The 243,793-nt window shown below is 43.9% G+C and overlaps 19 protein-coding genes and 1 long non-coding RNA gene across 38 annotated transcripts; 10 read left to right on the top strand and 10 right to left on the bottom strand.

Moving 5' to 3' along the window:
* Positions 1 to 1,409: 1,409 nt before the first annotated feature.
* nfatc2a (nuclear factor of activated T cells 2a) lies at positions 1,410 to 20,268 on the top strand. Of its 3 annotated transcripts, XM_046397210.1 has the most exons (11): positions 1,410 to 1,743; positions 1,866 to 1,923; positions 3,727 to 4,660; positions 4,807 to 4,975; positions 6,931 to 7,133; positions 7,225 to 7,397; positions 8,967 to 9,107; positions 11,328 to 11,383; positions 11,516 to 11,648; positions 11,949 to 12,656; positions 18,146 to 20,268. In XM_046397210.1, the coding sequence occupies exons 2-11, from the start codon at positions 1,866 to 1,868 to the stop codon at positions 18,199 to 18,201; spliced, it is 2,631 nt and encodes an 876-aa protein (XP_046253166.1). In that variant the 5' UTR covers positions 1,410 to 1,743; the 3' UTR covers positions 18,202 to 20,268. The 3 variants fall into 3 exon arrangements, with proteins under 3 accessions (XP_046253166.1, XP_046253164.1, XP_046253165.1); XM_046397208.1 differs by lacking the exons at positions 1,410 to 1,743; positions 1,866 to 1,923 and adding an exon at positions 2,436 to 3,394; XM_046397209.1 differs by lacking the exons at positions 1,410 to 1,743; positions 1,866 to 1,923 and adding an exon at positions 2,437 to 3,394 and having other exon boundaries at positions 11,949 to 12,650.
* A 7,740-nt stretch (positions 20,269 to 28,008) lies between these two features.
* kcng1 (potassium voltage-gated channel, subfamily G, member 1) lies at positions 28,009 to 53,830 on the top strand. Of its 3 annotated transcripts, none has more exons than XM_046398112.1 (3): positions 28,009 to 28,602; positions 50,505 to 51,341; positions 52,962 to 53,830. In XM_046398112.1, exons 2-3 carry the CDS (start codon positions 50,559 to 50,561, stop codon positions 53,736 to 53,738), a joined length of 1,560 nt encoding a protein of 519 aa, XP_046254068.1. In that variant the 5' UTR covers positions 28,009 to 28,602; positions 50,505 to 50,558; the 3' UTR covers positions 53,739 to 53,830. The 3 variants fall into 3 exon arrangements, 2 of the variants coding, with proteins under 2 accessions (XP_046254068.1, XP_046254069.1); XM_046398113.1 differs by lacking the exon at positions 28,009 to 28,602 and adding an exon at positions 43,572 to 43,696; XR_006844182.1 differs by lacking the exons at positions 50,505 to 51,341; positions 52,962 to 53,830 and adding an exon at positions 30,730 to 31,452.
* A 1,646-nt stretch (positions 53,831 to 55,476) lies between these two features.
* src (v-src avian sarcoma (Schmidt-Ruppin A-2) viral oncogene homolog) lies at positions 55,477 to 81,875 on the top strand. Of its 5 annotated transcripts, none has more exons than XM_046395763.1 (14): positions 55,477 to 55,678; positions 72,058 to 72,319; positions 72,431 to 72,530; positions 73,559 to 73,576; positions 74,210 to 74,308; positions 75,001 to 75,027; positions 75,225 to 75,328; positions 76,635 to 76,784; positions 76,924 to 77,079; positions 77,942 to 78,121; positions 78,481 to 78,557; positions 78,661 to 78,814; positions 79,061 to 79,192; positions 79,333 to 81,875. In XM_046395763.1, the coding sequence occupies exons 1-14, from the start codon at positions 55,610 to 55,612 to the stop codon at positions 79,539 to 79,541; spliced, it is 1,737 nt and encodes a 578-aa protein (XP_046251719.1). In that variant the 5' UTR covers positions 55,477 to 55,609; the 3' UTR covers positions 79,542 to 81,875. The 5 variants fall into 5 exon arrangements, with proteins under 5 accessions (XP_046251719.1, XP_046251721.1, XP_046251720.1 ...); XM_046395767.1 differs by lacking the exon at positions 55,477 to 55,678 and adding an exon at positions 56,564 to 56,963; XM_046395765.1 differs by lacking the exon at positions 75,001 to 75,027 and having other exon boundaries at positions 55,491 to 55,678.
* On the bottom strand, positions 74,148 to 75,252 carry LOC124062798. The gene is made up of 3 exons (XR_006844007.1): positions 75,183 to 75,252; positions 74,961 to 75,068; positions 74,148 to 74,340 (listed from the first exon to the last, which is right to left on the bottom strand). It is a non-coding gene; the product is annotated as an uncharacterized LOC124062798 (long non-coding RNA).
* A 656-nt stretch (positions 81,876 to 82,531) lies between the features above and the next one.
* On the top strand, positions 82,532 to 101,760 carry mical1 (microtubule associated monooxygenase, calponin and LIM domain containing 1). Of its 2 annotated transcripts, XM_046395761.1 has the most exons (25): positions 82,532 to 82,686; positions 83,199 to 83,280; positions 85,912 to 86,221; positions 86,824 to 87,031; positions 88,299 to 88,406; positions 88,492 to 88,587; positions 88,707 to 88,862; positions 89,587 to 89,687; positions 89,941 to 90,198; positions 91,278 to 91,393; positions 92,092 to 92,218; positions 92,634 to 92,709; positions 92,922 to 93,069; positions 93,321 to 93,511; positions 94,576 to 94,682; positions 94,923 to 94,979; positions 95,104 to 95,347; positions 95,730 to 95,797; positions 96,072 to 96,897; positions 96,998 to 97,128; positions 97,208 to 97,321; positions 98,169 to 98,262; positions 98,724 to 98,817; positions 99,103 to 99,176; positions 100,423 to 101,760. In XM_046395761.1, exons 3-25 carry the CDS (start codon positions 85,964 to 85,966, stop codon positions 100,614 to 100,616), a joined length of 3,846 nt encoding a protein of 1,281 aa, XP_046251717.1. In that variant the 5' UTR covers positions 82,532 to 82,686; positions 83,199 to 83,280; positions 85,912 to 85,963; the 3' UTR covers positions 100,617 to 101,760. The 2 variants fall into 2 exon arrangements, with proteins under 2 accessions (XP_046251717.1, XP_046251718.1); XM_046395762.1 differs by lacking the exons at positions 82,532 to 82,686; positions 83,199 to 83,280 and adding an exon at positions 85,541 to 85,736.
* Positions 101,761 to 104,188: 2,428 nt separating this feature from the next.
* On the top strand, positions 104,189 to 113,857 carry camk1gb (calcium/calmodulin-dependent protein kinase IGb). Of its 3 annotated transcripts, none has more exons than XM_046395662.1 (13): positions 104,189 to 104,346; positions 105,755 to 105,866; positions 108,775 to 108,900; positions 109,035 to 109,109; positions 109,211 to 109,349; positions 109,705 to 109,828; positions 110,036 to 110,111; positions 110,875 to 110,987; positions 111,085 to 111,163; positions 111,551 to 111,638; positions 111,960 to 112,309; positions 112,405 to 112,503; positions 113,094 to 113,857. In XM_046395662.1, the coding sequence occupies exons 2-12, from the start codon at positions 105,781 to 105,783 to the stop codon at positions 112,460 to 112,462; spliced, it is 1,314 nt and encodes a 437-aa protein (XP_046251618.1). In that variant the 5' UTR covers positions 104,189 to 104,346; positions 105,755 to 105,780; the 3' UTR covers positions 112,463 to 112,503; positions 113,094 to 113,857. The 3 variants fall into 3 exon arrangements, with proteins under 3 accessions (XP_046251618.1, XP_046251616.1, XP_046251617.1); XM_046395660.1 differs by having other exon boundaries at positions 113,051 to 113,857; XM_046395661.1 differs by lacking the exon at positions 104,189 to 104,346 and adding an exon at positions 104,673 to 104,864 and having other exon boundaries at positions 113,051 to 113,857.
* Positions 113,858 to 116,393: 2,536 nt separating this feature from the next.
* On the top strand, positions 116,394 to 117,352 carry g0s2 (G0/G1 switch 2). Its single transcript, XM_046395665.1, has 2 exons — positions 116,394 to 116,541; positions 116,662 to 117,352. Exon 2 carries the CDS (start codon positions 116,681 to 116,683, stop codon positions 117,032 to 117,034), a length of 354 nt encoding a protein of 117 aa, XP_046251621.1. The 5' UTR covers positions 116,394 to 116,541; positions 116,662 to 116,680; the 3' UTR covers positions 117,035 to 117,352.
* A 279-nt stretch (positions 117,353 to 117,631) lies between these two features.
* taf8 (TAF8 RNA polymerase II, TATA box binding protein (TBP)-associated factor) lies at positions 117,632 to 121,893 on the top strand. The gene is made up of 8 exons (XM_046395664.1): positions 117,632 to 117,823; positions 118,388 to 118,547; positions 119,525 to 119,623; positions 119,715 to 119,777; positions 119,921 to 120,045; positions 120,316 to 120,463; positions 120,563 to 120,705; positions 121,423 to 121,893. Exons 1-8 carry the CDS (start codon positions 117,776 to 117,778, stop codon positions 121,561 to 121,563), a joined length of 927 nt encoding a protein of 308 aa, XP_046251620.1. The 5' UTR covers positions 117,632 to 117,775; the 3' UTR covers positions 121,564 to 121,893.
* An 874-nt stretch (positions 121,894 to 122,767) lies between these two features.
* atp6ap1b (ATPase H+ transporting accessory protein 1b) lies at positions 122,768 to 127,609 on the bottom strand. The gene is made up of 10 exons (XM_046395658.1): positions 127,373 to 127,609; positions 126,498 to 126,618; positions 125,966 to 126,040; positions 125,678 to 125,871; positions 125,548 to 125,585; positions 125,374 to 125,459; positions 124,966 to 125,192; positions 124,817 to 124,852; positions 123,934 to 124,171; positions 122,768 to 123,798 (listed from the first exon to the last, which is right to left on the bottom strand). Exons 1-10 carry the CDS (start codon positions 127,492 to 127,494, stop codon positions 123,586 to 123,588), a joined length of 1,350 nt encoding a protein of 449 aa, XP_046251614.1. The 5' UTR covers positions 127,495 to 127,609; the 3' UTR covers positions 122,768 to 123,585.
* A 43-nt stretch (positions 127,610 to 127,652) lies between these two features.
* On the top strand, positions 127,653 to 135,577 carry gdi1 (GDP dissociation inhibitor 1). Its single transcript, XM_046395659.1, has 11 exons — positions 127,653 to 128,714; positions 129,597 to 129,704; positions 129,922 to 130,021; positions 130,276 to 130,410; positions 130,519 to 130,717; positions 130,963 to 131,094; positions 131,209 to 131,308; positions 131,401 to 131,572; positions 131,904 to 132,048; positions 132,186 to 132,240; positions 132,689 to 135,577. Exons 1-11 carry the CDS (start codon positions 128,670 to 128,672, stop codon positions 132,839 to 132,841), a joined length of 1,344 nt encoding a protein of 447 aa, XP_046251615.1. The 5' UTR covers positions 127,653 to 128,669; the 3' UTR covers positions 132,842 to 135,577.
* On the bottom strand, positions 135,281 to 146,224 carry itih6 (inter-alpha-trypsin inhibitor heavy chain family member 6). Its single transcript, XM_046395657.1, has 17 exons — positions 145,693 to 146,224; positions 144,956 to 144,991; positions 143,775 to 143,929; positions 142,170 to 142,280; positions 141,784 to 142,031; positions 141,107 to 141,276; positions 140,890 to 141,006; positions 140,581 to 140,752; positions 138,877 to 140,463; positions 138,707 to 138,733; positions 138,517 to 138,534; positions 138,368 to 138,415; positions 138,241 to 138,270; positions 138,039 to 138,083; positions 137,837 to 137,950; positions 137,241 to 137,624; positions 135,281 to 136,523 (listed from the first exon to the last, which is right to left on the bottom strand). Exons 1-17 carry the CDS (start codon positions 145,798 to 145,800, stop codon positions 136,270 to 136,272), a joined length of 3,624 nt encoding a protein of 1,207 aa, XP_046251613.1. The 5' UTR covers positions 145,801 to 146,224; the 3' UTR covers positions 135,281 to 136,269.
* A 239-nt stretch (positions 146,225 to 146,463) lies between these two features.
* Positions 146,464 to 155,789, bottom strand: pfkfb1 (6-phosphofructo-2-kinase/fructose-2,6-biphosphatase 1). 6 transcript variants are annotated; one of them, XM_046397495.1, is made up of 15 exons: positions 152,431 to 152,566; positions 151,981 to 152,343; positions 151,180 to 151,899; positions 150,957 to 151,053; positions 150,749 to 150,815; positions 150,398 to 150,472; positions 149,811 to 149,867; positions 149,570 to 149,691; positions 149,264 to 149,471; positions 148,968 to 149,114; positions 148,644 to 148,748; positions 147,894 to 148,023; positions 147,716 to 147,778; positions 147,563 to 147,627; positions 146,464 to 147,040 (listed from the first exon to the last, which is right to left on the bottom strand). In XM_046397495.1, the coding sequence occupies exons 3-15, from the start codon at positions 151,271 to 151,273 to the stop codon at positions 146,981 to 146,983; spliced, it is 1,290 nt and encodes a 429-aa protein (XP_046253451.1). In that variant the 5' UTR covers positions 151,274 to 151,899; positions 151,981 to 152,343; positions 152,431 to 152,566; the 3' UTR covers positions 146,464 to 146,980. The 6 variants fall into 6 exon arrangements, with proteins under 6 accessions (XP_046253451.1, XP_046253452.1, XP_046253453.1 ...); XM_046397496.1 differs by lacking the exon at positions 152,431 to 152,566 and having other exon boundaries at positions 151,180 to 151,598; positions 151,723 to 151,899; positions 151,981 to 152,422; XM_046397497.1 differs by lacking the exon at positions 152,431 to 152,566 and having other exon boundaries at positions 151,180 to 151,305; positions 151,723 to 151,899; positions 151,981 to 152,422.
* Positions 155,790 to 160,602: 4,813 nt separating this feature from the next.
* LOC124063406 (P2Y purinoceptor 1-like) lies at positions 160,603 to 169,510 on the bottom strand. Of its 2 annotated transcripts, none has more exons than XM_046397044.1 (2): positions 168,691 to 169,504; positions 160,603 to 161,540 (listed from the first exon to the last, which is right to left on the bottom strand). In XM_046397044.1, exons 1-2 carry the CDS (start codon positions 169,330 to 169,332, stop codon positions 161,523 to 161,525), a joined length of 660 nt encoding a protein of 219 aa, XP_046253000.1. In that variant the 5' UTR covers positions 169,333 to 169,504; the 3' UTR covers positions 160,603 to 161,522. The 2 variants fall into 2 exon arrangements, with proteins under 2 accessions (XP_046253000.1, XP_046253001.1); XM_046397045.1 differs by lacking the exon at positions 160,603 to 161,540 and adding an exon at positions 168,376 to 168,635 and having other exon boundaries at positions 168,907 to 169,510.
* A 1,591-nt stretch (positions 169,511 to 171,101) lies between these two features.
* On the top strand, positions 171,102 to 174,681 carry LOC124063405 (UDP-glucuronosyltransferase 2C1-like). The gene is made up of 2 exons (XM_046397043.1): positions 171,102 to 171,514; positions 172,711 to 174,681. Exon 2 carries the CDS (start codon positions 172,713 to 172,715, stop codon positions 174,321 to 174,323), a length of 1,611 nt encoding a protein of 536 aa, XP_046252999.1. The 5' UTR covers positions 171,102 to 171,514; positions 172,711 to 172,712; the 3' UTR covers positions 174,324 to 174,681.
* A 374-nt stretch (positions 174,682 to 175,055) lies between these two features.
* On the bottom strand, positions 175,056 to 178,739 carry LOC124063407 (P2Y purinoceptor 1-like). Its single transcript, XM_046397046.1, has one exon. The coding sequence runs from the start codon at positions 178,597 to 178,599 to the stop codon at positions 177,634 to 177,636; it is 966 nt and encodes a 321-aa protein (XP_046253002.1). The 5' UTR covers positions 178,600 to 178,739; the 3' UTR covers positions 175,056 to 177,633.
* A 626-nt stretch (positions 178,740 to 179,365) lies between these two features.
* ccn5 (cellular communication network factor 5) lies at positions 179,366 to 184,883 on the bottom strand. Its single transcript, XM_046397908.1, has 5 exons — positions 184,648 to 184,883; positions 183,585 to 183,801; positions 182,849 to 183,097; positions 181,769 to 182,010; positions 179,366 to 181,559 (listed from the first exon to the last, which is right to left on the bottom strand). Exons 1-5 carry the CDS (start codon positions 184,708 to 184,710, stop codon positions 181,272 to 181,274), a joined length of 1,059 nt encoding a protein of 352 aa, XP_046253864.1. The 5' UTR covers positions 184,711 to 184,883; the 3' UTR covers positions 179,366 to 181,271.
* A 9,539-nt stretch (positions 184,884 to 194,422) lies between these two features.
* On the top strand, positions 194,423 to 206,412 carry ada (adenosine deaminase). Its single transcript, XM_046396631.1, has 11 exons — positions 194,423 to 194,579; positions 197,846 to 197,907; positions 198,978 to 199,100; positions 200,197 to 200,340; positions 200,422 to 200,537; positions 201,349 to 201,473; positions 203,335 to 203,406; positions 203,940 to 204,041; positions 204,230 to 204,297; positions 204,404 to 204,533; positions 205,692 to 206,412. The coding sequence occupies exons 1-11, from the start codon at positions 194,448 to 194,450 to the stop codon at positions 205,794 to 205,796; spliced, it is 1,179 nt and encodes a 392-aa protein (XP_046252587.1). The 5' UTR covers positions 194,423 to 194,447; the 3' UTR covers positions 205,797 to 206,412.
* A 647-nt stretch (positions 206,413 to 207,059) lies between these two features.
* pkig (protein kinase (cAMP-dependent, catalytic) inhibitor gamma) lies at positions 207,060 to 225,689 on the bottom strand. The gene is made up of 3 exons (XM_046396632.1): positions 225,391 to 225,689; positions 209,207 to 209,388; positions 207,060 to 207,753 (listed from the first exon to the last, which is right to left on the bottom strand). The coding sequence occupies exons 2-3, from the start codon at positions 209,358 to 209,360 to the stop codon at positions 207,671 to 207,673; spliced, it is 237 nt and encodes a 78-aa protein (XP_046252588.1). The 5' UTR covers positions 209,361 to 209,388; positions 225,391 to 225,689; the 3' UTR covers positions 207,060 to 207,670.
* A 2,535-nt stretch (positions 225,690 to 228,224) lies between these two features.
* ttpal (tocopherol (alpha) transfer protein-like) lies at positions 228,225 to 233,277 on the bottom strand. Of its 2 annotated transcripts, none has more exons than XM_046397341.1 (6): positions 233,081 to 233,277; positions 232,537 to 232,763; positions 231,930 to 232,173; positions 231,516 to 231,709; positions 230,878 to 230,988; positions 228,225 to 230,399 (listed from the first exon to the last, which is right to left on the bottom strand). In XM_046397341.1, exons 2-6 carry the CDS (start codon positions 232,744 to 232,746, stop codon positions 230,121 to 230,123), a joined length of 1,038 nt encoding a protein of 345 aa, XP_046253297.1. In that variant the 5' UTR covers positions 232,747 to 232,763; positions 233,081 to 233,277; the 3' UTR covers positions 228,225 to 230,120. The 2 variants fall into 2 exon arrangements, with proteins under 2 accessions (XP_046253297.1, XP_046253296.1); XM_046397340.1 differs by having other exon boundaries at positions 232,537 to 232,800; positions 233,081 to 233,276.
* A 4,193-nt stretch (positions 233,278 to 237,470) lies between these two features.
* On the bottom strand, positions 237,471 to 243,772 carry hnf4a (hepatocyte nuclear factor 4, alpha). The gene is made up of 10 exons (XM_046397159.1): positions 243,594 to 243,772; positions 242,412 to 242,586; positions 241,523 to 241,617; positions 240,951 to 241,057; positions 240,699 to 240,854; positions 239,957 to 240,044; positions 239,697 to 239,849; positions 239,325 to 239,561; positions 239,047 to 239,169; positions 237,471 to 238,542 (listed from the first exon to the last, which is right to left on the bottom strand). Exons 1-10 carry the CDS (start codon positions 243,679 to 243,681, stop codon positions 238,400 to 238,402), a joined length of 1,365 nt encoding a protein of 454 aa, XP_046253115.1. The 5' UTR covers positions 243,682 to 243,772; the 3' UTR covers positions 237,471 to 238,399.
* Positions 243,773 to 243,793: the final 21 nt, after the last annotated feature.

The raw sequence follows: 243,793 nt of genomic DNA, 5'->3' as shown, positions 1-243,793 counted from the left end.
CTTCCAGCTAACCACCTCCCGGCTGCTGCGGCTTCATGTGTAAATGAAGATGTGAGAGTGGTAAAGATATTTCCATCAGACTCACAAAGAAACTGCAGTTTGCGTCTATCTAAGAATTGTTTCAAGCGTAACACACAAAATTATCCTCATGCAAAGGCCTGCATCTCATTTGGAAAGTGGATCCATTCCTCCCACTGGAGTAAGTTCAGACGAGGGAACGGTTTTTGCTTTTGTTTACATTCTGGAGTGTATAGCCGCTCTATGAGCACAGCTGTGCACTAAAAGCACCAAAGCTGGCATCAGTTCATGGCACTGGAACCGTAACGTATAGTTTGGCTTGGCTCCTGCGGATGGTTTATCCTACAGCTTCCTCTCCTGGGCAATAACTGAAGTCGTTAATGTTAAAACAGCTTCTCCTCAAACTGTTTCCACTACCTGCTTCTTGACTTAAGCAAATGTATGCGGGACAAATTCGAGCTGTGCGCTTCTGACCACCTGAAAACTTCTCGGTTTATGAGCACAGACGGCGATCCATCAGCTGCTGCCGGTCCAACACCTTCTCGAAGCTCTTAGACCTCAGCAGGCCTGTTGGTGTCACCAGATGATTTACCGTGCCAGGCCTTCAAGCTCGTTATCTTTTCAGAAATTAAGCTTTGACATACAAGAGCTATCAATACACTTAACAGCACATGTAGTGAGTCTTTAGGATTGTTTGCCGGCTCGGGACTCAAAGCAGCAGCAGCTGATCTCTTACACAAGAGATCCTCGTGTGATTTACAGAGAGAAGCTCGAGAAGCTCGAGTCTGAGACTTTTGTGTTTCAGGTGTGTGTGTGTGTGTGTGTGTGTTGACACATACCTGCCTCCACAACACAAGCTACACACGAAGCCCCATGTGGAAACAAGTGAGTAGTTTATGCTGTCTGATGAATCCAACATATCAGGACCCCCCCCCCCCCCCCCCCCCCTTGGATGTTACCTTATGTAACTTTTATTGCAATGGAGAATGTGTCCTCATGACTGCTGGGGTCAGTCTATGTGCTGGTGTTTTCTTTCAGGAAGGTATCAGAAGATGCTGCAGATTTCCAATATGAAGTGGAAACAAAAAGTGGTCTCTGCCCTCAGTGGGAACAATGGACTTCTCTGTCCTCCAGCTAATCACGGCCCCTTAAATGAACTCTGAATAACTACGGATTGTAGAAATGTCTCTCTACAGTCATTCGCGAAGCTGGAAGATAGACACACCAGTCGAGTAAATCGTGTTGGATACGTTTCGTGTAGTGAAGCTTCAAACTTCTCTCGCTCTCTCGCTCCTACAGCGCACAGTAATTTCTTCATCCCCACAATGAAGTTCTTGTGTGCTACTGTCTGAGAGAAGCCGCAGAAATGCCTTGGCGCGGGAGCTGGAGACGTCATGGATTCCTGAGTGTGGGGCTTTGCAGGAAAGCCCTGAGTCTCCGACATGGACCGGCTCCAGGTTTCCATGGCAAAGGCGCACAAACAGGAGGAAACACTGAGGGAATCCCGTTATTTTACAGCATTGGACCATTATAAACACCCAGAGCGGGGAAGGAAGCCGCTCTTGATACTCAAGTAATCCTCACAGAGCGCTAGGAAGGGGGACTTCAAACCAGAGCCGCTCCGCTTCGCCTCAAGCCGATTCGGCTGCATGTTTTCTGAAAAGAAAAGGCAGTTTGCGCGCAGCTGCTCTGTCGCAGCTGGAAGTTTTTGAACGTCTACAGAAGGTTTTTTTGTTCTACATGTGTTTCGTCTCCTTTGAACATTTTCAACCGAGAAGAGCTTGTCCTGCTATGGTTATTGGCGGAAAGTAATTTTTCTTTTTCTTTACTTTTCACCTTTTCTCCAGATGTTTAGAGAGACTTGGAGGCTGGCACAGTACCACACCATGAGGTCGATGGATCAAGGTACTGCTGAAGTGTTGTGATTCTCTGGTAATCAAACCCCATTTGATTTTTAATTTGATAGAGTTGCAGTGTTAGTGCTGTCTGTAGTGATGTGAGCTGAGATGTCATGTGTTCGCGATCCGTCTGGCATTTCAGACGTTGTTGGGATGTTGATGTTTGGGAAGCGACACGCTGCTGCTGCTGCTGCGCTTTAGCAGAGCAGCGCGTCTTGGCATCGATATTTGAGGGTGAAACAGGGTGCCAATTAAACTGCTATTATCATTATTGATTAAAAAAAAGGTTGACGTAAATTAAAACATGCTATAAAACTTCAGAGTTGCGTTCCATGACATCAGCAAGTACCTGAGCCTCCCTGGCAACTTTAGCGACTGTCACCATAATCAGGATTTTGACCCACAAACACAAACAGGCTCATACAAAGACTCAAACATGGAGCGAGTTTTATTTTTCCACAGAAAACCACAGAAATGATCGAGTGTTAACCAGCTCCGATACTCTCTCAGATTTATGTCCTGTCTAATGTGGTCATTTTTGTCGCTTCTGCTTCTGCTTCAGTCGTAGTCACGTTGAAATACCACACCAAAAATAGGAATGAGAATGGAAAGCTTGCTACGGTTTATTGTCGGTTTATTTGTTTTGCTGACTGAGCACACCGTAGCAGGCTACCAGCCCACTGGGTGCAAGTCCACAACCGGACGGAACGCGCTTGTATCTGTGCCGCGTCGTGCGTAAGTCTGGGGATTCCCTCAGGGGTCTCAACGTGTGCACATTTTGTCTTCTGTGAAAAGCATTGGCTCACGGATCTCATGAGATCGAGTGTGTGATGCGGTGATGCATGATGATTTGTCTCACTTCACCCTCTTATCGTCCCTCTGCCTGCATGTAGTGAAAAGGTCCCCGTTTTGATAGTGTGAAGTCAGGTGATAAGCAGGTGATGAGCCCAGTCTGCACCCTGCCGCGTCACTGCAACGTGTCAGACACCCGGGGGCAGCACCAGGCTGCAAAGTCTGTCAAAAGGCTCACAGCAGTCCGCTGGAAAGTTCATCACTTGTGCGTTGTTGTATCTCCGACGCATCGACGACCGCGGGAGGCGTGATCAGACAGAGAGATGAGCTCGAAAACTCTGCGTTCGGCGTGAAAACAGACCCGCCTTCATCTGAAAATAACTGCGGCGAGCTGAAACAGGAAACTCGTGCGCTTCGCCTCTTGCAGCTCACCGATGCATCATTTGACACTTTGAGCAGGTCTCCCAAATCCACATCAGCGCCGCAACACCTCAGCCGCGTCTCCGTCGCTTCGCCTGAACTCGGAGGAGTCGTTGGGATCACATTTAGACCGATGACCTCTTTATACGACGAGAAGGATTTGGAGGAAGAGCTCAGTCGAGTCCCCTGCCCCGATGAGGATTTGGAGTTTGAGTACCTGTTTGAATATGAGCCGCCTTGCAGCGACTTTGCGGGGGGAGATCAAGGTTTGTCCGAAGCTTTTTGGCAACCCGACTTGACCCCTCTTTTGGTTATTTGTTACCTCAAAACGAATAAGTGGCTTGCAAGCTTTATGTGAATGAAAAGAAAAGCAGGAAGTAAATTTGCCAGGCATCTTAATGAGGGTACCGACAGTAGCCATGTGACAGAACATGTCAACATGGTGTTTGTTTTATTCAAAACTTTTCATCTGCAGGTGAACTTATTTGTCATTTAATCTTTTGTGATGTAGACTGCTGTTTTGGAAGCGTCTCTGTATTTGTGGCAATGCTTGTTTTCCAAACATGTGTGATGATTTTTCATCTTTCCTCCCCTGCAGATGACCCCAACCTTGCAACTCACAAAGTCCTCAGTCCTGAGTCTGAGCAGGTTTTCCCCCTGGAGGAGGCCTCCCCGTACGGCCACAAGTCCTGCAGTCCCTCCTACAGTGAACACAACACCGAGGTTCTCACAGGATATGAGAACCAGGAGGCCAGAAACTACCTGGACAGTACCCGACCTGCAGGTCTGGCCCTGAGCCCGCGGATCGAAATCACCCCCTCCCGTGAGCACTACAACCATGGTCGGGACTCCCTGCAGAACCACCACCTGAACATTAGCCCCAGACCCACCCTCACCGTGCCTGGCCATGAAAACCTCGCCTACCGTGAGCCCCAGTGCCTGAGTCCCGCCAGCAGCAACTCCTCCACCAGCTGGCACTCGGAGAGTTTCTCCCCCTGGGCGTCTCCTTGCGTGTCCCCCAGCAGCGTCCAGAACCCCGGAGACCTCTGCCCCAGATTACAGAACATCCACACTGGCTCCCCGCGCACCTCCCCGGGCACCTCTCCTGGCACCAGCCTAGTCGAGGACGGCTGCCTGGGAGCCCGCTCGCCCTCCCCCAGACCTGGTTCCCGCTCCACGTCCCCACAGGGCAAACGCACCTACGACATGTACAGGAATCCAGGCTTAGTCCCTGGGCACCGCTCCCGCAGTCCCTCCCCTCACAGTGGCCATGAAGATCACAACACAGGCGCCCACTATACGCACAGCAGCCTTGCTGATGCCATGAATGGTTTTGGCACTGGACAGCCAGGCTTGGTGCCCACTAAAATAGTCAAGACGTCCAACCAGGTTTACACTCTGTACCCGGAGAACCACGGAGAAGGGAACTACTTGGTGTCCTGTGATCAGGACATAAAACCCAAACCTGCTCCAGAGCCTTTCTTTGTCATCCCCCCGATCTGGCCCAAGCAGCTGGTTTCCAGCATCTGCAGGTAGATTAGCAGCAAGGCCAGGACTTTTTTGCTAATGGCCAACTCATACCACACAAGATGAATTTACATCCTCTAAGGAGCACGACTTGAATGATTTTTTAAAAACTATTATTTCTGTCCTTTCCTGCATCCTTCATGTTCTCTAGCATCCCCGTGGCTTCTCTCCCGCCGCTGGAATGGCCGATCCCCAGTCGCACAGACCAGTATGAACTCCACATTGAGGTGCAGCCCAAGCCACACCACAGAGCTCACTACGAGACAGAAGGAAGCAGGGGCGCGGTCAAAGCGCCCACAGGAGGACATCCTGTCGTGCAGGTACGGCCAAAAACATTAAATGATCGAAGTTCTACGTGTCGTTTAAATAAACACCAAATTCTGAATTTAGTGGCACAGTTGAAAGTGCTGAACATGACAGCATGATGTCCGTTAAATTAGCCGTCCGGTTTAGGAGCCTCGGGCAGCCCTGATGGGACGGCTTGCGTGTAATGGTATTTCCTACTCATTATTCATTCAGCGGTGGTGTTATTGCCCAGGGCCAACTGTATGAAAATGACATTAATGTGAGCTGTGACTCTCACAGCACCTTTCCTGTTTCTCGCTTTTCTGAATCAAATCATAAAGCCAAAGCAGTGTAACCACCACCGCTTGCCTCATGACGAACCTCAGAACTGCTCTCAGGTCAGTGAGCCACACAGGCTGTTCTGCCTTCCAGTTTAACACAGCCTGCCGTTGCAACCCCTCTCCCCCACACAAACAGATCTGTGTTCATGCTGTCCCCGACTTCCTCTTACACACTGGTTTGTTGACTGTGTGGGTCTCGTATTAACAAGCTGACTTCAAGTGTTGATACACTCTCTAGAAATGTGTAAAAAAAAACAAAACAAAAAGTTGTAGTGCCGGTGGTTAAGATAATTGTAGGTCGGGAGGAAACAAAAAAAGTTTGTTGTTTCTCCTCACGACGTGGAATTCAAACACAGCATGTTGAGATTAGCTGTGACACGGTTAACAGCTGTCTCTATCGTCCAGGAATAGACTCAACTTCCCCTTCTCTGTGTTGCCGTGGCTACATTTCCAAGCTGTTTTTGTTGGTGATAGAAGGAACTTGTTGGGAATAAAGCTCCCCTGGCTTCTTTTCCATTTTCTGCCCATCCCCAAAGGCCTCACCCTGAGGTCAGTTCTGCCCGGTTTGCCAGGCCAATCAGATGGTCAGGCCTGGTTAGCCACGGCTGCACTCCTTCACCTCGTCGTTTGCTTCCCCTCCCCTCTCTCTCTTTCTTTCTCTCTCAGCCTTGCACCCTCCACTTTTCCTACGCTGCTCTCTGTCATGACTCACTGCTCCTGCCACTGCCATGACAACCGGCCGACCGCTCACATGGCCTGTTGAGTGTTTGCAGTCGACTTCCTCTGTTTCGCTCTGTGTGTCTGGATATGGATACCTGGATATGGAGCCAGCGTGCTCATTCATGTTGCCATAGTTTCTGTTCACATTCAGCAGCTGTGCGAAGTCCGTCAGTTAAATCCTCAGAGATCAGCGTTTCTAACATGTGGCTGATGTACACGTTGACGGCAATGAAAAAAAAAGGTCTTAACCGAGGGGGAAAAAAACCTTCTGCAGTTCTTTAAGCAGATGGTGTTGAAACACATCAGATTTTGAAAGAAACTCGTGTTTCTCAGGCAGACAGGTTTACTGCTGTGATGTTTTCTGCAGTCAGAATCATCACCAAAAAAGTACGCTAAAAGAAGTTGCTTATAGCGTTTGCCGCTCTGCATCCAGCTCTTGGTTGTATTCAGTGACAAAGGTTACGCACTACACTGTTTGCACAAATACAGCATTTAGATGCAAGTCGATGCTTTGTGGTTTTTGCAGGTTTCCTCAGGAGGCACTCTCCAGTTAAAAGTAGCACCTCTCTAACGCTCTGTCTTCAGTTCACAACGTCACTTATCTGACGCTTTCATTTCTGCAGCAGGATATTAACACAGTCAGGCCGGGTCCTTATGAAGGTTTCAGTCCTCTCAGTGAAACACGGGACCCCTGCTGGGTCCTCCACACACTTATGACAGAACCAGTATTTCTCAGATTTCAGTTCAGGATTGCATAAATAAGACTCATGCTTTCACACGTGGCTCTGATGGAGATTGGCCACCTCTGGGGGAAGCAACATCTGGAAAGTCAGAGATAGAACAAGCAGCTGCTGGAGAAACACGACCAGTTTAACGTGACTCAAACGTTTCCTTCATTCTGTATCTCTGTCTTCTTTCCGTGTCTGCAGTTGCATGGCTACAGAGGCAAGGAGCCACTTGGCCTGCAGATCTTCATTGGTACAGCTGATGAGCGCATCCTCAAGCCTCACGCCTTTTATCAAGTCCACCGCATCACTGGCAAGACGGTTACGACCACCAGCTTTGAGAAGATCATCCACGGCACCAAAGTGCTTGAGATCCCCCTGGAGCCAAAGAACAACATGAAAGCAATGTGAGAATCTAATGATGATGTGCATTTGAATTCTGAGCATTTCGAAATTGTCCATCCCCAGTTTTGCTCACATGTTTGTCCTCTCTCACAGAATCGACTGTGCTGGGATCCTGAAGCTCAGGAACGCCGACATCGAGCTGAGGAAGGGCGAGACGGACGTCGGTCGGAAAAACACCCGCGTTCGTCTTGTGTTTCGTGTCCACATACCTCAGCCTGGAGGACAGTGCGTCTCTCTCCAGGTGGCCTCGCATCCCATTGAGTGCTGTAAGCAGCCAAACATAAGACATTTTCACAGTATGATACGTTTTTTGTGCTGTTTCACCTCATCTCACAAAAAGTGCTTTTGATTTATGAATCCCTCATGTGTGCTTCCTGTCATACTGCAGATGTTTTCATCAGGTAACAAAACTTAACACAAAGTAAACATTGTAAAAAAGAAAAAAAAAAGAGGAACCCACATTCAAATGAGTTTGGAGCCGGGCTGATAGTCCAGACTGCGGCGCACAAAGATGTCTTTATGCATCCAGGGCTTCCATCCAGTCAGCAGGCGTTGCATGTGTCAATGTCTGTGTGCCTGTTTGTATGTGCACAGTAGTAAATTCTGTGTTTGGGTACATCAGTGCATGTGTACACAGTGTTATTAAAGCATCTGGTGTGATCAGAACTCAAACAAGAAGGCCCTTTATCTAGCTTTGACCAACACCCTGGTCAAGACGTAACGTTCATCATATCAGTGTGACACAGTTTGCGTGCAATATGCTCCGGTCGTCATAAAAGAATCATGATACAGGACATAATATCATTTTATAATGGCCATTTCACATCTGCTTTCCAATCACAGAAAGGGCAGGACTGCAGTGTCTGAAAACGAACGTCAGAATAATTGCCCTCAGTGAAAACAAATCAAGCGTGAAGTTGCTCGCGGTGACGCCCGCGACACATCTGTCAAGCAGACTGTGTGAGCTGGTGTGTTTGAGGAGGCAGGGCCGCTGCTGGTGTCATCCGCCTTGTTTCATCCTCTCGCAGCGTAGCAGCGTGAACAAACCTGTTAAAAGGTCACAGGGTTGTTTGTCGACGCCTCAGTGGAGTTTCAGCTGTGAACTAATGGCTGACAATAAGCTACAAGTCCTGAGAGTCTGTGCAGTATTTTACTGCTCAGTGGGAGGTTTAAGCTTCCCCTGAAGTAAGAAGCATTCATTGTAGATCTGATTGCATCAGAATCAAACCTGTTCCTCATATTTCATCCCCTTCCTGTACAGTAGTTCACGGTACGCAGGACGAGGAAGCCCGTCCCTTTACCTCTCCGACGGTGTGATGTGGCAGCATTGCAGCTTATTGAAAGTGAAAACGAGGGTTGTTACTGTTGAATGACTCAGCATCACCTCTTCACTGTGAAACACCGTCAGTTCTTGGTAATAAGTGCACTTGTGGGAAATCAGTACAGAAAGCTTTGAGGCGAAGTGTTTTCTCAGTATGATCTCGGCTTGAAACTAACTAACTAACTATGATTTTCAGTCCTTACAATTCTACGGGTTTATTTTTCGATTCACTCGTTCGTTCTTTTGTTAATCATTCAGTTTATGAAATGTTTATGAAAAACTTCCTTCAGGTGACATTTTTTTCTTGCTCCTAAAGGCCAAAGTCAAAGATGTGCAGTAATAATAATATACAAGAGAAATTACAAGAGAAAACCAGTAAAACCTGACTTCGGTTGGCACAGATCCCTTCAGCGCTGTGCTGCTTCGTGCACTAAATGAATTCCTCTGATATGAGTGTGTGTGACAGCAGATGTATGTAACGTAACACACCGGCCGTCTCTGTGTGTCCCGGCAGCCCAGCGTTCAGCACACGAGCTTCCCATGGTGGAGAAGCAGGACATGGACAGCTGCTCAGTTCTGGGAGGCCAGCAGATGATCCTGACTGGGCAGAACTTCAGCTCCGATTCTAAGGTCATTTTTTTGGAGAAAACCCCGGGTGAGTGGCATCCCGACTCCTCCCCTGCATCACTCACAGGATTACAATCCCGTTTTCAGATCACTTCTAGGTGACCTACAGCCACTGAATCTGTGCGGTCTTTATGTTGTGTGCACCTCTCAGCTCTGTGATTACTCAACAAAGCGTCACAATAACACCACAGTGCTAGTGATACCTGATGACTCAGAAGCGGCCATGTCCGTGCAGCAAGTGCATAGTTTTCTCATTTGTCCACCATCATTGTTGCCACATTGCCTATTTGCATGATCCGAAAGATAAGCAGCACTCATTCACTTCCCTTTGCCCTTTTCTTCCTCACTGACTTCAGTGATGTCTTATCGCCGCTCACACGGGCCTTTTGTTGTGTGATTAATAGTTCTGCGTGCCTGACTCTTAAAGGAACAGTTCGCCCCAAAAATGAAAATTCAGTAATTATCTACTCGCCCCAGTGCTGATGAAAAGTCTGATTAATATTTCTGGGGCTTCACAGCAAAACAGCATCGCAGCCTTCTCCCGAACAGCTGAAGACGATGTGAAATCCAAGTCTCTGGAAGCCCCTTAATGATTTTGAAGGTGTGATTTACACCACATGTACAAACGTTTGAGCTCGTTCACCCGCTTCAAACGAGGTTTAAGTTTATTCTTGTAAAAGATTATAAATAAAACAAAATGGAATCGTTTTGGATTAATTTGCAATGGCTGCAACATAATCCTTCAGTCAAAGTCCTGTTTTTTTATACAAGTAAGACTGAGTTGTTTTGGGTTTATATCAAGTAAGTGTTGAAGGTAGGTTTGTATTTATCACCTGCTCTTAATAATGACCACTTCTAAGTCTGCAGTTCTCAGCCTCTTGCTGCTTCTTGAAGGCTCTGTGGGGTGGACAGTTTAGTTAAAATACTCGTGCTTGATATTGTGACTCACTGACTCCACTGCTTAGTGCTTGGCTTTTTTTAATTCAGGCACTCCACTGCATACCTCAACTAAAACTTGGACCCACGTGTCCCGGCAACTTTCCTTTTTCATTTTTCTTTTTTTTTTTTCCTGTTTTGCCTGTCCGGGGTTCCCTGCCGCTGTGTTACGACACAGTAATGGATAGTAAGACAGACAGACGGAAAAAGAAACCTTACCAAAAGGGTTTGCCGTTATTTTGGAGAGTTTCTGTATGACACAAGGTTCTGGACCAGAGCAGCTGTGAAATCCCTCTGAATGAAAGACGGCTGCCTCTGGCTGGAGCTCCCCTGGCTCTTGTGCTCGGACATTGAGGCTTGTACAGAGGAAAGGAAAGCTTCCCCGGCCAAGTCAAGCCTGCTCTGGCTTTCTCTCCAGCTCCCTCGCCCACCCCCCCCTCTTTCCATCCCTGCACATAATTATCTCCAGAGAGAAAACAAGAGTCGGGGTATCCCTGAGAGGGGAACTGCAACAAAACACAAACAAACACAAACGCCAAGAAGGCAGTAGTTGTCACGTTTTGTGAGAGACATGGAGAGAGCTGGTCATAAAAATAAGGTTAAGAAAAAAAGAAGAAAAGTTGGCGAGGTGTGTGGAATCCCCCCTTCCTCCTGCTGACTCATTTAAGCCATGTGTTTGTGATTTACAGTTTGACAGAGGGTTTCCCAGCTAACATTCAAACAGTGCAGCACATGTCGTATCATGTGTAGGGGCATGTGGAGTTTACATTAACAAGCCTGTTTGCTTTCCTCTTGTTCACCTAAATGACAGCTCAGATGTAATCTGATGAAGTGTGATGTAACAGAACATCAGCGCTAACCGGTGCAGACGTGGCGCAGGGCAGGGGCTCGCACTTCCCATCACATGATCCGACAGTGTGGTGTTTCTGTCAGCCTTGGACAGCAGACGGGGTGCATTTCACAGCCACGTCTTCCTGATTGATGGACTCTTGTATGAGTGGAGCCCACACAGGGCCTCTACCTGCAGGAGGAAGTGGTTTTAAAAGTGATATTATCTACATACACGTTTTCTGTCCACATGTATTATAAATCAGGTGGGCGACATCTTGCCAGACAAACATCATGGGGGCTGCAGAGTCGAGGCTGTCTAGGCTGTATCTGAATCAGTGAGATGAAATGAGCCAAAGCTTCGAGGCTGGCAGAATAATCCCACAGTCTCACCTTTTAAAACAATCAGCTGGACGTACTTTTCTGCAGAGTTGTTTACCACATTGTTTAAGATTAGTTGTTTTCTTTCTTTACTTCTTTCTAGATGGGCAGCAAATCTGGGAAATGGAAGCAACGGTGGACAAAGATAAGAGCCAGCCAGTACGTATTACACATCTGTCCCTCAAATACGCAAACAACACCTGTAAAACAATCCAAACATGTCATGATCTCACAGTTCGGTTTCAACCGTAAAGATTCACTTTCAGTACATAACTGATCATTATCTTGTAGAGCATGCTGTTTGTGGAGGTGCCGTCCTATCGCGACACATCTGTCTGCCATTCTGTCAAAGTGAACTTCTACGTCATTAATGGCAAGAGGAAGCGCAGTCAGCCTCAACATTTCACCTACACACCACTGGCAGGTAAAAGCTTCCTCTCTGGGCTCATACATTATATAGACAAAAGTAGGTGCTGGATATTAAGATTTCCCTTCACTGGAAGTCAGGGGCCGAGCCCAAACCCTGAAGAACAGCCCCATACCACACCTGAAATCAATAATACAGAAGTGTGTCCCAATACTTTTGTACATATAATGTATCGTACTATGGGCTTTGGATGTGAGGTGATTAGATGGTTGTTACTATTACTGTGTGTAAAAATGGTTTCAGAGTACACCCTGCTCCCTGTCTGTACTCTCAGCCATCTCTTTGACTTCCTTACAGCTCCATCCATTAAGACAGAACCCTTAGATGAGTATGAAGCAAACCACATGGGTTTTGCCATGCCCCAGATCCTGGGCTTATCCCCTCATTCCTACTACCATAACCAACGCGGCGTCCTCCATCCAGACAACGGCCTGGTCTCTGGCATGGCCTCCTGCCAGCGTCTCAGTTCCAGCCTTGCAGGCCAAGATGCACGTTTCCAGCAGCAGAGCCCGGCCATCGTCTGCTCCCGCAAGAGTCTGAGCAGCAGCCCTGGCCTTTACCAGCAGACTGGAGGGATGATGCCCGACCCCCACCGGTCGGTCCTGGTGCACACCGGCTCCCCGGCTCAGTCTCTAGGTCACATCGGTGCAGGCCAGCACCCTTCCATCATCCAGTTCTCCCCCACCAACCACCACCTTCTTCGGGCAGGCGACCATCAAGCTCTCGCCGCTCCGCAGCCTGACAACCAGCAGATCATCTACTGCGATGGCTACTCCCCACAGGCAGCCGCCGCCCACTCACCAGCACCTCCCCAGGCTCAGGTAGCAGTGACCCACCCACAGCACTACCCCACCGTGATCCAGCAGCAGCCCTATGCACAGAAGGCACAGCAGAAAGTCCGGCCTCCGTCTGGCCCGGGCCAGATGGAGACTCCAGGAGATGGACAGAGGAGGGTGACGGTCAAGGAGGAGAACTTGGACCAGGCCTACCTAGATGATGGTGAGTGTAAGTTAATGCTTTAATACTCTGTGTGAGTGGTGGTGTTATCAGTGATGAAGTGAAAACATGTTGGCAGATGATGAATATGTGCAATTCCCTCTCTTGAAAGAGATGCATGATAAGAACAGCCAACAGAGCAATGACTTTTCCTTAGAACAATTCAAGGATATTTACAATATCTCCTTTGTACACGCCCCGGCTTGATCTATGTGCTATAGTATCCCTCTGAACAAAGCCAACAGATCAAGCTGACGCTGTTAAAACAATCCTTGCCAGGAGGTGTAGTTATGTTCCACTAAAAGTGGAAATAACAGCGATTGTGAGTCATATGTTTATACTTATGCTTGTCAACCCCATTACCCTCTGACAGAATTAATGTCAGGCCACATCCAGCAGCAGAACCTCTTTCTTGCTGTGGAGTTAAAGGTTCTCCAAACTACATTATGTTTTACAATGAAATGACTCTGCAAGCGGCCAGGTGAAGTTTGCAGACGGTTTGAGGCCGTCATCGACCACTGAACGATGTTCGTTCTGCCGGTCATACCGCCACACGTCAGGAAACGAGCCCCCCCCCCCAACTCGTGTTAAAGACAGAGACGGAGGGAGAAAAAAGTGTCACTCTCCTGACCGGCTGGACATGTTGACACTGTTATGAAGTGAAAAACAACTTCCATGGCAACCATTGTCAAACAGTGGAACGGGCTGCCTGGGAGAGCTGGGGAAAGCCTCTTTGTTTGTTATAGTTGGCTGGGGCTTCTCTTTGGCCTTGTGCCCCTCGATTCTGTGGGGGAACCCACCAGAGGATTAGCTTTTTTTCCGACCACGGGATTCTGCCAATCTGGCACAAGAAATTCCTATTTGCAGCTGCTCTCCTCGAGAAATCCGACCCGATCCCTGTAAGATAGCGGCAGGGCGGAGGGTAGTTTGCAGGAAAAGGGAAGGGGTTGTGCGTCTATGTGTGCGTTTCAATGGAAAAAATGAAACGGCCAGCAATGGAATTTGTGTTTTTTGGATGGAACTTGCAGGGTTTCGCCCCACAGTAAACAGCAACAGGGCTGTGAGTTGGTGAATTAACAAGGAGTTAGAGGAACAGTCAAACTGGGCCTCCTGTTTGATCCTCCCATCTTCTGAAGGTGATGACGGCCAATCGGCTCCCCAAGGTGCCTCTGCATCTTTGTTCAATTTGAGTTTTTATTCAAGTAGCGCGTTACCTTTTCCCTGGAAATCTCATAAAAACTGATTGCAGAATTAGCGGTTGCTTTCTGAGTCTTTTATCCTGAGAACTGCAACATTTAATAGCACTTCTATAATACCACATCCCTTAACGTCAAAACCTTACAATGCATAACAGTTACATTTGGATAGTGTTGCTTATTGCTGCTAGAGGTGATAATCCACCTACTCACTTTATTTAGTGAGGAACAAAGGGGGATTTCCCGATATTGAAAATCTTTTTTTTGTTTTTTGTTTTTTAGACAACTGGCGAAAAGATAAGCGTGGTCGAAAAAAATCCCCCTGTGTTTGGCTGCAAAGGTGTTGAAATATGATCCTGACCGCAAAACGATCATTTAAGTTGGGACCATCAAACACTTTGTCACCAAAGTGAGACTGTCAACATTACTCATCGAGACATGTTTCAGTCTCTAGTCATTTTTGAAAAAATAGGGTGAAGCCACATCCTGGTATTGTCACAGTGTTGTGGTCGTTAACTGTCACATCTCAAAGTGCCTCAACTGTGTCAACTTTAGTGAGGAGCTTTGAAATGAATGTCAGGTATTTTCATTTCATACCAAAACCTGGCTCATGGTCTCTCCCACGCAGGCGGCGTGTACCTTCGGGTTCCCATGGCTCCTGCTGATGCTCGAAAATCCAAATTCTGCAAATATTGGTCTGAAAACTCAGATTGCAGATTCGTATTTGTTTTGATTTATTTACTGTATGTGCTCCAATGAAAAAGAAATCTGTTGGAGCCTGGCTTGCCTTTGGACCGCATAAGGCAAAGAGTGTCTGGCATACCTCACCGTGTGCCACATGGTTTGTGAAAACTGTAAAAGAGCCAATGGCACAGGCTACAAAGGCTGAGTGTGGCATATTCAGAGGGTGTGGAATAAAGCCCAGAGGCAGTGGAGCAGGTGAAATTATTCCAGCAGGTGGAGATCAGGGCAGGAGAGATAAAGCACACAGCAACAACCTGGTGGACCTCCATTAGTCTCAGCTCACTTGCATCCCATTTGAAACGCTCGATCAAATACACAACTTAGCCATATCCAGCCATATCCAGGAGGTGCTACGACCGTAGTGATGGGCGTGCGACGGCTATTTCGTTCCTACGTTTCATCCTCAATGAGAAAATATCCCAGATTATAGTCAAACTACAAAAATATCAAAATAAATCTAAAATATGAGCGGAGTGTCAGTGGTGGAAGAAGTACTTACAAATTCTGCTTGAACCTTCAGTGCAGAACTTTTGTCTCCCCTTTCAGGCTGTGAGAGCAATTACACAAACTGTGTCAACGTGCACACGGTTGCTCGTCCCTTCTGCTCTGATAAAGCAAACTTTGCTAAAATTTGAAAACTCCAGTGAGTTTTCTGTGACAGACTTGATCAGCTCGTTTGGTAACGGCTCTGCGCTCCATGTTTAAAGGTTAAATATGTGACATTCACTGCCGCTGGATGGAGCAGCAGCAGCATCTCAGAACAAACAAACGCGTTCATCAATAAAGTTGGAAAGAAGGAAACAAGTAAAGAGCCCACACTGCTCACAAAACTCAGATCAAAATGGATTTTTGTTACTACACATGAAATTTTGTGTTTTTCCTCTTTTAGCTTTGAAACAAAAATTTATGCCGCCATTTTGTGTCCTGCTTTGAGACTCACAAAACTCGAGATTTTGAAATCAACGACAGACTCGCTGTACGTGTGAATGTGTGAGCTTTGTTTGAAGACAGACTGTGGTTAGACTGGTGGTTAGCCCTCAGTCCACTTACTCTACTTTCTCTTTTCTATGGTTTCCAGCTTCATGCTGTCATTACAATCCCTCATCAGCAGCCTCTCTTGAATCTCTCCAGTCATATGCGACCCGTGAACATACCGTACGCTCTCCTGCAACACAAACACACGCACTGTATTAACATGCAAATACTTGCAGACACAAACACACACGCATTCCAGCTCGCAGCAGGCAGCGTGCAGCGACTGAGTCAGCTACTGTACGCCGTGTGTCTTTATCTCCTCCCACCGCCGGTAAACAGTGCAGCTCGTTGGTGCAGGATCTCAGGAGCCAGACACTCACCTATTGAACAGACTGGGCCGAGTGTTCCCCGTGCCAGCCCCAAATAGGCGCTCCGTGCCAACCCTTCATTAGCCTCAGTAAAGCCCCACTGTATGTTGCCCCACTGCGGCGCTCCTGCTGCTTCTCTGAGCTCGTTTTATGCTCAGGAAAAAATCCTGTGGAGGAGATGAAAGTTTCTTTAAGGCGTTAGGTGTCAGAGGGAATTCCACTACAGACTAAAATAAACATGGACGCTGATGTTGTGACGACAGCAGAGCACACAGTTTGGCTGCTCCTGCAGTTTTGTGACTCTCAGATGCTGCTCTGGCTATAAAATGCGCTCAGTGTTGAGCTGCTGTAACGGCTTGTTTCTTTCTCACATCTGCAAATGATCAGAAAGAAAAGGCAACCGTAGAGACCAGAAGGGAGTCAGACAAAGATCGGCTTGTTGGATGGAAAGAGAATCTGCGTGTCTGATTGCTTAATTAGATTTCAAAACACTTATTATTTCCTATCCACCGCTTCCTTTGCTTTCATTTGCGCCTCTAGAAACTTCAACCTCGTGACAGTTACTTTTTATAGCTAGTTTTGTGGCGCGCTGTTCTGCTCTTCACGCTGCCTTCTGCTCTGAGGCTGCTGTGGGTGAGATGGTGTCCGATTTCATTTCACCTGTTTGAATAGTTGGAGCCTTTGTTTCGCCATTATGTAAATCGAGGCTTTAAATAGAGCAAACACAAGCTGGCTGAATGGAGTTCCTCTGCGTCTATAATGAGGCAGTGCAAGCCAGTATTTTTCACCCTCCTTTCATTCTGTTCAGTTTAAGGCCACATGTCTGTGAAGATTCTCAGTTATGCAGGTCCAGGTAGGTCAGACACCTGGGTCTGTCAGAACTGAAGAAGCCTCTTGGATGAGAGGTTAAACGTCTGCCTTTACTCAACTCTACGGGGGTAGTTTAAGGCAATATTTTTATTTATTAGCTTATATTGATTTTCCCATTAGTTAATAGTTCATGTAAATAACTGTTTGACTATGAGGCTACAGCTGGCAGCCGATTAGCTTAGCATAGTTTAGTATAAAGACTGGAAATGAGGAGCTAGCACGGCTCTGTCCAGAGGCGCCCGCCAGCACTTCTCAGGTTCCCTATAATTAGCACATTACATATCCAACAGATTGTGATATCGATCGATACTGGAAGCATACGTGTGAAAAAAGTTTCCGAACAAAACAGGAGCAACAAGCACAAAACTATGGCAAGATTTGCATTTCGACAACTTCAACAACAAACCGCTGAATGAAGCACCAGTGCTGATATTCAGAGTGCATTTCAAACCTTAGCTGAATGGCCCAGTCCCAACGTGTAGCTCGTTACCGTGGTTACCAAATCACAGACACGATATGTTCAGTAATGGCTTGGTTGCAGGCAAAGATCTTTTTTTTTTTTTTTTGACCCACTTTGAAATACTCATGTTACTCATCGACCCTAATGAGTTCCCTGAGGCACAGTGGACGCGGTGGCACCGGCCCATAATGCACCAGTCAGCCAGCGCTCACAGACAGACAGACTCACAGTAGGCTTCCAGGCCGGGGTGTGGACGGCGGGGCGTATCTGGAGAGATGGCATGTTACGCATTCTCGTCGTTCCTTCCTGCTCTCCGCCGGGCTACCTGTTGTGGCTTTTAGCTGTGTTGTGACGGAGGTGAGCTGCCTGACACAGTCACAGGTGGTGGTGGTGGTGGTGCAGCTGCTGCTTGCCTCTCGGTGTTTATTTTATCAGCACACACGCAGCAAAGCTTCAAATGGTCACGCGTTGGGGGATATAAAGACTCTGACTTATTCAAGCCAGAAATTCAATATGTAATTCTGCTTTTCCGTGAGCGGCAAACATGTTTTACATTGTGATTCTATTTTTAGAAACATTACAATGAAAGTTTCCATTTCAACCCTCTTTCTCCTTTGTTGGTGTGTATGCACACACACACTTGTGATCACCCCAGCAACAGGAAGTAATCACACATACAGTAGGCTCTTGTATAGCTCTACCTCTAGTGGTTACTCAACATTAATGCAGCTTTTTTCAGCCTTCCATCCACACCCTGCACAGACGTGTCAGTGATCAGTGATCAGTGATCAGGAGGCTTGTGTTTCAGCCCTTTGTTTTCCAGATTATTTCATTGTGAATCGATCCCGCCACTGTCTGACATGCTTTTCTTCCTTTGCTTTGCAGTGAATGAGATCATAAGAAAGGATTTGACCGCCGTTCAGGCCAGAGGGCAGACATAGAGGAGGAACCCGGACAGGAAATGACAACATCCCCCCGACTCACACACACACAGACACACGCGCACACAAAGCCCAGAGAGGTGACGCACATCCACCAACAATCAGACCTTCTCTTCCTCATTTTCTTTTCCCACAGAGATAGAAATATCAGCTCCCGACTCCTGTGTTTGCTTTGGATGTTTTCCTGCAATAAACAATTTCAAACAGAAAAATTCATCTGAACCTTAACGTCAGCAGGTTTCCAACAAAGCCATGACACACAACGGGGGAATGTGCCTTATTGTTATGATTTTATTTTCTGGTTGAAGTTGAGATAAAGTTTTTCAAAAGAGATCAAATGGGGGCAGGAGATAAACATCATCAACGTCAGCCATGCTGTTCAGGCAATAAAGTCACACCTGTTTGCCTCGATGGTCATGTTGCATGCAGCAAGTTGACATCTTTGTGAAATTTCTTAATGAAGATAACCGGCGGGTCAGCAGTCTGACGTCGTACCGAGAACACGATAGATCAGATATTTCATTAGTCCAAAAACTTGTCATGTGTTTGTTTAATTCTTCTCGCACAAAGCGTGTGTTTTGTCTGTGTGCATCCTCGTATGCAGTTTTACATGAAAAGACTTAAGCTTACATGCCGATCATCTCATTTTTAGTGCAGTTATCTAATTAAAGTGAAGCACACACTTGCCTTAACCGCATGAAAAACTGACTATTGTGACACCTCCTAATATGCACTGTTTTCAATAGCGAGGGGTCAACTTTAATGCATTTTTATATCTGAATCATGTGAATAATGTTCCATTTTATATACTGAATCATATTCAGGTGATAATGCCAAAGTGGGGCCTGTGGTGCGGCGGCGACGGCTTTGGTCAGCGTTTTAAATGATTTCCGCGCTCGACTTGATCTCTTCTTCGGTCTTGCACTGAAAATGGTTGAAAAATGGACCTGGAGTCTGGTTCGTGCAGGCTGAAGTGAGAGATTTCATACAGTCCCGTTTAAAGGTGGTTTTCTTTTTGCCTTTTTTTAAAATCTTTTTCAATTCTTTTTTTATTTGCTCTTAAAGCTGATTATATCGTCCGTTGAAAGCGAAATATTCCAAAGCGTATGTTGTGTTTATCGTTTCATGTATAGTTGAATTTTGCTTCTGTCCATAATGACAGTCGGTGTACTTAAAGCTAAACGCCTGCCTATGCAGAAGCTTCATGCTTGCTGGTGTAAAGAGCGCACATTTTATATTCTGTTGTTATACTTTATGCACACTGTAAACACAGATAGGAGAAACGCTTTGTGTATGCAACTTGCTTTAATGAAGAAAGGGAGTAGCTTAAAACTGTTTTTGTGATACTTGTAATATTTCACTGACTGAATTGGAGTCCATTGAAAGCACCAAGTGCCAACTGCATGACTGTAAAGAGGAAAACTTTGCAAGTGAAGCAGTTAAAAACACACAACGTAAGTCAAATGTTCTAAATCGCAGTGTTTCATATTTAACGTGGACCTGTTTGATAGAAAATAAGATTTTATTTTATGATATTAGTAAAGCTAATATTGATCTGTTAATGATATTTCTCATTGAGCCAGTACAGTACAAGTGCATTTGACATTTCTTGAATGTAATCTTTATTAAATGATTTTTCCCCTTTTCTGTAAATATCATTGTTATTGTCCATGTCTTAAAGTTTGAGTAGACTAATTTAGAAACAATTTGTTGTCTGTCTTGCACCTTTACGTGTCTCTTGTGTTTATAATACAGACAATGTTATAGTTATCATCATTTTATCCGTTTTATTACAGTGTAAAACGCTTTCAGAAGGGAATTATGATTACCTAAAACCTAAAAGTCTCCCTTTAACAGATTATATTTTTGTCCATACAATCTTTGAAGAAATCTTTGGTAATGAAAAGGTTATTAATACTGTCTTATTTTATTTTTCCGTGTTAATAGTTGTCATGTATTTGTTCAATTTTGAGTCCTCTACACTTTGTGCCTCTTTGAGAAGTCTCTGTTTTATGCTATTTTTGTATCCTTAAAAGTAGCAATAAATAATAACCGCATACATCGTGATTTGTTCCGTTGTGTCGTTCCTCTGTAGCTCCTCTCATGCATGACTGCATGTTTGTCATGACCTTAAACGGGCCCTGAGCTTCGTGTCTTGTCAGACAGACGAGGCTGCTCATCTGTGCGGCTTCTTTCTCTCTCTGCGTGCTGCATTTTTATGAGAGGGAAACTGAAAATGAGTCCCTCCAGCACGGACACTGACTCACCCAGAGCCCCCGAGGCAGGAGCAGAAGGACTCGTGGGACACCCGGCGTGTTTGCTTATGATTTATGCAACATAAAAACACTCAGAACTTAGAGTTCAGCCTGTTGATGTGCTGTCTGCGCAGGCACACGTGTCCGTGCGCGGTGCACGCGGCCTCAGTCAGCGTCCCAAACAGCAACACCAAGGGGACGCACATGCCCGGAGGCTGCGGTTGCTATGGAAACGGCATGTTTGGTGCTTGGTCCCCCCCGTGTCAGGAGGAGGGCTCTGTGAATGAACCTTGTGTTCAGGAAGTCTCTGGTTATGACATCACCACGGGAGAAAAAGCAGCACGTGGGCCTGTCTTCACGAGCCGTCTCACACGGCCCAGTCATACAGATGATACGCCGCGGTGACTCACGCGCCCTTTAGCACCGCGTGGTGTAATGAGTTCGGCCCGCATGCAGATTTACTGTGTGAAGGCGAACAAGAATGAGCTACATGATGAGCCTGGCATTTCATTCAGCTGGCTTTTGTGTTGTTTCACACACACAAAGAAACGAGATGAAAAGGCTGAGCTCATCCTGACAGCATTAGCTTTGCTTTAACTGAATTAAACCCCACACATGATAAACTGACTGCATCACTTCGCACAGGAGCCTTCTCTTCCGCGGGTTTTCAAAGTGTTACAAGTGGAAAATGACATAAAAAGCGACGGGGTCAGCGGCAGAGCAACAGCATAACGGCCTGTTTGTGCGGAATAAAGATGACATTGTCCATCTGGAGACGCTTCCAAAAAGTCCACATCATTTTCTCAGAGACATGAGTCACTTTCCTCAGGTGTGTGAGGAAGTAGGTTGTCTTACTTTAACCTGTTGGGTGGAGGACAGATGGAGGACAGGCAATTTGCTTCAAAACATTATCCAAACAACAGCAATGCTTAAAAACGGTTACCTTAGAGATGAGAAACTCACGCTGGAAACCAGCTCAGACGCAGTGTGATGATAATACGTTCAGTCAAACTTTACTCCATAAAGAACCTCTTGGGCAAATTAAATGCAAAACGAAACAGAGGATGTAAAATTAGGATTCAGAGACAAACGCACACTAACACAACCAAAAACAAGCAATTAAAAATCTAATTATTACACATTAGTGCACAAGATGGAATTGATTAAGGTTAAATAACATAAAATAGAACAAGTGACAATGATCAATAGTAAAATGATAAACCCCCAAAAATATGCAACGCCATAAGAAAGCCGGACACACGTGAGTTTTTCGTTTACATTTAAAATGATCGGCATTTCCAGCCTGGCTGGCTGCAGCTGTAAGCAGCCAAACGAGAGGAGTCAGAGCAGCTCCATGAACGGAAAGCATCTGACGGACTGCGAGGCCACGTAGCGCCTTGTAAACAAAGAGCAAACACCGGGCGGACGCTTCGTGTCCATGTCCGGTATTACAGTGACAGCTAGTGTACCTGCAGGAAACGAAAGGCGGGCGGTGAGCCCTGCAGGCGGCCAGCAGGGGGAGACAAAAGGCCGCGCATGTCATTCAGGAGCACCGGGAGCTGTTCAACCGCACTCCTCTGGAATCAAGAGACAGTCACTGAGGTGCACGGTGGAACAGAAGTGCTCCCGCTGCGGAGTAATACTTCAGCACTGTGTATTTTTACCAAACTGTGTCACTCCAGAAGTGCGGATTGAGTCTACTGAAGCACAGCAGCTGCTTACAAAGGCCTCATTGTGCACACAGCTGTACGCTTTATGCAGCCTTTCCAGAGACACGTCTGCGACAACTGCAGCACATGTCATGTGTCCTAATGAAGTGCTGAAATGCATTTTCTGAATATGAAGGCAGAACCTTGAAAAGGAAGCCTGAGCCTCCAGCCTTGGCAGAAGCTCCGTTTCATTAGTGTCAGGAGGAGGCACCGGAAAAGCAGCTTTGACAAACATCGCAGAGCCTCTTCATCCTCAGCAAAATAGAAATTTGCGAAGATCAGTCAGAGTTACATGAACGTTGCATTTTCTAATTAATCTCCCGACTTTAACCTAAGAGCATCAGCGAACGTGTCTCAGCACACAGAGCGGGATTTGTGTGCTGATCAGCGGTCTTACAGGCTGTAAAGCCCCGTGAGGCAAAACTGTGATTATGGGACCAAGTTAGACGACACAAGAGGCTCAGTCTGAAGCCTTTTATTCACCCGAATCTCAGACGACTTTAAACGGAACACATTTTACAGTCAGCACCACAACTGCAGCTCTTTGTGCCTCTCAGATGAGCTGAGCAACAACGAGCTCTCTGACTGACACACGACGGGAACAAAGGAGGGACACATAAGGACACTGAACCCAAATGCAAACACATTCATTATTTTAAAATGAAAGGTGTTTGCTGTACCTTTTAGCGCCTTTGTCATCGTGGCTTTACTGCAATTAAAGTATGAATTCATATCACACGTGCACATAAGTTAATGTACTGTGTATTTATTTATATGTGCACATATGTACTTGTGTATATGTGGAATTTTTAAGAAAAGGGAAGAAACATTTGCTTTATATGTTTTCTTATCTTCTGTCGTATTTGTGATTTTGCCAGTAGTCAGCTGTTTGAAATCCATTTCCCAGACTGTACTGAGTGCTGACATTAACATGAAGGCTTGACAGAGACGTTAGACTTTGTTTGACTGTTTTAACTCACACATGTCAGTTTTCAGCTCAGAGCATTTGGCCCTGATCAGTTACAACATATTGTCAAGTCAGTGTCTGCTGAATCTTCTCCTTTATGCTGGAGAAATGCCTCGTCATGCTACATTAAACACAGGACTGTCGGTGTAATTAAAAATACAGTAATAACACTGTATTTTAACACTGTACTAACAACACTCTGCACCGCCAAAGGCCCAGACTCGCTGCATGTCACAACACAAGCCGCTGGTCGAGGCGAGCAGAGGCGAAACGCAAGCAGACAGCGCGGCGAGCCGCACAAACAGCTCCAGTGGTTTATTGTTATGCATTGGGAGCAGTCGGTGAAAAGCCACTCCTGCTCAGAGGTGAGCGCTGACATCAGCTCTGAAGTGTTCCTCATGCTCGTTAAGTCAGAGGCGGTAAATACAGCTGCCGCCCACCGCCGACACGCTGCTCCCGGTGCTTCCTTTCCTTAGTTCAGTGTCGCAGCTCCCGCGTTTACATAATGCGTTATGACAATATTCATAAAGAAACTTTGTTTTAAAGTAAAGGAACGATCTCTGTGGTGGAGGTGAAGACTGGAGATGTTCTGCAGTGGGATGTTTTATGACAGTAATTATAACACACTCAGGTTCAGTCTGACAGATATCATAAGTCCACCTCCTCTGACGTTGTTCGCTTTTTCTTTTTCTGCACAGACTTCCCCTAAACATATTTCTTATTTCACTTTGCGTTGTAATTTCCCGTGTTTCCCAGAACGACTAAGAGCGGCTGCCAGCAGGTGTGACCTTGATCAAAGGTGGGTGTTTCGTGCGTTGTTTCATTCTCTAGTTTCTGAACATGCAGATAATGACAACCTCACACGAAGCAAACAGCATCTTGTAGTCAAAATGCACTGTTGAAGATGAAGAAATTAGTGTCTCGGCCTGTTCTGCCATGGACTCCTCTGTTCAACTGTGAAGCGTATTTGTTGATGTTCTGAGACTAAGAGACTGAATCTAAATGTTAGTTCTTGCTTTTAATGATTAGTTTGGTTGGTCTGTTGGTGGCACCACTTTGGTCCTGACTGAAACATCCCAACAACCGTCTGGTTCAAAAGAAACGCCCGTATACACGTATACATCACCATTACGCCAACAGGGACTTTGGTGGGACTGCATCCTAAGCACATGGTCTTTGGTGGGGATTTGGTGCCCCCTTTGTGGCTGTTGCAGGCTTTGGTTTTTTGTTTTTTACCCATTCATGCAGTAGAGCATTTGTGAGGTCACACACTGATGTTGGACCAAAAGGCCTGGCTCACAATCTCCGTTCCAGTTCACCCCAAAGGTGTTGGATGGGGTTGAGGTCAGGGCTCTGTGTGGGCCAGTCAAGTTCTTCCACACCAAACTCATCCAACCATGTCTTTATGGAGCTTTGCTTTGTGCACTGGGGCACAGTCATGCTGGAATAGAAAAGGGCCTTCAACAAACTGTTGCCACAAAGTTGGAAGCACAGCATTTTCCAAAATCCCTTTCTGGTTAGTCACAGATCAATTTGTTGTTTGTTTACAGCGTTGTTATTTGTTTCTAGACACCATAGAATCCATATCATATTGATGGTGCGAAGGCGTTTGCTCACAACAGGCTCTCGTGTTGCCGTCCATGAAGTGCTGCCTGTATGTCAAATTACATGAAGTCTTGTCTTTGTGGCCGCTCACATTTCACAGGCACTCAGTTCATCTCAGGAGGACTAAAGTGGCATCAGTGGTTTCAGCTGGAAATTAAACCATTTACCAGCTACTTCCTTCCTCCCCGCAGGCCCGACTTATCTCTCCCTGTCACACATATGCACACTCAACGCGTCACCGTCACACAGACACGAGGACGTTTCAGGAGAAAAGGCTACCGAAATTGTAACCTTAGTGGCTGAAGTGCGAAACCTAATGAATTTTCTGTATCGTTATGCGTATGATTTTGTGGTCTTTAGTCATATTGACATATTTTGACTTTCCTCTCATTAAGAATCCAACTGCCCCCGTCAGCTTTTTCTGAAAGTCCATATTGTCTTCAAGAAAGACTCAAAAAGGGAGAAAAATCCATCTGCCGAGCTGAGAACAGACACCAAGGGCCTCCTGTTCCTTCATCTCACTTATACATTGAGTCCGACACCTAATTATCGTCCAGCAGACAGCGCGTCTGATAGCGAGCATCTGAGTCCAAATGGTGTGAGTAACCTTGTTCATGAATAAATAGCACGTTTTTAATGACAGTCAGATGGCAAGAAATCAAATCGCTTGTGCTACCATCCTATGAGAGATCCCTGATGGTCAGATAACAAGGATCGGGGCAAAATGAATGCACAACATGTAGCTTAGAGTTCACATTTAGAATCATTTAATGATGATGAAATGATATGAGGCCACTGCTGAGTTAAAACCTTGGATCCCAGGGAGGTCTCCGCAGCACAGACTTGTTTTAACCAGGCAACTGTGGATTTTTATTGTTATTCTTACTGAGTCATTTTGAAAGCTCATCATACGCTCAACAGTTCCTGAAACAGGGATAAGAATAATAAGAATAAGAACATAAAAATAATAGCATATTAATGCAGCCAGGTGCTTCCCACGCTCGAACGTTGTGCGAATACTGACGGTGAAAGCGTTCACTTAAACACCTTGTTCATCAGTACATGTTTGGACATAATTACCAAGCAGACAACTTAAAGAAAGGACATTGTTATACCCATAATACACGGCCGATGATGACTGTTATCAGAGGAAGACATCAGAGAAACAAAGGGCCCCGTGAAATGGCACACAGCAGAGCAGACAGAGGAAGGCCTGCACAGATTGCACAGAGAGGGGAGCTGTTATTTTGCACAGCTATAATCAAAGCCACAGTGATCAACAGACCTGCTGAGTTATAAGCTGACATCTCCTTAGCGCCGACAGCAGACGTTGACTTCTCACACTTGGGGAAGACTTACAGACTACAGACAGGCCGAACAGAAGGAAAGGAAGAGAAAGAGAGAGTGAGAAAAGGAAAAAAAAAACAACTCAGCATGGACGTGTTCTTCCACCCTGCAATTCATGTTTTCTTTTTCTCCTTTAATCACTTTGTTTCTGTGAAGCCGAATCTAAAAAAGCAAAGAGGCTTCAAATAACGCTGGAAACAAGAGGGGCGCCGGAACCAGCTTTACTGAATTAATTAACCCTGACTAATTGGATATTCAGAGAATCAAAGCCCCTCGACAGGGACGGGTCATACTCAGTGCTCAGTCAGCAGACAGATTTGCATTTAGTCTACAGCATATTACTGATATATGACTTTACAGCAACGATAAAGTCATTCCAGCATTTGACATTTCAAAGGTGTACCCACAAGACCAAATCTACAAAATAGGACTTTTTGCAGTAAATGCTGTTCATATAAACTACTAATCACATGCCTTTACATAGCAGACACACTCTCCAACTCATCTTTCAACTCTGTCACATAGCAACAATGTGGTAGCCATAGAAACTGTACTAAACTTTATATGTTGTCTTTGGCGATGGGAAATCTTTAAATAGAAATGGATAGTTTTGCAAACCTAATTCCTCACGTCTGCCTCATGCACTCAGCGACGTTCTATTTTAATAATGTGTCAATCAGTTCAAAACTCCAGAGAGGATCTGAAGGCTACTCCTGCCATTTGGACCTCCTCATTGCATAAGAGGAAAGTTAATTCTGGACCTTGGAGACAACACTTGACTCAGTGACATCACCACAAGGTCCGACTGGCTCAGCAGCTGCCCTGGAGCTTCCTGGGCAGATGTTTGTCAGCTGCCATAAGGTGCAGTGTTCAGATTACCATTCAGCTGAGAAGCTGTGCAGCCACATCAGGGCCAAGAGGCATTGGATTTATTTAAAAAATAAAAAAAATTTAAAAAAAGGAAAAAAAAGAGATTTGATCTTGAAAGTTGAAATTTCGATTTTGAGCTTTAAAACATATAAAATTGTAGTCGAACCAAAAATAAATGGAGGAATTTCTTTTTCAGTTAAAATATAATTTTTATTCAGTTCTGAAATTCTTTTGAATAAATGATCTATTTTCAGTTTTTACTTTCATACATATTTCAATCTTTGAGGTCTTATTTTTTTCAGTTGCAGATTTCGTGTTTTCAGATTCACCTTCTTCTTTTTACAGTTTCAGATCTTATTTTTTTGTTTTCAGGTTTCAGGTCTTTTTGTCGCTTTCAGATCTTTTGTTCACTTTCGGGTCTCATCTTTTCAGTGTCAAACTTGTGGCCCGGATGTGGCGGGGGGCGTGCAATCATGAGTGACAGCATAACGAAGAAGGCTCAGGACCTTCCTCAATCACGTTGCCTTCAGGGACCATAGGTACTGTGAGGAGTACGACTCCACACTTCCTATACGACGTATTCACATCTTGGACAGTGAAAAAAGTGACGTGTTCAGCAGGCCGTTTTAAACCTGAACCTGGACATTACTGTCCTATGCACAGGATTGACAGGAACAAAAATCTTTGGGATCTGTGAATTGTTGATCGAGAACAGGGTTGGCAATCGCAACCAGACTCCATTAACGAAAATAGTAATTTTACTGAGCAGAACACGGGAGTTGCGGAAGTTTCCCTTTCTCGATCGGTTAGTTAGTTTGTGTTATTGTGAGACTTTCTGTGGTGGGAGAAGGACTCAAATAACTTACACAGGTTAAATTCGTCCCCCTTTCAGTTGCTCCTAGAATAAACAAACAGCTGGAGTTATTGTACTGTCTTGATTAAATGATTTAAGTTGACTTAAATCCAGACTCCATTGACAAAAACAGTAATTTAACTGAGCAGAACCGAGGAGCTGGTGATACACCGCTGCCACGGTGACAGTAACGTGACAGTTTCCGGGGATGATAAAATGTTTCTTAATATCCCAGTGGCTTGCTGCAGCACTCGCGGCTCATCTCTCCTCTCCATGCTGACCTGAACGTCACCCTGCACGAACTATCACAATCCCAGCACGTTAAAATACCTGCCTTCCGTTTCCACTATACTCCTTCCGTTTTAACTTTCTCTCACACAGCATACATTCTTCTCTTACACGCATATATTTGACCTATGCAACAAACGCACCCTTTTTCCAAGGCGGGCTAATTAAACTGATGTTCTGTCCACTGTGGGTGTGCTGTGCTGCTGCTAGACGTGGCTCCTTTGCTAGCTTGCTTCTGGGTTTTTATGAAAATACTTATACAAATAAAGTATAAATTCGGTCAGTGCTGTTGTTTTGAGATAGCTTGGTGGAGGGTGGGTGTTTGTGCTGCACGCTGACCAGATTTAGCAGCTCTGTTTGTTAACTGTCGGCCATATTAGGCACAGGCCTCAAACACAGACTCCAAGCCTGAAGCTTCAAGAGTTTGACGTCTTCCGGACCACCCAGACTCCGTCAGACAAGTTTCACCGATGGGCAGAACATCACTGCTTCACTTCTACAAGCTAAGTACTTGCTTTTTGTTTTTTCTAACAGGCTGAGCTGATGTCAGTCAGGTGTTCAGTCTGTTTGTGCTCTTGTGTCAGAAAGCTCTGAACTCGGTGTCTGCTGCTTGATATGCTCTTATGCTGCTGCTCCTGCTTTGGTGCTGAACTTTGTTGATATGAGTCTTGGAGGCCTTGTGGTGGTGCCTGGTTTGGTTTGTCCTTATTGGATTTGTACATATTCTTCCCTTAACTTGTAGCGATTGTTTATTTTTGATATTAGAAATGTTCGTATGAGTGTTCTCACGGCTTCTGTCACTGCTTCTTATCCACACTCAAGCTATGGATTCTTGTAAATGTAATGTGTGAGTAACTAGTTGCCTGTGCGGTTTTGATGTGCTGTAACTTGCTGCTGCTTATGGGGTGAATTGTTTGGTTTATGTGTTTCCATGTCATGATACTTGCCTACCTAGTTTGTTTGAAAATGCTGATGCACACTGATATGAAAATTGTCAAAGGATACCCAGTTGTAGCCAGTACAATGACTTTTGTGTGGTGAGAAGTGCTCCCTTAATGTGAGCGAGTGGTATGTGTAGCGTTGGTGAACGCAGCCTGAGGCCTCCCTCCTCTAAGGCCGATTTCTTTATCAGGGCCAGGTTACATGAGGCACCTATTTGCTTATGTCGGTTTCTTTTGGCTCCCGTCCTGTGTCGGTTGAGGCCCGCGGCGTCTGGTGTTGTAGGCATGTTGTAAAAGTGACAGCTAAGTAATCCTTTTTATACTGCATTCATTGATCAGTTTATTTCCATACCTCTCTTTTGGCTGAGAAAAGTTATAGTTCTCCTGCCTTCTCATTATATCGAAGTTTTATTTTAAGTGTGCTGCATAGTGAGCCTCACTAATTTCTGTTCTCTCTTGATGGATGAACCTTCTGTTTCATTGCTGCCGTTTTTCTCCATGTGGTTTTGTTTGGACTTGTGATGTTTACTTGTGTTTTTGTTGTTTTGCTGAACCTGGTGGGATGCTTTGAAAGGATGCACAATGTGGCTTTGTAAATGTCTGTTAGTTAAGCTGAGTGCCATATCTGTGTGCTGCAGAGCGTGAGGCCCTGACACATATTGCATGTGACTATGAGCTCTGGGACATGGATGTAAGCTGCACAGGTTTTGCTTTCTTACTTCTTTGAACCCCTGGACTCAGTGTAGTCCTCCTCTCCTTGTGGGGCCTCAGTTTTGCTTAGGTTATGTAGCATTGGTATCGGTTGTTCAAAGTATGTGGCTGAACTTTGTTTTCATTTGGTGTTTGCCATGTGATCCTTTAATAGCGCTACTTGGTGTTGAAATAAGAATAATAATGTGTGAATCTGGTTGCATTAAGCTGAGCTTCTGCTCTATGGGTTTTATGCTGAATGATGAATGTGATGTGAGACCAAGTGTTCTGCTGCGAACAACGAGAACAAGCCTGTGTGTGTGTGTGTGTGTGTGTGTGTGTGTGTGTGTGTTTTAAATACATATATACAAACAAACATATGAAAACTCTGCTAACAGATAAATAAAATCAGAAGTTACAAATCAGAATAGAAGATGTCAGAATTAAGCTGCACTGTGCACCTGACTGTTGCTGCTTGCCATCAATCCTTTATGCTGGCACATGAATCTCCAGAGCCTCAATTAATGAAGTGCTTTTAGCCCCGTAGTCTTCGGCTCTGATCCTCGGGAATTGCTGTACAGCTGTTCTCTATCCAACAGCTTGATCATTAAATCGACCTTCCATCCTGGGTGTAAAATGCTCCGTGATTAGATGGTGAGAATAAGGGTCAGCAGGGCTCTAATTCACTCACAGACTGAGATGGCTCTCCGTAGATCATGCAAATTAAGAGTAACATTTGCATAATAACTTCAAAATAGAGTCGCATGACTATCAATCCACGTCCTTCTGAAAACACCTTTATTCAGACTCTGCTGCGCTCAGAGAATGTCAAGTGCATTTTGTGCTGCTTTAGGGTGACTTCGAATAGCTGGATCTTCTCAGGTGTTTTCATCAGAAGATTCTTACTGCCATTCTAGTCACTGACCGCCATGCCAGATTGAACTAATGTGTTATTTTCAAGAGGATGTACAGTACGTGTTTCTCATTTTCACAACTCCCCCAGCCATCAGATGACAGCCTTTCTACAGGGATGAGGAGTCCTGCTGCTCCCCGCGAAGCCAAAGGTCATCAGCTGCTCATCGTCAGGAGGATGAGAGCCTTAAAAACAGGCTGCACAGTTGGAATCCTCACTTTCTTACGTAAAGCAGTTTCTTCTGAAGAAACCAGCTTTCTTCCGATGAACAGTAAAGACAAGCCAAAGGCAGCTCTGGTAGCATTTGACAGATTAAACTTTGAGATTCAGTGGGCTAACTTGCATTATTGTTTCATTGTTTATTATAGTATAGTAAATGTGCTTTTCTTCCTGTTCATACGCTTGAATGTTTAAGCTTCACTGTGTAGGTTGATGTACAGTATGTGCATGGTCTGACACTCTGAGGCTGTTTTCACTTTCATTGTTGAAAGTGTAAATTTTCTCTGTGCTTTAAAGAGGCGCCGCCCACGAGCATGATTTGAAACATCACAAACCGCGTGGAAGCCAACCCTGGTCCAACGCAAGTGTGACGTGGCAACGTGAAGCCTTCAGTGAACCAACACTGAGAACTGAATTTACCGTGAAGTGGGAGAGATTTTGTGTCCGACACTTAAACTTGTGAAATGAAAAACATATTACATTCATATATTCTGGATTTCTTTTTTTTAATGAGGACGAGCTATTTTAAAGATTTAAATGTGAGAATTTTTATGTATGTCTTAATATGAGTCTGGAGGGGGTCCTTAATCTTTATCTGGCCTTGTGAGACTTAAAATCTTGGTCCAAAAGACGACCTGAGCATTGTTTCTCTTATAGAGAGCATTAAACTGCAGCGTAACGGCCGATAGCAGACGACGGAGAGGAAAGGGCTCACATCCAAATAAAAAACAATAGTAGTAAGTATCACTGACGGTAAGCTTACACAAAAAATATATGTGTGAATGCAACCCATAATTATGCTGTGACTGCCAACAGCAGTCGAAATGTTATGCTGATGCAGTGTAATGATGTCAGGAAAAAAATATACAGTACAATTTAGAGAACGTCGTCCTTCGTATGGAAGCACCTCGTTCCTCATGGAGTTTCCCGTGGTGATCTACTTCCTGCCGGGGCCTAAGCGCCAATAAATAAATTTGTTTTACTTGAATTATCTCATTCTCTTTGCTTTCTTATTACTCTCTCCTGACTGACACAGTAATAATCCCAATAATTGGTGTTTTTAGTCCTGTTTCCTGCTGTGACAAGTTAAAATGTCTGCATGAAAGTGAAAGTTAAACTCACCTGAAACATATTAACGGTATAACGGTTCCCTCACCGTAAACCGATTAGACCAAGAGAACCTTAACTAATTCAAGCCTGACTTGCTAGTGACCGTGTTCAGCTCAAAGGGTGGATGTCTTTGCTTTAGAGAAGTCAGTTTCAGGATGTGCTTCTGCACATGTTGGCTCACCGCAGAGGCTTACGGGAACATTTTAATGGAACATCGTTATGTGCCACCTGTGCTTTTCCTGCTATAAGTCCGAAAGGTCTGCTGTGAAAAGGACTGTTGTCCAAAGCTGCAATGTTTTGCATCAGAAGTGGGTCAAGCTGAGGGGTTTGACTGTGTCGGGGAAAAAAGGAGGTACAGTATGAGACGGTTTTGTCAGCTGCCCTCCAACCAAAAACTTCCAGATTATCATTGTTATCTCTGACAGGACATTTCTTCTCTTAATAGTTAATAAAATAACTCAAATGAAGGATGAAACAATACTGGCAGAAAGAGCAAACGCAGATCACAAATCCCAGTCTGTATGTCAGTCTGCTAATGGTGTTGTGTGCTTTAACAGCAATTTAAGAGCTAAGATTAGCCTGCTAAGGGAATTACGGGTGGAGTCAAGCAGGTCAAACTGAACATGGTCCCTGGAGAGGATGCAGGGAGGAAAGGAAACATTTTGTCCATGGCAACAGCAGAGCTAACAACAGGGATGAACACAGAAATCATTATTCTGCAGCAGACTGAGACCGTATGCTGGGCTGAGACCTCAGGCTATTCTTAGCATCAAACCATACGAACTCCTGACATGTGAATGTGTGATACTGTAGCAGCACATATGTGGACATGATATTACTGTGCCTGCTGTGTGTTGTCTGCTTTGTTTTATCTGAGGCAGTGATATAATTGTATTCTCTCCGAGATGGTGAATTTGTAGATATTTTCACTGAGTCAAAAGGGTTACAATAATTCTGGTACAATACGTTTAAATTGCATATTATTCTTCTGGTAGTGAGGAGCATGTCGACAACACATCAGAAAGGATTATACTTTAATTCCAGTCTTAATTCATCTGAAGAACTAATTATTTCCTGGTTTGTGCTTTTCCTCTGTTGTTCCTGCTGAATGTTAAGTGCTCCAGCAGTTTTTTCCTCATTCTGTCAGCTGAAAGAATTTAAAAACTTGAAATTTCAGCTACAGATTTTAACCCCATTTTGAGACTTGATTCGAGGTGAATGTGTCCACATGTAATCATCTGAGGTGTTTGTTTAATTTGTGAATTTCTAATCCACAGGGAGGGCAGCACAGCCAGTCCTTCATTGCAGACCAACACATTAAAGTGTTTTGTCATGTGACAGGTTGTCTGTGCACATTTATGTGTGCCTTTCAAAATATCACTTTCTCTTTCTGACTACGGGCATTTACTCTCTTTCTTTCGGATGAACCAATCAGATTTTGCCGCGGTGCCTCGTGCACAGTAATCTCAGTGCAGGAAATATTGTGGGGTGTTTAATTACATGGACTTTGTGTGACCTTTCGGATGCACAGAAGAACACTGAACATTAATTAACATTTGATCCTGACCAATCCGTTCAGCATGTCTGGAGATTTGAGTAATCAATGAAGTTTTACGGCTGTGCCTCGAGTGCACAGTGTCAATGATGAATAATGAAAAATAGTGTTAATAATGATGATTATTTCACCCACCCACAACCAATGCACAATTAATCCGAATAATCATTTTTATCAAGCTGCCCACCCGATCCACAAACTGCAATCCGTGCATCACTATGATGCACAGCAGCTCTCATCCTCCTCCTCCTCAGTTAAACTTTGCTTTGTGGCATTTAAGAGATCATTTGCTGTGCAGTTAAATGGAGCTGGTGAGGAGACGGATGACTGAGGAGTGATGCTTGTATTAGCTAATAAGTATAAACTGCGTCATTTGTGTTTCGCAGTATCTGACTGCCTTACGGGTGTGTGGTGACCATTCGACTTGTACCATCCAATCATGTTCACGTAGCTGCACACACACAACTTCACATTTCTCACTATAACTCCAACAAAGGCAGCCAGATCAGAGGCCAGTTCATGATGGCTGACGCTACAGAACTACAGTGACTGTTGTTCACTCTTTTCACTGCTAGAATACACTTTAAATATAACACAACAACAAATATATACACTATGTAGACACATGTATTGGGACATGTGACCATCACACCAACAGGGACTTTAATGACGTCTCATCCTAAACACACAGACTGCTTTGCAGCTCTAACAGCTTCCACTCTTCTGTGGAGGCTTTCCACAACATGTTGGAGTATTTCTGTGGGAATTTGTGCCCATTCATGCAGTAGAGCATTTGTGAGGTCACACACTGATGTTCATCCCAAAGGTGTTGGATGGGGTTGAGGTCAGGGCTCTGTGTGGGCCAGTCAAGTTCTTCCACACCAAACTCATCCAACCATGTCTTTATGGAGCTTTGCTTTGTGCACTGCATTTAATAAGATTATTATGTTTCTGTGTCATCTAAGGAAACAAAATTAAACTAATAGCAAAATTAAACATAGAGCAATAAAAACAATGTAGCCTCAGTACCAATGAAGAACTCCAGCAGGAGCAAACTCTTTCTTCACAGCATTTTTGACAACTTCCTTCATGCACAAACACGTCACTCACACACTTGTTCATAGCCTGTTTCACTTCTTCTCCATACAGCAGCAGGTGGGGAGATTAAATATGCCATACAAACGACACTGGAAACAAATGTGGATGTCTGAGCTAAGGCTTGACTGGAGGTTAAAGTTCAGCACATGCAGAAACATGCGGCCATCGGATGGCAAGAAGAGAATCAGTCTGTCATGTGCAGCGTGAGCAGGCTGCACGCTGCTGTCCTCTCTGAATGACAGCAAGACTCTCATCTTCCTCTGCAGAAACGCCCACACGAAGAGCAAGACCTGTGCTGTAATGCACCCATCGCACTTGTCAAGTACAATATGACAGCTACACACACACACACACACTGTAGGGTGATATTGTCCACCAGCATTCCTTTTTCAATAAGATCATTCCACCTTTGATTTAGTTTACTTTTCAGCTGTTATGACACAACAAAAAAAATTTCACATTAAATAATTACGTAATTTGTTGAGTTGTGTCCTTACATCATCCCAAATGCTTCCAACAATATTCAAACCCAGAGAGTCACCTCAGATCAATTTTAATCGGCAGTGATGGTTTGTTAACAAGGACAGCTCCTGAGATTGCACACTGCTTCACTGTGTCATCAGACTGCGTGTTTTGTTTTCATCGCGTTCACTGAGAAATGCCTTGTGGCTGAAATTACATACTGTGCTTTTTAAAAAAATCAATGTGCACAGCAAAACCAACACTGTTTTTCCTCCTTTAGTGCTTGTACACCTTCTGCTGCTGCTGCTGTCTGCAGCTTGTTGCTTCATTTTATGACTGATGTGTCCTGATGACTTTATTGATTTCTTTCTTGGAGACGCCATCAAAGAGTCTCAGGAAAGGAAGCAACTGGGAAACTTCCTCCTTTCGCCTTCAGAGGTCTGTTCACCTGCCTAACAAAATGTTCCAGCGTTGGTGAGTGGAGATGAAAGTGTGCTTAGTCAGACGGTGAAGCTAAAAGGCAGCGGCACTGCTTCCAACTGTGGGAGTTTGCTGTACTACCAGCGTATGCTTCTAAATTCTTTTGGAAAACTCTCCAGATATCCTCTTTCATGATCAGCGTGTAAGGAAATGCACCTCTGGAGCCTTCACACTCGATGCCTCCTGGTGTTATTCTACAGCACTGAATGAAGATGTGCCCATAAACTCATCTCCTCGAGTGCAAACATGCTGTGGTGAGGTAGACTGGGGGGGCTCAGTGCTGTGCACACATGTTCACAAATTCCTGTGACTGAAACTGTGACTTGAATGAGCTTGTTGCGTCATTCATCTATTATCCATTAAATGTGCATCATGTCCCCGTTAAAAGGATTTATTGAGGGGGGGCTTTTTAATCACTACAGTCTTAGGACTGTGCACATTGTAAGAAGGAAATAAACTGACTTGACTTGAGTGAAGTCACTGATGCTGAACTGCTGCATAAGAAATTTTTGGATGTTTTTGCAGAATGTGCTGTATATGTTATGACAGGAAGTTTCCAAGCTGTAAAATATTACATTGATATTATACTTCTTCGTTAAGACTGTGAATAAAACTGATGGATAATCCTTGCTTGAGGTGCAGAACAAGATTTTTTTTTCTGCGTATACATTAGTAGTCTGAACACTCAGGGTCCTGAAAGTCCCACGATGGTTTGGTTCAGCTGTCAACTTTACTCCTGGCCTTTGCTCACAATATACTAAATTTATCAGTATTTTCACTTAGAGCATCAAGAATGATTTTAAAGCAGCTACAGTCGATATTCATATGATAATAAGGGATGAAATTAACTTGTAATGATGAACCAAGAAGGATTTATCACCTGACTCTGCAGTTAAGTTCAGCTCTACAGAGCTTCACTACATACATACTTCACTATGTAATTAATGCACACGTAATATTTCACACCCGTAAAATTCCACAGCATTCAAACCTGCCCGTTTCAGCAACTATCTGCGGGTACTCGACCCAGTGCAGGACTCTGGTTTGGCCCACAGCTTCACTGTGGTGGTACCCTTTCACTGCTTTGTGCTGTCGTTTTCAGCTACAGGAAATCCACGACCTGCTCAGCACCACGGCTGGAGATCAGAAACAGAGCTAAAAGAAGAGAAAGACGTACTTTGGTCAGGCAGCCAGAGTCATTATAAAAATATAGAAATGATGAATTTGAATGATGCCTGCTCATCCTACCTGCTGCTATGTACCAAACTTACCCTTTGAGTTCACTGTATGTGCACCAGAGTCCTTATAATGATGGTTAATAAGCCATTTTTTCAAGAGGAGAATGTTCAAAATGAGTTCATATTTATAGAAACTATCCAATCTGGTTCACACAACAGATGGGCCACTACACCTGCCAAAAATGGATTTGAAATAGTCGCTAGTCTACTTCTGGCAAACAGGATTTTTAGATCATCCAGGTGGACGACTTAACATTTGCTGCTATCAGGGGTGAAGATGTGTCATCGCATAAACACTGCAACACTAAATTAAGATTTTTTTAAATTAGAAGTCTTTAATCTGTACATTAAACCAGATAAATGTAATGCATCTTGTATATTATATCTGTCGCTTTCGCTTATTGAGCAACTGACTGCACAGGATCTCAGGTGAAGAAACTCTCATACCTTTGTGCTCACTGAACAGCCGTTACTATGAAACATACTCAGTGTTTCTCACATGTGAATAGCATGAACAGTGTGTTGTTTGAACCGACACTGTAGTCCGACAGCTGTGAGAAACGGGCCGAGGTCACAGACGCCTCCCACACATTTCCACACTGTCATACATTGTGTTCTAACTCTTCTGCTCCGCGATAGCAGGTCTCGCTATACTGTACGCTCGCTCTGCTCTTGTTTGATTCCAGCACATACTGAGCTTATCTTTCTCATCCACTCACTCTCAGTGAAGTTATAGTATTGACACTTGCAATGCTAAATCAACTCAGTTGTGTGTGCAAGGCAGAGTTGGGATTGTGACAGATCACAGTCAAACAGACACAGCTGTGCCTCTTTGGCACCTGAACCAAATGTTGATTTGGGTTTTTACAGATGGCGAAAATCGTGCAGCAGTTTTTGGATTATTCTCCACACATTAGCATCAGTCTATCAGCAGGGATTATATTGTGTGCAAGTATCTGTAAAGCACCCGAGGTGGAAAAGATATATTGTGCAATATAACATTTACTCAAGCAAATAAGAATCTGACATACTTGTACTTTACTTGAGTATTTTCATTTCATATTGTTCTCACTTCTACTCCACTACGTTTAAGAAAGAAATATTTATGCCATTACGTTTATATGACAGCTTTTGGTATTTTACAGAATAAGTTTTTTTATTAAAATACACGTGACAAGCACAGCATTTTTAAAGATCATACCAGCACCTTCCAACCTTTTGGATTACATTAAAGCAGTAGCAAACTGTGGCTTCCTGTCACATGTCAGATGCCAATGAGTTATTGAGTTGACTTTTCCCTTTAAACTTCTCACATGGATTTGTTTAGATAAAAGTTCAAGGGCAGAAAGGCCACATTATCCAATATCTCACCAAGTAAAACGTTCTGCTGTCTGAACTCAGACGCACTAAATCACAAGCTTCTTTTAAATCTCTTTGTCAAAATGTTTGACTTATGTTTTTATTTACTGTTTCATTTCTTCTAATATGATCTGGTTTAACTGAATCTTAACATGCTTTGTCTGGTTTTATTTACATTTGTTAAGCACTTTATCATTTTTAAAAAAGGGTGCTATGCAAATAAAATTTGCTATTGCCATTAGTAGCTTGAGAAAAGTTGAAAAATACTGAAACAAATTTGTGTAGCAGAACATATTTTTTCTTGACTCCATGAACCCCAGGGATTTATCTCGTGACCCTTTGGAGGGGGCCCTAAGCAGGCTGAGAACCACTGCAATAAACTATCTAAAGAAATATATAAAGTAGATAAAATTAGCTCCACCTCACAGTAATGTCACTGCGATGCATCAGTCCAATCATGTAAAAAGGCCTGTAAAAGTACATCAGTTACAGAAGCCATTTTTCTGCAGAATGCTTTGATTCTTCAGTTAATTTTGCTGACGATATCAGATTTTAAGTGTCACTCCCTCTAATTAAGCAAACACTTCTTCCACCATTGGGAAAACACATCACAGTAGCAAAGCTGCTATAATCCAGTCTTATAATAACCAGAATAAGCTGCAGGTTTCACGTTACCTTGTTGCTGTGGTATCGACCTTTGTACTCCTCCGGACGGACTAACATACTTTTACTGCCACAACAGATCAGCTAATGAGAGAATTGGATGGTCAGTCTCATTTTCCTCCCTACACTCGTTCAGGTTCTTAATTCATCAAAGTGTGGGTGGGGCATGCTGAACACCATCTTAACAACTCCAAGCAGCACTTCCCAAAATGTGGTTCAGTTTAGTCAAAACTGTATTAAAAACAAAGGGCATAATGAGAAGAATTCTCATTCATGTCAGGACGTTTGTCTAGCTTTAAATTATGTTTCTTTTTCAATGCTGCATGTGACCAAGAGCTGCTAACAACAAAGAAAGCCATTTCAGTTATTCTGATGACAATGGCAGGGAACAAGAGCTGCTGAACTCATTCAATTACTGTGTGTGAGTGAGAGAGCTTGTTTGTTTGCATGGAAATAAAGAACTCCTCCCACTAAGTATTCTCCTCATTCTCTCCTCATGGTTGAAACAGTAGAGGCAAACACTGGCTGGCTGGGTGCTTTTCATCCCTCTTGAATGTATTATTAGAAGTGGGTCCATATAATTTAAATGTTAAAATGTCAGTGGGTAAGCACAGAGACGTGTGGATACATTTAATCGATTGATTATGAGCAGGCGATGGTAATGAGAACCACAAGCTTTTATCAAATTAATTGTTAATTCTGGAGACCTAAGGGCAGATGTCTTTGGGTTCTTACTTCAAGCCCGTTCCTACAAACAGGATCAATAACACACTGAACAAACACAGCCACAGCTTTATCCTGCCTCTGAAGATGTGTAAAAGTGGAAAAGCCTGCTGACAAACTGTAAAGACACAAAGACCTTGACAATCAGTGAAAACCTCCAAAGCACTCGGTGCCCTTTGAGATTGTAGTCACTGGGACCATTTCACTGAGCACCACACAGTGTATTCTCTGCAAAATAATAAGTCCGTGTTAGCTTCTGAGTGCTTTCTGAACTCAACCACCATTTTCACTAAAGACTCTTCCTCATTGGATGTGGGATGGCAATTAGCCTGTGGGAAACAGGCAGAAAGTAAAGACGGCTCTACCTGAGCAGTAGTGCAGTGTCCAGTGATGTTAATGCTCTGCTGCCAGAAAGTGTGTTAAGAAATCAAATGGAAATACTGCTGACAGAGCAAGTTGGCTGCCACAAACCATAAGTGAACACAACAGCTCGACAGTAAAAAGTCCATAAAAGAAACTCTGATGAGCGTTGGATGGGAGGATCGATACCATTCTTGTTGGGACTGTAAACATGAACTTAGAAAGACTAGAAAAATGAGGATGGTCTATCTAAAGTTAACAAAATCCACATGCCAGCACCTCTAAATCTCACTAATTAGCATCTTATTCAAGATACAGGACTACTTCTTGGCTGGAAGTCAACTGAGGGTGGTGTCAAGTTTCTCTGGTCTTTTATTGAGGAGCAGCAGCCAAGTGGTTCAGGATTATGTGGTTACTGGGTAACATTTACCATACTGCATAAAGAAAACAGCAGTGACCCAATAGTTGAGCCTTGTGGCACACCATACATACTAATCAATAAAACAAACAAACAAACAAAAACAAGCAACATTGATCAGGAGTTGGCATGAATTAAGAATCCTATGATATGTGAATGTATTATGGGAAAGACATTCTTTTTTTCCATTTATCAAGCAGAGTCACATGATTCACCAGGTAAGCTTTGAGTAAAGTAGCAACAGCTGACTTTTTTTTCCCATTACCATCTTATTTTTTTTCACCAGATAAAATCAAATAGTATTTGATTGTTAAGCTCTGGAGAATCAAAGATCCTTTTAGGGAAGGTTGAACATTTTTCCTCTTAAAACAGTAAGAAACAGTGAAAAGACTGCAATTCATAACTGAGAAAACTGGTGGAGAAAGTGATACGGTGCAAGTCTCCAAGTCTCCAATCAAAATGGGTTAAAATTGTTTCAGTAATTAGCAATCAGCAATCAGGAGATGAATAACCTGTAGGTGCAATCACTAGGTGAAAAACATCCAGTTGCGGCTTCTTAAAAGTCTATTTCATTTTTGTTATGTCATTCTTTGATGTTTTCTATTCCAGGTAGTACTTCTACCTGATTTGTATGAGGAGACACAGCATGCCTGAATACCAATGTGCTGTGATTAATAATTATGAATTGCAAATACAGCAAATGTGGGTTTGTAACTGATGTGATTTCTGAATATATTTAGACCCCTTGTTTGTGCCATGTAGTCTAACTGGAGCTCAGTTAACACACATGAACTGGCCCACTCAAGTGTCAAGACAAAATTAGCATATTTTAAGACTTAGTCATAAATAACAATGGGCCATCTTTCATCTAAAAAGTGAAGTGGCCTTGTTGCCCTGTCAGTCCACCACTTTGGATTTGGATCTTTAAATTTGTCCACACTGAAATATCTCACAAGTATTGGATGAATTGGCATGAAAGTTTGTACAGATACTCATAGTCCCCAGAGGTTGAATCTGTTTCCTTACACATGCCCAAGTCCATCAGCACCGCCTGGGCCCAGTTCACCCATTTGATGGCTTTAAAAGACCTGACAGTAAATAGTTGCTGTACTTCCACTTTGTTATGTTTACCATAAATATATTATTTTTAGATATTGGTGGTGGATGGTATTTTATGTTTGAGTCAGAAGAAGAACCTAATGATTTTTTTAGCATGCTAACATGCTTAACCATGATGGTGACCATGACAAACCTCACATCTGTTAAACATATCATCTTGGCCAAATTAGCACGCTGATGTTAGCATTTACTAGCGTTAAGCTTGAAGTTCCAGTGGATAGTAACGTAGTGTCTGTTCACTTCAGTCAGTCAGTAGGAAAATCCCAACTTTCCCACTGTTTGTGCTGTATTTCATCTTTGCCTTATAGAACTTTTGTCTCAGTTATGAAAGATGTTTGCTTGTTATGATGTCATGATACTATGGCACATCAGCTTATGTCATACAGTACTCTGGTTTGCCATGTTGTGCTGCATAAGCTCAGTCAAAACAAAACCGACACGCAGCCAGATGGATGAAACAGTGCATGGAAATAATAATCATTTTATTTTGTTAGTTTGCTTTTTCAAAAAATGTCACATCCCTCAATCTAAAATTAGCATGTTACATTTCTAAATCTCATGCAACAGGGTCATTCAGATGATTTTAAAGCACAGAGATTTCCTCCTTTTTCCTTTTTCTACTTTTCCCCCCTGGAGAACGTGATTGTTTTATTCTCATTCTCTGGTTTGTGTCATTAACTTAAGCTGCCTTCACTCACCCGGCTAGAAAACAGCTCTGACACAATAGCTCACAGGAATTACAAGGTTCCTTTTCTTTTCACTTTGTCTCTTTATTAAAAACGCACACTCAGTCCGCAGGCGTTTTAAACAGTCTAGTCATGCACACTTAGGTCCTTTAACTTCACCATTATGGATCATAACAGCACTGGAGTGAAAATAATACACTGAGACTGACTTGTCGCGTGTGTTTACTTCTGCAGTCTCCATTCAGTTCAGGGCGGGCAGATCAATAAAAGGATAATAAATCCAAACGCGGGCAGCTTAATTCTAAGGTAATGCTTAGTGGACAGAATGTAGACAAGAAGAAGAAGAAGAAGAATCAACTTTATTGGCAGTATATATATTTTTACATACACACACTGAATTCGTCTTCTGCATTTGACCCATCCTTAGTTGAACACACACATGCAACACCCGGCAAATTACATGCAGTGAAACACACACAGGAGCAGTGGGCAGCATCAGGCGCCCGGGGAGCATATTGGGGGGTTAAGTGCCTTGCTCAAGGGCACATCAGCCGGCTAATGGAGGGGGGGAGTATTTTTCGCATTAATCACTCCACCACACCCAAATTTTTCCTGCCCGTCCAGTGGGGGAATCGAACCGGTGACCCTCCGATCACAAGCCGCTTCTCCAACCTCTAGGCCACGGCTGCCCAAACAGCCGCACAAACAGTGTAGACAAACAGTGCCAAACACACTGAGATGAGTTGGTTGTGTTGTACATGTATAAAGAATTTGTTTTCTACTGTTTTATCTTTCTTGTTTTTTTTAAATTGCATTTAAACAAAATGTTTGAGGTCCACTTTGTGTTCTGGTGGTGATACACTGTGATGTCATATCATCTGAGGACAAGACACTCAGTGGCCTGTGGGAACAAATGATGATTTAAAGACATAAGAAAAAAAACATAAAGGCAGCATTTGCTCTGGCGGTGATGAACATTCTCAGTCTGAGCCATGCCTTCCTCCTTATCATCATACCTCATGATAGCGTTTCCCACCACTTGTCTAAAATTGGACACCCTGGTGAGTCTTAGCCAGCCCACAGCGTCCTCCCCTCCTGCCCCCACCTCAGCCGGGTAACCCACTGGACAAATATAAACCTTTGTGTGAATCTACAATCCAAAGACAGAGATTATTCTCATTTAAAGGTAGGTGAGGGGTGGGGGGGATCTCTTGATGGTGGTTGCCATGGATTTCTCTCAAAAGCTTTTGGTATAATGGCACACCCACTTCTGATGTCAGCACAGGAGGAGGGGGGGAGTTAAGAGAGAGAGGAAGAGGGAGAGATGAGGGCAAAGGGAAGGGAACGAGGAGGGGAGGGGAGCCGGAGCGAAGAGGGGAGGAGGCAGCCTGTTGCTCATGATCATCGAATAACCTCCTCGTACTCCACAAGCCCGGCGCCCGTGCTTGGATGGAGCAGAGTTAAACGAGGCAGCAGCAGAAGCTGAAAATACATTTCATGTTTTCCTGCCTTCTTCTCAGCACCTTGAGCAAACTAAGAGCTGCTGAGGAAGTGATTGAGGAGCACAGTGAGTATTTTCATTTTTATTTTCCAACACTGTCTGTTCAGTCTTAAGGTCTGATGTTTGGTAAGAAGGACTTTCTTAGCGGCAAGTCGCACTTTGAGAGTTCATCGCTTGCGGCAGAGCATTTGTTTTCAGTGAGAAGTTGGAAATGACAAGGCTGACTGACATTTTTGATTTGGCAGGACTGATGTATCAGAGCGTTATATGGATGATCCATATTATGGATCTCACATCTGTGTTTTCGTTTGCATGAAATAATCAGATGTGTGCAAGTATGCACAGGGCACTTTGCAAAATCAACTGGAAAAAAGCTTAATGGTCTCAACACCGTAAGACTGAGCTGACTAATATTTTATTTTGGATATTTCCACCCATGTACAACATGTCTTTAACAGATGACAGTGATTTGCATAGTGGATACACTGCATGTACACTGTGATAATGAGGTTGCAGCTACATTAAAGCATGTTATGATCTGTCAACATTGACTGATATCTCATCAGAGACAAGGTTCAGGGCATTTTCTCCGTCGTGCTCTACAGTCAGGGATATATACAACATGTAGTGGGTCTGCTGAAGGATTTGAAATTGCTGCCACTTTTTAAAATCTAATTTTAAACTGACAGTTTATATAACAGAAACTCTTTAGTCCTTTTGGAGCCACTTCAAGTCCTCTAACAGCAGATCGTGGCTGCTGTCATGAGATCGTTTCCAATACGGCACGTGGTTTGACTTTGAAGACCATGTTAGATTATAACCTCATGATGTGATTATGAGTCCACAACACAAATGTCTCCCTCAGACTCTGGATCAGTGATATGTCATACCTAATAGATCATCTGCTCTCCCTCCCTCCAGGTAATTGGGACTATAATGAGATGAACTAATGACTTTTTTCCATTCTAACAGCTAATAGTGGCTCTCTAATTCTCCTGCATAAAAAGGGTCCACAAACTAATTATATTCTGCTATTCCCAGGTGTCTTTAAGTGAAAAGTATATGAGAAACATATTCTGAAGAGTCATTAAAGCAGGCTAAGGGTCATGGTCCCAGTAACACTATTTCCCAGAGCACCAGTGGGTACGCAAAGAGACCTTCAGTCAGGACCAGACACAAATCAAATGATGGATGTGCTGGAAGTTGGAAGGAGGATTAAATTCTTGACTGTTTTGTCACAATCACAGCTTCTTGTACAGACTCTGGAGGCTGAGTTTGCTTCATGTTTTCATGAGGTCGTAGCTCTTTCTTCATTTATATACTGTGTAAACTGAGCTAAGGGTTTCTATCAATCCACACTGCGCAAGAACCTTGTTCATTTGGCATCTCCCGTCATACCCTGTGACAGGAAAGCTGTAGTTTTCTGCTCTCAGCACCAAACACTTTAAGTACTGCCCATCAAGTGATTCACTTTATTCTCTCTTTCTTCATGTAAGCTCACTCACATCCATCAGCCCAGCCAAAGAAAGCCCTGTGTGGCTGTTTGTCTGGTCCATTTATTCCATCTCATCAGCTAAAGCACTTTTTCACTCAGTGCAAATAGTGTTAGGAGTGGAAGTTTTTTTCCACTTCATCTATCTTTGATCGTTCATTGCCTGTTCCTTCTGTCACCTCATCCCGCAGGGACCTGCACTAAGTCCAGGTGCAGAGACCCTTTGAAACACTCAGTCCAGAGTGACAGACAGTCAGGTCCTCACTGGTATGAGGCCATGCCTGCCTGCACACGTCTGTAGCGACTTTTATCCGCTGCCTCTGAAATAGAAATTGTTTACATACCCCAGAGCTATTAGGTGGTTGGACGACTGCAGGAAAAAGGTGTAAAAAGATGAAAAGTGAGTATTATTTAATGCGTACAGATAATGCAGGGAACTTGATGTTATGCAATCTTTATATAATCAGTTAGTTAGTTGAATAGCTGAGTGTACAATCATCCACTCATCCAAGAAAATGCCTGGGATTAAAATAAATTAAGGGGAAAAACCTTTTCTCCACAGTGAATGTGAGCGCACAGGTGTGAAGTTGAGGTGATGGTGAGACTTTTTGCAGGCTCACAGTTTGCGAGGGCTAAGAGGATGAGGAGTGCTGGAGCATATTGTGGAGCAGTGATGCAGAAATGTGGCGATTCGTTGGGTCGCCTTAGACCCTGTCTGGGGGATTGAGTGCTCTAAGAGGGTGGACAGACAGGGAACTGGGAATATGGGAAATAAACTGTACGGAAGACGGAAGAGTGTGATGCTTCTCATTTGCTCTTTGTTGGGGAGGCATGAAAATAAGTGAATAGCATTTCAGAAGGTTACTGTCTTTTTTAGCGTTCAAAATGTGATGAAGTATGCTATAGATGCATCAGGTCTGCTGCACTTTAAATGCATGTGTGGGTTGCAGTTGCAATCAAATGGTAAACGGAGCACAAAATAAACCAATAGAGTAACATAGCTCGTTACTGGAGTGTATCATCTCCCACAGCATACTGCCGTGCATCTCGGAAACAGGACTGCACACTGTGCCGGACCACAGACAAGAGTCAGGCAGACGGTTATTGTCCTGGAGCTATAGCTTCTTCCAGGGTGTTCAGTATGCAGTAATACCGCCCACTTCCAACAGAAAAGAAACATTTTTGTTTACAACTATTCCTGCAGGAATTACTGTAAGGGAAGGTCTTCTGGGGGTAGAATTGCTTCTGGCGTGCCTGGCTCTTTCACTGTTTAAGTGGAATTCAGAGAGAGAGTGAGAGAAAAAGTTGGGTCTTGGCAGCTCTTGTGGTTTTAAGTCCATTTCTGGCAATACCACCCTCTTATAGTCCATTAGAGAGCAGTAAGCTGTTAAGGGGATAGTGAGAGAAATGGCTGTTGGGGAGAACACTGGACATCATGTGGTCTGGATGGTCATTTAGCCCGAGCGAAGGATAAATTCCTTTTCCGTGTGACATCTATCATCCCGGAACATCTCATTAAAGTGCATTATTTTTTAGAAAGACAGCACTCTGTATTGTGAAGAGCTGATAAATACGTTTCACTTTAATCTTAAGTGTATGAGGTTCAGATTTTCATCGAAATCACTGATCACACATTTAATTATCATGTGTTTGTATTTCACAGACTGAGTCGAGTTGAATTGCAAATCCTCAGTTCAGAGACAGATTGTAAAAAATCTGTCCAGTTCTGATTCTTAGTAAATTACACAACACTTCCACCAATACGCACATGTGTATCCATAATTAGCACTCATTAATACATAAGCTGTTTGTGTCAGGATCCATGTTCTGCGTGTGTTCATTTTAAATTGTAGATTTTTATCAATAAGAAGAATCCATGATGAACAGATGAATTTCTCTGCACATTGATAAAATAAATATCACATCAGTCCTCCATCATCTTCACAAAATACTCATTGCTCTGCTTTGACCTTGCAGTACTCATTTTCATTATTGTGCTCATTAAAATCATCTAGTGAAGCTCTCCAAAGACTCTTGATGAGGAAACTGTGGGAAATGCATGCACAATGCAGTCAGGCTACAGAGACTCACAACCCAGTGACTCACCAGGCAATCTGGAGAACATGCCCTGTGGCTTAGCTGTGATAACGCTGGCACGGAGAGAGGCCAGACCTCAGCCGATCTGGTGGGGAGAACAGCCTTCGCCGCAGTGTTTCATCTCTCCTTCTGAGATAGACTTCGTCCCCCAGAGGAGGCATCTGAGGCACAACAGAGCAGACTGGAGAAAAAGCAGGAGTTTAAAGAAAAAAAATGCCCCTGCGAGTGTCGAGAGGCAAAAGCACAATCGCTATAACCGCTATAAAGGCAAAGTGACAAATCAAACAGCCTCAAGGGGTTAAGTGTGATTTAATCTAGTAGGAGAGCCGCGTAGGCCTGTTCACATCCACACTGGTGATGCACTGTAGGCGTACTGATAACCTCCGCCGCATGGAGGGAGAACGTGAGAATTTAAGGACGCAGAGCCGCTAAAAGGAGGGATTTTACAATGTTTTTACGTTGATTTTCATCCTTGTGTTTTGTGTCTGTTGGGCAGCATTAGTGTTGTTGACTGTACTCAAAAGATGCAAAAATATTTCATAGGTCTGCATGACCGAATTATTTTCATAGAGCTGAACACGGTATAAACGTGAGCTGCTCCTCCTGACCTGTTTCACATGTGAACTACTTGTGAAACAAGTAGCTGAACCTAAGTGAGACGCCATCAAGTAGTAGTGTAGGTTAATTTGTAAGAAGGCAGAGTGTTGGACAGAAGAGCTCGGGGTGGGTTTGCTCTAATTTCATGGGTGGAAGACGGTGCTGACTGTAATCAGTGGCTCACAAAGGCTGACAACGCAGGTGCCTAATAACCATTCAGTGACACATTCGTATTCCCGTTTTAGAAGCAGAAGCCTCCTTCCTGACCAAGATTTGGTGGTGCAGCAAACCCATACATTGACATTCTAATTCCTCACTGGCTAACCTTCCTCCCCCCTAAATTACTGTAATTGATTAAATTAGTTTGGACACAGGCCACGAGGTCCTCACTGCACCGGTGACACGCAGTTTTTCTCTTTTGTTCTGGTTTCAGATGTTGTTCTTTTTCCCTCTCTTTTTCATCTCAACTGCAAAGCAACTGCAAATATTGTCATCACTGTCTGACAGTGTGATTCTCCAACCAACACCTAAGTTACTGAAATTACCACCTAATCTAATGGTTGAGGGAGATTTACACCCAGACGGGAAATTTTCGCTGTTTAAATATAGCTTCTTCAGTAGCTGCACAAAGCAGTTACATCAGTGAATTACCTAACAGCAGTCAGTGTAACAGGCTGTGGTTTATAAAGCCCAGGCTGCTGTGGGTGACAGATGTCCATGCACACTGTTGAGAGTGAAATTCTTACCCCTTGATGTCTGATGTATGTAGATCAGTGATCTTGTTTAATTATGCATAAATGACATGTTTCTACTGCAAAGATTATTGGACAGACTTGCTGTTTTTGTAACACAATTTGCTGATGAAGGTTGCAGGCCTGAGGAAGCTCCGTTTTGTTTCCAGTAGGTGCTCTCAGAGGAGTGATGTGTTGATGGGGCATAGGAGACCCGAAACAAATTTTGTGTGGCTGCACAGCCCATTTCAAAGAAATAAAATCTGAAAATATAAAATGTTAGAAGTGTTATCTCTTCTGTCAGTCTGTGGCTCTCTTCATCAGGCTTATAGGGTAAAGGAATAATTTGACATTTTGGTAAGTACGCTTAATTGCTTTCCTGCCAAGAGTAAGATGAGAAGATCGATACCTCTTCATGTGTATATGTTAATTATGGAGCTAAAGCCTGGAGCTGATTGGCTTTACATGAGCGCTGAATGCAGGGGGCAGACAGTTAGCCTGGTTGTAGTTCAAAAACCCAACCCAAGTTTGCTAGTTAGCTTTTTTTCATCTTGTTTGCATCTGCTTACAAACAGAAATCAGAAATTGATGTGTTCTAGTTTCTTGCCAAGCAGGAGCCATGCACAGTGGCATCGTGGCCATCGTGAGGTTGCCAGGTGGGCTAGCTGTTTCCCCCTGCTTTCAGCCTTTATGCTAAGCTAAGCTAATCAACTCTACACCTTAGAGCTGAAATAAAATCTGAAAATATACAAACATGCTGTTTGAAAGAAAAGCGGTGTACCTTGTAAGCATAGCAAGATGAAGAGCCAGATATTCCTGTCAGTGAAACAAACTCGACATGAAAGGCCAGTGAATATTTAGTGAATATTAAATTTTTTTTACTGTACATTTGTTTTGAATGGCTCCAGCAGGATACACATGTTGCCCTGTTGTGTCTGCTGGGTGAAATCTGTTTGCAGATTAACAAAAATGATTCATTTCACACCAATCTATATATTTGTAAAGGTTTATAAAACACCGTGTTGGACGTAATGTAGCCTTCTGTAAGGCTTAAACCCAAACATGCAACAAGACAGTCTGTTGTGAAATATTTGAGCTTTAAGTTTTTAAGCACTTTTAAACCAATATAAAATAGTTAGAGTATAATTCCTTTTGCTTATCTGACAGTAGTTCAGTCTGTTGAGTGTATTTTGTGGCAGGCTGTCGATGTTCATGGTGGGATTTTCATTCCATTTGAAGGACTGACAAACTAATTCTCAACCCATCTATAATGTGGCTGATTGCTGTTTAAGTGTTGGCAGACTGGTGAACAGCAAATCTGAAACGTACTTCATTGTGCTGTCCAGTCATTTGCACTTTTGCACAGACTCTCACTGTCAGATTAAATGTGTGCATAGCTTGCTGAAGTTATCAGAGACTTTACAGTTTTTTAAGGATTAAGAAAGTATAGGTTCATGTAAGATTATGAATAAAGCCTTTGATGGTAGCAGATGAAAATACCAATTAAATAATTGGCATTGCCTTTAGTACTCGTATTAATGTGTGACTCAGTAAAATTTCAATACTTCAAACAGGTTTCATGTTTTTTTTATTACATTTCTTGAGTGAGTGTGTTGTTCCGCACCAGAAATTGTTTGCATACCAGCTGCGACTCCTCATGATGATGAGTGGCCATTTGAACTAAAATGGAAATGATCTCTGTGCCTCCTGCTGAGATAATGCTGCATTGTGCTATTACCTGTCGTTAGGTAAAAGGATAACTGCTGCATGTTTTTACTCCTAAAGTGTAGCAGCACAAAGAAAAAGTGTCAGCTTGGCTGCAGTTTAACCCCCACAGTCCCGACTTACAGTAAACTGAATGCTCTTCAGTAAATTATGAAACAAATGTTTCATGCTCAGTAAAAGCCTCCCCAGTGTGTACGACTAATGTGTTGGTTCTCTGTTTGCCCTCCTGAAGGTGACAGCGTGACGGTGGCAGACTGAGCACAGGGATGTGAGCAGACCAGTAAAGATGACCCTGTTGGCGGGTGATGGCTCCGACTATGACTACAGCGCCCTGAGCTGCGCCTCTGACACCTCCCTCAACGAGCGTCCCCCACCAGAGGAGGAGGCTCAAAAGGGAGCCTTCTACCAGAGGGCGCAGCAAGCCCCCGATCTCAGCACCGTCCATGATGACACACAACTGTCCAGCGCCCGTAAACTCCACGCCATCATCAATGTGGGTGGCCTGCGTTACCAGCTGCCTTGGACCACCTTAGAGGATTTCCCCCTTTCTCGGCTGGGCCAGCTGCACCTCTGCAGCACCTTTGACGAGATCATGCGCATCTGTGACGACTATGATGTTACACACAACGAGTTCTTCTTCGACCGCAGCCCCTGTGCCTTCCGCACCATCCTGACCTTCCTGCGGGCGGGTAAGCTGCGGTCCCTCAGGGAGATGTGCGCCCTCTCCTTCAGGGAGGAGCTGCTCTACTGGGGCGTACCCGAGGAGAACCTGGAGTGGTGCTGTCGCCGGCGTCTGCTGCAGCGCGTGGAGGAGTTTGAAGCCATGGAGAGGGCGGAGGAGGAGGAGCAACTCCTGGAGGATCTGCTGGATTCAGACAGTGGCCACAGGGAGCACGCAGCAGAGTCCAGACTCAGTCGGTGCATGGGCAAGCTGAGGGACATGGTGGAGAGGCCTCACTCAGGCCTCCCCGGGAAGATCTTCGCTTGTTTGTCTGTGTTGTTTGTCACCATCACTGCCGTCAACCTGTCCATCAGCACCATGCCTGCCATGAGGGAGGAGGAGGAGGCGGTGAGTAGACTTTAAACACATCGCACAGAGAGGAGAAAAGTTAGTGCAAACAAAAGCATGGTGACAAGATGCCAACAAGTGTTCTCATGTCAGTGAGGAAAAGTAAAAATGAAGACAACTTCATTGTCTGTTGGGAATTTGTCTTCCACGTTTTCACATCAGGACACACCAAAGTGTTGACAGTGAATATCTGAACCCAGCACTGGGGTGACGTTGAGTTCCTCAGCAGATTTGAATTCAGCCGCATTCAAAAGCTGAACTGAGGTAAACTGATGTGTTATTTTGAAAAGCAGTCATTAAAAAACTCTAATGATGGCATGTCTCATTTGTCAAACCTCCCTGCAGCAGGGAAAGCTGAGCGAGCCAGCTGTTTTGCCAGATTACAAAAAAATATATATTTGGAGACGTCTCAGTACGCTTTCCCGAAATGCTTTCGTTTTTATGTCTGACTTCAGTCAGTCGTAATTAGCACATCGGCCTCTTTGCTCAGATGGAAGGAAAGTGGAATATTTGAGCCACACACATATTTTTCTGGCAGAGTAAAGTGCAAATGGGTTTTTAATGGATTGATTCATTTCTCTCAGATGCTTTTGATACAATTTTTACTTGGGGTGGAGGTAGAGAGTAACTGCAAACTTTACTGTTGGTTTTGGAGACAACGTTTCAGCGGTTTTCAAATGTTCTACTTTCACCTGTTCGCGCATGTTCTCAGGAAACGAGGTACAGATACTGTGTGGTACTGAAGATGGGTGGAGGGAGAAACCAAAACCTCTGTGGGTTTTTTTTTTTTGAAACTAACACGCTGCTGACTCATGTTTCTGAACCAGAAGGCCTACATTAAACCAATCACAACTGGTCTTCTGGGGAAACAAAAGGGACACTGAAAATGAAATAAAACAAATACAGCAGCTGAACTTGATCTGTGAAGTTGCAGCATTACATTTGACTCGACACACTTGCTTTGTACTTGCACATCAGTATTCTCAGTGGCTGAATTCAGCTGTTTAATTAAAAGTGCTGGTAATCACATGCTAACAGCTCTGCCGCCTCTAATTTCTTGCAGCCAGATAACAAAGTGTTGCGTTAAAAGTGTTCCTGTCTGAGTGAGAACAGGTTTACCAGGGTTTTCAGGTGCCTGTATGGATTCACACAAACCATCTCCTCCTCTGTGGGAGTGTGTTTCGTAATGTTTTTAACCGATGCAGACTGTATTCAAAGGCTCTGTGTCATGCACTGTGTGCTTTGAGATGCTTTGATGCTTTTCCGCCACATTGTCACACATTTCCTGCTTCGTCTTTTCTCCCTGAAAAATCACGAGGAACAGCAGGAACATTTTGTCAGTTTTGAGGTGACGTGTATTAAATCAAAGCTGACCTTCTTAAAACTCTCCTTTACTGTCACATCCATCCAAATTATTAAAGAAGGTACATTTTGCTGAGAGTCATAAATGATGGGCCACTATTTTATTTTTCCATAGCAGAAATATTCTGCTTGCTGAAGTGTCGGGTGCTGCAGCTAAAGCTCCTGGATTTCACATTGAAATGCTTCCCTCTAGTGACTGCAGCTGGCACTCACACATGCTGACCATGACATTCTCACCCTCCTGTCTTTCTTTACCAGGGCACATGTTCCCAGATGTGCTACAACATCTTCATAGTGGAGACGGTGTGCGTGGCCTGGTTCTCCCTGGAGTTCACCCTGCGCTTCATTCAAGACCGCAGCAAGCTGACCTTCCTCAGACAGCCGCTCAACCTGATCGACGTGGTGGCCATCCTGCCGTACTACATCACCCTGTTGGTGGACAGCACCTCCAAGGGGGAGAAGCGGCTGGGCTCTGGCAGCAGCTACTTAGACAAAGTGGGCTTGGTGCTGCGCGTCCTCAGAGCCCTGCGGATCCTCTATGTGATGCGGCTGGCTCGCCATTCGCTGGGCCTGCAGACTCTGGGCCTGACAGCACGCCGCTGCACACGGGAGTTTGGACTGCTCCTCCTCTTCCTGTGCGTGGCCATCGCACTCTATTCCCCCTTGCTGTACTTGATTGAGAACGAAATGGCCAACACGCAGGAGTTCACCAGCATCCCCGCGACCTACTGGTGGGCTGTCATCACCATGACCACGGTGGGCTACGGGGACATGGTGCCGAGGAGCATCCCGGGCCAGGTGGTGGCTCTGAGCAGCATCCTGAGCGGGATCCTTCTCATGGCCTTCCCCGTCACCTCCATCTTCCACACCTTCTCGCGGTCCTACGTGGAGCTGAAGCAGGAGCAGCAGAGGCTGCTGCAGAGGAGGACACACTTTCTGCTGCGGAGCCGCATGGCCGGCCTGGGCAGCAACCTCTCCTTAGAGAGTGACATGCTCTTCCCTATAGGGTCTGACACCAGAGACTTGGACGACTGAGACCGCTGAACAGGGAAGGGCCTGAAAACTGGGAAGAGGACAGAAAAACAATGAGAGGGAGGTGTTGAAAAGACTGAAAATGTAAAGAGAGAGAGAGAGAGACTGACAAAAAAAAAAAAAAACCTGAGAAAATCCGGAGTGAGAAGGCGGGAATATGAACAGAAGACAGAGTTAGAGAGAAGTCCCCAGAATGAGCGTTGGGATTGTATGTCTTTGCAAACCACAGATACGTTACATTAGCACATTTCACATGTGGTGGATACGCTGAGACCTCACATTTCAGTTTCTTATTTTAGGCTGTGAAAGCACCCTGATTAGGTTGGGCAGAAAAAATGACTGAGAAATAAAAAAATCATGTGTTGGTTTACCACACTCACACACACAGCTGGGAAAGTCCTGAGGTGTCCACTGGTCTCACACAGGGGTCTCCTGCTCGGCCACCTCCATCCCCTTCTCCTCCATATGAAGAACTCACCTCACAAGCAACGTGAAGCACTTTGCTTCAGAAAGGTCCATCGTCGGTGTGAAACGTACAAGTGCATGTCCGTGGTTTGCAGAAAGGCACAATCCTAACATTTCATTCAAGGGATTTTTCTTTTTCTTCCCAGCATTGCAGCCTTGCTGTGTAGCAGTTTTGGGTAAACATGAGGAAAACACACAGAGAGGATTAGTACTGGATGAATTACATTGTACCGTGGTCACAGAATATCAAATATAAGTCACATTTACACTAATAAAACATGATAAATCTCGTAAGGTATCAATCATAGCAAAGCTTTGTGGTGACAGTTGTAATTCTGACACTGAAATAAGAAACAAGCCCAATGTTCTTATGTTTCAACAACATAGTGTTGTTGTTCATGCTGATTTCTCCAGATGTGTTAATGAATTTGTTGATGTCATGTGCTGGAGTTTGCCGGATGCTGTCTGCTTTTGTCGAGTCCCAAAAGTTAAACAGAATTTCTGTGTGAGCTAAAACGTGACTCTTAATCCACTGATTGTTTTCTGAATGGTTGTGCAAAGTCTGATAATTATGTTCCATTCCTGAATACCACACACACACACACACACACACACACACGTTAATTATGATGTATTAATTGACCCTCTTATACTCCTTGAGGTTCTTTATGCAATTTTTATGTATCTGGACACTGAACAGAGCATTGTTGTGCTTGTAATTACAGCAGTTGCTGTCCATAGCAGTTTATAATTATTATCCCTCTCCTTAAAGTGGATTTAAACTAAAATCTGTATGTGTCCTTGTTGCTTCTCATTTTAACTTTAACTTAACTTTAAACTCTACAGCCTCAACAGTCGAAGGCGTACACGGACAGTGACAGCATATTTGTGTCAGACAGCACATTTCAGAGGCAAATGTTCTGTTAGTTTTAAGATGAAGACCTTACGCACTTTGGTAAGCACTGAACCACAGCATGCAGTGCGTTATGAAAAGTATCCAGTGCATGCATGCTTATTGGACACTAGAGGGCGACAACAAGCAGGATGGTCACGTGACAGATCAACACATGCAGCTCGCCATCTCCAAAAAAACAATAAAAACCTTTCAAAAGGTTTGAAGACCACCACCCTTCCACCTGTTAGCTGCACTGCGCCTTACAGAGGAGTCCTCCGCTGTGTCTCTGTCTAACAGCTGCCGTGTATTTTCTAAATAAATCTCACCGGGCAAAACAACAAATGAGGCGACAAAACAAATCTGAACCCTTTCACAGATTAGTTCCAAAGCCAAACTGAAATCCAACATCGAGATCATCTCAGTGTGTTTTGATCCTAATAGATGTGAACTTCTACAACTCATGCTCTTCTGCAGTGAGTGCTGACAGATACAGCAGCTGGTGTGCCAGCAGGTTATGCATGTGCGTTGCAGACATGCCACGTTTGAACAGCAGGTGGCAGCATCGAGTCACCAAAGGGGAAAGGTAGGACGCTGAATGATTTTTGATTTTACCACGACATGACTGATGATATATTTGTCTTGTACTCTCTCGGGTGCGGTAAGGCTTCTCTTCGGGTAACACACCTGTTTCATTTGGGTTAAGGTGTGTAAGTCAACATACTGCAATCAAAGAAAAATCTTTGGCTTTAAAAACTGATGTACAACTAAATAACCCTTGGTGGGATGTAACGCAGTACATTTACTGTCTTCAGTACAGTCCCGAGCTGCGTGTACAGTACTCTGCGTTATGAGGGACTCATGCCTTACGGCTACTGCACCACTTTCATTTGACAGCGTGAACTACGTAAACTACCTGGACTGCGAAATAAACCACCTGATAAAGTGCAGTCGGCTGCACATTCAGCTGCAGCAGTAGGCTGGTGATGCTGATTATAATGCAGTAATATATTAAATATTATTCTCAAATGCTCCGTTCTGCATAATGAGTCCTTTAATTTCGGTACTTTATTTTCACGCCATTGCGTTACTTTCACTTATACTTCACTCATACTGCAGCAGAGTATTATGTACACTGTGGTGTTTCTACTTTAACTTAAAGGTCCCTCTATGCAAAAAAAAAGAAAAGAAAAAGTCAAATATATGAATATGCAAATATATTTTCCACAGTTGAACTGTTTCCTGCTTCACAGTGAAGTGTGTGCACTGCAGGTAGAAGGACTGCAGGTGGACCCGAGTCCCTTCGCTCTTCTTCCTGCACTGTACGTAACGTGAAGTCTCAGGTGAGGAAACACCATTCAACTAAATCAGGCCTCAATCGTGCATACAGCAATCCAACCAATCAGAGCTTGGTTTTACTCTGGCGTCTCCTCCCCTCCCCGCCTGCCTCTAATATCACCTCCCAGTGTTTTGGTCTTGATTTGGTGTTCCTGCGAACGAGCGGACGGGCTGCCGGGTCGCCGCGCGTAAAGCCTGGCTTATCATATGTGATAGGCGGGTCGGGGATTCGGCTCCCTCAGCTTTAATCCAGCCGATTTAGCCTCTAATGAAAAAATGTTTACTTAGCCTTGGAGTCCTTCCCCGTCGTGACCTCACCGGGCCGCCCCTGCAGTTGAATGGGATCCCTCATCGCCTCCTGTCTGTCGCTCGTTTTGGCACCGACTGTCTCTGCCGCTGCTCCAAAGCCCTGATTTTAGGATCTGCGAGCTTTTGGTTTCTCAGATCAGTTCATTAATGGTTTGATGCGAAATCCGCCTGTGTGATCGGCAGCAGAGCGACGACGCCTGATCTCCAGCAGCCTGCGCTTCAGGGTGAGTCGCCTAAACTTGTTGTTTCGGTGCGAGTGACTTGTGACAGGAGGACGGACACGCAGACAGACGGACAGGGTTTAACAAAAACTGAATGAGGTCTTTGATCTCCACCGTCCGGCAAATTAATATGTTGCTTATGGGTGGATGTGGATGGACATAAACCTGATTTGACCCTGCTTTAAGATTCGTCTGTATGACCCAAATCATCACCTGCTCTGTCTGTGAGACATTTGCAAGTATTTTATTAATAATGACCCGCACGTGCAGGTCACACTGTAATCTTCCTTTGGTTTAGGTTACAGTACAGGTCCAGGTCTGCAGTACTTTTGGGAACACAATCACACAGCACTGTACACTGTGCGTATTGTCAGATTCAAGAGAAATGGTCCCTCGGGTGGAAGCCTTCACAAGGCAAACTGAAAGCTGGCAGCTCTCAGTTGCTCTGCAGTGAGAGTTTTTTAAGGGCTGCCTGCTGTACTCGTGCTTTGTAACGCCGTACATCTTCTGCTTTGAATCTTTCCTTTTTGCTCGTTCACTCGAAATGCCACAGATTTTTCCTCGCTCGGGATCCCACACACTTAAAAGACACGGCTGTCATATGCTTAGGATTAGTCTCTCCCACTCAACATGACTCAAAGGCGCAAATATTGACTCTAATGTGGTGGTAACTAATAATAGAAAAGACTTGGTGTGTATAAAGCTTGGTGTACGTGTGTAGTCTGTAATTTATCGAGGCAAGCCATGTCTTTGGACACACACACACAGTCCACAGCCTTCCATGTTGTTTGTGTCTTAACGTTGTGACCATTCATCAGGCTGCATAAACACATCAGTCCTGACTCACTGCGCAGATCTGCCAACTTATCATCTATTTAGAAATTAAGCCTGCTTTTGTGTCTAGACCAGATTCACTCTCAGTCAATTAAAGATCAGTCTGTCAGATTGTGCGAGACGCCAACCCCACAGTACGACGTATTTGCTATCAGAACAGGGTAGCTGCAAGTCTTTTTCCAGCTCTTGTACACACACACACACATGCACACACACACACACACACACACACACTCTTGAACCTGCTGAACCACTATTGCAGCATGTTGTCGCAGCCTTTTGATCTGCCTAAAACCTAAATATTGTGTATGAACCCGGCGTGAGTTCCGGCTTGTTATTTCTCTCTCTGTAATCCTTTCTGAAGTCTGAAGCATTTCACGTATCTCTGAGAGGCATCAGTTATTTTTGATTTTAATAAAAATAAAATTGCTGTAACATTTGACTGTCGGTCGTGCATGAGACTAATCCCTTGCAGATTTTGCATGTGTTTGTATTTTGATCCATTTTCCTGAGGGAATTAGGAAGTTTGGCAGCAGACAGACAAAAACATATTATATCCCATGGATTCAATATCCTTAGATTTTGCACTGGGCCAACGACATGCGAGCCGGCTCTGAGGATGATGATGTATAAGCACCCCAGGACATGCACGATGCCCACTTTTGCACGCTGTTTGTTTTTATCGCACACTGTGCAGTGTCAAACATGGTCACATAAGGATGCACGGTTCGCGATGAGTGCTTTCGCCGCTGTAAAGCCGAGACAGGATGTTGTCAGTTTCACCAGGCTGTGAACAGGCAGGCCTTCTCCACAAGGCAGTGCAGCCAACCAGAGAGCGAGAAGTGTTTCTCAAAGTGGTACGAGATGGTCCATTGTACTTTCTAACTGCCAGGTTTCAGGCTCCACGGAGGGGACCTAATGCTCCTTGGAATCCCATGAATGCCCTCCAGTGAAAGCCGTAGATGTTTATGTCAGCTCCAATGAGATTGGTGGAAAGTGGCTCTTGAGGCCAAAATTCCCCCTAATTGGCAACGTGGCCGTGGACTGGCCTCTTTGTTCCCCCGTATACTGGAGTGGTCTGTCTGTCATGGTGATACACTGGGTCTGGCATCAATGAACTGCTTGTTTCGGCAGCTATCTGGCCCCGGAGGATCTGCGGCTTTAAGACAAGTCGCTTCCACTTTCCGAATTGCCTTTGTGCACCTATTCAGAAAGATGGAAGGGGACCATTTAGGGGAGTCCTATAGAGAGAGGCTGTGTCTTAAGCATCCCAGCCAAGCTTTTAGATTGTGATGTGTATATTCGCCTGGGCTTTTAACTGCACTGAGGTGAACTGAGCAGTTTCACTGAACCGACTCCAGTGAAGCTGGAGGTTTGCTGAGTTCATCATTTGATCTAGTGAGTGCCCCACTTCCCTTTGGGTCAGATGAGGATTAATTTGGCATTGAACACCGAGCACATATTGTGATATTTGTGATACTATGAAGAGGGACTAGTGTACTGACCGTAGGAAGTGGGAACAGAAAAGGAGGGCTCACAAATTACAGGACGGAGGCTGACTGTGAATGACTTGGGGCTCTAGTTGTAGTAGTAGTAGTTGTGAGCCTCTTCTTTGTTGAAACAACACACTGTTCCCTTTTAGCTTTGGAGCACTTAACAAACAAAACCCTTGTCTTGTGCCAGCATCAACCCCTCTTCACTTTGCCAGCGAGATGTGCGTTAGAGGAAGAGACTGTACACACGAAAAGGGGGGGACAAGTTTTGTGATGGCTTCCCGCTGACAAAGTCCTTTGAATTTTTAATGTGTTCAGATACTAAACTTCTGTCGCTCTGGCCCAGATTTGGTGCTAATTAGTGGCCAGCTACTTTCAAGGGTACACGGCTGAGCATTTGAATGCCAGTGCCACCTGTTCTCTCAGTCTTTCTCCCATCCTGTCAGGCTTTATCTGTCTGTCTCTCTGTCTGTCTCTCTGTGTTTAGCCTCTATGTGTCAGTGGCCCAGTTTTACGTGAGTCATTGTCGCCTTCTATACACTTTCCCAGCCATTAATCTAAAGATTGTGCGCTTCACTTCCATCCCAGCTTTGTCACTCAGGCTGTTTTACTGCCTGAATCAGTGACAGCAGGAGAGAAGTGCACTGTTCAAACAAAGCCACAACTCTGTTACACCCAGTAAAAGCAGTTGAATGATAAGGATGCAGAAGCGAAGCGTTCTGACATATCCCTTCAAGCTCTCTGTCAGAGGGGCCTGTGCTTACTGGCCATTTGAATGAAGTATCTGATAGTGGCTTGATACAGACAAACAGAGGAGGGCTTGTATCCTCCCAGGATCCCAGGCCACTTCCTGTCCCTCTGCTCTGGGAAGAGGCCAGGGTGACACACGCCACCCATCTCAACTCAATCCGCCCACTGTTGCCTCTGTGGAAAAGCGATCGCCCTCACACCCTCATTCCCATCACTCTGCGCACATTTCTTGTGACAGGAAAAGCGTCTTTGGCATTTAGAAAGATGTCTCTGTATGTGGCTTTGTGTAGGCGCAGCTGTGCGAGCCTGGTCAGGATGAGAGATGCTGGGAAGAGCACATGCTGCTTCCCCCCATCCCCCCCAAACATGAGGCTGTCCATCCTCTGAGAATCACTGCTCTCTATGCTGACATGGGAGTCTGCATGCAGATCCTGTGCCTGAACATGATGACCGACCTCAGCCCTCAGCCCATCTAATAATCTGACCAGAGCAGAACAGGAAGCCAGTGTGTGTTCAAGTCTGATTTCAGATCACTGAGTCATGTGACATACTGGAAAAAAAAGCAGAATGAGAATAAACAGAACTTTGCCCATATTTAGTTATTAGCCTTCTGTACTTAAATGGTCGTGTAAAACCATTTGATACTTCTTTCTCATCGTGCAAAAGTGCTAAACATCGCCAAGTTACAGCTTCTCTATCGTGGGGACTCGGTTGTTTTCTCTGTCTTGTGTGACATACTGAATATCTTTGGGCAATTTAAAAAGAAGTGTTCGATTTAAGACATTTTTATAAGCCGAACAATCGAGAAAGTAATTGGCAGAATGGTAAGGACAATAATCAGTAGTTGCAGCCTGGCCTGATTCATGTATGGAAGTAGCTGAGATTCATGGTTTTGCATGAGCTGTAAAGGTGCACTAAGTGATGTTTTTACTGTCACAGAATGACCATAATGTATCTGTGGGAGGTTGCTAAACAATACCAGTGACTCAGTGATTACTCTGCCAAGTGCTGTGATTTCTCCCTTTCAAATTTTGGCTTTAGAGCTCAGTTTGTTTAGGACCAAAAATTCTGCACTCATCGGGGCTTGAAAATATATTTAAAATTGTTGCTTTCCAGCAGCATTGTAATATATTATCTTTTGTAGCAGAGCTCTTTTAAATGTGACTTTGCTGCTGTTTGTGTCAGTGTCGTGTTGGGCCGTCACTGACAGAAGACCTCTGGCCCCTGGTGTGGCCCCTGTCTGACCCGACGTGAGTCCAGATGAGATACGGGACAGTTCAGTCAACCCGCCTTCTGTATCTTATGAGGCTCCAAGCACACCAACTCTCTCTGCTGATTGCCTCGCAGTCAGCGTTTCGTTCACTGCTTCACCGTCCCACTGGGTTTCATTTGAATATTGAAATCAGGGCCTTCTGAACAAAGGGGTGGTTTCAAAGCGATGGAGGAAATCACTCCTGTGTTGGGGGTCTCGCCCTCCAATCTGTTATGGAAATGTCGTGGCTGGAAGCAGTTATGTTTTGATGATGAAGCGTGACATGGGCACATTTTAAAATTTTAATGGCGAACCCATGGTGAGTGTCTCTCATTTATTGTGCTTCTCTGATTTGTCTATCTCCGAGGAAGCAGAGCCCCGATACTGGGATCTTTGTGTCTCGCTGAATTGAGCCAAAGCAGCAGCAGAAACGTTGATACGGTGCGCTTTATTTATGCTTCTGCATCTGCACATAAACACAGAGGCTGTGCTGTTTCCCTGCTCTTAAAATGTTGTGTGCAAACTTGTTTCTCTCACACTTGAATATTCACTTTTTGTCAGCAAGGACGGCCCCTGTCATTGTTATTGTATTGTTAAGAACACATATTTTGAGATGATAATGATAGAGACATGCTCAAAGGCACAGAAATGAGATGCTCAGCTGGTGATCAGCTGCAGCATGACACCCTCAGCGTGCATTTAATTTTTGTGTTGACAGTAAGTGCAATCTGGTCCAAAATGTTTTGGTTTCTTTTGTTTCATGGCAGGATAAACAACCTCAGTGTGTGCTGCAACCGCGACTCACATTCTTGTTCTTACGCTGCTGCTTTTCCTTTCCCTGACAGATGGTCCAGGGAATGTGTTGGGGTGGGTGGCATGCGTGGCTCGGGGCCGCTCGGGCACCCAGACGTCCCGGGTGGACGGTGTCTCTACCTGTTCCCCGAACATTCCTGCTTTGGGCTGTGTTAGCAGGAGAGGAGTTGAAACTCGCCTTGTGCCTTCACGCTGCATTCCTCAACCATGACTGGGCTGAGTCGCACCACTGAAACAAACCTAGGGATACCGGAATGCGCCGACACGAGCGTGCACACCTGGCTCACCTTCTCATATTTGAACATATGTTTAGTGATGGTATATATGCTGTTTCATATGATTAGCGGATCTGCTCTTCCTTGAATCGGATGTACGTTCTCCTCAGGGTTAGGCCTTTGATTTCTGGGCTGCAGGGATTTCTCTCACTGCCTTGTTGTGCAGATGAGGAGCTAAACGGTGAAAGCTCTTGGTTACTGAAGCATGAGGCACTTGGGACTCTCTGTGGACTTGCGCAGATCAAATGCTGCCTCTTTGAAATGTGACGAGAGGGTGTGAATTTAAGGGCTCGCTATCACAGAGCTTGAGTTGACTCTGAGCGACATATGGCAGGTCTGAAGCGTTAAAACTTAGGCCCAAATGATATTGACGAAGTTAGGAAGTGCATTTTCACGCTGCGTCTCTGGGGCCTTTGTCATGTGGCATTACCAGCTAAACAGTTTGTGTTTCTCTTTTGGACCCCTTTTAGAATGTTCCACCACCTCTTTGAGTTGTCTACCACTTCACTAATATTTAGGAAGCAGAAAAAAGATGTTTTTCTTCCCCGTGTGGCATATGGCTGACACATCAGAAGAATTGAAATACTTTATTTCCACCATTTCACTCTGGGAATCTCCTGAAAGGATTGGAGAAATGATGGGGGGAATAGTGCGAGGGAGGCGGATAGGCCGAGTGTGAGGGAATAAGACTTGGGGGAGGAAATAAAGAAAGCCAAAGCCCTTGAGGATTATCCTTTTCTTCTCTCTCTCTCTCTCTCTCTCTCTCTCTTCTCTGCTTCTTGTTTGAACACATGACCGCAGTTCATCAGTCTCAGTTCACATAATGACCATATTTAGATGAGAACAGGGGTGCATAGAGAGAGGGATACAAGGCTGCTGTCGGAGAAAAGCCCAGCAGCAACACAACCTGGATGTTTGTCAGAAGCAGTAGAACAGATTTCCGCCAATGCAGTAGTTACGTATTATGTATTCTTGGTATTTAATACAGCACCCTGACTCCTCACTCTGTCAACACAATACAGTGAGCACCCACGGGTCCCTTCATGGCCGTCATTGCATCGTGCATGCCTCAGATGCCTCAGATCTCATAGATTTCAGCAGAAGAGATAGCTGCTGCTGTTGGATGTGTGCCTGCATTCAGCAACAAGGGACCAGCTGAGAGACCTCAGGCCAGAAGTCGGAGCACATCTTCCAACATGAGGTTCATTTCCTTACAGTTTGTTAATGTTTCTGTCTTTGTCCTTAAAGTCACGGAGCTGTAAAATGTTGAATTGTGTAATGGTAACTATTGGTTAATATGCTGGAATTTATTTGCTGTCTTGCAACAATCCTGATGAGCACAGCGAAGGAAATTACAGTAACGTCCTCCGTCTGTCTCGTCTAAACCAGTACCCGTCACGCCCAGTCTGGGACGGTTAGTCGTAGTGCCCTGTTAAATCAGGTGACTACGTTTTGTGCAAGTAAGTAGGAACTTACTGTGTGAGGGCAACACAGTGACGAGGGTGTCAAGAATCTCAGAGGTGAGGGTTTGAAAGCACATCACTGTTTACTTTGGTTTGCACTTTGGTTATGTTGTTGAATCAAAAATGATTGTGGGATGAGGCCACAGACGACCACAGTGTGTATGTAAACTCACTTGCTCACTCATAGGTACACCCAGGCCCTGTAATGTAAGACAGATAGGTGTCATGTGACTGAACTGGTTTGAGCTCTGCGTTTTCAGGGAATTTTTTGTGTGGCATGTTTAAATGTGTCCCTCTGTGACGTGGCCTCTTTTCCATTTTTAATCACAGTGCTGCCTGTGGAACTGGGAAGTGTTGGGCTCAAGTGTTACCGTGTGGGCTTTGACATAACGTAGGGGATGGAGTGGGTGGAGCTGGCTCCCGAAGAGCTGAAGGAGAGGAAGGGAGACAGAAAGAAGGAGATTACTGAAGATGAATTAAAATGGCTGCACAGTCCACGTCTCTTCCTATTTTGCCAAAGAAACAGCATTTTGGGAAATGCCTCTTCATTCTTTTGGTGGGCGTTGAACGAGATTATTGATTCCACTGACATATCTGTCTGTTATCAGTTCATCCTCCACACTCCACCACAAACAGTACATGATATAGACAAAAGTATTGGGACACCTGACCATTGCAGCTACAGGTACTTCAATGACATCACATTCTAAACACACAGGCAGCTTTGCAGCTCTAACAGCTTCCACTCTTCTGTGAAGGCTTTCCACAACATGTTGGAGTGTTTCTGTGGGAATTTGTGCCCATTCATGCAGCAGAGCATTTGTGAGGTCACACACTGATGTTGGACCAAAAGGCCTGGCTCACAATCTGCTTTCCTGCTGGAATAGAAAAGGGTGTTCCCCAAACTGTTGCCACAAAGTTGGAAGCATAGCATTGTCCAAAATGTCTTGGTATGCTGAAGCATTAAGGTTTCCCTTCACTGGAAGTCAGGAGCCGAGCACAAACCCTGAAAAACAGCCCCATACCAATACTTTTGTCTATATAGCAGTCTGTTGAAACCACTTGAAACAGGAAACCGGCTAACCTTGCTTTGTCTGAAGGTAACAAAATCTACCAACTGGTACCTCTAAAGATCATGAAATTATTTCTTTAAATAATTTCTTTATTCTGGATTTTGTTTATTCTTTTGTGTTGAATCCAAACATGTACTATGTTTTCCACAGTGTTGAAATGTTCCTTTATCAGACACGTTTCGGTAGGCCTCTCTCTTCACTGTTTCCTTTTGCCAAAAGCCAAGACGTCACCTCATCTAAAACGGCCCAGATATTTTCTCACTGAGCCTCAATCCCAAAATAATTTCATGTATGTCATACTCAGATTAGGAACACGGGATAACAGAAAATCCATGGAGCTACAGTCGGTGCCAGTAGTGTTTGTTGTTTGGAAGTGGACAAAAAAATTCCTCTGTAAGCACGGGGTTTAAGACGGAGCGGCCAGCTGCTCTGCGATGTCATGTGATTTTAAGGTCACGTTAGCTGTGGCATTTGGCAAACAAAAGGTGATCTGAACACACTGTAGGTTGCTTTTTAGCCAAAAATACCAGTGTGAGAAATACACACACACACACAAGCACAGAGTGAAAGGGATAAGGCCTCACAGCCTCTGATCCTATTATAGAAGCCAAAGCACTGCAAGCTCCTGAGAGGCTGGAAAAATGGGTAAACATGATGTTTTTATGGGAATCTTCCTGTGGTGCAACCAGAAACACCACAATGGAAAGAATTTCTTCAGGAGATCTCACCTTCTCTATCTCTGTCTAACACCCCCCCTCCATCCTCCCCCTTGTTTCTCTCCCAAATGCTTTCAGGAAGTGACAGACATCCCACATAATTTAGAGAGACGGAGCCTCCGCTAATCTTGCCTTTTTCTTCATCAGATAGGCATGCAGCGTTCTCTGAGTGTTTTGGCCCAGAAAGTCTGTGCGCAACTATCCTACATCTGTGCAGTTTGTTGGTTTGTGGAATGCCTGGAATCGCCTCCATGGCAACGTGTGTGTGTGTGTGTGTGTGTGTGTGTGTGTGTGTGTGTGTGTGTGTGTGTGTATGTGTGGTAAATATTGACTTCACCACCTCCCCATCCCCGTGTCGGTCCATGACAGGAGCACAGGGTGGGGGATGATACACACACTCAGCGAAGTCCTGCCATCGAGGGCGTGTGTTTACTTTCAGACCTCCAAACACGGGGGAGCTTTCTGGCTCCGAGTGGTTTGATTCAGCATGTGCTTACAACACAACAGAGGTGAAATGCCAGAAGCTTTATGACACACTCTGGCCTGTGCTAACTTCATCTTAGCTCTTTGCAATGATCAACCTAATGGCTAGGTAAATGGGAAGTGTGCATGGACGTCAGCGGGTTGCTGAAACCTGTGTGGGGGCAGCACTGGTGTGCAAACACATCCGGGCAGCCATTTCCTCTATTCGTGTTTGCTCAAAGAGAAGAGAAAGGGGATGACATTCAACCACAACCCATTTGTTTGTCCAGAACAAGGAACCAGCCTACCTGTTGTGGATCATAATGGGCGTGAGGTTACTGAAACTGTGTGAAACTGCTGTGCTCTCTTTCTTGCCGTTTTCCTACATCAGTCGGATTTGTTGAGACAGGATAAGAGGAGTGGAGCTTGGAGCAGCTGCAGCGGCGGCGGCGGCGGTTTGACCGGTCTATCCTGTCTTGTCATTGCTACTCCAGGGCTGTTTGCAGGCCCCAGATGGAATGTCATCACAGTGTTTGGCGAATAAGATTAGGGAATAGATGTTGATAATCTGGGCAGAACAAGCAGGACTGGATTATGCTACAGTTGGTGGCCAGTGACGCAGGAGCCAAAGCCCCCCCCAAGCACACACACACACACACACACACACACACTTTTCTCCTCCCTGAGTAATTACATAAAGAGCAGGAATACATCCACCAGGGATCACATGTGCTCACTCACATATTGCACAGACACACTCACATACACTCCCTGTAGGCATGCACATACTTCCTGTCCACTGAACTATATCAGCTGTTCCCTCTACAATCTAATGAGACAACTGCTTAAAAAACAAGACGTCTGGGAGTGGTGAGCAGTGATTTTTACTGCATCTCTGTCGGATGGAAAACCCCTTTGGAATGAGGTTGTAATCTGTCAAGTGTGCGTTTGTTCGCACTGTTCAGATTTTGACTGAGTACAGCCTGTCCATCCTGCCCACTGGAGTTCATGCTCTTCGGCACACGTGAACAGAGCGCACACACACACACACACACACACACACCATTTTAAACGTTTGATGTCTGCTTATGCAAATGCAATAAAAACATGATGATATCTCTCTGCAGTCTGGCACCTGTTGTTCTCTCAGCTCGTGTCAGAGGCCTTTGGAGACTGAAGGTTAATTAGTCTCTGTCACAGTGTAAGGAAATGTCCTGCACAATGGCCACATTCAGGATTATATCATCTGGGTCTGGGTCTGTTTTCTGTCCCCAGGTTTACTTCTGCTTTTTAAGTGGCCACGTGTGGGCCATCACCACCATTGCTGTTATCCTGCTGATATACATGACTTATAAACAGACACAAATCCAGCTAAGAGCAGGGCAGAGTTAGCATCAGACTGCAAAAATGTTCATCAGCCAGCAGCTAGAAGCCCATCAAAGTGCTGATGGCTAAATCGTATTCTCATTGTCATCCCAGCATGAACAAATAAACACATCGTCTGAAATACAGTGAACAGGAAAATAAATGTTATTTGCACATGCCTGCACTGCACACATTATTACTCACACATTAACTGGTGTCTAACTGGCAGCAGCTGCGAGGTTTGCCAGAACCAGCACGCCTTTTTTTTCAAATTCCACCCCTCATTTGTAAAAGTAAAAATATACCTGCACAAAATGTTAATAAATTGTAATGTCATGTGAATAACTAATTTTGCCAAAATAGACTCAGATAGAAGCTTGTAGCTCCTGAGGTCATGACTAATAAAACAGCTGCACGTTCTCCTTTATTATGGCCGTAACGTTACAGCAACACCGTGACCTTTAACCTGACACCTCAGGCATCGCTCAGGTCTTTTGGTCGAGGTGGATTGTCAGAACATGCCCAACCCATCTGCGGCAGAAGTGAGGGGTCTACTGTAACTGTCATCTCGGCACACAAGTCCTAACTCGCCACTTCACACGGCAGAGTTTCACCGTCTCCCTCAGTATTACTTTGAGTTTGCTTCAGCTTCGCAGTGGGAAATCTCTCGTTAACCCTGCATACAAAGCATCTGAAGCAAGTGTGTTCAGTTTTGATGTTCATGACTATTTGATCCTGCCGAAAAGATGAAAGGATTTAAAAAAAAAAAAAAAAAAACGAACCAGAGCACAGTGGACTTCATTACAAAGCCTGACTTGTTTGGGGAAATGGACCAGTGTCGTGATCCTGCCCTGACTCCATCGGTAAAGCCTCTTAATGGATGAATGAAACCACATCCTTTCTATTATTTCAATGACAGGATATACCATTCAGAGATCGCAATTGTTTTCTTTTCATGTGGAATGAAAAAGCAAGCAAAACAGGGGAATTCAGCCTCCTGTTGGGGGAAAACAACCCCGGCAGCAATATTAAAGGACTATTCCCATTTACCAAAGCCCAGGAGGCCTGAAGGATTTGGAATTCATTGTCAGATCTTATGCATAATTAAGCAAATCCCCCACCAACCCACCCAGCCAGCCACCCCCCCCCCCCCCCGTCCCCCCCGTCCCCCGCCCTGCCGGAGGGGTTTTCGTGCTGCTTTGCCTCTCAGACAGTAGGTGCTTGTTGCGGTACCTCAGCCCTACAAGACCAGCAGTCAGGCTAAACATTAGCTACTGATGACACACGCAGGCATGATTCCTGCCAAATAAGACACTATGTGGCTTCATGACTTCCTTCATTTTAAGATTTCCTACTGGCTGGTGGAGTTTAAACACACCAGGATCTGGCTGCCTGTAAGCCACAGGCCACTTCTGTGTCTTGTTTATGCCGCCTGCTGTGAGCTGACAAAAGATGCCTTTGTTGGAGTGTGAAGAAAGGCCTGAGACTCTCTTAATGCTCGGCCTCTGGTTGCGGGAGCTTTCACTCTGTTTGTCTGGGTCTGCAGTATTACAACACTGTTGGCCAAAGGAACCAAATTCTGTTCAACCTTGAAATTTGTGAGTGACTAAAATGGGTCTTTCTTGCTTATGCAGATGCTGTGCCACATGATCAGCTGTGGTTTTACAAGCATGTTCACCATTATTTAGCAACAGTCTGTCCACATAATGTGTCATTTTAGCACCACCCGAGTTATCTCATTGAGGTGACGTCCTTTAAGTGAAAGCGTCATCTGTGAGTAACAGGCGAGGCTTTTACACATCCGACGACTGCAGATGAGAGACGTAGCGTCTCAGCTATGAGCTGCCTCCAACGGCTTATTAACCATGACACCGGTCTGCTCCGGGAGAGCACAAATCACACAAAGAGCAGCTCCCTGAGCCACCCGTCATCTTTGTGTCTGCTCTGCTGTGTCTGTGTGTGTTAACCTGCCTGCACTGTTACACTTGCCAGGATGCGACCCCGTTTACTGCAGACATGCCCTGGGGGGCGTATCGACTGTCCATCCCCATTGACCCCCCTCTTCACTTCCTCACCGTCCTCCCCCATTCATGGTGCCAACCAAAAATGAACCCCCGTGTTGTACCCCCCCCCTTCCCTTTTCCTTTCATTACTGCTGCTGGATGAGCTCGCATGTGCACTTGCACATGCCGAGCATCCAGAGGAATCACGTAAACAGACTGAGAACACATCAGTAAGCCTTTGTTTCCAGTGTTGCCTCTGCTTCCTGTGTCCTAGATTGCCATTCGGTTGTGAAATAAGGGGGAGTCAATGAGGCAGCATCCAGAGTGACTGACAAGACCCAGCGACAGCGTCACTAATTTTCCTCGCGTGGTTAGAAAAACTGCACTCTTCTTTGTGCCGCACATTTTCCACCACATGTCAGTGCAGCGCTCGGTCTGTGAGCATGCCTGCACGTCTGTGTGTTATAGTTTGTCTCTTGTTTAGGATTAGACTCTTTGCTTGTGTATGAGCGCTCACTGTACTTGCTGACTCCAGTGTGAAACCCGGCAGATGTGTGGCCTCCTAATTCACAGCAGTCAGGCAGGGGAGGCCAGCAGGAGGCTGAGGAGTCTAACACGACCGCTGCTGATCAGAGGGGCTCCCGTGACACCCCACCTTAGTGCTCTAGTATTTAAATTAGCATTTCTCATTGGACCCCCTGTGGTTACATCTATCCATGATAGCACAGACTTGGGATAATGATTTCCCTGCACTAAGCCGATATATGAGCTACTTCATGAGCCTGAGTAGGCGGGGAGCATCCGTGAAGAGACAGAGAAAAGCTACAACAAACCAAAACTGCCCTCTTCTCTTTAGGTCTTGGTGGAGTATCTCAAATTTTGTAACTTCAACTGTGTAATCTGATGACTCACTGATGTTCACGCTGATTTAATTTTTTGTGGAACTACTTCACTGATATTAAAAACAAAAGCTTGGTTCAAGTAATGTGCAGTTAAAGTGTCATGATGGAGATCGTAAATGCAGCTAATGATCCATTATTAATTCAGGTGTTAATTATTTTTACCATTAAAGTTGCACGAATCAGTAAGTCCATGTTAATCATGATAATGAGGAGAATTATCAGCTGACTCTGACACCTCTCTGACTCTTCAGAGCGTTTCAGCAGTTGTCAGGCTGTTGTTTTGTTTTCCAGTGTTTTGGTTCCCTCTCAAATCTCCCTGTTAGCCTCGTTTCCCACAGCAGCAAGCAGCTGTTTTCAGCAAACAAGCTCTGATAAACCCAGTGCTCCTCTGTGGATTGTTAACGTGTTAGGCAGCAACTTTATGAAGTGATAATGTGTTTACATTTGGTTCTGTTGCCCCCAAACAGCCAAAAACAAAATCAACCAATGAATGGTGACATCTCCAGATATTCTCTTCACAATAATAGAGTCCTCACATGTGAGAGGCAAGGACCACTGAGTGATATGAATGTTGCCGTGCAATCAGAAATTCTGTATTGTACAGTTTGGTTTGGGACCAAATCCATAATCTGATGGCATCAGCATCTCCCATCAGCTTCAACTACACTTTGTGTTTTAGTGCCAGTTAGCAAAGGTTAGCATGCTAACATGCTATGCTAAAATGGTGAATGTGATAAACGTTACACCGTCTAACATGATAGCATTATGATGTTTGGAGTTGTAAGCAAAAATTTGTGATCATGGTTCATTTTTGTGCAACGTGTTACAGTGGTTAGCACTGTCGCCAAACAGCAAGAGGGTTCCAGGTTCGAATCCCGGTCTGGCCCCTTCTCTGCAGAGTTTGCATGTTCTCCCTGTGCCTGCGTGGGTTTTCTGTGGGTACTCAGTGTGAGTGTGTGTAGGTGTGTGGTTGTCTTTCTGCCTGTGATCCAGTCCAGTCCAGAGTGAACCCCGCCTCTCGCCCGTAGTCAGCTCGGACAGACTCCAGCCCCCCCTGCGGCCCGTGAGAAAATGGGTTCATTTTGTGAAAGAAAATATCACCTCACAATACAGTGAATCTTATGCGTTGAATTGATATTTATTGTACTGTCAGATTCTTGCCAATGCACAGCCCAATTCAAATGACTGAACGGGTGTGTGGATGTGAATGAGTGTTTGGTGGGAGAGAACCAGGTTTACTAAATAAACAAACTGACTGGTGTGTAAATGAGCAAAGCCAGAGGCACCACAGAAGGTTGTGGCATGTCCCCGTATGTCTGACACATGTGCATGCAGCCATGTGCGACATGTCGGCCGTGCGAACGTCTGCGACGGAGTGGATCTCGTGTCTGCGTTGAAACCGAGGAGCAGCAGCTGCTGCTCCGTCGTCCATGGGGAAGTTTTGGTTTGTGTGGTCTACATGCTGCTGTGTCTCAGTGGGCTTAGAGCAGTGATCTCCATCACGTCTCTGGTTTCTGCAGCTGGTCTTGCAGCAGTCAAAGGATTTTTTTTACCAGAGAATGTATTCTAAGAAAATGACATAAGAAAGCATCTCTGTTTGTTGCTAATTTATTATGTCGTTTATCTTCTTCGGTGCCATGAAATGCAATTTCAATGACATCTCTGTTTTTTTTCTCTGTCCTTGAACGTACTGCAGGCCTTGGCCATGGGGGCATCCAAGAGTAAGCCCAAGGATGTAAGCCAGCGAACTCGCAGCCTTGACGGCAACCTCAGCTCCGGGGGAGGGGCTGGCGGCCACCACCTCAACTCCAACCAGCCGTCTTCAACACCCAATCGTAGCCCGTCTGCGGATGGAGGTCTCAGTGGCAACTCGTCTATGGCCAATAACGCAGAGCTGGCCCTGTTCGGAGGTGTGGACAATAATAGTGTCACCTCTCCCAACAGAATCACACTAGCCGGTGAGAACTTCAGCTCAAAGCCTGGGCCTTTACATTTAGTGTACATTTAGTGTTTAGCTGTGTGGGCTGTATGTACGCTTTCGGTAGTAACCAAACGATTTCTCCTGACAGGAGGCGTGACGACCTTCGTGGCATTGTACGACTATGAGTCCAGGACGGCCTCAGATCTGTCTTTCAGGAAGGGTGAACGCCTCCAGATAGTCAACAACACGTAAGGAAAATATGCGCCCATTTTTTTTTATCAAGCCGCCTGCTCTGTCACCTCTGATACTCATGTTTACACAACTAAACTCAATAATAGTCCAAGGACACTTTTTCATACACACACACCAAGTGAAAGATAACTGCACTTCGACAAGCGCACAGATTGTCTGTCTGAGTTACTGCTCAGTTGTCAGACTGGCTGCTTTGAACCCCCCCCCCACCCCAAATTCATGTCACTTGTCGTCTCTCCGGTAACCATAGGAACGGGCTCTGCAGACCCCAATTTTTTGTGTCAACTGACAGGTTTCTGAATTTTTTGCTTTGATGACAAAAGACTGGTTGCATGTCACTGCTCAGTCCGCCTCAGTAAGGACTGTTTTTATTGCTAACTCCTGCTAAGTAGCACAAGACTCAGTTACGCTGTGCAAACCTAACCTGTTAAAGGGGGGGTGGGGTGGTCATGCTTGTTTTCAAAATAGGGGCTTGCTCTATGAATCAATGGGGGTGCAGTGAACCATGTACTGTAGTGCTGCACCCCCAGTGCTGCTTGCCCGCTAACAAACTGCTGACCTAGAAGGCAGGAGCTGAGGACAATAGTGGATTATCGCTGCATCTGTGGCCCCTTAAACCAAGGACCTGGATCATTATTGGGTCAAGTACACCCGGACTCCATTAACCATCTCTAATAGTAGTTAACGTGTTATCACACTCAAATTAGGCGTCAGTCAGGCTCGTCTCAGCTTTCTGATTGGTCCCGTTGTGACATGGCCAAGTGACCCGACGGGCTTTCGTTATGATGATATTTGCATCTCTTATCTCTTTTGCCTCATTGTTGTGCCTTCATCATCTCAATATTTTAGATTCATAGCTTTAGTATATGCACTATATTGGTCGTATGCTGTCTTTTCTGTGTCTTCTGCTGTTCTTCCACTGCTCATAACGTGCTCTCTGTATTTCTTTAATCCCTTTCTTTTCCACCATTTCACTCTCATCTCTTTTCTGTTTCTCCATCACAAACCATCACGTTTTTTATAGGAGGAAGGTGAATTGCAGGTTTGTGAAGCTTCTTGGAATTGTATTTGAATGTGCCATTTGTCTGCCTGTGTGTGTCTGCGTATCACCTGAAGCGTACATGTGAAGTACTTCTGCACTGTAATACCACTTCAGTAGAAAAGCACAAACCACATAACGCTGCCTGTGCCCCATGATCCCTGAGTACAGTAGTCCAGAGAAGCTGGTGCAAAGCTTTGCAGCACTATTGTCGAGTGCCTCAGGTCAACCGGAGGCACTTACTGCAACCAGAATAATAATTTCAGCTTCTCTAAGTGAATGTAGTGCTGCAAACTTGCAGCTGCTCATTCCCTGATAAAGTGTAGCAAACAAGCAGCATCCCTCCCTGTTGTCATACCCACATGAATGCATGTTTGTATATAATTGCATAACTTGCTATTTTTTTTTAACAGTAGAAATATCTGGGCTTGTATTTATCAAGCTTCTCCAGAAGCCAAAACCTCAATTACTGTGGGAACTCTAAAGTTTCAGCATCAATTTATCTGTGCTGTAGGATTCTTGATGAACACCAGCCCTTTACATCAGAAAGTTTTATTTGTGTTTTGGATGTGTGACGAGCCCTGGTGAAGCTGTGTGTTGTGTGTGTGTGTGTGTGTCATGGTTTCATCTGTGCAGAGAGGGGGACTGGTGGCTGGCGCGCTCCCTGACCACTGGAGAGAGCGGTTATATCCCCAGCAATTACGTGGCTCCATCCGACTCCATCCAGGCAGAAGAGTAAACCCCTTTTTTTTCTTCCTTTCATGCATCTGTCTTTCATCAAGCACATGAATGAATTAACACCCAGATGTTGAAGTTTCTTGTTTTTATCTCAGTGTGAATTTGAAAATTGTATTCAAAGGAATAGTTGGACACTTCTTTGCTTTCTTCATGAGCTATATGAGAAGGTCGATGCTCCACTGTCTCTAAAGTTAGCTTAGCTTAGCATAGAGACAGAAATTGGGAAGAAACAGCTGGCCTGTCCTCTGTGCTCGGGGAATGAAATCGACCCACCTAACCCTCTAAAGTACTAATTAACCATCTTTCTCTCATTTCCTCATTTCCATACAGAAAACTGAAGTGTAGAAGTCACAGTTTGTGGTTTTGTGGCGATGTGTGATAACAAATATCCTGCAGGTCACAAGACTTTTAATCAACTGACAGGCGATGCTAAGCTAACCGACTGCTGATTGTAGCATTTTTACCGTACAAACATGAGAGCCTGATCAGTCTTCTCATCTCAGTGTCGACAAGGATGTAAAGAAGTGTTTATCCCAAAATGTGGAAGTATTCCTTTCAGGGACTGCAGTACTTTTACTGTTTTCACGCGCTGCTGATCCTAACATGCTAACCTGCTTGCTTATGTAAAAAAAAAGCTGCACAAACTAACCCTCTGTAACGACTCCATTTCTCACTTTTGCCTCCTCCAGTCATCTCAGACTGAGTCTAGAGTCCAGGTAAGCAGCTGTTGCACTGTAGGCATTAGTACGCCTTGCATCTGGAATGAAAAGACAGAGTTTCACCGGACTTTCCCAAACCACAAGCGACAACTCACCCTTTGCTTCGTCGTTCCTTCTCTTCCGCCCACACACATCTTCTTCCCCTCACCAACCTGCTCCCGTGTGTCCCATGTTTTCTCTCTCGACCTCACCAGGTGGTACTTTGGCAAAATTACTCGCCGTGACTCTGAGAGGCTGCTGCTAAGTTTAGAGAACAGGAGAGGGACTTTCCTGGTCCGAGAGAGTGAGACCACCAAAGGTAAGTGGAGTTTTGTACGACGCGTCGTCCTCTTTAGACTGCGGAGCTTGGTTTCAAACCGCAATAAGTCTCGATCAAAGTGTCTTCATAGCTCCCACTATCAAAAACCAGCAGCATCAAAAGTTGGAGTGGATTTTATTGATTCTAATTTCAGTTTTCAAAAGTACAATTTTGAAACTGTGCTGAAACTCCAGCACTTTTTAACAGTAGCAGTATGCTAAAGTGGAAAGGAGTGTTTCGACTTTCAGCGTCCTCCAACAGCAGCCCAGGGGTTTCTCGAAGTGCTAGTGTGGGAAAATAAGTTTGTAAAGTCTCAGGGGGAAGTAGGCCTGATTACTCAGTCTGTGGTGTTGACCAGCAGTCCTGCGCGACATATTTTCCTGGAAATTTGTGACAAACATACTTATTTCCATACCATTGATTAGCCGTGATTATTTTCACTTTTAATGCTTCTGCAGGCTTCGTGTGCTCTTTTTATGAACTTGTGAAACGTTCAGATCTCAACCCAAAGCTCAGTTTGAATTCTGTGACACGTCTTACTAAAATGCGCCGAGAAGAAGAAAGCAAATTCTCTGTAGCAGTAAGAAGTAAAAACCCCGCTGTTCGCTGTGCGCCGTGTGAGCCGCCTGGCAGCGTGGGTTCAGAAGAGAGATGAATCAGACAGATGGGAAAAGGCTGGATGTGACGCCCGTGGGACTCAGTCTGGAGACAGCTCTGATAGGCTGCGGCTGCCGCTGCCACAACCCCATCTCCAGGGGTTTCAGCTCGCTCTGTGTGCATGCGTATTGTCTGCGAATTGTGTACGCAGACAATACAGGAAGTCCCGTTGCTTCTTATTACTGGACATGTATGGAAGCTCTGCATAGAACGAGAAAAGGGACAAGGTGAGCAGGGGGGGAGGAAGGAAAAGTGAGGAGGTGAGTGAGCTGGAGCAGCGGAGAGGTACTGGGTGGGTGAGCCCGACAGAATTAGGTCAGTGTGGAGCTGAGGACTGTGCAGCCACGGGCCATATTGGCCAGTTCAAACGTTCAGAGGAGGTGGAGGCATCGCCTTGGGCCTCGCTGTAATTCACACTTATTTCAGCTGACTGACACTGCCCTCTAGTGGTGTGTAGAGTGCACTGTCGCCAAAAAATGTCAAGTTTCACTTTTTTTTTAAGTCACACAAACAATTCTGCCATCTCATTTACTTTGCTCTTATAGTTTTAGGATTTCTAAACTAAGAATATTTTTGTCCCAATTATTAGAATGAAATATTAAAGTTTCTCCACATCATGCATCATCGTAGTGGGTCTTCTTCTTTCCAGGTGCCTACTGTCTGTCAGTTTTGGACTACGACAACACCAAAGGGCTGAATGTGAAGCACTACAAGATCAGGAAGCTGGACAGTGGAGGCTTCTACATCACATCACGCACACAGTTCAGCAACCTGCAGCAGCTTGTCAATCACTATCGCAGTGAGTTCACTACAGATGCAGCGCCTCTGTTTGCTTTTAACAGTGGAAGATTATTCAGTGATCAGACAGGAAGCTGGATTTTTAATTTATTTTTTTTTTTTTTTTTACCACATTCCCTGTCCTCTCGTGTGTCCCTCAGAGCATGCCGACGGGCTGTGCCACAGTCTAACAGACATTTGTCCTGTACTGAAGCCTCAGACTCAGGGCTTAGCCAAGGATGCCTGGGAGATCCCCAGAGAGTCCCTCCGTCTCGATGTCAAGCTCGGACAGGGCTGCTTCGGCGAGGTCTGGATGGGTAAGCAGCTCCATGAACTGGAACTGATCCTCAGTCCCGAAAACACAGAGTACAGAAAGTGCACCCAAGTAAAATATTAACGTTATATTATTTATATTCTTCCATATTCTTTAATATCTCTAGTGCATTGGATCCTCTTCTTTTCTCTTTAATGCTTTTACTATTGCTGTAGCTCATATCATTTCCCCACTCAGCAGGTAGATACTCAAATAAAATGAATTCACAGCAATGAAAATTTTCCTTCAGCGATTTGATTGATTGAGACACTTCTGTAAGCATGTTGAAGGAAAGGCCTTTAGTTTTATGTCATTACGTCAGCGGTAAAGGCCTTTTTGTTTGATATACCCCCACAGCCTTAGCAGATGAACTCAAGTATCACTTTATCAACAACCCCCATCATGTTCAAAATTAGAATATAATAAACTTGATATTATTTACGTGTTGATGACATTGAAGTGGAAATTGTTACTGTATTGTTTAAGTTAAACTGTCAGTGTTTAGGTTGTTTGTATTTGTACATGACTTGGAGTGGCAGAAGCTCTTCATTTATCCATTTCCTTTAGCTATTTAGCCTTTGCTTTTAGATAAGATTTCAACCATTTCTTTGTTAGCTACACGAAATGGACAAAAGTATTGGGGCACATCTCTTTATTGTTGAATTCAGGTGTGTTATGGGGCTGTTTTTCAGGGGTTATCTATTGCTTTAAGCCAAATTGTCAGCAGCGATTGACAGTCCACCGCTTGTTGGAAGTCACTGATACTGCCATCAGGGCTACGTTGGTTTCAGGTGACTTTGCGCTGATAATTGATTGATATTGTGATAATAGTGATATTGATTGCTCTTTTTTTTTACTTTTCTCAGGAACATGGAACGGTACAACACGGGTGGCAATAAAAACTCTGAAACCCGGCACGATGTCCCCTGAGGCCTTTCTCCAGGAAGCTCAGGTCATGAAGAAACTGAGACACGAAAAGCTGGTTCAGCTCTATGCTGTGGTGTCTGAGGAGCCGATCTACATTGTCACAGAGTACATGGGACAAGGTCAGCCTGGTCGACTTCTCACACATGTGAACGTTGTTGTAGAAGTCAAATAAATAATGTTCCTTATCGTGTTTCTCCAGTAACTGTAGCCTCATCCGTCAGTATTTGAGTAAATGTGTCCGCTGTATGGAGGCTTACAGGTGAAAAACTGAAAACCTGCGTGTCTTTGACGAGAGCCAATCAGAATAAGCTATAATGCATTTAAAGCCTGCCAAAGGCGAATATTTTACTTAAAAAAAATGTTACAGGGAAAAACAACAGCAACTTACAAAGAATAGAGGAGCAGCATGTGGTAGCACATCATGAAACTAACACTGAACAGTGTGATCCTAAGTGGCAGTTTGTGTCCCTGCTAACAGGCAGCTTACTGGATTTCCTGAAAGGTGACATGGGTAAGATGCTCCGCCTCCCACAGCTGGTGGACATGGCCTCACAGGTCAGGACAAATGATCAGCCGCAGCATCTCTTTAATCTGTTCAGACTCGTATCTCTGGTGTTTTCCCTCGCTGTAGACCGTCACAAAGCTTTGTCTGTCTCAGATTGCTTCAGGGATGGCCTACGTGGAGAGGATGAACTATGTGCACAGGGACCTCAGAGCCGCCAACATCCTGGTGGGAGATAACCTGGTGTGCAAAGTGGCCGATTTTGGTCTGGCTCGCCTCATTGAGGATAATGAATACACTGCTAGACAAGGTGAGGCCACAGGAGAGTGTTGTTGTCTTTGTGGCGTTTGTTTGTCTTTCCAGCTTGCTGCCTCTTAAAATGAAGTCACACCTTTTTTTGTGACTCTGATTTGGGAAACTACTGATGTACTGTGCTGTGTAGGGTGTTAGACTCCAGGAAGCTGTGTGATTCATGCAGCTGACGTGATGTGCTATTGTTTCAGTCTGTACCGCGGTGATCTAATTTTAACACGACAATAAACCTGTCATCCTGCAGGAGCCAAGTTTCCCATCAAGTGGACGGCTCCTGAGGCTGCTCTGTACGGCCGCTTCACCATCAAATCTGACGTGTGGTCGTTTGGGGTCCTGCTGACTGAACTGGCCACTAAAGGCCGGGTGCCCTACCCAGGCAAGCATCGTGCCCTTTAGGCCGTGGTTCGATCTGAGATGTTAAGACTTTGTGTTTTAGATCGAGCGCCAGCTGCATAAGAGATTTAACACACATGATTCCCGTTGTGAGTCACTGACTTCATGTCTTTGCTGTCCCAGGTATGGTGAACCGCGAGGTGTTAGACCAGGTGGAGCGTGGCTACAGAATGCCGTGCCCAGCAGAGTGCCCTGAATCCCTGCACGACCTGATGCTGACCTGCTGGAGAAAAGAGCCTGAGGAGAGGCCCACTTTTGAGTATCTGCAGGGCTTCCTGGAGGATTACTTCACCTCCACAGAGCCTCAGTACCAGCCAGGAGAGAACCTGTAACTGGGCTGAGCATGGAAATGTGCATGTGTCATGCATGTGCAAAACTGAGCATGTGCATCTACTTCAGAGTGTGTGGACCAGAGTGTGTGTGAGTGTGTGTGTGTGTGTGTACAGTATAACGGGGCAGAAAGCCGACTGCATTCTGGGTACAATCAGTAACTCTCTGACATGAAGGAGTGTCAGTGGGACATTAAAGCAATCAGCAACATTCAGTTCCTACCTGTTTCCAAAGTCAGCGTGACGCTCTGCAACATGTCAGCTCTGAGGGGCTGTTTTCAAAGGAAAACACTAAGCTGTGGTGGTAGAATTTGACTTTATCCTTCAGTACTTTGCTGTATTGTTTGTCAGTCAAATCAGCGCCTCTCGCAGTCGAGCAGGTTTTTCTACCTGCCTCGTGTTTGCAGGCCGCCCTGATGCCACACATTTCCCATGCGCTCTTCCTGTGCTAACTTACCCGACTGATCCGCTTCAGGTGCACTGCAGGTGACACTGACTGCAGGTTGGTCCAACATGAGAGGCCAGAGGATGAATGTTGGATACAAGTATTGTCCCGCTAACGGCTTCGTGTCTGTTTGTACTACATTTACTTTGGGATACACACACGCTGTCTTCCATTTTGTCACCTGAGAAGCAATTAATAAGGACGTAAAATAGTTTTCCGGGATATTATCAGTCTTATTTTTGTTTTTAATCCTGGATCAACTGGAATATTTTGAGGTTAACAGTTGTTTTGTTTTTTGTTTTTTTTTAATTTTGTAACTGTGCTTCTCCCTGTGCAACATTGCCGCTAGTTTCCCCAACTGCTGTGAGATTTTGTAGAAGACTAACACACACACTCTCTGATTCCTGTCAGAAGACAAACTGCTTTGTGGCTGTGATCAACATAACAGCTCAACACAAAGAGGGGAAGAGGCAGGGTCTGTGTCTCTGCTTTCTGATTGACTACTGATCGCTGAGGCTCATCTCAGGACGGCGAAGAGGACTTTTGTGCCAATGAAAATCTCTTTTGTACTCTCTCCTGCTGTGTGTTTTACTGCTCTGAACTTTTCTTACCATGAAGTCTGAGTCATGTGAGCAGAGATTCTGCTGTCCTCCTTCTCAAAAGATGATCTGCGGTTGTGACATCCAGCGCCTGTGCACCAGTACCAAGCAGCTCAGCAGCGTGGTCACAAGGTGCTGATTTGTTTTCAAATTAAAACCAGGTGAACTATTTCTCCTTTCAGTTCTGACCGTCGTTAATATGAAGATTTCTAATTTAAATCAGCTTCAGCATCCCCCTAATGAGTGCATCTTTGAGCACGATCGTACACTGGAGACATTTTGTTGGATACATGAGCAGCAGAGTGAAACTGTTACTGCTGGTTGTGGTTATGTCTTCCTCCTGCCTGTAGGGGGCAGTGCAGAAAGCCTTCCCATAAACAGCATGTTATCGCAAACGATTTGGCATCCTCAAACTTAACTGTAAATATCCTTAATGCTAATATTTTTTTTTTGTATATATCATCTTTATAATTTATTCCTTTTCCGATAACCCAATTGTTTATTTTGCCTTCAGCATCATCGTTCGGACTTTAATGTTGATGGTACTTTTATGGGTTAAATAACATCTGACAATAATGATATAAATATATATTCTAGAAACACTCTTACTTCTGTGAAACTTCTCTTGGTTGTACATTTTCAGCATGACTCACAGAGCTGGCGAGGTGAGCTGCTCTGCGTCCATTACCACACGCCGATCATCTACCAGCATCGCTCCTTCCCACAATACAATCAAAACCGCAAATGTTTACATCGTGATAATCTTCAAATCGTTTTGGTGCTGCTCCAGAGGCTGGTAAATGAATCAGGTGTCGTTCTCCTCGAACATGTCTGTTCCTCTGAGAACACCTGGTCAACACGGTGTGTGTGTGTGTGCTGCCCGGCGTGGACTCCCTAAAACACTCCTGATTCTCATTTAATGATTCCGTGCAGAAGATGATGTGACTGCCACAAACAGAAGGACTTTGTTATCTGTGCACGCAGTGAACGCACTGGCCTGCGTGGCCGTGGTCCAGCGTCGTCCCCTTCTCGTCCTGTCCCGTCCCACTGAAGGTGTGGAACCGGTCATCTTGTCTGTATGCAGCCTGGCTTCCGGGCCAAGCTCGTTTGCTGTGGGGTTCTGTGGGTCTTCTTTCTGGCTATGCAGATATTTTTTAAATCTGTGATATTCCTATATACACTCTTTTCTACTGTATTCAATGGGAGTTTTCAGATAAACGGCGCTTTGTTAAATCCTACTGAATATTGTTCAAATATGAATTAGTATGTTTGAATAAAATTTGTACATTGCCAGCTGTGTCTCCTATCTTGTTTATCAACTGAATGGATTCTGTTTCTACAGCCTCGCTGAGTCAATAAGACTGCGATCAAAGGTCGAAGACAATAAAAAATCTGCTCTTTACTTTGACGATGAAGATGTGTGTGTGTGTGTGTGTGTGTGTGTGTGTGTGTGTGTGTGTGTGTGTGTGTGTGTGTGTGTGTGTGTGTTTAGCAGATCTTGCTCACATACAGTTACAGCATCGTGGATGTCGTGAAGTAAAACCACGACAATCTTCTAATAACTCGTGGACCTGGAATAGTTAAAAGTAAAAAGTCACTAATGTGTTTACAGTAACATGAACAAACAGTATATTACAATATTATAAACGGTCTGGAGAGACTCCACCCCCTGTGGGGATTATGTGATGGTGTTCACAACTGTAGAAACATGACCAGTCCTGTTTGAAAAGTCAAGAAATGCAGGAAATTATGTTAATTAATTCTGTTTAAGGTCTCAGAGGCCCCAGCTGTAAAACACGATTGTGTACAAGGCATTTTTTTTATATCAGTTACCATCATCACCGAGTCATCCATGGTGCCCTCAGAGCAGCCGTCATCACCTTAAAATCTGCCCACCCTGTCGTCACGTGCTGGCGCTCGCGCTGTGTCCGTAGTTGTGCCAGAACGTCCCGGAAGAGGCTCCACTCGTGCAGGGGGAGCGCGAGGCGCAGGTGAGCCAGCGCGCACCCGTTACCTGTAAACAAAGCAAAAGGAATCCCAACGTGGAAACGACGCCCGGGAGGCAGTTTCACAGATACCCGCTGCTGGCACGGCTTCGACACCGGTAATGTGAACTTCAGGAAGGTCCAGCACGGCTGGCACAACAGTTTTTGTGTGTCGTTTCTTTGTTTTCACTGGATTTGCTATTTTGTGAACGATCTGGTGCGTTTAAAAGTTTCTGGGTGGGTTTTGTAGCCTGACGATGTGCTGCTTTTGTAGTTCACGTTCACTGTTAAATACGCGAATGGATGATTTTTCCGGGTGTTTTGGAGCCTTTTAAGGCCACGTTTCTCTCTCCTTTCCTCTAGCACCGCATTGTTCTTTAAAATCTGCCTGCTTGCACTTGGTAACATGTTGTGACTGCAGCCTGTTTCGGCACAGCCGAACACGATCAGCGCCACGCCTTCCTGTTCATTTACAGCTTCATATCATTGTGAACTCTTATCATTTGAAAGGTTATGTTTTAATGTCTCTGTACACGCTGTGGATGTCTGTTGGAGCCTGATAAGTTCAGACAATTACCTTTTCTCTTCTCTTCTCTGTCCCTCTGTTTTGTTCCCTGTGTCCCTCTCCAAGCTGGACATCAGTGTTTGATCCAACATCCTGATAGCACGCAGCGTTGCCAGACACGCCGCGCAGAGCTCACACATGCTCTCAGGTGGGTCAATCCAGTCCAATCCAATCAGGTCCACCGGCTCTGAGGAAAATCAGGTCAATTCCCCTTTAAATCCCGCCTGCTCCTGCCTGATCCTGTCCACGACATTCCTGCTATAAACTCATAAACTCGGGTTTCTTTGAAATTGCTTCACAGGAGTCAGATGATGATGACTGTGTGTGTGTGTGTTTTCCCTGTGTGAGGTTGTCCAGCTACTGCACCTTTGACACAGAGGACACTTAAACTCAGCATGACCTCCCTCGTGCTGCATTTAGTCACAGTTTTGAATTTCTGGCGATTTTCGACCACGAGAAGCTAGTTTGTGCTTCTTTGTTGTCATGCAGCTGTGCATCTCTTGTTCAAACAGCACACACAGCACAGAGAATGAAGACAGGCAGCCTCTTTGGGATTTAGATAAAAGTTTCTAGACGATCCTCTGAGTTATTTTTAGTTTTGACGGGTTGTCATGTCTTCACAAGCCGTTGTATTCATAAACGTGTTAGAAACACTGGCTCCATTTGCAGCCTGTTATCAGACTGTGAGGACCAAAGGTAGCTGCACACCGTACATGTCAGGAGGCTTTGCTGCTGTCCACGCTGCAGTTGATGAATAGGGAAAGACAAAGTGAGAGTTTAATGATTTTTAAACATGAGTGCCCTTCATAAATCTTAAGTTTGAATTTCCTCATCAAAGCCGGATTATGTTCACCTGAGCTCTGCTTTCATGCTGAAGCCTCTCACTGTGTTGGGTCAGTATCAGGCTTATCAAACTCCTCCCGACTGTTTGTCTTTGGATTTAATGTTTGAGTGGTTGGATCACATGATACGGACGAGACGAAAGGCCACTGACAGGACTAGCACAGATTTCCAAAGCTGTTTCGCCGTGATGTTCTTTATTGGTAAAGTGTGGGGGGGGGGGGGGTGTGTGGGGGTCTTGTTTTACTGCAGTTTCCTTCAGGTTCGCTCACAAAGCACAGTCATACACACAAGCTGCAGTGGTCTGTGACTGTAATTACATACGCTCAGCGCCTGAGGTGCAGTGCATGAGCTGCAGAGCTGGCAGCAGAGGGGAGTTGCTGCAGTGTTGTTAGTGTTACCTTCAGGATGTGATGTTTGTGCGTCACTTTCAGGAAATGTCAGCCGCAGCCTTCTGTTGCTGTTAGAAAAGAGCTCAAATGTGCCAGACGACAACAGTGCTTTTATTGTTTGAGTGTGATATTTATATAAAAGATTTGCATGTTCCCTGTGGTGCTGCTAATTTTTGAAAATTACCCACCTTAAGTAAATGTTGACAAAAAGGTTTAAGCTTTAAGCTCACGTAACAGATGTTCCTGATAGGGACAGACTCGTCATCAGGTCCAGCGTTCAGCGACTTTCTGATTGTCGTGTCGATGTTTTTAAATTTTGCTTTATCCATTCTGTGGTGTCACTTCATATCCCACCCTCAACGCAAATAACGATGATCTTACGTTTTCAAACAAAAGCAGTGGAGCTAAAGGTGCAATATTTGCCTCCAAAATGTAGTGCAGTATAAAGCCACACAAAACTGAAATAACCAAGTAAAGTACAAATACTTAAAAATTGTACTTAAGTTCTGTACTTGACTAAATTGTGCCCAAACCAAATGAAGACCACCAAGGTGACGATCCCAGTATGTATTTTTATACAAAGTATAAATGTATTTTAGTACAAAGACGCAGACCACAGTGAGACGCAGCGCTGCTATGCTACAGGTTACAACATGCCAGCACACAGTACTGAGCAATCAGTATCCACGCACACAACATAACACTACGTGTATAACAGTACAACCGAGAAATAGCAGACAGGAAGTTCAGTTTTAACAGTGTTAGTTCCAGGTTCTCAATTGTGAGTATTTGCTGCTTTTCCTGACCCTACATTGTAGTAAATTGAACATCTTTGGGTTTTGGGTGGTTTCTTGGACAGAGCGAGACATTTGAAGACATCACCCGGGGCTGTTGTAAATGTCCACTGTGTCGTAGATCAAACCAATAATCAATCAATGGGGAAATCTGTAATCTGAAAAATTACAGATTGCCACCAAAATCTGAAATCTGTAATCTGTACATTAATTTATGAGAGTAATCATCGGGTGCAGGTCATGTGATAGTTACTGATACTGTAAGACATTCAGCCGAGGTAGCCGACTGCTTGCGGTGATACACAGCAGTTAATCCAGTCCAGACATATGAAGGAAGTTACTTTCTCACTGTGTGTTTTTTGGGCACATGTTTTCGTTCAGCTCTTCTGTCCTGAAACTGATGGCAGGCGCACGTCCCGAGGCGAGACAGCATGCGAGAATGACACATCAGCTGTGGGAGGTTTGTTCAGTGCTCAGTGGTCGTAAAATAGAACACATACAGAGACACCACAGTGAGGAAGTTACTCATGACTCACCCAACCAGGTGACAACAAGTCTTCAGCATTTACTATAATTAGGTAAGCAGGAAGAGGAGACTTCCCTCGGAGACTTAAAGGACTAGACCAGCCCTGTAAATGCAAACAACAGGGACTTTGGAACCCTTTGATCATTTACAGTAAACCTCTTCCCCCGACCCAATTATTTCAAGGTAGGAAGTTCTAAAAACCACAGCATAACCTCCTCTTTCCACAGTTAACCAACAAACCCACTGAAGAAAGGACCGGGTCGACCATCACCCTCCACTATGGCGAGACAGGACCCTGTCAATGCCTCACATGTGACATTCGACCTGTTCATCCAAGCCCAGACTTGTAAGGATGTGAAGCACCACTTTGCTGAGCTCTGCAGGCAACTGGACATCAATCCCAAGGATTTCCGTAACTTTTATGCCAAGTTAAAGGAAAGACTGAACTACTGGAAGGCCAAAGCCCTGTGGACAAAGCTGGACAAAAGGGCAGCTCACTCCGATTACCATCAAGGAAAAGCCTGCAGCAAAAACAAGGTACCAGCAACCAGTGATGTTCCTCTTGTGGTGTGTGTTTTAAAGGGATGTGAAAGGGTGAAAAGTCTTTCTTTGCTTTTTTGGAATATTTTATATGTTATTGATTATATTGATAATTTTCAACAGAGATTGGACAATGCTAAACTGACCTTGCTAAACACAAACACACACACACACGTTATTTGCCTGGTTACTTATCACATCTAAGTATAATATTTATTATGAACGTTGGTACAAAATGCCAGCCCTTGATAAATCAGATATAACACGTGTTGTGCTTTTATCTGAAGTCATATCTTACCATACAACTGCAATAATTGATTAGGAGGGTTTTTTTTTTTAGATTTGCTGCTTATCAGACTGAAACCAAGCAAACTGACTAAATGAGGGTATTACATCATTTTCCTGTGACGCACACACAGTGTGTGTGGGCTTGACTTTTTAAAAGGCCTTCAGTTAAACCTGCCTTACGATGTGGCTCCATTTTTTTATGCTGAGCTGATAAAAACCATTTTGTTGCATCAGATTTCCTCGTTGTCTTGACAGGCATCACTCTGGCTGTTTGTCTCGTTTCCTTCCTCCTGTCGCTGTCTCTCTGTTAGTGTCTTGTGTTGGGTGCTGGACCATGTGGGCTGAGAACAGCCATCGAACTGTCCCTGCTGGGGGCTCAGGTGGTGGTGCTGGAGAAGAGAGAGTCTTTCTCCAGGAACAATGTTCTCCACCTGTGGCCCTTCACCATTTACGACGTCCGCGGGCTCGGAGCCAAGAAGTTCTACGGGAAGTTCTGCTCTGGGTCTCTGGATCACATCAGTGAGTGACTAACGACCCGTTTACTCTAAACCTGATCTGGTGTTGTTTTGAAATAATCTTACTGATGCTGAAGAGATAAGCTGTGTAAACAATTCAGTGATGAACAGAAGAAATCTACAACATTATTTAGTTGTAATTTATTCACGTTGGTGGCTGGTGAATGCTTTGACACGGTCTGAAAAGGATGACATAACGTTATTGCATTGACAGGGCCATTAGATGACTCAGCCTCTTTATGAAACAGGGCTTTTGGAACCTTGGAGCATGTGTGAGTTCAGGAAGGCTTCAACCAGCTAACCTTGATGCACTTCATTGCGAACTGCCCCGACTTGACATGTTAAAGTCTGATTACAGGGTTTGGGAAGCACTTTGAGAAATAAGTTGAAGCCTTTTGTGGCTCCAGAGGCGGTTACGTGAAATCAGATAAGATCAGATAAGCTGCCTGATGTGATGCCGTCTGAATTGGTGTCAGTTGGGGTTGATTGACAATGAAAACAATCCAACTTGGAGGTAGAAAGAAGCGAGCTTACCAGACATCTGATAATCAGCAGCTCGAGGCTACGTTAGATGCTGCTAACATAACACAACAGACCGCTGCTGGCCGAACTGTTGTTGCACCAGGTTTGTTCTTGAAAGAAGATGCATGTCATAAAAAATACAGTGTCTCTGCTTCAGATGCATCACTTCTGATCCTTTTTTAAAATAAATTGTCCATAGTGTTGTGCTAAGTTGGCAGATTTGTAACAGATAGACTTTAGCACCTCCCACAAAGCCAGCATCAGGTCTGCTTGTTTGGTCCTTCATTCATTTCATTTGGTGTTTTTGATTCAAGCTCCTTCTGTCTTTCTGCGTTTTTTGTTTGTTTTTGGGCTTTTTGTAACATGAGGAGGGCCACAGCTGGCAGGCCAGGTTTCATTTCCTCCACATTTGCTAGAATTGCCAGATTTCCAGTCCAAGTCTGCTCAGAACATTTAACGATTATTCCTCGAATCACTGCCTTTGACTCTTTCATGATGGAACATTTGTTTGAGGGCGTGAACGGTCCCTTCAAAGAGTTTCTTAACTTTGCACATTACCAAAAACAACCTTATCAAATACTGGGTTTGTTGATATTGGGCAGAGTCTCTGTTCTCTCACTGTTGTTCACGCAAAACAGACATCCAGTTGCACTTTCTGTTTACATGCACTGACTTTATATTTAGTATTTTGTTATTTCACATCTCCAGTATTTCCAACATATATTTCCATTACATGGATGTGTTTTCAGGCATCCGTCAGCTGCAGCTGATCCTGCTAAAAGTGTCGCTCCTTCTCGGCGTGGAGGTAAACACCGGAGTGGAGTTTCAGGGCTTGATTGAGCCCTCAGGAGAAAACGGTAAGAACATCTCCCAAGGAGCCTTCACTCTTTCACTAGTTTTGCTAGTTTACAGTGTTTATGAAGCAAAAGTTTTTTCTGTCAGGATGGACGGCCAAGCTGGAGCCCAGGTCTCATCCTGCTGCAACCTTCCAGTTTGATGTGTTCATCTCTGCTGGAGGAGGCAGGTTTGTCCCTCATGGTGAGACCAACACACATGCACTCTTGAGTCGTTTCAGTTCCCATTCAAGCGAAAGGGGGATGGGGAGAAATTTGCAAGGCCAGCCCAGTTTCCTCTTTCCTTCTTTCCCAAAATCCCAGGTTTTAAGCACAAGGAGCTGAGAGGCAAGCTGGCTATCGGCATCACAGCCAACTTCATCAACAGAAACACGGCTGCTGAGGCCCAAGTGGCAGAGATCAGCGGTGTGGCTCGCATCTACAACCAGAAGTTTTTCCAAGAGCTCCTCAGTGAGACGGGTAAGAATCCACATTACGGACCCGCGCTAGTTGGCACCACACAACTTTTTATTTTAGAAATCTACACATTTAAATAACATATCAACCAGGGCTGCCCACAAGGATCATTTACATCACCAGTTAAGCTGACAGTAATTTTTACGATTAATTCATTAGTCTTCAGAATGTCAGAGTGCTCATCACAATTTCCCAGAGCATGTTTTCAAATTGTGACTGTTACTATGAGCCGTTTAAAAATTGCAAGAAGAAGGAGAGAAAAGAGAACAAAGAAAAGAGAAGATATAAAGAAAAGAGGAAATCAGTCGCTGCTTGCACAAAGCGAGAATATGAATTGTGACGTGTCACTGAACCAAAACATTTCAAGTAGGAACATCAGTGCTTTAGCAGGCTTCAGTGTGAAGTGTGAAAAGAGCAGCAAAGCTGTTCATCTTTGTTCCAGTCCCCTGTTAATTTCCTGTGACTGCTAACCGTGATGAAATCCATCGCTCTGACCTGCTCTGCATGTGCTGCACCTCGAGTTTGAGTAAACCTTAAAGGAATCTCGTGTGTGTCACCTTTACTGCATGCTGAAAGACGTTTTGGTCCTCTCTGACCTCCCCGTGTCTCCATCTGCTCCCCTCACGCTTCAGTTAAACCAACATCAAATATGCTGATGATATGGAAAAATATCACTCTCAGATAGAAGGAAAATCTCTCTGTGTTCTCTCTCCCTTCACCGTTCCAGGTATTGATTTAGAGAATATTGTCTACTACAAAGACGACACCCACTACTTTGTCATGACCGCCAAGAAGAACAGCCTGCTGAAGAAGGGGGTCATTAAACAGGTGAGAACAACACATCCATCACCAAGAAAAAGTGTGATTATGCCTTGGCACCAGCTGCATCTCTGGCCAGTAAAGAAAAAGAAACAAGCCAGACGGATGAAGCGGTGGTGTGGGTGCTCCTGAAGAGATGAACTGTCAATCATCTTTTCCCTTTTCTTCAGCCTGGACTTGAGCTAATGCAGTAAAGCCAGTTGTCAGAATCAGAAAAGGTGCGGTGACTCATCAGATTGCACCTCTCGCTCTGTCTCTACAGGACTACAGTGATGCGGAGGAGCTGCTGGCTCCTGCAAACGTGGATCACGAGGCTTTGTGCCTCTATGCTCATGATGCTGCATACTTCTCCACAGGTGGCAAACTGCCTGACCTCCAGTTTGCTCAGAACCATGCTGGCCAGCCAGACGTGGCCATGTTCGACTTCACATGCATGCACCGAGCTGAGCATGCCTCTCTGGTCAGAGAGAGGATGGGGACGAAGCTGTTGATCGGTCTGGTTGGGGATTGCCTGGTGGAGGTAGGGAGCAACATTTTCAGTGATCTGGTGAAAATTTCCCAGAGTTCGCATTTCTACTTATGCAGCCTTTGCTCCAGGGGATAGTGATGACGGTCAACTGGCCCACCATTTTGGTCTTGACTGAAAAACTCTATATAGACAAAAGTATTGGGACCACTTGACACCAACAGTGACTTTAATGACGTCTCATTCTAAACACACAGACAGCTTTGCAGCTCTAACAGCTTCCACTCTTCTGTGAAGGCTTTCCACAACATGTTGGAGTGTTTCTGTGGGAATTTGTGCCCATTCATGCAGTAGAGCATTTGTGAGGTCACACACTGATGTTGGACCAAAAGGCCTGGCTCACAATCTCCGTTCCAGTTCATCCCAAAGGTGTTGGATGGGGCTGAGGTCAGGGCTCTGTGTGGGCCAGTCAAGTTCTTCCACACCAAACTCATCCAACCATGTCTTTATGGAGCTTTGCTTTGTGCACTGGGGCACAGTCATGCTGGAATAGAAAAGGGCCTTCAACAAACTGTTGCCACAAAGTGGGAATCAATGAGCCCAACCCCTGAAACACAGCCACACACCACACCTGAATTCAGTAAGAAAGAGGTGTGCCCCAAATTAAGACAAGACAACTTTATTTGTACAGCCCATTTTTACAAGCAGTTTGTCTCAAAGGGCTTTACATACCATCATAGCAACATCCTCTGCCCTTCGACCCTCAGCATCGACTAAGGAAAAACTCCAAGAAAAACCAGAAATACTTTTTTCTATTTAGTGTAGTATCATAGAGGTGATTGTTTTTGGTAAATGTGACTGTGTCAGCACTGTCATAGTGAACTTGTGTGGATTCTCATTTAGCTTAAAGTACATCTGTGTCTCTCACACAGCTGCTAACATGGCTGTGGTCTTACTTACATAAAGGTGATGAGTGATAAGCACATTGGTTAAAGTTGAAAAGCTGGACGGCTGTTTGTTTGTCCATCTTGCAAGTTTTAATTAGCGATGTGCTTCTTGTGCGTGCGATAATCTCCCTCTCTCTCTGTGAAATGTGTCCACTTTGACGGGTTCTTATTCTCTGTTCTCTGCAGCCGTTCTGGCCTCTGGGTACAGGCATTGCTCGCGGGTTTCTAGCTGCTTTCGACACAGCGTGGATGGTGAGGAGCTGGGGCATGGGGGTCCCGCCTGTCAAGGTCCTGGCTGAACGGTGAGACGGCTTCATAAGCAGCACACAGTGCGCGCCATCTGGGCAAGAAACTTAGTTCATGAGCTCATTATGAAAGTGTTTCTGTTTCCTGTTTCTTCACTTCCTGCCCATATTTTCTCACCACCTGCGCTAACTGACTTCAGAAACACAAAGTGTTAACTTCTGTTTCCTGTAGTGTTGAAATGATGAAAATTAAAGTAAAAGTTCAATAGTTTAAAAATTAATTAATGATCCTAAAAGTACTGAAAATAAATTGTGAAAATCTAGTGCCACAAGTCGTCAGTATGCCGTGGACCTCCTCATCATGAACACCTCCCATCCCGAGACGACTACTATGATGCATCGTTGTTTTGATTGCATCAATATGAAAATTATTTTGGCATGATTCCTTGATGTGACAGAAATAAAACAATGAGGCCTCTGGTGGTTCTCAGATGTCACGTTTTTCCCCATAAAATTTGCTAATCGGAGCTTTACAAAACAAGACTTGAATGATGACGAGTATGAACCCGCCGACTGATTCAGACTGATACCCAACAATACGGTGAAATGTCTGTAGTTGAGTAATCTTTAAACTCGCCCACTCTTTTTCTTTATTGGTGTTAGTTTCTTTTTGCATTTCAGTGAAACTCTGTTTCCATGTGTTGGTTGGGATCTGTTGCTTGGCTCTGAGTTTTCATTTCTTCACAAATGTACAGGGAAAGTATCTACCAGCTCCTGTCCCAGACCACACCAGAAAACACCAGCAAAAACTACGCCGAATACAGCATCAACCCCAAAACGCGGTACATGAGAGTGAACCTCTCCTCCATCCAGACCAACCAGGTCGGGACGGGCATCTTTTATTTACTCAACACAGATTTGAATGCGGGTCACTTTAATCCTCTGCTCGGATTTGTCTAATGAAAGTAAAGCAGTGTTAACAAAATAGACTTAACATTCTATTCTAATACTAAGGAAATAAATATTGACTTTAGTTTAATGTAAAGTGTTTCATAGCTGTTTTTATGTTTTATATATTAGCTGTCATTAAAGAAGATCTGCTCATATTCTTCACTTCTGGGCCTAAACGGTCATTTTGATGACGTATGCTATTATAAAGCCTTGTATGAAGGTTTACAGCAAATAGCGAATAATGAAACAATATCTTTTATATGATTTACAAATCCTGCTGTGCTCCTGTGAAAAGGTGAATTTAGTCTGTGAACGAACCGACTGATCAGCCTGTCAATTCATTCAGGTGCAGCATCTGTACGACGTTGATAAAATCAATCCATCAAGCAAGAAACTGAAGCGGTTGTCACACATGCACCAAGGTTGGCTTTTCTTAATTGTGCACAAAGTTCAGCCATTCATTGTGATTGTTCTTTCACTTTACATTCAACAGGAAGCACAGTGTGGTTTTGTGGTACTGACATATCATAAATATAATTTTCACCATATTTCCATATCAAAGACATTTGACTGCGAGACCGCAGAAAAGGTTGGAGTGTGCTGTCTGATGAAACGTCTGTCTTTGTCCACTCAGATTCAGTCAGTGGTTTTGAAGAGTTGTTGAAATGGTGCCAGAAGCACACAGCGGGTTATGACAATGTGAATGTAAAAGATTTCAACCAGTCCTGGAGGTCCGGGCTGGCTCTGTGTGCTCTGATCCACCACTTCAGGCCTCAGCTCATGTGAGTTGCTCTCCTGGTATCTGTTTGCTCTTCAACTGACAACACGACTAATGAGACGCCGTAGGATTCTGTGTGATGCAGTGGTTTAATTCTGTTAATTTGACCCAGTTCTTTGAAAGAAATTTGCATCAGGTATTTTACATTTAGCACATCTTACCCAGTTAAACTCCACCAAACGGTAGCTGAAAGCTGTGAAAAGACGCTTTGTAATTAATGCCGTGTAGTAATCCAAGCTTTTCATTCGTCCACAGTAACATGTCGTCACTGGACGAGTCCAGTGTTGCTCACAACAACCAACTGGCTTTCAGCATCTTGGAGAAGGAGCTGGGCATCCCACCTGTCATGTCTGCCAGTGACTTAGAGAAAAGTGGTCAGATAGACAAGCTGTCCATGGTCCTCTACCTCACCCAGATCCAAAAGGCCTTCACTGTGCCAGCAAAAGGTAAAAGTTTGTGTTACTGTTTGTGAGAGTAAATACAACATTAACTGAGACAAATTTGAAAAGCCAAAAAAGTACTTTGCAGCTGGTGTTTATATTAATTATGCCATTTTTTAAATGCTTTTTATGATGTGATATATTTCTGAAGATAGCTTTTGGTGACAGCAGCATCAATCTTACATAACCCGGTTGCTTAGACACTGCACATCATTAGCATCACCTTAAAAGGGTCAGGTGTCCTCCCACTGAAATGTGTTGGGTGCTGAGAAGTGATCAAATCGCTGCTGTCTCTTTAAGAGCCTGTTACCCAGAATTCATTTGGCTTAAGTGGCCAGTGCTGTGCTCAGAGCCAGCCTCTGCTGGTCGAGCTGCTCTTCTGCGCTAAGCCAGCCCAGCAGCAGCAGCAGCAGACAGAGCAAACAGTCACGGTGTGGACCTGGCTTCTCAGGGGTCTGATGGGACTAGCGTCTCTTTAAGGGGATCTACTATTCCTGCACTGAAAGCGGATTGTCTGCCGGCTGTTTCTAGCAAAGGTATTTTTTGTTAACAGTCTTTGTAGCGTGAGGAGTTTGTGCAGCGTAAATGTGAGCCCAGCATTTAGAGGCAGTGAATGAGCAGGAGTGGGTGTGATATACGCTCTCCGTGTCTGTGATGCTGTGCCGCTGCTCCGCTTGGGATCCGCTCGGGATCCGCTGGCTGATGTGCAGGCAGGAGGGAGCCGTCAGTCTCCGGTAACCTTATCTGAATGATGAAAGAGTGGGAGTGGTAGTCAGAGCTGGAGCCCAAGAGTTGGTAATGTGGATTGACAAGTTACATTCAGCTGCTGCTGCTGCTGCTGCTGTGACGCCACAGAAAATACAAGTAAGAGGCATTATTCATACTTCTGACAGAGTAGGGACATTAAAGGATCAGAATATTTTAAGCAGCTGTATGCAAAGCTGCAAATAGGCCAACAATAACGTTCAGGTGTCTTCGGGCTTGCAGCCCAGTGTGACAGTAGGACTGAGTGAATTCGGAGTGTGTCCCTCTCTGACATTTTTCCTTCCTTGATTTTCTGCTGGCTACAGAACCTGCAGGCTTCCTGCCATCTTCCAAGCCTCTGACTCTCTCCCAGACACAGTCAGCTATCTTTTTCCTGAACAAGCTGAAGCTCAACTCTCTACAAAGACGCAAGGTACGCCCACTGTGACTGGGGCTCGCTGTTTACCCAGCATCGACTGTCTGATAAAGATATTTTCAAACACACTGGCTCCCCGGCTGGAGTTCACGTCCGGGCCTTCAGTCTGTGCTCGCCGTGACTCACATTCGGGGGGGGGGGGGTGCCTTGTTGTTCTTCATTAAAATGATTGGAATGTTTGTTTGAATGTAATCGGGTCACACGATTGGTTAGTTGTTTTTCTTATTTCGTCTACAGGAAAAGCTGGCATCTGAGAAACGAGTCAGAGAGACGAGGATGGGAGATGAGGACAGTGTGAGTTGTGTTCAGCTAATCAAATTCGACTTTGGAAGCTTTCTGCACTAATTCATCTCTTCTTGCTTCTGTCGGTGTTGCTTGACTGAATTTAACTCAGCTGACTTTTGACCCGTTCCCTCAGACGATGGTGCTTCCTGCGTCCCCTGAGCCCGGTTCCACACCTGCTCTTGCTCCTGCTCCTGAGCCTGAGGCCGGGACTGGTGTGCCGATGGCGAACAGCGAGGAGTGTTACTTCTGTGGTCAGAGGGTGTATGTGCTGGAGCGCATCAGTGCTGAGGGCAAGTTCTTCCATCGCAGCTGCTTCACCTGCCATGAGTGCGGCATCACGCTCCGACTGGGAGGATACACCTTTGACCAGGCTACAGGTGAGGACGTAGTCTCTGTGGCAGCTGGCTGTGCTGTGCGTATCATCTGGTCTTATGTTATCCTTTTTTGGTCCTCAGTCCTCGATTCAAACACTTAATCCTGTGTTGTATAAATCACTCGTATTTCTGGTTTCAACAGCTGTCACTGTCATGCTTTCTCTCAAAAACAAGCTTTTGCCACTCCACGTATTCATAATTTATTTGTGTAATTAATAATTTGCACTGAGACCCTTTGTAAGAGGGCTCCCTTTCGACTGTAGGGAGGTTAGTCAGATTAATCATTAATCAGAGCAGCAGGGGTTTTCCTCCTGAGCACGTCAACATTCACTTGTCTCTGACTTTTCATCTCCTTTTATTGTTTTTATCTGCGATGTCCCCTCAGGGAGATTTTACTGTGAGCTGCACTCCGAAGAGCTGGAGCTGACAAATGGGCCTGAACCATCTTTTAAGGTGAGTCACTGAACAGAACAGATGTGAACTCTTCTCGTGCTTGCTGCTCCAGACGCCATGTTGAATCCTTGTGTTCGTAGTGATCGTGTTACACAATCTTCTGTTGCATGATACATCATCCTTCTGGTGCCTGGTTCGATGTCATCAGCCTGCAGGGCTGGCCGGCTTTCAGCGGTTAAGCACCACTGATGAGAATGTTTGTGTCAAAACATATGTGCTCTATGGACCATAAAATTTTAAACGGGGAGTATCTTTTGCATTATCTTTTGTCCAGGATGGCGAAGGAGATCTCAAAGAGGCAAATGACGAGAACGGGCTTTCCAGTGACGATAACACGCTGTCTCCGTCAGATGAGGAGTACGAGCACACTCTGGACTGTGGTCCCTCAGCTCACGCACAGTCACATCAGCCTGAAGGACAAGACCAGGATATACTTGAATCCAAAGAGGAGTCCCAGGAACCAAATACATTAAAAACTCCCGCAGACGCTTCGTTGACAGCTGAGGTAGCAGCACCCACTGAGGAGGAGACTGCGGAGCTTCCTCCCAAAGCACCCTATCCCGTCCCCAAGCCCCGCCACTCTCGACAGACCACGCCCAGCCCTCAGCTCTCTCCTCCAAAAGCAAAACCTCGCACAGTCCACCTGTTAAACCCCTCGACTCCACAGAAACATTCATCCCCGACCCCAACAAACGAGATCTCCAAGGCAACACCAGACTCCCGTCCGAAGCAGTCGCTCCGGAAGCTGCAGCTGACAGAAGAGGAGAAAAGCCAGCTTGTGAATCTCCAGAGCTTCAGCGCGGACTCTGATTCAGAGACGCCCGGTGGATCCTCCTCCTGCTCCTCTTCTTCTGCGACTGCAGGAGGTCCAAGCCCTCCAAAACCAGAGGGCCTCGATGGGCAAGAAGAGGAGGGCTACTGGAGCGGGAGCACCGCTAGTCACATCCGGGAGAAGAGGAATCGACGCTGCTTCAGGCGAAAAGAGATGCCAAGCGGGCAGATGAGAGTACGATCCAAGTTTTCCCCCTGGAACCTCTCGTCCCCGAGGATCAGCAGAGACACCCGGCTCAGCGTCCTCGTCAGTCACCCAGGGAGAGTGGGTAGGTGGACGACTCTTCTGTTGAGGTTGTTGAGGTTCAGTCACTTGCCAGTCTTAATATGTTGTAACACTTATCACAACGGCTTGCATTTTTATCACAGAAACGACCTTCAGACATGTCCACAGCGCCTCAGAAGAGGGCGTCGATGGTGATGAGGATGAGGACGACGAGGACGATGAGGAGGATGAGGAGATGTTCGAACGAGATGATATTGACTTTTTCGATGAGAAAGTGAGGAGAGGATGCTTTCATTTTAAGCAGCCACATTTTAAGCAGCAGTACGCTTACAATGCTGACGCTTGGCCTCTAGTTTCAGACAGTGCCATCGGACCCTGCCGAGGCCGAGAAGCTGGAGTTGATGAAGATGAGGACACTGGAGCGGCGAGCAAAGATGAGCGAATTACAGCGTCTTCGCAAAGCCCAGGTCAGTGTTAGAAAACTCACCTGTGTTTTTATTCATCAGTGGCTTTTCAAACTTCAGTCAGTGCTGCCATAAAGTCACACATTCACATACAGCTTTGTTGCCCAGAAAGTTTTCTGCATGTTTAAATCTTAATCGTCAAGATTTCACTTCTGGTTGATCTGGTGACACCTGGTGGTAACAGCAGGTGTGGTTTAATACTACAAATCCCAGCATTCCAGAGGCTGCAAACACTGCCTGAGCAGAAATACGACAGCAGAGCAACTGCATCTGTTTGCAGTGCGGACGGTTGTTTTTAATGAAGGGGTCAGTCAAGTCTTCTTCCATCACATCATGGGAATCCACAGCAGTTTTCCACAGCAGCAGGTGGAGTTACCTTGCTGAGGAGGACAGGTGCAGCCTGACAGAATTCTCACTGTGGCTGCTCCGTCTTGTCTCATTACTGCCTGCTGTATTTAAAGTAACCACAATGTCTCGTTTTGTATACAGATTCTCAGTAAGTGACCATGGCTCCAAATATGTTTCCTGTCGCACCAGCAGCACGGGGAAATGTTTAGTTAGAAGTAACTTGATTAAGCTCTGGTGCAGACTGAAGTAAATGTTGACGCTGAAATCACGTGGGTAAAATTAAAACCAAAAACTGGTGGACTCTGCCACTAATAAAGAAAGCTGCGTTAAATGAGTTAAATGATCACGAAATGGAAATATATTGAATGGCCATTGCAGATAAATAAATAAGTAAAAATCATAAATAGGGATTGATTTAGTGAATGAGGGTTTTAACTTTAATATATTCAGCTAAATATAATTTGAGTGTCTTTGTTCTGTTTGTTGTTTCTGTTGTTCACAGTCCATCCAGAGGAGGCTGGAGGAGATCGAGGTGACCTTTAAGGATTTGGAGGACAAGGGTGTAGAGCTGGAGCGAAGTCTGCGAGGAGAGGCTGGTAAGACCTCCACTGAAAGCTCTCTTATAAATACCCTTAATTTTAATTATTCCTAATTGGGGTTAAGCTGATTTTCACGCAGGTTTTATGCTCCCTGAAGAAGATGCTGACTTTTGTAGTTTTATAGTATAGAAAGTGAAGAGAAATGGATAGAAAGCTCACATTAGCTGCTGTTGGTTTTACTAAACTAATTAGAGAGTGGCTGCTCAGCAAATGGCAAATTATAATTTGGTAAATTAGATGTAGTCGCCAGGTGTTTCCATAAAACAGAGTTTAATGAGCACTAGAAATACTGTGCTACAGGTGCTGAATGCATGTATGCATACTGATGGGTTTAAAATGTAAAACTTTTATTTATTTTTACGTCAGTTCACAGGGAACAACCTCACACACTGACTTACCAAATGCTGCGTCTAAATCTCACGCACAGATAACCAACAACTGTATTCTGCCACTTTCAGACAACAGCGGCTCTCCTGAAATGATCGAGCAGTGGATCCAACTTGTCCACGAGAAGAACGCGTTGGTTTCTGAGGAGTCTGACCTCATGGTGGCGTAAGTGCACACCTTTTGTTGGCTCATTCATAAGTTTAAACAGCGATGCACAGTCGAAGCCTGTGCAGTCCTGCTGGGAATACAAACCAGCGTTTGTGCAGAAGTTCCATAACTGCAGACCTTTACCTCAAAACACTGTGGTTGCTGTTTGTTCTCACCATGGCAGCAGCCACTCTTCTTCACAGTCAGGCTGCTTGTTATCTGGCCTTATAATGACCCGCAGCTATAGCAGGTTGTTATTTTAAACGTGACTCAGCTGATGTTTGTTTTTCTTTTCTCTCTCAGGTCTCGGCAGCTGGAACTCGAAGACAAGCAGAGCACGCTGGAGTTGGAGCTCAGGAAGTACATGGAGATGAATGGTGTGTATTAGCACGCGCACATCAGCACATTTCTTGTTTCTTGAACAGGCTTTTTTGATTTTGAAGCAGTTATGAAAGAGTGACCAGACTTTAAACCACCAGCTGGGTTTAGTCAGAGCTATTGAGAAAATTATTGCGTATTTCCTCTTCTGGTGAGAAGATCGGAGCTCTGACGTTGTGCTCCTGTTCACCCTGAAACGTATGAGGCTTAGCAGGCTCAGTTGGTCAAGTCTGTCACTCCAAAGACTGCATGTCTTTGGACATGAGGAACAAGTAAAGCAGCCACCAAGTGCGTTCAAAGTACATATGCAAACAAGCGAATTGTCTTGAGGCAGACTGTGAACCTCTGATGGCTCCTTTAAGGAGGTTTGCTGCCACGGAGGAAAGTAATTCCTGACGAGTATCTCTGGGAATCTTTTCCAACAGGGCTAGTCTGAATGATGCTTCAGATCTTAAAGTCATTTTGCAAGTAAAGAAATAAGTATTACCAAAGGTTGAGGCAGTAAATAACAGATACGCATGCTTCTTTTTTATGCTTAATTTTTTATTATTTATTATTATTTATTTCTTTATTTAATGCACAACTGTACTGGGTTAGTGGATGAATTTCTTTAAACTTACATAATCACCCTTTAAGCTGACACGGTGAACTTGTTAGGCCTTGGCCAATATTTCTGGGCGGCTGGATGCATCAGCGTGAGGGGAAAAGGTGCATGTGTGCATCGATGGACCACAGTCCATCACATCTTAATGATAACGTGAACGAAGCTCAGGCTTTCACAAACAAACAGACTGCAGCATTTTATTTTAAGGTGGTTGTTTTCTTGAGCAAAACATATGAACTCACAACAAGCCACCATGATGATTCACATTGTAAACCCTCCATTACATGCAGCCACAGCTAACGCACTGGCCTTCATCTCAACCAGCAATCATACGGTTTACATATTGATCCTGTGCTGTGGTGGTAGGCAAGTTTGATTTGATAATAGACGCACAATACCGAGTTTTTGCTTTGTTTCAGCTTGAAATGATCTTAAACTTTGGACACTCCCTCTCGTTTTCTCTTGCCTGTTTCCTAAGTGAGGGTGAAAACAGTGAAGTTGCAGGCCAGAAAACTAAACACTGAGCTGAAACACACTGTGAGGCTCCGTAAAGTGCTTACTCACTGTAGGTTTATCACACTGTTGGAGTAAAGATACCACTTAGAGCCGCTTTAAAGTGTGCGTATGTCTTTGTCTGGCAGACAAGACCTCAGAGCAGCAGGCAGAAGAAGAACGGATCCTGCAGCAGCTGATCGAGGTGGTGGACATGAGGGACTCGTTGGTGTTGTTTCTGGAGGAGAAGAGGCTGAAGGAGATAAGCGAGGAGCAAGAGGCCTTCTCCATCAGGGAGGCTAAACGGCACTCGAAGGCTGGAGCTCAGGTTCACTGGGCGTAAGGCTTCCGACCTCTCAGCATCAACCTGAATGTGTGCTGCGCAGTAGATGCCCTCACGTCTGCTGTTTGTGAGACTCGCTGCTTTCGGACTTGGAACCTGAAATTTGACATTTGACAAGCCAAAGATGAGTGCGTTCCCTGTTTATCCAAGAGGGATTAAGAGTTTGGGTTTAAGAGTTCGGGCTTAAGGGCCGGAGGCTGAGTGAACATTAGTTGCAGTCTGCCCCCTAGAGGGAGACGGACGCCTGGAGATCTGAGGATTGATGCGTTCAACACCCCTGCAGGCCACAAAGTCACAGTCACGGCAACAGAGCACATATGAGAAAGGACCTGCGGATCTGAAACCACCACACGGCAGAAAACCTCTACCCGGTCTGAGACTGAGGCCCGGTTCGGCGTCCGAAACAGCGACTGAAACGTGTGACTCATAGACATAAGGTCAAGATGCAGCAGCGTGACATTACAGCGATGGGGAACCTGCAGCTGCTGGCTTTGGAGACTTGGAGAAAGATCTCAGTCGAAAACACAGCAAAGATGGTGTTTTTGAAGATACTTTGACGTTCATGTTGAGTTTACTCGTGACATCTTGAATAAGTGCTACGGTACACAATGACGTAATATACATATCATAATTCTATGTTTAGTATTTGTATACTGAATACATTCTAGGAATACGATGGAGAAAAAACACGGAGGTGGTTAAAATATTAAAATTATTAAATTCTGTTATTAGTATTCATGAATTCATTTTATGATCCAGTTTACTTTTCAATCACGAATTTTTGAATTTAGTAGCACTTCCTGCTGTTCACCATGGTAACCCGTCCCTGAGAGCTTGTTGGGTAGATAATCTCAGGGGTCGATCTGTCAGCCCTCTAGGATCAGAGTTACGGTTCTCACTGATGGCCTTCGACTGGTGAAGGTGGCGAAGTGGTGGTGTGTCGTATGGACACGAGGGGTGTGGGGGGTGAGTGGAAAACACCGAGTTTGGTCCATCTTTTCATGAGCGTCGTGACTGATCATTTGCAGGTGTTCCTATTCATGTGCTGGCATAAAAGGAGCCTTATATATTCATTGTTCTGCTGCCATTATGTGCCACCTGGACAGCACTTCACAGTATATCAAATAAAGATCATGCACTTTGATGTTTTGGTGTTTTTTTGATAATGCATTAAGGTCTTCAGTGGTTTAACTGATGCATGTCAGGTCTTTTCTTCTGTTACTGGGCGTGTTGCCATAACCTTGGCCCCACACAGAACTGTAGCTGCGAAGAGGGTTTGGCTGCTGTTCTGACCTCTGTCCACGAGGGGGCACACTTGTCTCTCTAGGCTGCCAGTAAACTCGCAGCTTATGGAAGAAGCGTTCAGATCTGTTGTTTAAAGATAAAATAAGTAGCAAAATCACAAAGAGAAAATCCTGAAGTAAAAACCCTGCTTTCAAAATGTCACTTTAGTAAAAGTACAGAAGTAAAGCAAACTTCACAAGTAGAAGTACTCTTTAAGCAGATTTCCCCTGTTCAGTGTCATATTGTTATATTACTGTATTACTGGTCCATCAGTGTAAAAATTAATAATTAATCAAAATTATCTTCCAAAAGGTCGGGTGCAAGATGCTGCTTGATGTTGTTTAGAGTCGCATTCGTGTTCTTAATAAACATTTAAATAAGATGAAATTAGAAACAGAATAAGATGCTCACTAACGACTTCCTGTAATTTCACAGACCATGACGTCAGTGTGTGTGTGACGTGGTGAAGTCATTGATTTAAAAATTGCCTAATTTTTTACAAATAGTGTTGAGTAATTGAATATTTAGAGGCCCGGTGGTCTTTCAGAGGGGGCCTGCATGGAGCCGGGAGGCCGTGGAGGCTCTGAAGTGGAGCCGGGAGGCCGTGGAGGCTCTGAAGTGGACCCGGGAGGCCGTGGAGGCTCTGAAGTGGACCCGGGAGGCCGTGGAGGCTCTGAAGTGGAGCCTGAAGGTTCAGGACCGCCCACACCATCACAAATCACGCTGACTGACAAAGGAGCTTCAGTTCAGTCTCTAATGAGCCGTCAACACGTTTAGCACCAATTCAATTAACTTTTACATGACTTTATGTCCACGTCAGATCCTGATCACCTTCTGAATGTGTGCAGATGTGGTGAGTAGAAACGTCTTCTGAGACCTGTCCTTCATGTGGGAGACATCCGGTTATATAAAGCGTTCAACAGTTACCTCATCCATTTAGTCTAATCCCGTCCACTGTCCATTCAGTCGAAGTGGATCTCGGGGTGGCGTTAATAGTTTTGTCTTTCCTGAGAGGAGAATGAAGAGCTTTGTTTGACATCACTTTAATGACATTACAGCCTGATAATCCCACTGGCAGGGCTTAAAAGTTCAGCGGGATCCTGTTGTTCCTCTCGTAAGCCTGCTGGTGATGTAACGAGTCCTCAGTCAGTCTGTGGACCAGACACAGGACTCAGGTCCTCCAGTTAAAGGTTCAGTCACACAGCAAGAGTCCTGCCCTCAAAACGTTGGATTTCAGTTGAAGTGCGAGTCACAGAACAGGTGAAGGACTGACCTGAAGTCAGTCTTAGAAGGTTCTTATTACTAACTCCAGGCTGATCATTTAAAACAGGAGGTAAAATGTGTCCGGTGTAAGAAAATAAGGCGTTAAAGTCTCATTTACTGACTAACGAGGTTTTTTTTTCATATAACTTGCATCAAATTTTAGGAGCTCGTTTTGTTTTTTATTTTCAACATTATTAGCCGACAGATAAATGAAAAAAGATTAATTTACAAAATGTGTCATGGTACTCAGCACTGTCTTTATTTTTTAACTATTTCTTTGGAATATTTTGGATGGAAAGCACAGATTGTGAAGCAGTTTCCTCCAGCTGCTCTCACACTTGACCTCTCATTACAGGAGCTGCTGATCACTTCTGCTTGGAGAAGACTTAAAGGTATCCATGGCAACGCGATGAGCCGGTCCAGCTCTTCCTGTTGTCTTCCTGTGTCCACAGCACAGGCCTAAAACTCAGGCATATTTCTGTTACGGCTGGCACGAGCTGACGAGTCTTGTGTGGCAGGTGCAGATTAATATGTAAGCCTGTTAAAGGTTACCTCACCTGGAGCACAACGCTGCGACCATCACAGCCTGTGGCCCGGGACTTACGGTTCAAGTGTGAAGACAATCTGCAACGCTTTGGCATTTACTGCAACGGGTTTAAAAGCTTTAACAAATGGCTCTCTTGATAAATCACTGATTTGAAATACGCATGCGCCGCGGTGTCACCTTTGATCCCCATGGTTTTAACAGGGTTAAGGGAAAATGAAAAATATCTCTAGGTGATGTTTATACTCCTGGTTTGGATTAACTTAGAGGGTTTCGTATTCGGTTAAAGGCTCGTTTCTGCCGCATACTGAACAGGAGTATTTTTATCTCCATCGCTTTACATAAATCTGTTTTCACATCAGAACACAGTAAAACACGCACAGGGTTCAGGTGACTGAACACCTTTCGCATCCTTCATTAGAAAGCGACGCAGCGGCCCAGTGGAGATGCATGGCGCAGCAGCAGCAGCAGCAGTCGGAGTCAGGCTCAGACTCCATCAATGAGCACCTGTGACGCTGCCGGCCCCTCCCCTCGCCTCTCTGCGTGGACGGAAGGTCCCAGACACGGTAACCTGTCCAGACCCCGGCGAGCCGTCGACAGGAGAGTCACCGCAGAGCTCCTAGAGCGCAGAGTCTCTCGGTAAGTCTCAGTCCGTCTCCGGGACATGACCGACTCAAAACCACAGCTGTTTAATGTGTGGGTGCTGTTGTTTGTTTGTTTGCTTGCTTGTTTGTTTGTTTGCCTGTGTATCCCGGTCGGAATGTGGCTGCTTTTAAATGCTTCTGTGACAAAACATTTCACGAGCTGCTGAGTCCATGCGTGGGGTCTCCGTGGCCCAGGTTCGGTCTGCACGCGTGATGAGCCTCTTTGCCGCAGAGTCAGAGGTCTTTCCGCGGGTGCCGCAGCAGGAGGTTCTGCGTGTCCGTCAGGTCCCGTCAGATCATCCGGGCTCTTTGCCTTCTGTCAGCGTTGGCGTCTTTGCGGTAACGAAAACGCGTGGCTCGACTGAGAAGCAGCTCTCGGCGGGTTTGTCGGTTTCCTTGCCTGAGTCACTGCTGCTTAACGACAACACAGCGCGGCTGTGAGAGAAGTGATGGCTGCAGGAGAAGCCGGGGTGAACCTCAGGACGCGCGCCGTTTGGATGCGTTAACGCACAGGTGTGATGTCTCCAATGTGCTGCGCTGCAGCGTGTGACTGAATGTGGACATGAAAACGGGGGTTGATTCAACCCCCCAGGCAGTATGCTCACTGTTTGGTGCATTTTGTGACGGGTATTCTGTTTTTAAAGTTATTTGTCTGAGGTTTGATACCTGAGACAAGGTCAGGTCTGCAGATCGAGTGTTACCCAAATCCCTTATGTAAGAGCAAAGAGGGCAGGAAACCAATGTGGGTGACCTGCTCATTTAAAGTGTTCCTAATCCTTCTCAGTGCCTTCAGTTTTATTGGATTACGTCATTATTCGAGACTTTCTAATCCCTGTAGATGTTTTATTAATTGCCCAAAGACAAGGATTTTTTCCTTAACAAAACCAAAAATCTAAACATCTTCGCTGGACGATGATCACAGTGGAGCTACTTTAGTGACAATTCCATGAAGTGTACGTTTTCTGTCAAATCCAGAAAAAAGAAATCGAGGCAAAAGATTGATTGTATTTCTCTTCTGATTGCCACATAAAAAAACCATATTGACAATATTGATGAGTCTTTTTCCACAGCCTGCGGTGCCATCTGGCCCGTCCTGGTCCTGTTTGACACCCTCCTGTGTGCTAGTTACAGCAGGGATTAGTGCGCTAACCTTTTGTGTGCCAGACAAAGACTCATGTCTGTCTCACCTGCTCGTCCTCCTGCAGACAGTCTGAGCAGCGCAGCAGACACGTCAACCTTCAGACCTGCCGTCTCACGACTCCTCAGTAATCCCAAAGGACTTTGTCTCTATGGTTTTGATGATGAGGGAGCCTGGACGTTGAGACGGGATCACTGCGGGACACTGAGGAACTTTGGTGTTGTCGTCCATTCTCAAGTCTTTTCTTTCTCCTTTATTGTGAAAGAACCTCCTGCTGAAGCGTCTGCAGACATGGGTCGCCAGGAGGCCGACTTCGTGTGGAAGAAGAGCACCGAGAACATCCAGGAGGTTTTCGAGTTCATGGAGGAGTTGGGAACGTAAGTACGTTTTATTAACTAACACACAAAGTCCTGAGTCAGCTCACTTTTATTTATGTGTTATCACAAACCCCGATTTTTGTGTTTCATCAAAGAGCTTTACAAACTGTGCAGCAGAAAACACAGTCTGTCCTTAGACCTGAGGTTTGGACAGAAAAAACTTTAACAGGGAAAACTTCAGGACATTCAGTTGATTTTTATTTAAGAAAATCGTTTTCTTTATTGACAAGTTTTCATTTCCAGTTTATCGTATAATTTCTGAGCACGCCTGGGAATATTTTGAGTTGCTGGATGTTTTATTTTAGTGGTACAGAGGACACCTACAGTCAAACTTTTGTCTGGCCTGACTGTACAGACCCTCAACAGGCAGCCTGAGCAGGAGGACAGATTGCTGGATGGACATGAGGACTTTAGTGAGGTCTTCGACAGCGCTGGCTGCTGTAGTCTGATTGTCCTCATGGTGTCTGTCTGAAGTCCATTCACAAAAACAGCACATAGCTAACAATATTTTTATTAAATTACTTTCTCTAAAGTCTCACTGAATTGTGGTTCTCCGGACGTCTGAGCAGAAAGCGTTTACAGCTGCCACAGTCAATTGACTGGTTGATTATTAATGGTTTTCCAACATTTCCAATAAATTAAACAAATAAAATAAAGTGAAATAATTAATCCTAAATATTTACAGGAGTCATTATTTGAAGCCATGAAAGCAGAGAAACTGATGAACTACCAGCTGGTCTGCATTTCTGTTTATTTTTAATCTTCATCGTGTTCACCTGCAGTAATTTTAAATAACAGCCATGTGTGTGATGTTTTGTGCGCACACACACTCAGTCAGCGGATTCTTGTGCTGGTCTGATTTCTGTGAGGTCAGCATTAATTATCAGGCTGGAGGGCAGCAGTCCAATAAACGCTTGAACGCTGCCATTGAGACGTCAGACTGTTGCTGGAAAACAAAGAGGATCTGACGGCTCAAGAGGCTGCTGAGAGGTTTTAGATGAACACATCGGCGGTGATTAGGCTGAAGAGGAGGCCCTGCTCAGTACAGGACTTGATCTAACGTGGAGTCCGATTGCTTTACGTCGATTGCTTTCATTTGCCCAAACACTTTGTGAAACAAGTCCTGTGAACTTTATGGAAACGTGGCTGAAGTACTTGTCACACCTCATCTGAAGTACTGACAATCAAATTCAAGAACGTCTGAACAGCTGATCGTTCTTTTACTTCTCTTGAAGGTGTCAACAAAGCGAACCCTCCGAGCTGTTTTGTCCCTTCCCAGGTAGACCGTATTAGTTTTTTTTTCTTTTGTCCTCCTGTTTCCCTTACGTCAAAAGGAAGGAGAATCCAGAAGGGACAGGAGCTTACATAGGACACCAGTCACAGCCTTTCCCACTGGGCTTCATCACAGATCATGCTAACAACGCTGAAATGGTTTCCTGGCAATCAGGACGCGGTCTCTTCAGCGGTAAATCCCTGAGCACAGCAAATTCATTCTAATCAACATTTTTGAATTACAAGCCTGCAAATTTGAAGTTAGTGCATCAGAGATTTCTGATTGGCCTGAAAAAGAAAAAGGGGATGCTGTCCGACGCTTATGTTCTGGGCCTGATTGATGAAGTCTCTCGAGAGCCAAAACTCAAAGAAAATGAGCTCTGGTAACCACGGAGACCTCAGCTCAGCCATGGGATGTGAAGTGCTGCGTGATGCTGTGCCCCCCGCGCCCTGAGCCGGCTTTAGGCAGTGTGTATGAGTGTGTTACCTTCTGAATGTGACACAATAGACTTATTTAAAATGAAAACAGTTCTGCTTTGTGCTGTTAGAAAAGCACTCCAGCAGGCGTGTGTGTGTGTGTGTGTGTTCATTAGAGTGCGTTCCTTCAGGGTCATCACCTTGCAGACAGAGGGCAGGGTTGTGGTATCCCATGTCTGCCCACAGCCCTTGACACCAGTCTGTGACCTGTCCTGTACTCTGTGTATGAACTTGTTGTTCCCAAAGGATCCCTGCTGCACATGCTCAGTGTCCAGCCTTTGCACCTCGAGCCTTCAGCCCCGCCGCCTTTCCATTGCGTCAGGGATAAAGGGCCTAATCCGCCAGGTAGAACAGCTATTCCCAGACAACTGGAGATAGCATGGACACAGAGCAGCACAGAGCTGAATAATTAGCCTCTGACATGGGAACAGTTAAGCCGCAGTGATCTTCAGCAGATCTTAATTGAACCCCTTGATATTGCTATTTCTGCCGTGTGTTTTTATTTTAGTCCATTGTGTTCTCCAAGAAACCCAGGCAGGTTTCCATCGCGGGGAAAGAGAAACAACATGACGAAACTCAAATAAATCCAGACATGGTTACACAACAGGAGACATTTTGAAATTTAAAGGAACAGTTTACCCAAAAATGAAAATTCGGTCATTATGCTCTCAGCCCCATGAAAGTGAGATGAAGTTTCTTATTCCACAAAGCATCTCTGGTGCTTAACAGCAAAACAGCTGAAGCAGATGGGCACTTGTTTTAAAACATCAAAAAACAACTGAGAAGGAGAATAAGAGCATCTCCTAAAGTGTCAAACTAACTGTCTAACATTTGCCCATACAAACACATACGACTCACAATACCACACGCTGAAGACTGCCAATAAATTCTAATATTTGTTCACATTTGATGCATGAACAAAACTTGAGAAATGGAAGGAGACAAGCAAAAACCATCCCAGAACGACTGAGAAAAACAGAGAGCAGACCCAACAGGAGACTCAAACTCTGTGCTGTCAAGGTCTCCATGTTTTATTAGCATCTGCGATGTTCTAACGAGGCAGAGGACTCATTTCCTCTCAGGGGTGGAGGGGTCTTGGTGTAATTAGTGAGTCCATGATTAATAACTCTGTGTCATGTGTTTGTGTGCTAATTACCAGGGGGGCTTTCTCAGAGGTGTACATGGTGAAGGAGAAGAAGACCGGAAAGCTGTTTGCCATGAAGTGCGTGAAGAAGAAACAGAAAAGAGACCTGAACCTGGAGAATGAGATCACCGTATTGAGAAGGTGAATTTCTACTCGACTTTCGTTTTCGTGTGTGGGCGGGAATCACCCGATCAGCTTCCTCCTCTGGCGGCTGCTCATGTTGAAAATCTCTTGTGGGATTCATCATAATGAAAGCACCTTGTTGTTTTTAACAGGATCAAACATGAGAATGTCGTGGGGATGGAGGATTTCTATGAAAGTCGGTCCCATTACTATCTCGTCATGCAGCTGTGAGTGTTTCAGTCTTCATGTTGTTATTTGAACGAGCCGGTTGGCTAATTTAAATTAAAAAAGAAAAGGGATTTTGACAGCAGTGGTATCCTCCCCTCAGCGTCTCAGGTGGCGAGCTCTTTGACCGGATCCTGGATCGGGGTGTGTACTCAGAGAAGGACGCCAGCCGTGTGATCCAGCAGGTGCTGCAGGCTGTCGGTTACCTGCACCAAAACGGCATCGTGCATCGAGACCTCAAGGTACGAGTCAGTCATGCACTCATACGGGCTCCTGTCCAGTGTCCAGAGGTTATTAAAACTCTAAAACTGGAATTATATTTTAATTCTCTACATATGACAAAATACAATATGTCTGCTGGGTGCTCAAATGTTCCTCACACACATGAATGTGAAATCATTCACTTCATCTGACTCTTGGCAAATAAGTGCATAAGCCTGTTTCCCCCCCCAAAAAAACTGAACTGTTCCTTTAAGCTGAAATCTTGCTCTTTATACTTTGGTATAACTTGTAGAAAGTGTGGTGAAAGTGAAGACCTTTACTCTAAACTCTGGACGTCAGTGTGTGAACAGCTCTTGCGTCTTTGTTCCCGTGCAGCCAGAGAACATCCTGTACTACAGCCAGGACGAGGACGCCAAGATCATGATCAGTGATTTTGGCCTCTCTAAGATGGTAGACAACGACATCATGTCGACCGCTTGTGGCACGCCAGGATATGTAGGTAAGGAAACACTTCTGTCTAATGAATGATTTATGGACACTCACTGAGTAGAGGGCCCCTAATGGGTCACAGAGTTCCAATACGCCCAGACGTGGAAAGCTAAGACAGTACAGACAATATGTTATATTTATACCTGTGTGCTTTTCTGAATACAAACACAATTAGAGTCATAACTGGCACAGGGTTGACGTTTTTTCTCATTTGCAGCTCCTGAGGTTTTGGCACAGAAGCCCTACAGCAAGGCAGTGGACTGCTGGTCTATCGGCGTTATCACCTACATCCTGTGAGTATAAAGCCAAGGTGGATGTGTGCACACCAGAGATTAGCTCCTGGTTTTCCTTTGTCAAGGGGCAAGATTTTCGGATTAGCAGTTAGCATGACACAGTCACCTAAATACAGCATAATGATGCTTCAGTTGAGCCCTAGCACCACCTAGTGAGCATCTACTGTACATACACTATGTAGACAAAAGTATTGGGACATATGACCATTACACTTCCACTCTTCTGTGAAGGCTTTCCACAACATGTTGGAGTGTTTCTGTGGGAATTTGTGCCCATTCATGCAGTAGAGCATTTGTGAGGTCACACACTGATGTTGGACCAAAAGGCCTGGCTCACAATCTCCGTTCCAGTTCATCCCAAAGGTGTTGGATGGGGTTGAGGTCAGGGCTCTGTGTGGGCCAGTCAAGTTCTTCCACACCAAACTCATCCAACCATGTCTTTATGGAGCTTTGCTTTGTGCACTGGGGCACAGTCATGCTGGAATAGAAAAGGGCCTTCAACAAACTGTTGCCACAAAGTTGGAAGCATAGCATTGTCCAAAATGTCTTGGTATGCTGAAGCATTAAGATTTCCCTTCACTGGAAGTCAGGGACCGAGCTCAAACCCTGAGGAACAGCTCCATAACATACCTGAATTCAATAATACAGAGGTGATTCCCAATACTTTTGTCTATATATTACACATACTGTTAACCTGCACACATGAGTACATGAGTATTTCCTTCGTTCCTTTTTCTAACAATGATAAATGCTCGTGTTGCAGGCTCTGTGGATATCCTCCTTTCTATGAAGAAAGCGAGACGAGGCTGTTCTCCAAGATCATGAAGGCGCAGTATGAGTTTGACTCGCCCTTCTGGGATGACATTTCTGAATCTGGTAACTACACAGACATGTTTTACAGCTTGCTGCAGCTGCTTCACCCCCCCAGCGATCAGGCCCAGCCCTAACATGTGTGTCGTGCTCTCATCTCCAGCTAAAGATTTCATCCGTAACATGATGCAGAAGAACCCCAGCATGCGCTACACCACTGACCTTGCGCTCAGACATCCCTGGTGAGTGTCAGTCATCAGCTTTGTAACCCAGATATTAACTATGATCCATTACATTAAACCCTTAAGAGTTAGATCAGTCTTGATTAATTTGGCTTTTGGCTGATGTACTGTGGTTAAAATAACACATAACAATTCAAATGTAGATGATTTTAACATCTTGAAGGCCACATGAATCTGAAAGGTTTAATCACGAATCGGGGTTGCTGTAGTCACAAACAGAATGAGGAACCTTCTCAATCGAGGGGCTGTGATTTATTATAATTCTTCTACACTACAAACTCATACTGACATTCATGAAAACAGGTGTGACGCACATTAGGTAGGAGTGTGTCCCCACAGTGTCGGGTCACACAGACGAGTTCAGGATTAACTTAACCTGTTTTTCAGGATTATTGGAAAGACGGCCCGGAGCCAGGACATCTACTATTCCGTCAGCGTTCAGATCCAGAAGAACTTTGCCAAGACCAAGTGGAAGGTCAGTCCTCACTGATTTCCTGGCTTTGATGTGTTAATCCCATTAAGGACCTGCAGTTTATAGTAGATTAATCAGATGACCACCTAAATCCTTCCTGATTAAGGACAGTTTAATAAGATGCTGTTCTGTAATCAAGGCCACTGATGGCCGATCTTCTAGTGCCAAAGGAGACAAAGTGCACTTGATTGTTCAAAACATTAAAATGACTCATAAACCTAAATCTGCTGTCTCTCAGTCTCAGCCGTGGATTAGCTGTCAACGTGAAGCTGTGTGATGTTTGTAGAGCTCTTTTTGAACCTCCTCTGGATGTTCACTTCACAGCAAGCCTTCAACGCTGCTGTGGCCATCAACCACATGAAGAAGCTGCAGCTGGCCCACTCAGAACTGGTCCTGAGGAGGGCCAGCATCCCAGACATCAAGGTGATCGACGTGTCCTCCCCGACAAAAACCCGCAAGCGTCTCGATCCAGACAAACTTGACCTCAAGTCGGCGGAGATCAGCGGGAATGCACACGGCACCAACCACATGTCCCTGCCCTCGAGCCCCGTCGAGCCGAAGAGCAGCTACCACTCGCTGAAGGCCACGCAGAGTCAGTGCGGCACGCATCACGCGCCCACCATAGCTGAGCAGGGCAAGCACATCTACCACTCAGAGCCCGCCAACCTGAACGGGTTTGTGCAAACTTTATCTGATGTGGTGAATTTTGAATTTCTGATATCAGAGCAGGACTGATGTTTGGTGACTGACGTCTCTCTTTGGTTTGCAGGTACAGTAAAAACCACAAGAGCAAACCTGTGCAGACTGGAGTTTGCTCGGTCATGTGAAGGCTGCATGAAATCCACATGGAGTAAATCTGTTTTACTTGGTAGGTTCAAGTAATAATCAACTGCACAGAAGCACAAGTAATACTTGTGTTTGACCTTTATTAAGCAAGTGTACCAAAGTACCTTCAGTGCCACATAAGTATCTGGTATCTGGATTATGTTATGTATCACATTTGAAGATTTGATATGCTGACATAAATGGCAACACTTTAAGCCCCCCTGTTTAGCATTTATAAAAATGTATAAGATTGAATGAATGTTTTTGACACAGCTGGCCACTTTATTAGGTACACGTGTACTGCAGATGTACTGCAGTCTAACAGAAGAGCTTTCCCATGTGCTCTGCCTTCGTTTGACTTACACATTTTATGTTTTGTGTGGAATTATTAATGTATGTGTTATGTCGAGTAGAACTGAACATTAACTTTGTGAAGGCAGACGTGGCAGAGCTGTTGTTACGTTAGCAGTAACAACCCAGCTGTGGCATAGAGACACATGAGCAAACCATATAGATTGTTCTGTGCATGTTTTGGTTGTGCACGTGTGTGTCTGTCTGTCTCACGCTGGGTGTTTTTCTGCCCTCTGCAGGTCAGTGTTGCTGAACAGCATGCGGTCTGTTTTGTGTCTGCAGGTCCACCTGGAGCTGAGAAGAGGTCGATCCTCTGACGGACCCAAACGGTCCGCACAGTCAGTGGGACATTTTAATTTGGAAAGAGTGCCTATGACGCTTCCTGAGAACCACACAGAAGCACACAAACACACGCTGAAATGCACGAGACTCACTTTAACTCAGATGCACAGGGTGTAGGTAGCAGTTCAGACAGTATTCAGGGGACTCGGAGTCGGCCTGACACAGTCCCTGACCTCTGAGCTCGTGAGGATATTATGACCCCTGGATTTTTATTAGGGGGAATTTGATGCGTCAGAGCACTTTAGTGTCCGGGTCGTTTAGTGTCATTATGCTGTAATGCAGTAGAATATACGAAAAAAGTGCACGCTTACTGCTTTAAATAAGCCATTCTGCAAATATATAAATTATATATGTATCATTTATTCTGCTGAAGTTGTCTCTTATTTTTATTATTTTATGTGTTCATGGTTTATTGTTCTATTTTATTACATTTCGAGTATTTTTTTTTAAAAAAGAAAAAGTAACAATACAGACAATAATAAACAAACAAAAAGCATAATACATGTTCAAAGTGACACATCACTAACAGAGTACACACAGTATATTTATTATTTGCCAAGCATCATGTGTAAACACAGTAAAAAGATGTTTCTCCGCTTCCTCTGAGTGGTTCGTTCCAGCTGTTTGTGACTTTTAACATTTAGCCATCTGCTCTGTGTAAAATGACAAAGTTCCTGTGTAAATAAAGCCTGTGCAGCCTCGTGTTTGTCTTGTTGTCTCTTTCACACCAAACCCTGAATCAGATAAGCTTGAGCCACAGACTGAAGTAATTAATAGCAAATGAGAAGCAAAATTTTGTTAAGCTATTAGAAGTACTATTTAAATTAAACATTAATTGGAGCCAGACCTCAGAGTGTACTGAGAATGAGGCTAAATGTCTGTACAGTACAAGTACAATTACTTATGCAAGTACTCTGAAACATAAATAGAAGATGACCAGGCGATACGCGGACAGAATGATAAAATCTGTTAAAGGCTGATTAATATTTTGATCTTAGTTTTTCTTCATTACAGCCTTTTGGAGATTCTCCTTGGCAGTAATCTTTCTCTCTGTTGCCCACAGCCGTAAAATACAACATACAGTACAAATACACAGCATGAGTACACTTTGGCTCAGTGAGGAAAAACCTCCCACAGCAGAATCAGGAAGAAGCTTAAAAACAAAATGCATGAAACCACAGAAAGGACACAAACATTTAATAAACAATGTCATGTTAATGTTTATATGTGGAGCCAAGTGAAAATTATTATCAATCAATCTGCTAGCTGTAATGTACTCACAGTTTCCATCTTTTCAACCTGATCCTGTGACCTGAGCGGGCGTCCCTGATTAAACGCACCCAGTAAACCAATCAGCAGGCTGCACTCCTGAGGCGGATTAGATGACACATCAGGATTACCGGAAGCAGTTTTCACGCCGAGCAGATGCAAAACAAGCCCATGTGACCGAACTGGAAGCTTTAATCAGAACACACGGACGTGGATCAGAGGCCGGAAATCTCCACCGACGTTATGAAGCGTGTGTTTCGGTGTCATACTCTGTTCTTCCTGTCCTGCGTTCTCGTCGTCGTGGCCTTAAATTTCCATCGCGTGGGTTTGATTCCTTTTAATTGTTTTTCTTTACAAACCCAGTGCATACTCACCCTGTTCTCCCCCGAGTTCCCGCTGAAAGAGTTTACACACACACACACACACACACACGCGCCCAGCTCAGCCCTCCACAGCCGCAGCATGGTGAAGTCCAGTGCGCACACAGGCTGTCCATTCAGGCTGAGGAAGGCGGACATTTGGGGCAAAGGTCTCCAAACAGTCCAACGTTTTCCCAGCAGGGCATCCAAACCGAGCTGCTCAAACAGGAACATTATTGACAGCGTAATGATGGTGATGTTACCAGCCAGGTTTGTGGAAACTCGGGAGAAAGGTTTCCACCACATTTCACCACCGCTGAGCGAAAGTTCAAGATCAGTAAACAGAAACTGCACGATGTGTGTGAGAGTTTTTTTAGTTTTTCTCTTTTTTGTGGAAACTGAGTGAAATCTTCTTTTCCTATTTTGCAATTCTGTGTATTTTGCAATAGAATACGTTGCTGAAGTGACGGACGTTTAGATGAAAACACACACGCACGTGTGTGTGATGTTCCCAGTTGTTTCTTATTGTGTGTTTTTCATCTCCTTCTCTTCCGGTCTCACTTTGTCACGGCGGTAACGCGTCTTGACGCAGGTCGCCTCCCGTCACAGTGCAGCAAATCACGTATTCACGTTGATGTTTGCGGGTAAAATAACGTTTACTGTGTTCACTTTGCTGGTGAACTAAACACAAAAGTACGTTCTGGGATTGGACAAAGAATTTGGCCACATGATGGCTCCTGATGATCAGGATGTGTTGTCTGGTAAACATGAGTGTCTGTACAAAACGTCGGTCCAACAGTCCTTATGAAGATATTGTCATCTGGACCAAAGTTGTAAAGCAAAACAACAACAGCCCAGCTGACCACAACAGTATCATGGGCTGCTGTTGGGCGCTCAGCGTTTATCATCTGGTGTGCGGCTGTTGAAGCAGCATGAAAACGTCTCGTGATGTTGGTTGGTTGTCATCTTCGCCGAGCTGATGGCACACGTCTCTCTGTGACAAAGATCAGACACATTTCACAACTGACTTGCCTGACTTCACTCCCTCGTCTCCCACAGTGAGGGGACGAGGTCAAAGGGCACAAGGTTTCAAACACACACACACACACATTAACCCCCGCAGTGTTCTACTGCCTCGCCGTGAGCTCCGTGATCAGACAGTAAATGTGAGCCAGAGCAGCTCAGGCCTGCATGACTGGGTGGAACCTCTTCTTCTCTTGAACCTTATCTCTCCAGGGTTTGATAAGGGCCATTTGTTCAATAAGGCTACATGTAACGGTACAGCTGTCCAACGGTGCTTTCCAGCCAATAAGTGGGGCTGGCTTTGGTTTCAGATGCTATGATTGGACTCTGTTCAAGCTCTCCTGATGAGGATCAATGTTGATGGCAACAAGCCACGCAACAAGAACCAACCACTCATGTTGGTCAGTGTTCATAACATGCGTAGTATTCGAATGTTTACATGATGCATCCACATTCTGCACTCATGATCACAGACCCCATGTGATGTCACATGCACAGTTTCACCTACAGGGAATATTTGCTTCACTGCTTGCCCTGAAAACCCATGCCCTTTTACCCAAAGCCCTGATCTCCAATGCAGCTGCAGTCGCCTTATGAATATGCATGATGTCACCGCTGTGGGAGTTGCCCTGGTTGGCTCCACTAGTGTTTAAATTTCAGCATGTGCCCTCATCTCTCTGCCTGCGAATGTCTGACCGGGCCGAATCCTGACAAAAAAGTCTGGGGTGTGCTTCAAAGTGAGTATTTGCCCATCAGCATGTTATGTGAGGAATACAAAGATTGATTTCAGGGTTTTGTGTTTGAGTTCGTGTCTCTAACAAAACATGTGTGTACGGTTTCTCCTTTTCCTTGAACAGAAAAACCAAACAACACAATATGGAAACCATTGGCGAAATCATCCCATTTGCTAAGGAGATGCTGAACCAGAGGCCCAGCCGAGGCATCCTGAAGATCTACATGCTCGGCTCCACTCTGGCGATGCTCGGAGTAATTGGCGGACTGGTGGAAACAATTCTCCTGCCATTTGTGGAGGACGAGACTGTTGAGGATACACCAGCAGAGCTGATCATAGAGAGGAAGAAGGAGAAGAAGCAGGTGCTGAAGTCACACACTACCTTGATCCGCCCTGAGGTTGTGGATGTGCTGGAGTCAGTAGTGATTGAAGTCAAGGCTAAACATCTGGTGACTGCTGGGCAGAGAAGCTCAGCCAACCGCTTACATGCTTCTTAAAGAAACTTTCCCCTCTTGATATAAATGGACGTGACACTTACAATGTTGGTGGAAGTGGTGGTAAATTAAATCACCATGTTGAACTGGTCATTTTGTGCTCATTCTTTTGTTTCAGATTTTGTCTAAAACACAACTTGTGCCTGTTGACTGGTGAAAAATGAGATACATAAATGTACTCAAAACTGCAGGGTGCAGTGAGGTCTGGCTGCTGGGCAGCAGAAACTTGTGGATGCGACTTGATGAATGTGTTGGGAAAAAAATGGAATGTGTGTGATTTGATTCGTTTTGCACTCAAATAAAGATATTTTCAGCTGCAAAGTGATTCAGGTCATAATTTTACATTTTGTACCTGTTGCAAGACAGCATTATATTGACTTATGTGTGTCAAATTTATGCTTAATTGACTATTTTCCTGCGTGTTAGTAATGACACAAAAAGCATCCAGACATGTTCCTCTCGTCACATTCTGTGTCTTAGCATCAGAGTCCTCCGTATGATATTCGGTGAGGAAAAATACAGTAAACACATTTAGCAGGTGTAATTCTACCTACCACCACTAGACGGCATCAGTATGCACAGGATGGGTTAAATTCTACATCCGGCCAGGCGACGGAAATGACGACATAAAACTACACCGTGTTTACTAACGGCGGCAGCTAAATAGTTGTCTGAAAAATAACGTTGTTGTTACCAGAGAGTTAAATCAATTTAATCCAGCAAACAGAGTACAAATAATTACAGATGGCGGATCCTGCGGTGGCATCGGGAGGCTCACTGAACGCAGGGACGGTAAGAGAAGCTCCTTAAACTCAGCGTCATGAGCGGGATGTAGCCGGATGCTCGGTGTTTAGCTAACAGTCAAGCCAGCCTCTTGGAAGATAATGTGCCCCAGTGATTATTTAGAAGTTGAAAGAAATACTCTTGATCTGCTGTACGTCTTTCCAGACTGTAAGGTTGGCTGGCTCACCGTCTGTGTCTTTCATTTGTCTGTAAATGCTAACGAGTGCTGTCAGTATAACGTCATGCGCTAGCTACATTTTGGACATTTTGACATCGTGGACATGTTTATGTACAACTTTGTTAACATCATTTACCTGGCAACAATGTGTGTCGCATGTAGTTTATAGTAAATGTGTATTTTTCTTTTTATTTGATAGCCTTAACCTGTGCTAAGGCTGTCAAGGGCGTGCATGTCTGTGTTAATGTCTTATATTCCCATTTAATTTGGTCTGCGTCGTATTCAGTCTCGTGTGTTTCTTTCACGCTGTGATGAACCAGTTTCCACACGTTTCTGACCTCTCTGATGTATTTTTCTCACCTGTCACATCTGTTACTCAATGTTGTGTTTTTCAGCGTGGGAGTGGTAGTAAAGCAGCCTCCAGCCCCGCAGAGAACTACCACCTGGCCCGACGGCGCACCCTGCAGGTGGTCGTCAGTGCCCTCCTGACAGAGTGCGGCTTCGAGAGTGCAGAGAAGGCAGCGGTGGAAACACTCACTGAGATGATGCAGAGCTGTACGTATAAATCCTGAAGAATGAGTAGATCCTCCATCCACTCAGGATGTGGCCATGATGCTCTTTTATTGTGAATCTTATTTGAAACATGTTACACACAACTCACCGTCTTGTGTGCGAGATGTCAAGAAAGTATTTCTCTATGAAAATCTAGAGACAGATTATGGGTCTTAACATCCCCATAAACTCTTCGCCTTGCAATTGAGTTGCAGATGTTTAGCAATCATATCAGGAGGGTAATGAAAACACTCGGTTGAACGTCTCAGAAAACTTGCGTGGAAACATGGATGCAGGTTCCTTTGTTTAAATGTAGTGTAGATCCTTGTGGAGTTCATGCGTTTTCGTTATTGTTGTTTGATGCCCTTTGCTTATTTGTTGGATCAGGATCTGGCCTGATACTGATCTTTATTATGCACAATGGGTATCAGCCATGTGTGATGTGTGAAGTGATCAGCATTAAACGCAGCTTTGTGCTCCACTCATTTGCTGCCATGAGAGCTGATGCATCACTTCCTGCATGTATTTATTACATTTTAATGTAAAAGCAACACTAAACCTTTACTTTAAGTGTTGACATTAATATCTGCTAGCTGGGGGACCAGACTAGACACATGTTGGTTTGTGACGGGCCACACACACACTGATGAAGTCAAGTAGTTTCATACGTGTTTAAGAAAGCTTGAGAAAGCAGAGTGGATTGCAAAATCAGGAGTGATGTTACATGCTGTTCACACAGAAGACAGACAAAAGTAGGAGTGATGCATATGTACTGAGTTGCTGCAGAACTTGTAGCAGCTTTCCTGCTGCTGTATCTGTTACCTTGTATCAGCACTGTGTACTCCACAAATACTGCAAGTTGTATTTGTTGACGATTTCTACAAACAGAAATAGAATCCCATCCTTTATATCTGCAAATTGTTTGTTGTTAAGTAGCAGAGACTCTTTTTTATACCACAATGTTTTTGTCCCTTTTTCAGTTATAACTGAAATAGGTCGGTGTGCTAAAGCTTATTGTGAACACACAGCCAGAAGCATCCCAACCCTGTCGGACACAGTGGTCACACTCATTGAAATGGGTAAGTACAGGAGGACATCAATGTGTGAATTATACACTGCAAACACAAAGTAACACACACAACATGAATTCATCTGTTTGTGTCACTGCAGGTTTCAATGCAGACGCTCTGCCCGTTTATGCCAAGAGGTCACAGAGGATGGTTATAACTGCCCGTGAGTATACACTCCCCTCTCCGCTGTTGCTATGAATTATCTAATCGATTAAGAGTGGTTTCTGCACTTAACTGAGAAGTTACCTCCATGACATGACTGGGAAGTAATTTTCTTTTCTTTTGCCTGGATGGTTTGAATTCCAGCTCCGGTGACGAACCCCCCTGTGACTCCCAAAGCACTCTCAGCCGGACAGAAACGCACACATCCAGCCTACATCCCCAGCCACTTCCCAGAGTTTCCTGACCCTCACACCTACATCAAAACACCTGTGAGTCAGAACCTTTCACTACAGAGCCATAAATAAACCCTGAAATAAGACATTTTTCCTTCACCATCACCAGTAAACTTTGGTAATTCTGCATATGAAGATAAAATGTAATCCATTATCTGTAATGTTGATTCTCCCTGGATCTTATGGGAATCCCCTTTGGTTTCACCACTGCAGACAGGACATAAGGCAGCGACGGCCTTCACTATGTGTACCAGATCAAATCCATGAACTGAGGTGTGTGATGTGAGTTTTCCTTTCTGCACTCAGACGTTCAGAGAGCCTGTGTCAGACTACCAAGTGGTGAGAGAGAAGGCAGCAAGTCAGAGGAGAGACGTGGAGCGAGCACTCACACGCTTCATGGCCAAGACCGGAGAAACTCAGAGCCTCTTCAAAGACGACATCAGCGCCTTCCCGTGTGAGTGATTAAGTTGGCCCGTGTTTCAGAAATCTCTCTTTTACGTACATTCAAGTGTTGTTTTTGCATGAGTTCTAATCCCTGCAACTGCGCTGTCAGTGATCGCAGCACGACCGAGCTCCATTCCGTATCTCAGCGCCCTCCTGCCCTCGGAGCTGGAATTGCAGACCCTGGAGGAGACAGACTCCTCTGAGCAGGACGACCAGACGGACAACGAGAACACAGCAGGAAACATCATCACTGTAAGTCTTCACTTCTTGCTTAGTGTCTGTTTTGCTTCGATCAGAGTCTCTCATTACTTTATTTTTACTTTAAGGGAGCAGACCATATTAGTGCTTGCGTGGGGTTATTACTGGTTTTAGAGGCAGGGAACGAAAATCCCTTGCAGATTAGCAGAGACCACTGCAGCTGAAAGGCTGATGCAGTTTTTTTTTTATTACTGTAATAACAGCATTTCAGAGTGGAAATCTAGTGCTTAGCTAGGACAGTGGCACGATGAGGTCAGTGAGATTTGATCAGGTCCCTTTGTTCCACTACATGTGATTGTCTTATGTAAAGGAAAGCACAGATGCACGCAGACGCCCAAGATACGTAAAATCCTGTGTTCCTGTTCCTGTAATTTTCACCGGAACCGGCAGCAGGATTTAGCAAGATTTCCCAGGAAATACTGGGATCCAAATTCCTGGCACTCAACACTTCTCTTGGTGTTCACATTTGAGCTTTTGTATATTCGCCATGAAATCCTCCAAATCCTCTAAGTGGTGCTTGTAGATCCCCCACATGAAATTGAAGGGGTTGGTTTCATACTTGGAAAGTATTTATTCTCATACCTTTTTTTCCCCTACACCAAGACAGTCTAGTTAATACTCCCAAAATGTCAAAATATTCCTTTAGATGTGATGTGCAGAGTTATGATGGCTCACTTGCATCTTTTCTCCCTTTTTTTTTCTTTCATTCAGGATGATGCAGGAGCTGATAAAGAGAATCCCATACTTCCTCCCAGCGGCGTTGTTCCCTCCACAAAGGCCAGCGAAGACAACATGATTGACAACCCGTACCTCCGGCCGGTCAAGAAACCCAAAGTGAGGAGGAAGAAATGAGTGGGGAGCCACTTGAACCAACAGACTGACGTTTGCCACAGTGGTTGGTGCTTTCAGCAGTCCAGGCTTTGATTCCCTCCTTGCAGAGGAGCGGGACCAGTGGCTACTTTTCCTCAACGCTGGGACCAGTACTGCTGTTGGCTTTTTGTATACTGACTGACCTCGATTGAAGACAACTTGTTTTTGTGTTAACTATCATTTTTCTGAAAGCACTCACTTTGTTTACTCAGTGTGTGTACTGTCAGTAAGCAACACATCACAATGTAACATACAAACCATCCAGGTATCAAGTCATTTTGTGAATAAAAACAACATTTTCTTTTTATTAAGTACAAGACAGTCAACTTTTGATAACTGTTTTCATCTGCTGTTTTGTTTACAGTAAAAGTTCAGGAAAATAATATAATAAAACTGCCATGGTATGTCAGTGTCCTGACATCCGTCAGCTTTTCGGTTAATAAAACAATTGTAAGTAGGACAGCGTGTGCTTCTGTTGCAGTAGCTCCTTTTCCCTTACTGTCCAGCTGAGGAAAAGATCATCGGGACACATGATGAATTTATCTCACCAAACAGAATTCCTATGAGAAGCAGCTGCAGTTTTGGCAGGGACACTGTTACCACTATTTCAACACATTTACCTGTCCGTCAAATGCTTTAATCCACCTAATTTGCTTTTTTTTGCTGGGAGTTATTCAAGAAGATTGATACCACTCATATCTTAGGATGCAGCCAGCCTGGATATCTATCTATCCATCTATGTAGATAGATAGATATAAATAAAAGGTAAAAAAGAAATCCACCACAAAACTCACTGTGTTGAGTGTGAGTGCTGTTTTTCAGGGACTGGGCTCAGTTCCTGAAAAACAGCCCGTCTAAATACTTGTGTCTATAATAGCATAGGTTTCTTTCTTTCCCTCAGCTGTGCAGGAACATACCTTTGAAGCTTTCTGCTGTTGAAAGGTGCCTTTCCGGGGGGGGGGGGGGGACTGTGGTCTGGCTCTGACCCCTTTGGTACCGCCATGGGAAAGGAGAGGTCAACATCTGGTGAGAGGGATGGTAAAAATGTTATAGAGGTGTTCCAGTGGTTTAAACGCTGTGCTTGTGTATTGTATGGGAATGAATTTACTCGTAAATTTGTAGTGGTTAGGCAATTATTGGCCAACTTGTATCGTGCCAATCAAAATGTTAAACAACACAATTACAATCACAATTTACAGACATCTTTATTTTCAAATAAAGGCAATGTACACATCATGGCAACTGCACACAACAAATCTGACTAAATAAAACTGAGGCTGTCAGAACCTGAAGCGAGCAGTAAACTTCAAGGGTATTTAAGAAGAGAAAGAACTTATATATAAGATCAATAAATTACTTACAGATTCAATGGCACTTGTGTGGGATTAGTCTGTGAGCAGAGAGATCAAAACTAAACACAAGGAAAGGTACTGACACACTTCTGTAAGGCAATTTCCAGCAACATTTCAGAACACAGTCACAATCAGCAAATTAGTCCTTGCATACCGACAAATATTCATAACCAGTAGTATTTAAATTACAGTAAAGATGGAAAAAAAATTACAAACTGAGGTCCAAAACGGCCCTACAACATCCAGCAAACACATTCACGTTGGCACAGACGGCATTCTCTGGCAAGAGAAATTATTGCAAATTATTTTTGGGACAATGACCACAGTGTCTGGCCAACAGAGGCACAAAAACATCTTTTAGCACATGCACTCAAAATCACCTCGTATGAAGGTGCATCCATTTTTGGCATTTAAAAATGAGAAATGGAGTGCGACAGGAATGGTCACCCAAAGACAGCTGTGGAAGGGATGCAGGGGAGAAAACTTAAGGAGAGAATTTGAGGGAGAAGGTCCATCTGCCGATCAAACGCCTTCCAAGAAAAAAAGCCCAAACAAACAAAAGCTACGAGACAAGGAGGGACTTTCCTGGGTCCACGATCTGCACTGAAGAGAGGCACTGAAGGACTGAAGAGTTTGCATGTTTAGGAGGATTTCACTCTGACTGAGGCACTGAAATCGACGGGCCTTTGGGGTCGTCGAATCGATCCATAGTGTTTACCTGCATGATCATGTGCAGACCATACACAAAAATAAGCAAAATGAGCAATGAGGTCAGCAGCCCCATCCAAATCCCTGCAGTGAAGAAGCCTGCGCAGTCACTGGCGTAGGAGAAATTCGTTCCGTTGGCCAAACCGAAGCCCTGAATCTGAATCAGAAAATTGAAACACATGTAACACTCAATGAACAACAGAGAGACTAAACAGACATCTCATTATGAAAAATACTCTCCATTAAAAAAAGCAACTGGAGCACCACTGCAGGGGCAGCACTACATTTGTACCTGGAAGTCGACGAAATTGAGCCTCCACTGTGAGGCGTTCTGGTTGGTGTTGTTCGGCACGAGCAAAGCATCTCGGAAGCTGTTGACAGACTGGCAGTGGAAGGAGTACTCTGCAGGGGCGTAGATGTTTCGGCTCCCAATGAAGGACGCAGTTAGACCATTAGACTGCAGCTGCACAGAGTCCAGGGTGAACCAGTTCCGTGCAGACACGCGATAAAACCGCTGACTCATGGCAAAACTGGAGATTAACAGAAGAGCTTGGCTGAGCATCTTAAAGGCAGCATATGGATGTGAGAGACTAGTATTCATAGCTACAACTGTTGAGTCTGAAGACAAAAATCATGCTGAGGAATGTGGTCTACAATCACGCAGGGGCTGAGACGAGTCACTGAGCCTTTTCGAAGATTAAAGGCCACGAAAACAAAACCACAACAGTTAAGATGAATTTTTGAGTGTTAAACTCTTAATTAAGAATGATGAAGAAAATGTTTGCCTGCAGTCAGAGACCCCCTCTTGTTTCTACTGTTTAGTTTTAATAGGCAAAGTTTGTGAACAAGAAACAACCGCTATAATGATTCCTGTATTTAAAAACCTAAGGCTGATTAAAGGAGTAGTTTAACATTTTGATGACCGATGGGGGGAGACGTCACTGCATCTGTCCAAGAAATAAGGTTTTTACACACTATTGTTGTATGTGTTAAATAATCAAGTTACAATTTGTTAATTAGTGAGCTTTAGTGGTGATTTTGTTACTAAACTAAAAAAAACTAAAAACTAATCAGCTTCTGGGAATATTTAACAGATCAGAACATTATTGATCTTCTAACCCAACTCTTCCTGCAATGTCTAAGCACCACTTTAAATGATCACTTTATTGCCTTACCTTAGTGTAATGCCTGAGGCATAATTCAGGACAAGCCTACGGTGAGAAAAGAAGAGTACATTTAAAATGACCTTTTTATTCCTTTAAATAACATGTAACTTAAGTTCTCTTTTGAATAAGCATTAAAAAAAACATGGCGTCCTTCTCACCGTGAGTTACTGCTGTTACACAGGGATCCAGTGAGTGTAGGTGTTTGTGCAGCCAGGTCGATCCACGCTGCAGAGCTCGAGAGGCTGACACTGAGATTCTGAGCCCAAAGCATAATGCAAGGGCCACTGGATCCATTAAAAATGATGGGCGGTTTGACCGCAGGTTCGACTGCTTGGAGCAAAGACCGGCCTACAGGCTGGTTAGACTCAGAAGCCTGTGAAATCACCTGCAGAGAAAAATAATCAAACTTAGTATTGTAATACTGTATGTCTTCATATGTCATGTGTTTGTGTGATTGACTTTTTGTTGTATATAATGATGGATAAGGATATAAATAAATAAATAAATAAACAAATTTCTGGTATATGGTGTGGCAACTTTTACATGTACTAGTTAGAGTGTCTTACTCGTGATGGCTGGAGTCCGGTGTATACTGCAGTGTACGGGACGTTTTTGGCTTTCAGGACAGTCAGAACATTCCCGATAATCTCATCTGTGGAAAGCAAAATACACTCAAGTTACACTTTGCACATGACATATATACAGTGACAGAAATCATTTTATAACTTACTATAACTTACCATTGTCATGAAGGACTTCCTTGCAAGACTTGTGTAAGCTATAAAACAGTAGAAATGTTAATTTTCACTTACTTAAAACTAGAAAGCTTGTACTTCTACTCACTGATACGCTGCAGGAAATCAGTCTTACCCAGAACAGTAAGGAAGATTGATCAACAGCAGGTTGCTGACAGATCTGTTGATGCTGACATGTGACAGAGTGTCTGCGTCCACAAGCAGAGGTGAGACACCAAGCTTGTCTTGCAGCAGAGTCAGGATGGCGGAGGAGCCCGACCACTCTAATGCAGGAAGCGTCACTGACGAGGAAGCGGACCGCAGTGCAGTCTGAAGAGGAGTGGGTAGAGAGAATTAGCAATATTATTAGCCTGACAAAATCAAGTAAAAGCCTAGGGCTTATGTTTAAGTTATAAAAACATACCTCGAGGTTAGGAAAGGCACTATCCTGCTTGTTTCCATACACCCCACCATAGACTGTGAAGTCGTCTTTGCTTAACTGAACATAAAGCGGGACAACAAAAATCACAAATCACCCACACACAGAAAGTGCAGAAATGTTTGTATCTTAATACAGTGAACACTGCAAAACGACTAAAACATCAGTCAAGGTCATAAATCAGTTACAACAACGTCCATTCAGAACTAACCCGAAGGATGCGTTACAGAGGAAGTGTGAAAGGGGAAGTAATGCAAAGGCTCATTGTCACACTCGAATGAGAAGACTGTATCACATGGGACTGCAGTGCAAATACACATGACTCATTACTGCCCCGTTTTACACAACTTGTATATCCAAGGAGTAGTTCTCGAACACATGTTACGAAATGCACGGAAACCTCAGAGAATCTTTTCACTGCTCAAGCCGAGTCCTCGTCCTCAACTCCCTTAACCCTTAGCTCTGCCATATTTAGTGAAACACCGTGACCATGTTTGCTGCAGAGCAGTGAACTGACCTTGTCCTGCAGAAACAACAGCACAGTGTGGGGGCCCGAGCCGAAGGCAGAGCTGAGGTAGGCAGTTAACTGATCGTTGGACGTGATGTGTCCAGCGGCAGGTGAGGCCAGTGGCGGTAAGCTGGGCAGGCAGGAAAGATAAAGACAAAATGTCACGTCTGACACAGCTGTTCTCAGGTGCTGTAACAGGTGCAGTTTTGAAAGTGGCTGCAGTTACTACAACATGAAGTAAAACCACAAAATCAGTTTGTACTGTGCAAAGCAAAGCACTTCATCTGCTCAAAACATTTAACTGGTGTCTAAGGTAAACAAATAACATTTATGTCAGTGTCGAAGTCAAGCAACAAAGAAGCTGTCAACATAACAGAAAACACTGAAAGGCCATTATATTTCACATTCAGACAGTAACTCAGTAGTTAAGCGAGTGGTAGACATCTTAGCATTTCTTTTTTACTGATGGTATGTACCTACTTGTTACTCTTATTATAATCATGTTGACAACAACAGCTGTGCAAAATACAAAACAAATAAAGCCGTCAAAACCCTCTGCAGCAACGGCAAACGTCTCCAAATAACAAAATCATGTGAGCTGCTGTTTAACGTCAATGTGTAAAAGTTTCACCGCCGTCGTGCAAATGTGTTTGACTACTTAACTGTAATCAACAAACTTTCGTTTTAATTAACTTTAACTGACCAAATACTACAAAAATATCAAAGTAAATCAAAAGCACCGTCATATTTTGTTTGGCGACTTTAGCCTCTACGTTTTAATCAGGAACGGCGACATTTAGCTACGAGTGTTAGCATTAGCATGACAGTGTTGGCTGATAAAGTGAGTCTTTGGTGACAAATAAGTAATAGAAAGCAAACATTACCCGTCACTGGACCACATTAAAACAGGAACTTGAGCAGTGGAGGTGCCTGTAGCGACAAGAGCGAAGAAAAAGGCAACAAAATTCATTAATCGCACTCGACTCAAGCACCTCGAACCTGCCATTTTCGTGTCGCTTTTCCGCAAAGATCTGCTCACGTGACGCAAACCAGCTGACAGTCATGTGCAGTCGCGCTAAGGAAAAGCACTTCCTGCTTCTTTCATTCTGTCTGCCCTGCCCACATCTGCCTCTGAACACCACGGCAGGCTGCAGCTTTGACCACTCCGGTCGCCTCTGAAACTCCAGAATATCTTAATGTCTCCCACTCCTGACACTGCTAGCATTAGCCGTCAGGAGCTTCCGGTCTGTGCCACTGCTGTAACTCTGAAGATAGTTGGTTTGTACTTCAGTTCAGCAGCATAGGGGGATATGAATTGGTGTTATAACAGTAAACTTAGCTGGCGGCCTTAACACCGAAAGTGCCATGAACAGACATGTGGTGTGTATAATTCGGCTTAACTCTGATTTGTCCGTGAATGACAGGTACACCTGCAACTGTCCATGGTGCTGAGACACTTATCCTTTGGCATTCGGCGACTCCTGTCGTCATGTCACACCATTCATAAATTACGCTTTCATCAACATGAAAGCAGAAATAAACAAGCAAAAATACAAGTGAAGTTTTTAAGTTCTTCTATGGGAAAGGCCTGCGTGCGGTCAGCGAAAGCAACTCCCATCCACACAGCTGTGGTGGCGGAGGGATACCACTGCCTGCATCATCCACGCAACGCTGCGCCTACAACTAGAAAGGAAGGATAGAAAAGAAAACAGACCGCACGGACTTGAAAAAATGTATGTAAAATGGCAAGCAATGTTAAACTCCAAGCCAAACTCTAAAACTAAACTCAGCATGTCTATAATCGCCCGATGATGCCATCTCGAAGTGGGCTTTGCTATTACAGTCCCGTTTTCAGCTCGAGTCCATTGTGTGGAAAGATGGGAAGCGGGAAGGAGGATGCGCACTACTTGCCGACGCGCACTAACATTGTTCTAGAGAGCTCCACGATCAGGGCCATCTTTGGTCGTCCTCGCCGGTGACAGTGTGGACTGTATATTCCATTGGTCATTAAAGCCTAATGATTAATAAATAATATTTCACTTTGAACGAGCCGTTTGAAGCACTTGGGCAGAGAAAGGGAACCAGACCCCCGGTTTTGTGGACCCACTGGCATTCTTTCCTTCACCAACCTTCATTTCTTAAGGCAAAAAGAGGGCGAGACGGGAGAGGCGGTGATACAACATGGATGAGGAATATGATGTGATCGTTTTGGGCACCGGACTCACAGTAAGTCGTCCACCTTCATTTGCTTTGCACGGAAACGAAAAAGATTGGATGTGCGACTTATTGTTTAAGCCAGACTACAGGCCCGCAAGCCTCTGTCTACCCACAAGTGAAAGCCTCCTGCATCCCTGTGTGCTTGTGACATTAGGACATTGTGATAATATAAACCCTTTAGAAATGTCAGTAAATACACCAGCCGTCCTGCTTGGGCATGACAGGAAGCGAACGACAGTCCAGGAGCTGCATGTTTTTTTTATTCTGTCAGCCGGATCAGTGTTGTGTTACACCCAGTAGCATCTTTAGGCGTAACCCCAGTGTGTCATGGTCCTCTTTGCATAGACAGGCCTCCATCCTGGGCTTGACGCAGGCCTGAGCACGGGTTTATTAAATGACTGAGCCTTTCACTGGCGCTACCCTCGCCGCAATTCCCTTCCCTCATCACACCCAGTGCGACAGGAGCACGCCTGATTGCTTTAATGTCATATTCATCTGGATTTTCGCAGGCGTCAAAGTCGACATTTTGGTTGTATTTATAAAAGGTATCAAATTTCCTTTCGTCAGTAGATGGTGATAATAATGTAGATTTTCTGGTGTGGGCAAAACGATTTTACCACACTGTTTTTAAGATTATAACTACTACTACTGTTAACAATGATAACAATAATAATAATACAGTGATATTGTAGTGAAACGAGCTGGTCGCGCATGCGTACACCCGTCCTTGTCCTCCCTGCAGCCTTATGTCTAAACCTCGGAACTTCCCCTTATTGCTTTTATTAAATCTCCCTCTCCCCTCTGAGTCTCTTTCATTCGATGTCCATTAGTTTTCAAATTGATGTTGTGTTTTTGATGTTGATGTTGGCTATTAAATCTTGCTTTGTGCAGGAATGCATTCTGTCCGGGATCATGTCTGTGAATGGGAAAAAGGTTCTGCACATGGACAGGAACCCCTACTATGGTGGCGAGAGCTCTTCCATCACCCCTCTGGAGGAGGTAAAGGGCTCGTGGGATCTATAAAACCAATCAATACATTTTATGTCCCTCAGTGCATCTCATTTTACTTCCAGTGCCACTGCACATCTGCTGCTGCTTTTATTGTCTTCATTTGCCCATCGCCATATCCTCATTAATGCATCTAATTCTGCCAGCTTCATAAGTTTCAGCCTCATGGGATTTAATCTGTGTTTCTCTCTCTTGTCCTTTTTCACAGCTTTACAAGCGCTTCAGTCTTCCAGACACTCCACCCGAGTCAATGGGCAGAGGAAGGGACTGGAATGTTGACCTTATCCCCAAGTTTCTCATGGCCAACGGTCAGTCCCACCTCACTGATTTTGTACATAAGGGAATAAATATATCGCCGTAAAACTCTTTGGCATCGGTCCTTATAAACTGAGGAGAGGATTGGGATGAATGGGAATGATCAGTACATAACTAGTATTAGCTGACAAGGCTCAGGATTATAGGTGAAGTGGCATCTTGTGTCTTGATGCTGTCAAAGCAGAACGTTTGATTGGTTGAAGGCTAATGACAAATAATGAGATGTAACGTGTTTGTGTGATTGTAGGTCAGCTTGTGAAGATGCTGCTATACACAGAAGTGACACGATACCTGGACTTTAAGGTAGTGGAGGGAAGCTTTGTCTACAAAGGAGGAAAAATCTACAAGGTGCCATCGACTGAGACTGAGGCGCTAGCTTCAAGTAAGATACTCGAATGCGTCTCATCACAGTTAATGAGCAAATAGTGGAGTTAATAATCACATTTAATCGCGTGATGCTGCGACATGAAGCTTTTGTACGAATTTCCAGATCTGATGGGCATGTTTGAGAAGCGAAGGTTTCGGAAGTTCCTGGTCTTTGTGGCCAACTTCGACGAGAACGACCCCAAGACCTTTGAGGGCGTGGACCCCAAAACAACAACGATGAGGGATGTTTACAAGAAGTTTGACCTCGGACAGGATGTCATTGACTTCACCGGCCACGCCCTGGCCCTCTACCGGACGGATGAGTAAGAACAACAGCATCATGTCAAACATATTGCAGTTCTTCATGTCTCTAATAGCTGCCTGACGTCAAAAACAATTTAAGCTGTAAACTGATCATTTAGAAAAGAGGAGGTATTTTAACAATAATGATGTATGAAGACGAATATGAATTTTTTTGGGCAGGAGCGCTCATGGAATTGGAGGTGTGGCATTATTTCTGTTTATCCTTATTCCTTGTCTTCCTCTGTTGTTTGCTCTTCTCATTCAGCTATCTTGATGTTCCCTGTTTGGAGACGATCAATCGTATTAAGCTGTATAGTGAATCTCTGGCCCGGTATGGCAAGAGTCCCTACCTCTACCCCCTGTATGGTCTGGGAGAGCTGCCGCAGGGATTTGCCAGGTGTGTTAATGCACTATATTTAACGTACTGTGTTAGAATACAGCTTCTCTTGATGATAGGAAATAAAGAAATACGACACACAATTTAACAGTTGTTTTTCACTTGCTATTTTAGATTGAGTGCAATCTATGGGGGCACCTACATGCTGAACAAACCAGTGGATGAGATAGTGATGGAAGGAGGCCACGTGGTTGGGGTGAAGTCTGAGGGCGAGGTACGGCACGCCGATTTATTCTCCACGATTGTGCAGATTTAACAGTGCCATTTAGTTTATTCACCCAGGAAACTGTGTCACTCCTGCTGCAGGTGGCTCGTTGTAAGCAGCTCATCTGCGACCCCAGCTACATCCCGGACCGCGTCCGTAAGGCGGGTCAGGTGATCCGTGTCATCTGCATCCTCAGCCACCCCATCAAAAACACCAATGACGCCAACTCCTGCCAGATCATCATTCCTCAGAATCAGGTTAACCGCAACTCAGGTATATTAACATAATAGCTTTTTATCTCTTTAAGTGTCTCTCACGAGTTGGTGGAGACCAAAACAGGATTAAAAGTAGAGTACAAATATTGCACTTACATTTTCCTGGTGGCCTGAAACATGATTTCTTACAAATGTTCATGTTTCTCTCTGGCTGCTGGGTGTGTAAATAAGCATGTGTTCGTTAACAAGTTTGCCACAAAAACTTTTTAAGGCGATGATATATCAGTGTTGTTTTAACTGTTTGTTTCCACTGCCCCCAAGTGGCCAATATATGTATCAGGTTTTAGGTCAACTCTGTTCACCTCTTAACCTTCTTGTTGATTCTCCAGACATATACGTGTGCATGATCTCCTATGCTCACAATGTGGCAGCCCAGGGGAAGTACATTGCCATCGTCAGCACCACAGTGGAAACCAGTGAGCCGGAGGTTGAGATAGAGCCGGCCCTGGAGCTTCTGGAGCCCATCGACCAAAAGTTAGCATTTCAGCATTTTGAGTATTTATGGCTTCTCAAACAAGCCTGCCATAAAAAATAAAAAATGATAAACTTATTTAAAAATATTTATGGCACCTTGGGATTAATAAGCAGGTTTAATGGATGCTTTTTTTCAGGTTTGTGGCTATTAGTGACCTTTATGAGCCCACAGATGACGGCACTGAGAGCCAGGTAAGGGAATTTTTCCCCAACAACACTGCAACTATAAAAAGCTACTTGCTGAGAAAAACTAAATTATGCTCATAACCAGCATGGCAGCAGGGTGGCTCTGTGGATGGCAGTATCAGTCTGTCAAGCCAGTGTGGTCCAGAAATATCTCAACAGCTAAATGATGGATTTCCATGAATTTTTGTCATGGTTTCCCAGAGGATGAGGTTTAATGACTTTGGATTGTCCTGCAGTGCCACCATGAGGTTGACACAGTTTTCACTCATGTAGTGAAACACCTCGACATCTACTAGAATGAAATGCTATACAGACATTAGCAGTTTCTCATCACGTTTAGCTTTGTCACTGTGAGCGTGTTAGCATTTAGCTTAAGCACAGTTGTGCCTAAGGGAAGCCTCACATGGCAGTGTATGGCTATGGGTTCTTAGCGCTGTTGTTTGATCTTTCCCAGGTCTTCGCCTCACGATCCTATGATGCCACCACTCACTTCGAGACCACCTGCAACGACATCAAGGACATCTACAAACGTATGACCGGGAGCGACTTTGACTTTGAAAACATGAAGCGCAAACAGAACGATGTGTTTGGGGAGGATGAGCAGTGAGCGGTAGAGAGGCGCCCATGAGAGGGCGGGGCCTGGAGAGGAGGCGGGGCAAAAAGGGGCAAAAGAGGCGGCAGAGCCTGTGGGAGAGGTCCAGGGCTGCCTGAGCAGTCCTTCATTAACAAATGGGTGGGGAGTGTGAGCATGATGGAGAGGGTGCACTTCTGGGCTCTGCTCATCCTCCATTGTTTGCCTCCTTTTCCTTGCGTCTCTCTCTCTCTCTCTCTCTCTCTCTCTCTCTTTCTCTCTCTCTCTCTCTCTCTCTGTCTCTGTTGGCACATGTTCAAACACATAATGACTCACACATACACACACACACACACACACACACACTGTTCAAAGACTCACACTCCTCTCTGTCACTGAAAAGCAGGGTTGATATGGTCTTTCATTCCATTGTAGAATTTACAGTATAATCATTAACTATTATCATTAGAGGTGAATTTATTACTTGTTGTTGCTGGTTTTCAAAGCATTTCATTCTTTCTGTAATGTCTTTCTCCTCATATCAGAGGTTGGTTGGCTGGAAGATTGACGGCACTGAGATGTCTGAACTGCGAGCTCTGACATGAGAGATCTTTTAATGGCTTAGCGTAGAATTCTCTGGAAGGTCCACCTCCAGTTGACATGCATGCATCTTTTACACACAGTAGTATTGTACATAGACTGAAATGACACTGCTGTATGAAGACTGGACCATCCCACGCATTGTTCCTGTCAACCCTGCTTTCACTTTTCTCTTACTTGGTCTTTTACTTGTGTTACTTCAAAAGACGCCGCTCCTTTTGGCAAAATCTGTTGGTCAGGCAAAAAAATGTGATGAAAAATTACATATAAATGGGCTGTTCTGTCAGCTGATAGTGCTCACTTTGCAATGCTGTTGTTGTTCCCTGTGCTAGCAGGCAAGCTAACCAGTGGCTATTAACTGTCAACCACCCCACCCCCCCCCCCCAGAAAACCTGTTCCTTTGTTCTTCTGTTTTGTGATGTCAATTATGAATTTGAATAGTTTACTTTCTAACATTTTAAATTATTGCAGAGTTTTACTTCTATATATTTGGTGCACATTTCACTGGCTGAAGTTATGAAGTTTACAGATCTGAGGATGAAACTGTGGTCGTCAAGTGGAACATTTATAAAAAACAAAAGGGAATGTAAGGAGCAAAAGAGGCTTGGAGAGGACTTCACGTTAGGTGAGGGTTTGTAGTATTCTGGAAGATTCGGGAGCAGTGATGAAAACAAAGTGATTATGGAAACTTGTGGAGATGGGAGAAAGTGTGCCATGGGGTAAAAGAATGTATGTGGGGAGTGTTTTGGATTTGACGCATGGAAAGTTTCACTTTTGAGTGAAGAGGGTGAAGACTGAAATTTCGGCTCATAGTGAAAGCACCAGATTGTGTCTTGGTTGTTTCAACCCTTGTGTCTGTCATTTAGATGAGTCACTCCCAGAGGGACTAAATACCATGACAAATTGTAGTTGTTAATAGAGGGAAAAGCTGGCTCCTCCCATAAGTTTAATTGACTTTGTAGCGTAGCAAAGGTAAGAAGCCACACTTACAGGCGCTGGCCCCAAAAGAATGAACCAAGAAGCTTTTATTTAATTTTAGCCTTAATTTGAGGGTCTTACTCAAGTGTTTGGGCCCTTTTAAAAAAAACATGGACTTTGTTTTAACTAACCTTACGTGGTGGGTCAGTCTGTGCCAAAAATGGTGTTGCTGTTATTGGCAAAACTTGCTGACAATGTTGTGGTGTATGTTGCTCTGCAGATCTGACTGAATACTATAGGAGGGATATTGTTTTCTACCACGTCAGGGCTGTTATTGTACACATGAGCAGATGCTCTTGTCTGCTCACAAACTCACGGTCAGATTGATCTGTGGCTCGGGCGTAATGCACATCAAAAACAAACAGATGAGACGCTCTGATCGTTTGCTTTAAAACACAGAAGCAGCTCTGTTCCACCTTGTCCACAATGAGAAATCCCCTCATAGCTCTAAACAAAGTCATCGTGTGTTTGGGGTGTTGACGTGTCTTATTGTTTATGCTCTATTTATTTGAATTTCACTGATGTACTGTGGGAAGGTTTATGTCAAATGCTGAATATGCTATGCTATCAGTTTATGTTCCAATGACAAAGCGGATTTTGAAAAGTGATGCACCGAAGTTCTTCTGTTTTTTGTTTCACTTGCTGTGTGTTGTGTGTTCTGATCATTCCAGTGCTGCGTTACCATTTAACATGATTATTAGCATTCCTAAGAAACAGGTTTTGATGGAAGGATAACAGCAACAGTCGGTCGTGGAGCTGAAATCTTATCAGCTGTGTACTCACAACGGTTTTCACACTGTGCATAATTCAACATTGTGTGTGGTCTTCATCCTGGAAACACGTTATCGGATTAAAACTGGAATACTGTTTACTCTTTGAACATTGATATATTTGAAGTCCTCCCTCCCCTGCCCTTCCTCAGCATCAGCCTCTCTCTTTTTTTAATTTATTGAGAACAAAAAGCCTCGTGTGGTTGTACTGTTTTAATTTCAATCCAGTTTGGCTTTTGGAAACCACTATTGACAGTATCCCCTGAAATTGACAAAAGAAATAGTTCAGGCTGAGTAGTAGAAAACTTACTGTCCTTGTTTGATCACTAGTATGTGAACAATGCCTAATGTCTTGTGTAACAAATAAAATGAATTAAACTATGAATGAAATGATAGAAAAATAAAAAAGCACATGGCAAACCTGGAAAGACCCTGATTTTGTCTTGCTTTTTGAAGATGCAATCACTACATCCAGGTAAGTAACCTCTTGTGGGAAAATTATCTGCACATACGTATAGTAATATTTTATATACACTTGTACTAAAAAAAAAATACAGCTTACAGAGTGATACAGTTTTAATAATTACAGATGATTCTGAAATAGAAGAACCTGCCTTTGCCTAATAATCATTCACTCAAGAAATATATATAATCTATAATAATCTGATAAACATCTTTGAACTTGTGGACAGAAGTTTGTGTATTTTGGAGCAAGCGCAAACCGCCGCAGCACAAATGGACATTTTGTGGTTGCCATGTGAACAGGAGAGCGTTGCGTCTCTGTCACGGACACGGAACACGGAGCTTGAAGCCGATTCAAATTCAGCGATGGAGAGAACGGCAGCATCGCTCAGTTCGTCAAATCTGTCAAACCGCACGTCCTTGTTGCTCCTTTGCGTGCAGCTTCCTCTTCCACTGCAGTCTGTAGTGTGTCACCCCCCTCTCCCTCTTGTTTAACCACACCTGTGCTTCACCCCTCCCTACAGAATACTAGAACGTGTCATTCAGAGACTGGCAATGTGTCATTTTAGCCTCACGGAGTCCCAGTTCTTGCTCATCCTTTGTCCAGTACGCACACCATTATGACTGCTGAGACCTGAGCCGACTCAGGTAGGATTACATGCGATCCACCACGTAGCTGTCGTATGGATGACCCAGTAGTCGCTCTACCTCCGCCTTGTGCACCACCCAGCACTTGCCCGTGTGGCGTTTTCGCACCGTGTCTTTCAGCGTCTTGTCTTGCAAGGTGACTGACATGTGCTCTGACCCCCACCTCAGGATCCCCCTGGCTGAAACTGCCTCACTGTGAGCACCTCCGTCGTGATAATCCTTCACCACAGTGACACTCATGTCAGCATGCTGAAACTGACCTGCAGACAGAAGAGGGACAGCAGTGGTGGAAAGCAACTAAGTGCATTTACTCAAGTGCTGTAGTCAACAATAAAACAGAGGTACTTGTACTTTACATGAGTATTTCAATTTCACTGTACTTTATACTTTTTCTGCACTTAATCCCAGAGGGAAATATTGTATTTTTTACTTTTGCTAAAGGCTACAGTTAGACATCTAGTTATTTTAAGTTTACTTTTTAAGATTTTACTCATAAAACCTCTCATAAGCATATAAAATCGAGCACATTGTTTAAGATTAAATCAGTGGTTGCCAACCTTTTTGTCTGATGGTCTTTTATAAAAAGCTAGTTGGTTAAATAACTGTTTAAGGCGCAACGTAAGGAGGTAAAAGTAACAAATATTTCACAAAAAAGCAAAGATTAGTAGAACTTTTCCATCTTCCCCACTGACATCATCTCATGACCCTTCACGTTTATCTTATGACCCTCTGAAGGGGTCCAACCCAGAGGCTGGAAACCACTGTGCTGCTTTGTATATAAAGGAGTTAAAATCAGCTCCATCTCAATCAGCTAAAAAGTAAAATGTCACAGCTGTTATATATAATTATACACCAGTCACACGGGCCATTTTTCAGTGGAATGAGTAGTTAAATCACATTTGGCTGATACTACTTCCTCTACTGTTGACAGCCAGGCATCAGTGAAAGGTGACCGTGAAGAGCTGACGTGTACATACCGAGTAGGCCTTGGGTTGAAGCGGACAGACCCCGGCCATCTGTGATGTAAAATCCCAGGTGAGCCATCTGGAAGTAGTTGGGGTGTTTGTAGTGGTGGAACAGGACCAGGAACCGCACATCTTTGGCCAGTTCGATCCAGCAGCTCCGGTGGTTGTCCACAGCAACCGTCACACCCTTCCTCGTCACCGATCCCTGCTGATTGATGGGAAGGGTATCCCGCCCTTCTCCCTCCACCACTACAGCGTCCAATAAGAGGGTAATCGTGATGTCAGCAGAGCCTCCTGTGGCCGAGGAAATGGTGAGCTGGTCGAAGTAGGTTCGAGAACGTTCTTCTGCACCGAGCTTTGTGGGAGCCCCAATCAGATGGCCATCGACGATGATCCCTTGAGAATGAATGGCAAACGTTAAGGTGATGCAATGAGGGGAACGGGCCACCCACAAATGCAGATTCAGACTTGCATTTTTTTCTTTTCAGTCTCCTGACTTTCCATCAGCATGGTGGTGGGTACAAAAAAAACCTCAAAGTCAAAGAGTCAACATTAAGTGTGTGGTAATCTGAATAAGTTGGTTTTAAATCAAGTATATTCATACAAACCTCTGTCTGGGTCTTCTAACAGTCTGAGAACATCATTAGCTTTGCCATCTACTGTGAAGCACAGGTTCTGGCGCAGCTTCGGCAGCTGGACCACAAAATGAGGATCTCCATCGACTAGAACGGACAGCAAAGAGCTGTAATGCAACATGAGCATGATTTTGATAGTCATTTGAAACAAATAAATTAAATTTAGGCTCTTCACCTGAGGAAGAGAAGACCCGGATGGTGCTCAGTCTGGACGTAGGTTCTAAAAGCACAAGACATTCAACTAAAGTACAGTCCTGCTCACTCCCAAGCACTGAAACCAATGACAAGACTATACAGGTATTGCAAACAGTATTTCTGTAATAATTGACATATTATTTAAGACACACAGCTGTAAGTAAAATCCACTAAATACTTACCAAATGATCCTGTGTCTGCAGTATCGTCCCCTAAAAATAAGTCAGAAAATATATTTGACATGAAACTTCTACCGCCTGAAAAGCAACTGCTGTACAAAATCCTCTCTAGAGAGCATCTATAACTTACAGGCATCATAACTGAGATCGTAGTCATAGTCATAGGTTGCATCATAGTCTGGAAACAAGCATGGAAACAACATGTTTGTATTGTGCAGCTGAGGGGATTTTGATTATACAAGGAATGACAGGACAAGAAGCACTAATAGTGATACTCACCTTTCACAAGTTCAATATCTGTAAGAGATTGAACATAACATAAATTTAAATTCTGTTTAAATGCTGCCGTGCAGCTGATTAAAACGGTATATCATAATTAAACAGTTGCGGTTCGCTTTAACCAGATAAAATGTAATTTAAATCTCAGAAAAAAGTGTCACTGCTAAATAAAGTGAAAATTCAGTCTTACCTTTTCTTTGAATGAAAGTAGAGACATCTAACGGAGAGAAAAGAACACTGAATTAGGAGTAAATATACAGAAGTCTGCCTCCTTAATACTCAGCTTGTAATTCCTCAGGGTGCAGAAAAGCTATGATTTTAGATGAGTGTACAAGAGACAAAACAGAGCGTACAACCTACCCAGAAGCCCTGCTGCTTCCCACAGCCGTGGCCCATCTGTTACACCAGGCATGGGAGCAAAGGTAGCCGACACAAAGGTGGCGATGCTCAAGTCCGTCTCTGCGTTTGTGTCATTGTCTTCCACAGTCGGAGCCGGTGCCGGAGTGGGAGAGGTGAGTGGAGACGGTGCTTCGGACAGAGCAGTGGTGGTTTGAGGCTGAGGAACATCTGGAGCAGATCTGGTGCTGTTTTCTGTCTCTGTGAAGGTTACAGTCACTTTGACAGGAGCGAGGGCTGTCCTCACTGTACTGGGCTGTGGAGTAAGGGGTCTCCCGGACAGGGGTGCAGGGTCGGGTGGAACTGTGGTGCTGGTGGTGAATGTTATCACTGGGGTGGTTGTCGTGTTGGGCTGAGTAGTGGAGACTTTTCCAGGTGCAGGGGGTGATGCTGTTTTTAGAGCATGAAGAAGAGAGGTGGGTATCCTACCACTGGATGAAGGAGAGGCAGTTTTGGAATCATTGTGGGCAGGAGTGGACTTTTTACCAGAGAATGATGCTGGGGCAGTTTTGACGGAGTTGGGACTTGTGGTCGTTGTGGATTTCTTGGACGGTGTTTTTGCTGTGGTAGTTGAGTGTGAGATTTTTTTAGCTTGTGGTGTATTTGGAGGTGGCTGTGGCGGGTCTGGTTTTGTTTTGTTTGGTCTGGGGATAGAAGGTGAGCCGGGCTTCCTTGCAGCACCAGCAGCTGATATTTTGGTTGTAGCTGTCGTCGTTGCAGTTGTGGTTATGGTGGCTGCGGTGGTGGTTTTTGCAGTGGTTGGAGTTTGAGCTGCTTCATCTGCATCTGGCTTAACTACAACTAAAGAAGTGACTGGTGTTACAAAGTTATATTTGAGGGACAGATTGGTGGCCTTATCTGCAAGTAACCTTTGAATCGCAGGGTCAGTAGCATTCAGTTTGGCTAGCAGCAACTCTTTGATGGTGAAATATGCCCAGAGACGGTGCACAAAGCTGGAGATTCCCTCTAAGCCAGCTGAACAGTCTAATGAATCTGCACTCACATTCAACTCTGCCTGTGAAATCAACACATCGTTCTCCAGCTTGACGCGGTGCTTCGTATCAGTAGCGGACATTGACACCTTTAAATCCTTTACCCCTGGTTTGACCTTCCCAGTGACCACCAGCTCAGAGCCTTGGAAGTAGTTTGGGAACAGGGAGCGGGTGATGTCAAATGCCTGATCGTCCAGGTACGACAGCTGGATGTCCGATAGCAAAGGGCTGGCTACTTCGTCATAGAAGCCCTTCAGCTGCAAGGCTGCGTCTGCATCCTCATACACCATCCTAGCGACGCCTCGGTTATCCAGAGCCAAGCGTTTCAGGAGCAGGAAGTCTGCATCGTCTCCAAAGGCAAGGCCAAACAGCGAAGCAGAGCCCAAAGCCTTTTTGGCATTACTAAGGATGGTGTCACCAGCTGTTACTCCAATGGTTGCCTCCCCATCAGTAAGGAAAATTACCAGAGGAACACGGTGGGATGAGAGGTGGTTGGATGAGGAGGAGGATGGGTTTACGAGCTGTGCAGCTGAAAGCAGAGCTGCATTGATATTGGTCCCTGATGCAAAAGAGAAGAACAATGGTGGCAATCAGTAGTGAAGAGAGCAAACAAAACATAAGGAAGTTGAAAGAGGGTACATGGATCAACTTTGACAACAAACAAATTTCAGCTCACATCCTTCTGCAATAATCCGCTTCACGAAGTCTTTGGCGTCTCGTACATTTTGCCGAGTTGCCCGCACCGTTCGCCCTTTCTTCCAAGTGTGAACCTTGTCTGAGAAGGTGATGATATTGAAGTGGTCTCCCTCTCTAAGGTCCTCGAGAATGGTGCTCATGGCCTGCTTGGTCTACTGACAGAAATCATTAGAATTATTGACACAAATTCCACATTATTTTTGCAGGATGTTGTTATATTTTAACTACTTTTCTCATCTTCTCATCTCATTCTCATCAACAGGGAGTGCATGAGGTTTGTCCACTTTACCTGTTTTATTTTGGTGCCTATCATTGAGCCACTGACATCAATGACAAATATAACATCCTTAGGAACCACAGGAAGCCCTCTAGGTGCAAAGTAATGCACAAAGTAGCCATCATGCACCTGAGAGGGGGTGGAAATACAAGAACACAACCTTTACTGGTAACGAAAACATATTTGTACTGTGCACACTCTAGTGTATGACAAGCGAGAAATCCCTGACCTGGACTTCTCCCATGAGGTCCCTGAGGTCCACGTCATACTGAATGATGAAGTCTGCGTTGAGACCTTTAGAGGAGATGCTGTTCTGCTGCTGTAGTGTGGGACTGTAGCGAATTCGAGCACAGCCAGCACTCTGCTTAATGTGAGTGGAGGCAGGCGCTTCTGCTTCGCCTGTAGGAAAGCAGTACATGCAGGAATACACATAGCAGGTAAATGAGGGGTCCCTCCACTGTGACTCCACCTGAGGTTTCTTTCACGTTTTCCCTGTTAAAAGTTTTTTTAGAGGATTTTTCTTTACTTGAATCAGGGATCTAATGACAGATTGCAAAGCACACTGGGTAATGTGATTTGTGATTTTGGGCAATATAAATAAAACTGGCTTGATTTGACTTGACTTGGTTGGGAGCAGCGACTCACTGGACTTACCTGGTAAGCTCACAGTGACGGCTTTGTCACCTAGACGGAGCCGAGTTAGCTGTTTCACTGTTGCCAGTCTCACTGCTAAGCAAAGCTAAGCAGCCTCAAGTGAATAACTGTTCTATTGTGATTAATTGTAGGGTAATTTACTCAACCATTCAGTATCCCGAGATTTGAAAGCTTGGACACTTACTGCTCTAAACACCTGATGGTGGGTACAAGGCATCACACTTATCTTACAGAACTTAACTTTTATTTTACCTTGAGCGGTGTTGGAAAGCAGTCGGCTTGTTTTGAGAGGAAGGACTTTGATGAAACTGATGCCCGTCCGCTCTGTTATACTGACATCTAATGTGAGGTTCTGCACAGGTTGTCCAGGTCTCAGACCCAGACTGAGCTCATAACGACCGAGTCGACGGGGCAACAGCTCCTCATAGGACAGGGAGAAGAACATCCGAGCTCCCGACGGTACACTCACTGCCACGCGAAACTTCTCAATCTCCCTCTCTCTGGGACACAGCAGAAAAACAAGGAAGAAAAAACTCACAGACGTCATTTGGATGTGAGTCTCCTCTTAATACTTGTACACGTGTTGGATAACATGCAGCATGATAAAAAAATAAGAGCAAATTTTGCCTGGGACTGACTTGGTAGCAACAAGTCCAGCTGTTTTTCCTTGCTTCTTAGCAGCATCGTAAATTTTCCTGGCAGCAGCTCTTTCCTTCACCTGGGCCACATACACCTTGTCATTGGAGGTGCTGATGGGATAGAGAAAAGAGGAAGAAATAGCTCTCTGTGTGACTCACAGTAGCCAGATTATATTTCAGAAACACGCCTGACCAGCACTGAGTTGTTGAACATGATATGCTTGATTTCGCTGCTTCACAAACACGCATTATGCTTGTTTACAAGTGTACCATGTGAAAGGGAGGTGGGGGTCACAAATAGGACAAGTCGAAAAGAGTAATTTCCCTCTGAAAACAGCAGTGATGAAGAGATTTCGTGCTGGCTGATGACGCTCCGAGGGAGTGCCGCTGTGTGCTACACCCAGAAAAATCCCAACCAAAACCACCGCTCAAAAGTGGCATCCAATTCACACAGTGCACTTCGCAGACTTTGACCACTCGTGTCATGTGACAAGGTGCTAAATTAAGGTCAAGTTCTTTGAATAAATATATCCAAAGAGAAAAAAACATCAAGGGCTAACCAAAATAAACCCACAGGTTTGAAACGGGTCTTGTTTGAGGAACAGAGCAGAATGGCATGAGAGAGCAGGGTGGAAAATGGAGGCACTTGTATTTATATGTGTGGCTGGCCGAGGGGGTTCAGGAATGGCTGTACACCAGTGACCTGCACACAGAACACACAGTTCTCAGTTTCAGACAGACAAAATACCTAAGAAGTAACGGGACACATTTGCCACAGCTTCTCCTGTACAGGCGGGCTGTGAAAGTATGTATGGAGGGCCGACGTGAAAGAGCGACGTGAAGGATTACGGTTGTAAAAAGCTCCAGACTCACACATACTTAAAGAATCTAAATCCACCTCCATGTGGGCCCGCATACATACAGTGGATGTAGGCGTGTGTTCGTGTAGTGTATCGAAACTGGCAGACTGCCTTGGTAAACTGTGCAGGGGGAGAAAAAGGGGACTGGGCAAACTCCTGTCATTTTCACTATTAACTTTCTGACTTGCATTTACAAAGGCTAGTATTCATCTGCCTTCACGTCCCCCCTTCCTCCTGACCTGCTTCCGCTCCCAAATCCAGCTCCAGGGTTGCTGTTTGTGCTGCAATGTTGACTTATTTGCTTTGTTTATTTTTAGCATTTTTGAAGGTGAGCGGTCAGCAGCCTTCTTGGTAATCAAATTATGCATCTCCTCAAGACCGGAATTCTAGTTCCTTACATAATTCCTCCAAAGTTTATTTTTTGGATTCTGCCCATAAACAACAACATCACTTTTATTTGTTTCAGTTTCCCACATATAGCCAGGAAATGTGATAACTACAGAAAGAAACCCCCCCACCAGCTGTAATGCTTTTTCACAAAGTTGTTGTGAAGAATTAGAATCTAAAACACAGGAAGTGACATGATGACTGGTTGCATTTTCTGACTTTCATAGAGATGTGAGAGGTTAGAACTAAAAGAAACTGAGACGTACCCTAATAAACACACGAATGAAGTTGTGATGCCGAAACGCCATATCCTGTACGTAACAGAGAGAAAGTGACAGACAACGTAGGAGCGACTCACATGGTGAAGTTGGAGATGAAAGCAGACGAGGGCAGGTCCACCTCAAAGGCAGCCTCCTTAGTGATGGGCAGCTGGTTCCATACTGAGCTCTGGACTGTGGTGACAGCATAGCGGGACACCACTGAACACCTCACATGGTAGTCTGTCACCTTGAGCTAGTGACAGCACAAATACAGGTAGAAATCACTTGAGTTGTGGGAGAAGAAAGTACTGAAGCTGAAGATTCATGAAGGAGCACAGGAGGGACACCTCACTGTGATCCACTGAATGCAAGAAACCAAGAAGTCTTGGTGGGCTCATGGTGCAGAAAACTAACTAATTTGAGCTCTATGGACAATGAAGACAAGGACAAAAAGTCCCTGCTCAGGGGAGTACTTTCCAACACAGAGATACACTGGACAAGACAAACGAAAATGACATGAAAAATCAGCTGTTACTTTTTCACATGTCACGGGCTAATTTTAGACCGAAGGAACCTTTTAGTTCCTTAAAAAGAAGTTCCTGTATCTTTTCTTGGGTACTTTGGTTTTTGGGTACTTTGGCTAATAACAGACAATGCTTAAACCCACTGTTCTACCCTGCATCAAAGCAAATCCTAAATCTCGCACACAACTTGTTCTTTTTTCTTTACCCATAACACACTGTGCCCTGCGTCGCTCTGATGAGTCAAGGGAACAACACAAAGCAGCTCCCTGCGCTGCGTCTCTGCCTCCTCCTGTTTACTCGGGTAACGCCGGCGCCTGCTGAGACCAATCTGGTCAGTGCAGGCCACATTACTGCAGGACGAGGCGACAGGCAGGAGGAAAAGAGCCACATCAGCCCTTCAGCTTGCTGGTATTTAGGAGAGCTGTGGTTTGTGCTATATAAACTGGATTACTGTACGTTTGCAGGGGATTGCTTCACAGTTAACACTGCAGAAAACTGAGTGCAAACCACAGTGCAGCTACTGATGATACCCTGATGGCAGTCTCCCGGCTTGTTCTGTTGCAGGGCGAGACCAGGACCAAAGTGCACAGCTGTTATTATGTTGTTATGGTGCTGTTATGCTGTTATAGTTCTACTAGTATTTTTTTTTTGTATGAATACTTCATTCCATATTTCTACCATAAAGGGAATTCATAGATATGATAAATGTAAACAACAGCGCCTCATATTTTATGACCGTAACTGCACAAACTTACCGCTGGTTTCGTTGGTTTGCTTTGACGTTTTCCTCTCTGGAAAAACAAACAAGGCAGCAACTCAATCAAGTGCAAGAGATTTGTAAAAACGTCCGATAGATGCATTTAAGATAAAGTTATGATATGATGCATAACACCATCTATTTGTACCAGTTTGTTCAAAATGACTCTTTTTTAAAAGTAATCTCCGCAATCTGCCCGTGTGAGGGTTGGGTCAGGATTTTCTGTCAAAATACTATGAATCAAAGCCATTCATGAATGGAGGGGAAGTGGGACTGGAAATAAATGCTTTCACTGTACACAAGCCAGTGAGGGTTGCACAGTTTGGTCTCAAATGTTGATTTTGCACACAAGTCACTGCTGTGTCAATACATTACCACATATCCTGAGAATTTTACATAAAAAAATAAGTTTAAGAGTGGAAACCCTTTATAGGGAAACATAAATATCATAACTAATGTAGAAAAAAAACATCAGGACCATGTGATGTGTTCTAATGAAATATGCCACTGTTGGAGCTGCAAAAGCTCACTTTAGGAAACAAGAAGTTTTAAAGCCATGGTCTCTTAACACCATTTTGTAGACCAAACATTTGTGCTGCTATAAAGTTTTGTATCATTAGTGACAGACTGTCCTCTTGCCTTGATTCCTCCCGGTGTGTTTTGGAGGTGGCACCATGAACTGCAACCTTCACTAACACAAAACTGAAAAAACGGTGAGAGGAGAGAGAAATATACCTGTAAAAGAATATTGGCTCCAAGGTTTGCCTCAAAATCCCTCGATAATCCCTGTTGCACATAAAAAGTAAAGAAAACTAGAACGCACTGAACTTTTAAGTTCATCATGTCCAAAACAATTCAGCTGTCAGGCTCCAAGATGAAGTAAATTGGCCGGCGGAGTCTCGTCGTCAGATACGTGAGGACGCGTGCGCACACCTCACATTTTACACGACGGATTTCTCTTTCCCCTCCCTCACCTCAGATGAGTTTAAAGCGATCAAAAAAAACATTTATATGTGTATACGTTCTGATAAGAGTCAAACATCCGTCAGGTGCTGTGAGGGGAAAAAAATGTCGAAAACGCGTGAAGTTCAGTCAGAAAGTTGCGTGAGTCCCGCTGGGTTTGAAGAGAGCAGTTTTCAGCTTGTGTTCATGCATACTGGAAATTTCGCAGACTGCTGCCACCGAGGTGCATGAGAAATGAGGGCTTATTAACCCCTGCTCGGCTATATGGGGGAAAACACCCCCCTTACCAAAACACTTCCTCCTCCTCCTCCTCCTCCTCTCTGTAGGAGTGCTCGCTCCAAAAAAAAGCTCCCGTCTGAGTATTTTTCCCCCCTAAAATTAATACCAAATGTGATGACCCTTGAGCGCGCTTTCACAGAGACTCTTTACTGTGCGAAAGCCACAGCACGTTAATGTGCTGGCGATCAGTTTTGTTCAATTTGGCTGCTGCGCTGGAGACTTGACGGCACGACATCGCTGCCAATCAAACGCCACTCTTCCGTCTGACTTGTAACGTGAATTTATTTTCTGCACAGTGTCGTCTTTTCATTCGAGCCTGCCTGAGTAATCAGCCTCCTTGTCCACATCACAAACGTGACAAGTGAGCGGCCACATCCACAGCACAACGTCTGCCTTTGTCTGGCTGCTGTCCGTGGTGCTGACTGTGTCATCACATCATCAACAACACAATATGTTATCTGTACAACAGTCAAACGTGCATGGAGGCCCAAGTTACAGTGACAACATCTCTACATCCTAAAACATGTTTCCCTCCTGGCTTCAGTGCATTGTTTTGCTTGTTTCTCCTTTAAATCATTGTAAACAAAGTGACACTTTGAAAAGAAAACTGGAGCCAGACAGGACGTTTCAGCAGACAGGCTGAAGACAGCAGCTCCTGCACCAGCTGCCTTCTGTTTTCACACAACCAACCCTCAACTGGAGTGCATCTCTGTTATTAAGGGAAGCTAATAAGTAGCAACACGTCCAGATTCACATGATTGCAGTCCTCGCTGAACAGCGTTTACACGTGGTCGGGAACAGTCTGCAGAGCTTCCTCCGGGTTTCTGTTGACGTCCACATTCTGTTGACGACAGAAACACAAACGCTCAGAGCTTCTTTCCAACGAGACCGGCAGCAGGTCCCAAACGCAGAATGAAACCGGTCAAACCAGACACCATGCATGCTCAGAACAGTCAGCTTTCAGCTGTGCTGTTGATGGGAATTTGTCTCCCACAATGCAATGCAACAGAAATGGAGAAGCTGTTCATCATGACTGGGAAAACAAAACTGCTTAAGAAGAACAATAATTATAGTTGAATTCCCAAAGTCACCTCAGTGAGTGGATGCGTGTCTTGATTTATGTATTCATTTATTTATCTTCTGTAACTGCAAGCACAGTACGACAGTCAGCATGTCGCCTGGACTTGGGAAACAGCGTACGGTTTGCTGTTTTGCTGTATAGCAACCAGCATAGCAACAAGTGTCAGTTAGATTTCATGAATACGTACAAAACACAAAACAACTAATGTATGTAATGTACCATAAACGCAACAGCTGGAAAATATAAGCATCCATGTGCGTTCTGCGGACACTTGAAACTCACCACTGGCCTCTCTCTGTGTGTGTTGACTGCTTCAATATTGAGGAAAAAAGGCTCGACTTTACACCCTACAATTGAGGAAAGAAAACAGACAGTCAGGGAAAGTGTTAGATTTAGAGTACAAATGTGTCCGACGCTCGAGCACTCGACACCTACCATACGCTACTGGTGTGAGTTTGAGCACGGTGTGAAGGGGGCATCTGAGATAAGGCAGCTCATCTTAGGAGGAGGGAATACGACTGTTAACAACACTTGTGGTACTGAAATAGCATCACATGCTACCGTGTCAAAGTATTACAGGCAAAAATGAAAGCATTCAGTGCAGTTTGTGTACCTGCAGGTTTGTCTAGAAAGTAGGCCAGCAGGCAGCGCATTACAGCTTGGTGGCAGATAACCAGAACATTTTCCTGCCTTTCCAACTCCATGATCACCGGCTCCAGGCGGTGGACAAGGTCCTCATAGGACTGGATGAGAGCCAAAACAGTTGTTTCTTATTCTTCTTAGTCCACCTGACAAGCATGTAGCCTGTACAAGACTTAACTGAGCTCACTTGAATTTATGTGGATTCTCTTATAATGAAAATGTCTGTCAGGATGAATTTGGGCAAGCAAAGTGGCCCGACAGCAAGGTCCTTAAAGGAACAGTTCAGCCTTTTAGGAAATACGCTTGTTCACTTTTTTGGTGAGAGCTGGATGAGAAGGTTGATACCAAGCAGACAGATATCAGCATATTAATCTTCTGATCTAACACTCAGCCAAAAGGGAACAGCAAATTTCCCAAATCCCCCCTTTAGTGTGTGAACAGTGTGAACAGTGTATGTGTGTGAACAATGCATGTGTGTGTGTGAACAGTGTATGTGTGTGAGTGTGAACAGTGTATGTGTGTGAACAGTGTATGTGTGTGAGTGTGAACAGTGTATGTGTATGTGTGTGAACAGTGTATGTGTGTGAGTGTGAACGGTGTATGTGTGTGAGTGTGAACAGTGTATGTGTGTGAGTGTGAACAGTGTATCGCTCCCTGTGACTCTTCAGCAGTTGAATAAACAGTTTTAAAACAGTCCCAGTGTATCCACGGGAGCTCTCACCTCACCCTTGGGGTAACGGTAGCGATACTTGTCCTGGTCTCTCAGTGCAAACTCTTCTGGGAAATTATCTTGAATCTCCTCATAGGTGAGCTCCTCACATACACCCTTAGTGAGGAAAGAAGTACAATCAACACCATCATAAAAGGGACAGAAGATCTTTTGCCTTTACAGGTCGAAGTCAACCTAAATAATGTGAAACTCCAAACAACCCTAACGCATACAATCTTGAATTTGAATGCATTTAGGAATATAAATTTGGCCCAACATGTGTCTTCATCTGAAGGACTGTGTTTAAAGATGTAGAGTTGTCACTTGTGAACTCACAGCATCTATCTCATTGAGGGCCTTCCACTGTTCGTACGGGACTCCCAGAGCTTCTGCAGTCTGGATGGTCCTTTTCATGTGGCTCGTCCACACCTTCAGGTCCTTGATATTCTGTCCTCTGATGAAGGCTGCCAAGGCGTTGGCATACTGGAGACAATGAGTGCAGTTTCTATGTTTTAAAAGCTGCTTTGAATTCCTCTTATACTGTTTTAAAAGTGCTGGTGTGGTCATTGTTTTTCTAATGGTTACAGTCTGCACAAAGGGATTCAGTTACTGTCCGCGTGGCGGATGCTCACCTTATGTCCTCTGGGTGACAGGCCTGAATCCCCACCAATGCGACCCAACAGGTTGAGTTCACTCTCTCCGTGGCGGCTCAGGTAGATGGATCGCGGTGTGACGTGGATGTTCATGAGATAGTAGACTATCCTGCTTTGAATGTGGTCCTGGACCTGGTTTACCAGGTATCTACTGCCCACGTCAAAGATCTTAATGTAGGAGAGCTTCCTGTTCAAATAAGCATTAAGGAAAATAAATTTAAAAAATGAATTGTTTTTTTGTCAGACCATGCTGTCGACCATCCACTTCCCATCTTGGGTCCGTACCTGTCCTTCTCATCGTCTATCGGCATGTAGCTGGCCCTGTAACACTCGATGCGCTGGATGAAGTCTTCCATGGCCTCATCTATGTCACGATCCACGTAATCTGGACTACCAGATTTTACTTGCTGGAAAGAAAATGCTTATTTGGAATTTGATTGAGAGCACCGCATCCCCGCCTCTTTAAACATTTACATATAAAAAATAAATAAATAAATAAATAACATCCAGCTGTGATGCTGCTCACCTTTATATTCTCTGCAATGATTTCAGCGTCATCACAGATCGATTCCACAAAGAACACCTGCACACAAGAAGATCACAAGAAGAAAACAAACAAAAGTATTTCACAAACTGAACATGTTTGTGTCCTTAAAGCAACAGTTTCACGGTTTGGGAAATACACAGCAAGGAGACGGCTAGCTTAGCTTAGCTTAGCATCAAAGAAGCAGGGGGAAGCAGCTGGTGTGGACCAGTCCAAAGGCAACAACATCTGGAGTCTTGTCATCACATGTGAGTCCGCCAGGTGTCCAGCCAAGAAATAGTCCCGCATGTAAGTCACTGCCCATAAATCCTGTAATTTTTGTATGGACTTAACAAGTAAGATAAGTGAGACATAAGATGTTAATTACTGAGTTTTAGAGGCGGACTTTATTTCCTTTGGACAGAGGAAGCTTAGATGTTTCAACCTGCTTCCAGTCTTTATGCTTAGCTAAACTAACCATCAGCTGACCTTCTCTGCAGACAGAATGAACACACATGAGCCTGATTTCTTCTGCAAGAAAGCAGATGAGCATATTTTCCAAAATGTCCAACTTCCACACAGGCACTCACTTTGTAGCCATTCTCCTTTGCAAAACTAATAATGATTGCCCTCCTCTCCCTGGTGGTGTTGGTAGCATCAAATACCTGAGTGGGACAGGACACAGGTGTCATCAACAAAACCTTACAATGCTGGCAGATCAACTGCATTTACACAACTCATAATGATTAAAACACTTGACACAACATAATGCAATATAAGATGTATTTAATTCATAAATAAGCTGCAGTTATATACTACATTTTGCACCAACAGTAGAAGAGAAAAGGACAACAGACAACAACAATAACAACAAAACTGAAAACTGAATCAGAATGTTCTATTGAGATTAGAGGGACAGTTTCAGTTGTCCTCTTACTCACGGTTACTTGTCCCCGTTCCTTTGAGAAGTAGGCAGCGACGTCTTTGAGGGCAGCAGCTGCACAGGCCCTGAGAGAGAAGTTACACTCGCATGGGCACAGGAGCAAAAACTGCACAATTTGAGTGAACGATGAGTGTGGCTTGAGAAATGAAAGTAAGATCACATAAAAGTAATGTTCTGCCTGTTTTGGCACATATTGTCCCGCTTACTTGCGGATCCTCATGGCCTCTTCATTATCAGGTTTGAAGAACTCAAAGTTCTTGTAGATCTTGACGGCCTCCCTGCGGTACTGGCCCACGTTAAACACTGGATGTATTTGGGAGACAAGGAGGAAGGAGAAACATAGATTTCTTTTTAGGGCAAGAAAAAGTTAATTCTTTAACTCTTTTGTGTGTTTATATGCTCAACATTCATTTCACTCTGAAAACTGACTTTTTGTAGGCACTCCGATCCAGTTCAGGTAGCGGGTGAGCTTCTTGGAGATGTACGTCTTCCCTCTGGCTGGCAATCCCACCATCACAATCATCGTGGGAGAGTTACACAGCTGAGGCACTGAGGCTGAGATGAAGACAAAACACAAAGAGTTACTAACGCTGCTAATGCTGAACTTTAAGCAAGTGCTGCAAAATGCGACTCATCCTTCAGCAGAGGAGCATTCGTCTCGGCTCTCGTCTGAGGCTCTGTGCTGCAGGACAGGTGCTGTGTGTGCGTGTCCCTGCCAAGCTGCTCTTCATTAAGACGGAGAGAATAAGAGCTCCAAGATGCAGATCAAATGTCTAGTCTAGCAAACCAGTTTAGAGAGTCACACGGCTTATCCGCCCGTCTCTGGCAGCACACGTCGACACAGAAAACTGTCCCGACAAGCACAAACAAAATCAAATAAACAGACACATAAAGAAATTGAAGCAAAACCAAATAATAATCATATTGCATATAGCGAAATGCACTGCTGAAGAAGAGAAGACCAACTTTTACCAGCCTCCTCACGTAAAGTCAGCGCGCAGCACGGTGTCCTGTGCACTGTGTCACAAGATCAAAACACGCCTAATGTCCAAGCGGGCTGAGATGTGAGCCTCTTCCCTGCAGACGGTTACAAATCAGCTCAGCTTACACACAGCAAATCTCGTCCAGTGAGAAGGACTGGAGAAGGCCCTTGAATATTAATGTAATGAGTTCTCAGATAAAATTTCACACAAACCTGTAAATAATTTTAAAGTGATGCGTGTTTCTTACCCAGTCATCACCCTGCAGTTGCATACCAGTAATTTGCTCAATAGTCAGCTGTACTCCACTAAAACGCTCGGATGGGCTGTTTGTGTCCATACAGGGACGGGGAGAGTGTCAGCCTCCAGGCTCTTCGATTATGAATGGAGTATGCTGCATCAGCAAAATGCTCAAAGGACCACGTCAGACACCGAACAGAGAGCCAACTGGACCCTGGCTTGGTCTAGCCTGGATGCCATCCATAGCTGACTCCCCTGTCTCTCAGACTGCCGCCTGCCTACCTGGATCCCCCTGAGAGGACCGAGCTCAGCCTCGACGGAGCAGAGGATTCACTATGAAACACACTTAAGTCTGCTCAAACAGCAGCTTGATCTGCTGAAACGACAGGTGAGTTAAAGTAGAAGCACAGCAGACAGCAGCAGGACACAACAGACTGAGCCGGGGATTCACTGCACTTACATCCTCTCCTGCGGTTCAAGTTGCAGCCCATCCATGGCACCCAGATCTTGAGCAGAGGAGTCTGCGTGAGCTTTTTCTGTTCAGAGTTAACGGTGAGATCCATGAGGCCTGAGCAGCAGGTGGAGGAGCGAGCGACCGACGCGCGACGCTCTGTCATCTGTGTGCGTGTGCGTGCTTCGCTGAACTCCACCGACTGCAGGTCAGCTGAGTGTTGCTAAGGAGAAGCACTTGGTAGGCAAGAGGGGGCAGGACCTGAGGCCATGCTGCTCGTCTGCCTCTCCATCTGCTTCGTGATTTAAAAGGCCCGAGGAGAGCTGCCAAAATCTCTGCGCTGATGTCAGAGAGCAGAGGAGCATCCAAATCCACCGCTCGGTACATGTGCATGTGCACGCAGCTGGTTCCTCCGAGCAACACAGTCATGTGAGATGAGCATAAGAAAGGTGGGAAACTCTTGTGAATTCAGATGAGCACGCCTGGATCAGAACAAGCTGTTTGCTTGCCAAACTGTGGGGTGGAGCTTCTTCTTTCTTACCACTAGAGGGCAGTTTAAACCGTAACTTTAATTCTGGGATACTCAATGAGGTGACAGTAATTGTGAAGGTCAAAGCTCTCATTTTCTCTTCTGTTCTCATTTCCTTTCCTTTGCTCAGCTGTCATCTCCTAACTGTTCAAATTATCTCACAGCCTGTGTACTATAACCAAAGGAACCACAATGCCAGTTTGTTAGGATTAGTTATGATTAGAATTACATTTGCCAGTATCTCAGGGTGGTGAGGTGAGTTAATGTAAGTGACAAGTCAGTCATTTCCTGATCGCAGAGTGAATGTAAACCTTACAGATACATGTGATGCACTTTCATTACATAATATTATATATGAGGTGTGGAAGATCAGTCAGAACAGTCAGATCCTTTGTGTCAGTGAAAGTGGCAACACCAGAATATAAATATACTTAACTGTGAGTAAACTAACTGCATTCAAAATGCAAAGCTGTTTCTTTCAGCATGTATATATTATACCATTTTATTCTTATTGCTGATACATAAAGAGCATTTAAAAGTAGCTGGTCGTGCTAATTGATATGTTAGACAGAAACACATGCGCTTGTAGCTGACGTGGAAAAACCAGCATGACAAACACATGTGTCCAAACCAACATGTGTGTTCAGTTTACATGTATACTCATGACACATAAAAATGCACATGTTGGTTAGTCACATGTAGTTTGCTCCTGTGACATTTCTGTAAGAGCAGCAGCACCTCCAAAGCTCCCTAATCATTTTCTGTCAGTTATTTAAGCCATCTTTATGGTAAACACACAGTCACCAGCAGCAGACTGCAGCTTCATATTTAACACACAGATGTGACAGTGGTATTGATCTTCTCATCTAACTCTGCACCAGAAGGCAACTAAGCCTATTTCTTCAAACGATGACCTTTTGCTTGAAATGCTGCACTTGAGGAAGAATTTCTGGTTACTTTCTACCACAGTTTGAAGAGCTGATGTGTCCAGAGAAGCCATCATTTCATTAAAATCCATCCTGCCTGATCACAAAAGAAAGCGTCACTTACAAAGATAAATGTCACTGGTTTTTTAACCTAAAACCGGGGGCATTATGTTTAAACAGACTGTTACTCGGGCCATGAGTAGCTCATGAGCCTCAAGCTCCGCTGTAAGGAATTTAGGAGTTATCTTTGACCAGGCCATGTCCTTTAACCAACTGCAAAGACTGCATTCTTTCACCTCTGCAATGTTGCAAAAATTAGGCACATTATGAGTCAGAAAGATGCAGAAAAACTCCCTTCTATCAGGCTGCCCCAATAAATCTATAAAGACCAGCTAATCCAGAACGCTGCAGCACGACTACTGACAAGAAGCAGCACGAGAGGTCATATTTCTCCTGTACTGGCTTCTCTACCTTGGCTACCTGTATAATTCAGGATAGATTTTAAAATTCTCTTCCTCACATATAAAGCCCTGAATGGTCCTGTCTTAAAGAGTTGATAGTTCCCTATTTCCCACCAGAACCTTACGTTCCCAAGATGCAGGGCTACTTGTGGTTCCTAGAGTCTTTAAAATTAGATTGGGAACCAGAGCCTTTAGTTATCAAGCTCCTCTACTATGGAACCATCTTCCAGTTTCAGTCCAGGAGGTGGACACCCTCTCTACATTTAAGAGTAGACTAAAAACTTATAGTTAGGGCTGGCCTAGGCCGGCCCCTAGTTATGCTGCTATAGACTGCTGGGGGTCCTCCCATGACGCGCTGAGCTCTCTCTTCCTCTTACTCTCCTTTTGCACACATTTAGGGGAACATGCTACTCCAGTGGCTGTTTGTTCCGGCAGGATTTTCAGCATGTTCTCCAAATCGACAGCCTGCCACTTTTCCTGCCGTCTCCCCTCTCTCACATACATGCTGTGTATACACACATAACAATGTTAGAGAAGTTTTTCAGGGAATATGAAATATGAGAAAACTCCACCAAATATTACAAAGCAAACAGGCCCACAGAGGTGACATCTTCCTCTAATGATAGTGGCAGAAAAAGTCTGAATGTGCTTTTGTTTAGGGTTTGTGGCTCTTTTACCGTCTCATAAAGTATCTCCACATTGTTATCACTCATGCACGCAAGTGTGTCCTGCAGCCTGTAAACAAAGCAAATGGGAGGCCTACAGTAAAACAGCAATTAGTCCATCAAACAGCAGGCAAACCAACTCTCTTAACTTCCTGTTCAGTTCTTCTGACATGCTTCACTGGACAAGAAAGTTGTTTCACTGCTGCATGAAGCAAAGCCTTGCACGAGAACATACTGAATCTATTTGAATCACATCTGCACTCTTATCTATGGCCCGTGTGTCCCCCAGGCCATCCGTCTGCTCGACAGTGAGCGTTAATCTGGACAGTCCTACTCCCACCTGCACTAGATGTAAATACTGTACATGCAAATACTGCACATTTTCACATTTTTAATTTTATTATTTTTATAAGGTTTCTATTTTACAATATTTAATTTTACTTACCTATTTTTTGGTAGCAGGGACAAAAAGAATTTCACTGCACATTGTATCGTGTATGATTGTGTGTGTGACAAATAAACTTATCTTGTATCTTGTATCTTGTATCTTGTATCTTGTACAAAGCATGCTGACGGGTTGCTCTGGCACACTCGCTGCAGAAGCAGTTTATCTGTGATCTCACCTGCACTGTCACATCTGCGGCGCCTTATATGTTCCAGCTGAGGAAGCTCCATTCTGTGCTACACTCCAGTGAAGCAGCCAGCAGAGTGGCTAAAGACCATCAACACGAAAGGCACACTGAATTACGTGGCCTGTGGCAACAGAACTAATGCACTGTTTAAAGAAACTAACCCACCCAACCACCTGCCAAAGTATTCTCAACCCACTCCCCCCCCCGAACTCCCTCTCATTTCACGACACACAGACATTTGATAGCAGCAGACTGGGCTTGTCCTTTAATGTTTGCCAAGGCCAGAGTTCACAACCTACACGCATGGCAGGCAGAAGCAGCACTGGGTGCGTCATAATAAGTGCAAAGTTCTCTAAGGAGGTGACTGTTGTTGTACAGGGAGATATGGCAGTATTTATGCCTGCAGGTGGTATAATGAACAGCAATGAGGGCACTGATGTCAGCTGCAGGGTGTCACTGAAGCATGTAATGCACTCTTCAGCAAACAAACAAGTCACGGTCACGGTGGCTTAAATATATATACTGTGTGGACAGCACATCCCATGTTCCAATTCCAGACTTTATACTACCGGTAACTCTTTACAGCAAAGTAATTGTTTTAAAAATTTTCTAAGGAAAAAACAAATCAATATAACATCTGATCATTTTCTGCTAAAAATGCTAACTTACGCCAAACAGCAGGTTTGGGTTCTGACAGGTTCTGAAATATGGGACTCGGCAGGTTTATAGTTAGTGTATATTTTGAGTCGACTAGCTCGGTTAATATGTTCCGCCTGGGCTATCTTTCCATAGGCGGGGGATCTACAGTGATCTAATCGACATATGCACCCATAAAGCATTTGCCAAAGTCAAAACAAATTACTAATTGTTTAATGTTAATCAAATAGTTTTGCATGTTTGATGTTTTACATTGAATAACCTTCATTGACATCATTTCACTTTTTTTAAATGTTTATTCTTAGGCAAAGAGCAAAGGTGCTTTTATAAGTATTCCATAAAACAACACTTTTAAAGTGATTTTGGATATGAATGATAGTAGGTGTTGAGCCCCGTTCTCAGGACATCAAATATCAACACGCTTTGTAGTGAGACCAGTGGGCTCCACCAGGATTTTAAAAGTAATTTTGGCTGGCTCTTTTCATTCCAGAAGTTGATACACCTTCTATTTGCATTCCTTTGAAGGTTTCCAATTTGTCCCGCTACAAAAGTGTGTTGGTATTTGATACGAATTACTGATCAAATTAGTAGCAGCTATTTTGCCAGCTGAACTGTGTTTTTACAAATTAACTTTGTTTAATCTCATATGGTGATTAAAGTACGTCGTGACTTAGTTTTACAATATTACGTTGTTTACAAAATCAGTTATTCCAGCCCACCCCTGGTTAGCAGTGTATACTCCATTAAACCTTTCAAGCCACATCCTCTTTTGATAGAAATCTTACCACGACGCTGTGGTTCTTGGGTACGCAATAGTGGATGTAACTTTGCTACCTTGTTAACCTCAATTTAATTTTTTTGAGTAGTTACTGAAACCATATGCTGTAAACACCTTTTGTATGATTGCTACCATCCCTCCTGTTGAGACATGACACTGACCACCATTTTTAGACCATGTCTAAAAAGATTGTTTGGTGGAATTGGTTTTCTTTCTGGTCATTTATATATTCCCTCTTCCTGTGTGGCCCCTTGGTTTTTCCACTTCTGTATTTCTGGTTTGGTTGACACATTTTGCATGTCTTTTAATACCTCCTGGTCCATGAAAGCAGGTGTTTAATCTAAGGTTAATACTTCTTCTTTTTTGGGCTGCTTCCTTATCAACAGCATCTGCTCTGGCATTGCCTTAATAGGGTCACTCTTCCCAGTATGAGCTGCGCACTAACATGTTGCTATCTTCTTTGGGAGTTGTACTGCCTACAGTAAGGGGAGAATTAAATTTTTGTGGTTTATCTCTTTCCCTGTCGATGTAACCATTTCTCTGTTTTTCCAAACAAAATCATGTATAGTCGAAAACGCATATTGACTGTCCGTATATATAGTAGCTATTTTCCCTTTAGCTGTTTTCCATACCTCTTCTGCTGCCTGTGCTGAGTAATGTTTTGGCAGTGGTTTTGCTATGAGAGTGTCAGTAGCAGTGCTCCTGAATCGCACAGGAATTTTATCTCGCTTCCTCCAATTCGCAATGTTATTTCTGGTCTTTCTTAGTTGTGTAGCATTATTTCTATTTCACAGAGTTCTAGCACTTCTTCCTCTTCCACTCTCATCACTTCCTCTTTCCTTTCCCTAGTCATGCTGTCTTTTCCTTATCATGAGAGGTTTTGTTTTTTCTATGTTTACAATCCCTAGCCAGGTGACCCTGTTTTCCACATGCATAGCATCCTTCATTTTCTCTCCCAGATCAATCCCTCCCTCCCGCTCGGCCTCTAACTCTACCTCTGTTGCTTTCCTTTGACACAAATACTGTTGCACCATTTCCTTCTACAACGAAGGTTTGACCTCTTGTTTTGTTTCTTGTTTTTGAAATGCTGCTCTGCGTGTCTTGCGTAATCCAGAAGATTAATTATTTGAGCAGTACAATGGTCTATAATGCTGCTGATTTGAGGCAGGCAGCCCAGTAATCTGTCTCATAGTCCTCTCCATTTCTACCCTGTTGTGTAGGGCAGCTATGTAGCTGTAGCTATGATACAGTCCGTTCAATCGGTCTACAAATGCCACTGTGTTAACTTTTGGGTGGGGTATACCCTCTGTAGCCTTTTTTACATCTTCTGCCATCCAAGGTCTAAACATACATAATTGGTTCCTGACCGTCCTGTTCTGTTCTTGAGTTTCGAACCTGTATCATTGGATAGGTCTCAGATGTACTTATGTTTAAACTTCCCGGACTGGGTGTCGTTTGTATTTTCCATAAATGTCATCCCTTTCCTGACCTTGTGTTGTGACCTGTCTCTTTTTCTGAGCTTTATAGGTTCAACTGCTTCCTCAGTAGGAGACACATTCGGGTATAAAGGCTGGACTTGTGGTGCCAAAGGTGTGGATGTAGGCGTGGTTACATTTTCAAGAGGCCTAAATGGTGGGCTTTCTACCAGTATTGGGGGAGGATCTGGTATAGATCCTAATGTCGAATCTCGGTGTGTTTGGGCAGTGACCATGTTTATGTCTTACTTATCTTCTAGGGCTAAGGTTTCTTTCGTCTCTGTTTTCTTAGCCTTTCCTTGCTTCCTTCATGGTTTCGGCTAGCCATGCTCTAGCCTGGATGAGGCTATCACTTTTGTTGAGTTCTATTTTCCTTGCCAGCTTTTTCTATTTCTTTTACCAATTTGCTACATCCTTCTACCGTCAATCTTTAATTGAAACCATATTTGCTTTTCTATCTTTCTAAGTATTTTATATTTTTATCATCTTTTTGGAACATATATTTTGCATCCCCACTGAGCTCTTGCTCTCGCTTTCAACACTGATTTCCCATTTTCGATCCCCTCTCAGCAGCCAACCAGTTTGTATGGCACTATGCCAACTGGTTCTAACGGTGGAACACTGTTTTCTTTATCACCGTCAGGTTGCCCATGTCTGTTGTTCTCACTGAGACACTGCTGAGTATCTTCCACCCACACATTTACCATGTTTTATTTATTTATCGATCATTTATCATGATCTTGGTCCCCAGGACTGTTTCTCTCTTTTAACGTGCAGAGTTGCTGTACTTCGGTTTTAACTTAGCTGATTTTTCACAGGTTTTAGTTAAAACTACAATCTCACAAATAAGTTACACAGTTCTCTTCTTACCTTGAAAACCAATGAATCTGTGCCTCGGTTGCTATGATTCCATCACCTTTTCCACCTCTAGTGGAAACTGGCCTCTGAATAATAACAACTCAGCTGGAGGTCTTTGTCTCAGGAGTCCCGGACTGCCCCGTGCACAGTTTCAGCCCCAAACCTGGACAGTGGAAAGGCTATTGTGATCCAGCTCGAAGGACCAAGCTGTTATGGGAAATTCTCAAGAAATGCACAGAGTTGCTAGAGTTATATCAAGGCAGGTTTACTTCTTACAGCAAGGAGACAATTCATCACAGCGGTACAGAGTTGTCTGAAATCCAGGCTGAATGCCTGAATTTTTATAGAAGAAAATCTGAGCTGCTCAAGGTCATTACCCACAAAGCTGCTGGTAGCCTCTGCCAACAAATACAGTAGAAGGTTACACTGTGTTTAATCATGATGTTCTTTTCACACTGTATAACTGATAGGTACATTTTTCAGTTCTCTTAATTGCTCATAAAACTACTTTTAAAACTCCTTCAAGTACAATCTCTTCTTTTGAGCCGGCTCTATGACCAAGTAGTCGGCACTATGACCAACCCAATGTCTACTGTTGACATCTGCCTGTCATTCTTCTGTGCACCGACTATCGGCGGGGTGGTTCTCCCTACGGGCCGAAATTGAGCTGATAGGATAGTGATTTTCAACAGCACATAAAAAATACATGAATGTTACAGCAGTTCATTTTAATTTCATTATTATAATTTCAGTCTTGTGAAATGTTAAAATCATATTGAGGTGGTAGCAAAAATGAAACTAAACAGTTGAGATTTTGTTTTACTTGTCTTTTTAGTAATGTCATTTCTCATGTTGTTAACTGCTTTCCTGCCTGTACAACATTCATTGCACGTCTGCCCGTCCTGGGTGAGGGATCCCTCCTCTGTTGCTCACCCTGAGGTTTCTTCCATTTTTTCCTGTTAAAGGTTTTTCTCGGAGTTTTTCCTTAGTCGATGTGAGGGTCGAAGGGCAGAGGATGTTGCTGATGTTATGTTAAGCCCTTTGAGACAAACTGCTTGTAAAAATGGGCTATACAAATAAAGTTGACTTGACTTGACTTGACTTTTGAGTATGATGAGGCTTCTGCTAAATCCAACATGAAAAATGAAGAAAGGGGAAGTTTTTGTTCTGTGATGACTTCCTGTGAAGACTGTTTTGAAGTTTGTGGTCAGATGAATTTCTGTGCCAACCTAGTTAACCCTCAAACTCTCACGTCAGTGTGTGACATAGCAGGCACTTTGAATGGTCTAAGACATTTAGGCCTCTTTAAGTAAGGCTTTCTGTTCAACATGGAGATTTTCGTGATTACTGAAAGAGATTAAATGCGTCATATTTGAACCTTTAGAGATGCAAAGAAAGTGGATGGAAAGTGGATTCCTGCATTATGTGGGTGTGGTCACGTCACAGGAAATCAACAAGAGGTCCAACTGAGCAAGAATCACAAGCAGCAATCAGGTGTAAAATGGTTTAACCTGCAGGTTATTCAAATTAAGATTATTGACATGAACTGGAATTACGCTTTAATACATCATGACATGCAGAACCTGGGTCCTGTTGAACTGCTGTACTCTCAGTGCTGTCAAAATGCATGTGGTAATTTAGATTGTGCCGAAAAGGATATGAGATTGCAATGACGATAAATACTCTATGATATTTATAGCATCCTGACAACAGTGTATATTTGTTTGTGTGGTTGCTATTTCCTCTTTTAAATCAACAGACAACATGCATGGTACAGTAAAACTAGTATTCGGGCAAAGAAGACAATACTGAAAGAACTGACAATGTCATTCACAAGCAGCCCAGTATGATGAGGAGTGGGATACAAAATCCAGTGAATGTCCATCCTAAGTTGTACCTCAGGTAATCCTCCACATACATCTTATGGGTGGTGTCGTAGCATTTTCCAGTGGTGTTTCTATATGTTTTGGTGAAGAACATGTCTGGAAGACTTTGAACACTCACCAGCAGCCAAACCATGACTGAGACAGTCACAGAGTGGGTCACAGTTATTCTTCCCATCGCTCTCATTGGGTGGACAATGGTCAGGTTTGACCTGGCCAATAGAAGAAAGTTGTGGGTCATCCAGGACTTAATATCTGCAACACAGGATTGCAATTGCGTTAGCTGATTGCTTTCATCTGGCTTCATTGATAAATACAATTGGGTGTCGTCAGCATAACAGTGAAAATTTATAGAGTGATTTCTGATCACATTGCCTAGTGGGAGCATATAGATTGTGAATAGGATCGGGCCAAGCACAGAACCTATGGAACACCACGGCTAACCTTAGTGTGCATGGAAGAGTTGTGATTTACATGTACAAAGTGATGTCTGTCTGATAGATAGGACTTGAACCAGCTTACAGCGGTTCCATACCAATTTGATTGTCATGCTTTGTAAAAGAATCTGGTGGTCAACAGTATCAAATCCAGCACTGAGATCCAGAAGGACAGGTACTGAAACACAGCCCTGGTCGTTGGTGATTTTTACCAGTGCGGTCTCTGTGCTGTGATGTTCCCTAAAACCTGACTGAAAGACTTCAAATAGGCTGTTATTATGGAGATACTTGCACAGCTGACTGGCGACGACTTTCTCCAAAACTTTCGAAATGAAGACCAGGTTGGGGATAGGCCTATAGTTTGCTAAAACCCCTGGATCAAGAGTAGGCTTCTTTAGCAGGATTTTGATTACAGCAACTTTAAAAGTCTGTGGGACATAGCCTGATGTCAGGGACAAATTAATAATGTCTAGTAAGGAGGTGCCAAGTAAAGGGAACACTTCCTTAAGTAACCCAGTAGGAATGGGATCTAAGAGACAGGTTGTGGATTTAGAGAAAGAAATGATAGAAACCAGTTGCTGAGGGCTGATAGGAAGAAATGAGTCCAGGTACATATCTGACTTAGTGGTTATCTCTAATGCGGCGGCATTGACGGACAAATTTGTGATAGGTGATGCTAGGAGGTCTTGAATGTTATTTCTAATGGTTACAATTTTTTCATTAAAGAAGTTCATGAAATCACTGCTGTTGAGATGTGGAGAAATGATTGCTCAATAGAGTTATGACTCTGGGTCAGCCTGGCTACAGTGCTGTATAGAAACCTGGGGCAGTTCTTATTTTCTTCTATGAGTGATGAGTAATAACTGGCTCTGGCTGTACAGAGTGCTGCCCTGTATGTTTTTAGACTATCTTGCCAGGCCTGATAGAATTCATCCTTTTTTGTTGAACGCCATTTCTTCTCCATGTGTCATGATCTTTGCTTTAACTCATGTGTTTCCTGGGTGTACATGGAGCAGAGCTTCTTCTAGTTATATTGTTTTTAGATAGAGGCGCAATTAGGTTGAGTGTGCTGTGCAATGAGCCTGCCATGACATCAACAAAGTTATCAATGTCATGGCAACTAGGGGTAGCATGAGTCCCCTGACACGCTGAGCCTGGGTATTGTACTAAGAATCAACAGAACTGCTTCCTTAAATTTGGCTATGGCATTATCAGACAGACATCTAGTGAGAGTGCTTCTGCTCGGTTTTGTGCAATCGGCTAAAATAAAATCAAAAGTTATTAAATGATTGTCAGACAAAACTGAATTCCGAGTAGAGACTGCTAGGTGTTCAATTTCAATCCCATATGCTAACACAAGGTCTAGGGTGTGGTTGAAGCAGTGAGTGGGTTCATGCACACATTGACAGAACCCAGTTGTTTCTAGTATGAAATTGAATGTAGTAGCCAAGCTATCTTTAACAACATTTACGTGGATGTTAAAGTCACCAATAATTATAACTTTATCTGATTTAAGGACCAGGCTTGACAGGAACTCTGGAAATCCAGATAAGAATTCAGAGTATGGGCCTGGAGGACAATACAGTACAGAAAATAAGACCGGCTGACCTGTCCTATAGGTGGCATAAGACAGACTAAGAACAAGGCTTTCAAATGAGTTATAGCCTGTCTTTGGTCTAGTAAAGATGGATAAATAAGAGTCAAAGATCGCTACAACCCCACCTCCTTGACCAGAGCATCGAGCGGTTAATATGTCTAGGTGGAGTAAACTCATTCAAGGAGATGTAATCAGTTAGACAAAACAGATCAATATTTTTATCTCATATGAGCTCATTAATAAGTACAGCTTTTGAGGACAGGGACCGGATATTCAACAGTCCACATTTAATTCTCCTATCTGGTACAATAATAGCAGAGCGGCTAATTTTAATCAGATTATCTTGAACAGCTCCTATACTGCGTGCATTAGTTTTAGGTCTAAATAAACGAGGAACAGACACCGTCTCTATGAGGTTTTGGGCAGGTGGCTGCTCTAAGAGAAGCGCAGAGAAGTGTGTAGCACTGCAGCTCTGAACTGTCAGGGTGTTGGGATGCTGATAAAGTTGGCCAAATTGCTAGAAATAAGAGCAGCTCCACCCAAAGTGGGATGGATGCAGTCTCTCCTAATTAGACCAGGTTTTCCCCAGAAGTTCTGCCAATTGTTAACAAAGCCCACACTGTTTGCTGGGCACCACCTCGATAACCAGCGACTGAAGGATGAATAGAATTGAAAATGAATGAATTTCATCACTGGCCGAATTGGGCAGGGGTCCAGAGAAACAATGTCGGAGTCCGACATTGTTTCGGCATGTGAACACACCGACTCAACACTAACTTTAATGACCTCCGATTGGCGTAGACGGATGTCATTACTGCATGAACATTACATTGTTCATTACATGAATAACAATCTTACTGTATTTACGTTTAGCCTTAGCCAGCAGTTTCAAATTTGATTTGGCCCCAGGTATGCAGACTTCGCTGGTTTCACTAGCTTAACGTTTCGCAAAACATAATCTCCAACGATCAGAACCGGTTCTTCAGCGGGTCTGTCGCCGAGTGGAAAACACCTATTAGAAACGTTAAGTGGTTGGTGGCACTCGGCGGGCTTTGGTTCGTCTTCCACGAACAGTCACCCACCGGCCCTGGTTTCCCGGCGGAGAGCTAACGGCTAAGCTATGTGGCTCCGCACCGGCTAACGGGGCCTGGCTAACTGCAGCTAGCGGTTTGGTTTCAATGGTCCAGAACCGGCACTCCAAAATCGCTAAGCTTCGCCTCCAACCTAACCAACAGACTACAGTTTCTACAGATACCATTATCACTAAAGGAGGATGGAGGAATAGCTAAACATTTGACACACCGAGCAGGACAGAGCAGCAGAGGGGGAGAAGGAAGGAGAGGCCATAGCCAAGTGCAACTAACGAAGTTATAGGCTTAAGACTAAAGTGATAAGATAGAGGCGAGTGTTTAACAACAGTAATGTGAGTTTTTCATGTGTAGATGAGCTCTAATATGGACAACAACGAAAGAGCTTTAACTTAACAAGAATCTAGAGCAGAGCGGTGTAACAATGCAACGCTTAGCACAGCGCACGACAAAAAGGAAATGACGTACTCCACTCACCTGAACACGTCAGAGTCCCACGATGAAATTGAAACTGTTTGCCAAAGTTGAAACAAAACATCTACACTAACAACTGTATCTTTTCCCTGTCACACAAATTTGGCAGTAATGACTCATACTAATAATAAACGTTATCTTGTTTCAGTGATGGTATTATCTACTGGTCGCCCTACTGATTGGTTTAGTATTGCATACTGCAACCTAAACACGATCTACAGAACTGTTTTTGTAGATATCAGATTACTGTTTACAAAAGAACTGTCTACTATACCTACCCCCACGTTTCTCAGAACACTAAACAGGATGTGGGTGCTGCCTTTTAAAGTCTATTTTCAACCTAACACCCAAACAAGATATTAATCATTAATTATAAAATTATCTATGTGTATGCAATATATACTGTATATTTCTTCTGTCGAATGTGTCCTCTGTCTCATCCTGGATGTCTGACTTCTTAATTAAATCTGAAGCAATTTTGGCACAGATGCTTTAACTAATTGCCACATTGGCCCTGAAACCTGAGCTGACTATTTGCCTCCAGTTCGGGCCCCTGTAATGCTGGACACAGCTCAGTGAAAAGGACCCAAAAGCACTACTCTGGATCAGGGCTTGAGGAGCACTCACAGTCTTAGAGTAGCAAGAGGCCGATAAGGCACTCAGGACAGGCAAACAAATCGTGAAAAGATTGACAAACAGGGGTCCAAAAAAACACATAGACTAAACACTAAAGAGACTAGACTAGAGAATACATGGCAAACTGGCAAAGAACAACAAGGGAGCACATGTAAATAGCACTGTGTAGTGTAAAGCCAATAACAATACAACAGAAGACATCCAGTTACATTCAACACCTTGTCGTAGTTTCTGTCCCACTAATACGTATACAGGTATGTCTACAAGCACCCTTCAGCAAATAAATACCACACACACTCATCCGTCAAGCAAACTAGAAAATTGCAATCTATTAAAAATAAAATCGGCATCACAGGCAAGTTAATGTTGGCACGACTCACCTGCATCTCACTTTCTTATCAGCCTAGCAGATATTTTCTTTTCCACTCACTCCCTGCCGAATCATCAAAGATCATGAAAGATGCTGCTCCCACCATCAGCTGAGATGGTTCGGGGATTTGATTAGGATGCCTCCCTTTAGTGGTTTTCCAGGAGGGATTACATATCTGTCCAGCCAGTGGGAAATGGACGCAGGTAAGCGTCAGAAAATGGATGGATGCGCAAAAAGGCATAATGGGAAAAAATCTGGCAGGGGAAGGACCTTCACTCGATTAGTTTGGTGGCACATTGATTTGCATTTTAAATGCTGATAATAATCTCTGACACCAGATTCTCTTATTTTGGTCTGAGATGAGGAACTGTCTCGCTAACAAACTGTGTTGCCGCTTCAGCCTGTGGTTTCATTACATACAAGATGCAAGACTTTGCATTGTTAGTGGAACAGGTGCCAATAAAGTTGTACCTATGTTGAAAGACGTTTTAAACCAACAAATCTGCATTTGTTTTTAGAGCTTTCTTGCCTCTTTTAACTTGATGTTTGAGCAGTCTGTGCAGCTCTGTCAGATTATGTATCAAGGTTATGATTCAACTACATACTGTCTGCTGAATAATGCGGTATTTGGTTATGTCTTAAATTACAGTTTTGGATATGGTATTTATTTTTCATGCAGACCAAACTTTCAGAGCAGGTGAATGAAAGACTTGATTCTCAGAATAGGGAACGTTTGTCATGTTACATCTGATTGATTTAATGTTAGTCAGATAGTTTTGATGTTTTACATTCAATAACCTTCATTGACATCACTTCACTTTTTTAAAAAATTTTTATTTTCAGGCAAAGAGTGAAGGTACTGTTATATGTATTACATAAAACAACACTTTTAAAGTGATTTTGGAGAATGATAGTAGTTGTTGAGTCTCATTCTCAGGTCATCAAATATCGCCATGCTTTTGTAGCAAGACGAATTGAATAAAAGCTAACACATGGGCACCACCAGGATTGATTTAAAAGTAATTTTGGCTGGCTCTTTTCATTCCAGAAGTTGATAGGCCTTCCTTTGATACGAATTACTGATCAAATTGGTAGCAGCTATTCTGCCAGCTGAACTGTCTTTTTGCAAATTAACTTTGTTTAATCTCATATGTTGATTAAAGTACATCATGACTTAATTTTACAATATTATGTTGTTTGCAAAATCAGTTATTCCAGCCCACCCCTGGTTAGCAATGTAGATTCCACTGAACCTTTCAAGCCACATCCTGTTTTGATAGAAATCTTACCACGAGGCTGCGGTTCTTGGGTACACAACAGTGGACATGGCATTGTTATCTTGTTAACCTCAATAACTTTTAAGTTCTATTAATTGTTCATAAAACTACAGCCTTTTAAAACTCTGACAACTACAATCCCTTGTTTTGAATGTGATGAGTCTTTTTGTAAAGGGAACATGAATAATGAAGAGAGGGGAACTTTGAGGACTTTTTGTTCTGTGATGACTTCCTGTGAAGACTGTTGTTTATTGGTTTTCTTTTTTGTGGTCAGATGAATTTCTGTGCCAACCTGGTTAAGCGTCTTACTCTCACTTTCTGCCTTCATTGTGTGACATAGCAGGCACTTTTGAATGGTCTAATGACATTTAGTTACGTGAGTGTGGGCACATCACAGGAAATCAACAAGAGGTCCAACTGGGCAAGAATCACAAGCAGCAATCAGGTGTAAAATGGTTTAACCTGCAGATTATTCAAATTAAGATTATTATTTAACAGTCTATTGTATATATCCATTCAGAACCCAATTTCCCTGCTCAGTGATGGATAATTACTGGCATTTCAGGCTGATCACTTTTGATTTTACCTCTGTTTGAAGTGATTTGAACTGTCTAAACTCTGCATTTTTACAACCTGTCTGATCATCCCAATGCTGATTGTCTCCTGCCCTGACGATATACGAAATGTGTTTAAAAAAACGGTGGCCAAAAACTATGACATTAAAACCCAGGTTGTCATGAATAATACAATACAATAATACATCATGACATGCAGAACCTGGGTCCTGTTGAACTGCTGTACACTCAGTGCTGTCAAAATGCATGTGGTGGTTTAGATTGTGCCGAAAAGGATATGAGATGGCAATGACGATAAGTGCTCTATTATAGTTAGCACAAGCATCCTGACCGTGTTTGTGTGGTTTCTACTTCCTCTTTTAAATCAGCAGACAACATGCATGGTACAGTAAAACTAGTATTGGTGCAGTAAACTAGGCAAAGAAGACAATACTGAAAGAACTGACAATGTCATTCACAAGATAGTCAATTTACAATTTAGTCCTTTACAATAGTTGTGAAGGACAGCAACATCACAGAATTTGCAAGAGCTCCAGTTTGAGCTATTTGGTGTTAAACAGCTGATGCTAAAATCGTAACTTTTGTTTAAACGTCATCTGCAGTTTGTGCCACAGGCACATGGCTCAAGTTCGACAGAAACAAACTGCTGTTGATCTGACGCATTTGCTGGAAAAGCCGTCTGGGCCGCTCCAGCATGTTCACTGCTGTCTGAGCGGCATCTTCATTTCCATGAAGGTAAACCAGAGGGTTGAGAGCACTGTTCAGAGACACGAGACTGCGACTTATTTGGTGAGCAATGAAAACTCCGTTAGACCATTCACGACACATCTTCTGTTTGGACAGAACTCTCGACCACAGGTTGAGGTTCTTGAGCACATGATAGGGGGTGTAGCAAACTGAGAAGAGAAGAATCAAGATGAACAACAACTTCAAACTTCTCTGTTTCAGTACCTTGTCGATGGTATTTGTGCGGCAGAGAACGACAATCATGTGTCCGTAGCAGCCCAGTATGATGAGGAGTGGGATACAAAATCCAGTGAGTGTCCATCCAAAGCTGTACCTCAGGTAATCCTCCACATACATCTTATGGGTGGTGTCGTAGCATTTTCCAGTGGTGTTTCTATATGTTTTGGTGAAGAACATGTCTGGAAGACTTTGAACACTCACCAGCAGCCAAACCATGACTGAGACAGTCACAGAGTGGGTCACAGTTATTCTTCCCATCGCTCTCATTGGGTGGACAATGGCCAGGTACCTGTACACACTTATACAAGTCAGGAACCCAATGCTGCCATATAAATTCAGGTTGAAGCAGAATCTTGTCATCTTGCAAAATGCTTCTCCAAAGATCCATTTGCTCCCCATGAAGTAGTAAACCACCAAAAATGGGAGCGTGAGCAGGTACAAAATATCAGCAAGCCCGAGGTTGAGAACAAACACGTTGACGTTACCCAGTTTCTTCCAGTTGTGGTGCAGAGACTTCAGTCCCCATCCATTAGCTGCCAGACCAATGATGAATACTAAGATGTAAACAGGAGGCAGGAATCTGTGTTCAAAGTTAAAAGTGACTTTAGAGCAAGAGGTTTTATTCATTTTGTCCTCAAACAAGAAGTGTCTCCTGTGGGTGATCTGCCGTATGGGAGGTGAATGAATATGTGACCCAAAATTTGTTCAGAATACTTCCTGTGTGAAACCTTTTTTGTCTCAGCTGTGAATAATGTGAGACTACAAATGAATCTTTGCTCACTGGCCTATGCCAAAGACTTATGACACCACCTTCTGGCCAGTTTTTACATGAACTCCACCAAGGCTGTTCCTGCAGTTGAATGTCTGAATTTCAGATATGCAGGATGATGTATGTGCAGAGTCTGACCCTATAAGGCTGCTGTCACATTGAAAATCCGATGTTAACATCAGACATTTCTGGGACGTTTAATATTCAGGAATTCACATTATAGAAGTACCACTGACCCCTGTGACTAACTGGACACATTTTTTCACAAATTGTCCACACACAATTTAGCCATAAAGTAGGTTTTGACATAGTAATGTTGTTGCTGACTTGCTTACGGCGCATGTGTAAACAAGTTCAGCCATCATCCTGAGTCGATACAAAATGTTAGAACTGCTCAGAGGAAGCTGCTGGATGTTTGATGAAAAGAATAAAAATAACATCACTATTATTCCTGGAGTCCTGTGAACAGTCTACTATACTTACCAGTGTATAAAGAGGCTAGCTTGTGTCTACGTGTTAAAAAACTACACTGACAACAAGTTGTCTAATTACAGTGAAACTAAGAACGGAAGTCTGTCACTACAGATAACTGATTTAACTGAAGTGTATCACCCCTAAATTTTATTAAATTTTATTTGTTTTCTCATTCACCATCTAACTGAAAATCCATGTTGGCTTAACTGTAGGTCTGACAAATCACTTTCTTAATATGCTTGTGTAACTGTGAAATTTGTTAGTAAGTAACATTGTGGTTAACAAGAGACAAACCTGTTTTAGACAAAGACAAAAAGAAAAAGATAAATTCAGATTCATAAGGTCAGAGAACAGCCTGTTCACTGAACTGCCTCTGCTCTTCCTGTATAACACTGCACACAGCGTCTCTTCATGGGTGACTTGTGCTTGAGGCCTGTGACACCACCAGCAGCAGCTAATGTGGCCTTTAGCCTCATGTTAAACTCACTTCTTTTTTTTCTTTCTTGTTGTTTTCAGCCCCAATCAACCCTGACTCAAGTGACATCACTCGAGTCAGTTTTTATCAGACTTTGTGCCGCCGTCACAAAATAAAACTTTTCACATGTGCAGTAGTGCTCCCCAACACATGGACTTAAGACTTTTAACTTCTGTGTTTGTTCTTCTGTGTACACTGATTGGATACACACACACACACACACACACACACAAAAGGAGAGTGAGCAACTCCCAGTTAGCCATCTTGGTGCTGAATGAGTAAATTTTAGAAAATGCTGAAGTGTAAATGGGCAGTGCACAACACATCACAGCTACAGCTTTAACCATAACCAGCCACATGTTTCTTCTTCTCTTTGAGTTTGCCCTTGTATCTTGGGACTTGGAATTTGAAGCTATCAAGATTGAAGATAGGCTTGCATCCTGCTGGAAAAATGTTGTACTTGTACTTGTTGGTGAAAACATTAAACTGTCACAGTAACCAATGTTAACCATTAGCTGGGGTGAAGATGCTTGGTCTTGGTCAGGCTGAACAGGTAACTCCAGACAATGTTTAACATTTTGTCCCATGTAGTCCTGCTCAAAGTTCATTCACAGACACAGGGGAATTGACACAGGGAACATTGATAAGTTATTATAGAAAGTTAACAGATCAGTTCTGTACTGTTTGATGGACAATGCAACAAATTAACTTTATGTTTATTTTCATTTCTTTTTTCTATGGTCTTGCAGCAATTACACATGAAAAATTTAAAACAAACAAACAAAAAAGAAAAACCCAAAACAAAACAGTTGCAATTTGGTGCGTGGTGATGGAGAGTGGGGGCCACAATAAGAAGATTTTAATGTGTTAGATGAGTTAGTACTTCTGTTAAATTTTGTGCTCTGGAAGTTTGGGGTTAAGGGAGAGAAGCAACAGCCATAATAGCAAAAATGTCTGTCGTGGAGGGTTTAGAAGTGAATGGACCAGCTCAGTCAGGGTACAGTTACACATTGACTTGCATATCAGTTTTTGAATGATTCCCTCAGTCACCAGATTCTTCTCAGCCAGAGGGAGAAGTCACAGAGTCTGAGGTAAGGAGCTATTTTACTAATTATTTGTGTGTTGCTGCTTGTGTGCTCAGTTTTAAACTTTGTCATGCACAATCTGATTTCAATCCCACGGTTCTGCAGATGCATTTTATCACACTATGCTTAGTCTCATTACATGAACAGTCCTGCAGAACAGCCTGCTGATTCATTATCCTGTATGCTGACTTTTCACAGTGCTGTGTCCTGATTTTATGATTTCACAATTTATAACATTTTGTGCAAATTGTAAAGAATTTTGAACAAGAGCTCATAGAGAGTACATAATGGGTGCATGACTCTTATTTCAACAGTCTAAGACCGCTTAACTTGTATAGATAGTAAACTCATTAACACATGTCTCAGCATAGTATGATCAGTTCCAAAGGACTTAGAACGGTGCAGGTATCTTGAACAAACTGGCTCAGTTTGTTCAAGATACTCAGCCCAATCCACTACCGAACAGATGACATAGCCGTACCTGGCTAACCTCGTGAAACACAGGCGCTTTAAATGGCTCTTCACATGGTCAAAAACTTGTACCATTACAACAACAACAACAAAAAAAAAAGGTGATGGTGATGAAGACGTTAAGACACATTTTTGAACCTTGAAGCACACTGACAGAACAGGAATGGAGTTTGTTGCGGTAGTCTTTTTTTATAGCATCAAATAACTAATTAAAACCAAACTTAGCACCAAACTTAGCTGATCTCCCCCCAGCCCCAAAAAAATGAAGACTTGAAAATACATCAGTGTGATAAGAATTGACTAAAATGACAGAAACTGAAAATCTGTACTTAGTTTTTAGTTTGACCCATCTGCTCACATGGAGGTGGGGGAGTTTATGAGTTGTACTGCAGCCAGCCACCAGGGGCAAGATTGAGAAGATTTGGCTTCAGTTTTGATGAGCTCTCATATCTTCCATTTGTATATAGAGTTAACAGAATTGTTCAGTTCTCAGTTAGAGGTAAGTGGAAACAGGCGAGAGAGTGGAAGGAGTAGACCAGGTTACTGCAGACCACATGACGGTAGTGAGAGAAATGTGTAGATAGTTTTAAAATTTGAATTAACCAATTTATCAATTTTAAATCATTTGCAGACACACTGACACGATGTGAATGTTTTTCGTAGTTCTTCTGCAGCTTAAGCACTGTATGGACTGCAAATATTTGTCAGTGATTTCTGTGTCTCTTCCACAGTGATGGGATCATATCCAGACTTGGCATTCATCCTGCTGTTTTTTACAACACTGTCCTTAACTTGTGATAGTGGTAAAGTCCTTGTTTACCCTATAGATGGGAGCCACTGGCTTAACATGAAAATCCTGGTGGAGGCTCTTCATTCTCAGGGCCATCAAATAACGGTGATACGTTCCTCGACCAGCTGGTATGTTTCTGAATTTTCACCCCATTACACCTCCATCACCATCGCCCAGGAACAGACACAAAACATTGAGAGCCAAGCCTTCATGACCTCTTTCTTGAAGAAGTCAATAGAGATCCGTCGGAGAAAAGGCTCACCATGGGCCTTTCTGGACTTTTATAGGAACCTTTTCAACATGATCGGGGAAAACCAGCAAGTGGTGGCAAAAATGGTCACCAGTATCTTTGAGAATAAGACACTCATTAAGGAGCTGAAGGAAACTGAATTTGATCTTTGTCTGACTGACCCTGCATTTCCAGGCGGAGTGATATTGGCACACTATCTCCAGCTTCCCATGGTTTTCAATGTGCGCTGGCTTTTCACTGGAGAGGCCCACTTTGCCATTGCTCCTTCTCCTCTGTCCTACATCCCCCAACTGTTCTCCCATTACTCCGATAAGATGGACTTTTTCCAAAGATTCAGTAATGTAATCTATCATGGCATGTTGGTTTACATGTACCACTATGTCTCAAATCCGCCTTACCAGGCTGTGTGTGATCATTATTTTGGACCAGATGTCAACATCATGTCTCTTGCGCAGAAGGCTGATCTCTGGCTCATGCGGGTTGACTTTACGTTTGAGTTCCCCCGTCCCACGATGCCCAATGTCGTCTACATCGGAGGGTTCCAGGGGAAGCCCTCTAAACCTCTTCCATCAGATTTAGAGGAATTTATGCAGAGTTCTGGTGACCATGGGGTGGTTGTCATGACTCTGGGGACCCTGCTGGGAGACCTTGGCCCAGAGATATCAGAGATCATTGCCTCAGCATTTGCCAACCTCCCGCAGAAGGTCTTGTGGAGACACATTGGGAAAAGACCAACCACCCTGGGAAACAACACTAGGCTGGTTGACTGGCTGCCTCAAAATGATCTACTGGGTCACCCTAAAACAAAGGTTTTTGTCACGCATGGGGGTACCAACGGAATTTACGAGGCTATCAACCACGGTGTTCCAATTCTGGGCATTCCTCTCATCTTCGACCAGGATGATAATTTGGTGCGCCTGAAGGCCCGGGGGGTGGCTGAGACTGTTGAAGTAACAACCTTGGATGTTGAGTCTCTAACAAGCACTCTGAAGAATATTCTCAACCCAGAGAAGCCTTATAAACAGAATATGCACAAACTGTCAGAGCTTCATCGTGACAAACCATTGAAACCCATAGACAGTGCCATTTTCTGGGTGGAGTACGTCATGAGACACAAGGGTGCAGCACATCTGCGTACTGAGTCCTATAAGTTGCCATGGTATGCCTATCACTGTCTCGATGCGATGGCAGTCTTTGTGGCATTAGCTTTCCTAATCATTGCATTAATTTGGGTTTCCTGTAGACGTTTCATCAAATATTTGATAAGGATGAAGAAGTCTGCAACCAAGTCCAAGAATGAATAGATGACCTAATGAGGACACAAGCTGGAGGGTGGTGATGACAGTGAGATAAAACACACCAATAATTTACAGAATGACTGTACAGTACTGAAGTCCTGCAAATGATTGGCGATCAGTCCAGGGTGAACCCCGCCTCTCACCCGTAGTCAGCTGGGATAGGCTCCAGTTCCCCCACGACCCTGACGGATAAGCGGTATAGAAAATGGATGGATGGATGTACAGTACTGACACGAATATATAAGTGGAATGTGTCAGAAATTCAAAATCTGTAATAACTTTAAATCATCAAGTTAGTGGCACTAATCTGTTTCTTGAATTGTCTTTTTGCAAACTAAACAACCAGTTTCCAGGGGAATGATGTTGTTATCCTTGCAAATTATTTCTAACTATTTCCACTTAAAGTATGATTTGCTGTTATCACTTCTGTATCAATAAAAAATTGGAAAACTATCATCTGCAGCTGGTTTGAGTTAAACATAACTGTGATCAGAACAATAGTTTCAAGAATTAGCTTTACTGGCAGTATATATATTTTTACATACACACACTGAATTTATCTTTTGCATTTATCCCATCCTTAGTTGAACACACATGCAACACCTGGCAAATTACATGCAGTGAAACACACAGGAGCAGGCGGCTGCATCGAGCGCCCAGGGAGCAAATTGGGGGTTAAGTGCCTTGCTCAAGGTCACATCAGCCAGCTAATTTGGGGGGGGGGCATTTGTCGCATTAATTACTCCACCACATTTAAATTTTTCCTGCCCATCTGGTGGGGGAATTGAACCGGTGACCCTCCGATCACAGGCTGCTTCTCCAACCTCTAGGCCACGGTTGCCCCTAGGGCTAGGGGACTTCTAACCAAGCTGGTGAGTCTGAGTCTAATGTCTTGCTATGGTAATGCAGCATTATAAGTTAGTTCACCGCGGTATACCATTTACCATCACCAGTAAAATATACAGTGTGAACATACAGAAAGAATAATAATTCTTTCTGTATGTTCACACTGTATATTTTACTGGTGATACTTCCTTCCTGACATAACAGACAGTGCTGACTAATCTGTTATTCAGTCAGATGACATAACATACTGACTGAATAACAGATTAGTCGGTACCGTTATTCAGTCAGATAACACAATAGCATATCTTCCTACGTTTGTACTTGTGTCAACTGAAAACATACATTTTATATTGTGATATTCACATGTTTCTTAACTGGAAATAACACACAATATAGCCAACAGCAATATGTAATTATTGCAGTGGTGTCTTTTCTCACTAGATTAAGTTTTCTGATGATCTCCCCCCTGCCAGCTGCCACCTTACTTTGGTTTTTGCAGTAAAGTGAGACGGCTTAGAAAAGAATACTCCTCATTACATTATGGGCAAAAGTATTCGGACCTTCGACACCAAAAGGGACTTTAATGACATCACATTCTAAAGACATGGACATCTTCGCAGCTATTGTGGTATAATTTCTATGTAAGTTGAGCTAAAGCTTGAGCTAAAGTTATAGTAATTATAGTTATGTAGTTATAGTATGCAATGCAATATGATAGCATGAAGTAGTCATGTTATGTTTTCATTTAGATTGAAAGAAAAGCAAGATACAGCTGTATTAAAAAGGTACAACTGGTTAAGGGCCTGTAAGCTATGGAAGGTAAAACTGTGTAATTGTGAAACTGTTTTACGGTAGTTAAACACTGTCTATGGTAGCCATACACTGTCAATGTAATCTCATTATAATGACTGTGAGCCTGAAAGAGAACATTTATTATAATCCTGCATAAAACAATTATTTTTAAAAAAATAAAAAATAAAAAAAAGAATGGTGTCTAGTGCCAGCCGAAACTTAGGCCGAAACTGGAAGGCAGCCCAGAGAAGAGAATTAATGGTGTAAACTGTGCTTAAGAAGCAAATAAAAAATAAATAAATAAAGACTAACAGGTGCAAGATAAGGCCAGTGTAAAGTCCCCAGAAAACCTAGGGCAAGCTGACCTAATGGTGTAAAAAGTCACCAACCAATCCAGGACGAAAAGAGAAACCTAATGGTGTAAGAAAAGATGGTAAAGGGATGGACAATAGGCGTGGAAAGGTCCAGACCCTAAGGTATATAATGTGAAGCCACCAGTCATTTTGTGAGAGACCCTTCATGTGTACCTAGTGTGCTTTGTGAACGGTTTTCCCTTTTTTGCCGGCATTAAAGTCTTTGCTGCTCAGAATCCTGTCTCCTGTTGATGATTCTACTGGACTTCGAGGGAAGATTTTCCTGAACAATTTGACACAGCTAAAACTTAGAATTTATTGTAGTGTGGCTTTGAGTCTCTGCTCTGAGTCCACACAACACTATAACAAGATTTTCGAGCGTTTCTAAATTTTTGCACCTTCATGCATGACTTTACAGTTCCTGGAAACAAATCTGATTAAGACTCTGTACAGAAAAATACTGAACATGAAATCACAGTCACAGGTTAAAAAAACACACACATGCACATTGGTATTTTAAGTCACTCCTGTGAAGTACAACGGGGATGTGTGTAGTTAACTTTTGTGTTTATGCTGAGGCAAAAAGTGTAAGCACTGCCATGCTTATCAATGGTAGGTGTAAAAAGGAGGTATTAAAAGCATTAAAAGGAAACCAGGAAAAAACTTTAGCTACTGCATAGCAGTGAGTCAGAGCCAAGTATTTTAAGAGGAGGAAGACAAATGAGAAAATCAGGAAGGTCCACCAGACCAAAATTATTTTTGAACCTTGAAGCATACTGCCAGAATAGGAATTACAACGTTTTTCAGTCCTGGTCCTGGGAACCTCCTGTCCTGCATGTTTTAGAAGTTTCTGTCTCTGCTCCAACACACCTGATTCAAATGAACTGGTCATTAACAGGCTTCTGCAGACCTTAATGACAAGTTGATCATTTGAATCAGGTGTGAAGCAGAAAACCATATGCTGTAGTTATTTATAAAAACATACTTTGACGGGGTGATGAGCTTTTCTCTTGGCAAAGTCTAATCAACGTCAGTTGTGAGGTTTCACCCCAGCCTTTGCATCAAATGACTAACTAAAACCAAACCAAATTAACCAAATTGTATCTCTTTGATGTGCACATGTTGCAGATGTATTGTGTTACTTCCTGTTTTTCACACATTCATATAATACATTAACACAACCATTTCTAATGAGCCTCCCCAACACAGTGCCACAATGGTCCGACATTTTCAGAATCTCAACTTTTTTTAAGCATGTTAATGACAACATGACAACCACCATTATGCGACACAATTGTTCGGTTTCATTCTCATTCTCAGACAATTCACATGGAGAGATTTTGAGTACTGGTGGTTGACAGCTGTACAAAAGCTTGACGAGCTCGCTGGAGTAGTCGTCTGAGCTGAGCAGGAATATCTTCATTTCCATGAAGGTAAACCAGAGGGTTGAGAGCACTGTTCAGAGACACGAGACTGCGACTTATCCGATGAGCAATGTAGACTCCGTTAGACCATTCACGACACATCTTCTGTTTGGACAGAACTCTTGACCACAGGTTGAGGTTCTTGAGCACATGATAGGGGGTGTAGCAAACTGAGAAGAGAAGAATCAAGATGAACAACAACTTCAAACTTCTCTGTTTCAGTACCTTGTCGATGGTATTTGTGCGGCAGAGAACGACAATCATGTGTCCGTAGCAGCCCAGTATGATGAGGAGTGGGATACAAAATCCAGTGAGTGTCCATCCAAAGTTGTACCTCAGGTAATCCTCGACATGGTCATTATTGGTGGTATCGTGGCATTTTTTAGTGCCGTTTCCATTTGTCTTGGTGAAGAACATATCTGGAAGACTTTGAACACTCACCAGCAGCCAAACCATGGCTGAAATAGTCACAGAGTGGGTCACAGTTATTCTTCCCATCGCTCTCATTGGGTGGACAATGGCCAGGTACCTGTACACACTTATACAAGTCAGGAACCCAATGCTGCCATATAAGTTCAGGTTGAAGCAGAATCTTGTCATCTTGCAAAATGCTTCTCCAAAGATCCATTTGCTCTCCATGAAGTAGTAAACCACCAGAAATGGCAGCGTGAGCAGGTACAAAATATCAGCAAGCCCGAGGTTGAGAACAAACACGTTGACATTACCCAGTTTCTTCCAGTTGTGGTGCAGAGACTTCAGTCCCCATCCATTAGCTGCCAGACCGATGATGAATACTAAGATGTAAACAGGAGGCAGGAATCTGCCTGAGAAGTCAATGCTGACTTGAGGACAAGATGTGTTATTCATTTTCCTCTGGACAGCAGTTAGTAAAGTTCCTTCTCTCTGTGAATGTGCTGGTCTTCTGCACAGTTACAGCAGTTGTATCATGGCACGCAAGATTCAGAGGGGACTTCCTACTTCAGGCGTCTTCCTTCACATACCACATTTAGGTTTCTGCACAAACCACTACCCAGGAAATGACATTATCTGGTAGGTTTATCAGATATAGTCAAATGAAGGTGTAAAATCGAAAGTGAAACCTATTTTAGTTTTTACCTTTTTTGGGAGGGTATAGAGGCACAACATTGATATTATCATCATGGGTTATTGTTTTTTTATAGTTTCACCATTTCCCTACTCGTATGCGAGTGTGTGTGTGTAGAACTCAATGAAAAAGACAGTAGTAAAATATTTTTCTGTTGTGGCGGTGAACTATTCAATATTACAGGAACTATTTATTTAATCTTCTTCTAAATCCTCTTGAATTTGTCTGCCAGTTGTATGCCACAGTACTTACAGTGATGACATTGATGACTTTATTGGTGGTTGTCAAATCATTTAGCAAATCTTTATTGATCAGTAATAAGTTCTTCATAATTATAGGGATACAGGGCTACAAAGACAACCAAAATATTCTTCTTAGCAACAATTTTTTAAAATAATGACATGTTGAAATAACAACACAAACTTCTGGGGTGCTTTTCTCTCACATTACTTCATAAACTTGTGAAATACTGGATAAATTACTGGATAAATATATATGTCTAGACACAGACACACATATATATAGATATTTATTTATGCTTTTATGTTTTTATTGATCCCAATACTTTTTTATAGAGCCACCAACATCACGGCTAAACTTTAGTTTGTCCAAGATTTGGTTTGTATTCCTGAATTCATTTGACAGCTTTCACTGTCTTTTCACTGTGATTTCAACCAGCTCTGAGTGGTTAGGACTGTTGCACAGGAACGAGTATACAAGGACAAGAGACACGTCTTAAAGCCCATTTTAAACGGTTTGCTTTGTTCTTGAAATGCAACTCACACCCGGTCTTCGCTTCAGAATGCACCCTTCTGGTCCCACGATGCTGGTGACAGAACTCCTGCTGCCTTCAGCCTCAGCGGTAAATTATTTTGTCCACCAGATGTCAGCATGACTAACAAGGTCATCTGCTCTGAATAAAAAAGCCTTTGGATGCACAATGGGTGTATGCAGAAGTGCAGACTTCCAAAGAAGACATCATCATAACAACAACATCATTTTCTTAATTAATTGGACTTCATTTTTCATATGAAATGACATCTGTGTATTTTTATGTTCTTCAAAGTTTTGACAGCTCATCAGTAAGAGGAAAACGTACTGTACAATCATTATGGATGAATGATGAACTAAAACATCAGATAAAAGTATGTAAAAAGCCACAGTATGTACAAAATGACTATATAAATATGTAAATACTATTACAAGAAAAATATCATTAGAACGAAAAAATACTGCAACATTTTTTTCATAATACATAGTAGAAATCTGTCCAGAATTATTTACAACAAAACATAAAACAAAAAAGCAAGTGCAATGTCGTTAGAACACAAAACACACAAACAAAACTGTACAAGTTTAAAGCTGCATTGCTCACATCAGAAAACAGCATCTGTCAGCACAAAGGCTGGTGTCAGTTTCTACAAAATAAACAGAATTTCTAAGTCTGTAATTTAAAGAGATAGCAGTTAGCAGTGTAAATATGTCTGAAAACTTTATGACCAAATTAACATCATGGCCAACTGTCCTCAATTCATGCTTATACTAGGTTTGAAAAAACAGTTTGAATTTCAGTCTCTTGGTTCAGATATGGTTATGCAGGATTACTCAGATTTGAAGTTACTTCCAATCTCAACATAAATTTTCAGCGGAGTTCAGACCTGCTTGTTCCAACTGAGGAACAATGCAAGAATCAGATCCCAAACAGGCGGAAACAGTAAACCCTGGTTGTATCGTGTGGGGCTGCTGTGGCTCAGGAGGTGGAGCGCGTCATCCACCAGTCGGATGGTTGGTGGTTCGATCATCATCATGTTGTGTTGAAGTGTCTTGGGCAAAATACTGAACCCCAGAATGCTCCCGATGGCTGTCTCATTGAGTGAGTGAGTGTAGAAAAGCACAATATATATATCAGTTTTGTTCGAGAGCCTCAACCTCAGTTTTTCACAAACTTGACTGAAAATGGACCAGACGTGCAGCTTTTAACGAAAACTACATCACCCGCACCAACTTTAGCTCCTCCCTATTGTCACTTTGAGGACTGATCTTTAAATTTCGACATACAAGGCATTAAATGTACAGGCACCTCTGAACAGGTAAATCAGTGCACAGTTTTCTAAACACCAACTTTTTTATGAGCTTTACACCTGCTGCTACAAACTGTAAATTAGGTTTCCTTGTTTCTTCTAGATTTACCAAATAGTGTTGACTCTTTCGTAAGATCAAAACCACGAGGAAAACATCAGAATGAAAATTCTGATTGTAATCATCCCTGTTCAATCACAGATTTTTCCTAGAATTATTATTTTCCCTTTCAGAGTGCATTGATCAGAGGATCCCTCTGTGAATCCACATGGCGATGCACAAGGCTTCTGTCCGGCCTCTGAATCACTCAGCGAAGTCTTCTGGCTCTGAAGGAATCAGTTCCCATGCAGGCCAATCAGGGCCTGAAGCCCCACAGAGCAGGGTTCCTGTAAGGTGCATAGGGGCAGTTGTTGTGACAAACACACGAGTGGATCATCATCACAGCTCGCTGTATCAGCCTGCCGCTGGGGCAGCTGAAGGTCACCTCTGCAGTGGTGGTCTGAAAAGGCGTACAGCAGCGGGAGTCTGTGCACTGCCCACAGTACCGGAGCTTGAAGGCCCGAGTGCTGTAGCAGCCCTGGTGCACGAGCCGAATGGGGCCTGGTGATGTGTAGCTGGCCTTGCACCGTCCCTGCTGTCCCCACTGGGAAAACAACACACACAGCATTCAGTTGAAAACTGAATTTATTTGTATTGTGTTTATTCACTTTGTTGTAGAGACCAGAAAGGTTTGAGAGATAATCATCTATGAACTCAACACATAAAACTAAAAACATTTTTTGTGATTTCAGGTGAACTGAACATATAAAGTCTTCAGAGAAACATGGTGGTATAGATGAAGACACAGCTCACCATGGGTTTCCTTGGGACAGGCTGAACTGCGTTGCAAGGCCGCACTTTACAAAGTCGGGTTTCCATTTGCAGCTTGCAGGCTGGATTCTGGTTGGAAACGCGTGTGGAGACCCCAGCCCCGCAGCTCTGGGAACAGGCACTCCACTGGGTGCTCTGCTCTGTGCAGGTGGAGGCAGGTGGGGCTAGTTTGTTCAGAGGTTGATCCCTCGGGGGGGCTAGCCACAACCTGGTGGGTCTCATGGCTAAAGAAACCAATAAAACAATGACCAGGGTAAGAAACAATTTCAAATCACATTCACAGTTCATGCTGCAGCGTTCAGGTTTCAGTCAGTCAGACCAACAATTTGGACTATTGTGAATATAAAAATACAAAACAAAACTTTGTTCCTCCCAAAAATAATGTGCATATGTCACAATAATCAGCTGATCCTCAGGAATGACATGGCAGCTTTTGTATTCAAGAACAAAATGTTCTGCTCTTATCACATTGTCTGACTCTGACAGTGTTTAGAATTCCAGATGTTTTTAGACTGGCTTCATTTCCGTAACACCCACTCTCACTTACACACATACTTTCCTCATAATGGAGTAATATTCTCTACATGGCTTCATCTGTTTAATTGCTATGCAGCTGTTGTTAGGAAACTTGGAAACTTGGTGATTCGGTAAAAAAATATGACTTGACTTTTCCAGGGAAACTTTGGTTATATTTGGACTTTGTGAGTTTCCCTTTGGCCAGACACACCCCCCTTTAATGCAGAAATCCTCCAGTAAAAACTTCCAGACATGACCAGTGGCAAAGCTCACATAAACAAGGGAGGGATCACTGTGCCATATGGACTCATCATCAGTGTGCAACATTTATAGCTGTTATGTGGAGATGCATCTGACACGAGCACCCTGACACTGGAAAAAGGATGAGTTTGACATTATGTGATGTTTTGCAGTTTGATGAGAAGAGCTACAGCACTCCTCTGTTATGAACTGTTCAATGAATATGCAGCTACTGCGAGGACGTGAGAGATCTGGACCTCAGTACAGCACAAAGCCCAGCTAACAGCAGTGAAGGTAACAGCTTACCTGTGATGGCATCCTGAATGATTGTGTTCTCCAGGTTTTCACACACCCACTCCTTGCAGCATTTCCCCGGTAGCCGGATGTGCTGCGGGTGGGGGCAGTCTGGAGTGGGAAGACGGACAGTGAGAGGGCAAGCTGGCACACAGGTCACCCCTCCACCTCTGCAGTGGCAGAATGAGTCACAGGAGGGCTGAAACGACTGGCCCTCTTTGTAAGTGATGCCGTTGACTTCACAGCCCAGATTCACCTGACCTGTGAGGAACACACAGTACAGACGTGGTCAGCCACACCTCCACCTCGGACTGATGTGAGACACTTAATCAGGAAGTGAAAGGATTAGGTAAGGGGTGAATGCAAGGGCAGCAGAGGAAAAAAAAAGGAGGGAGAGCGGTAAGTGCACAGGAGCTGCTGTCCCTGCCAGTGGTTATGCAGTTTTATGGGAAACCAGGCCTCTCTGCTGAAAAACTGAGCAGTCTGTTATTCAATCCACAAGTGTTGTCTCTGCAATCTATCATGCTCAACAAGCAGTCACTAGAGGAAATGTGTCAACAGCACTCCTGGAAATAGAAGATGAAACACTTTGGAGTTCTGGCAGGGCAGGCCGTCCCACTCGGCTGAGCAGGACTTTAAACGTCTGTTTGTCCCACTCATGCGGACTGACTGAGGCTGCACGTCCTCCACTCTGTCTGACCCACACAGACATGGGCCTGGTTGTTTGCCCGTTAGAAGAGGCACTCACTGACACACTCCCCGGGGTCTCCGGGGAAGCTGGCGCTGTAGTCACACTGCAGTCCTCTCCGGTCGTCGCAGGGAAACATCTCGGTGCAGGGCTCGCCTTCCTGCCGGGCGCACACCTGGCAACACCGGCAGCCATCCAGCACCAGTGGGACTCCTGAGGGGCAGAGAGGGGCTGGACCAGGACAACGACAGGGCCTGTTGCACAGCTGGCACAACACCTGCGGGGGACAACACAACAGACAGGAGCTGCTTAGAGGATGAAACAGCAAAGGCTGTCATTGTTAATTATCCTCCTGACTATATTCTCACATACACACTAACAAAGTATTATTGGTATTCTCAGAAACTGCATATCCAAACCGCTGTTTTCAATTATCTGATGGAGCCAAAACACAAGGGAGATCTGGAGAAGCCAGAGCAGAAGACTCCCCTCACTGCTTTATGACACTGCATAAAGTCACAGTCCACTGCTTCTTTGTCACCTGCTGCCCAGCCAGACAAAACTACTGTGTTGGAATTTATCCCTGCAAGAATGTTACACATTATTTCTTTTACTGTTAGTCAATTTTAAACCAGAGAGCAAGATGACAACACTGATAGGGAAAAATGTGACACACAGAGTTGAAATGATTAGACATTTGACTGCAGAAAATTATTCTTTAATAATGTTTTTCACCCCTTTGAGTCATTTCTCAAACAAAAACACCCAAAGTTCTTTAGTTGCAGCCTCTTGAAAGGTTTTTGGACTTTTAGTTGGACCGAACAGGTTAATCAATTAAATTCTGTACCTTCTGACATCTGATAGAACAAACATCTAATCAATTAATCAAGAAAATAATCAACAGATCTTTAAAAAAATATAGTTTAAAGTTAAACTTGTTAGTTACAGCCCGACTCATCTGATCCTTTTTGCACACCAATCTGTCGGTGAGCTTATTTCTATCCAGACAGGGTGGTTATAATCACTTGTTTCTTCTTTGTCTCCTGAGACTGTGTGATAAAACACACCACAGAATCATCCCAATCGAAACAAACTACCGAAAGAAAGCAGCGATGGGCCTCACCTGTGGAGCCACACACAGCAGCACAGCCAAAGCCGTCACACAGTCGCACAGCAGTCGGTCCATGAGGGCTGGTGTGGCTGACGGAGCTCAGTCTGTCTCGCTAATCTGTGTGACGGTGTGCTGCGACCAGTGCAGCTGGTTCTGACTGCTCATTTTTGCTCCTGCTGACATTTATAAAGTCCGGACTCTGATGTCACTGGCTGCCTACCATGTAAACAGCCAGCGGACCAGCATCAGAAATGTTTCACATTCCTTCTCCCTGCTGCTCCCCACTTCCAGACACACACACACACACACACCTCCACCCCCAAGTCTTTCCCCTCTTTTTTGCTCCCCTCCCTTTCTTTCCAGTCTTGTGGCGTTTTAAGTTTACACAGCTTAAAGGGAGCTGAAGGGAGAAAATACATTAGTGTGGTTGTCTACAAGTCAAACAACCTCCAGGGCTTTTGTGGGCACGATTCCGATCTGAGTCGTTTTATCTCGCTGACGTGTTTACAGGCTGCTGCTTCTCTTTACTTCAGTTATGGCAGTTCATCCTTTGAAAGGATAAAGAACAGATTTCCCACAATTTTTTCCTCCTGAAGCTAAAATACTCCTGAAACCATAATGTGTAACTTCAGCCAGACATGAAAGAGATTCAAGTCTTCTCTTCCCTCCAGTTTCCATGATGTAAGGGCAGCATGTCTGAGGCTGACGTGAACCTGAATCATCCTGATCTCTTCGATTGTGACAGAAGCAGTTGGCCCCTGAAGAGAATTCTCCTTGTTAATCTCTTGAAAGTCACAGACCAGTCACATGTGTAGACGTGACGCGATGCGGACACATGTAATGCTACTCGGCCATTCAAAATGTGTGTCTTCCCATGAGAACTGTGACTCAAGTGAGACACATACACAAGGTAGAGACAGACAAGACAAGAGACAAAAAACAAGACAGAGAAAAATGAGTACATGCTGCATGCACGTACTTTGACATGTCCATCCTTCTCGCCAACAGTCCAGCTCGTCCCCCAATACTTAAAAATCAGCAAATCACCAACTGGGGGACATGAAGTTGTGTACCAAATGCCCGTCAATCAGTCCATGCAATAACTTATGGGACATTTCACTCAAAACCACAAATGTCAACCTCGTGGTGGTGCAAGAAGTGAAGTCAGAGGATCACGTGATGACATTCAGACATCATCTGGGAACCATGACTGGCTGAACCAGCTTTTTCTCCTGGTGTTCATACTGGATTAAAATGATGAACGTCTGTGCTTACATTTCAAGGGTTCCCACTAACACTGGCATCCCTATAGAGAAGCTAGTGTGACCAAAGCATATAAAATCTGAAATACTCATTTCTATAGTGCAGTTATGTACATGCACATGTTACATGGATGCCATCACAGCTACAACAGGCCTGAACCCAAAGTCTTCAGCAGAAAGACTGCGGTCACTCAAACATAAAGTAAGCCATTCACGGTTAAAGGATTCAGTCGAAAGTAACCCTAAATTCCTGAATTTGAACATCAGACATTTCTTTCTCAGCAGGGTGGGCAGTGCAGACATCCAGTGATGAGTTATAAATAGAAGGAGACAGACAGAAAGAATGTGCGTCCGGGCAGGTGGTCTCCAGGTGGCCAGGCGGCGTAGATGCACTGCAAGGTCTCAAATTCAGCTTTCTCTGAAAACGATGCTTTCCTGTCCTCCCCTGCACGTGTTTTCCAAGCTCTCCAAGAATGACAGAGGCTGGAAGGATTGCACTGTAATGGGTCATAGCTCCACTACTTTGGAAGAAGATCTCAAACTGTTGTATATAAGGAATACAGCCGGCCGAGATCTTACTTGGACTATTTAAAATTCTGAATGGAAAACCTTTGAATGGTCCAAAACATACCCGGTGGGACACATTGTATGAATAGACCGTGAGTCTTCTTTATGCTCCATCGATGAAAAACTGCTGTGTGAGAAGTATTTAGAAGACATAACATCAACATCTGCAGTCGGTATCAGTCACAGTGAAATCATACGGTATCTGCCAATTCAAACCAGAAGAGGCAGTGAAGGCTCAGCACATTTTTCCAGAGCACACAGATGTTGGAGGGCTCCCAGACAGTAAAGGATCACTCTGAAGAAACCTCCAAATCCTGTACAATGACCCTCATTCAGTTTGGGTGAATATTGTTTTGGCAAGTGATGGTATGTAGGAAAAGCCCAGTGGACTCGTTGTTGATTCACAAATGCAAAAACTGCGCGGCAAAGTAATGAAAATATTATTTGTCCTGCAAATGCTAGAAAAGAATTCAGTGATCTGAGGGCAGAAAGAAAAGAAAAATTGCTCTATCAAATCTATCGCTGTGGAGCAAAATGTCTAACATACGTTCTGAGAAGTTGTGAAACAACCCAAAAATATCTCTGAGTGCCGACAACACAAAATACAACACTGAGTCAGACTGTTGTCGTGATACTCAGAGGGGAAGCTGCTGTGTGGTAACTCAGCCACATTTACACTTTCAACCCTGCAGTTCTGTTCTGTCGATATTTAACAACTAAAATCACAGCAATCAATTGTGTAACACATTTGAAAACTGGTTCAACGATTACATGCTCTGTGTGTTTCTAATTTGATTCAGGATTTAGCTTTTGGACATTTTTAACAAACAAAAAGGATCCTACACATTTTTAGTTTTGTACTTTTTATTCTCCTATCAACCAACCAACCAACACGTGTGACCTTAGCAAACCCAGACAATATTCAGATTTGCCAGCTTGTGGATTTGGGTGGTGCCAACTTGCTGAGACTGATTTGAGTGTGACTCAGAATAAACAGCCATAAAAATACCCAAATCTCTTCTCAGGACAACATTTGACACATGCGTAACATTCAGAGCAGCACCTAGTGTTCTTGGTAATTGGTGTCTGAGGTTTTGGCACCGCGTGTCTCTGAAAGTTTTCCAGTCATTGGCTGGTTGGCTCTGCTGGATCTGCAGGTTCTCTTTCAGTGAAGAGGTCAGATTAACCGTGACTGCTGGAACAGTCAGAAATAGTGAGAGGTCCGGCACTGCAGCCTCGAGTCAGGAAGGATGTGTGAGTGGTAGTCGGCTCATGATGTTGATGTACTGAGCTGCACTGACTCATTATTCCAGTAAGGATTTCAGAGAGCTAATGTAATGTCGGGCATCACTGGATGACCACCACGCCCTGCAGAGGTCCCAGACTGAGCTGTCCCAAACCATTCAAAACACAATCAAAGCTCAAACTGCACTGTGTCTGTTACTCCTCCATCTTCCTTTATGTCTCCCCTGCAACACGCCTCAGCTCAAACAGCATGCTCACACAAGGACGTTGATTTGCACTGTGGATAATGTTGTTGTTCTTGTCCATTCTCACTGGCTTTATAACCAAATGGCCGATCTAAATGACTTCTGGGTGGATTGGCAGAAGCTTCAAAAGAGGAAAAAGTGCCACTTTAAACAACTTCTAATAGGGAGGAAAAAGACAAGAGGAAGCAGTGAAGATTTAAGCAGATGGAAAATCTGTCTAACATTTACGTAACGTACTGAACAGCAGCAAAAGTACTTTGACCACTAAAATGGCCAGGCTGCAGAGGAAACACTACAGGTGCACAATGTTTTTATGACATAATATACAACTTAAATTGCAATGAGTGGTCTAAAAATATCCCAAAACAACAAAGCCAGACATGATTTAATTCTGCCTGGTCCGCAGAGACTAAATACAGTAATTACTTACATTCCACACACCGACAGTCTAAAAACATTTAGACTTGCTAGAACAGAAGCAGAAACCACGAAATGGAAACTTCCAAAAGAAAGAGTTTTCTCAAGAACTGATTGTGTCCTTTGACCATGTGCATATTACTTCCACGCACACACACACACACACATAACCATGGCTCCTCCAACAGGAATAACTCTGGCTGAAGGCAAAATATTTTTCCTAATATTGCACCTAAAATTCCAGGCATTCCAGCTCGATGTGTGAAAATCCCACAGTGTTGCCACAGGAACACCGAGAGCCGACGATAAGGACGTCGTCCTGAGCAAAGGTCACCTCCTGACGTACACGGGGTGGAGGTCACTGCCGAGTCTGCGGCGACAAAAGAAAAGCACAGATCGTCCAGATGCTCGATCACACCTACTCATCATGACAGCTGCGCTGACAGATGTTACCAGCGAAGGTAGAAACAGCTGTCTGCAGGCCGTATCAAAACCCAGAGAATGTTGTTCTCATGAAAAATGACAACTTCCTGTGCATCTTCACGTCACACTTCAGAGCTTGTGAAATGAAATGAGTGAAACGTCTGCACACCTGTGTGATGTTCTGCTATAAGAGTTCATGTCCCCACCGATAAACATGTCCTCCTCAGGATCAATCTGAATGACTTTGGTTGTTAATGTTTTTATGTGTGCTGTAATGTTGGGCTAACTGTTGACAAACCTTGACATGCATATTGCTGCCTCATCACCTGCTCACTCTCTGTAAACTTTTTCTTGTCCAAGGTGGCGTCCAGGAGGTGTTTGTGGAGAGCAGCTTGCAGAAACGCAGATTAGAAATAACCTCTTGCATTCGTTGGCACGCCTGAGCCGACGACACGTCCATTTCTGTCTTCACTTACTAAAAATAAATGAGAACAAATAAATAAGCAACAGGGATTCAATTCATGAAGGCAACCACTTCCTAGCATGGTACACAGCGTCAGTATTTTTAGCTGAGTGAGCTAACTACAAGTGCAGTGAAGACATATTCTGCAGACAGCTGGAGACATTTTAAACACACTCAGGATTTATTTTATCAGGCTGCTGACAGTTACTACAGACACGTTCACACTGTGCTGGAAACCATAAATGTGAGATATGGACACATGATGGGCTCCTTCTGAGAGTGAAAACATATGACACACTATTCCATCCATCCAGCCAATTAACCTAATGTGCATGTTTTTGGTATTGTGGGAGGAAGCCGGAGTACCCGGAGAAAACCCACGCAGACACAGGGAGAACATGCAAACTCCACATAGAAGGGCCCAGACCGGGATTCAAACCCGGAACCCTCTTGCGATGAGGCAACAGCGCTAACCACTGCACGATCCATGACATACTTCCATGGGTCATGACACAGATCTAGAAATAATTCACTATACGATTGCATGATTTATTAGTTTGCTTTCTGGCGAAGAGGGGAAGAAACACAGACCTTATACTTCACTTGTTAACAAGTGAATCATTCCGATCACCAACACCAAATATTTATTTTCAGCACAGTTCAGTGTCCATGAGTGTAAAAGGCTGACCGCAACTCCGAGATAAACACGAAGCCCCGGACACACCAAAATACCCTCAAACTGAGGTACATGTGCAAGCAAACAGTGCAGCTGTAGACCTCCAGGCCAGCAAAAATAAATAAGTGAAGAGAGTCAGATTTCTCCACAGTAATTTACCTGTCACTGTGCTTTTATCTGTGGTGAAAAAGGCCCATTGAACTGACGGAATATGGATAAAATATGATAAAATAATGACATCTAAGCATCATGAATCAGTACTTGTTAGCCTGCACCACAAATGATCAATATGAATTTTAAAATGGTGATCGCATTTGTTACCTTGCGTGAAAACAGCTGTGATCTGTGAATATGAGAAGGTCTGTCAGATGTGAGTCCAGCAGAGCAGCCTCCACCTCCACCTCCACCTCCTCCTCCATCAGCGCACAGACCTGTTTTGTGTTGCTCTGAGGCTGAAAAGCTCCGTGAGGTGTTTGACAACCACAGAGAGATCAATGCTGTGCTGGACATCAAAGGACAGGTGGACCTGCACAGCTCTGACCCGACGCAGGACGAGAACGTGTTTTATTGGTCAGGGACTGAGCCTGGGCCTCATGCATGACAGGATAGATAAAATTTAACAAAATAAAAGGGAAAAAGCAAAGATGAAAAATCTTGGAACTCAGATTGAATCTTATTAGCTTAGTTTTAGTATTTATTGGAGCATATGTGGCTGAATGTGAGTCCACAGACTTTCGTGACTGGACGTCTATTACTCATTTGGTTTCTGTTTATGTTTCAGTGCCACCTGCTGGACATTTTGCACAGTGAGGCCTGGCGAAAGCTTTGTCCTTGGCAAAAATCTGTGCTGCATGAACTCCTTCATCATGTTGACAGACTCAACAAAGCAGAGTGATCTTCTCACTGACTTCAGGCTCGTCAAAGCAGGTCATTCTGACTGAAGGTCTTCCATGTCCGATCACTAAGGATCTGACCTCACTGCCACACATTCTCTGCCTACTAACTTTGACTTTGGAAGAGCCAGCTTTTGCAGGCCTTTTTAACACCAATTAAGGGAAATCTCAAGGCGGTAGCTTGACATTTTGGGAACTGGCATAACGACTGGGAACAGGGGGAGACGGCGAGCCTCTGAAGCTCACATTATCAGTACAAAAACCAGAGTATAACAAGATTCCAGGAAGTCAATGAACCCAACAAAACCACAACACGTCATTTTAACACTTCAGACATGTAACTTTTTATTTGGTGACCTCTAGAGGAACTGGTAGATGGATTTTATCATGTTTGGATATGCTTGGTGCCCCCCCTCCCCCCGTTTCCAGTCTTCGTGCTTAGCTCAGATAAACACTGTTCCTGGCTCACAAACAAAAGAGTGGTATCAATCATACAAACCAAGTGTCAGCCAGAAAGCGTATAATAAGTGTATTTCTCTGAAATGTCAAACTATCTCTTCACTGCTGCAGCATACAGTCACACATGACAACGATGTGCTTTCCAACAGTCTAGGAAAAGCCACTTCCTGTTTCAACATGGCAGTGACCCAGCGTGGAAGGCAAAGTTGTTTTCCATGTTGTGAAAGAGCCCGACCTCACTCAGCATCTTTGGGAGAAACTGAAACACCCGCACAGTCCAACGCTGCTGTGGCTGATGCTTTCCTTGTTACAGCTGCCAGTTAATGCACAAGTGTTGGAGATGTAAACGGTACTCAACAGGGTCCAGATTGGTCTGTTCCTCCAAAAACAGTTCAACAGTTTTGTAAATGCATTTGTCTTACTTGTCAATAGCTGGTTTTACAATACTGAATAAAACCAAACATTTGTTGGGAGGATTTGAGGTTTTGTGACCTGGCTGTACTCCTACATAGTTGTAGTTTTGCAACTTGTGATGAAATTTTTCAAATATGATACCAAAGTCTCGTTTTATGCCTGTAGAAATAACTGGAGGTACAAGTGAAACCAATGCTGTCAGATAATGACATAAATTTCTGTCAAGGGTTACTCCTTGCACAACCTCTGTTTTATTGATTAATGTGATTACAAAAACAGCTGAACTATTTAAACTCTGATGATGATGAGAAAATGGACACACGTTTCTGCCAAGGACAGAAGAGGGAAGAAGCATTTAGCAGAGTTCAGCCTGCTGATAACATCCTGCAGGTTTCTGATGAACTACACTCACAAGTGTCGCTGTCAAAGAACCCGAGTGATGCTTCAGTGGCAAAGAAAACATCTGTGCAGGTTCAGTCTTGAGTTGGAAGACAGAGCGAGAGCAGCAGAGCATTCGGCATAACTGTATGACATATCTCTCAGCTTCGTGCACCACAGACAAAACTCTAGTAGACTGGAAAACTCAAACCTCAACAGACAACACAGAAATTGACATGACCTCTATGCCTGTATGTTCAATATATAGAGAAAAGTATCCAGACACACCTCTTTATGAGGCTGTTTCTCAGGGTTTGGACTCGGCCCCTGACTTCCAGTGAAGGGAAATCTTAATGCTTCAGCACACCAAGGCATTTTGGACAATGCTATGCTTCCAACTTTGTGGCATCAGTTTGTTGAAGGCCCTTTTCTATTCCAGCATGACTGTGCCCCAGTGCACAAAGCAAAGCTCCATAAAGACATGGTTGGATGAGTTTGGTGTGGAAGAACTTGACTGGCCCACACAGAGCCCTGACCTCAACCCCATCCAACACCTTTGGGATGAACTGGAACGGAGATTGTGAGCCAGGCCTTTTGGTCCAACATCAGTGTGTGACCTCACAAATGCTCTACTGCATGAATGGGCACAAATTCCCACAGAAACACTCCAACATGTTGTGGAAAGCCTTCACAGAAGAGTGGAAGCTGTTAGAGCTGCAAAGCTGTCTGTGTGTTTAGAGCACAATGCCATTAAAGTCCCTGTTGGCGTCAGGTGATCAGGTATCCTCATACTTTTGTCTATATAGGATATGTCTTTGGAAATAAGTGAAATATAATTGCTTTTAGTAACTGAAAAAGAAAGGCTGTTAACAAGGGAAATGAAGTGACTCTTTTAGCTCACTGGAATATTACAAGGAGCTCATAATATCTCTTAAGAGCTCCTAGATGCCACATTACTGAAACAAATGACTGCAGCTGTTTCTTTGTGGAGGAAAAAAAAATATGTCAAAGGTTTCTTCTGTCAGCAAACAGCAGACATCTGGGCCATAGAAGTGGAAGCAAAAGACACACTGACAAGGCGACGATGCTGACGGGGTAACCTCAGGAGAGGAAATTGCTGATAAAATCTTATATCTGCAGTTAAAGCAGGCTAAACAAGTTACATACAAGCTTGATAAAGTGACTGTTAATAATTGTTCGAACTTTGTCAGCCATGTCTTAAAGGATTTAACTGTTAAGTTTTGTTGATGTTGGCTTTAAAACGTGATTATCTCGAGTCCCCACTACAACAAAAATGATCCCTATAAAGATATATTTTTAAAACCAAACACAGACAATTACCAAAGCACCAGCCCTTCTTTTTGTGCATTTAATGATGGTGACTCAAGATAAAACTATTAAAAGAAAACATAAAATATTTATTTTACGTCAAATAATGACATGTTTTGTGCTTTAAATGTGAAACAGGCTGTACACAAACAAAAAAATATCCCTGTTGGTTATGAAGAATTCATGTACACACTAAGAAGTGTACAGTATGTTATTGAGAAGCTATTTAACAATCAATTTCTTCAACAAATCATTACTTTCTCTATTAATCAATTCATCGTCTTGTCTATAAAATGTGATTTCATGTCACACATATGTACTCTCATGTATGACAAAGAAAAGCATCAAATCCTCATGTACAAGAACCAGCAAATATTTTGCCATTTTTGCTTAAAAAAATCACTTGAACGATTATTCAATTAGTCAATTAGTTTTCTGTGGGCTAACTGATCTTTTATTTGGGCCTGCAGGTCGAACTGTCAAATTCAACCCCTAAATCTCTGTTGTATTTAATCATGTTTTAAGCCTCCGGTTGAAACAGGAGTCACTTTTGGTCTGTCAGTGCTTTAAAATCATGTTTACAGGTGAATCCCATAAGATTAGGACATGTTATGATTAAGCTGGGCCTCGTGTCGTGTTTCGTCCCTCTTTGAGTTCCCTCTGTGAGGAGAGGACTCTTCAGGGTCTTGTGGGGAGCCACGAACCACCTTGTAGTAGATCTTTTTGGAAACATTCCTCGTGGTCCTGACAGAATTCCTGTTATTTTTAAAGCCTACACGCAGGCTGCTTAACACAAATAGCCTGCGGCAGTTCGTGTAACGGTTTGACAGAATTAATTAGCCCGGCGGTAAAGCTCTCATCACATGGGCGCAAAGCTGCTGCCGCACCGGGCCGTTAATCCTTCTACCTGTCAGTCCGCGCACCTTAACGCACAGTGAACCGCGCTGCCTCCTGCCGCGGCTTCTCACGTCGGTTGTTGTAAAATAAAGGCAGTTGGCCAGTAGTTTTGTAGTTGGCTGGGCAAAGGCGTGTCCCTGACTCATGCATATAACAGCCTGGCGAGCTGCGATAGGCTTCTGCTCCCCAGTCCTCCGCTCTCTGTGCACCAGCACACTCAAGCTCCGCACGATGGCCGAGTTCTCCCCTGAACAAATGGTGTTCAACAAGCCAAAGGTACGTTACCAGCTCTACGCTGCGCTGTGAGTATTAGAGTATGGGGGGAAACAAAAGTGATGAATTATTGGTGGGACATTTCCTGGTTTTACGCGTGTTTTGAGTGCGCAAACGCTCTTCAGTGTTGCACAAGTCCCTGTGACAAGAAGGAGAAGAATGGTTGACATGTGAAGCAAGAAATTTATTCTTACAACAAAAATAAAATATTATTGAGCTACTTTTAATAGCCGCTGTCGTGGTGTTGAGACCTTTAGGTAAACAAGGAAGAACATTAGTACAGCTGTGCCGGCTTTAACCAAGAGCCAACAAGCCGCGCTGATATGAACGAACGGGGCTTCTTGCTGGAGACCCTGCTGGGTTATTGCCTTTTTGCTCTGCCACAGAACAAAGGAGTCACCTTTAATGCGTGTGGCTGAGCTTCAAGCCACAGAAAAACTTACTTATTTTGCGTTATCGTCGCCTGGTTGCTTTACAGCAGTTCTTTCATCTGCTGGTAGAAGCACCTGACTCGCATAACAAATCGGAATGCACCTTTAACTGCACCTCATTTGACATGCACTTGAGGCACATGCGAAACACATACTCACGAGTGCCCTTTGGAGTCTCCGTGCTGACTGTGCACCTGGTCTGCCCAGGACCTGACGGTTGATAAGAAGGCAGGAAATGACTCAGTTACGGAGACGGGCACACAGCAGAGAAACATGGGCTGTGTGTGTGTGTGTGTGTGTGTGTGTTGGTGAGAGATCATGAAGGAGAGGCCTTAGTGGGTGGGTTGTGTACTGCTTGCAGAGATAATCTGATTAAATATTAATTTGTGGTTGTAGAGTTGATACCTCTGCTGGGGTTCATTGTCTGCAGCAGCCTTCACCGGCTCACAGTGAAGCAGCTTCAGCTTCATGTAGTAATGGAGCTTGTAAGGACTAACAGTCATTTTTATTGCTGATTAACCACCTGATTATTTTCTCAGGTAGTACTTCATAAGGCATTAAGTCCAATGTCATGGACATAATCAGTGAACATTTCACACTAACCGTATATACTCACCTGTACTTGAGATACATCACTATGAGTTGTCTCTGATATGTAACTCACCAAGAATCCTTACTATCCTTATTATCCTAATTATTGTGTATATTTTAAATTTTATTATTTTAATATCTACTTTGTGCTGTGACGGCTGCACAACAGTTTCCCTCGGGGTAAATAAAATTCTGTCCCATCTTAATTATTTAGTCTAAAAAACATCAGAAAATAGTGAAAAATGCCTTTCCAAATTCACCAACTTTATTTTGGTTGACCAACAGTCAAAAAAAACAAAAAAAACAAAACATATGTTTATATATACACAGCTTATAATGGTGTGAAACTTGTAACTGTGAAAGTGAAACCATTTGAAGGACAAATCCAGACAGAAGCTAAAATGTTGCATTGAGTCACAGCTGAAGCCCGCTGAACTGAAACGCAGCGCTGCGCTTCATCTTTGACACGACAGGAACTTCCTACACGTTCTGGTTTCACAAAGTTGTGCAACGTTTAGGTGCCAGTCACGTTCTTTAAAAACCGACTGTTAGAACCTGCACACGTGTTCAGTCAGTGGACGTGACGCCGTTGCACAGTAACTGCTGGATTGCTGAAATGCAGATTCAGATGGATGTAAGTCCCACTGACTTACATAACTTATCACAAAGCACCACAGGAAGTGATGTGCACACTGAATGATTTGCCACAGGACTTCCTGAAGATTGGCTGACCAGCTGTCCCCTGTCTGTGAGCATGTCTGAGTGCTCGGGGTCACTGACACAGCAGGCTTCTAAGGGAAGAAAATAAATGTAAATAAAAGAGACACTCAAATACTTTCAGCAGCACACATTACCTCTCGTTGTAAACATTTGGGTCGAACCATCTGATCCCAAGATTTTTATTTTCTTTGTCACACAGATGGACGCAGCACAGGCTTTGACCTTCCTTTAAAGGAGGCAGTGAGAGAGCAGTCGGCCATCATGGCATTTATTTTCATCATCTTTTCATGAATTTGGCAGCACTCAGCAGCTCCAGAGTCATTTTAGAAATTCACTTAAATATCACTTTAAAGCTGCGTCAATGGCCAAAAACACAGAATATCTCTGCACCCTCATTGCTTGTTTGAGGTGAGTTTTATCCATCCTGCGCGTCGTGTTGTGTTCAAATCTTCAGCATTTTTCTTCAGAAAATCCCCTCAGAGCGTTTCAACATTTTGCATATTTCCAAATCCATCCTTTAACACATGTTGTTGGCGTCAGAACTTTTCTTCTTCTCTTGGATGAAGCTCAGCTGTGGTCATGAGTAGGATCACTGACTGCTCTCTTTATGGATCCAGCCGAGTCTTATGACGTTTCAGCTGTTTTGATTTGTGATTTTTACATTAGTCTAGAGTTGAACCAATCAGCTTTAAGCCCTTAAAACGTGGCTCAGAATCTTAAATGCTTAAAACACATTATTAACAGTCTTAAGGTATTATTTATTAAGAGTGACAAACTCAGAAATACTTCATCAGGACTGAGCGATTGTGCTTTGATCAGGTTTTGTTAAGACCTGATTGGCACAGGGAAGGATGTGACGTCATCCCTTTCCAAAGGAGCCCCATAGGAGTGAAATTCATTATGTGATACAAAGCTTCGGCGGCTGATCATTTCCATTATTGATTAACGTGATAGGCAAATACTGAATATTAGAACACACGGCATGAGAAAAGATGAGCTGGAAAACGTGAAACTAGCACAGTGCACCCTTGCTTTGGTACACAGTAGGAGCTTTAATTTGGCTTTAATCCTCATTTTCTCCTTCGTTATCACTCCCAACCTGAAATAAGGTTGAGTGTCTGTGGTGCGAAAATTTTAATCTAAGTGTGACCCTGCTGGCGAGTGTAGTCGAGGCCTCGTTTGTTGGAAGGGGGAGCGTGATTTATCTGTGTCATCTGCCAGATTAAATCACAGCGCTGGGTGCTGGAAGGAGATCCGACCCGTCTCTGGCACCCCTGGCCTTTTCACCATGCTTTGCTCACTCATGCGTTCTGCATTCATGATGGACTGCAGCCAAAACTCTGAACTTCGCCGCCTCAGCGCTCCCTTTTGCTGCTCTCTTTTTTCTTTTTAACCCCACTGACGTTTCTCGTTTCTCTTCTCATGTGACATGTAGTGCGCAGTCAGGCGTGTGGCCTTCCGTCTGAAAATAATTTGTTTTGATTGGCTGATTGATTACTCATTATCGTGTATGCTTGTCATCCACAGGTTGAGCTACATGTGCACCTCGATGGCGCCATCAGGGTGCAGACTATTCTTGACGTGGCCAAGTAAGTGTGTCTGACTTTGGCGTCAGAGGTTTTTGGGGTTTTTTTCTTTCTTTTTTTTTTGTCCTTTTTGGCTGAAAACAAACTGTCAGCTCCATCGTGAACGACACTAATGAGAGCCGTGAGAGTGAAGCAAAACATTTAAGTTGCAGTCCATAACAAAATCAACAGATAAAGCAGAGCTGAGCCTGCCAAAATCCTCCGTAGTGCATCTGAGCCAGCGTAACATTCTGACATTAAGCCGAACACTCAGAGCTGAAGTTTACTGAACTTTAGCACCAGATGTTGCGCTGGACTCAGCAGCAGCTCCCACGCCACAAGTCATTTTGACAGCCGTGCAATGAAACGCTTGAGGATTGTGTTGATTGGTAATAACAGCGTAATGCAGTTACTTTAGCAGGGCGAACGGGAGTGGATGAAAACGAGGCTTCATTCTAAAGTATTGCAGCACCTAACATGACATTAGACAGCATAACCTGCATCATCCTGTTACTGATGACCGTTCGCTCTCTCTCTCTCTCGTGGATGTCGAGCAGATTAGTATGGCAGCACTTTGTGTTCAACTCTAAAGTCTAGCACATCTCAGCAAAACACGAGAGGCACCACACTGAAGTGTACGTTGTTGGCTTTCTCTACCGATACCTGACAAACACCTGGCACAGTCGCTTTGCTCAAAATAAAACAAGTTTACTTTTGTACGTTGGACCTGCAGAGCTGGAAATAAAAAACCCTACTGTGTTCAGCTGAGTTTAGTGATATTTCCCTGTGGGTTCATCACTATGAGCGGCTCTTTTCATCTCACCCATTGGTAATGTGAAAATATAAATTAGAGCAGCTTTAACGCTCAGATACTTATGTAAGACCCAAGACATCAGAGTATCTTACCAGGTTTGTTTCAGGGGTTCCTTTTATTTATGTTTTCTTTAATAATCATACAAAATCACACAAATCATCACACAGAAAAACAGCCATCAGTTCACTTTTTGAAAAATGATTTTTTTAAAGTGTTTAAAGTGCTCATTTGAACCTCAACACTGTCCTTGAACTGTTTGTTTTTATTTTCCATCCTCTAGGAGACGTGGCATCCCTATGCCAGCAAACACTGTGGAAGAGATGACACAGATTATTATTCTTGAAAAGCCTTCCACCCTCACCGAGTGTCTGGACAAGTTTGCCGAGTACATGCATGTGATTGCGTAAGTGTGGACGTGTCCCCTTTAATGGTCCAGTTTCATAATTTCCGAAGGTGTTTTCTTGCTGAGCAGGCGGCAGTAAGCATAAAGAGCGATTACTCGAGCGATTTAAGTCCGGGCTCAGCTCATTAGTGTCACAGGAATTTCACTCCAGTCTAAAGTGAGCGACAAAGTCCAGTCACTCTAGTTTATTATCACACGTGCAGTTAAGTTATACAATGATGATGCATTCAAAGTCTCTTAAAGCCAGAGTGTGTGTAGTAAAACTTGTATCGGGCTGTAAGACACAGCAGGTTACGCAATGTAATTCTAGAGCTCGATGGAGGCTGGGTTGGTTTTAAATGCCAGACATGCAGGAGAGGAACACATCACTGTCAAGATCAAGTGTCACCTTGGCAATAAAACTCAGAGGAGAGTAGATTTGTTCAGGGGACCCTTTCCGATGTCTCTCTGTCTCATATTTAGTCCTCCAGCGACAGGGCTGAACTGTTAATAAAAGACCAAAAAACAGTCTTTCAGATGTTCAACAGCCGTGAAAGCTCTCAACAAAGACAGGCTGTAGTGGCTGGACCACAGTGCACGGCTGTGCTGAATGGACCCTTCTGTATCAAGGCTCTTGAAAGCCTTGTGTGCAGTATGGCTTCAACAATATAGGGAACTTGCTAGCTGAGTTTAGCTCATGCAGAATTGTTGTATGAGCTTAGTGGCTGTGGAGAACAACAGGCATTCAGGCCTGCGCGATGAGCATTCACTTTCAGTGTAAGTGCTGGAAGTTGGGTTGTCGTCCGTCACGTGATGTGGGATGGAAAATGTGCTGCTGAATCTAAAGAGGGAAATGGAGCTGTTCTTCTCCTATCATTTTCACATCACAACCCCGTGTTGTCATGCAGCACAATCGTGCAGGTGCATGTGTAGGAGTTGCTTAAATTAAATCACTGACGTCATATCAGCAACTCTGCTTAAATTCTTATATTGCTTGTTTTGTAAGCATCGCTGTTTATATAGTGGATTAGCAGCGGCTGATGGTTTTACTTGCCTCACTGAGATAAGAGATTATCAGAGAGCAATGTGGTTAATTTTGTGTGTTTTTCTTTCTCAGTGGAGACAGAGAGGCCATAAAGAGGATAGCTTATGAGTTGGTTGAGGACAAAGCCAAGGAGGGGGTGATTTATGTTGAGACCAGATACAGCCCACATTTCCTGGCTAACACTAAAGTGGATCCCATACCATGGAACCAGAAAGAGTAAGTCTTTATTCGAGTATCTGCAGGCTTTGGCGAAACCTGTCTTGTCCTTTTGGCTCACTGCATGTTCTCTTCACTCAGAGGTGACCTGAGCCCAGACGAGGTGGTGCACCTGGTTAACGAGGGCCTCAGAGAGGGCGAGAGGGCCTTCAATATCAAAGCCAGGTCCATTCTATGCTGCATGCGCCACAAGCCAAGTAATGAACTGTTCATGCTTCTGTCTGCCAAAACAACCTTGTGAGATAAGGTTCCTCACTGTACTGTCCTCTCCCTCTGGTTGTTCCTGTTAGATAATGAGCAGGAACACCACAGGAAGGGCTTGTTTTTAACTGTTGCATATGCCTAATAAAGGCCTTGACATGCGCGTACAGCATTTTCTAAACATAAACTGGCAACAAAAAAGATAAAAAAAACCCAAAACACCTGACACCGTTCACATTTCTGTAAACTTTGAGCTATGCATAACAGTGTTGACAGGAAACTGGCAGCTTAACATGAGGTGGTGAATTGAAGCCAGATTGCATAACGATGCCTCTCACATTTAATTCCGTTAAAAATTCAAATGTTAATTGGTGACCCACATAGCCTCGAACATTCAAGTCAGCAGTGCTATTTGTACTTGGCTCTTGTAGTGAGAGTTTTCTAAATGAGGCTCCTGCTCTGCTCCATCCATGCAGCTGTTGTCCGGTGTAACCCGACAGCAGAGCGCAACTCATCATCTCATCTGTTCTGTGTTCGAACATACGGAGGATATCTGATTGTGTCTTTATAGTAGAGAATGTAGATTGTTTTTAGGAAAACATGAAATACTACCAAGTGAGGCCTGAGTGTATTCAGTATACTGTGTAAGTTGTCTTGTGCTTGTCATAGCTGTAGACTGATGGAGGCGGATGTAGCAGAATGCTGAGACGTTGTATTTCATCTGTGCTGCATCACCTGCCTGTGTGTTTGACTTAATTGGCAGGACCAAACCGTGTGGTAAAATTGTGTACTTTTAAATTATTGCAGACTGGTCCATGGATGTCGTGGATCTGTGTGAGAAATACCGCCATGAGGGAGTGGTCGCCGTCGATCTGGCAGGCGATGAGTCCCTCAGCTGTGAAACCTGTCCAGGACACAGGAGTGCGTTTGAGGTGAGCGTGTCGAGGTGTCAGTCTGAAATCAACAGGCAGTCTCTGCAGAAGCACGAGAGCAGGTGTGGCCTTTGACGTGTACCTGTAACGGCTGTCTACTTTAATTACAGCCTCACGTGTTGGGCCAGCTTTTGTGACCTTGAATGTCACCTTTTTCAAAAAGCTTTAACAAGAAGTGTGATTGCTGGAGGAACATTGCAGACAGTGTAAATACAGAAGGAGACTGCTTGGCTTGATTGGGTTGGTGCAGACATTAGTGTCCCCCTCAGGAGGAGTAGCATTCATTTTTCACCAGGTCAAAATTTTAATTAATTTCATAATTAGCTAATGTTAGCATGTTGACACGCTAGGCTAAGATGCTGAAGCTGGTAAACATTATGGGTGCTGAACTTCAGCATGTTAGCATGCCGACATCAGAGTTTAGCCCAAAGCACCTCTGTATGAGTCTGCTTAAACGTGTTTTATGAAACATGTTGTCCTCCCTGTAGCCTCATGAAACCCCATTCATCAATTCACAGACTTTAAGGAAGTACTTAAGATCTGTTTGGACCTGTCTGCCTACATATAATATCATGCAGGTGCACACCCTCATTTACCATCAAGATGCGCGTGTTGTCACAGTGGCAACAAGCTTTAAGGCTGCAGTCAGCTGTAGCCGTACTTTCTCACATTTGTCAGCGAATAGTTTCAAAGTGATGAGGTCTTAAATGTCTTCAACTGTGACATGAGAGTATGAGAGCGACACACAGCGAACCCAAACAAGTTCTCTCTTAAGCTCTGAGGCTTTTAAGAAAAATCCAATTCGGTTTTTAGCCAGCATTTATTGATTAATTCAGAGAATACCGTAGTAAATCAGTTTGCCTGTCAGACCATAATAAATGTGGTAGACTAATCAGTTAATACACGGCTGCCCAGGATGTCAACAAAATCTCACCTGAAATTAATTACAGGCTGGATGGGGACAGTTCGTACTGTTTCAGTCAAATTAGAAAATAAATTGCAGCGAATGAGTGAAAATTGACCTCGTAGGCATCGGACATTTTTATTGATTATTTGCTTTGGTTTTCTGTCATTACACATTGAAATGTTTTTGACGTGTATCTCAGTCATTTATAGCTTAAACACTGCAGTCTACTTTGACTTTCTCTTAGCAGCTTCCTCCTCCCGGTCGCCAGAACCACAATAAAGAGGCCCTGAGCTCGGTTACCACGGCAACACTAACCGTCAACTAACAGCATGAAATGCCAGGAGGAGACTCAGGGCTTAAGGAGCTTTTTTAAACATTAGTGTCCAAACAGCGTGTGTGTAGAGGTGGAAAGGCTCACTTTGCTTATGTGCCGCTTCTTCTTTCTACTGTATCCATAGAAATACAGCATTAGTACATTATTATTATTATAGCAATACTGGATGTTATGCGCATTGCTCAGTTGTCCAGAAGGGAGTTTCCGCTCGCTTCCACAGTGTAGAAATCCTGTCAGGCAGAACTGATATTGATGCAATGAATAGAAAGCACTTCAATTATTAACATGAAGCAGATTTCACAGAGCAGAGTCCAAACTAATACTGAGGGTTATCTTCATAACTGCATGACCTCCAGATACACACATGCAGATGAAGTCTTATCTGTGTTAGGTTCCACAATGACAAGATACACACATAGTAAAAGCATACGTTTATTCTTTATTGCTTCTACGCTCCGTCACAGTACTGGGACAACATCGTTTTCCCCTCCCGAACCCCAGACGTATGCAAAAACATGCCTAAATGATGAGAGGCGCCTCAGTAGATGCTGCAGCAGCGCAGATGTGAAAACCAGATGTTTGGCTGTGCTGAGGTGTTCCTTGATTGATTTTGTTGACAGGAAGCAGCGCGCCGTGGGATCCACAGGACAGTCCACGCGGGAGAGGTGGGGCCGCCGTCTGTGGTGAAGGAGGTGAGCCGCTCGACGATAACATGAGACATTTCTGGACGGGGCGAAGGAGTCATCCGAGAGCTTTAATTTACAAGAGCAGCTAAACAAAACAATGAAGTCACGCACTGACAATAGAAATGAGCAAACCGGCTGTCGGAGGCAGAGATCCAAAAGAAACAGAAAAAGTTTTGTGTTTGTTGATGAAGTCAGTGAAGGAGGTCATTTGAAGTCCAGTGGAGATTTTTATTTAGCAAAAAGGAATGCACATACTAATGCAAATGTGTGGATGCACACATTGCAATTATTTTTCACCGTTTGTGTCCATCTGCTGCCGTGTCTCAAATCCTTTGGTGTAAAACTTGGACGGTGGCTTCCATATTAAGTGGCCGCTCGCTGAGGAAGCCATCCCTCAAAGTGACAGTCCAGCTATGCCACAAGAGTTGCGAATGCGCCTCTAGAAATAGCCTGCATATTCTGCTGACGCGCCGCATGGAGGATTTTTTGCTGTTTGTAACCTTTTGCGTCCACCTCGTGACCCCTGTGTGTTATTTTAGGCAGTAGAAGTGCTGAAGGCCGAACGGATTGGACATGGTTACAACACCCTGAAAGACCAAGCCCTGTACAAGAAACTGCTGGCTCAGAATATGCACTTTGAGGTATGGAGCTATCAAGATTTACCACCAGCTCTGTTGTAAAAGTGCCTGTTATCTATTAAACATGCAGTCCGTGCTTCATCATTCATCATCACAGTGACATGCTGGCCTCTAGTGGAGTCTTAAGCATCACAGCTGGAAGAAGAAAGGCTGCTGTCCTTACCTGTCTGTCTCTGCTGTCCTGTTTACAGACTTGTCCTGTTTCCAGTAAGCTGACGGGCGCCTGCAACGCAGACTTCACCAAGCATCCTGTCATCACGTGAGCTGCTTTTATTTTACAGGACACTCTGGTGCTTAACCTGCTTTCATGCAGATTTGGGCACTCGATTCATTTTTGCTTGTGTTCCGGCGCTCCTCTTGAGCAGGTTGATGAAGGACAAGGCTAACTACTCGCTGAATACAGATGACCCCCTGATCTTCAACTCAAACATACACCTCGACTACAACATTGCGCACAAATACATGGGGTTCACTGAGGAGGAATTCAAACGACTGGTGAGATCAAATGCATGAATAATTATAGCAGTGCTTCCAGGGATGAAGGCATTTGAATATGGTTGGAAATGACAGCATGGGGAGTAGATGCCCTGTGTATGGCAATGCTTTTCTCGGACACTAATTAAAACAGGAACAAAAGCTTGCATAATAGAAGCGTGTGTGTACTTCACATCCAGGTTCCATCAGGTTTACACTGATCCACTTTCTGGCCATGAGCTGCATAAGCAGAGCAAGACGAGACGAATTGGATGAGAAGATTGATGCCAGTCACATCTGTATGGTAGACAAAAGTACTTGGGCACCTGACCATAACACCAACAGGGACTTTAATGACATCACATTCAAAATACATAGATATTAATATGGAGTTGGCCACCTCTCTGCAGCTCTAACAGCTTCCGCTCTTCTGTGAAGGCTTTCCACAACATGTTGGAGTGTTTCTGTGGGAATTTGTGCCCATTCATGCAGTAGAGCATTTGTGAGGTCACACACTGATGTTGGACCAAAAGGCCTGGCTCACAATCTCCGTTCCAGTTCATCCCAAAGGTGTTGGATGGGGTTGAGGTCAGGGCTCTGTGTGGGCCAGTCAAGTTCTTCCACACCAAACTCATCCAACCATGTCTTTATGGAGCTTTGCTTTGTGCACTGGGGCACAGTCATGCTGGAATAGAAAAGTTCCTTCAACAAACTGTTGCCACAAAGTTGGAAGCATAGCATTGTCCAAAATGTCTTGGTGTGCTGAAGCATTAAGATTTCCCTTCACTGGAAGTCAGGGGCCGAGCCCAAATCTCTGACAAGCAGCCTCATAACACATCTGATTTCAATAATAAAGAACTCTGTCCCAATACTTTTGTCCATATGGTGTATGTTGAATAGGCTTGTACAGACAATTGCACATTTCCTATTTTAGATGTTTTTGTCAGTCAGTAGTCAGTAGTTGTATCCATGGTGATTTCCACCTACTGCAACATCACGTGCACAGCCTTTATAGCCTCATATTTACTATACAAACAAGAGTGTGACATCAATCTTCTCATCTTTTGGGAAAAAAAGTGAAATGCATTTCCCAAATTTGTGAATTACTCCTTAAAGGAGAGCTCCAGCTGTTTAGAAGCACAATAAATGTTTACCTCATTGTCCTCTTGTGTCTTATAGAACATCAATGCTGCACGGTCATGCTTCCTGCCTGAGAACGAGAAGAAGGAGCTCCTCCACAGACTGTATGAGGCCTACGGGATGATTCAGAACGCTTCCTTTTAAACCTGGCAAGGAAGCCCGAGGATGAAACTAACGGAGGGACAAACCGCTCTGAACGTCCCCGCCTGACACAGGCAGAATGTCTTTTTCCTCATTTGTAATGAGAAATAAAGTCCATAGAATAATATGTCACATATATCTCAAATAGCTGTTGCCTTTACAGTATTCCATCTACACACTCGAGATACCTTCAGTGCTTTAGTTTACACTGCAGGTCCAGAGGATGTCATGGTGCTCTGCAAGGTGCAAGAACTGTAGCTGAGTGTTTGGTCTCTATGAAGCAGAAAGTCTGGATGACATCCTGTGTTTACATTCCATCATCATAAAGAGAATCAGGGAAGCTTTTGATGCACAGTAACCCATTTACCTTTAACACCTTGTCAGCCTGTTAGGGAAGGATACAGGGTATTTGTTGTTCATTTGTGTCATTGCTCAAAAGCGATGGTGTCCTGTATATCTTCTGGGTGAGAGCATGTGGTGAAGGAGAAGTGAAAGGTGTGTAGGCTGAGAACTGAGCTGCCTTCGGGATAAAATATGGTTTACTGTGAATATCAGTTGTTTGAGGGAATCCAGTGTTAGAAACATGAGTGCTTTTCACACACACACACACACACACACACACACATAAAAATGCAGGACACATCAGGTGAAACGGCGAAATACCGATAAGTGTCGTCTTACATTTGAACACTAGGTGGCACCATAGTGTCACCTAGACAAACCGTGGACAACTCACAGCTGATTTAATGCGGCTTTGCATTTCATAATTACTCTCCCAATTCTTTTGCTGTACGTATTTATTTAAAATATTGTTCACTAAGAAAAGCACTTTCATGTATAACACTTATGACACTTATTAAAAGCATCTTTGGGCATAATAAAAGCTATCAAGAAATCTATTGCATGTCAACCTTTTCCTGACTCTACGGTAACTCACATGTGTTTTCGTCACCTCAGAACAGATCTCACAGAGGACACACAGAATCATAGCTTTACAGATAAACTGCTCCGTCATCCTCTGTTTCTTTATTGTACAAAGAGATTAATGGGAACACGAGGGACCATGCGAAGTGGAAATGTAAGCACTGGCTTCCTGCGGCCACGCTAACGTACACAAAAGCTGCATTCAATAATATTTATGGCTCTGGAACATCTCAGCACTGAACTCCTTAATGCTGGACCCCGGCTGCCCATAAACCTGCTGCGTGCAGATCAACAGAAACCTGAAAGATGTCCTCGTGTGAAATAAAAAATAAAATACAAATGTTACAGTAATTCTTAAGTATTTTATTACACAAAGAAGATTGCTATCACAAAGTTATCACTGAACACTTAGCAATAAATATGAAGTCCGTACACGACAGTATAATGGCGACTATGTTACTAAAAAAAAGAGAGAGAGACTCGACGATGATCAAACACACACGTGGACACAGAAAGAAAATGACGAACAGATGATTATGAACACGCCCGCCACGACACAGTTCCCCGTTAGGCTGCGACAAAGTTTTGAGTGTTATAAATGCATCCTGTTCAGCTGAGTCCATCTGCGCAGACGTAAATTCAAGGTTTCTGTGCTTTCTTGTCTCGTCGGGACTATAAATGACTAACAGAGGATGAAGCCGAAGGGGCAGCATCTCAGTTGTCAGTCCTACTCTGGTCTGCTCCCCAAGTTACAGTCTGATCCAAATGAAAAGGCGCACATTTGGGCCGCTGAAGCTCCAAACAGGCCGGCAGTGAGCGAAGGTGTCCTCATGTCCACTCAGGACAGCCAATATACACTCTCTCTTCCCTTTCTCCATGTCTCTCCACTTCCACTTGCTTCCTCTCTACTTTTCACTCCTTGGCTCTGCCCCCCCTTCTGTCCCTGGCCGGGTTTAGGACGGGCCTCCACCTCCCTGGGCGTCTTGGCTGGTGGAGCCCTCGGCCTCGGGGGCCGGTGAGGCCCCCGGGTCTCCTTCTAGAGAAAAGAAAGAAAGCTGTGAAATATTGTGTATATTATCAAGCTCAAAAGAGGTTTGGCATTCCTAACAGCAGCCAATAAATCTGCTTTCAGTCTCCAGAAAGAAAAAAATAATGACAATCCTGAGGAAGGAACTACAACTTCCTGCAGCAACACAGTGTCAAGCATGATATGAGGTTATTTCCAATTCGGAGGATTCCCACCAGACCAGAGTCGGAGCAGTTTGATTTATAGCAGTCATAGTGGTTATCAAGTCATGGGAAACTTGTCTTTGACTGGAAGGGAAGTCAGCAACAACGACGTGATACACAATGGTGAGACTGTGAACATTTGCGTCACATTCAAACATGTTCCTCCTGACAACCCGACACTCTGCTGAGGGTGGAGGAAGCAAAGACTGTCTGTCACGACTCATTTAACGGCACGGCCACAAAGCGCAACAATCAAGTCTCACTGAGACCACAAGTTGAGAAACACCACCTGTTAGTGTTTTGATGTTCTGGTGCACTGAGGTCCAGAGGACAGCTTCACAAAGACGGACTCTGACTAAACTAAAAGTCAGACGTCTAAATTCATCCGAATTTGCCGTCATTCAGGTCAAAGCACTGAGCTCTGCCAGAAAATGCTGAAGAATTCACCAGCTATGAGGATGTTGTAGAGCAAAAAGTCTAACGATACAAAAACTACCAGTAACACAGTGTGGACACGTAGCACATCTGAGCCGATGTGGACTTCTGCTAACTAACTGCTGTAACTTCCAACACTCTCTCCTTTAAAAAAAACTCTAAAACAATGTTAGAAAAACAAATAATGAGTCATGATTTCCTCTTTTTGGCCATGCCGTGCCACTGCTAACACATAATCCATGACTGTAACACGAACACAAGGGGCTCTGAATTAGCCTGAGAGAAGTGTGGCTCACTTTGTAATGAAGAGGGCTTCATTAGAAAGGGGAGAAGTGTAATAACTCCATCACCTGATTCGTCATCAACTGTCTCACTAAAGCCTTTTCACACGTATATGAGGGATGTTTAAATTAGGGTAAAATGCTGCTGCTAAAATTAGGCAACTGACTCTTTTCCCATCGTCAGTTGCTGAGTTTGCTGTTCTGTTTTTTCTTTTCCCCTGGTGTGTCACGTTGGAGGCCACGAACAAAAACCAACAGCAGAAATCTATCTATGTTTGTCTTTTACCAGAAGTGGAGCCGATAAAGAAACGTAACTACTGCAGAATAGTTTACACAGGAATCCCAAGCCGGATGTCAGACGTCCACTTTGACTGACTGGAGCTTAATGTTCAGGAGGATCAGGATCCCAAAAACTAAAATCTGAAACTACCTAACTTGTATTAGACTAATCCAAAGACTCAGACAGCACAGACCAGTCTTAAATCTCTTTGTGAATGCCAGGTATGCAGATCCAGGTATGTATCCAGATGTGGCTTTACTGACCTGCAGCCTTCAGGTCCATCTCCGCCAGGTCTTTGGCGAGTTCACTGGTGCTGGCCACTGCTTCCCCCTCCCCTGTGATGTCGGGCACTGCGTTCCTGCGGCCTGTGCGATCACAGTTGATGAAGTCTGAGTATGACGTCTCCACGTCCATCATCTGTCCATGACCAGCGCTCTCATTACACCTGCCAGGGGGAGGAGAGGGAAGTCAGATGGCTGTGGAGGTGTTGCAAGAAGCACATAAATCACCCTGCTCACTCGTGGGAGGACGAACCACCGCGTCCTGCGAATCTCTACATCAGTAGAATCAACGTGATACACAGGAATACTGGCTAGAAACCAGAAAAACATCACAGTGCCGAGCTATTTAAGAGGCGAGTCCGGATGACCAATGCAGAGCGAGAGAGTGGGCAGAAAGGGGGGCACTTCAGAAGCACTTCTGCAACCTGAATGGCCGACAGTTGTGAGAGATTTAATAAAAAGAAGAGAGAACGTGTTAATGATCTCCATTTCTATTTCTGCTCAGCGATTAATGGCACTACTGACATCTGTGCTAATTGCTTGTCCTAATTACATCAGGAAAACAAAAGTGCTCAAAATCTCCCCCTTGTACAGTAACAGATCTCTGCTAGAATCCGTTTTTTGGTCCTGAAGGTACCAAGAGAGACAGGGTTTAGCCAAAAGGGAGGCAGGGAGGGGTGGAAAGAGCACTGATCAGTACTGCAAGCAAGTGTTAACGAATATGAACCCATTCAAAGCACGAGGAGAGGCGGGGCCAGAAAGTAAGAAGAGCTCCCATTAGCCATTCATTCCTTTTTTGTTTCCTGTTCTCAGTCCATATTTAACTAGGTCATGGATCCTGCCAACCTCTAAAACACTATACAGCTGGTAAATCCTTAGAGAAGAGGATAAAAAACAAGACTCTACCAGGACAAGAAAAGAAAAGAAAAAAGTGGTAGCAGGATGAAGTCCTCTGACGCAAAGAAAAGCAGAAGGACGCCGAGCGAAACTCCATCAGAATCCGCAAATTTCGTCACAGCTGCTCCCCTCCAGCAGCTTCAGTCCCTGAAGAGCCCCCACAGGCCAGCACAGACAGATCAGACCTCACTGCTGCGTACGGGCAGCAGAACCAGCGACATTCAGCCACAGACGCACCCTCTAATAAAGCATGCAACGCTTCAGCTCCGACAGAACGGCCGAGCGGCTCAGCTATGAATCTTTAAGAAACATGGAGCAGGCTGGAGTCTCGAAGGGGAAACAGGAGGAAGAACAAGAGAGGAATAAAAACGAGCTGGCAGACACAGCTACGACACGCTGACCCAGGGCCAGTCTGTTCCCAAACTCTCTCACTCGCATTCTTTTAGGATCATTCAAAAGGTCCCACAATTGTTTTCTTTCTCTTATGTACAGTATGTGTGCTGCATGCCAAAAAGGAAGCACCCAGGGTCATTCCCTGAGGGGTCACGAGCCACACAGGCGCAGGCGGTGCTTTTGGGGAATGTGAAATCTGCAGTAAAGGGCAACGCTGAAGCCCATGTAGGTGAGAGCGGCACCTCGGGAAATGTCAGCGGGTTCAGGCTGATGGCCTTTCCCCGAGTGCTTCTACTAAAACACAAGAGCCACGATGTGTTCCCGACTGCAGGTGGTGGTGTGATCCCCGGACAGACTGGCACCCCGATAGTACTGTGCAGTCATTAGTGAGGATGAAAATATACCACTCGTTTATTTTTAGCCAGTAAGCCAAAGAAAAGCTATAATATATGAATATAAACCATGACATTCACCAGTTTTGGCCATTGAGCTTATGGTTATAATGACAAAATTGTGTTTTGATATCTGGATGACGACTGATACGAGACTGTATCGAGCTGAAAGTCTGTTGGCAGAAGAAAAATCCAGCAGACAATCAGAAAAAGAGCAGCAGCTGTTTTTTTCTCCAAAGGTAACACAATCTGCCTGCCCACAGTCTCTTACTTAGCTTCAAATTGCACCTCCTGAGATATGAAAACTGCACCTTTCTAATGTAAAAAATGACCATCCAGCCTTACAACCAATCAATTCATTTTCAAAGCGGACTTAAAAACTCCATTAGAAGATCTTTGTCTATTAATCAACCAGCACTGAGTGTACGTAGTGCAGCGATGACTTTGTTGGTGTGCTGTGTTATGTTTGCCTTTTTCTACTCCATTGGCCCAGTGGTTATATGGCTTATGGGAGCCCCATCTAATTGCCATTTGTTTGTTTAATTAGCCGGCTTGCCTGCGCATGTGGATCAAATCCTGCCATGAGATCATTAACAGGTTTCCATGGAGGGGTGATGATGATGATGATGATGGTGGTGGTGGTGATGTTCTGCCTCCTGCTCTTCACTGTCTGGTCTCAGCTGTGGTAGAAGCAGTTTAATGGCGCTGCAGTTTAAAAATCACTTTATCCCTGATATCCACCGAGCGGCCTGTGATGATGAACTTGTTTTTGTCGCGCTGGCTGACTGACTGCAGCAGCGTAGGTTGTTGATGTTGTTGTTGTTGTTCACCTGCTGTGATTTGTATAATGCAAATGAACATGTAAAGTGACTTGGAAGCAGACGATCGGCACAGACACTGATGACCTTCTGTGTGTCTGAATTAATTGCAGCTCTTGCTTACTGAGCTGGATAAAATGATAATCGGTGTTACACGTAGGGTTTTTAAATATCAGAAAAGAGTGAAAAATATCGGTGACAATTTCCCAGAGCACAAGAGGACGTTTTCAAACAGTCCAAGTTTACAACATACTCAACATTTGAGAATAAGTAATAATTCTTAAGAATTAAAAGTTAATTTCTCTTTGGAATGATGTGCCTGCCTTGTCATGCTATCACTGCATCACAACCATTAAACAGTATAGTATTATAATTTATATGATTATGTCTGTGACAAGTTATTATTATTAATTCATTTTTTTCAATTCAGTTTATTTATATAGCACCAATTCACAACAAAAGTTATCTCATGACACTTTCCAATTGGAGCAGGTCTGGACCAAACTCTTCACCGTGAAGGGACAAATCGAGAAGCTGGAGCCTGCAAATGTTTGGCCTTTTTGCTTAATAAATGAGTCAAAAGATAAACTAAATTTGCTTTTTAAGTGGCACACATGCAGTCTGTGCACAGCATGTCCTCTGGAGGTTTATTGTATGTGGAATATTTCTGCCCTGTTACAGCCATGATGCCAGCCTTGCATCATTCACAGCTTTTACACTGTAATTTCACAGTATCTCATGACCGCACTCCAGAAATATGACTTGCACCGCATCTCTCGTAAAGTTCACGTCCTCGATTACACAAAGAGGCAGCCTTCATGTGAAAGGCCAGAGCGTGTGCACGCAGGGAAACTCCACACGGCTGCAGCTGGAAACACGGCCACGCGATAAATGTCACAGGTGTGTCTTTTCACTCAGGACAATAACAACCGAATCCTCAAAGGGAAATCGCTGCAGCTCGGCTCAGGAGCTGAACTCAGTTTAGCCTCCTCTCTGCTCTGAGCCGTCTGCATGGATCCTCTCCACGCAAGTCATTTTTCATTTCAGGAACACATCCCCAGATGAAATTCTGGTAATTCTGTTTTTTCCTGAGATAAAGGAGCGGCATTGTCCTTTCTACACACCACGCAGCGTAACCTCAGTGGGAAGGAAAACGTGGGAGGTTTCCTTCGCGACAGGTTCGAACGTGAACGTGGCCGCACTGTGTGAGGTGACATGTAACAGGAGAGGTTTCTGGCATGGAGATGTTAGGAATAAAAGCCTGGGAGATCACGGGGGGGGTATGAGTCAGCACAGGCACTTACACTGGGCGCATTTGAGAGGCAGGCTCACTACCATCCCGCTGGAGCCTTTTAAGCCTGATTTGTGTGTAATAAACTCACATTATGTGTAATAACCTACACAAAGGCTGGTTGTGTACTTGGCACTAATGGATGTCAAAATCAGCAACGGAGCCAATTTCAAGTATGTTAGCTCATTCTGCTGCATTTATTGACAAGGCAAAAAGCCTCCAGTAGACGCGAGTCTCATCAGCCTCTCGAGGCTACTAAACTTTTCCACTGGCCTTTTCAACCCTGAATACTTAAGAACCGCCTTCAGGTTTGCTGTGATACGGTCATACTTTAAAGCAAGAAGCGAGTCATGATGATTGTCATTAGAGAGCAATTTGTTTGTAATTTTCTGTCTCAATTTGGCATTTGGTTTATTAAATGTCAAAAAAGAAAAAAAAGATAGAACTGTGACGATTTTCTGACATTTCCCAGATGAAAAAGGATTTATTAACAAATTCAGAACATAATCGGCAGATTAACTGATAATGAAAGTAATTATTACTTGCAGTCCTAAAACAGTGCCCGTCACAGTCTGTCAGGTAATATCTTAAAATATCAAAAACCCAAAGCCTTACACAAAAACACAACAACACAAAGGTTTAAGAAACAGAAAAATATGAAATCCTCACGTGTGAAAAGGTGTAACCACAGCATGTCTGGCATTGCTGCTTGAAATGTGACTTGAGTGATTAATCCTTTAACCATTTCAGCTGTTTCAATCAACTTTCAGCACAAAACACAAGTCTACTACAGCTCTTGTGGTAAAACAATACACCAAAAGGTAAAAGTCAATCTTACCAAATTAGTCACGATTGCTTCATCTGTGCTCTCTGGTTTGTCTTCGAGCAGAGCAGGACTGCTGGACCCACACCCATTCACCCACCGCTGCTGAGTGCCTCACAGCGAGAGCACCATAACACCCAGTGTGCCTCAGCTCGCCGCCTCTCGGCCCCCGTCAGACGTGGTCTGGGCACTGTCTATTCACATGATGTCAGCAGCTGCTGGGCTGACAACGAGCCCACGAGGGAGCTGCATTTCCTCGCTGGGATTAGCATTGTCGTTCCTCTCCGGCCTTCCTCCCATAAATAAATAAAAGCCCCGACCATTCAACTCTACTGCACATATTTGCCACATATCCTTCCTCTTCCTATGGGACCCGGGGCTGGGTGTGAAGCCCTTATTTCCCCTGGTGAAGTTAATATTGCAAATAACTTCTGCTCCTGAGCAGTCAGCCTTTTACACCGCGAAAACTTTCCCTGCTGAGGAGACCAACGGACTCAAATCTCGTCCACTCAACAGAACTTTCCACCACCTTTTCCTCTCTCTGTCTGACACTTTAAAGTTTCAAGCGTGCTATTAAGCCACAGTAGAAGTCTCCATCTCCTCTGTCAGACATGCAGAATTATCACTGATAACACGGGATACTCCATGCAATTTTCTATCTCCTTTTCTCTGAGCGGAGATACAGGGAGCGATCGCTGCCACTCTCATGTAATTGCCGTCCTAAATGAGCGCAGCGAGCTCCTACGCCTGAAGGCATTATGAATCAGCCCAAGAACAGGAGATAAGAAGCCTGACTGAGGCTATTAGCATCCGCTGCTGTGGAAAAGTCTCGAGTGAACTAATGAATAAAACAAAAGGTCCGGGCGAGGCTGCCTCTTCAGAAAGCTACAGCCAAATCAAAAATCAATTTAGCTTGGACAGATCATCTCGGCAGGCGTGTAGAGGAGCAGTCCAAGCTGAGGCTGCTCACTTCACAACTCGGAGCATCCAGAGATCAATTCCCAGCCTTCGTCGCTCATGAGAGAAAAGGTGAAAGGAAAAACATGCATATGAGTGGCTTTGCTGCAAAATGAGTGACACGATGCTAATGACTACATTCAATACTGATTCATTTGTGGATTATTCGTTGTTTTGTTTGTAAAATAGAAGGGGAAAAACAATTTTCCTAAGCCTAAAGTGAAGCTACAGTGAAGCCCACAGTGAAGTCCGAGGGTTTTTTGTTTTTAAGCATTTTCAGATGTGACCAGATTGATTTTAGAAAGCCTGGACAGCAAAAAACGCATTTGGAGGTGGTTTGAAAGTCAATTTCCAATCAGATTTCTACAGATGTGTCTCAATCTGACCACTCAAATTGGACTTCCAAGAGCCTTTTCTGTCACTCACAAAGCGACACAGAACAACATGTTCACATCCAGAGTGACGGAAGTGCATCAGAAGCACAATCCAGGCTGCTACCCAGGGACTGTGGACAGACGCTGAAACAAACTGTCTGCTGCCACTGAGTGGGAGGCTCCTGTGCAGACAAAGCTGGAATTTCTCATGCGTCCACGCTGGAAATCAGCGTCACCAGCAGGCGTATTTACTGGCACCTACGTCACTACCACAGAAAGCCAAGCTAGTTTGATAACCCAAGCTGGCCAAGATAGTCTGAAGTTTGGACACCCAAAATCTGGTCTGATCACTTACAAATCACATCTTACAGATCTGTGCTCAGACATGTGATTTGGGTCTGAACAAACAAATAACATCAAACAGAGAAAAACAAAAAATCATATTTAAGAAGCTGAGGAACAGCAGGAAAACTAAAAAAAAAAAAAAATGAGCCCAGAGATTCAATTATTTTCATTATCAATCTAAAAATTATTTTCTCAATTATCTGTAAAATGTCTCTTTACAAGTTCTGAGAGGTTGTGGATAACTTGAAAAATAAGGCTTTTTTTGTTCGACTAGCAGTCAAAACACAAGCATATTTAGTTTACTGTCATTTGAGCTTATGACAAACTATTCACATTTGGGAACCTGGAAGCAGGGGATTTCAGAGTTTGCTCTGAAATAATCAAAACAGTGGCCTCTAACACGAGCATAGAAAGTAAACAAGTAAAAAAGTAAAGTTTATAAAACCGAAGTTTTCCACAGAGCTGTTGGCTTTAGGCCTCATCATTCCTTGGTTTCAGCAGGAGTGAAGATCTGCTTCCTGCTTGAGAAACTTCAGGCTACAACTGGCTCATAGGGGATTAGAAGGTCAGAGATGCAGGGAGGTACAAAGGCAACATGAGCCCCGGCGGTCAGAAAAATCAATGAGAGTTTTTACAAGCAGCCTGTGTGGTTAAGTGCTTTGGCACAGAGGGTCTCCTCCGCTTTGGTCACCAGGTCACCAGGTCACGTGTGGCAGGTGAGCTGCTGTTCAACAACGACATGCACCCCCATCCTGTGAGTGACCATCAGCATCAGCTGCTGAGGTTGCGAGATGTCAACGTCTCTCTGCTGACAGCGAACAACCTGACAAAGCCTGGTGGAGAAAACTTGTTGAACTCTACACAGGAAATCCATTACACATCAGCTGGCAGCGTCTCACTCACTCACATGTTAATCACGGAGGGCATTGATCTGTCAGACAGATTAAAAAAAAAAATGCTAAAATGGGTCGACAAGTATACTTTAGTGGCCGTTAATATACCTGGACGGCCCGTCTCAGTAGAGTCTGTGTGTGGCCTCATGATGTCAAAAAGTATAGCAATAACAACAAGAGGACAGGGTCACGGTCAAGAGTCCCCTGAGGACAGCCTCAAACCAGCACTGGACTGCGTCTCCTGGCTGTGGCGTGGCGTCCTCTCAGAAAGAAAGCCAGCCTGTTTCACAACCTGTCAAACTGCTCCTGTTAAAATCAAATTAAATTAAAATGACATCAACAAGTGACCCCACCCAAATGACCACATCACATTCACACGAGCAGCCTCCGCGCAAACACAACCCACACTGATCACCGCAGCTGAAAAGTAACTGAAAAAAATATTTACTTAACATGTTTCCTGAGGACAGACCTCCTCTCAGTGACACTAACTAACTAAGCACAAGCTGCGTCGTCTTAAATTAATTTAGTTAATGTACTAAGTCGCCTCACCTGTAAACAACACTGAAGGGACAGGCAGCACTTCCCTGCTCCCTTGTGTTAGCACAACTCACTTAGCAACAGCTGCCTCAACCAGTACCAGCTCTTCAGGCGAGAGGATCACAACATCGCCAAGCCTTCGCTCGACAAAGAAGCACCACAGTGGAGTAACAGGATCGCACGCAGGATCAGATATCCGTGTTTGGAGGGAGGCGAAGGTTACATTACCACAGGTGTTAGATGTGAAACACCATGTCCTCGCTGTGAGTGTCCCTGTGGCCCAAAACCTGCAAATAAACCGCGATGGATCAATGCTGTACGGGCGATGAAGAGTAAAGTCGCCAGACGGCCAGACACATGAGACTGAGTGTACTGTAACAACATGGCCTGCCTCGAGCTGTAGGGAATCCCCTGGTTTGTGTGTGTGTGTGTGTGTGTGTGTGTGTGTGTGTGTGTGTGTGGGAATAGGATGGGTGTGACTGAGTCTCATCAACCACCCATGATTCACAGCTGAGTCAGGAGCAGGTGCTTCAACCGGACTCCAAACCGAAGCCATGATTACGAGCCCCCAACCCCCCTCCAAAAACCTCCCACTCTCACATCTCCCATTATCAAACGGCGGCCGCTCACATCGAGTCTCCTCGCTCTCGAGACGCTTCGCAGGCAGCGCTGTGACAAAAACAAATGTGTCGGGAGGAACGGATTTCATTGTGACTGAACGCAGACAGCACTGGCACATAACATTCCCCAGGTCTCACGCCGCAAACATGGAGCAGATTAATGTTCCCCGAGGCGAACATCTCTCAACAGTTACTCCTGTGTTTACTTAAGGAGCCAGACTAATTTATGAGTGTGTAAAGCAGCTGGGGGGGATTTTGTACGTTCAGGGTGTGACGTGGGTCCATTTCGTTTAAGGTGCAGCATCCAAGATGAAAATATTTAGATGTGGGTGACTGAGACTGGAAAAGTCCTGAGACAGCAGACAGGACAGGACAAAAAGAGAGCTACAGAGCTAGAAGCTAAATATTCAGACTAAGTTTCATAACTTTGAAATGTCACCATTTAAATTTTTTGATTTCATTTCATTAGTCTGAGAGGAAATGATTGGTTGGTCACTAGAAAATTAGTCAGCAACTGTTCTAATAATCAACTAACGATTTAAGTAATCATCATCATGAAATGACAAAGACAATATTGTCTCGTTCCAGCTCGTCAAAAGTAAAAATGTGCTTTATTTCCCTGTTTGATACTGTACGTTAAATGTCTCTGGGACTTGGACTGCTGCTTGGAGAAAACAAGCCATGTGAACATGTCAGGCTGCAAAGTATTAAAGATGGCCGTTTGACTATTTTCTGACATTTTATAGAACCAAAGGTTTAACTGATGAATCCAGAAAATAATGTGGCGACAACTGCCTCACAGGGGATTGGAACTGATCGATAATCACAATAACTTAGTCGCAGCCTTTCAAGGTAAAATTAATTAGGAGCTAAAAAGTAATAAAATGGTCCTTTAGTGCTAAAAAAGAGCAAAATTAACATAATACAGCTAAAATAATTAATTTTTTGATAATTTATGATTTATTCATTGGTTAATCAACACAAAGTAAATCTGCATTTTGATAGCAGAATAATCTTTTCAGGTACTGAATGAAGCACAAAAGCCAAAAGTTATCTGGTTTCGGCTTTCTAAATGTGAAGCTCCGCTGTGAAGAAGATCATGAACAAAGACCCTCGGAACTTCATTGATTAACGTGGAGCTTATTTTCCTGCCAGTCCAAAATCTGCAGATATTCATTTTACAAAGCCAGAGGACAGCGAAAACTCATCAATATTCATATCTGAGAAGCTCCTTTATTTGAATCTTTATGTGATTATTGATTTCTCTCCTTTCTCAATTAATCAATTAGACAATTGGGCCAAAAAAATTTAGTCTTAAAAACTTCATAGTCACACAAAAAAACTCAAAGATATTCCCTTCACTCTCACAAAACAGACAAAAGAAAAACCAACCAAAGGAAAATGTTTAGCATTTTCATCAAAAGAAACTTCTTTTTAATTAACTGTAGATTCACTTTCTGTGAGTGGTCTAACGGCTTAATGAGTCCCTAATCGTCCGTCCTCGGTGTCGCCAGGCTTGCTTTCTACATCTATAAGCGCGGCGCTTTCTGTGCTGGTTGGTGATTTTCCTCCCACCGTCATATTCTATCCAATCCAATTCCACCGCAAGGTTGCCCGCTTCTATTTCTGTCCACATTAACGACACGAGACCTCGGCAGGAAGCAGGTGGTTTGTTTGCTGTGTTGTTTATGCCCTGCATTTTCCCAGGCTCTCTGTGTGCACACACACACGCGCACACACAGGCACACACATGCACACACAGGAGGCTGAACAAGACCCTTGGACTGATGAGGAGCAAGGACAGGAGGTGTGGAGAAAATGAGGAGGAAGATGAGGAAGACAGAAAAGGCATGAGGATGACAGAGGACGAGAGGAGCTGGGAAGGAATGCACGCATGTTTATTGTGCTTTCTAAATAAGGAAAATCCCCCACTGGCTCCAGTGTTTTCATTACTTTTTTGGGAACATGAGAAACATAAAACATCCTCCTCAGCTAAGCAGCAGCACATGAGCATTCAGCCAATCTGTGTCCCGACTGCCTCCACTCCATGAAGAGCATTTGCTGGCAAAGCTAGAAGACCTGATCTGTATTCACGCCGAAGAACGCGAGTGGCTCCTCTCACCTGTACTGGACCTCTGCTGCTGTGTCTGAGGTTTGCCAAGTGGTTCCACTCAGCGGCGTCACATCTCATCACACTTCTCTCCTACGAGTCCAGGAGGATGTGGGCGTCGTGCGATTCGATTTGCTGAGTTGACGGGGATAAAAAGGCACATCCGTAAACCTCCTCGCGAGCAAACAGGAAATAAAAAAAGAGCAGAGGCAATCGTTGCGCTTTCCTCTGGAGCCACATAACGAGCCTTCATTCAAGCTGGTGTGCAAGACACCAAACATACTGTGATACTAACGCTGTCAACAGTGACGGAAGAACTTCTCAGATCCTCAATTCCAGTTAAAGTCAAATACAACAACATAAAAATACAAGTAAATAAAAAAAAAAATCCTTCAGCCAAAACCTACTTATGTTAAGTATAAGAATTTCCCTTCAGGGATAAATAAAGGAATTCTGATAAAAATATGATCAGCAAGTGAGGTTAAAGAAACACAGAAAAATGTCCTGCCTGTCCACAACCCAAAGATATTCAGCCTATCACATAAGACAAAGAAAATAACTGCAGCCTCACGCTGAGAAGCTAGAAGCTGCAGATGTCTTAGCTTTAAAAGATAACCAAAATGTATCTCTCATCACAAGAGTTGGCAGCTTATTTTCTGCCAGTCGACAGATGATACACCACATCCAGGAAGGACTGTGGGATGATCACTGAGGTGGGGTTTTGGACTTATTCCTAATCTTTTTGATTTATTGGCCTCGAGAAGTCATTTAAACAAAACCATTTGAAAGTACAGAAGTGAAGTCACTCTTTGATGTATTTGTCACCTAAACTTTGACAATGTGCCCCGACTAGACCCTCAAGGCTCTCAAGCCCAAAAAGCTGAGAAACCATCTATAACAAGTTGCATTTTATGGAAGGTTTTGCATGTAAAATCAAACAGTAGCAACATAAAACAAAGATATCGGAGTAAGTAATACTTGAAAAAAAAAAAAAAAGGTGAAGTAGACGTATGAAGTAAAATAAAATTAAATCCTTGTAAAATGTGTTTTAGAGGTACCTGAGTAACTGTGTTGTCACTGCAGTGTGTGGAGCTTCCTGTCCGCAAAAGCCTGACAAGCCTTCTGCTACATACTGACAGCAGGTAGTTTACCTACAGGCCATGAAACAAACAGTTTCTTTGTCTTATTAAGAGTAATTAACACATTTAATTTGCCCTGACTGGAGAATAGGATATGGATATACTTTTAGCAAATCACTGCCAAGTGAATTTTAATAACAGTCACTGATGAGCAGCCTCCCATCAGCAGAGCTCAATGTTTCCCCTCCGCTGGGATTCTGGATGAAAACCTTTTCAGAAAAACAATCAAATATTTTAAAGCAATACGGAGTCTGAGAATTCCCAGAGTGGCAAAGCATAAATTAGATCACAAGCCTGTCAGACAGCGAAGGTCGCGATGTTCCTTTTACCCTCTAACATCTTCCTCTCACATCTCTTTTAAGAGTTCAGTGATTTTAGCACTTTATTCACATCTCATGGAATCCAAACCAGGCCCTTCATTCTATAATAAATGAAAGCTAATTTTTTTTTCATGCAGAGAGATTCTCATCTCATCATCTCTTGCTGAAAGCGGACACGTCGATTTTACTTCCTAACCAATTCACGTGGCTGTGAATCCATTTACATAATAAGGTTTGATTAAAAATTCTCTCACCAAATAGATTCAAAACAGTGCTTATTCAACACCTCATGCTTATCTGTGAAATGTATGCTGAGGCTTAAGCAAGAGGGTGCAACTACATTAAATAGACTGGCTTAATGCTGAGAAACAGATGTGTTGCCACTCATCAACTTCGCCATACAATTCAGCCGTCAGGATGAGGAGGACACGCATCAGGAAATACATTGGGGTCTTAGAAATGTGGTGTTAGCTAATGGACACGTAACATCCATCCATTTTCTATAGCCACTGAGTGTGTGCAGGGGCTGCTGGAGCTTTTCCCAACACGCTGGTAGCCAGTCCATAGCAGAGCCATTTAAATTAGCTGCGTCAGTTCTACATTTCCTGTGCTAGTTGTAATAAAATCTATTAAACGGGTAAAGGAGCATCTTGTAAAATATGGCAAGAATTTGAAGGTAGCCGTAAAATATAAGCATAAGCATATAAGCAAGTACATTACACGACCTGTTAAACGTTTGGCTGTTTGGGTTTCGTCCGTTCAGTGATTGGCTGTCCGCATGTCAACTCAAAGTACGCTCCACTAGCGTGCGTAAAGTGAAGCTTTCTTCTCAGTGTTTCACCGCGGTATGTAGTGAAACCAGTGGACCGGCACACCTCTGGTTTTCATTTCCATATCATATCATGTAATTCAGCCTGCTTCACCCCTCGTTGGACCACTCAGATAAAAGAAAGGCAAAGAGAAAGTGCAATCGCACCAACCGTGCCCCATCTGCACATCTCATCCAGCAATGCCAGAGTGGTTATAATTACACACGACCATTACCTGCGGCTGTGGCTATTTATAGCACCTGCACGGCTAGTTCATTAAATGTGCCTGTAGACCATTACAGGTGGCAACATCTCAGTCATCGTCAACATCAGAAAGATAATCACTGATGTAGAGCCAGCGTCAAAACAGTCTTTACAAAATGCTTTAAAATAAGGAATTAAACTAGAGGAACTATAAAATGATGTCTCACATAAAAGAAGAGTCAAATGAAGTTTATGTGCATCTTTCGTTTATACTGCAAAAAATACCAGACAATGAGTGAAAGCTGAAATTAGAGGAGAGGAAATAATTATTTCTTTCTCACAACGTGAGACTCTGGCAGTGATCTGTGTGTCCCTTTGTGTATCAGAAAGCCTCTTCTGTCTGCTGCGTAATAAAGGCCAGGGCGATGCTACTCATTTTCTCCTCATGGAGAAGTCAGGGAGCTTAATTCCTCTGCACACACAGCAAAGAATGTGATTGGAGGTCAGCGCAGTTGAACCGACAAATCCCTGTCCACAAAATATGTACACATTAAACCCATGATTACACAGAGGGAGGAATACAAAAATAGGCCCTGAGGAGTGTGTTCACATCGTACCAAAACCCTGCTGCACCGTCATGGCCTCAGCTACAGGCTGTTGTTCTCTGATCCCTGTTGTCTTTGACATAGGAAGGTCTCTGGACAGATTGTGGACATAATCTCAAAGAAATCTCAAAAGGCACTTGAACCAATTCTGAGAATAGATTTCTATTTTTATCTAAAGCATGTAATGTCTCGCCCTTGTGAAGCTTTGAATCTGGCTGCCTCAGATTCCCATTGAAAGGACAGGAGTCTCAAACTAGGGATGAAATAATCCGTGCGAATAACAACATATCGAGGAAAGCTCGTCTAACCTTCGGTCGGACGACGACAGGAATACAGAGAGAGAGAGAGAGAGAGAGAGCTGTCTGGCAGAGAATAAAATAAAATAAAATCTGACGACCACCTAGAAAAAAAAACAACTGACAGCAACGACCACGCAGCAGCCATCCTACCCCGGCCGTGCGTGCTTAATGCAGGCTCTCAGCACGGGGATGTAAGGGCCCAAATGTTCTCAGGCTAATCATGTTATCGTTGGCAGGCCTCAGCACTTCGATTTACTGAAGGAGCTGGAGGAGGAGAGCCGTGCTGGCGAGAGCGTTGATCGTGCAGCACTGCAGGTAACCGTAACTCCACTAGCATGACCTGATTACTCATGATCTATCCACAAATACCCGGTGTCACAGGTCAGAGGAAGCATAACGCCTAAAGGTCCCTGAGGACGAGCCTTCGTAACAGCCAAAACACAAATCTTAACGGTAACTCGTCTGCTTTTTCCTCGGTGCAGATTTGTTTTGAATCAGGAAATATGACTGAAGCAAAGGATGAAAGGTTCTGCTGGGGTTTTGTCCATGGGCAGCAGGGCGTCACGTGTCCCGCGAGTAGCTGATGTTTTCTCCCATCACTCCCCTCTCTTCTGTGGCCGCCGCCCCCCCACCACCACCACCTCCCTCTGCCATTTTGAAGGATAACAGACCATGTTTGGTTTGCTGGTACAAAGGCGAGATGAAGCACTAGAGAGCGATTTCACAGAAGGCCAAATCGCACAGATTCAAACTCGCTGGGTGGCTTCATCTCCTACATGTCATTTTGCTACCAACTGCATTTTGAACAAATGCATTTTCATAGTTTTTTGATATTTTACAGATTAAACCATTTGCTTAAATGACAATTTTTAACTGAAGATTTAACGGCCAATAAGCTGCACCCTCTAAACTGGTTGAAGATGGGCTGTTTTTTCTAACTGAAGTGACAACAAACTGGTTTTCTTTAGGCTATGAAGGAATCTGATATCGTAACCATAATATTTAGAAAACTCTGCTGGGCATTTTTCAAGAAAACAATTAAAAAATAAAGTAATAATTACTTGCAGCCATACAAGTAGCAAAATCATACAGTTTCCTGCTTTTCCTTCGAAAAATCTGGCATTTAAAGTGTCATCACTGGCGTGCAGCTGCTTCCCCGAGACACGAAATGCCAAATCAGTGCGTATCCCAGCTGAAGCTGTCAAAGACATGTCACAGTCCGGCTTTGTTTGCTGACACTGGTCTGAAATAAGGCTGCTTGTTATACTCCGACGCTCACAGGTCGTGCTACTTTAATGTGCTCAGGATTGTTGGTACATTTTAATGTCTAGTTTTGCCTGTTAACCACTGGCTGAGCTCAGGCACAGGACTGTTTTGGTTACAGTCAGACAGCAAGTCGACAGTGAAGCAACAACCCACAGGCAGGCGACAAGCCAGTATTTATCTTCACCAGCGTCCATGCCCAGTGACGCTGGCCCTTGCCCAGCAACACTCATGCAAAGTGGGGGGTCCCAGTCTGCTCCCCACCAGCCTCCTCCTGCTGCTGCTGAAACTCTGAGCCCCATCTCCATCCTGCCCTGTCATCATGCAACAATCACCTCCAGGAAGAATAAACTGCACCGACATGGTCCTCCTTCTCTCTCTCAGCAGACACATTATTGTATGAACCCCCCCAGCCCGCTGTCATCAGTGCTTTTGTTATCTTGTCCAGTCCGGGACCAGGAGACCCACGTTGATTAGTGCTTGCAGGGGAGGGGAGGGTTGGCTCGGTGCACTGACGGAGCAGAAAAGCACAGTGGATGTCGAGAGGAGGAGAGCTTTCAAAAGCTATCCAGGCTGTCATTAGCTGCCCTGAATGCAGCAGTTAATGTGTGGGAAGGACGTGCATGCCAGCCCTTCAAACACACACACACACACACACACACACAACAATACACACCAGCACGATGGACACATTTGAATGCAATTCGAGGAAAGATGTGAATAGCATTAACATTCAAAATATAACGCAACATTAACCGACACGGGGGGCGAATACGTTAATTTCAGCCTTTTGATGCGTTCAGTGCGTACATTAAGCAAAGCTCTGCGTACAAAGACGTTTTGTCTAACGTTTCTGGTTGTGCTGGCTGGAGAAATGCCTCATTAAAATCGTGTAAAAAGCCCCGTCGCTTCGTGACTTGAAGCTCCCTGCGGCTGGTCTCTTCAAACTACAACCGCCCGACCATTTTTCAATAAAAGCTCGCAAATGCACGGCAAAGAAAATAATAATAATAACAAATATACAAAAGAGCCGCACACAGATCAGTAACATGGACAGAAAAGACCGCCACTAACCTTGGTCGGGTCGCCTCCTGTTATCCACTTGTTACAATGGAAATTTAACACCATGGATCCCCGGTTAAGTTTCCTGGCAGTGGAACAAAAACGCAGCACGCCGAAGTGGGCAGACACTGAAGCAGCCTGGAGGAAATTATAATTAAATAAAAATACTGTGGCGAGGAAGTGTGTGTTAAAAGCCGGGATGTTGGGGTTTCTTTTTTTTCCTCAGGACGCCGTCGGAAAACAACGAGGAAAGGTTGTGTCTTCAAACAGCTGTTTTCCAAAATGGAGTTAGCCTTGTCTGAGCCAATCAGAGCGAGCCTGTGGAGGCTCCCACTCCTCTGTGGGCTGGAGCCAGCGCCACACTGCACTCTCAACATCACACACTCACACATATTCTGATTTAGATTTTTATGGATGATTCACGCTGTCTTTCATGTCACGGCTGCTTTATTTAGTCGTAGCCCAATCATCAAACCACCGGACGGCCCAGCTGATGAGGTGTCCTCGCGGGGAACCCCCACATGATTCTCACGTTAATGTGATTAACTGCTCACCATCAGGGATGTTGGCTCAGGAGAGCAACATTTTCATTTTACCAATATTAAAGGAGCACCCTAACTATTTAATACCGCACTCCCGTGAAGTTGGGAGACTCACGGGAGACATTTTAATAAAATGTTAGTCAAAATCAAAGCAGCAGCGATCTTGATTTTATATTTCTAGAGAGGGACACAAAATTATTGGAACGGGGCTGGTCCTCTGGGTTGGGGCTCGGCCCCTGACTTCCAGTGAAGGGAAATCTTAATGCTTCAGCACACCAAGACATTTTGGACAATGCTATGCTTCCAACTTTGTGGCAACAGTTTGTTGAAGGCCCTTTTCTATTCCAGCATGACTGAGCCCCAGTGCACAAAGCAAAGCTCCATAAAGACATGGTTGGATGAGTTTGGTGTGGAAGAACTTGACTGGCCCACACAGAGCCCTGACCTCAACCCCATCCAACACCTTTGGGATGAACTGGAACGGAGATTGTGAGCCAGGCCTTTTTGTCCAACATCAGTGTGTGACCTCACAAATGCTCTACTGCATGAATGGGCACAAATTCCCACAGAAACACTCCAACATGTTGTGGAAAGCCTTCACAGAAGAGTGGAAGCTGTTAGAGCTGCAAAGCTGTCTGTGTGTTTAGAATGAGACGTCATTAAAGTCACTGTTGGTGTGATCAGCACGTGTCCCAGTACTTTTGTCTACATAGTCTTCCTTCATCCAAACGCCACCACGTGGTCGGAGAGAGATGCAGTGTATGCCAAGCTTTAAAAATCCAGGGTCCTAAATTTCCCATGATGCAATGCCATCTTCTCATTATGACCCTCCATATCCTCAACTTGTGCCTCTGATGTACAGGGATAATTACATGTGAGTCACACATCTAAGCAAGAAATATGTGCTCTTTTGGACATGAATAATATGAATACATTAGTGTGTATGAAAATATAGAATTACTTCTGCTGTGCAGCAGTGAGCGGGCATTTTGAGAAGGAAGAAGAAGAAGGAGGAGGAAGAGAAAGAAGATGAAAATAGGAAGAGGAGGAAGACAAATGAGAAACAGATGAGGGGTCATTGGCTCTCAGATGTTACGGTCATACATGAGAAGCACAAACTGCAGCCTCCTGAAGGTACAATCAAACCCAACACCTCCGGGTCTCAATGCAGGCTTTCTGCTGAACACTTTAAGACTCGCAACGCTGACATGTGACATCTTCAGGGTTATTTGGTCATATTTTGCAAAGAGACGCTGAAGACAATGGAGCTGATTTCACAGGTTGAAGATTAATCCTTGGCATGAGTGAACTGAACTTTAAGTGTAAAATCAGTGATGTGCCTGTTTGCTTTTTGTTTTGCCATGAACTCATATTACACGCGGGTACGGCGTAACAAAAAGTATTGTTCACTAGTTTAATGTCATGGAAACAGAGGACTAAAAATACTCAACAGTGTAGGCTGCACAGAATTAAAATAATGTCAGAATCCCATGAAAGAAACAGAACAAATTAATGAGTTTATTTGTAAATGTGTAAATGATCCAGAATCAAAGCTCTCATTCCAAACCTTCTTTAATCGTGACTGCGAGCCACAGCTCTCCATTGTTTAAAATGTGTCCATACTTCATCATTTGTTTGCTTGCAATAAAATGAACGACTTGATATAAATCTGCCGTGTTAAGCGCTACTGGCCGAAAGTAAAGGGACAGGAACAAAGTAAAACACTCATGTACTGTAAACAAATATAAGTTTAAGGTACTTGGACATTACTTAAGTACTACGATTTTACTTTATACTTGTATTTCACTGCATTTCAGAAGGAAACATTGTACTTCTTGGGGATTAGGGTTACAGGAGGCACACATGTCATACAGTCACTTTAAAAAGTATGATACATGGTTACAGATTGCAGTATTAATGCGTTCACATTCATCAGGTACACCTTGTTAAACAACAAATTCCACCTTCGTGAACATTATACTGTTTAGTTTTTGATGAAATACTGTAACATTCATGAAGGTAGGACTCACTGCAGTAGTTTCAGCAAGGTGTACTTAATGTTAAGAGTGTACTTGGACTCAAGTACATTTCTGGACGCAGAACATCGTGGTATGAATACTTCCGCTGAAACAAAAGCTCTTGGGTTTCTCGTGCCTCTGGGGACCCGTGTGTCCGCTTTAGGAAATGCTGCTGAAATCAGTCTCAACAGCGTTGTGAAAATACCCACAACTTCCCCAGATTCTGCAGCATACCAACACACTGCCAACAGCGGCATCCACGGCACAAACCAGACACAAATAGCACTTTGTTTGAGTTTTACTTTACTGTCTTCACTACCAACGACAAACATCCTGCAACACAACACAGCTTACAGTCACAGACATGCTTAAAATAAAAATATAAAAGACTGACGATGAAAATAATTCAAGTTAGCTTCGGGCTTCTGCAGGAAAACAGATCTAATATTATTGCACATTTCTGCTCATGGTCTGGTGTAAAATTTGGCAAACCAGATGTCTATAAAGTCAGCACTGAATGTTCTCTTCCCCATGTGACTCCTGTGATGATCCGTAATGGCCCCGTGTTAAGACTGAGTGATGAAACTGAGGCAAACAGGTCAACAAGGTTTAAAAAACAAAAAACAAAACATAAGGCAGATTATCTGAACTTTAACAAATAATCCTCTCAGAAGATTGAAGCTAGAGAAAACTAAAGCATCCACTCAACAAAGGCCCTGAAATACAGCATATGAAAAATCATCCATTTTCTCTTACTAACAAGGAAGTATAGCTGCTCTGATGCGAGACAAGCCTTGATGAGAATCCCTGTGAATATTGCTTTGGCGCACACAAATCCAACATGATTTATGATACATGGGAAAATCTACTGATTAATAACAGTTTAAGGCAATCTATTAAGATGTTTACACAGACAAAACTGTCTGGAGTTTGTTTTTTTTAAACTTGAGCTGTGGGGCGATGTAAGCATCCAGACAGAGCACTCATGGCCACATATTTCACATTTTTCCATAACTGCCTTAAAACAGTCCTGACATGCCCATATGTGCATTAGAACACTTGCTGTAATCCTTCCTCCCGTTCATATCGGCCCCTCCTTAATGTGCTTCCAAGGACCAAAATGGGAAACAAGACCACAGTCCTCATTCCAAGCAAAAATGTATTTCAGCTGCAGCTAATATGAGGCCTCGGGGGTCTCAGAAGGCCAAACAGAGTGGGAAACTTTAAAGGTTAGTGTTTTTGGAATGAAATTCGTTGGACAGTGTTTCTGATACCCACATGACTTGTCCAACTGGTGCCACTGATGCTAAAATGAGGCTTCAGCTAAACACAAAATGAGGACAGTGAATGTCTCTCACATCAGAAGCGCTGTGGGAAGGCACCTTTAGTGGCCAGTACGGACAAGAACAAAACTACATCAAGTAAACCTGTTTCAATGTACATATGAGCATCTGACCACTGAAAAAATGTAATAATTAAATTCATAATTCAATCCATTGAGCTGATTAATTCATGGACGCTAAATGGCTGCAGCTAACGGTTATTTTCATCATTGATGAATCTGACGTCTTGTGATGAAATGACAACCTGTTCAGGGTGTACGCCCGCAGTCTTTCACTCACTGCGCTATTTTTACGATGAATCACTTAGTCTGCAAAATGTCAAACAATTGCGAAAAATGCTCATCACAGTTTTTCCAGAGCCAAAAGTGGCATCTTTAAATTGCTTCTTTTGACCAACCAACAGTCCGAAATCCCAAAACTCTTCATTTACTATCACAAACGACAAATAAAAGCTGAAAATCCTTACATTTAAGAAGCTGGAACCAGGAAGTAGTTGACCTTTTTGCTCAAAAAATGACTGAAACAATTAAGCGATTATCAAAATTGTTGGCGACCAATTTTTTTTTGTAGACTGATCCCTTAATCAGCTAATTGTTGCAGCTCTCATCTGCTCATGTCAAAAGCTCTTTGCCTGAGCCCACAGCTGCCTTGAAACCACGGTCAAATGCTGGGCTACGTGTAAACCATAGAAGACAATCCATCTATAGTAACGCTGTTTAGTTAGTAAAATAAATCATGTATAACACTGGCAACTTGCCCTGTAAAAGTCTACACACGTGTTTCAAATGAAACAGAAAGTGTCCTCTCAGTGATGGGAGCGTACGCACCTACAGTGTGCATCAGTAACAGTAGTAAAGCTGAGAGCGCAGGCCCCTGAAGGTGTCATCATCCTGCCCGCTGGCCTGCTCTCCTTCAAACAGCAGGGAGTCTGGGAGCACCACGCCCTCTAGTGGATCCGGCTGGCAGAACTCCACAATAAATTCCTCCTCACAGTCCAGCAGCAGCCTCGACCAGGCGGACATGTCCAGCTGGCCCGCGGTGCCGCCGTACTCCTCCGGCAGAACTGAGCGGGGGATGTTCCGGTGCAGAGAGCGCAGGTCTGAGCCATGGAGGATGTACTGTACAAGGGAGCAGCACAGACATGTCAGTGACGTCACCTGCCTCACCAACAACTTCATTTAAAATGGCTGCACAAAAGATTTCATATCACATAGAAGTCAATCATAGTAATTAACCCATGAAGAATTATCACCTGACTGGCTGAGTGGAATTTCATCATTTTGGCTTTTAAGGCCTCAAATTTATTATTTTGGTTCATTCTTTGGTTTGCCATATTGACTTAAAATGTGATAAAATGTTAGCTTGTTTCTGCTGCCCACACATGGATAACAGTCACTGCAGATTTAAAAGAACATAAAGCAATCCGTCTCATGAGACTTAGAAATATGGGGCTGCGTTTCTGGTAGTCTGAGTTCATTCTTCTGAAAAGAAAACACACTTTGGAGCACAGGCTGAGGGTAAAAGGGAGGGACACGATTCAAAATAGTCCTTTGTTTAAAACAAAAGAGTCAGAGACAAATCAAGGACAATAGTTACCCTCTCTGCCATCTTCTCCTTCAGAAAAGGCTTGATTATAGCAAAGATGCCTTTGAAAATCCTGGGCTCGTTAATTATGTTAACTGCCTTGATTCTGATTGGAAACCCATCCTGCGAATTAGGAGAGAAACAGAACAATCACAGCTTGTCCTTGTCAAACGTTTCACTTCGGGTTTTGTGTTCTTATGTAAATACCGCACGCTCGGCAGTCACGACAAAACCCAGCAGGCAGTGCTCGAGAGCCACCCTTTTAAATTAAAAGGTTTTTTTCCTCATGTCTGTTGACACAGTTACTCACATTCAAAAGAAAATCACATTCTGCATTCAGCTTATCTATTCCAGAAAAAAAAATAACTTAAAACTTAAAAACAGTTTTTGTAGACCTTCGCTGATACTGGATTTCTGGGGTCAGTACATTCTAATGTAGATTTACATCGGCCAACACCATATATTAAGACACCATGTTTGATGTAAATGACCCCAAGCATCTTCATAATAATCTATAAAAACAAAAAGAAAAAAAAACTTTCATATCAGTGCATATTAGACTACAAGTATTCCAATACTGAAACCAATAAATCAATCTGGCTTTTTAATTCAAACAAATAAACATGATCATCAGATGGTATATTTCTCACCTGGAGGATGCTCACAACTTTTTTGGCGAGGAACGGGCCTGGATTGGATGCTTGGGACATGCCCACTCCGCTGTAGTCAGCTAAGATAACAATACCGTTCACCTGCGTTTCCTCTGGCTGGATCAGCTTCTCCAGAGTCAGATAGATGGCCCTCACATTGTCAACAAACGGATAATCGTTTGGTTTCCATTTCCCTGTAAAAGGAGATTGAGTTTAATAATCATACATCATGAATAAAGCCCTTCAAGGAAAAGTAATCAGTAATTGGCTATTAGTCACGCAGCACATACTTAATAGATTTGAAAAACACACACACTGACTTTGATGTTCACTGACTAATGTTAAAGGTAAATGGAGAGCAGCAATAATGCAAATCAAATAACTGCTGAATTCTCCAGCAGAGCCGACACCAACCTGGCCGGAGACAGAGAATATATCTTCCGTTTGGGTCGGGCTGTGGCAGGACCGTGAGAAATCCCAGGTCCAGGACGTGTTTCACTGTGGATGGCTTCAGGTCCTGGAACACCTCGGGCCAAGCTTTACGGCCTGCGTGGTAATTGAGCAGCAGCTGCAACGCCCGATCATAGTCAAACTTCCTGGCCCGCAGAAAGCGCAGGAGAAAGGAGTCGTCCAGTCTGGTCCTGAGATTAGGCTGCTCCTGCAGGGTTGAGACATAAAACGCACTGAATGAAGCACTGAAGAGCTGGTTGAGAGAAACAATCAGGTTCTTCCCAGTGGACCCCACTGACTTGTGACAAAACAATAAAATATGATGAAATAATGGCAATATTATTACAGTGAAGCCAGTGATATTCTACGTTGTCCTTATTAAAAATAAAACTCAAGAAAAGACTAAAACCAGCCATGAATTTGATTCCTGCTAACAGGTTTTGTGTGTCTGTCTATGACCTGATTCGTTTAATCTCTCTGAGCCCTACAGCACCACACTGTTGCATTAGGTGACCTTCATTACTATATACATGGGCAGTTTCAACTGATGTAAAATAAAAACCCCCAAAACCTTCAGTATCATGTCTCTCAGTGCTTGGACATCCCGGAGACGCCACTCTGGTTTCTCCTGGAGCTCCTCCCGGGCCTTGGCCACCAGCTCAGGGGTCAGGGTGCAGGAATAGATGGGTGGAGGGGGTCCAGGGAACCAGCTGTGTCCTGCAGCTGCGGATGGGTCCGCTGGAGGAGACCTGAGATCGTTGGCGTCATACTGATCAGCCATGGACTGACTGGGTTAAGCTGTTTGGGAAGCAGCACACAAGAAGCACCAACGAGGCTATGAAAATAAAAGAAAAAGAAAAGTTGGTTTCTGTGCTGTCACGTGAGCCTCGGACAGGTGTGACACACACACACAGCAATACCATTTTACCTGAAGTGGACATTGAACGTTGCCTGATACCTAAAAAGAGTCTGAGGTCCCTACAACACCACAACAGCGAAAACATGTTCACTGTACAAAATGCAGCAATAAGTCTCAGCCGACTAGCTAATATATGCTGATCCTGAGCAGAACCGATGCGACAGAATTAAAGTGACAATAATGACTGAATACCAACCCGAAAATGCGTTGAACATCAACCGACTAGGTTACACACAGATGTCTCTTCTGACCATCCATTGGCGATTGATGAAATATCATCAAAAACACAGTCGCGACGACTCAATATCGCTGTGAAAAATCACAACCGACTTGTCAAGAAAATCCTATTTCCGGGTAGAGAAACTACGCTCTCTCATTGGTCCATATGGAACGCGTGACGCCCTGCCGACGCGCAACTCGACCCGTGCGTCAGTTGTTTTCATGGCAATGCTGCCTTCATGTTTCCCTCAGAAACGAGACAAATAAAACATGTCGCACAAGCAAATCGCAAGCAGTTGATACAGCATATATTTTTTTCTGTGTATTTAGTGAATCCATTATTTTGCACATCTTATACGTTTTCCTCTAAAACCACGTATTTACAAATGGCAAAATGACAGTGCTGAATTTTATTTGAATAAAAAACGCTACGACCCCTTCAGCGTTACACAGCTTACAAAGTGATCTTCTTCACTGCACAGTACTGGTGTTAGTTTAAATTAGGCCTGTATTTACGAGATTGCATGATGCCTTAAAATAAAATTAAAATTATTTTGTATACCAAGAGATGTATTTCATGCATTTACGCAGAGCTGTATTTCTTTCACAGTTTAGATTCACTTATCCTTCTATATACATTTCTTAAAATGTGTAGTTAGTTAGTCAATCAATTAAACTGTATGGACCAGATGAATAATGTGAACCACGTTTAATTTTCCACATTATTTGTGGACCGATAGGATGCATAAATTACCCTTGACTGCGGTAGATGGCAGAGTTTGCCTGCGTAAGCTGTCGCTCAGCCTGCAGCCCTGTCTTACAGCACATTACCTGTCTCCGTTTGTGTGGGCTATGTTTTCTGTCTGTCGCTCAGCCTGCAGCCCTGTCTTACAGCACATTACCTGTCTCCGTTTGTGTGGGCTATGTTTTCTGCCTGTCGCTCAGCCTGCAGCCCTGTCTTACAGCACATTACCTGTCTCCGTTTGTGTGGGCTATGTTTTCTGTCTGTCGCTCAGCCTGCAGCCCTGTCTTACAGCACATTACCTGTCTCCGTTTGTGTGGGCTATGTTTTCTGTCTGTCGCTCAGCCTGCAGCCCTGTCTTACAGCACATTACCTGTCTCCGTTTGTGTGGGCTATGTTTTCTGTCTGTCGCTCAGCCTGCAGCCCTGTCTTACAGCACATTACCTGTCTCCGTTTGTGTGGGCTATGTTTTCTGTCTGTCGCTCAGCCTGCAGCCCTGTCTTACAGCACATTACCTGTCTCCGTTTGTGTGGGCTATGTTTTCTGTCTGTCGCTCAGCCTGCAGCCCTGTCTTACAGCACATTACCTGTCTCCGTTTGTGTGGGCTATGTTTTCTGTCTGTCGCTCAGCCTGCAGCCCTGTCTTACAGCACATTACCTGTCTCCGTTTGTGTGGGCTATGTTTTCTGTCTGTCGCTCAGCCTGCAGCCCTGTCTTACAGCACATTACCTGTCTCCGTTTGTGTGGGCTATGTTTTCTGTGGAGCCAAATCAAGGCCAAAAGTTTCCTTAATTTGAAAAAAAGATTTGAACTTGAAAGTTGAAATGTCGATTTTGAACTTCTGAATAATACAATATTGTACTCGAACTACAAATAAGGGTGGGAAAAAATTTTTTTTCAGTTTAAATATAATTTTTATTCAGTTCCGAAATTCTTTTTGAATAAATTATCGATTTTCAGTTTTCATTTTCATATATATTTCGATCTCATTTTTTCAGCTGCAGATTTCGTGTCTTCAGATTCACCTTTTTTTTTTTATTATTATTATTATTTTTGAGTTTCAAAGATCTTACAGATCTTTTGTTCACCTTCGGGTCTCCTAACAGTTTCAAACTTGTGGCCCGACTGTGGCGTGCAATCATGAGTGACAACATAACGACGAAGGCTCAGGACCTTCCTCTATCATGTTGCCTTCAGGGAACATAGGTACTGTGAGAAGTATGACACCACACTTTCTATACACTGTATTCACATCTTGGACAGTGAAAAAAGTGACGTGTTTAGCAATCCGTTTTAAACCTGAACTTGGCACAAATCACAGTATAAGAGCAATAAACTATGTCCGATTGTGCAGTTCAACAGCCAAACCTTAACGTTTCCCACTTTCTATATACAACGGGATTATATACACCGTGAAATGTTGGCTAGCAGTGATGTCGGCGCCTCTAGGACGTCCGGCAGGTTGAAATGTCGGTGGGGAGGAAATGTCGGCTATTTTTGAGTAGATACGATGGTAAATTATCCCAAGTGTTATACTGATTGGTAATTTCTGTAACATAGGGGCATACTATAAGGGGAATTGGCGAAAGATGGAGGTTCAGCATCGGACTAGCAGAGTGTACGTTAGCCGGCATATGCTACTGGCCAGAGTCATGCATTGTTGTCCGGCAGATAAATACATCAAATGGCCAAAATGTCCGGAGGAAAACATGTCAAATAAATTGGTTATTGTGTGACGAATGAAACATGTTCACAACTGAAAGGATGTTATTGTGAGACTTTCTGTGGTGGGAGAAGGACTCAAATAACTTACACAGGTTAAATTAGTCCCCCTTTCAGTTGCTCCTAGAATAAACAAACAGCTGGAGTTATTGTACTGTCTTGATTAAATGATTTAAGTTGACTTAAATCCAGACTCCATTGACAAAAACAGTCATTTAACTGAGCAGAACCGAGGAGCTGGTGATACACCGCTGCCACGGTGACAGTAACGTGACAGTTTCCGGGGATGATAAAATGTTTCTTAATATCCCAGTGGCTTGCTGCAGCACTCGCGGCTCATCTCTCCTCTCCATGCTGACCTGAACGTCACCCTGCACGAACTATCACAATCCCAGCGCGTTGAAATACCTGCCTTCCGTTTCCACTATACTCCTTCCGTTTTAACTTTCTCTCACACAGCAAACATTCTTCTCTTACACGCATATATTTGACCTATGCAACAAACGCACCCTTTTCCAAGGCGGGCTAATTAAACTGATGTTCTGTCCACTGTGGGTGTGCTGTGCTCCTTTGCTAGCTTGCTTCTGGGTTTTTATGAAAATACTTATACAAATAAAGTATAAATTCGGTCAGTGCTGTTGTTTTGAGATAGCTTGGTGGAGGGTGGGTGTTTGTGCTGCACGCTCACCAGATTTAGCAGCTCTGTTTGTTAACTGTCGGCCATATTAGGCACAGGCCTCAAAAACAGACTCCAAGCCTGAAGCTTCAAGAGTTTGACGTCTTCCGGACCACCCAGACTCCGTCAGACAAGTTTCACCGATGGGCAGAACATCACTGCTTCACTTCTACAAGCTAAGTACTTGCTTTTTGTTTTTTCTAACAGGCTGAGCTGATGTCAGTCAGGTGTTCAGTCTGTTTGTGCTCTTGTGTCAGAAAGCTCTGAACTCGGTGTCTGCTGGTTGATATGCTCTTATGCTGCTGCTCCTGCTTTGGTGCTGGTTCTTCCAGTCATGTCTTGGAGTGGCTGAACTTTGTTTGCATCTGATGTTTGGCGTGTGCCTTGTGGTCTTTTAATACTGCTACATGGTGTTGAAATATGAATATTAAAGTTTGAATCTTGGAGGCCTTGTGTTGTGGCCTGGTTTGGTCTTCCCTTGTACATACTGGTATCAACACTGTCAAACGATACCCAGCTGTAGCCAGTACAATGACTTTTGTGTGATGGGAAGCAAAGTACGGCTAAGTAATAAAGTTATAGTTCTCCTGCCTTCTCGTTATATCGAAGTTTTATTTTAAGTGTTCTGCATAGTGAGCCTCACTAATTTCTGTTCTCTCTTGATGGATGAACCTTCTGTTTCATTGCTGCCGTTTTTCTCCATGTGGTTTTGTTTGGACTTTTGATGAGGTTTACTTGAGTTTTTGTTGTTTTGCTGAACCTGGTGGGTTGTTTTAAAAGGATGCACAATGTGGATTTGTAAATGTCTATTAGTTAAGCTGAGTGCATATCTGTGTGCTGCATGTGACTATGAGGTCTATTTTTCACACAATAACCAGACCATGTTTTGGTCGGACATGTTGGCCTGTCAAACGCGTCATTGAGACTAAAAGCAGCATAGTGTTTTCAGCTGTAATGCTGAAATAAATCTGCGGAGAGGCCCCCTGTCCCTCTGTCTTTATTCAGTGTTATCTATAATGATTTTATGGCACTTTATCAGTTGAAGCCACATGATGCTTTAGGTCAGGGGACAAGCAACACTGCCACGTTGGACCAGAGTCTTTCCAACATGTCTGATCTTTTTATTAAGTTGTACCATTTGTCATGTAGAGAATCTCATTCATTAGTCAGAACACTCTTAGCCTGTAATGATAGTCAGTATAAAATATGGTCTGCAGAAAATGCAATGTAAAAATAGAGCTTGAGATTTATTAATTCATCTTCACATTGTGTGGCAAAACATTGCCTGTTTTTGTAAGGCAGTACAGGTTACAAGGCACAATTTATTCCATCAGTTAAACCACAACAAGTACTAACAAAAAATATAATATATTTTTAAAAACCAATACAACATATTATTGGGGAAACTTCCTCAGTGTGTCTGCCTGTGACTTTTACAAAGTGGCACCACCGACTGCACTGTATGTACCAAGATTTCTTAGTGTACATTTTAACATGTTAAATTTTACTGCTGTGAATATGCATTTTCCAGTACAGAAAACAAACCACATATGTTTTAGTTATGTCATAGAATATTTAAAAAGCTGGACTCATTCAAGGGATTTCCTTTACTGTTCGTATAATTACATTTCTTTTAGAGTTCCTACTGAAAGTTGACACCATTTTATCACTACTGAACATAAAATAAAATACTGTGCAACACTAAATATGTGACAATGTAAGGCCTGTTGTAACATTCATAAAATACTGACATGATCAGCATGTCTAACATAAGCCTTTCTGCACACACCAAAGCCACGCTCAAAGAAGTGATGTTGCCCAATAATGAACTGTATATACAACAATGTATTTCTACGTGTCGATCTTAAAGAACAACAGCACGACTGGATAGTTTTGATGCTTATACTTGTGTCTGGCCTTTGCTCAGCTGAAACTGCAGCTGCATGTGTGAACAAGTAGATCCCTGAAGTAAAACAGCAATCTGCAAGGAACATAATTGCAATTACATTCTACATACACTACGTAGCTACTTTATTGTTTCAGTCAAGTTAACAGCTTCAATGCTGATTGAGTATAAACTTACAAATAAAGACCCTGGTTTAACACAATTTAAAAAAACAAAAACAAAAACTGAAGGAATAATGTTTTAGAGGACTGTTAGATGGCCTCTTGCTTGGTAATAGTAGGCTGAGGGATGGAGGTTGGCTGCTTGGGCACAGTGGCTATGACCCCCGGAGCCATTTTATAATGTTCTGAGCTGGAGGCAGTGGGTGGAGAAGGGATTGGCGTTTCAGGAGTGGCTGAAAAGTAGAACACAACAGAACAGGAGCGAGTCAGAGGGATAAACTGCAGCATAAGCAGGTGTGTATATTTACCATTCCGTGGTATAACATGTCTCGGGGCAACACAGTTTTCAGAAAGGAAATAAGCACTTTTGTGAAATTTCTCAGAGCATTAAACATGTTAAGAAAGAATAACAGAAGTTCTCTTTGACAAAATAAGCCAGATTAGTTTCCATGAAGAATTTAGAGGATTATTGTGCCAGGCCTGTTTGTCCTTCCAGCTACCTGACTGGGCTGCACATGGAGCTGGATGGGGGAGATTGGACAGTGTTGATTTAAAATATCCTTGATTTCATTTCACTTAGTCTAATGCTTCTCGTGGCACTGATCAAACCTAAATGGTCAAAAACCTTCCAGTTCTCCTACTGTATATGGCAATGAAAAAAATGTGAAGACACAGGATATTAGTAGCTCCAACAACAGTTGTTCTACACATTTTGTACTGGTGTGTTCTGAACTTACAGATTTGACCATTATGGATCGGCGTTGGCATGTTGCTGGCCACTATAACATTGCTGCTGAGGTGCTCCTGAACCAGGTGAGGGTGCAGAGAGTGAGGTGCATGTGGGGCCTCATTGGCAGAACCTGTGAAACAAAACAAATCTTCCTAAGTCTTCTTTCACTACAGCATATCTGACTGAAGCGGTCCTCCCTCACAACTTTGTTTTTCTGTATATTGACCCAGAGTTCAGAAATCATGTTCCACCAAGGTCGGCTGCACATGATCCGTAAGAGCTCACCTCCAAGAAGCATTTCCTGTAGCAGGTTGTCGATCTTGGCCATGCCAAAGAGTTTGACAAACTGGATCTGTTCGATCATTTGCCAGGTGATGCTCTGTAGCGTGGGCAGCAGCAGGAGCAGCTCTCCGAAGCGGCCCCTGGAGTCGTACTGCCTGTCGTTGATGTAGTCCTCCAGGCTGACTTGGACCTGGTATCGCATCCGTTTGATCTTTCCAGGGTCACTCAGACCTTTAGCATCTTTGTGCAAATAAAAGACGGGGTGTTTACAGAGAGAAGTGCGTGGTTGAGTTGTTGCTCTGCATACAGTGTCTAGAAATAGTGTTGGTTTTACAAGTAGCTAACACAATCCAAAGGCTCAGTCAGGAGTCATACCTGGATCAAAGAAAACTATGGCTTTCAAGCAGGCATATTCATTGTCGTCTATCTGAAGCTCCTGGAAGGGAAGCACCAGCTCATCCAGGATTCTCACTGCTACCCTGCCCACCTCCAACTCCGGGCAGTTCCTGGGAATTATGTAGTCATTTCCTGCAGGAGAATCACATTAAGGGGTGAGATGTAAAACGCTACATTAGAATGTAGCCCAGAATGGGGAAAATACTTATTTTTAGTAGAAGTGGGCGATTCAGTTTTACCTAATAAGAGGATGTCCTTGTATAGCATGGATCTCTTTGCTGCGCCGAGCAACAGGTGTTCTCCAGCGTGAGCTCGCAGCAGTGCCACCTGAAATACAGTCAATTCATTTTCTTATAATCTGTGTGTGATGAAATCCTCTTCATGCTTCAGTATTTTGGTATTTTATTACTTTCACTCTGTCATCTGTGTGGACAGGAGACAGAGAGAGAAACTCTGGCAGAAGACACTGGCTCCCTCTCTGGTATGACATCAGCAAATCAGTTACCGAGGCCTGGTGATCACACTGTTAATGATTCTGTGCTTCCCTTTTTTTTCCTGAGAGAGCCTACAACTTTAAAACCAGCTCATCATATTCTAACTCAGGATTAAAATACATTAACCACCCTAGAGGAAGAATTTGAGGCTGTGAGAGATGGACAAAAACACCCTCTTAGTCCTGAGACATTATGTTTTTGCATTGATCAGAATCAGGTTTATTGACCAAGTGTGTGCACACATTACAAGGAATCTGACTCTGGTTTTTCATTGCTCTCAACAGATTTAAAGCTAATAAGAACAACAATAAAACTGAACAAACGTAAACCTAACATTGAGCCATTATCCACATTTATCTCTCCTCTAATAAATTTACCGACTCCACCCATCACCCAGCGGACCACACTTTGGTTTTGAGCAGACTGGTTGATGAATGACCAGAGTGTCTATACTACTATGTACACTGTGTCTGTGTATGAGTCTCACCTGGTCATCCAGGGGCAGGTCACAGAAAGCTGGGATGTACTTGGCCCACTCCACCAAGACCAGCAGCTGCTGTTTCATGGACTCACACACGTCTGTGATGGTGGCGATCTTTTTGGTCCTTATGTCGCCATTCAGTATAGGAGCAGGGGATGTGATCTAGACAAGGCAGAGCAAAAGTGAAGTCATTTGATCCCTTGTTACAGGTGAGTTACAGTCAGATGTGATTCCTGAAGATGACTTCGTCGCTCCTACCTGTCTTGACAGAACATCTGCCTGGATGAGTGCATTGATGGATGGTAAACTGCTGTCTTCATAACTGGACCTCCTGGTGCTGATTCGGTCTCTTTCATTCTGCACAGCTAAAAACACATACAGATGTAATGTATCATCACTGCTGTACATATAAGTTGGTACTTGGGAAAGGAAAAAAAAAATCCATGCAACCAAGTAAATTGAAAGCCCAGGAAAACAATAAAAAAGGTTTAATTTTCTCAAGAACACAGGGTCATTTAGAGGAAAAATAAGTCTCCCCGGGTTGTCGTGTTTATCAGTATATGGCTCTTATTGCTCAGAAGTATTTGCTCAGCATAAGCTGGTTAGAAACTTCGGCGCTCCACGGAGTGAACATTAACAAAGTGCTTCTCCCGTGGGTATTGCAACACACCCAGACGAGTCATGTCGATTCAGTGGGGAGACAGCTCTGGCACTGATTTGCTGATTAAATGGGAGGTTGAGGTTTTCAAAAGAATCTGTTGTTTTATAAAAAACATAAAGATTGAGGTTATAGATTCCATTTGCTTTAAAGAGATAGAAGTGGCTCCTACCTTCTTTCTTCATGCCAGCCCTGAAGCATTTCTTCAGCCTGCAGTATCTGCATTGATTTCGCTTGTCTTTGTCCACAATGCATTGTCTGTTGAACCTGGAAAATGAGCAGAATGGGTTTGTTTGTGCTGCCTCAGGGTCAAAAAAGAGGCTTTAATGAACAAAGCAATCAGAGCTGCAACAAATGGTCGATTTAAACCCACAGTGTGCGATTTCTGCCATTATGGGGTCCCTCAATAAAAAGAAAGCAAAATATTGTGTGTTTTCATTGATTAACAGCCACCATTTCTGATGAAAATCCTTCTGATGTGACTTGGGTAGAAATATTTGCAGACAGGGTGATGTTTCAATGTTTTATTAACGTTATGTTTAGTTGTGTAAGCTGGCTTTGTGTAAAATTACACATTTCTCTGGTTTTGAACATTGCTGGACGGAGGTCAAGTCATTTTTAACAATTTCATGTGGAAATGTTATGTATAATATCTTAATCATTTTTAAAGCAACATTGCCAAGTACTTGCTGTTTCCAGGTTCACATGAGATTTTGAAGCTTTTCTTCAAAGTAAACTGAATATCATTGAATTCTGGACTGCTGGTCAGACAAAACATGCAGTTTGAAGATGTCACATTGAACAATAAAAATTGATTAATAAGTAAAATAAATTAGTTGTATCCCTAGAAGCAATTAAGGAATTAATCCTTTTTGCAGTATTTATTCCTGTTTTACTGAGAAATACAGTACAAGTTTATGTTTTGCTTTTTCAGAGGATGGTTGGCATAGTTGGGTCTTTAGTGGCAGGACCAGGTGTGCAATGCTTTGCTCCACTGGCACATAAACAGGTGAAAAAAAGCTGGATTATTTCACCACCTACAGCCATAGACCTGTCCTCACCTGCATGAGTACATGTGGTTTTTGCGGACGCTGCGTCTGAAGAAGCCCTTGCAGCCGTCGCAGCTGGAGGCTCCATAGTGTTTGCCAGTGGCTCTGTCTCCACATATGGCACACAGGCTGCCCGTCCCCAGGTGGCCGGTGGCGTTCATGTTGGCGCTGTCAGCCGGCGAGGAGTCTGACAACAGGAGAGAGAGAAAGCAAGAGTCTCATCAGGTCAGCACGGACTGACTTTTATACCAACGGGATGACCAGAAGAAGAGTGGGATTTGAGCTTAATTATATTGCAGTCAGTGATCATCGAGATATTTGAGCAGAGTCCAGAGGCTGTTAATTAGTTTGTCCTAAACTGATTTGATCTGAGAGGGCGAGAGAGCCTTCATGAGAACCTGTATGGGTGCCTGAGTAGCTCACACAGAGTCAAAAGAGCATAACTGATGTCATCTTGATTACCTCTGAAAAGGCAATCACTGGAGACAGTTTTTAGTCACCCATACAGTCACCAGACCTGGTCAATCAATCAGGCTGCATGTCATGACACATGCTTACATACATTAAACATAGCAGGCTGACTCAACGGACGTTGTTATGCATTTATATAAAAGAGTAGGAACATGAAAGTGATGGAAAAGTTGAGTAACGTTCCCTGTGAGCCTTCCTCTGTTTTACAGTCTCATTGGAAATTTTAGAATCGGGATCACGGCCACACGTCATGGGAGACTGCACATATAAATGACTTGGTGTCACTGTGAGCTCTTCTTAAAAAAACATGGAACCCCTTCTCTTCACTTGAAACTCTGTGGGAACAGACGGGTTGAAACAGGAGATTGTGATATTCACACTACTGCTTCATCAGAGGATGAATATCAATCCACTGTAGTCAATCTGACACCACATCAGTCTGCAAGCTCAAACAGGTTCAAATTGCTTCGACCAACTGACCTGAGCGCGTTGAGAACAGAGCGGAGACTTGTAAATCAAAATCTCTTAATGTTTTACTATCGCACGCGGAGGTGATAAAGGGGGACCACTGTACAGGATCGTCCCTCTGCGAGCAGCAGCAGATGGACAAATGACCCCTGTTTATCACTTCATGCCAGAAACCGCTCTGTCCTCTCCTGGCCAAAGTTTTAAATCAGTAAAAGTTTCAAAGTTCAGCACCAGAGTTGCATATATGTGACTCACCTGTGCCCAAGGGGAGCACTTGCATGTTTTCGAACTCCAGCGTGGTATAGGCTGGGTCCAGAGCCTCGCTGTAGTCTGCCATGTCCATGTCTGCCAGTGCTTTGGACAAACAAATTCTCAACTACCTGACAGTGGGGCAGAAAGACTTGTCCAAGAAGCTAATGTGACCCCCCACCCCCCTCCTCCACCACCACCTCCTC

Source organism: Scatophagus argus, chromosome 8 (genome assembly GCF_020382885.2).
Source record: "Scatophagus argus isolate fScaArg1 chromosome 8, fScaArg1.pri, whole genome shotgun sequence".
Lineage (NCBI taxonomy): Eukaryota > Metazoa > Chordata > Actinopteri > Scatophagidae > Scatophagus > Scatophagus argus.
Note: the sequence above shows the minus strand (reverse complement) of the source record. Positions and strands in the feature narration are given on the sequence as shown.

Excerpts from the sequence above, each read along its gene's own strand:
- hnf4a (XM_046397159.1), bottom strand. The coding sequence starts at position 243,681 with ATGGACATGGCAGACTACAGCGAGGCTCTGGACCCAGCCTATACCACG. Across the intron at positions 242,587-243,593 it reads AGTGCTCCCCTTGGGCACAG|ACTCCTCGCCGGCTGACAGC; the intron begins GTGAGTCACATA and ends TCCTGTTGTCAG. Across the intron at positions 239,850-239,956 it reads CAAGGACATCCTCTTATTAG|GAAATGACTACATAATTCCC; the intron begins GTAAAACTGAAT and ends ATTCTCCTGCAG.
- LOC124063405 (XM_046397043.1), top strand. The coding sequence starts at position 172,713 with ATGGGATCATATCCAGACTTGGCATTCATCCTGCTGTTTTTTACAACA.
- taf8 (XM_046395664.1), top strand. The coding sequence starts at position 117,776 with ATGGCGGATCCTGCGGTGGCATCGGGAGGCTCACTGAACGCAGGGACG. Across the intron at positions 118,548-119,524 it reads CACTGAGATGATGCAGAGCT|TTATAACTGAAATAGGTCGG; the intron begins GTACGTATAAAT and ends TCCCTTTTTCAG. Across the intron at positions 120,706-121,422 it reads CAGCAGGAAACATCATCACT|GATGATGCAGGAGCTGATAA; the intron begins GTAAGTCTTCAC and ends TCTTTCATTCAG.
- g0s2 (XM_046395665.1), top strand. The coding sequence starts at position 116,681 with ATGGAAACCATTGGCGAAATCATCCCATTTGCTAAGGAGATGCTGAAC.
- nfatc2a (XM_046397208.1), top strand. The coding sequence starts at position 3,262 with ATGACCTCTTTATACGACGAGAAGGATTTGGAGGAAGAGCTCAGTCGA. Across the intron at positions 7,398-8,966 it reads CTCGCATCCCATTGAGTGCT|CCCAGCGTTCAGCACACGAG; the intron begins GTAAGCAGCCAA and ends GTGTCCCGGCAG. Across the intron at positions 11,384-11,515 it reads ACAAAGATAAGAGCCAGCCA|AGCATGCTGTTTGTGGAGGT; the intron begins GTACGTATTACA and ends ATTATCTTGTAG.
- LOC124063407 (XM_046397046.1), bottom strand. The coding sequence starts at position 178,599 with ATGAATAACACATCTTGTCCTCAAGTCAGCATTGACTTCTCAGGCAGA.
- src (XM_046395763.1), top strand. The coding sequence starts at position 55,610 with ATGCATGTGCGTTGCAGACATGCCACGTTTGAACAGCAGGTGGCAGCA. Across the intron at positions 74,309-75,000 it reads GACTCCATCCAGGCAGAAGA|TCATCTCAGACTGAGTCTAG; the intron begins GTAAACCCCTTT and ends TGCCTCCTCCAG. Across the intron at positions 78,558-78,660 it reads TGGTGGACATGGCCTCACAG|ATTGCTTCAGGGATGGCCTA; the intron begins GTCAGGACAAAT and ends TGTCTGTCTCAG.
- itih6 (XM_046395657.1), bottom strand. The coding sequence starts at position 145,800 with ATGATGAACTTAAAAGTTCAGTGCGTTCTAGTTTTCTTTACTTTTTAT. Across the intron at positions 142,032-142,169 it reads GCTGGACTTGTTGCTACCAA|AGAGAGGGAGATTGAGAAGT; the intron begins GTCAGTCCCAGG and ends GCTGTGTCCCAG. Across the intron at positions 138,271-138,367 it reads CGATCTCAGTTATGATGCCT|GGGACGATACTGCAGACACA; the intron begins GTAAGTTATAGA and ends ACTTATTTTTAG.
- ada (XM_046396631.1), top strand. The coding sequence starts at position 194,448 with ATGCATATAACAGCCTGGCGAGCTGCGATAGGCTTCTGCTCCCCAGTC. Across the intron at positions 199,101-200,196 it reads GAGTACATGCATGTGATTGC|TGGAGACAGAGAGGCCATAA; the intron begins GTAAGTGTGGAC and ends TTTCTTTCTCAG. Across the intron at positions 204,298-204,403 it reads ACCAAGCATCCTGTCATCAC|GTTGATGAAGGACAAGGCTA; the intron begins GTGAGCTGCTTT and ends CCTCTTGAGCAG.
- camk1gb (XM_046395662.1), top strand. The coding sequence starts at position 105,781 with ATGGGTCGCCAGGAGGCCGACTTCGTGTGGAAGAAGAGCACCGAGAAC. Across the intron at positions 109,110-109,210 it reads TACTATCTCGTCATGCAGCT|CGTCTCAGGTGGCGAGCTCT; the intron begins GTGAGTGTTTCA and ends TCCTCCCCTCAG. Across the intron at positions 110,988-111,084 it reads GGATGACATTTCTGAATCTG|CTAAAGATTTCATCCGTAAC; the intron begins GTAACTACACAG and ends TCTCATCTCCAG.
- gdi1 (XM_046395659.1), top strand. The coding sequence starts at position 128,670 with ATGGATGAGGAATATGATGTGATCGTTTTGGGCACCGGACTCACA. Across the intron at positions 130,022-130,275 it reads CAAGTTTCTCATGGCCAACG|GTCAGCTTGTGAAGATGCTG; the intron begins GTCAGTCCCACC and ends GTGTGATTGTAG. Across the intron at positions 131,573-131,903 it reads TCAGGTTAACCGCAACTCAG|ACATATACGTGTGCATGATC; the intron begins GTATATTAACAT and ends TTGATTCTCCAG.
- ttpal (XM_046397341.1), bottom strand. The coding sequence starts at position 232,746 with ATGGCTGATCAGTATGACGCCAACGATCTCAGGTCTCCTCCAGCGGAC. Across the intron at positions 232,174-232,536 it reads TGAGAGACATGATACTGAAG|GAGCAGCCTAATCTCAGGAC; the intron begins GTTTTGGGGGTT and ends TCAACCCTGCAG. Across the intron at positions 230,989-231,515 it reads AAGTTGTGAGCATCCTCCAG|GATGGGTTTCCAATCAGAAT; the intron begins GTGAGAAATATA and ends CCTAATTCGCAG.
- kcng1 (XM_046398112.1), top strand. The coding sequence starts at position 50,559 with ATGACCCTGTTGGCGGGTGATGGCTCCGACTATGACTACAGCGCCCTG. Across the intron at positions 51,342-52,961 it reads TGAGGGAGGAGGAGGAGGCG|GGCACATGTTCCCAGATGTG; the intron begins GTGAGTAGACTT and ends TTTCTTTACCAG.
- mical1 (XM_046395761.1), top strand. The coding sequence starts at position 85,964 with ATGGCGAGACAGGACCCTGTCAATGCCTCACATGTGACATTCGACCTG. Across the intron at positions 90,199-91,277 it reads TTGGGGATTGCCTGGTGGAG|CCGTTCTGGCCTCTGGGTAC; the intron begins GTAGGGAGCAAC and ends TGTTCTCTGCAG. Across the intron at positions 93,070-93,320 it reads CACTTCAGGCCTCAGCTCAT|TAACATGTCGTCACTGGACG; the intron begins GTGAGTTGCTCT and ends ATTCGTCCACAG.
- atp6ap1b (XM_046395658.1), bottom strand. The coding sequence starts at position 127,494 with ATGGCAGGTTCGAGGTGCTTGAGTCGAGTGCGATTAATGAATTTTGTT. Across the intron at positions 126,041-126,497 it reads TGTTGTTTCTGCAGGACAAG|TTAAGCAAAGACGACTTCAC; the intron begins GTCAGTTCACTG and ends CTTTATGTTCAG. Across the intron at positions 125,586-125,677 it reads AATCTTCCTTACTGTTCTGG|CTTACACAAGTCTTGCAAGG; the intron begins GTAAGACTGATT and ends ACTGTTTTATAG.
- pfkfb1 (XM_046397493.1), bottom strand. The coding sequence starts at position 152,587 with ATGACAGAGCGTCGCGCGTCGGTCGCTCGCTCCTCCACCTGCTGCTCA. Across the intron at positions 150,816-150,956 it reads GAGGCCATGAGGATCCGCAA|GGCCTGTGCAGCTGCTGCCC; the intron begins GTAAGCGGGACA and ends CTTCTCTCTCAG. Across the intron at positions 149,692-149,810 it reads TCATTGCAGAGAATATAAAG|CAAGTAAAATCTGGTAGTCC; the intron begins GTGAGCAGCATC and ends TTTTCTTTCCAG.
- LOC124063406 (XM_046397044.1), bottom strand. The coding sequence starts at position 169,332 with ATGAATAAAACCTCTTGCTCTAAAGTCACTTTTAACTTTGAACACAGA.
- pkig (XM_046396632.1), bottom strand. The coding sequence starts at position 209,360 with ATGATGGACGTGGAGACGTCATACTCAGACTTCATCAACTGTGATCGC. Across the intron at positions 207,754-209,206 it reads GATGGACCTGAAGGCTGCAG|AAGGAGACCCGGGGGCCTCA; the intron begins GTCAGTAAAGCC and ends TCTTTTCTCTAG.
- ccn5 (XM_046397908.1), bottom strand. The coding sequence starts at position 184,710 with ATGGACCGACTGCTGTGCGACTGTGTGACGGCTTTGGCTGTGCTGCTG. Across the intron at positions 182,011-182,848 it reads CATTCAGGATGCCATCACAG|CCATGAGACCCACCAGGTTG; the intron begins GTAAGCTGTTAC and ends TGGTTTCTTTAG. Across the intron at positions 181,560-181,768 it reads CTGTCCCAAGGAAACCCATG|TGGGGACAGCAGGGACGGTG; the intron begins GTGAGCTGTGTC and ends TTGTTTTCCCAG.